Genomic DNA, 265,289 nt, shown 5'->3' with positions numbered 1-265,289 from the left:
GGCAAAATACTAGGGGAGTGGGGAAAAGATTGGATTATATGTTTGTATCCTCAATCATTTCAATCCAAAGTGTCACAGTGACTCCGACATGGTTTTCGGACCATGTAATCATTCGGGTGGAAATCGGTGACTCCTGCACGAGTTTTGGAAGAGGGGTCTGGAAATTAAATACAGCCGTTCTGTAGGAACACGATTACATCCAGCTGATCAGAGACAAACTACAATTATGCGTAGCCCAGAAAAGCAGCCGGCCAGCTTTAATTGAATGGTCGGAAGGTGTGAAACGAAGGCTTAAAAGGATCTCTCAGCAGTATTGCACTCTGAGAGCACATAGAAAGAACATGGAGGTGTGGTGGTTACAGAAGGAACCACAAAAGATCTATGAGGAAGGGAATTGTGGTCTGGTTTTTGATGTTCAAAGAGCTCAAGAGTTGAGGGTCCAATTGATGGAGATTCACGTTAGGAGGGCACGAGACTTTTTGTTTCATTTGGGTGACCATGTAATGGAGCAATCAGAGGATGTGTCAGGCCAGCTCTTCAGGTCAGTGAGGGCAAAACAAGTAAAGAGAAACTTTGAAGGCATTAGAGTGAGCTCTGATAGGGTGGTGCGGTCATCAGAAGGAATGGTAGAAGCTGCCTCGAGACATTTTGGGGCATGCTTTCAAGAAGAGAGTAAAAACATAGAACCAATGGAAGAAATAGTTAGATTGGTGGCAAATAGATCGGAGGCACAGGAGATGGAGGGACTGGATTCAGGATTTGAGCTGCTGGAAGTGGAGAAGGCCATGCACAGCCTGAAGAAAGGCAAGGTCCCGGGTGTTGATGGGCTGCCCGTGGAATTTTACTTGACCTTTTGGGATCTACTCGGACCAGTTTTAGTAGAGGTGTTTGAGGAAATTTTAAAAGGCAGAGGGTTGAGTGAATCTATGAGGCAGGGGGTCCTGGCCCTACTCTATAAAAAAGGAGACTCCTTAGATTTGGGTAACTGGAGGCCTATTCAACTTTTTTGTGTAGATTATAAGATCCTTTCTAAAGTATTGTGTAGCCGATTACGGAAGGTTTTGCCAATATTGATACACCCTAATCAGTCGTGTGGGGTGGCGGGTAGATCTATTTCCTGGAACTTAAAACTTATAAGAGACTCAATTGCCTGGGCAGAGGACAGAAATATGCCTTTGCTTGTAGCAAGCCTGGATCAAGAAAAGGCTTTTGATAAGGTTCATCACACTTTTTTGTGGTTGGTACTGCAAAGGTTTGGCCTGAGCCCTAGGTTTGTTAATTGGTTAAAGTTACTTTATGTCTTATGTCAACTTTAAATTTTAAACTTTAAACTTTATGTTTTATGTCAACGTTGGTTTTAGGGTGTGTATCAATGGGCACCTGGGTGGAAAAGTTTGGATAGGAAGAGGGGTAAGACAGGGATGCCCTTTGTCACCCTTGCTGTATATTCTGTACATGGAGCCTTTGCTTATCATGATTAGATCTAACAGTAAGGTAGATGGTCTGTATGTGCCAGAAAGTGGAGGGAGGCAAGTTAAGCCTGCTGCATATGCAGATGATGTAACTTTGTTACTGAGTTCAGAGTTTAGTCTGCAGTATGCCCTAGAGACTGTGGACAAGTTTGGCCGGGCGACAGGCTCTAAGGTTAATAGGGACAAAAGCGTAATAAAGATCTTTGGAAAGTGGAGAAACAAAGCTGAGGTGTCAGAGACCCTGAGGGCAGAACTTGGGCCAATAAAGATCCTAGGAGTAGAATTCGGATCGGGGGTGCTAGGGCTACACAACTGGGAAACACAGCTGAACCGGGGTAGTCGAAAGCTAGGCATGTGGAGAAATAGACGATTATCATATATTGGGAAGGTACAGGTGATCAAAATGGACATACTTCCTATGCTTGTTTTTTTGGCAAATGTTTTTCCTGTGCCTACATGTTACTATAAAAAGTTGACAAAGTTGGTGTTTCAATTCATCTGGGGTGGAAAGTACGAGTGTGTGAGTAGGATAAATATGTATAAAGGAAGTCATCAAGGTGGGAGGGATGTACCGGATCTACCTTTAAAGTTAAATGCCATATTTGTTGCGGGTGTGTGTGAAGCTGTGCATAACGAGGTACAACATGAGTACCAGTATTTCGCAAAGCTTTGGTTTTCCTGGTCAGTGCAGCCTTTGTGTGAGTGGACAAACACCATGCCCAAAGCAGTAAGGACACCGTGGTTTTATAAACAAGCAACAGTCTGGTTGACAAAACATTTGAATGGGAAGCTGGTTGAGGTGTGTGTGCGACATAGAGCCTTGTATGAAAGAGCAAGAGAGGTGTGCGTGCAAAAAGAATACCCAGGCATAAGGGTCCCGGAGTATCGCTGGAGGTTCCTGCATTATAAAGGTTTATCTAATAAAATGAAAGACCTGAATTGGTTGTGTGGGTGGGGAAAGCTCTCGGTGCGGGAAGTTATGTATAAACATAAGCTGACGAAGTCATCTGTGTGCTCGAGGGCTGAATGTGGTGCGGTAGAGTTGATTGCGCATGTGTTCTGGGGTTGTAGGGTGGCACAGTTAGTCTGGGAGAAACATAGAGTTTTATTTTCTGGGTTATGGCCAAGTTTCCAGTTAACGGAGGTTGTGGTTTTATGGGGCTGGAAAACAATTAAGGGTGATGAAAGGATCACTTTTCTGCTGTGGTTCATTGTGTGTGTAATCAAACTGATTCTGTGGGACACTAGGAACCACTTGGTGAAGTATGGATGTGAGTGGGGAGTGCAAGGGATCAGTGGGCGGGTAAGGTATGTATTACGCAGGCAGCAGAGATATAAGTTCAACAAATGGGGCTATCATGCTGCTAAGGAATGATAGAAAACCCTTTTTGTTTTAGGATAGGGATGGACTGTGTTTTGTAATGTGATTGATTTTGTTGTAACTTTTTATTTTTGTATATTAAAAAAAAAAAGTGTTTCCAAGCCTTTTGGTTGATCTCCTGGTACCAAATCTTTGCTCCTGCCTTTTGGATTTTGTCTTTGGATTGTCTTTTGGATTTCCCTGGGTACTGGACTCGTTGCCTCCCTAATTGACCAAGCCTCTGGATTATGTCTTTTGGATTGTGCCTGTTCTATTGTGCATTCTGCGGGATTCATGGTTCCACATAAGGATCCTCCTATTCTACCAATTGGTTTCCTCACAACCAAGATATAGCATTCTGACTGCAAACTATTCTGTGCCTAAAAAGTTAGGAACTTAACACCAACTGCAAGGAAAAACAGGTTTGGAATTGTTATTGTTTGATTGGGGGAAAAACTGTATTGGTGTTGTAACAGGAAGAGGCTATAAAGATTCTGTTTTGCATAATCTTCATAGTGCATTTTGCACTCTGGCACTTATCAGAGAAAACATTTGGGGAGAAATATTGGTATCCACATGATTAGGACTAATTTTACATGAACTAAAAGTACTACACCTTTACTGAAAATAAAAACAATGAAATCTTCACAACACAGTACTGGGAAATGGCAAGCAATGTATTTGTCAAAATCAGATGGGTTTGTAATGCTTTATGACAGTGTTCTCTTAGAAAACAGATAACTCTGTTATCTAACAGATAAAGAATATCTTCACTTTATCTGATAATAATAGTGGTCTTTAAAGGCAACCATAACATACTGTATAAAAAAATTACAAAAGGGACTCTTCCTGGCTCCCTATCAATCTGATAGTTTAATCAAGATAATTTTAAATAAGGTTTGGTTTTCACATTAAAATAAAATTTCCATTTTAGGGCAGGTTTCACAGTTAGACCAAAACGATGCAGGCCCCACAGAAGTGTGATCCATGAACTATGGAACAGGACAACCCTTCCACCTAAAACCAAAGCAAAGAAAGCCAGGTTACAACTTCTTACCCCACAGGCTGCAACTGCAGACACCAAACTTTCCAGCAGTGACTCACTGGGGGAACTACCATGGATCTTTGATGCAGAGCTCCGCTTACTGAGAGGTTTTACTGTGGGTTTTCTTATGGACTCTCTGAAAACCCATTGCTTCACTGGTGTTTTTTCTGACTGCACCACTCTGGGGACCATCCAGTCTCTCATGCAGCTGGACAAGAGGATTGCAGCTGCTTTGGTATCAGCCAGCAAGGAAAGCAAATGGGTCAGCATCCTCCAGGATGCACACTGCCAATATCGCAAAAGTATTAGACAGCATCAGGGAGCCAGACATAGCGATGTCCCTGCTTAAATTCCATCCAATCCAGTAGGATGATAGCAGTCACCACACTAAATTGTAGATTTCTTCTTTGTAAACTACAGTATAGTTTGTGGGTAATACTGGGAGATGGTATTCACTTCTCTCAGTGAGGCAAAGTCTGAATCGGTGATCTGATTTTCCTTACTCAGAGGTTTTACAGATGTAAGGGTTAATATGTTGCCATAACCTCATAATAACCTACTGTAGGTAACTCAAAACCATACAAGGATAGACTTTTAGGATTCATAGCTACTGTATGTAAGAGTTAAACTTGAAAGTTACATTTGGTCTTTGTATGAAACAGAACCATATTAAATTTAACAAGTAATAAGTCTTGAAAAAAGAAGAAAGAAAACACAACGTTTCGGCCTTGGAGCCTTCTTTAGGTGAGCCTGATAATCCCTCACACCTGAAGAAGGCTCCACAGCCGAAACGTTGTTTTTTTTCAGCATGGAATAAACCTATTACTCGTTCCTTTGCAGCCTATGCATGCTGATGCAGCTACCCACCTGAACTACTACATATTAAATTTAGGTGATTCTTATCTGCCAGGCTAGTTAGACTTTTAATGTTCCACAACAGACATCAGTACTTGTATATTAATCTCATCAAAGTTAATGTGTACGATATTTGCATAGAATCATAGAATACCAAATACATTGAAGTAGTGTATGCATCTGAATTCATCTTAAATTATATTTAAACCAAATTAATTTAATTGCAGAAGGGAGAAATGCCTTTCCAGGAAGAATTTTGAGGAGTTTTCACATTTCTTCAGTTCTCCTAGCTTTAGTTTCTATTCTTGTAACTGTCCCTCTTTACCCCATTTTCTGTGTGAGCTTCCCATTTTATATAGATTTTGCATTTGTTATCTGTTGTACTTTGTTAGTGTTTATTTAACAATTTTACAATAATTGTAAAATCAAGATTTTTCTAAGTACCAAAGAATCCAGCAGTAAACATTTCTCTAATATCTCTAATATCTAAACATTTCTTCTTTAATATCAGGTAACCTCTAAGTCCACCTTTCAGGGAAACAGAACATTGTATTTGAAGACAAGTAATATCTATACATGTGTACATGGCTATGATTTGCTATGGAGTCCTTTCAGTCCTATGCTGTGTGACAAGTTTCATTGTTTTATTCAGTAGTTTTTAGAAAATATAGCTATCCCTTTATTGTATAGTTTTATTGTCACTAATAACAAACTTATTTACAGTATAAATTAAAATTATTTATAAATTTACATACCTGTTTAGTTTAATTAGAATTACTTCTAATTTTCTATTCTTTTAGTGAATTACATTACATTTACGTTTGAAATGTATTCACCATTAATGATCAGCATCAAGAATCCTGTTTGGATTTTAGGTAAGGAAGTCAAGGAAGTAATTGAGAATACCAAAACAGCCTTTTCACTTTTATCCTTTAAGCTTTTTTTATATCAAAGGGAATTGGGGGAATCTAAACAGCCTGAGGCAACTAAAGTACAAATTTCTTTATTAAATAGCATACGCATAGAAGAGGCAGAAGTGTTTCCAGTACTAGAAACACTCAAGATTAATAGGTCCTCTACCAATTGTACTCAAGGGAAAAACAAATATTATTCAGAAGCCATTGACAAAAGTCTTCCCAACAGATGCTTAAGCCAGAGGCAGTTTATTAATCTTGAAGCACTCAAAGTTAATAAATCCCCAGATACTGACACTATCTTAATAATTATACTCAAGGAAACTAGAAATATTGTTCACAATCCATTGAGAGGGGGTAGTGAGACAAAAAAATGTCTCATGTCTGGAGCACATTCCCAGAATTCTGTGCAGAATGAGCTGCTGCCCTCCATCACTTTACCAGTTGCTGGATAATTGGTTTTGAATTTTTTTGGAAGAACTCAGAGAGAAGCAGAGGTTTAAGAGTTCGTTTTGAATTTTTGATAAGGTACCTTAAATGCCCAGCATGATAGAGGACATTTTCAATAAATCAGTTAACAGCTCAAAGAAGAGATCTGGTTTTTGTTCCCTTACACCACAAATAAATTGCACTATTACAGCTTACAGCTGTGTTTGTGTGTGTCTATTTTCCTGGGCCTGCCTATTTTGAAGATCTCATTATGACACACCCAACGAGGTGTCACGCCATTGACAGCTCTTCCAACAGTTGCTGATTAAGACTAGAAAATTGCTAAGGTAGTGGACATCCACAAGAACAGTGACACAACTGACTAGGTTATTATAGACAAATTGTTTAAAACTTCTATTACACGTAAGATTATGAAAAGAATTATAACAAGAGGATCAACTATACAGGCGTCACATCTTAGGAAATTGTCAATGAAGCACTCAATCTTCCATCGATCACATCGTTCTTACCTGACTAACCTGTTCAATTTCTTTGACCAGCCAACAACTATAAGACCAGCCTTGCCCAGGGCTGACGTTCATTCTTTAACTTAAGGTGCCTGATAAAATACTTTCTACTTCATGTTCTGGAAGGTAGTGCACAGTCTGTCTATCTCACGTGTTCTAGGATCACATATTCGGTAACGTCCTATCAAAAAAGCACTTTTCTTTACTTAATGTACAATAATAATACCATTATACTGTATGTTTAAAATTCTTAGATTAATTAATTTCCCTTCCATCTTAAAGGAATTTCACTCACCATAGGTACCAGTACAAATGACAGTGTTAGGTATAGTGTATTTGTGAAGATGTTTGACAGGTATTTATAAGATTTATAAGAGTTCTTTTCTCAGGTTAAGATAAGATAAGATCACTTTATTGGCCATCTAAAATGTCTTGTATTAGGAATTTGTCTTTTTTTTACATACCCCAACTTGCTCTCTATGAGACAAACAGACAGGGAGAGAAGCTGGGGGTCAAAGCGCAGGGTTGGCTATTTATACGGCACCCCTGGAGCAGTTGGGGTTAAGGGCCTTGCGCAGGGGCCCAAGGGAGTAGGATTCCTCTGCCGACTGTGGGATACGAATCGGCAACCTTCCAGCCACAGGCACAGATTGGTAGCCACAGAGCCACCTCACCACCCCATCTTACAAACTCAAGAGATACCATATCTAGTAAGAATAACATTCCAATGTGAGAGGAGACAAGATCACTGTGCAAGTTATCAGACTGGAATTTCCAGAAAATGACAAGATAGGAGAGAGATAATTACCGTCTACTTCCCATCTTCATTTAGGGATTCCACATCCATGACCACGGTCTTATCGACTCTATGCAGTGTGCATCCAGAGACAGGAGAAGAGTAGATGACACATTGTTAATTATAGTTTATCAGTATCTTGACCAAAATCAATGGTCAGAAGTGTATTAGTTGATTTTTCCTCTCCTTTTAATACAATCCAACCACACTTCCTACCACACATACTCTCAAAACCTTTCAAGCTAAATGGTAACTTCCTTAATGAACGAGTCTCATCAGGTCTAAGTCAGGAAATAGTTAACCAATGTACATTACACTTCTGTTGGATCACCACAGAGCTGCCATGTCTGCCTAACTGTACACTAATGATAGCAAGAGCAAACACACAGACATCTCATGTTTGCTGATAACAGTCCTGGTCAACTCATGAAAGGACTCAGAAAATCATCTGGGCAATTCAAAATGATTTTACTAAATAGTGTGATTAATACCAATTGATGTTAAATGTACTGAAAGCAAAATAACTCATCACTGATTTTAATTGAAATTCAGCCCCCCTCCCATTTACTGTAGAGGCTGTCAATGATTACAAATATTTGCAATTGGACTTTGATGATTTAAGGCAACATAAATGGTATGAGACGCTAGCAAAAAAAAGGATCTGGGAGATCTTTTTATTGAGAGAGCTAATCTTCTTTAAGGTAACTGTTTAACACTATGAATTATTTATTGAAAGTTTCATAGCATACACCCATCCCTGTTAGATTGGTAAAATCCGATTTCAAATTGTAATCAAATAGAAATAAATAATGACATAATCATGGGGGTAACCATCCATCCATTTCATAACAGACCGCTTTATCCAATTGAGGGTTACAGGGGGAATCCATCCCAATAAGTAATGGGCACAAGGCAGGGTACACTTTGGAAGGGACACCAGTCCCTCACAGGCAGGCACAAACACATGCACAGATCATACCTAGGGCCAGTCTTCCTTTTTGGACTGGTGAAGGAAACAGGAGCACTCAGAGGAAACCTATGCAAACAAAGGGAAAACAAACACCATGCAGATAGTATTCCTAATTCTGGAATTGAACCCAGCACTACAAGGCAGCAACATTATCCACTGCACCAACATGCATGATGCCTCCCCTTTATACCAGACCAGTGTAAATTGAACCCATGTGAGAATGTGACTCAGCCCTTCACCAATTATCCAATTAATGTACTAATTCACCACATGTGAATCTATTTACACCATAGTGACCTGAAGCTGAATTCACTTGACAAATTTACCATTGGCCTGCCACAACCACCTTAAACCCACCTCTTCCACTGCATTCTAGTATTTATTGAGTTGATTCAGAGTAGAATTTATTCCTTTCTTAAAATTATGTTCTCTCCTCTGAAAATATGAAACATTGCCCATTAACATGGCTGTTTGGCAAGAATCTAATTAAACAAAAAAGCTGTTTTACTCTTGGTTGGCCACTACTCAGCACATGTCCACAATATCAATATACTGAATGCTATTCGATCAATAGGTTAGGCCAACAGCCCAATTACAGATAAAGACACTTCCATGTAAATTAATTTCTCACTCTATCATGCTGCTCTCTACCCCTGTGCACTTCATAATTGGCACCTCATAATGCCAGTCCTTTTCTTACTGTTTTGTTTTGAAAATATGACAGATACAAGAAGGTCCCCTTTCACTCATCCATTTGATATGTTCTTTTCTCAGGTTAAGATACTGTAAGATCACTTTATTGGCCATGTACAATTTCTTGAATTATTAATTTTTTTCCCATACCACAACCTGCTCTCCATGAGACACACAGACAGGGAGAGAAGCTTGGGGTCAGAGCGCAGGGTCAGCCATTTATACGGCACCCCTGGAGCAGCTGGGGTTAAGGGCCTTGCTCAGGGTCCCAAAGGAGTAGGATTCCTCTGCCGGCTGCAGGATACAAACCAGAAATCTTCCAGCCACAGGCGCAGATCCTTAGCCACAGAGCATGACTGCGAGACCTGTTCCCTTTAATGTAAGGTTGAAACCTCATCTTGAACAGCACCCAGTCAATAAATAGCCCTATGCCAATCAATATTAACCTTACCAAACTTTAAGTATGTATTTCTTATTATTTTTTTACTGCAGTGGTACAAATGAGCCCCATATGCACTGTTTCACCAGTGATTGAAAAAGAAAACAACACACGAGTCTGCATTTTATTCAGTTTATTTGAACAAAATATTTAGCAATATCTTGGGTATGTATATATACAACAAATATATATATATACACGTATTGTGTATGTATATATAGCTTGTAGAAGGAGAAAATATTAGATATGTAATTAATTTTCAGACACATTTTATAAATCCTGATATAGAAAGCACAAAAAATAAGGGTTTATCATTGAAAAGTACTCACTTTCATGACAAAAAAGATTTTCATAAAAACTATTTCTTTACATTTTTGCAGTTTTCAGCAGGTATAAAATATACCTGAAATAACCTTTTAGTTAAAGGCATGTATTTTTTAATGTCCTGTTGCACCATCTGGAAGGAAAACCGTCAAGATTTATTTTAGAACAAATAAAATAATAGCCTGCACCTATGCTGTTCTGTGGTTTTCTGTAAAAATTGTCAGCACGTGGTTAAGCAGAGTTCTCAGATGACATAAACATCTGTTTTTTCTCCCAGAAGCCAGTATGTTCTCATTTTACCTTTGCCCTGAAAAACAAAAACCAGGATGAACTGAGCACATTGATTATAAATGATATATTCTTATGTGTGGACACTTATCTTAGACCCAGAGAGAATAAAAACACATTTCAAAAAGGGCATATGTTCAAGGGACTTGTGTCACGTCACATTAAATATTTATGAAGGAAGCTCACAATTTATTTTTTTGTGTTACATGAATTCTAAATGAAATGTAATTAAAAAAATATGGTGTGAAGCAGGAAATTACAGCAGCAGTTTACGATCTAATATAAATTAAAAATAACAATAACAATAACAATAGTCTCTCAGAATAAAAGCTTTGACTTGGTGCCAATTGAAAATTTCCCATCATGTACTTGTTTTAGGGTGTCAGTATTTTTTTTACTAAAGGAAAAAATATGATTTAGTAAAAATAATTTTTAAATCGAAAATTCATCCTTCAAAGTGCAATATTAATTTTTGCAAATCAATGGAATCTTTTTCGGAGAAACAAGAAAAAAATTGGCATTTATCAATAGACTGAACTATGTTTTATCCAGATTAGCAGGCAGAAGCTGCATGTAAATGGGTGAGGTGTTTTTGAACAGTATGTTTTTAAGCATATATCCAGTTTTATACTGTATGTCTGTTTATTTGATGACAACAAAAACTTCTGTATGCATAATGTAGGTGTTTCTTAGGTATTTTAACATACTGTATCTAAAGTAGATATGCAAAGGAACAAGAAATAGGTTTATTTCATTCTGAAAAGAGAAGAAAGAAAACATGTTTCAGCCGTGGAGCCTACTTCAGGTGATTGACCACTCTGTCTGTTCCCTTCTCCCGCTTCCTGCTCCTCCTCTCTCCCAGCTTTTGTTCTCCTGCTACATTACCTTTGCTTACTGCCCTGTCTTTCTCACATCTGTAGAAGGCTCCACAGCCGAAACGTTGTGTTTTCTTTCTTCTCTTTTCAGCATGGAATAAACCTGTTACTTATGTGTTGTTGCCTAAAAGCCTATATTTTTTGTGTTATTGTGGAAAATAAATATTTCAGAGCTTTTAGAAATTACTCTTATTTTTCCTCCTCTCAAAATATTATACCAGTCTTTTAATCTAAAGGGATAGCACTAATCTGCCTATTTTAACCTTTTTAATTATACAAAGCATTTTAAAAGCAATTTAAAATATGCTCTTCTGTCTATTTGAGCCATTAACACACTCTTAATGCATTAGAGTGTGTTAATGCTAATGCATTACCTGCTAATTAAGTTTTTCAGAAAATGCAAAAGCTTGATACCCCCTACTTTTTGCAAAGGCTAAAACACAGAAGTTTCACTCTGACTAAACGAAGTGATTTTCAGCAATTAAATCTTAAATTTTACAATTTATCTATGTGGACAAAACAAATAAGCTCTCCAACATAAATTCAGACAAAATAAGTATCAAATGTGAGTTAAAACAATCTACTTAAAAAGGTGGGTATTCTGTAAGAGCATTTTTCACATTGCAAGAATATAATCTTACCAAGCCTAGTTACCATATAGTTGATTCCTGTTTAAAAAGAACAGACACCATTTTTTGTTCACATTAAAGGTGTTAAAGCACACTGTACCTCCAGTGGACTCTGTATAGCTTATGTGCCATTAAACCATTCACACTGAGCTCATAATGTATTAACTGTATTGCTCATAAATAAAGGAGCAATATTATTGTACTTCTACATTGTCTGTGGAACATGCAGATTTGACATTACAGTACTGACTTTGGTAAAAAGCCCTAATGGAAACAAGCCCTTAATAGAAAAAGAGTCACCTGATCTGTAGTCCAATATGAAGGATGAAACAAAACATATGGTTGACTGAGCACAGGACAGTATTTCTCACTGTGCAAAAACTATTGGGCTGTTTGTACACACAAAAAACATGTTTATGTGCTTTTCACAAAGCCCATCAGAATTTCTAAATTACTCTGTCAGTAGATCCTTGTAAAAGGTGATTGTCTATTTAAAAAAAAAGACAAAACAAATCTATGCATGTGTATTGTATTTATATTTCCCAGGCACAACAGTTCTAATTAAAAATTAAAAAAATAAAATAAATCGTTTAGTAAATGTCACGGTCACCATCCTCTCCTCCAGCCTCCTCATGTTAGTTATTTTAATTATTATAATAAACTAATAATAAACTTTATTTTATATAGCGCCTTTAAAGGTGGCTTCTCAAAGTGCTTGACAGAATGACAACAACAATAAATAAGAAGAATACACAAGATAAACCACAATTCCAATATACAGAGGAGACTGTGGATGGTGGTACTAAGAAAAGTAGAAGCAGAGGGGTAAAGAATGGAACTAGTTAAGTAAAGGGACTTCTAAAGAAGAAGGTTTTGAGTCTGGATTTGAAGGAGTTTTGAGAAGGTGACTCTCTGATATCCTTAGACAGAGAGTTCTAGAGCTTGGGGGCATAACAGGAGAAGGCTCTGTCACCCATACAATGTAGACGGGCTTGGGGGACAGTAAGGACACCAGAATTAGAAGAGCAAATGTTGCAAGGTGGGGAGTAGGACAATAATAGTTCAGATAGGTACTGAGGTGTCAAGCCATGCAGACCCTTACAGGTGAACATGAGGATTTTAAAGTCCACACAGAATTTGACAAGAAGCCAGTGCAAGGAATCCAGGATAGGAGTAATGTGATCACTTGCACTAGACCTGGTCAGGATTCTGGCTGCCGAAGTTTGGACATACTACAGTTTGTTCAAAGTAGATTTAGATACCCCAGCGAGTAGAGCATTACAGTGGTCAATTCGAGAGAACACAAATGTGTTGATCAGCTTTTCAGCCACAATTAGTGATAACATAAGGCGTAGTCTAGGGATATTTCTGAGGTGAAAATTACTTGCATTATTTCCTGGCAAGCCTTGTTTTAGTTTCCCTATTTAAGTTTACTCCTTTCTGCCTTCGGTGCTCAGCTTTGGTACTCAGTAGCCCGATAGCCCGCCTACCACCAGGCTTCGGGAGAAAGCCTGAGGATATAGGCCTGTTTATGCTCCCCAACCCACTGAGCCTGGGGCTTGAAAGAGAGCCCCGTATTTCCTGGATTCTCATCTCATCAGTGTTCCCGTTTGTCTGCGTCTCCTGATGGATCTTTTGGCTATGGACTTATAGACTGCTTCCTGACTTCCCCTTGAATGTCCCTGGATATGTTTGCCTTCGGATTTTCCCCGCACTCCTGAACGAACTTCCCTACTTCACTGTGAGCACCAACAAACCCTGTGTGTCTTCCCTGAACCCTGTCTATGGTCCTTTTTCTGGAATCGCCGCCTCATAGGATCTAAACACCACCCTTCATGATAGACCAACCCGGCTTCCGTGACAATAAAGAGGTTCTAAAATTTAAATGTGTCATTTATATATAACCCTATCTTCAATCAAATGTTTTGTTTTTTTTATCATTTGAAATTGCCTATGATTTATTATACACTCATTCAGTTTGGAATCTCCTGCCTTTTCATTTAAACCCCATCTCTCTGGAAACAACTCCCGTACCATTCAGGAAAGATGTGGACTCCTGGAGAGGCAATTGCTATTTAACACACTGCGTGCTCCACAGTACTTTGCAAATCAGTGGATTCTCAACTGTACCTAGAGAACCCTGGTCAATTAATTCCAGCCCTACTCTAGCAGTGCTCAGCAAGTTGTGTGCTGCAGGTGGACAAATTGCAACACCAGTCAAGAGGTGACCAAGCTTGAGTCTGTGATGTCCAGGCCATAGAGTTTAGCCTCTGCTCTGAACAAACCCCTTTACATCTTAAGATATTTGGAATCCTCATTACCACAATGATTTAGGGATCCTCATTAACAGAATGGTTTTTGGATCTTCATTGATTTTTTTTTCTTCACAGGTGCAAAGAGTACAAAATGGTAGCTGAAATGGAAGAAATTGTAGCTGAAGGTTAAAAAACACAGTGGTTTTAACTAAACTCCTTCCAGTTCTAGTCTAACTTACCTTCATTTCTACATCTCCTCGTAGTTGTAGGTCAAAATAACCAAATTCATCCAGCACCTCTTTAGTTGCTGAGGAAACATGTATCTTCAAGGCTGCAGAACAAATTAATAAGAAAAAACAATCAATTTAAGTGCCATTCCATGTAATCTCAGGCTGAAAGGAAACATGAATAAAACATTGGTTGATTTTCATATGAGAAAAATATAACGTTTACAGAAGAAAACAGTGCACTATCTTGATTACATTCTGTACAACCTTTGCTTGACAGTCAATTTAACATTCTCATGCTTATAGTTTAAATTTAAAAATGTATAAAAGTGTCAAATGAAAATGCCTGTCCTTCTTATGAAAACAACCATAACAAACCAAAGACAGAAAATTATAACATGCAAAAAATACTTCAGTGAACCAATGGAGCAACCTTACTTCAAGTCAGAGAATTATTTCAGAAGGACTTTGAATTGTGGTAAATTCTGATGGTGACTATACACAGTTGTGGTTGATTAGAGAAGTTGCTGCTGTGTTATTCCCAGGAACTGTTGTACTTCACTTCATATGGTTATATGTTAAACCAGGTATGTGACCAAAAAACACTATGGAACATTTGCTATTGAACAACCTCTTAGTTGTAAGAACTTTGTAATAAATGATTCACAGGGTGTGTCTTTGAGAGGAGATAGACCTACTAATCTGGTTTCTCGGTTTGCAAAAAAAATCAGAACAATATGACTCTAGTGGCTTGTATGTTCTAATCACTATTGGATGTAACATGATCTATATGAGCATTTTAAAATCTATAATTCATCTAATGTCATCAGATCTCACCATAATTTTATAAAACACCATCTTCAGTGTACTCTATGGTGCTGTGCTTTAAGATCTTTGGCTGTGTTCTTTAAATTTGCTTTGTTAGTCTCAATGATCAATGTAAATCCTCCTGAAAACTCTCAGGTTGTTTTTTCACCTTTTTCTTCAGTTCTTCCACTGCTTGACTACCCCTCAGGAATAGACAATTTGCATAAAAAGAGTTAAGTGGAAAAGGCAGAAAGAACAGTAGAAAATGAGCTTCTGTTGCCTACATTTGGTCATGTGAGTGTCACTGAAGTTTCTGGTCTCCCTCTACACAAAAGTGAACATAACTTTCGTAGGACTTTTTTTTTTACAAATTTATACAAATTACAATGTTGAGTATACACTGCTTAGTATACTAAACATGCTCTAAGAAATTCTATTTGATGAAAGGTTTATGTATGTTATGTAAGCTAAGAAGCTGTATCTATTGTTTACATGTGCTAAAAATAGTTTAATGGATCATATTGACTACATCTAAAATCTTACAATTAGTGTCACAGATCACTTACAGAGTGTAATCAATTTTTAATTATTATGTATTATGTAGTGATATACTGTATCAATCTGAAGAAATAAAATTAGTCTCACCTTCTCCGGTTGATTCCATCCGTGATGCTGTGTTAACAGTATCTCCAAATAAGCAGTATCTTGGCATTTTTAAACCAACAACCCCTGCACAGACAGGACCTAAACAGATAGTATGGATAAGAATAACTATTCAGTATATTACAATATTAATCTGTTTATAAAGCGGCCAGCAGTCATATCACCCTGCAACTCACAACTGGCAACCCACTGAAGCTAAGCAGGTGTGAGCCTGGTCAGTACCTGGATGCGAGACCTCCTGGGGAAAAACTAAGGTTGCTGCTGGAAGAGGTGTTAGTGAGGCCAGCAGGGGGCACTCACCCTGCGGTCCAGGTGGGTCCTAATGCCCCAGTATAGTGACAGGGACACTATACTGTAAATAAGCGCTGTCCTTCAGATGAGATGTAAATCCGAGGTCCTGACTCTCTGTGGTCATTAAAAATCCCAGGGTGTTTCTCGAAAAGAGTAGGGGTGTAACCCCGGCATCCTGGCCAAATTCCCCATGCCTCCTAATAACCCCCCTCTTTGAATCGGCTACATTTCTTTGTTCTCCCCCCCCACCCCACTCCAACGGCAGGCGGAGCGACGCGCCGGTTGGAGTATTTCTCGGTCGCAGTTAATGGCAACATCAGCTCAAAGATTTGGTTCAAACCACCAAATGGAGACTGGTGTGCCGACAAGCGGACCCTGCTGATGCGGGATTAATGCTAGGAAAGAGAGAATCTGTTTATAAAGCACTTTTCTAAGAATACATCACATCACCTCTAAAAAAATTGGAAAAAAGATTTTCTCAATCCATTTGTTATTATTGTAATATTGCAATACACAAAGCATTACAGGAACAAAATTAAGGCTGAACTGAACTTTGTTAGCCTAATCCAAACCAGGAAAACACTTTGTTTATGTAATAACTGGGACATAACAGTAAAATTTTACGCCTACAGCTCACAATAGACATATTGGTAACATTTTGTAACCTGTAACATTTATGAGTGTTGCTTGGAACTCATTGATGTTGCACTCATTTTTCTCACTTTCTGTTTTTAAAATCAGTGAGTTAATATACTGTATTCAGAACTTAAGGGCTTCAAACTGTAACTGAGTAAATAAAATATTAGAAAAAAAGATTCATGATGTAGTATCAAGGAAAGTACAGATGTTCTAAAAGTATTTAAGACATGAAGAGTTTACATTCTAGTAGAATTCCATTCTGGCCTTTGTAGGAGTTTATAAAGGGACTTAAACAATGATTTCTAGTCATAAGTAATTTTTGCTTTCTCAGATAGAAATACAGCATATACTTATTATATATTTAAAAATCTAACTGCATAAGGTTTTTGTTAACAGCCAATTGCATTAATAAAAAAATGTTTTGTAATTCACATCCCAATAATGTTATATCTGGCAATGTTCCTAAAGCATATTACCAGACTGGAGATACTAACCAATACATAGTATTAAAAGTGGTGGTCTTTACAATAAGCTAGCTGATTGTGCAATATTTGGACAAATGCAGAATAGTATACATTGTGCCAAGTTCTCAAGTTAAATCTAAATTCCTGTTTTTCTTTTAGTGATCTTAAGATAGAGCTTTAGTATCAAGGAATAAATAAATGTTTATCTGATTTTTTAGTGTATATACTGTACATTTTAGCATCCAGTTCCAGGATTTTCATTTCATGACTCAGTCAGAACAACTCAGATTAAAAAAAAACATCTTCATTTTCTGTAGACTGTAACCTCAAACAAATTAATTTAAAATAAGACTGCATTTTTTATAGATGAAGAGATCTAATATGGATGCAAATTAAGTAACTGAGATCACCTGAAAGTTATTAAACAGGGCGTGTCCTTTATTTTTTTTAAAAGTCAAAACAATCCCTTAAAAACCTAAAAAGAATATAAAACATAAATCTTTATATGAGTAAGTTGTTTTGATTGAGTACAGGCCACTCATGAATCTCCTGGAAGTGGTTGCTCTTTGTTTTTGGGGGGTCGGCACAGCCATGTGTTTGAAGGGGTTGGTATGTATTTACAAGAAATAAAAAACATATGCTCAAAGGCGTTCACACATAACAATGGATGTATTTGTTTGGCAATGTTCTGCTCTTTAACTAGCAATATAAACTGCAATACGTTGTGCAATTCAGTTCTTTGTAGCACATCAAAACAAATTAGACAACCTTCATTTCACTCATTTAATAACTAGAATTTAATGTGCTAAACCTCAAGAATTTGCACTAGCCCACAAACAATATTTCAGGAAATACAGAATCAGGTAAACATCATTAAAAAGGAACTACCAGCTAAATTTTTATGGGACTCTAAATGCTTGCAGCCAAATGAAAGAATGAAACTAACATAACTTAAGAAGTGCTTCTTATTTTCTACGAAACAACAATAATGTTTCTATAAACTATCTTTAATCAGGCTACTGTATTCCCCAGTTTTTCAACATGGAAATCAGCAAAATAATATTGTATCATATAAATTTAACATTTAAAAGGATAAGTGGTCTCAATGTCACAAATTGTTGTGAACATAGAATAACCACAAATATCATATATCTATATTCATATTTATTTGAATATTCCATATTCACAGAGACAGTTATATGGATGCTTATGGTTTTTGGTATATTATGCTTTTTTTTTTAATTCTTAACTTTTTCATAGTTGTTTGTTTTAGAAAAGAAAACAGCCAGTACTAGGCTTTGTCTCCCCTGCTATCCTGAATTGTATGAAGCAGACAGAAAACGCAGAACGCGTGGTGTTTCTTTCTAATACAGTAAAAGTCATGTGGTGCCTTGTGGTATACAATTCACTGGCCAGAAATGATCAACAGGTGGCACTTGAGGTGCATTAGATGTTAGTGAAATGATTGCTTCATTTATTCTGTATCTCTACTGTGCATGTCTCAATCCACCTAATATGGAATATAAATATATAATTTTACAAGTTATGAATTTTACAATGAACGTATGCCCACCATCAAACACACAGACACAAACTTAATAACAATACAAAATGTATTTGCAAGAATAGTGACTACAAACATAAAAAAACGTACTTGCAAGATCACATTAATACACTGTTATATTAAAACTAACGCTCTATGAGCACTATACTGTGAGAGATGCTGCCCAGTAACTCCCTCTCCCAGAAGCTTCACGGGGCCAACGTCACGTAGCTAATTCACAGCTGGATACAATTTGATCTTGCCTCGTGAAACTGAAAATTACTAAAGTTATCCAGTTGGGTAACCTCACTGTGTTAAATAGTGCCCTGGTCCTCACTGAATCTTCACACTCCCAGTATAATAAAAAAAAAACCTGTGTTTCTAGGTGTGAAATATCTGTTGTAACTGTTAATACAATACCGAATACCATTGCGATTCTCTCACAATAAAATAATATGCAAACTATATTCACAATGTCTGATAATTGTACATATTACATTATATCAAATATTAATAATAACATTAATAATAAAGTAAATAAAGAAGTTCAATGAATGAACTTCCCAGCCATCTCCAGGATGCTCGGAAAGAGCTCGGGAGGGATTGTTTCGTGCTAGCCAGCTAGCGCATTATCACCTCGCAGTAGGAGGAAGTAAAATTGGGTGTGGGCTTTTATCTCGCCCTCCACCAATACACATTCCCAATAGTCACTGATGCAGCTTTAGCTAAGTAATTCCTGGTTTTAATCTGGTCTTTTAAATATGAAGACATAAAAGTCAATATGTCTTTATTTATTCATTTTATATATCACAGTACTTAAATATTCATTTTGCATTCACTATCTCATAGCAGTACGATACTGTATGGTTTTAAAGCCACTATAGTACAGTATTTGTGAAATATTTTTCATAACCAAAATTTTAAGTCAAATTGTTTGCTGATTACTTGTTACTGAAATTTGCATTAAGACAATGTATAGATTTTCTTAAAGTGGATGTAAACCTGAAAGAGGCACATCATGTTCACAACAAGCTATAATAAACTATTTTTATATATCTGGCTATGTACTGTAAAAGACAAAAGGAATGCTCTGACCAGGACATGAACCCCGTTCCTAAGAGCATCCTACCTTACAATCTATGGGCATTTCATTGTCCATTGCCACTATAAGAACAATAATATCTACAAGTGATATTTTTAACTGGCAAAATGTCTTTAGTTACACGATTCCATATTAATATTCCCTATAATATTCTCTATCATGGTATTAAATCTGTATTAAACCTTTTTTTTAAACAATAAAGGCATATTTCTTATTATGTATTCTTAGAAAGGGATAAAACATTATAGATTTTTATGAAGTATATAAACTTTATATAGTTAGAACAAGCACATCAAAACTTTTCCAAAATAACCACTGCAAGTTACAGAGTTAAAGACTTTGATACATAAAGTATGTATGAAGATGGTGAATTTATGAATACTTCAGGGAGTACTTTGGGTTTTTTTTATATATTTAGCTACCACTACCACCTACTGTATGTACATTAGGTATATATTATGTGTGAGACCGTATGGCTTTAAAGCCACTACAGTACAGTATGTGTGAAATATATTTTTCACTATTGAATTTAAATTTAAATTAACCTGATTACTCATTGCTGAAATTTACAATAAGGCACAATATAGATTATCTCAATGCGAATGTAAACCTGAAAGAAGAACAAGCCACAGTATAATAATAAACTATTTTTCATATATGAAAGTAAGTTATGTTGTTTTTGTACAATACCCCTACTTTCCCTTTTTAATTAATTTAATATTTAAAAACTGTAGTACACAGTTTAAAATTAATAAAAGCCTAATCAGTATACAACTGATAGTAGACAGTAGACTGTCCCTCAGCATTGACCGGGATTCAAAACCAGGTGTTTCCTGATGACAGCCCAAATGCTTCCACACATTAAGCTTTCACTGCTCCACCTGGCGGTTTTACAAACTAGTGCAGTCCGACAACTGAATATTTTTTAAAATGTGCAGTGCCTTGTGGAGTGTGTAGCGCAATGTACTGTATTATCCGGAGTGCATCTGTACTTCATTAAATAAAAAAACTGTTATGGGTATTAGGATCAATCTAACTAGCAAACATTAGATGTATGGCTGTTATTCAATAATGACAACAACAACCTTTATGTTATGCAGCACTTTCATGTGCTGTATCACAGCAGTTTATTATAAAATGATAAAACAATAGAAGCAGGTATACACAAGTGCAATAAAGTAAATAAAAATTAAAGGATAGAGTATAAAAGAGTTGTAAAACAAAATTTGAAAGTGCTGACTACAGCCTGTTGGTCTGCTGCCTGGTAGATCATTACAGTTCCTGTAAGTACGTCAAAAAAAACAATAGAAATCGCAGTGTCCTGAGAACTTGAATTGGATACAGAGAGAAAGCCAGAGTTCAAACAATGCAATGTGTAGGTGTGTAGGAAGTTAACAGTTGACTAATATAGTCAGGAGCCTTAAAAGTAAGCATCTGTATTTTGAATTTTATTTTGAATTCCACAGTGACCCAGTGCAAGGAAGCTAAAACAGGTGATATATGTTCATCCATCTTAATGTTTGTTAAGACTGTGCAGCTAAGCTCTTACAAATACTGCAAATTGCTAAGAACATATTTGGATACATCAATAAATAATGCCTTAGAACAGTGGTTCTCAAACTGTGGTATGCGTACCGGGAGTGGTACGCGGAGCGCCGCCAGCTGGTACGCCATATGACCCTGGAACTGTATTGTGTGCGCTGAAAAATCGAGACGGGTTTTCATATTTTCTATTTTAATAAAATTAGTTTGTGTCGAATACGCAGTCTACGTTCTACGATACAGTGTGCTAATACTTGAGTGGACACATAGCTACAATGTAATTCTATACCATTCTATAGGAATGTGTGCTACCAACGCAAATGACCAATTCTAATTAAAAAAAACATATCTCCAGCAAATAGAGAGGAATGTGTGTGATTTTGGAACAATGCCAATGCCCATGTTGTAAACACAGGAATGCATAGAAATGCATGCTAGGAACGCTGGTAATCAGGAAAGCGTGATAGATAACAGAAAAATATTTAGGAACTGTTCTAGATGAGCAGATGCTTTTCACTGCAATTAGATGAGTCTATAAATGTCGTTGATTTGGCCGATTCGCTCGTTTACGTTAGATATGAGTTTGAGGGTACTGTACGTCCCATGAGGACTTTCTGTTCTGTAAACCTCTACCAACAGGAACTACAGGAGAGCACATATTTCAGCTTCTGAATGAATTTATCGAAGAGAATGGCATTGACTGGATAAAATGTGTCAGAGTTTGTACAGACGGTGCTAGAGCAATGACAAGCCGACACAGTGGTGTAGTTGCATGAATTAGAGAGGTTGCTGCAGAAATGAATGGACGCATTACAACAACCACCGCGAGACCTGTGGCGTCAAGAAAATGCCTGACGATTTAAAATTTGTTAGACTCTGTTGTGAATTGTATCAAGGCTTGAAAAACGAATTCACATCTGCTCGACTAAACAGGTTCACCCCTCTCACTAAAATGGTGCTTTTCTATTGTTTATTTTTATTTGTTGTTGTTCCTGTTTTTTTTCTGTAAAGCGCTTTGAGAAGCCACCTTTAAAGGCACTATATCAAATACAGTTTATTTTTATAATATTTATTATATGTGTGTGAGTGTGTGTGCGCACACGCGCACTCATGTTGGTCATTGAGAATTTCTGGGGTTCCTATGAGAAGATGACTTGTAGGTGGTACTTGGATGCTTTGGTTGGATCAGGGGTGGTAATTGGTCCAAAAAGTTTGAGAACCACTGCCTTAGAATAGTCAAGTCTGGAACTGATGTAGATGAGCATTGGGTATTCTATTTTAAATTGGAATATGTATCATATAACAGATATGAACAGACTGAACACTGGTAATATAAGATACAAATTTACATCCCCAGGTCACACATGACTCCAAGATTCCTAATCTGAGTTCTTGGACTGATGTCAGGGCCATCAACAATCAATACACATGTTTTTTCAAACACATTTGCAGAGCTTATAAGGAGAGTCAACCAACATAATGTACATCTGTATTCAGATGTAAAAGGTTAGGTTCAATCCATTTCTTAAGATCATCAAGCAGTATGACCAAGAAGAGAGTGCTTGATTAACATGACATTCCATGCAAACACAGGTTTGGGTGTTATAATAAAAAAATGAAAACCTTATGCTATACATGTGAGTAATATGGTCCAATGGTAAACTGTAGACATTTCAAAGAAATTAAACAAGAACAGACTCTTGTGGGATGCCAGATGAAATGGGATGATTAACAGTATGAAAGGCAGAACTGAGATCCAGCAGAAAAAAAATACAAAAGTCATCAGTCATCAGCAGATCCCTAACAAATAATCTTCAAAAGGGCTGTTTCCATACAATGAATTGATTTGAAACCCTGACTGAAATGGCTCATACAATTTATTTGCAGCTAAGTGAGTTTATAATCAACCGCAAACCAGTCCATAACCTTTGCCAAAACGTGTCAGCTAGTTATTTATCATTACTGAGCAGGATGGAATCTAAATTCTGATTTTTTTATAGAGGAACAATAGGTGCAAGTTAAGGGCTGGGGGAACAGTTACAGACCTTAATGATTCATTAGTGGTGTGTACGATAATGGGTTAAAGAACACAGCAAGATTGTAGGATTCCAAGAACTAGTGTTAATTTTTGTGACCTTTACAGACAGCTGCTCAGGAGAGACTCCATGAAACAATGCAATGTGAGATTTGCTTAGCTTGAAAGCATGAGTTATTCTCTGACTCCAGAATCAAGCCATTTGTAATCATAATAATAATAATAATATTAACAATAATAATAATAAACTTTATTTTATATAGCGCCTTTAAAGGTGGCTTCTCAGAGTGTTGTTTAACATCAATACTGTATATGCAGATATTCTGCCAGCTGCCTCTTTCATAATGCACATCCAAAATTTCACAAATTCATGGGAGAAAATAATCAACGAGGTAAAAGTTAAAAAAATGACAAGTTACCTGTATGAATTCCTATCCTAAGTCGTAGCTGGTCATTAGGTCGGTGCCGTATTTTGAATGTTTTCACCTGTTCAAGTAATGCTAATGCCATTCCAGCTATTTCCCTTGCATGAAGTTTACCATTCCGTACAGGAAGGCCAGAAACCACCATGTATGCATCACCAATCGTTTCCACCTAAATGTATTAAAATGGAAACAACAATAATGGGTAAAAGACAGACATATTAACTCTTCACAAAAAACAAAAAGTTTTGCCAAACCCACCTTATAGACGTCAAAGTTGTCAATGATGGCATCAAAACAGGTGTACAGATCATTTAGCAGGGTTACAACCTACAGTAAGGGAAGAAGGAATGAGTAAACAAAAGCTTATATAAAATGACAGTAATACCACATAATATGCTGAATTATGTGTAATTATTAAGGAACTTCCAGTGTTGCAAAAGGTAGATATGCAAAGGAACAAGTAATAGGTTTATTCCATGCTGAAAAAAAGAAGAAAGAGAACACAACGTTTCGGCCGTGGAGCCTTCTTCAGGTGTAACACCTGAAGAAGGCTCCACGGCCGAAACGTTGTGTTCTCTTTCTTCTTTTTTTCAGCATGGAATAAACCTATTACTTGTTCCTTTGCAGCCTACGCATGCTGACGCAGCTACCAACCTGAACTAAAAGGTAGATATGTTTGTTTAAATAAATTTAACTAAACAACTGCCTTTGTTTTCATGTTTTTTTTCTGGATTTTGGTTAATTCATGCCATTGCAAGTAACTTTGCTACATTATTTCAGAAACAGATAATCATCTTAAATGCATGAATATACTATGATTTACAGTACAAGAAAATCTCCACATCACAGTAAGCTGGCAACTGGCTGAAACACAACAATTATCTGCATCCGGAGGAGAGGCACATCAAAGAGGGGTTACAAAAAGGCCATAGAACATTTTGCATTTGGGCACTGCCAGGAAGGAAACAAATGGGATAACATCTACACTATAACCACAGATGAGAATCGAAAGCATTTGGAAACTTATGGTGTGACACTACAAAACTTCATACTGATTCCAATTAAAATGGTCATTTTTGTTGCATGTAAATTTTATATTTACAGTATAGCCATTGGCACAAAACATGGCAATAAGCAAGTTAGTGAGATTATAATAAAACAACTAATTAGGAGACTAAATAGGGTATGAAATTAAGCAAGGTGACATAAAATAGGTTACCCTGTATTTTTAAACTATAATTTTTGTAGTATATAAAACAAGGAGACGTCCATGCTTTCAGAAACATAGAAAAGTTGTACCTGCAATGGTGTGCTTTCTGCCGACAATGAGGTGAAGCCAACAATATCACTGAAATAGATGGTCACACTGTCAAAAGCTTCTGCTTGGACGGTTTCACCTCGCTTGAGCTGTTCTGCCACGGAACTGCAATGGAGAAAAACAATTAAGATAAAAGCTAATAAGTCAAAGCTGCACCCCAGCAAATTTCAATATACTAGATAGTTGTCAAGCTGGCACAGCTTTCAAGAAGCATTGTAAAACTAAATTTCCAAATTCCTTAACAAATCAGTACAAAACGTCATATTTCAATGGCAATATGGTTTGGATTTCAAATATCATGTTTTTTCATCGATCCTTATGTCACTTTGAATGATAACAGACAGTTGAGCTTGTAGGTTTTTGAAAGGAAAACCAAACCCTACTAATTAGAAACAACTAGCATGAGAATCAGTCAAGAGGAAAGGGGAAAAAAAGAATTAATAGAGAACAATGGGTGAAGAGACCGCTTAAATATGAAATGATCATAATTCATATCCTAACTCAATATGCTATCTGTAGGCTTAATAAATCAGTTTTTTGTGAAGCTAATGCTTCTCACATTTATGCAATAAATACTTTATCCTTTGTTCCTGATCTTCCTTTATGCATTCTGAAAAACTAGAAACTATACCTTCATGAATTTCAGATATGAAATGATTAAAACAGACGTGAGAAACTATTTAATGACTACCAGTGTTTACATAATGGTGATATTATCAATGTAGTTAGTGGTATATGAGCAAATACACAGTATTGATCACTCATAAAGTCTGTAATGCTTTGGAAGTAACTGTGCTACAAGTACTACATGGACAGAAAAATCAATCTTTCTTACTGAGGCAAGATTTGATAGAGTAGATTCTCTGCTTTTCTTTTTTCTTCCAAGTAAGCTTGTGTTCTTTCCTCCACCAGCTTCTCAAGGTTATTGGCATATTGTTCCATTCGGGACAGCAAATTATTCAGAATACTTGTGCTGCCTTCTCTGAAAAAAAAAACCCAAATGCTTTTCAAATGTCTACTTAAATCAAATACTTATGCTTTGAAGAATAAATGCTACAAATGTATTTGTATGACATACTGTAAAATATGTTGGCTGATAATAGTAAAATTTAACTATATCAACATTAATACATCAAAATGTGTCACAGTGCCACAGTTTTGGAAGGAAACTTTGAGTGGAAAAAAAATCTTGTTTCACAACAGTGAATGAAATATATTATTGAAATGAAATGTGAATATAATAATAATAATAATAATAATAATAATAATAATAATAATAATACATTACTTATAATGTTATATTGTTTATGATATAATTACTAGTGATTGTTTTGTAACTTTTGGACCAAGTACACTCTGTGCTGCTTCATGACAGAGCAGAGGAAAATAGCTCTCACCATTTTACTGGAAAAACTACATATTAGTAAGATTACACCAGAGCAAAACAATTTTGGGGAAATTCGTTACAGTTTCTTTTGCTATATTTTGTATTGGTAAAATAAATAGAAGTACATCTGTTTCCGGTTTGCCAGATCTTTTGGGAAAAAAAGCAGTGAAGAAAACAACAGTGAGCTTGCATATTTAAAACAAATTATTCTTGGTAACAGAATCATTGGTACTGTAAAGAAAGGGGTGGAAAAATGGCACTGAGAAAAGCACAGAAAAGTGTGGAATGTGTTGTTTTCACTGTTGGAAGAATGACATGAGACTGCGTCCACACCAATGCTGCTTCTCATTAACGGAAAGAGTGCAATACCTGTTCAGCTAGAAGCAAATCACGAGCAAGTTACAGATTCAGAATGTTATGTGCTAGATGAAATAGCATTGCTGTTTATAGGGATGTAAACATGAATTACGCGGGGTACAAGTTAAACAGGAAGAAGTCATACAGTATAAGGTTTATAATTTCTGAAACAGTGTTTCTTTTGTAGCAGTTGAGTCCAGGCATGAATGAAATTCCTTTGACAGGTGCAGGTGCGATGGGCACAAGAATCTGACACTGTTTAAGGTGCAGGAAGGTGCAATTCAACATAACCTTACAGAACATGCCTAAGAACTCTACAGTACAAGAACAACACAAACACATTCCTGGCGAAAGTTCTAACTAACCGAACATCAGAAAATCAGAACAACTGGAAGTCCAAATTATAGGGAGAAGGGAAATTTAGGGAAGAGAATCTTCACTTAAAAGTAAAAACTTACACACAAACAAAAGACCCATTTGACTATCATATAGCATTAGATGTTTTACTAGCATTTAATTCGTGCACACATTAAAATATTACCAGCTGTAATAAGTGTACATTGCTCTGCTGAGTTAAAAGATAGTTCAGGTGGGTAGCTGCGTCAGCATGCGTAGGCTGCAAAGGAACAAGTAATAGGTTTATTCCATGCTGAAAAAAAGAAGAAAGAGAACACAACGTTTCGGCCGTGGAGCCTTCTTCAGGTATGAGAAAGACAGGGCAGACAACCTACACAAAATATTCGATTTTTCAAATTTTATGTTTGGCTCTGAGTCTATGATTTGATTTGCCCAAGTATTTTGGGAAAATTAAATGTCAGGTTGTTCCAAAAAAAATGTTTGATTTGAAACAAAAATAGGCCAAAAAATAAAACCAGACAAGATCTGGGTATACAATGTAACATCCTTCCTCTCTTTCCAAGTTAATCTGTTTCTTTTCATATGTTATTCATTTTTATATCTTAATACATTCAGTCAGTGTCATTCTAACCCTCTTTAATAAAAGAGCTTGAATGATATTAATCATAAAAGTAAAGAGATATAGCAAAGATATATGGAGTGCTCTTGTTGACCTGGTTTCTGTCAGGAGAACATGTGAAAAGATATTTAGTAAGGATTCTGTCTGTTACATTGTATCATTGGATTTTAATTTCTAAACTGAGGTTCCTCTGCCTTCTAATTAAGCCTTTGAAGCTTGCTATGTCTGACCTGTGACAATCCCTCCCATCACTGGGAAGAACCAAGAAAGCAGAATGAGGATAGAGAAGAGGGAATTCATTCAAAGAGCACAGAGCAACCAATTGTTAAAGCTATTTTCAAAATTGTCTCCTTGCCATTAATTGGAGGTGTTTGTTTATTACTTAATGAATAAGTGCTAACTAATTCACTTAGTAATATAATGATGTATGGAGTAAAGGAAGTGGTATGTTTGTGCTTTTTGTATGTATGTTTTGTTATTTGTAAAAAATATTTCCCTGCATAAATGATCTCCTTTCTTGAGTCAATACAAATCTCATCACAGCAGCATTTTTCAGATTTAGTAGATTGTTTTGTTGGACTTTTAACACATCTCAGCCCATACAACTGTCCTTTCACAAACATTTAGTTAATTCCAGTTCTCTGATACTAAAACACAAAAACAGACACAGCAAAAGTAGCTTAAAAGACAATATAATTAAAAAAAATAAGAGCTGCAAATATTCTATTTTATAGCAAAACTTTAACACCAAGCTTTTTATGACTAAGTCTGGTATTTATTGTTATTTAAATATATAGTTTTTAAAAGCATCTTTCATATAAAATAATCTTCATTAATTTACTGAAGATGGTGAGAAATAAATACATGAGATTCCCTATGTTAAAGTAAAAATCACTGACAATCTTGAAAGTGACAGACTCGCGTAACAGAGCATAATGGCCTTGTTGTTCTTCGTGAAAATGGGGGATGGTACAGCACCTAATTTTGGAATCTCTCTGTCATGGTTGTCAGCTCACAAATAACGCCTGACATGCCCTCAATGAACTTTCTGATTTATGGGAAACGATAACTGGTAAAATCTATTGGCATTTCCAAATGTTTCATTAGCATGCATGACAGAATATTTTCTCAGATTAGATTAAAAACCAAGACTGCTTTCTTAAATAGAATGGCCAGGTCAGTGGCTTTCAAAGCCTTTGACTTTAACACTCACACCTTGATCAGTATGATGGATTAATGTTTTTTCTCATCAACACAAAACAATAACCTTGTTGAAGTGACATTATTCGAGATACGATGGATCCCAAGTCAGATTTCTTAGCTCTTTTATTATTTAAATCATATTTGTCTTCGCAGTATGTGATTTTCATTTTTGGGCTACTTCATTTGTTTTACATTGGAAAGCCATTTTAATTTAATGACAACATTAAAAGTTGTGCTTCTTTTTCAATGGGGGGAGATGTATACCGAAATATATATTGTAATCCAAAACATAATGTCTCGTAATCTAAAACCTAAATTTTTATTTTCAATTTGACTTGATGATTTGCAGCTATCCTTTTTTAAAAGCTGTAATTTGTCCAAACTGAATTGTACCGACTACCAATCTGACCTGCTCACCTGTTTCTGTACTCATGCACTTCCTTAATGCGCACTACCATCCTACTTGTATATGCACACTATAATTATAGGTGACAGTGCTGAATATAAAGAAGCAATTTTTACATGTTTTAGCAAAGGTGGTAATAATTATGTTTGACTGGAGAAAATACTTTTATTTTTGCAGGAGACTGATATATGTTATAATACTTATTCATTAATGCTCTGGTTAAATTAGCTAGTGACCTGAGTATATTTTAATAATTACATGATAAATTAAATTTTAAGACAAACTGTTATGATGTGGCTTGCTGAAGAAGATAGCCGCACCTCACTGACAGACTGGGGAATCCCATTGCAAAGAGCCCGATGGGGCTCAGTGTAAGATGGAGGCCGGTGAAGATAGCTGAGGTGGTTTGAAGAATGAAGGCTGCCTGAGATCTAACCTCCTTTTGGAAATGCGCTTAGTTTCAGAGGAAACCAAGGGGTGAAAGATCTGTCCCTCCCAGGAATGACACATATTTAAAATGCTTTTCTCAGGTGGAGAAGTACTCAATATTGTGTAATGTGCAAAAGAGAAAGAGGGAGTCATCCCACACTTCTGGTTCCATAAGCAAGCATGTCAAGATTAACAGCCTGGCAACTCCCATTATGCTTGTGTCACAGGTCACAGTGGAAAGGTTGGTGATGAAGTACATCATGGAAGGTCTCAAACCACTAAGTGTTGTTCTAGTACCAATGTGTACAGACCTATTTGCCATAAGCAGCCTATTTATATAATCATTTCAAGACCTCCCATTTCTACTTAAATCTTAGAAACTGCCGAAAGCATGAAAACAGATTTGATTCAAGCTGTGGGTGAAGTGGAATGCACTGCCTACAACACAGACTGCTTGAAGCTAGAAGCTAGAAGATGCAGCTATATTGGAGTGATGGTTCACTGGATTGATCCTGACAGCCTGGAGAGACATTCTGCTGAATTGGCATGTAGGTATCTAAAAGTCACTTTGGTATTTTGGCTGGTGAATTAAATGACATCTGTTCAGAGTTACAAATATGGAAGAGATATTCATTAGGGCCACCATAGAACATTACTCCTTTAAAATATTTGGTGATGAAAACTGTTATTTGGTCTAGAACATCAAAGAACAAAACCAGGAACCAGAGGAATATGTTCATGAAGAAAGTGAAGTTGAATGCCAAGAAAATGCAGATTTTCTGAACATGGATAACAGCCTTGTGTACCAGGTACCATTGTGCTTGCCACCTCTGAAACATGGTGTTATCTGTAGATGTATTACAGGCTGAATCTAATTACAACTACAAAATGTTTTCTAGGTCTACTTTTGCCAAATCCCAAGCTCCGTGGATGTCACGGACGTCCAAAGGGACTAACCGTGGAGAGCAAGAGAGCGGATAAAGACCCATATGCGTAGCGGCGGGCTCGTTAGTGCAAAGAGTTCAGGAGTGCCATATAGAAACCTATGCCCTCAGGTAGCGGACGTGGGGCGACCTGGTGCTAGGCGGGTCTCAGGACATCCGAACGTCAATGCTGAGCGAGGGCAGAGTGCAAGACCCAGAAATATATAGCCCAAGGGAAAGAGAGGGACTGGAAGGACAGCAGGCAGGAAACTAAGGACAGGACAGAGAAGGAGCGCCCTCTGGCTGCAGTGGGCGTGACAGTGGAATAAAAGTATGCAGCTAAAAGTTCACCAGACAAGATAGAACTCTATGTTCATGGCTGTGGAAAGCTTTCTGTATGTACTGAAAGAAAAAGGACAGGGGGCCATCAGGAATGTGCATACAGCCTTCAAAATTAATATGTGAATAGCATTTCTTTGATAATAATGCATTTATAAACATTCCTTTACAATCTGCTGCTTAATCCAGCAGAGGTGGCTTTCGTGACTAAATATACAGTACTACTGCCATAGCCCCAGCAGGCATTAAATATTCTTCAAGGTAAGACCAACACACAGGTGGGATGTCTGCTGCCTACACTATAACAGTTGGATTCAAACCTTGAGAGGATCAAATTTTCCTCTGTGATCTGTAGCCCACTGCTAGATGTGCCTCAAGGGAACATTCAGAGGAATTTGGCAAAATTCTTGAGGACCCAGAGTTGAACTCAGCTGCCATCTTACTGCCAAAGTTCAATACTGCTTGGTCCAAGAATGATGCCATCATCAAACAAGATGAGGGAGTCTACTTTAGTACAGTCAATTGAAGCTGGCTCTTTCACTCTTGGGTTATGGTAATGACTGGAGTGATGCATCCTGAGCCAAAGGCTCTAATGAAAGTTAAGGTCATGTATCACACAGTGAAATCTCTAAAAGGGTCTCTATTGCTATGAGAAATTTATTTTTTTGGCTTTCAAAAACCTTTAATCATTAATTTACCTCAAACATGCATGATTTTGTCACCATTAAGTGAGAATTGTTTTTATAAATCACATGCATAAATATACAGGTGCAAGTGATTAAATTAGAAATTATATTTTCTGTCTTTTTACAAAACAGGATTTCTCAATTTTTAACATTTGATTCTAGAATCATTTCATGAATTGTTTTATTTATAAATAAAGGCTGAGATTATAATTGATTTCCTGATTTGAACATTTAAATATAACTATAAGTCTGGGAACAATCATAGTGCTGCTGATAAATTTATCTGGTGTGAAATTCAAGGTAACAGCAGATTTCCATAAATTAGAATTTAAGGACAGCTACTTACTGTATTTAGGATGGGGAATTAGACACTTACACAAGGAGTTGTGTGGGTTTCTAGAATGGGCTTCCCAGCCAATTAGATGGAGCCCAAACTCTGGGCCCTTTAATTAAGCTTGACTAAACTTTTTGATCAACTTACAGTAGCTACTAAACTACCAAACAGGCAAGATAAACCAAATTTTCTCCTCTCACTTGCAACCTTCTAATTGTCCAATTAGACTTTAGAAAAACACAGAAAACAGGAGTTATCAGCAAGTGCATTCATTTTTGGATATGTGTTATCCTTATATCAGTTAAGAAATTTTGCCTTTGCCTTTTACAATTTATTTTGAGCTGGTAAACTATTTCAAACTTTCAACTAGCAAAAATAGTAAAAAAAAAGTTTTTTTGTAAAGATGAAAATCATACTTCACCAAAGCAAGATTTCTTTAAAAAACAAAATGTATTCCGTTGAATAGTTTCGACTCGTGAAGCAGTTTAATTAGAATTTGAAGTTAGATAAGAATGATGAGTTAATCTCTAAAATCAATGCATTTGACTCGCTTTTAAACAACAACATTTGCCAGGAAATATATTGAGGATAAAACTTACTTGTTCAGTTTCATGATGAACATTTTGATATGGCTGAAATCAGGTCGATCTGCTGGATCTTCAGCCCAACATCCCTCCATAAGGATGGCCAATTCCTCACTGTGAAAATTAATGTCAGTGGTGGGTCGGAAGTACGGCTTCTGTCCATTCCTCACCTTTTGTACAATCTCTGAAATTAAGCAAAGGGTGAAAGTAAATAATTTACGTTACTGTATGGATTGTTTAGGAAAATGTATGGATGCAATCTCCTGGTAGCAAGCTATTTATAGAATTACATTTCTTGTATGCTCGTCATTTGTTTGCCACAGTAATCATGTCTGTCAGAAAGATTAACTTCACCCGCATCAAGATGACAGATTTGACACAGGCATTGTGAATGGCTTGTGCTCACTGTCATTGCATCAATATAATTTGATTTCATAATTCAAAAACAGCATAACGCCCTTTGACCTCTCTAGACACTTTGGATTGGATGTATTGATGTCTGGTGCATCAGAAGATGACACAGCAGGGGAAGCTTTCCACTGTACATCTTTCTGCAGCTTTCACAACTGCGAAGTAAGTGTGGATAAAAACCTCATCTCCATTTCATGAACACGATGACTGAGGGATGCATGACATTAATATGCAAATACAGGCAAAATTCACATAAATCGCAGTACTCTAATTTGCTGGATGAAGGGATAGTCACAATCCTTCAAGTTGATTGCAATACTCCACAGCTTCATAAGATCAAAATCAAAACAAAACTGACATTTAATTACAAGACTCTGTTTTTCATGTAAATGCAATGTACTGACCTACATAAATAGAGGTTTTAGCATCCTAAGTACAATGCTTACTATGATATCAATTTATTAAAGTAAATTCTATCAATTACTAATACCACTCTTTATAATATGGTCTGAACCATAGTAAATCTTAGTGATATTGATACCATTATTGTGCCAAGATATTACCTGAGATCATGTAAAACTGTTAACAGTTGCCAATGATTATACGATGATATATTTGTGCCATTCCACAACATTATAAAGATCATCACAGCACCACATTTACTGTTTCTGTTTCAATAACATTCCCAGCCATATATTAGATGCAGATTAGATTAATTTAAATGTAAAAATATAAATAACAATTGCATGGACTTAATTTAACTGAGAAAAAGGTGGTTAAAGTAACATACTTGATGAAAAAAACTAGGTAAATTATCAAAAACGTATATTTAGGGTATAGTGTCATTTCAAAACAAAAGATGTGGCCACATATGGTAATCATTAGTTATTACAATTTGAACTTGCAGTAAAAGATATTACTGCTAGTGTTGTTGATGTTGTTATGGCAATGGATACAATTTTCTCGAGAAGATGTTTGTTTCTCATTATTTTTAAGCAGATGTTCAGAAGCAATTAAGTTACTTCAGCTAATTTTCTATAGTCATTAGGGTGGCTTAAGAAAGTGTAAGGTATACCAGGCCAACATCACTCCAAACATAAAATTAAGGTTTGATGAGAACAGTTTTATTATAGAGGTGCATCCAAAATAAACAAAACAAACAACACAGCCAAAACAATATCAATAAAAATATTTTTTTAAGCTTTGCAGAACGGAATGGAATCATTTTAAGGTAGGCAGCAGCCTAAAAACACATTATGTAATGAATTATTGGTTTAATATCCCTTAGGATTTTTAATTATTCTAAACTTCTGTGTTTTCCTTTTTTCAATTACATGTGTGTGGTAACAAAAGTGATAATTAAAGATAATGAAACTAGGCAACAACGATAATCTGATCGCTTCGATAGGCAGGATGAAAACATCCCCCCATCTAAATAAATGTCTAAATAAATCCAGACCTAAACCCCTGCCATTCACTTCCCAGAAGAGTACTAAAATTAAAATCAAATCCTGATTCTTTCCTCCTATTTATTACATAGGATTTTCTAGAAGTTTTCAATTTAATAACAGAAAAGGCTTTTTACAAGTTACTGGTTTTATAGATGTGAAATTTTCAAATCACTGTATAATGAACTGTACCACATTTGCACTTTGTATCTGTTACCTTTTGGGCTAAGATCCATTCCTTCGATATAAAAGGGGCCATTTCTAAGAGCAATCTCCTGAAGGATAATCCCAAAGCTGTATACATCTCCTTTCTGTGTCCCTTGAGGAGGAACTCTTTCATATCTCAACAACTCTGGGGCAGTCCACAGCTTTTCTGAAAGATACAAAGATACATACAAGCATGGACATTGAAATCTGTGTTTTCCAGATATCACTACAACTAAAAAAAGGCTGTAAACAAAGGGGTCTGTCATGGAATTGTTAGATATTGTGCAAAAGAGGTTCCCCTTTAAATTATACAAGCATTAATCCGGTCTTCTTGAACCCTTCAAGGCAGTACGTTTCTGGTTAGCTGACTAACTACACCAAACAGTAGCAGCTCATTTCATAGGATTTGTAATTTGAGCTGTTCAAATGAGTCCATTCATATCCAAAGCATGTCACTTGCAGCTTTCAACACAATTTTCCTGTTTCACTTTAATTTTTTATTAATAACAAGAAAACAATTACTGTATAAAGTGAAAATGAATGAAGACTACAGCAATCAGAATTAATAATGGATACATGTAACAGGTCATCTGGATGTGGGAGGTTGATGGGGATTTTGGACATTTTAGATAGTTGCTTAGGGACACCCCAGAGAAAAGTAAAAGGGTTTGATATAGCAGAAGGTAGATAGAAGGATTGAATCAGCCTAATAGTGATAAATCCATCTATCAAAATTTAAGAAGGTAAAGAAGACAAACACGAAGAAGAAGAAGACTTTAACTGTTGCTGTGTGAGGGGTGCAAAAATCTCTTGTTTGAGAAGGGTACCTGGCTAAACAGGATCAGATGGCACAACAGAATAAAGTAACTGAAAACAATGGGAAACATAAAGAATCAATGGGAGAATATACTTGCTTCATTTTAATAGGTAAAGCCCAAAAACCTATTTTGCTCTTGAGAATTCTCATGCCTCGAAATATGATATGAATCTCTTAAAGCAAGAGACTCTGACTAGAATGAGTGTTTCAAGTCATGTAAGGGCACAATATTTTCATGCCTGGTGATACTGTATCAGTCTGAGGTGCCAGTCTGCAGTCTGCAGATATTTCATGTTATTAATATAGCCAGGAAATGGTTTCAGCATGAAGTATCTTTCATTACTTCAGCAATGAGAGTTGTGAAGTTGATGGTTGTATACATGTACCTCTGGAACCTACCCCCTGATTTCAGACATACTGTAGGGCAAAGTGCACCCTAAACACTAAATTAATTTATTACTATTGGAGAGACACACTGTAGCTGCAAAGGAACTAGCCTGGGAAACAGATCTATTTGATTACAGAGGGGATAAGGTTAAAGTGACCTCTACACAAGCATGAAAATAATTTTTACAGTTTCCAGAATGGTAAATGGGACAAGATATTTTTTAAATCAGAATCTGCTTATTCAAAAGCTACTGTTTTGAAATTGGGAACTGTTTCTAAGGCTAGGAATCACTTTTGTCCATGGAGATATGAGGTACTATGCCTTTGCTACAGTGGGTAGGTAGGTCCCTTTTTTAGGCCATAAAAGCCCATGGGGAATGGGGGGCAAGGGCCAACACTGGAGGTGGAGGCGACGTGGTCAGCATCACACCGGCCTATTACCCCTGGTACTCATTTGGAAAGCAGGCTGAGTGGACCTGGGAGCTGTCTGGAAGGAATTAGAGCAAGCTACATCGCTTTCCCCTACCTGGGATTGATCCCAGGACCTTCCAGTTAGGAGTTAGACGCCCTTGCCATCTGAGCTACCACACCACCCTTTGCTACCAGGTCCGATGGTTAACCTGTGCATTAACCATCGGATGTAGTTTATACAAGTGTCTGTAGTATCTAAGCTGTCACATTCCATGGTCATCGACAGGGTTTTTCTGGACTCCTCAGAATTGCTAAAGAAGAAAGTTCCCACGGGGGAGGAAATAGTTCAGTATCTTTTTTCTAAAGAACTGTTTTGACTACCTAGCAATAGGGAAAGGAAAACTAAAAGACAATGAGGGAAAGAAAAGGTTGGAGGGAAACACTTAATTTCAGGTGTTTTTGAACCTTTAAAATTGAGAACCAAATGGAAAATAATAAGGGAACAGAGGGAAACACTACCCTAGTAGAGGAGAAAGAAACATCTACACAACCTCAGGACGCAAATTCTAAAAGTGACCTAAAAAAATGTGAATTGTGCCTCTCTGAGGGATTTTGGAGATAAAAGAAAATTAATTGATTAATGCCAGTTAAAGGGAAGAACTAAAGGGATCATATGAAGTTGTCTGGTAAATTATAAAATACATTAACCTGATCAAAAAAAGAAATATCAGATCATGGTAACATAGAAAGAATGAGAACATGAGCCAAATATTAGCGACACAAAGCATGTTTTGTTTGTGTGCAAAACAAACAGTGTACTCCATCTAGGTCGCACCCAAACTTATGAAAGAACAAAAGAGGAATTAGTGGCTCAGGACTAGACAGAGGGAGCTACTGATAAGCAGGAATGTGACAGTTTAGTCTCCTATCCAGTCAGACTCATGATATTGTGGCACCTCCTAGTAATTCATGAAAACTGTAGACATGAAGCTCCTTGCATTTACACTACAATCCCTATACCAAAAAGAAAATGTAATTTAATGGAAATGGAGAAGATGAAAGATAGCCTCGTCCACAGACCAAAAAGAGTTGTCATTTTTAGTCCTTCTCGACTTTTTCAGTGCTTCATTCCCAGGGTTGGAAAGCTCACAGACCTTACCATACACTCTGCACTAAAACTACACTAGTGGACTCCTGAGGAGAAAAAATGCTTTTTTTAGGATTTGACTAAGCTTCTGTGTGAAGATTCAATACTCAAAGAACAAGACTTCTTGATAAGGTTCCAACTATAAACAAACCCATCCAAGATATGTCTCGAGGCTGTGTTTCTCAGGTCTCAGGTTTTCACAAAGAAGAATACTGGTTCTCATACTGGTTTTGAGCCATAAACCACATATGCTGTGGATGAAAGGGTGTTTAGAAGTAAAATAGGCAGTAGAGGCTCTGAAATTTAATTTAATGGGTCAGGAGGTCATATTAGTTACAGGTTGTGCTACTCTGATCCGAATGAGGTTTAACAATGAACAAAAAGATTTGCGTGACACGTTGGGACCTAGCTCTTCAACTGTTCCATTTTACAATCCAAACACAGTGCAGGGTCTCAACATGGTAAGGATCTGTCCAGGGCACATTGTCTTGTGGAGGCAGTAGTCCTTTTCATAGGATTAATCTAGGGATGGATCTGTAACAAAAAAGCTTAATCTAGGAATGTCAATATGGATTTAGGCTTCTGCAGCAGAGACAGGGTTGAGTCACCAGGGTGCAGTGTCACCCCATGTAGACATTTGCATTTCTTGCATTTTCAAGAGAAAATCAACGAATTGGTTGCACATGGATTCACCAGTTATCTATAAAACCAATGCCTGAAGCAGTCCGAGGCTGTCTCTTGCAAGACCTCCACAGTTGTTTAGGAACAGTGAGAAATAAAGAAGAAGCCTATAAAAGGTTAAAGCTTTTAGGAAAAGCCTTTTTGTGACAACTTGCTCCAGTAGAACATATAAGAGGTTACAACTGGTTAACATTGGAAACAGCCTCGGTCACTTTCTGGGTAGGGCTGCCGGTAAATAAGGAGACAGTTAATGAGTGTACCCGACCAACGGGAATTGACCAAATTTCTTAGCTGGGGTTATTGTCACTACTCCAGAGAGGGAGATATACTTTATATATTGAGTTCTATGTGCTAGATGCCCTGCCATGCTATCCTAAAAAGGAGTTCTTTCACATCTAGTGGCAGTGGTGGGATGGAGCTCATATGTTTATTCGGGATTGGATGTGTTTACTGCTGGAGGCAGCGATAATGGCACTGATACAGGTGGTTGCAGTGCAGCAGGAAAATAATAAGAACCAATAAAATGCTATAAAGGCTCAGGTGGAAGCTACTAGGGTCTTCAAGCAGTTACCTCTGATTTTGGGAGCAAGGATCTGGATTATAACGGAGTACATCTGGCAGACATGCTACCGCAAATTATTTTGGGAAGATACAGATGCAGCCATTCAAAGTGCGCGTCACAGACACGTACCGCAGGTGACGTCGCTCAGTATGACGCAAGATGACGCGTGGCACCGCAGTACGTGATTGGTTGACCGACAGGGGCACTCGTGGTCCGTTGGTCTGTCGTAGAAAGACTTACAGTAAAAACGTCTTTGCTGTGCCCGTTGTAGATATTGAATTTTACCACTGAAGGGAAATCTTAGTAGCTGAGCATAAAAAGAATAGGAGCATACTGTAACGCGTGTGAAGGCCATAAACGATATTAATTTTGGAACATAAACATACAGTATATACTGTAGCTGGTCTTGGTACTTTAGAGAAAAAAATACACACCAGTATTCCATTTCTCCCTAAACATTTTAAGCTTTGAAGTCTTTAACTAACATGATACCGGAGTCAACAAGCATACTTTTAGAATTTGATTAAAAGGGAATATAATATGGAATCGCGTATCTAAAGAATTTAATAACGGTATTCGTGTACTGCGACAGGGCTGTGTAGGGCTTTTTCGCCTGCCTGTTCATGCGAGCTGTCTTCTAGCCGACTGGTCTAGGTGCGTGACTAGCAACTGGGAGGTTGTGTGATCGAATCCAGCTGGTGCCGGACTTTTCTTTTAACAAACATTTCTTCGAAAAAATAGAATAGCGATATTATGGACAATAAATTGACTTTTATATTTCAAAATATCGCAACATGAACGATATTTGCGATATTTTGAACATATCTTCCCTTCTGACAGCGGTTCCTCCTTCTATTGTGTGTGTGTGTGCAACAGAGTAAATTTTTATAGAGAAATGGAGGCTGGACAGTATGCGTTACAATATAAACATTTATATTGATTTAAATCGTGTTCTGATTTAAATCGCAAACGCGTGTTTAATTATGTGTTTTTTAATCATAATCAGGCTAATGCATTTCTACATTTTCTGTATGAACCAGCTTAGAGGTTCATACAGAAAGACAGCTTGTGTTTAAATTGAGTGTAAGGTAATTTATGCTTCTAAAGTCATGGTCAGCATTTATTATTGTACTGTGCTGTAAACTTTTTCTGTGCCTAGTCACATTATTTTATAGCGTTTTTATTGCGTTATTAAATCCGGTGGCGCTGTGTGTTAGAGTAGTTTCCTGACTCCCTTGTCACATGGTCTGTGATTGAATCCCATAGAACTATGACTTTATTTTTTAACAAACATTTCTTTGAAAAAATGAAACGTTTCCCTTGGTCAGAGATTAAATAAAACCTCACTCGCACCAAACAAATTTATATTTCTAAATATCACAAAATACGTTCATTGTCTTCCAATCGAGTCGAGTTGACATTGGAAGCCTGCCACACCCGGACTGTTAAACCAACGCATTAGCACGTCAAAGCCCATCGAGGGTATTGAGCCAGTATTGCCTTTAGTATTCCCCCCTCTCCCCTCAATTCAATTCAATTCAAGGTGTTTTATTTGCATGACAGATGGGTACAAGCAGTGTTGGGTATGTATATTGTAACGCTTACGGCAGACAGGCACTGTGTAAGAGCCGGCGCACCAGAGCAGCGCACCGAGGGAGCGTCTGCATTTCTAACTTAGTTTTTAAAATTAGTCAAGCAATATGAAGCATCTCCTTTTACTTAGTGCCTGAGCATAAAAAGAATAGGAGCATACTGCAACGCGTGTGAAGTCCATAAACGATATTAATTTTGGAACTTAAACATACAGTATATGGCTGGTCTCGGTACTTTAAAGAAAACATACACACCAGTATTCCATTTCTCCTAAACATTTTAAGCATCGAAGTCTTTAACTAACGCGATACCGGAGTCAACAAGCATACTTTTAGAATTTGATTAAAAGGGAATATAATATGGAATCGCGTATCTCAAGAAATTAATAACGATATAATTATATTCATGTTGCAAAAGAACTGCAACGGACATAAAAACTCCCTTGCTTTTAACAGAGCGTTCCATAATTTCTAACTACGAAAATGCCAGGTGAAAGGATTTGTAAACATATTTTGTTAAAGCAAGTCAGAACCCATTCAGAGCCTACATTACATTTTAGCGTTTCATTCTGAGCAGAAGACCCTCACACCTGAAGAAGGGGGAGGTGTTTTTCGCTGGAAATCTCGCCTGCTTCTACTTTACAACCGGAGTGCTGGCTGTGACGAATTAAACCGGTATTACAGGTTACAATCACAGACCATGTGACATGGGAGTCAGGAAACTAACACAGCGCCACCAGATTTGATAACGCTATGAAAACGCTATAAAATAATGTGACTAGGCACAGAACAAGTTTACAGCACAGTACAAAAATGCTGACCATGACTTTAGAAGCATAAATTGCCTTACACTCAATTTAAACACAAGCTGTCTTTAGCCCTCTAAGGTGGTTCATACAGAAATGTAGAGATCCAGGCTCAGAACACACAGCTTCATTAGCGAATACATATGCAGGACAACTAGAGAAGACGTTTTACAGAGGATGGATTTTTAGAAACATCCCATCAGTGACATCACTGAAGTCAACTCCTAGGTACTGTAACTGTCGTGTGGATAGTTTCACAAGAATCAGACAAAGGTTTAAGCATCGCTTGTTCTAGATAAAACTGCAAAAAAAAACAACAACCCATAATGTACTTCTTTGCGGCTCTGTTTGCCCAAATCATATATTCACAACGTGAAATCTAGAAAATAATATTACGTAACCAAAATCCGCAATATGGAAACAGAACCTGTGTAATTGTTGATAGATGATGTACTCGTAACATTTTTTCAAGACGAACTACAACATTTAAAAAATGACTTGTATGTACTTGATATCTCTAATCAATCCACGGGTCCCAGCACGAAACGAAAGTAAAACGCATACCGTTTCGCGCTTCTTATTAGTTGCTCAAAAGTAATTTGACCGTATGAAATGCATAATATAAACCTAGAAACATATACGTGAGTAGTACTTAAGCACTGTAGTATCGGTGTTAAGACATACCTCTCAAATACTGTAAATCAAGTTAAAAATATCTCAAGATTCTGGTCATAATGAAACCATGTTTCGTGTATGTTTTCTTTAAAGTACCGAGACCAGCCATATACTGTATGTTTATGTTCCAAAATTAATATCGTTTATGGCCTTCACACGCGTTGCAGTATGCTCCTATTGTTTTTATGCTCAGCTACTAAGATTTCCCTTCAGTGGTAAAATTAGATATGAATATTCAATACTTAAACGGGCACAGTTAAGACATTAAATATACATATACATACTGTATACAGTACAGTTTGCATACGGTAATATGTTTATGTCCCTAAATCAATCTCTTTTATGAGCATGTGAAAGGCATGGTGAATCACTGTACTTTGCATGATTGGAAAAAAATGCGTGATTGCGAAATGCTGTGGCGTTACTTTTACAAAGACGGTCAATGAAAAAAAGAATGTGGACCAGGGCAATACTTTGAGTTTACAGCTTGTCCAAGGTCATTTATTATTAATACTATTATTAATATCTTCGTTAAAGACTTTGATGGCTACAGCTCAAACATGAGAGGTTGAGCTTTATTAGCTCCACCTTGCGGAAATTCCGGATACTATTATTTTGCTAGCGGTATTTACCGGTAACTCGCGGTATTTACCGGTAGCTTGCGGTAGACTGCGTACAGCGTACCGGAAAATAATGCGGTATCGCCCGCGCATTTTGAATGGCTGCATCTGTAACAGAAGCCTATTTAGTGGCATCTGAACAGATGGCAGAGAGACAAGGCTGGGAAAAAGACCAGTGGGCAAACACCGTGTCCCTGTTTTTAATTGAAAAACAGAAAGCATAGACTGATCTTGCAGTTTCTGATGCATCCCAGTATGACCTCTTAAAACAGGAGATCTTAGCAAGGATGGATGTCACCAGCTATGTGAGGGTGCAGCAATTCTGCACCTGGAAATATAAGGCCAGTGTCTCTGCCTGCTCACAAATGAATGATCTAATCCACTCAGTGAAAAAACGGCTTCAGGTGAATTCAGCAAACAAAGTCATTGATTGACTGAAGTACTGGATACTTATCTCAGAAGTCTAACGCCAGTGTATGACAATGGGCCCCTCAAAACATGACACCAGTGGAAAGACATATAGTGGCTCACAAACATGCCAGGGGGCAGACATTTTAGAAGGTGTCAGGTTAAAAATAAATTCCACGCAAAGTCACATGTCTTTTTGCCATATTCAATATTTGGGATACGGGGTGGGAAGGGGTCAGGTTAGATAGATAGATGCCAAAGGTAGATGCCATTAAGAACTGGCCCAAACCTTGGAATTTAAAGTGCAAACATTTTTGCATCAGTTGGGGTATTGTCACCATTTTATTCCTAGGTTTACCAAGGGGGCTACACTGTTCACCGACCTCACAAAATCCACTGCCCCTAACATGATACAGTACGTTGCACCCTGGAAGCTGAAAAGGCTTTTATAGACCTGACCTAGATATCATGTTGACGATCCAGTACTGATAGTGCTGACTTTATTTTGTGCATGGATGCAATCGATGGGCCATACTATCCCAGTTCTAGGAATCGGAATCTATTGTTCCTCAGCCACAAACTTCTACCAAGGGTAAGAATCTAAGCGGTAGTATATGGCTGTAAAAAGGCAGCGGAAGCATTGTGCTATTACTTGGGTTGGGTGTTTTTGCTGGTTACAGATCATACCCTTGACCTGGATGAAATTGAACAAAAAAAAGAATGATTGTGTGACTCATTGGTTCCTGGAGCTTCAGCTATTTTGTTTTTTGATTGAACAATGGGCAGGGAGGGAGATTGTGTAGCCAAGTGTATCCCAGAGACAGGGTTGAGTCACCAGATGGCGGTCATTTAAGAGAAATGCATACTTTGTATTCCTATGAGGAAATCAATGAATTGAGTTGCACCTGGAGTTACTAGCACTCTATAAAAGCAATGCCTGAAGCAGTCAGAGGTTGCGTCTGACCCTCATGGTTGTTAGGAACAGAAAGAATTAAAGAAGAACTCTAAGAAAAGTTAGTGCTTAGGGAAAGCCTTTTTCTGACAACTTGATCAGGTTGATCTGACCAAGCAGATCATACAAATCATACTCTGGAGCATACAAGAGATTATAACTGGTTAGAATTGATAGTAGCCTCGGCCACCTTCCAGGTCAGGAAACAGGTTAATGAGTGTTAACGGTTAATGAGCATACGCGACCAACCAGAATTGACCAAGTGGGGTTATTGTTGCTCCAGAACGAGAGATAGACCTTAGATTTCAGGTTTTATGTGCCAGAACCTCTGCTATGCTATCCTAAAAGGGAGATCTTTCAAACTAAATGGGGGGATTTCTACTAAAAGGGGGATTTCTACTAAATGTGGGTTTAGGAACTCCAGAGAGAAATAAAAGGGTACAAATTAGCGTGAGAATGATTAGAATGATTGAATGCAGCTGATTATCATCATTTTTAAGATTAGGATACACCATTCTCATGGTGAGATTGTGATAAAGTCTAAAGGTTCAGTTTCATGGTGAGACATTAATAGTAAGAACAAATGGCTGCTGCTGTGTCAGGGATAGGGGCTAGTATTGCTTGTCTGAGAAGTAAAATGGGATTAGCTGGTGTACTAGGATTGAGTAACACACTAATCCCACAATTTCCCATATCAAACAATGTCTGAGAAGTAGAATGGGATTAGCTGGTATGGAGGATCTGCTGCAAGGCATTAATATGAAAATAAAAAGAAACAAGAAAATTAACCTCATTCATTTTACTTCCAGTTTTTCTAAAGAGGCACCATTCATGAATTTTTTACTGCTATACTAATATCAGTTTATTTCCTTAATGAGAAAACAACACAAAGAGATTGGGAAGCGTCACAAAACTTTATAAGCTTCTGAATAAGTTTCCTTTTTTCTTTTTCTTTTACAGAGGTGAGAATGTCAATGTAACACAGAAAAATACATTTGAGAAAGCCGTGTTCATTTAAAAATTTAATACTAATAAAATAGATAAGGATCTTAAAGGACAATGAGTTTTCTGATGTTGCAGAAAAAAGCAGAACATAAAAGCAGCAAACTGAGGTGTAAAAAGCAAACTCCATGCTGTGTACAATTACCTGTAAGTGCTCCATTCCAACACTTTGAATTCCTACCACTTTTCTTTACTTACTTGCATAGAGTGCATGTGAGTCATCATTATCACAGACTGATCTGAAACTTGCTAATCCGTAGTCTGTGATTTTCAATACAAAACGGCTGTCCACCACACAGTTGGATGACTTTAAATTTCCATGAGAACCAATGTGGCTGTTGTGCAAAAATGTCATCCCCTATTGAATGAAACAGAGAGTACAAACCATAAGAAACATTTTCTTGGTTAATGGATTTGAGTTTTGGATATCTCCAAACATATATGACTTTATTTTCTTATATGCTTCTTAATTACTTTTCTATTTATATACGAAGTTATATAGTTTTCATTGGGAAATTGATTTTTTTGTAGCAGATGCCTTGACATTTTCTTGAACAAAACACAGGCAAATTTATTACTGTGAAAGTCAGACATTCTTAGTGTTTGTGGCCTCCAGTAGAATCATCCCAAGTTGTATATCTGCGGTATATGTTTTGCAGAAGGTTACAGATTCTGTCTTGTGAGATTATGTCCGGTGCCTATTGTAGAGCCAGGACAAATATGTGCCTATTCACTAGTCTCTGGGCTCTAGATGCTAATCAACATTATCATTCATTATCATGAGGTGGTTTAATGCTTGTGCAACAGTCAAAGTTTCTCAAATGTATCATAGTAAGTCAAATGTAGGTCTTCAATGATCAATTAATCAAAATGCTCAAACTAAAACTTAAATTTACTTAAAAAAATACTTAAATGTATTTTTCTATAAACACGCAGGCATAAGAAGAGTGAGTTTCTTTTGATGCTCAGAATATCATTAGATATCGACAATAAGAAATAAGAATTTCAGTTACATATTTTTTTCAAAATTAAATTTTAAAATGTCCATTGATTTTGAGAATGCATGTAAACTATACTTTTTTCTGCAGTTCTAATCAACTTAAATAAATGTATCTTCACAACCTAAAATAAGAAGCCCTGTATTGCAAATTAAAATTTAACAAAATAGTAATCAGGTAACCATCTTGGTTAATGCAAGAAATCCTTTGCCACATATTGTGATTGTGTTGTTACTAGAATAATACCTGCCAAGGTTTGGCATTAACTGACCAAACATTTTTTGAAGAACAAAAGTTTAAAGTTGCCAGTATGGGGCAGTTTGATCAAGGAGGTTATTTTTTTGTTGCGAAAGTAAAAATTGTTATTGTAAAAGCTGAGGTTCAAATGATGAAACTGCCTAGTGGTTTCCAAGACAACAGTCATTTGAAGTTTGAGACCATTTGAAGAGTGCTTAATTTAAGCAGACAACCCATTTGATACTTCCTGTTCTGTAATAAATTTGTGCTCAGTTGGCCATCTGATTTATGCAGAAACCCTCCTTCTCTCTATGATAACTGCATTTTTCTAACTGGACACTTTCTGAACAACTAACGTTAAAAGACAGGTTTTTCCCAGCAGACACATTAAAGTTGTGCTGAAACTGGTGAGGCGCTAATCTGAAGCTGGTGTGATGAAATTCACCCAAATTTCAGGTCAATCAGTGCAGCAGTTCTCAAGACAACAGTATTCTGAATTTTGCAAACAAAATGGGAGACATGTGGCCACTGTGTTTCATGCAAGAACCTCATTTCAATATACAGTTTGTTAACTGTATTGTCACTGGTTTGGAGTTAACTGGCCAAACAATTCTTGAAAAGGAGTAGTTTATGAAAGAAGTCATGTTTTGCCAAGCAATCAATGGTCCAGTGTGGGCAGGAAAATTAACACAGCAACTTGTGAGGTGCAAGGCAGAAGTAGTTCTGGTTTGTCTTTCACCACATTATAGAAAAGATATTGGTGCTCTGGAATCAGTCCATTGAAGAGTAACCAGATACATTTGTAAGGGAAAAAACGCAACAAAGCAATTCATTGGTACTGCAAAGATGTGGCTAAAGATTTTGTGGTCAGACGTGACACAACTGCAACTTTTTGGTTTAAATGTAAAGCATTACATCTGGTGCAAACCCAATGCAGTGCATCATTCAATCAACACCATTTCTACTGCCAAGCATGGTGGTGGAAACATTAAGATATTGGGCTGCTTCTCATTAGCAGAGACTGGGAAGCTTGTCAGGATTGATGGGAAAATAAAAAGGATAAAGGCAACGTTCTACTCTGACAGGCTGAAGCAACTGAACTTTTCTTAGTCTTGAAAAGAGAAGACTATGAAGCAGACATGATACAGTAATTCACTGCACTGACAAAGCCAACCCGGTATATTTCATCCGACTAAACAGTGAATACATACTATGGCAAGTACCACCATTAATACAGTATAGGCATGTATAAACAACATGCAAAAAGAAAAGGAGATCAGGCAGCTATTTATGCAGGAATCCAGTTTTCACATATATGCATCCTATTGTATCTAGAATTTTACCTAAAAAGCTTGGCATTAAATTAAAAAAAATATTTTTGGAGCAAGAGGAGATTCACATTGCAATTCTGAAAATTACGATATTTACAGCATCTTCAATGTCCGGTGAAATCATCATGCATAAGCAGCACAAACGTATTCAGATTTTTTTTGCAGAACATTTGTAGATATCTTCATCTTAACCATTCTATTAAATCCTTTCTTGATAGATGCAGATGCACTTTTGTAAAATAAACTCAGTAAATCCCATACTTTTGCCATCTTAAATCAGAATGACATTGTGTTCTAGTCATAAAATATGAGCCAAATGATTGTAGTGTAGTTTCTGTAGTGGTGGTTTTCCAAATTAGAAATTTATCAGTGAACTGTGAAGTTAATAAAATTGTGCATTTCTGTGGTAGGTTCCCAAACACAAACAGGAAAAAGTAAAAATGCATTGACCTCTGCTTTTAATAGTAATATGATCAAAATATTGGGGGTGGTTGAGTACATACTGCACCCAAAAACCGGGAGCCTGTTTGTGCTAGTATAAATTGAAGTTGCTTTGCTGCTAGGATTTAGAACACAGTTTCAAAAGTTGAAAGGAAAAAAGGTGAAAAAATCACAAACAATGTTGGCTTCCATTCTTTGAAAGTCTAATAATGTACAGAAACCTGGCCTAACAAAAGTATTCTTAACATAGATGTCACAACTGTATTAAAACCCTAGCACAAGACAGTGCACACAATAAAATGCAATATCTGGGAAGTTAATCTTAGGATTCCTGTTCTTAAAGTGTTTATTTAATATGGTGGAGTTGTGTACTGTATATCTGATTATATTTCTTCAAACCTAAAAAGGTAATATTCCTCCCTACAACATTACCCATAACTCAATGGATTTATCATTAATTATTGGTATATTTTCAAATTTAAGTTGGACAGGTGCAATAGATATGCATGTGCATTCTTCTACAGAAGTAATTTCAGCATATTGTCACAGTAAATCTATATTAAACTCAATGTAGCATCATGATTTGAATCAATCAATTATCAGCAAATTGAAGAATCCTTTATGTAACATAAATAAATGTCATGTAAGTGCAATTATAGAAAATAAAAATTGATGGAAAACCATTCAAAATCTAGGTAAAATGGCTGTTTTGCATTGAATAATTTCACACAATCAACGATGCTCATAACTTCTGTTCTCTAATGAATTTCCCCAATGATCCCAGTTTAATATAAACAGCAGGAATCACTTTAAATGGATGAAATGCATGAAAGTTCTTATCACCTGCTTACAGGGTAAAAAATAGAAAAATAGAACAATAGAAACAGATATTAAAAAAGTGATTGAATGATGCTCTGGGTGATAAGGAAAAAAGGGTTAATCTCATACTTACAATCACATAGGTCAGAAATTATTGCACTTATAGATAATCAAGTTCTAGAGATTATTAAGCATCATGCTTCATCAGTAGCTGAAGGGTGACAGTACAGAATCTGAGAGTGCTTTATCAAAATCAAGATAAGGAACATATGTATCAAGGAATGTGACTGTACATGTCATGCTTACACTTACATCAGCAACTACCAGCAACCTCACCATTCCTCTTACCTTTACTATATCATTAATGAGTGAGTAGCGAAACATCCAGTCCAAGTTAATGCTTTCATTTTCCAGTATATCCTGAAAAAAACAATGATGAAAACAATTACTGACAGAAATGACTTGCACTAATTATCAGTAGGTAGAAGAACATTAATTAACAAAATCTAAAGTAAAGCAAACTAGATATCCTAAAAGAGCAGTACCCAGAAATATTTTAGGATGACAACTTGAATGTTTCAAATTAAAGATTTTAGATTTGCAACACCTAAATTTCTAAATCCATGTGTTATATCATAATGCTGAATGTCTTTTAATGGCATCCTTGATGTGTTAAAAACATGGGAATTATTAGTGGAATGTTTTGAATGTTACACATTTTTACTAGTGAGTTTGTAGAGAGCAAGAATGGTTGAGATCTAATTCCCTGCTTCATTTTTCCTGACACACTCCTGCAGAATGAATTACACGCCAGAAAACAGTTTCCTATGAGTGTAGTCAGCAGAAATGATGAAAGAAAATATTAGAAATATGGAGGGGAAATACCACTTCAAAAATATAATGATGCCAGTAAAACATTTTGAAAATATTACAGACGTGCTATTTATGATATACACTAAGTTTAAATCCTACGTGTCGCAAGAGGACGCCTCACACATCTGGCAGTCTGTTATTAACGTTTTGACTTATTCCATTAGAACATGTTTGTCTTGACTCCTGTTGAAAGATTCCATTTCAGTCTTGGTGGCTGCAAGACTTTGAGGGATTAAGTAAAGACTGTGGTGAAAAGGAGTGTCTGGGTCTTTTGGCCTCAATTGTACAGGCCATGTTTCTTGAATGGTTAAATAAAACATTTAGATTTCAAAATCTTCAAAACTGTTGTGCAAAGGTACACAATTATACTATAGAATAGATGGCTATAAATACTATAGATGCGAGAAGACTAGTGTCTTCAATGAAAATATAATTGGTTCCCTTATAAGTCTTATACGCAACTGAAAATGTAAAAGTATACATTAACTGAAACATAAATTAACTGAAAGTAGAAGTAATCCTTAAATATAAGCTATTATGAACTACTGTTCAATCCTTGCTTATAATTAAATACTATATATAATATACATTATATAAGTGTGTATATATATAAATACTGTTATCCATGCCCTCAAGAAATAGACACGATTTTATTAAGATGTAATAAATCAGAATACAGAGATTTCCACTCCTGTCATGTGTCCAATTTTCCAGCTCCTCACCTGTAGACTACCTCTTGGGCAGTATTCAGTCACAATGCAAATATTTGGAGGATCAATGCAGGCGCCAATGAATCTTGTTAAATGGTTGAACTGCACATCCCTCATCTGAAACATATTAAAATAAACAAAATGTTATCAAAACTTCTAAATAAAGTAAAACTTTGGAGTGGAACGGGAAACGTAGGATGGGATTTTCCATGAGGCAAACTCTGGGCAAATTGCCCATACAATTTATTTTCTATGGAGTGGGCAGTTTGCCCACAGTTTACTCACAGTGGAAAATAAGGGGCTTGCCTTATTTTCCAAGCATCTAGAAACTTTCAGTAAATGGAAAATTTCACAACCCAAAAGGTGTTTTGGATTTATATACTGTATTTCTTTTTTCATTTAGGACAGTCAATAATGATTTTGTGAAAATTTATTAAACATCTGTACTTTAACCCAGTTTAAATCTTTGATAATGTGTAACACATACTCAGTTGTATTTCATGAACCATTTTCTAGATAATAAGAATAAATGAAACAAGAAAACAGCACAGATACTAAGACTAAATATTATCTGCACTGGTGTTCAGAGAGGTTTGTTAGTAGTGGCAGCAGCTAATCTTTTCAATTCCAATGTAGATAAGTACACTATTCTTTGTACTCCAGCATTTTAAAAGGAAAGCTTCGAAACATTGTAAGTTTCTGCTTATGAATTACTTTTCAGTGGAAACTTCCAAACCTGAGAAGGAAAAAGAAGATAGGGAATAGAATGTATTTTTAGCAGCAAACTGCAGTGTGCCACTGTGGGGAAGTTTCACTGTAATGAGAATACCACTGAGAGTTGGACAGCCAGCATAAGAACACTGATATAAGAACCTGACAATATCACTGCTGTAACTGCTAGGCTGGTCTCCTGCTGCAACTTTCCTTTATTGTCACTGTATCGTTTCAGAGCATTCAAAAAGGCTCACACATGAGGATGGTCAAATACCATGCCGTGTTTAAGGTTGTGAATAATTAGTGACTTGGAAGTCAAAGTACAAGTATGAGTGTTCCTGGGAAAAAGTAAGAAGGAGATAGCTACTGTTTAACATAAGTTACTGAACTGCAAATATCCCATCTGTAAAATATCAATACAATTCTTGTCACGGCTATAACAAGATGATTATTATATATTTTTACTCGATTTTTGTTTCATAAAGAAAAATAACTTGTTCACTGTTAATAGAAATAAATTCCCAACATGCAGGCAAAACCCTACTGTATCTCCTTTTTCTGCCTCCATTTTCTCAGAAATGCTTTTCTGTACAGTATTTGTTCAAATCCATTCCTAATTAGATGAAATGGTTAAAGTGCATGTACAAAAAACAACCAAATAACCACGTATCATGGCAAATTAAAACTCACGTAATCCATGTGTAAAAGGCTGCAGATTCAAATTGTGAGCATTGTCATGAAAGCAGCTATTTTATTATAATTTAGCTGAAAATTGAAATTTCTACTAACCATCTGTATTATTTGTAAATACAACAATGTGTATATCTTCCTAAACTTGCAACTAAGGCAGAGTTGGAGTCAAGAACAAATCAGACCACAATTAAATATTAGTAATTGAAGATGAATTATGTTTTAGTGTGAAAAACAAATCTTATCAATTTAAGTAACATTCAGTGCGCATAGAAAAAGATGGATTAAATTTTGTTAAATTATGGCTTTGGGGAGAGTTACATGTTTACAAGTATTACATGTTTAAAAATAGTATTTTGAAGTCAGTACTGGCAGGATACATAGTTGATCATGTACTGTCAGTTGATTCTTCCTGTCCTGGTTGGCCTTTCATGAGATTTAACATCATGCACTGTAGTTAAACCCTTCAGGTTTGAATGGTGGCACCAAAAAATACAAATAAAACCTTAAACTATTGACCTTCAAATTTATGATTTGACTAACACAGATTTGTGATAATTGGAGCTGGCTTAGAAGACGGACATAAATAATTGGAGCTGGGGTTTTAGTGTGAAGGTATGGGAGACAAAACAGGTTTATTGATTTAACATGTCAGTTGAAGGCCTCAGTATAGAACTAACTTCCCTGGTGGGTGTTCTTGCAGTTTTGGCTGGTGCACAAATGTCTAGCACTTCTTAAGTTCATGCAAACACGCTTTCTTATCACACACAAGATCTGTTTTTCTGTTATAGTCAAACTTACATGCTTCAGTTCAAACAGCACTTGTCTGGTCAGCTCTATCCTCTTCTTGTTTACATGCTTAATTGCCACTAGATTGCCCTGGATTCAAAGAAGAGAAATGTCAATGAACCAAACAATACTAAATGGACTATACTATTTTAAGAGACACACTCACATGAACACACAGGAGGGAAATGCTTAATTCTTCATGCTATGTTCTATTTTTGTTTATATTCTTCTTGTGATTTAATTGACTTTTTTGTATTGGTATGCCCCCAAAGAACAACTTGTTCTACCAATTCTCATCCCTCTATATATATTTTTTCATATTTTCAAGAAAAGAAATAACTTGGATTTGTCAAGATTCCTTGTTCAAGGTTCCTTATGCCATGCTTTATCTGGCATGAACATATTTTCATCACACAATATTAGCATGAAAATATAAATTCACTTATTGGGAACCTCAACCAATTGGCACAGATTTCTTAGACATGCAAGGTAATAAGATTCAAAAACTGCTTTGCCAAGACTTTAGTTTCATTTGGTGTGTAGCAGCTGGGGTACACTCTGGAGGTCAGCAATGGGGAGGAAAAAATGAAAACCACATTAAATATAAAATAATATAAGACACTCCATTCCCTAAAATATTTTTTTAAAATGTATTAATAAGACTGTTGTTGTATTTGCATCTTTTTAGAACCTTCCTGCATTCTTTCATCACATGGAGTTTTTTCTCAGTCCATTAATGTATAGTTATATGGCTGAATAGTTCATAATCCTGCTAAAGAAAAAACAAACTTTAGTCTTGAGAAGACTACACTATATACCATTAGTAGACTGTCCATTTCCCATTATATCAAAGCCTTGACATGATTTTTAGTTAGTTGATATGGATGAAACTCCCAAATGGTAAATATAGTTATATTTTTGTTTAAAGATGGAGATGTGATTCTTCTCTCTGCTGTATATCTATTGTTCCAAAAGTTATTTACACATTAATAACAGAATCTTGGTTTTGGCACTTTCATTGATAGCATTTCCACTTGCTTCATATACTACAGAATTATAGGCAACATCATTTATATATCTGAACATTCCATTTGGGGAAACATATTTTTCTTTTGCATATCATCTTCTGTGTATTATCCACCTTCTATAATGTAGAAAGATGCATGAATCACATATCAAGAGACTTTCATACAAATGTTCTAATCCTATTTTCAACACTGAGTGTATGTGGAGGAAGATAGGCATATATGGTTGATAAGTCAAAATTCATCTTACCTTGAAATAGCCAGTTTTTGCAAATAGCTGGTATTTTCCATGTGCTGTTATAAGTGACCCATAACTGGAGCCTCTCTAAAGCAAATAATGAGCAGCAATTAAAATAATTGAAATACATACATAATTATAGTTAGGTGTGAGGAATAAAACAGAATAAAGAATTAAAATAAAAGTTGGATTAGATATTTTCTCTTTAAAATGTTATTTCTGTATAAAAGTCTGAAAAGGTACCTGAATCATTTCTATCCAAATAAATGTATTTATGCTCAGGTAAAATACATTTTAAGGTCACATAACTATACTAGAGAGACATCATTTGATTAAACTTAGAAATCTGAAAAAGATCCTTACCTAGAATTTGTCACGAACACCAAATATTTCAATTTAGTCACAACAATGCTGCAAATCTCGAAAGGCTGATTCATACAAGTAAGGAAAATATATCTAAAACTTCCAACTGCAATTACAGTTTTGGGCTCAATTATAAATTATATAATTACATATCAAATAATCTGAGACCAAATTAATAAATTATCATAACTCAGGAGAAATTTAAATAAAACAGTTTAGTTTAAAAACAGGTTTGAAAAATTAATATATGTACTTACACTACAAAGGAAATACAAACATACTACCTTAAATAGTGAAAAATATTTGGAAAGAAAAGGGTTGGGAGGGAATCTGTTGATCAGCATATCCTTGGAATAAAATAAAGTTTACAACAAGAAGGCCATTCGCATCATCTCTTTCATTTGATTTAAGTGACTAATTGATATAAGGATCTCTTGAAGGATTCTTGAAAGATGCAACAGGGATCAGCTTCGATTAGCTGGCCAGGTAATGTGCTTGAGACTCCATTATTGAGGTAAATTCTGAAGATAATATTATTAATACAGATTCCTCTGGTAATCTGCTTATTATCAGTGCTATCTGTACTCATAAGCAACATTCTCAGAAGTTGAATTTACCATATGCTCTTTGCATCTCTCATTGTTGTTGCTGGTTAATATAACTAGTTAAGAAAGAAAATCCTATTTGCAAACTTACTTTAGTTTAGTTCTAAGATTGGTTACATAACCTTACATAATAAAAATAAGACTTATTGGTCTATAATTATTTAGTTTGGTTATGTCACTCTTTTTATGGATGGGTGTAGCAATTTACCTTCCAATGGGTATCACAACCCTGTATGAGAGACTGCTGGAACAGTTTTGTTAATGTCCAATTAAAATACTATATTACATATGATAGACATCTGTCCTCAGCCTTTTTTGAAATTTTTCTGTTCCTCTCTTTGGCTGAGTGAAATATCCAGTAAATAAATCAATCATCTTTTTATTTTTATCTCTGAGACACTTCATTCTTTACTATTATTTTCCTGTTTAATACTGTTGCGTGTTGGAGGTTGTTAAGTATTTAAATACACCTCATAGAACTTCTTCTCTTCATGACAATCCCTAGAGAGCAGTAGAATTCTGAGTTGTCTAGATTTCAAGGGGGTGAAGTCACCTCTGTAACATGTTTAGTGCATTAAGCCCTCTTACCCTTACTTACTCCATCTACAGTATGTTCTAATGATTCCATATTTACATAAGACTGCATTAGATTTTCTGAATTTGGTGGACTGTTGCACATTCTGTCATGCCCGGGCTAGGACTCCACAGCATTCCCACAAGCACTCCCATTCCACCTGAACCCATGAGAACAAAGTCGGGCCTTCTGTCCAGCACCATTCCAATGAGGATGCCAATCATCCAATTAACCGTTTCTATTCTAAATACTTAATTAGTGCCAAAATGCCACTGGGAGGGAGCTCTGACATGGAGTCTACCTGTAATAGTGCAGTGCCCAACACAGCTCCACAAAACGCAAGTTTAAATTCCTGAAAACCTAGAAAACCTCAAAGTCCTGATCATGGAAACTCAATCCTCGAACCTGTCTTTTTCCCTGCATAAAACACCGTTCCAGTGCTTTCTTTGCTCAGGACTTCCCCAGTTCCTTCAATTTTCACTCCGATTGGCCATTACTCTGCTCAATCTTCATTCGGTATCGGCTGTCTATGGCGAGCATCAGCACTTCCTCCTTTGGCCTTTCCCAGAAACCGTTTGAAACACCTAGAGTCAGAGTAATTGGATTTCTGCGCCTGAGGCATAACACATTCCTAATATCCTGCACTTGCCTTCTTCTGTAAATGTAACCCATAGAGATTCATAGACCCTTGATCTATCTATATTGCTGTGGCTGAATGCTTTTTTTGATGTATGTATAGTGTAGTTGTATTTTCGTCTTTTCAGAATGCTGCATATCTTTAATATTTATTTTTAATACAACAGATACAGATTCAACATATTAACATATTTTCTTTTCTGGAAATTCCATTTCCATTCGGTTATGGAATTTCTCTGCAGATCTTTCTCCCAAGACAAACCATACCATTCTCATTTAAATTTAATCCACCATGTTAGTATTGGTAGTCTTTGCCATAGAAAAGTTTCCACTGTCTGTGAAGGCTGAAGCAGTCTTCAGCACATCATGTCCTCAGCCATGTGTTGCATTTATGGATTACTTTTTCCAGCTCTTAGCCTTTGCATACTTCAGGAAGCATTTCTGTCAAAACCACTGTTTTAGTACTAATGTTCAGCATTTTTCCAGGGTCATTTAGTTTATTTTGCATGAAAAAGTCTGTTGTTTTATGCCAATGTAAACTGTCTCAACAAGAAACACAACAAGTTGGTCTTTGCATTGGTCTTGTCTACTCTTGTCTACTCTTTGGACGATGTTAACCACCCTAATCTCCAATGAAACAGGGCACTGATGCATATCTCACTTGCAGTGTTTCTGAGAATTCTGTTGCCAACATTCACCACTTCTCTTTTTTTTGTTTTTGGTGCCATTCACATTCCTTAAAGTTGAAAGGTGTTTGAGGAGCTGTGAAGAACACACCTGCCATGAGTTTTCAAAGTTTTAATTGTCTGCTCCCAGATCAATGCCTCTGGGAGCAGACTTGTTATTGATGTAATATAACTTGGGGTTTTCAGTTTAGGCTTTTGTGTTTTATATCCTTACTCCTTCAGGGACCAGGTCCTCTCTGTCCGCTTCTCTGTGCTGTTGTTCTGACAATTTGGAGTGTATACCTCATTGACAGTGAGGTATGTAAGTTCCTTGAGCTCATTATACTTTCAGCTCTTTAAGCTCCTTCTCCAGTGCTGTACCTTTTCATATTGGGATTTTTCTAGAATGCTCCCTATATTAGCAAACTGCAAATCATAGGTTTAAAAACCATGGCCATGTTTAAACTGGGTCATACATAGGATTTACTTTAAAAAATGTACTATATTTGATCACACACTCACCATCCAGAGAAGTCATATATTTTCCAGAGAGGAGAGATAGTCAAGCTGTCACCATATCTGCCTACAACTGGGTTCCACCTGTGATACTCAACCCTCCAAATTGCTCACTAGCAATTGTCAAACTGTCTCGCTCATACACAAAACACCCTACAGCAGTAAAATGCAAACAATGCAACTTTAGTATATTATGCTCTTCGAAAAGAGGTAATGGCTGACAACTGCTGTGTTATGTGGCAACTAGCCTCAAAGCTCCCCTCCCCTCTCCTGTAGCTTCTCTCCCTAATTGCTTAGCAAAAATACCTTGGCCAACTGCACAACAGTGACTGCCTGGCATCTGTGAGCTTTTGGTGTTTTCACTTGGAACCTACAGTGTGAAAAAATGCCAGGAGCTTTAAGAAGTGTAAATTTCACATTCCAGAGTATTCCACATTAGGGGTAATGAAATAAAAAAGAGTGATTTTTAAATAATAGACTAAATAATAATGTAAGAAAGTGATAAGAGAACTGACCCTTACAACTTGTTTTACCATTTTCAGTTTCTTTCAGCTGTGGAGTCTTCACGTGTGAGGAACCTCCCGAAGTGAACTAACCTCTCCTTGTTCCTTTGTATTTTTTTGGGTGTGTGATCAAAAGTAATCAATTGAATGTACAACTCAGTACTAATATTGTATGTTTTTTCATTTTTAAAATTAAATATTCTCTCTCTCCATGTTAGAAATGTGGGGCTTTGTAATTATGTATTATGTATGTTTCACTGCATATGTATTAAATATTCTTGAAGCCCTACAACTCAATGTAAACTGCTGTATATCTGATATTAGCTATTAAGGCAGTAAATCTATGGTATTTACAAATACAAAAAAAATCTCCTCAGTTAGATGTTCCTGGCCATTAAAGTCTTTGGTTCCTAAAAATAGTTATTGTACTACAATAAACAATTTTAACTAATCTTAAAATAAAATTGTTAAAATGTCACTAAAACATTACCACAATATGACGTTACTGAATAAAAGAGAAAAAAAAGACCTGAACAATGAAAAGGCTTTTGAATAGATTGTATGTTGTTTCCTATTCTCATTGTCTCTTAAACCTACATTATCAAGCATTTAGTACTTTTAAGTTTTCATTTGTAAATGACATTCTAAAATATACACAAATACTTTTGGTTGTCTGTGTGTTTTAAATGACATAATTAGTAAAAACAAAGTTACATCCCACTGTTTTTCCTTTAGTGTTACTATTTATAGTATTTTGAATTCTGGAGTCAAAAGCAATGGGGTTTCTAAAGATGAGTAAAACATATTTTCATTCCACTAAGGAACTTTTCACTAACTGAAAAGTTGTCTCAACATTTCGAAAACTGGAGGATACACTATGATAATGTGACCACTTGGCTATGAAGAGGTTATTAACATGTGAAAAGACTGGATGTCTAAAATACTCACAAAGTACTCAGAGCAGGGAGATAATTATGTGGAATCAAAAAAATCATACATAGTTTATGTACATTGAGTAACGTTTTTACACTGCAACTGAAAAAGTAAAAGTGCAACAGCCACACATTTTAGTTTCAAAGCTCTTTGTCAGACCATTCTGAGATTGATGGAACAGATTATAAGGGCAGTTCCTTAAGTGTTCATCAGAACCCAAAAGAAGTGCATGCCGCACTGGTGATGAAGTCAAAGCAATTATTCAGGTAGTACTTTAATAAACAATTTTATCATTTTTTTCTTAGTGTAAAATACATGATTTGCTTTTAATTTTTAAGTATTTTTTCTTTTGCAAAGTCGTATAAAAGTTATGGTTCTCACAACACAGTTGTGTCACCTAACACTGTTCTTAAATTAAGGTATTATACTTCAAATGCATCCCTTTTTTAAGCCAGTATTAAATGGTTACTGTATTCATTTTGTTCTTAAGGATTATATTTAATTAATTTTGGAAGAAGGCAGAAGAACATTTACTTTCAAGTAAATGTGAAGTGTCACGGATGTCAGAAAGGACGAACTGTGGAATGGCAGGAGAGCGGAAAAGACCCTATGCGTAGCGACGAGATGGGGGTATGCCCGGGTTCAGCTGTTCAGAGAATGCCGTATAGAAACCTATGCCCTCAGGTAGCGGACGTGGGGCGACCTGGTGCTAGGCGGGTCTCAGGACATCCGAACGTTAATGCTGAGCGAAGGTGAATGAAAGACCCAGAAATATATAGCCCACGGAAAGAGAGAGACCGGAAGGACAGCAAAGTAGGAAACTAGGGACAGGACAGAGTAGGAGCGCCCTCTGACTGCAGAGGGCGTGACAGTACCCCCCCCTTCATGGGCGGCTCCTGACGCCCATACAAATAAATGAGCTGTACAGCACTGGGGGGAGGAAAAACCTCATTTAACTGAAAGGAAACCTCCGGGAGTCCATGGCTGAGACCTCCTCCTCCAGGGTATAAACCTTTATTGGGTAGAGGAAGGGGGGTCGAGTAGAGCTCTGGAGACTTAAAACAAAAAAGTACACAAGCACAAACACAACAGACATAAACCTGGGAGACCAGGGAGACAAACAGGTAGCAACCAAAAGTTCCGAGACACAGGGAGCAGGGGGGACCAAAAAGGAGGGGAAACCAGGAAGAGAAAAATCAAAACAGGCAAAAACAAGATTAAAAAACAAAAATCCCGGGGAAAAATACAGCAGACTGGGCAATAGGCACGTTCACATTCTAACGCTGATATCGGAGTGGACAACCCGAGGAAAGCCAGACCGTAGTCCGCTCACAGACACGGATGCCCAGAGAGATATCCAGCGAAAAGAATGGAGGAACAGCAGAAAGCTCACCAAACTAACGCTGATATCGGAGTGGACAACCCGAGGAAAGCCAGGCACAGGACCCGCTCACAGACACGGATGACCGGAGTGATATCCAGCAATTAGGATGGGAGAGTCAACTCAACATTCAATCACTGATATCGGAGAGATCTTACCCGAGGAAAGCCAGGTACAGGACCCGCTTACAGACACGGAAGATCGGAGTGATATCCAGCGATTAGAATAGAGGAACTGAAAAAAAAAGCCCAGAGAAAAAGAAAAAAGCTGTGGAAAAAACAAAAGGCGCCGCTCGCGGGGTCAAAAAATGGCTCAGCATTCTGTCACGGATGTCAGAAAGGACGAACCGTGGAATGGCAGGAGAGTGGAAAAGACCCTATGCGTAGCGGCAAGACGGGGGTTAGCCCGGGCTCAGCTGTTCAGAGAATGCCGTATAGAAACCTACTGTATGCCCTCAGGTAGTGGACGTGGGGAGACTTGGTGGTAGGCAGGTCTCAGGACATCTGAACGTCAATGCTGAGCGAAGGTGAATGAAAGACCCAGAAATATATAGCCCAGGGAAAGAGAGAGACCGGAAGGACAGCAAAGCAGGAGACTAGGGACAGGACAGAGTAGGAGCGCCCTCTGGCTGCAGAGGGCGTGACATGAAGTTTATATTTTCATTAACATTGGTTATTTAAATTTTAATAAGTATTTTCTCTCTGCAAAGATTTTTTTCTAAACAGTTTACCATCATTAATGTTTAAGAAAAATTATGATTTTTTTTTTTTGTTGTTTTTGGTTTATACTGACAGGTACAAATCATGTGTACCACTGCTCAGTAATGATCCCAGACATATCTAACACTGTAAGATTGTGGTATTGTGGTTATTTTCAAAGTCACCAGGCACTTTATTAACCTATAAGTAATACTGCCTCCTAACGGTGATTTCAGACAAAATCATTTACCATTACTCTGTAGCATACTACATGTGCTCTTTTTTAAATAATGATTTGTAAATGTTTGTCGCAGTTGTAAGTCAAACAGATGACCAAAATTGCTGTGATGGAGCTCAAAGACCATGCTGCTTAACTTACCAACTGCTAGCAAGACTCATTACACCAAACCTCATCACTCTCTCAATTCCTTTTTATTGTTTCCTGGTCTAAGATAAATGGCTTTTAGCACTCATGCAAAACCTCCTCTTAATCTTTTAGAATATACAGGCTTGAAAGAAGATCCTTCTTATACAAACTGTTAAAATCGTCAATATTTATATTATACAATTCTGATTTTACAAAGAGCACAGCCTGCATAGAGGCATGAGGAGGTGCAATAATAAACTATGCAAAGAATTACTTATCAAATGCCATGAGGCTACTCAAACCACAAATGAAAAATAAAAAATTGTCAGACAGTAGCATTTATAAATATTGAGCAGCATGTGGAAGTCCACTGGTAGAAGATTGGTACTGCTTTCAAATAATTCAATAAATTTAAGGAAATGAACAGACTCATTTCTTTTTTTAATTCATTCTGCATGTACAGTATATGAAACAAAAATGTGATTCTGACTTGTTCTGTTCTTCAGCATGTTAACTTTCAATTAGCAATAGTCACGAACAGGCGATTTTAAGTTCAATAAAATGCCTGGATTCTGTTCTTTTTATAGATCTGCATTCATTTTGTGAACAATCTTTTCAACCCCTTTAGAACTGCTTAGATCTTGAAAGGAATCTTTAACAAAAATCTTTACACATTCCCCAAACTATTTAGTCTTGTCAAACATAAAATGTCAAGATTATACAAGCTTGTAAGCTTTAAAAAAAGATTTATGATGCAAGCTCTGTTTTCTAAGGGCCATTAATCTCCCAATGCAGAACAGAATCAAACAGGAATTTATAACTAGGATATGATTTTCATAATCAATGCACATCTACATATCTGTAACATATACAGCATTTTAAGCTATTCCAACATATATACATTGTAGAGTATACAATATGCCAATATTATATAAATAAATATAAAATAGTTTTATTTAGTTTAAATTTTAAACATGTGTTATTTGAAATGTTTTATCAGGTCTTACACCAGCTAGAGCACAATGTCTAAAATATAAGTAATTAAATGCTCATTGTCAGGGAATACATGACAATACATTAATTGTCAGTAGTTTGAAATGTGTGTAAAAAAATCAGAAACAAAACTAATATTTACAATTATTAGAATATACAGTTAGAGCCCATCACATTATATATAATCCTCACTATTAGATTTGTAACACTGAGTATCCTAATGCACTAGAATTGGATATGAATCTTTATACAGTAAATGAAAGTAAAACAACTAATGCTCCACAGCTGGGACTGCCCTCTAAAGTAATACTAAAAAGGAGACAACCTTTGTCTCTAACAGATTACATCCAAATGAACAAGTGACAGCCTTTTCCTGGTGATTTTAAAAAGAAAAATTAAATATTCCCTTAATCTCAGAAATCCTACTCATTCCATAAATTTGGTCTGAATCCCTTTGTTGCCCAATATCAGATTGCCTTGGTTCTTTAAATAGGAATCCAGGGGTGGAGATAGGTTGTTAAAATGGCCAAGACACATAAATAATATTGTGCTGCAATTGGCCAGATACACATCAGAATTAGCTTTTTATTACATTTAGTACATGTAGCCTAGAAAAATTAATGATGTTGTAAATTTACAGTATTGTATACATTTATACAACATTTATATAACAAAAATATCTTTTAAATACTTCAAGTGTACTTTTTATGAGTTTTGATTTTTGTCAATTTAAAATGCATTAAGGCTAAATCTTAAAATACAGTTTTCCATATTTGAAATTTTATAATTAACAGTAATTTGCTTAAATGTGATTAGTATAAAAATATCAATCACTCAAATCTATAATGATACAAGCAGATTTCACAGCAGCATATGACTTACACTAAGACAAAGGAATAGGAGATTTTTCAACTTCCTACAGAAAGTATTTGGTTCCACAGAACACACCTGTGTTGGAAATGCTCTACATACAGTACAATAATGAAGACACAATCCTAAAAACATGTAAGCACCTTCCAAACCCTTGTTTATACACAAAAGACAAATAGAGATTTAAAGATGAGGCTTAATGTTTAAATATGAATTAGTAACTTGTGAGCAAAATCACATATGAATCCAATACAGGTACCTTGGGCTCTGTAGTTCATCATTCCACATTTTACTCATCAACTGGCTTCCCAGAAGTGGTCAACATTGCATAACATTATAGTGGATCATATCTTATATCATATAAAAAATGTTAATATAAAAATAATTAATGTTTAATCTATTTCAATAAAAAATATTTAATTATAATTCCTCTATTCCTATTTATAGTAGCTAAAGCATCAGGAAGAAACTTAGTGAGGAGACAAACTGCACAAGTAACTAAGTGCAGTAAAACCCACCTGTGATAACGTGAGACGGCTGCCTGCACTCTTGTGGTATTTGTGTGGACTTTCAAACTGAAGATCTTCCCACCGAATTCTCCATAACATGCTTGCCAGTTCTTTCTCCAACTTTAGTTTCCTGTAACAATAAAAATGAGACTTGTACCTGACATGTTACAAAACAAAGAAGGCTATATATATATACAATGGAGGAAAGGAAGTCCAATATAATAACTTTTTACGTTATGCAGCTTGTGCAGCTTGCATTGTTCAAGTACAGCTAAGCATTTCCCAAAACAGAAAAAAAACATAAAATAAATAAGATTTTGGCATGAAACTGCTAAATAAAAAAGCTTTGCTATTATGTCTGGAGCCTGTATTTTTATCCATGTTTTTTATGATGGAACAAAATTAAAGGTGGTTACTTTCTAAACACTTGTTTGGAAAAAGTGTGTAAAAAGTGTGCCCTAGCCAGTGTAGTTGCAGCTGATGTTAATATTAATTTGATAAGATCTGTCTATAGGAAAGTAGGAAAACCAAATTATATCACCTTCTGTAACGTGACCATTACAAATCTGACAAAGCAGTTTAATCCATCCATTTTCTAATTTTTCAATCCAATTGATAGGCTCTGGCTCCCCTGTGAATCCAACACAGTATGTTCACCCACAGAAGAGGGTGAAGAAAATGAGGTGCTGCTCCTACACCCAGAAAGGGGTTGTTATTGAAGTGCACAGAAGGGGGAGCAACAATTAAACTACAGAAAAACAGATGGTGGCTGCCAGCATTACAAGACCTGTAAATATGATGAGTACATTACCCAGTTGGGAATAGGTCAGCCAGTTTATCCTATCCTATCCTATCCTAGGTGATGGTACACATGAGGATGGAAGATTTAATGGAATGATTTAAACTACATTCCTCAGAAAGCTGCCACCTTCAGTAACCAGAACAGCTGGAGAAAACAATCAGCCAGGTGATTTAAAAAGTCTGCAGTCTATAGACTGTTGTAGAGGGCCGATCCATTCTGAAGTGTGGCAGCAGTGGGAGAATGAATGACCAGGGTCTGTGGAACTGCGGGACATGAACATGCAGGTTTTGAGAAAATCTCAAAATTAAGAAGACTATATTGATGAGAGAGTCTTGGGGAGCAACTGGGTTTGGAGCTGGAAAGCAGCTTAGCTGCATAGTGTGTTATAGAGAGGGTTTGAAGAAGTCTACTTTGGAGCTCAAAGAGCTAGGCTTTGTTTTGTGTTTTTTATGGTGACTTTGGTGTTGTCTTCTTGCACTCTAAATAAAGTGCTTTAGTACTGTAACTTATAGCTGCATCTGTATCTATTTTCCTGAGATCCGCCTATTAAAAGATCACTTGCTATGGCACCCCGACCCCCTGGTGTGTCACTGTATGTTAAACCTGTTTGGTGTAATATACTGTACCATCAAATAAAACTTGGGTTCAGAGTACAAAGGTGTGAACTTCAATATAAAATCAGTCTTAACAGTATTTGAAATGTATCATGTTGTGTTCAGATGTTTACAGGTCATCAAAGATTCTAGCTTAATACCGGTGTTATTTTTAAATGTGAGTACATTTACTCAAGAGTCAAGGCTGTGATTCAGTATAATTTACAGCTTATTTCCAAGTGTACTGACTCATTGGGGCCATACATTGAAGTAACTCTTAGTGTTTCTCAGAATATGAAGTATAGCAGGTGAGTTCACGTAAACGTAAAGGAAATAATACAAAACATTATGATGAAAGTTTTTATATGTAGTTCAATAGAGCAGGAAGTAGATTTGTAGAAAAAAAATCCAATCACTATTAGTTTGATATATTTGAAATATAAAGCTAAAATGTCTGTACATTCCACTGTAATCCAATAAGGAATAAATCATTTCCATCTAGCAGCAATCTGAAAGTACAGTGCTTGTATATATTAGTGAATGCTCTTATTCCAGTATTAGGCCACCCCAAATCCTATCTACAGAGGAGCTATTTTTGTTTTTTCTAAAACACATTTTTACATAAAACCACAGCTTGAAAAAAAAACAAGGGCTTTTAATATTAAAACCTGTCCCATGTCTGGCTGCAGGACCTTAGACTAACATTCATCAAGTGTTTGGATTATGTGTTATACGATGATTTCCCAGAAAATACTCCTAAAGCTGCATTTTAACGCCCTTTAGAAACTCCCTAGAGGTAATATGGCTAATGTGTACTGCTTATGAGATTTCTACATCCAGCATTTTTTTTTTTATTTTGCTGTTGAACTCTTTACAGACTCTTTCAGCAGTAACCACAACATTTTGGGTCTCCATGAATAAAGCTTACTGTGACATTTAAATTGGGATTTGAAGCCAATAAAATATCAGTCTTTAACTGGCTTGGTCATTAAAATATGTTACTGGGTGTGAGCATTCTAATTTTAGTTTGCCATGGTTCTTGCTTCAAGAAAAACAGTTTGGCTGGGTATAGGTACATCACTGATCAAATGAGATGTGTTCTTCGGCATATGCACAAATCAGATGTTTGAAAGTGTTTTAAAAAACAATTTTTAAAATGAGTAATAATAGTAGTAAAACATTACATTGTTAATGTACATTTACACATTTATCCATCCATTTTCTAACTGTTTTATCCAATACAGGGTCATGACATAGCAGCAGGTGCAAGGTGGTATGTACCCTATACAGGACACCATTCCATCTGAGGGCACACACAGACACAAACACACACGATCACATCAGAGCCAGTCTTCCCAGGAGCCGATCAATGTACCAATTTGTCTTTGGGTTGCAGAAGGAAACCAGGGGGACCATATAAACTCCACACTAATAGCACCCCAAGTCCAGAATTGATCTCAGGGCCCCAGTACTGCCAGGCAGCAATGCTCACCACTGCACTACCTACTGTGACAGCCCTGATCTCCAGCCCTCATTTCCTCAGCCAGGTGTGTGAACACCAAAGTATACACCAAACTACCCAAACCCTTTGTATTTGTTGACTCATTTAGTCATAATTAGAATCTGAACAACTGAAAAGCAATTACTGGAGATGTTTGGTAGCTCTCTGCTAAGACTGGATCTGCATAGTTAGGATGCTCTGACAATGGGTGTCCAATTTCCTTTTAAGATGGAAAAAATCATGGCTTCAGTTCATTACACAAGCCCCTAAGAAGCACAACTCTTCAGACAGCTCTTTCCTAAAACTATAAGAGTAAGAAAATCAAGAAGAGACCTCTTGGGTCAAAGAGTATCAGTATTAACATCTCCCATCTCCCATGAATGAAGTAGATTCATATGTAGGATATACTCAAAGTCTTGAATGCGATTTAAGCACATTTGACTATCTGGTCTTCTTTAAGCCAAACGTAATGGTAGGATTTCCACCATATACCTGTACATACATATACTGCTGTGCATTTATTTCCTTATTTCTCTGATCCCCATTTCACTATTAACAAAGTATCTTGAGCAGCAGTCTCCAGCCTGTGAGTTACTCTTTGTACCCTGTACCTTACACATGTCTTAGAAGTGTGTGAACGTGCATATAGGTACATCACTGATTTAACTGTGCTGCCTCTTCTCAGACATGATTCCCAAGTCACATCAATACTTAGCTATGATGTATTTTTGTTACAGATCTAATTGCAGATAAATAAACTATGAGACTGGCTAGAGACTTGGATATGTTTAAATAACTTTTTGCACTTTTTTGAACATACAGTATTTGCATACCCTTTTCTCCCATATTTTTCTCTTTTATTCTTGTTTTTTTGTTGAAAAAATAATAATACAAAAAAATAGTTGTAGTATAATACCACAGATTTTTTGGGGTCCCAAACTGAAAAAATATTTGTATATGTACAATAATGTATGATACATAAGCGCTGATCCATACCACCAATAGTTAAATGTGATATGCTAGTGTATTGTACGTACTGAATGTTGATATATTTTTATACAGTGGCTATTAAAAGTATTCATCCCCCTTGGACTTTTTATCACATTTTACTGTGTTACAATTTATTTAATTGGGATTTTTTGCCATTGATCAACACAAAACACCATACTGTATAATGTCAAAGCAAAAATAAAGTTATTTATAAATCATTTGTATGTATAAATTATATATTTATTGTAATATATATAAATATATGTGTATAATTCTTACTTTATTTATAAATCACAACTACATATAAACCATAAAATAACTGAATGCATAAGCATTCACTCCCTTTGCTATGAGCTGTATAGGCTCAGGTGTAACCAAGTCTTTAGAAGTCACAAAATTAGATAAATGGAGTCCATTTGTGTATAATTAAGGTGTTTCACATGTGTTTATGCTAAATATACCTACCCCTGAAGGGTCCCATAGTTCATTAGTGCAGCTCCAACAAGAACTACATCATGAAGCTATGCAAATTCAAACAAAAGCAAATCTGAGATAGGGTTATTAAAAATACAGGACAGGGAGGACAGGGGAAGGGTATAAAAAATTCCAAGGCAATGAATATCCTCCAAAGCACAGTAAAGAATGAAGAAAGCTCATTTCTCACAGTTTTCACAAAATAATTCACAACTGTAATCTGTCCAGAACAGGGCATCCTCACAAACTGAATATCTGGGTGACAAGGACACTTATTAGGGAGGTCACCAAGAGGCCTATGACAACTTTAAGGGAATTACAGTCTCACATATCATATATCTTAACATATCACAACAATTGCCTGGGTGCTACGTTAATCTGAGCTTCATGGGAGAATGGCAAAAAAAACACATTGTTGTAAAAAAGTCACATCTGATCTTGACTAGCTTGACAGAAGGCATGTGGGAGAATCTGAGACCAAGTGGAAGAAGATTCTACGATCTCTTGAGACCAGAGTTGACCTTTTTGGTCTCAATGCTAAGATCTATGTTTGGCACAAGTATAACACCAAACACTGGCCTGAGAACACCATCCCTAAAATGAAGCATTGTGGTGCCAACATCATGCTATGGGAATGCTTTCTGTGCCAAGACCTAGAAAAGGCTAAATGGATGTGGCAAAGTACAGAGAAATTCTGGAGGAAAACCTGCAGCAGTCTGCAAGAGACCTGGGACTTGTTTTACAGCAGGACAATGACCCAAAACTTACAACCAAAGTCACGCTGGGGTGGCTTAAAAACAAAACAGTTGATGTTCTGGAGCAGCTGAATCAAAGCACAGTCCTCAATCCAATTGAGGATCTGTGGCAGGAGTTGAAAATTTCTGTTTACCAATGAACCCCATCCCATCCAACTTGAGGAATCATGAGCAATTTTCTAAAGAATAGGCAAAAAGTGCAGTGCCTATATATGCAAAGCTGGTAGAGACTTATCCAAGAAGACTCATGGCTGTAATTTCTACCACAGCTGCCTCTACCAAATATTGACTCAAGGGAGGTGAATACCTATTTTGTTTTCTTCATTTTCACATTAAAGTGTGTGCAGATCAATGGCAAAAAACCCAATTAAATACACTATGACTCCATATTGCCACATAATAAAATGTGGGGTGAATATGACTGATGTATATTCCACTGTATAATGATGTTTTATTTAAAATGTATACAATATTTGATATATGTATCGTAAATATATCCTTTATATACTGTATTCCTGTTTAGCACCCCATGATTCTGGAAATGACTTATAACAAAACTCAAAGATTAAGAGAAAATGGAGACACAACCTTTTATAATATGTTCACATTCTTTATTATAATAGGGCTTCCAAAAATATTTAATTTTCTTATTATTTACAATGTGCAAGTGATTATTCAGGACTAAAAAATTAAATTCAAGTGAGATTAATAAAACATACTAATAAACATGAAGTAGAAAAATAATTGGAATAAACATTGTGTTTTATGAAAATTAAAAGTGTGCTTTCCCTGAACAGCTTTTGATTAAACAGAATCTGTCTCTAAGTGTGTAGTTTCCCTGAATTGCCTTTGATTAAAACAGAACCTATCATTTCCTTCATGGAAACAGTCCCACATAATTTCCTTTTAAAACAAAAAAATAGAATCATAACTTTTAACTGGAGCAATATACAAGAGCTCCTAATATTCAGTGCATAATTATATTTTAAATGTGCCACAATAACCAATATTTCTTTAAATACTATTTTTGTATTAAATATATATAATAACCTCTTTAATATTATTTTGTTACCATTCACATTGCAGATTTCCATCAAGAGAATTAAAACGAAGCTTAGACAAGCCAAAATAAAAGTATGAAACTGCCATTCTATTGGCTGGGTGAAGAAGAGAGTTTTCTGCAGGGAAAGTCCATTAAAAGAATTCACAAAAAAACATATTTTAAAGGATTTCATTTCAAAGCCACTGGCAGCACTTCATTTTTGGTGAATTTACTGTTGTACTCTACACTGGTCCTATTGTTTCATCAGTCCCATATGTGAATACCTTTGACTGACCAACCCCCCATTAAACTGCAAAGTTCTGTTTCTGTTTAAATATCTGTCCATACTAACTGCAGACTAGACTCCATACAGAGTCAATGTTTTATTAATAAGCAATTCGAAGAATGTGAAACATTAGACTGAGAATGGAACAAATCTGGGATCAAACAGTAAAACAGTATTAAGCCAGAAGCAGTGCATATACAGTACAGTAGACTGTATGTTGTTAACATATATTTTGTGCTCAATATTATGAGATGTCATGGAAATTTTTTTTCAAAGATATTTTTCGCATTGGTGTTCAAATATGCTATTCATAATAACAGGATCTTTTTAAATTCTTTAAATTGAATGTTTTTAATAATATGTTTTAAAGTCTTGTAAAATACTTATAACAATATCCAACATTTTGAAGAAAAATAATGTTAAAGAATGCTTCAAAGTCTGATTGTCCCTCAAAATGCCCATGTTGAACTTCTCTTACACATCCAGCTTTGTAAAGAAGAAATCTTAACCCCTCCAAAAACAGAATTAGGTTATTTGTGTGATCTGCTCTCCCAAAACCAGGCTCTTCAAAGGTAATTCTCAAGGTTAATGTTTTTGCCAAATTTGTTCTTGCATAAACCGCAACTTCATTAGGCCATATCTGCAAAAGTAATAAAGATAAAAAAATATTGAATATGGCTCCTTGAGAGCTTTCTTTTGGAGCTTCTCAGTCAATTTAATAAATATGTTGAGAATAAAATGATGTGCCTCATTATTTCTAAGTATTAGTCTTATATTTATACCCCCATTTTAAATATTATTAATGCAGGACATAAATTGCATTGGACACACCAAATGGAGGTACACGTTACCCATGGGAATAGATTTGCTTACCAGACATACTGGCTGGTGATGGCTACTGTTTTTTGCCCATATGGACATTTAGCACCCTTGGTTGTTAATCAAACACGCGAAACTGAGCAGAATGTTTTATCTACCTGAGTTCTCATAGACTGATGCACCAGTAATAAGATACCTTGTGACAAAACATAAGGGTACTGCAATACTACTACTCGTATTTGAAGGAAACAGTAAAAATGTGGAGACATTTCATAGGATTTAGTAGGTGTGCAGAAAAGAAAAAGCGTGTTGATGAGAAGCAGCCATCAGAAAAAAGAAGTGTCCCCAAAGTTCGGTGATAAGTGGAAAATGGATGGCAGTGGGCTACAGTATGTCATAATGGCTCAAAACGCAGTCTGCTCAGAATACCGATTGTTTGCCTTGTATAGAGAAAACTACAAATTATTAAAATAATCAAGAGGAAATATTAAAATTAGAATCAAGTTAAAGATCAAAATGTGTCAAAGTGCCAGTAATGTAAGAACATTTGGTTGCTAGTTTCTAATTGATCTGAGGGTCTCATCCAGACATTTCAGGAAAGCGGAGATAGTATTGGCTTCAACAACATGGCTGAGTAACATGCTCTGTCTTCCCACAACCCTTTGTGTAATGAACAGCCTTGGTTTGAAATTTATTTCTCCTTAGTTTCCATTTTCTGTCCTTTGCAATGCTGTCATTGTCGATTTTGAAGAAATCCACTCAGTTGACTTTGCCATTGACAGTGAGGATTTCTAATATTTGACTAAGGTTTCCTCATAGCCCCCTCTGTTCAAGACTACAACTGCTTCTTCATTAAAAATAAAATGTATTACAATGTTTCTGAGCATTTTTGTATCTTGTTTTTCAGTCTTGACATTTGTAATCATTATCAAAATCGGAACATAAAATGTAATAAAGCAGTTGTACTTTCCTAATATGCAGCACATCTTTGTAATGTGACCTTCTTTAGTACTTTTTAACATACTTTAATAAGTCTAATTTATTTAATCTCATGCTTTTTTACCTGAATCTGGGTATTTGTTTTCACAATTATTATAAATTCTTATTATCTGCACTGTGAAACCTTCTTTCCAAGACAGTTTATGATGTTGAATGCTTTTAATTTCTGAAAATATTTTACTCGAATATAATACCTTTATTTAGTCTTAAATGATTAAGTTAGATCTACTCAGATAGCTGAGACCAGGATTCAGGAGTAAATCTTGTTGCTTTTCTTTTCAATTTCAGTAATCTAGGTCAACAGTTAGGACCATATAGGTTCATTATAATAAACACAGCATGTTTTACATAGCAGTTTGAAAACTTTCTTATTTATCTTCATATTGTATTTTCCCCCTTTGACCGATCACTTGTTTACTATACATTCTTCTGCTGTACCTACAGCATAATTTTTGCATAGCCATTGAAAAAGCTGTTACGCAAGTGCACAAGCAGAAACATTCTATTCTTTAGACTCCTGCACTCCCGTCAGGAAGGAAAAATTAGATGAGCTAGAAAAAAAATGTTTTTTGAAACTCGTGTACCAATTTCACCATGCTGCAGAATTCTATTACTTTGTAATTGTTTGAGATTAGTTTGACAGATGAATGTGAAGAAAGGGCACCCAGCCTAAGCATTCTATGCAAGATGATTGCAGGTGTGTAGGCAGAGACAGATGTGGTGTTAAAGTTTATGAAAAAAAGCCAAGAAAATGCGCTGGTGTGATAGAGGCATTATGATGGGGAGGTTTAAAGCAAAATAACAGCAACATGTAAACTTTTGTTCCATTGCATTTTATGTCAATCAATACAATTTCATATGAATCCAAGCAATGTTACTGTTCTTCATATTTGAGTTTTTCAGTAGAACTGCCAGTATGTGACCCCATAATTTTCCTATATAACCCAGGCTGAGGCTGGAACTTTCTACCTGGATCACCCATCCCACCTGGGAGTTATTAGTGCATGCTTAGCTGTAGGAAGCCATGCTTTATACTTTATTAATGCTTTTTGTCTGGTCATTTCCTTTTTAGACTACTGGCATCCACTTTTGGAGAACACAACACTGGAAAATTGTTGAGATTGATTGCACAGACATCTGTTCTTTGTGTCTGGTTATAAACGCTGAAAAATTCATCTTTCACTTTCAATAAGACAATATATAATAATATATTTACTGCAACTGTTGAATTTTATACTGATCCTGATGTAGGTTAAGTAAAACAAGTGTCTTGCACTTCTTCTGAGTTTTTTTTTTCAGGTTCTTATGTTTGCATTATGACACTGAATATTCACCAGTTACACAAGGACAGTAACAAAATTAATGTTTCACTGTCTTTCCATCTCTAATGTTTCTTCATGTTAACAGGTTAGCTTTTAAAGATTGTAACTTCCCTTTAAATCCAACCTTAATACAATTAATGAGTTTCTGAGTAGCAAAGAAAGATTTTTGTATGAACGCAGTTGGTGAAATAGATTTAGCAGTGGGAGAGATAAATTGTGAAGTTAGACTAAATCACATGGAACACAACATAAAGCTGATGAGCAGGAGATCTGGCCAACAATGTCTCACCTGACATTTGTATGCTCCCACACTCTGTACAGAGTCCACAAACAGCTCACAAAGCTCATACAAAACTCTCACTCTGTCTCCCACACATACTGTAATTCAACTGATTGTTCCCATAGTTCAATATTCTGCTATTTCCATATTTGAGCCTCCAAAGGAATCCTCCATATAAAGTATTTTTTACTTGTTTTGCTTGCCATGAAACACTCCAGCTCCCCAGTGGCACTGAATTTGAAGATGTGCTTAGAAACTGAATGGATATTAATATGTCAGAAAAAAGTATCTGCTGTGTTTATTATAATTCGTAAATGGTAAAGAAGAATTGCTTTTTGTGATAGATGTGACACATACTGTAGCATTAGCAAATTGTATGTGTAGACAGTCCTTCTGGAACATTTATAAAAACAAACACCTCCAACAATAACTAAAAATCACACAGAAATCTAAATACTCCATCTACACTGAGATATTGGTATTGCAAGTACAATAACAAAGCATTACCGGGTTCAGAACTAGGAAAATCAGAAAGCTGCAGATGTTTAAAATCAGTTGATAAAGAACAGCTCTGAACAAGTCATATTTTCTTAGGTGTCCCAGGATTTTATGGGAATCTAACCTATTCTTGACATACAGGGGACAGATAATATCCATTTATGGATCCAGAGATCTGAATGAAAGCAACTAATAAACATTTTCTCTGAAATTTTGAAAACCAAATCCTGACGTAAAACTACATGCTCCACATATGAAATGACTAAGCAGCACAGGTGACTCTTTCTATGTAAGAGGAGTCCGCCACTATTGTGAACCACCCACATAAACATCGTCCTCAGCTCTATGTCAAACTGTTCAACTATGGAGTTTTTAAATATAACACCATGCGCAATGGGAACAAAAGTATAATTGAACAAAGTGAAAAAAAATAGAGAACCTATTGACAACAGAAAATCTCTACTGAGTGCCATTAAAAGCCGAACAAATGCTGTAGTATCCTATGCTTTTTTGCATTTAATTCTTCTCAGTAAAAACAGCCTTCACAGCTGTTCTTCTCTCTCTCTACTATAATTCTTTAGCAACCATTTATACACCATGCTGTCTCCAAAAATGTTCTTTTCCACTTTCTAGTCAAATTACAGTTTTCCTCAAAGATTTCCCACTGTTGTACCAATTTCCACCTTGTTTTCTATAGGATTGAACAGCATGTGAGTGCAGGAAAGAAAAGAAACAAGTATGACAAAGGAACAGATGAAATAACTACACACCTGTAAATAAGGAAACTGGAAATTGCAAAAATGATTAGGGCAAGGCCGCTTCCGAAAGCCACAATTCGAAACACAGTCAGAGGACCTGAGGAAACAAAACATATTTGTTATTGATTATGTATTATTAATACATTGTCACCCACAACAATACTTATCAGGCACATAAACACTTATGAAAGACATTTAATAACGGTAAGATTTAACATGATTCATAACTTAAATATTATTGAGATAGTTTATGAGTGGGTGGTGCAGTGGTTAGCATTGCTGCCTCCCAGCTCTGGGGTCCTGGGGTCAGTCCCTATTCCTGGGGTGTTATCTGAGGCTTTTGCTTTGCCACGATAGTCAGCAATAAAAAAAGTTTCTCTTTTAGATAAAGGGGTTAGAAAATGGATGAGTACCATCAAGCAAACTCCATAAAGGTTTATCCATCCATTTTCTAACCACTTCTTGCAATTCAAGGTTACAGGGAAGCAGGACACTGTCCCAGCAAGGAATGGGGGCAAGGTAGGATCCACCAGTCCATTAACAGGCATTAACAGACATACACACACTCACACCAGGGCCAATTTTCTTAGAACCCAATGTTTTGGGAATGTGGGAGTAAACCTTCGTGAACATGCGGAGAACGTACACACTACATGCAGATAGCACCCCCAGGTCCAGAATTGAAATCTGGGCCCCAGCGCTGCAAGGCAGTAATGTGAACTACTGCATCAGTCTGCCACTGTGCTTAAAAGTTTATGCTTGACAAATTCTAAACCGTTCTATATATACATTTTTTTATAATTATATCACAAAATAGTTTATTATATTGTAACAACAGTATAATATGATAATGTAAAAAAAAATACATTAATTTACATTTACATTAAAATTATACAGAAAATCTATACAAAAACAAATGTCTGATTTCAACTCGTCCAGCTTGTTGAAACTGATATCCTGGCTTCCTTTAAAAAATGACCGGATGAGATCCTTGAATCAATTAGTGATTAAACTACCACACAAGCTAGATTGGGCTGAATGGCAATAGTTGTTATTATATTATAATAGTTGTTGAATTATATGTTCTTATGAATCTCAGAAGACATTTTTGCATTCATTATAAATTACGTTGCACCAAACTATGACTAGAATCTTCTCTAGTACCTGAGTTCCCTTGTTTCTCTCTATTAAATGCACATATTAACATTTACTTATTTATTTAAAGCTACTTTTTCTGGTATGCAAGGTGGATACCATCTAGAATATAAATATGTTTTGAGGAATTTGTGAATCTCTATAACAAAGTCTGACCCATTTGCTGGAGACTAGATGTCAAGTACCCAGTTCAGAAAGTAACCTGGAGTCCTGACCATGCCATTCCATGTGATGAGACACTGTGCTATACAAGCATATACAAATGGTTATCAAACATTGAAAATACAGAGAGGTGTTTGTACATAACCTTAATAGAGTGCATAAATATCTGTATAAATATTTTTAAAATCTATCAGCAAACATATTAAACAAATCTATACACTAGGTAAAATCTTGAAGCCTCAAGATGAAACCAGAAAATCTGATATATTTACATCTCTGGAATTAATATGCAGTAGTTCTTTCATAGAATACAAATAAAGTACTTTTGGAACTCTAAACTGGAAATGAAAAGTTTTCATTTTTACAACTTTACAAGATACACTACAGATACCTATAGATTAATTGAAAACAGTCTTATAAGCTCCTATCCAAAATGAAGATACATTTGTATGAAAATTAATGTGTTATGGATGTTTATGAAGTATCTAAAATATTGTTTCAGCACTCTATCTAAACTTCATAATTTGTGTAAAATATAATTATTTACACTATGTTTAAGTCAAGACAGGAAATGGTGAATAGAGGATACTTATGTTGTAGAACCATACAAATCTGTTAAATCAGATTAAATACAACATGTTTAAATAAAACAAACGTAACTGACTACATGTAATAGGAAGCTTATTTTTCAGAGTCATGATTAAATATACACTGTTTAACAGAATCTATATACAAAACTGTAGCAAAATAAATTTATATTATATTCAGTTAAATGTGAAGCACCTCTGTATTATACAGTGACCTTAGCACAATACAGTGTTAAACAAACAGAAAGGTGACAATTCAACAATGAAATGTAATCATGGACATAACAGGCCTTAGAAACCAATGTGATACATACTGTAGGTCCTTTTTACTAGATTATTAATAAACAAAATGAATTAAAATTAAACAGTATTTTGTAGCTCCATTTTAATTGTTTTCAATTTTAGAGATTAGTTTTGGTTGTGATACTTCAAATTTCTTCCACAGTTGTCCTTCTTACCACATGACTACTGGAAAATAACCGCCAAAACAACAGCAAACAAAAATATCAGTGAATTATGAAATCACAGTGCAGAACACTACAAACATCTAGGAGGAAAAAACTGATCCTATGCCACATGACCAACAGTACAAGAACAGACCATTACCTGAGTTGTTTACGGTACTGTAATAAATATTTTCAATTAGAACAAATAAACAACAAAATAAAATAACAAAAAAAATAAAAATAAAAAGTTGCAGCATTTTTAATTTTACAGTGTTGTAGGAGGCAGCTTCTACTTCAGAACTTTGTTTTGATTAATTTTTAATATCAACAACTCTAAAGGCAGATACAGAACATTTCTGACAACACATGCTATTGTTTAAGTAAAGAATAATATTGTCCTTTCTTCTTCACTATAATCCCTAGTGCCTATTATAACATAATTTTATCCTTGAACAGATAACTGTCTATTCCTTTAAGATACAATACATATATGTATGAGGATTTTGTCCACATTACACATTACATTACTGTCCACATACAGTATAAAGTGCACTTTAAATTTCTTAAAAATCATGGAGCTTTCCTGTTGCAATTCCTACAGAAATTAAGCCAATAAAATTCTGTAATTCCTCTTTTTCCCCTGGACTTTAGAGTCTTACCTTGCAAAAGTCTCAAGTTTAAACCACAAACACAACTTAGACTCTGCTACTGTACATGTACAGTACCTTTGGAAATTGCTCCTCCAGTTTTACCTTTTGTCCCTCTGACCACCACTCATAGTTGTATTTTAAAAGAGAAAGATTGTTTTACTGTTTACCAGGAACATTATGTGAGCAATTAGACCTACCATATTATAACCTACTCCACACCATAGCTGCTCATTCTATAATGAGGGTAGCTCCGTATATCTTTCAAGGAATTTTAATTTCTCTTTTAGTAGTTTAAACAAACCATAATTGGCAGGATTAGGGTTTACTCTCCCTTTACACTTTCATTTAATACTTAATTAAGGGATTCTTTATGAGTATAAAAATAAACATTTAAATTAATTTAATTTTAATTGACTGCATGATTTGTCTTTTGAAAGCTCATTTCTAAAATAATGCTTTGCAGTATATTTGTACTTGTACTTTCACCTGCTGTGTTAGAACAAGAGGGAGCAAAGCCACATTATTATACACTTATGTGATTTTCTGTAACAATAAAATGAAATAAATGCTGAAATTTTTCTAACAACAATAAAATATGTTTTCTTAACTCCCATGAGGGAAACTTAAGGGTCATTATTAAATTGTCAAAGAACAAGTAATACATGAGAATTAAAACTACTGTAATAGCCTGCTAAACATAAGAAATTAGTGTTGTAAGTAAGCTGCATATTGACTGCAATAAAAATGAAATTGTTTCCTTTCACCAAGAATCTGAAACACATACTGTACAACATACTGTAAATGCACCAAAGTAGACCAAACCAAGTGATATAGCATTATTTTTATACACTTATACACTGTCTTATACTAACATTATCATTATATCAAATTTGACCAATATCATGAAATAATTTGTTGGCACACATAAAACTATTTAATAAAGTCATCTATATATTATGTGCTTCATTCAAAATGTTCTTTTACAGTATTTTCTATAACGTCAATGAATTGGTCTGAGAAATTAGCCCCCCTTTAAATATGGTTTTACAGCTCAGAGCAATATTTCTATTGGATTAAATCCAAAAGATTTATTGATAGGGAACTGCAATATTATTTTTATATTTTATACTATAATCTTATACTATACTGTATATACTAATATATCTTTACATCTTATTTATATTTTGGGGTCAGAAAGAATCATCATTGATGAGTGCATTTACAGATGCAGCCATTCAAAGTGAGCGTTACAGACACGTACCGCAGGTGGCGTCGCTCAGTGTGACGCAAGATGACGCGTGGCACCGCAGTACGTGATTGGTTGACCAACAGGGGCACTGGTGGTCCGTTGGTCTGTTGTAGAAAGACTTACAGTACAGTAAACGTCTTTGCTGTGCCCGTTGTAGATATTGAATTTTACCACTGAAGGGAAATCTTAGTAGCTGAGCATAAAAAGAATAGGAGCATACTGTAATGCGTGTGAAGGCCATAAACGATATTAATTTTGGAACATAAACATACAGTATATAGCTGGTCTTGGTACTTTAAAGAAAAAAATACACACCAGTATTCCATTTCTCCCTAACGATTTTAAGCATCGAAGTATTTAACTAGCATGTGAAATAGCGTGTGAAAAAGTGGTAGTTTTAAGCTTTTCTGCTAATATAATATGGAATCGCGTATCTAAAGAATTTAATAACGGTATTCGTGTGCTGCGACAGGGCTGTGTAGGGCTGTTTCGCCTGCCTGTTCATGCGAGCTGTCTTGTAGCCGACTGGTCTAGGTGCGTGACTACCAGCTGGTAGGTTGTGTGTTCGAATCCAGCTGGTGCTAGACTTTTCTTTTAACAAACATTTCTTCGAAAAAATAGAATAGCGATATTATGGACAATCAATTGACTTTTATATTTCAAAATATCGCAACATGATCGATATTTGCGATATTTTGAACATATCTTCCCTTCTGACAGTGGTTCCTGCTTCTATTGTGTGTGTGTGTGCAACAGAGTAAATTTTTATAGAGAAATGGAGGCTGGACAGTATGCGTTACAATATAAACATTTATATTGATTTAAATCGTGTTCTGATTTAAATCGCAAACGCGTGTTTAATTATATGTGTTTTTTAATCATAATCAGGCTAATGCAACATAAATTGATACAGTATCTTTGTCTTCTAAGTATCTTAATAAACTTTCAGCATAGCTTTCTACCCGTCAAGATTTATATTTCTTGGGATTTTGGGATCAAATGTGGAAGGATTAGATTATAATCGTTTTTATTTGTCAAATACGTGATTGTATTTCTGAATGTTATGTGACACCTACAGTAGTTCACTGCTTTAAATACATCGAATTAAGAAAGTTATGTGTAGCACTTTAGAACTTTTTTCTGAACCAGGGAAAATCTGATCATGTTTCTCTATAACAATAATAAAAAACTTTATTTTACATATCGCCTTTAAAAGTGGCATCTCAAAGCAATACAGTAGATCGAAAAACAGTTAAAAGGGACCAAATTAAATACCAGACAATCGCAAACGCGTTTTCAATAAAATTATTTTATTCATTCAGCAGTTTGTGAGAGGGACATCCAGCAGGGAGAGACACACACACCGGTTTTCATTGACAAAATTGTTTTTTTTCAATTCCTCTTGTCTAACAGGAATGTTTTGTTTGTGGACAGACTGTTAGACAAGAGGAAAAGACCACCTCCTCCTACGAAGCATTAATCGCGTATCTAAGGAAAATTGCAGTATACCTTTGTTCATGCACATCATTATACAGTACAGTATCTCAATTTGTATTTCGATAAAAAAAAATCGTTTGCCCAGCCACTACTGTTGTTATTGTTTTTATCCTGTAAAGCGTTTCCTTTTTCTGCGTTTTCCATTTCCTTTTTCTGATCACTCGCTTTCTGGATACACATCTCACCTGTCCTGTTCTTTGTTTTCCTGGTTTGCTGATTATGCCTGCTGCGGTCCACTCCTACCCTCACACCTAAAGAATACTATTTTAAATTTCTTGGCGCAGTTCATTAACCCTTGTATGTGCTGTCCGCGCCGAAAATGCAATTAAAAAAAAGTCAAAAAACGCGCTCAAAATACAATTTATAGCTTAATAAGATACACTCCACAGGCAAATTTAATTGTGTGTTAGTTTCCTGACTCCCATTATTTAAACTGCGACACTGATCATTCATCTCTAAATAAACTTTATTTTATATAGCGTTTTAAGCGAATAGGTAATTAGATTGCTCATAAACCTAATCGCTTTTTCTACATAAACACAGCGTGATTGCTCTCTGAAAATGCTTTTCCTTTATTTTTAAAGTAGGCTCAGATTTCAACTATAGATCGTATTATTATAAACTTTCTTGGAAAAATGTATTTTATGTAAACCATGTTTGCTATTAATTCATTTAGGGCTAAAATACGTTCATTGTCTTCCAATCGAGTCGAGTTGACATTGGAAGCCTGCCACACCCGGACTGTTAAACCAATGCATTAGCACATCAAAGCCCGTATTGGTATTGAGCCAGTATTGTCTTTAGTATTCCCCCCCTCTCCCCTCAATTCAATTCAATTCAAGGTGTTTTATTTGCATGACAGATGGGTACAAGCAGTGTTGGGTATGTATATTGTAATGCTTACAGCAGACAGGCACTGTGTAAGAGCAGCGCACCGAGGGAGCATCTGCATTTATAACTTAGTTTTTAAAATTAGTCAAGCAATATGAAGCATCTCCTTTTACGTTTAAGTCCCTTAAATACATTGAGCACAGCTTTCTCACCACTTAAGATTGCTTTTGATACCATCCTTACACAAAGCAGAAGGGAGATCTTAGTGCCTGAGCATAAAAAGAATAGGAGCATACTGCAACGCGTGTGAAGTCCATAAACTATATTAATTTTGGAACTTAAACATACAGTATATGGCTCGTCTCGGTACTTTAAAGAAAACATACACACCAGTATTCCATTTCTCCCTAAACATTTTAAGCATCAAAGTCTTTAACTAACGCGATACCGGAGTCAACAAGCATACTTTTAGAATTTGATTAAAAGGGAATATAATATGGAATCGCGTAACTCAAGAAATTAATAACGATATAATTATATTCATGTTGCAAAAGAACTGCAACGGACATAAAAACTCCCTTGCTTTTAACAGAGCGTTCCATAATTTCTAACTACGAAAATGCCAGGTGAAAGGATTTGTAAACATATTTTGTTAAAGCGAGTCAGTTTTTTCCGCAACACATAAAAGACATTTTTCCAAGAAAGTTTAGCCTTTGTCATTAATGAAACCACTAAATAAAGACATAAATATAGAAATCTTAAGATTTGTTTTATTTAATGTTGGTAGCAGGATGAACTGTCAGAGTGTATATTTTGTCGCAGAGTTGCTGCAAGATGTTAACAGTGAAAAAGGTATTTAGAAATGAGTTATTTCAAGATGAAAATTTTCAGAATAATTGCAAATCTAGCAGGATAGAGAAAGCACAGAAAACTGGCAGTTAGATTGATCAGATTAGTATGAAAAGTCATTTAGCAAAGGGGATGAGAAGAGTGACAAACTAGTATACTTTAGATCTTTTTAAATCTGATCATGTTTCCCTATAACAATAATAAAAAACTTTATTTGATATATCACCATTAAAGGTGGCATCTCAAAGCAATACAGTAGATGTAAAAACAGATAAAAGGACCACAGATTACAAAGTAAATGCATATAAGAAAGACAAGCAGTTAGAGGTGCTACCAAAATTAGAAAATGAAGCAGATACAGACACTAAGTCTTCTGAAAAGAAAGGTTCTGAGGTTAGATTTAAACTGGCCCTGGTGTGTGTGTGTTTGTGTCTGTCTGTCCTGTGATGGACTGGCGCTATGTCCAGGGTGTATTCTGCCTTGTGTCCGTCGCTTACTGGGATAGGCTCCAAATCCTCTGTACTGGATAAAGAGATTAGAAATGGAAGTAAAGGCACTGTGTGGATGGAACTATACACAGTGTTAGAAACCCACTATGAAATGGCAGCATCTCACTGAGAATAAAACATTTTATAGGGCTGGCTTAAGGAAACAGCCTTTCCACCTCTCTTGCACATCAGTATCCATACCTAGTTATTTAAACAAATTGCCTCTAATTATAAACATCTTAATATGCTGGCTCTGTGGATCCGCATCAGCTATGTTTGCCCATTCCTTCAATTCATGTGCATCCAACACACAGTTCAAAGCTAGCAACTACACAAAATCTAAAATATGAGCTCTACTTGCCACTTACAATACCAACAGTACCAGCTAACTTTAGTAGTGACATTTTCATGGATCTTTTTAACAATAAAATTTACAACATCAGACTTCAGACACAATTAAACAGGGCTCAAAAAAGTCTGGTACAAACATTTTCAGCATGGAATAAACCTTTACTTTAATGGTATAAACCTTAAATGGATTCATATTCTCAATAAGATTTGGTGCTCAGTAACATGACTTAGAAAATGACAGAAGACATACGTATCATGCTTATCCTTCTATTTTTCATAATCGTAAACTCCTTAAGGCAGTTACATTTTCTCTGTTCTGACCTGGAGTTACAGAGAAATTTAAATTCTAATAAGAGATTTGTAATGAGGAAAGTCATACCAATCACTCATACCAGGATTTGCAATCACAATACAAATACTTTCTGTATGTGTTTATTTTGCAGTTTGAGTCTATGGCATTCCTTTGGGGGTCTATACTCCAAGGCATGACTTTTTTATGGGAACATGACATTTTTTTAAAGTCTTTTAATGCAAGCTTCATATAAACCCTTAGCAGTGGTTACTGTCTGGAGCAGGTACTTGAATGGCACAGATTCATTGAAATGATTCAATTTCTTTTGAAAATATTTGGGATAATACATATTCCAGAAATCACAGCCGTTGAATTATCCAGAAATTAATTTCTCTCAGGGTGTATTTAACCCCTCATGGATGGCATTGTATGAAATGAGTTTGAAGTTCCCCATTTGCCTCTATTATGAGATGCTGTGGACACTATTTTATACATTTTAGGAGTGTCCATAGGAAGGTATGTTCTAGAAAGAGTGAACTTCTGTTTTGCCATTATTTTTAATAGGGGCGTTACATGTTTACACTTGGTGCTCCTACTAGAGGAGAGGATATGATTAATCTAGGCTTATCACAGAAACTGAAACACATCTGGTTGGTGAGTCTACTGTGGGTAAAATGTTACTGGTACCGCATGTTGTAAAGCTCGGTATTTTCTCTCTTGGCCTGACTTTTTTTAATGTCTGAGTGTTAGAATCCATGTTGTTGCTGGTAAGGGAATGGTAGGTGCTGTGATTGACACAGTCAAAGCCTTGTACAGAGATACCATTGTAGCTGTTTGACAGTATTTTAGATGCCCTTAATTAAAAGCATGGGAGGAAGTACTGCCAAGGGAAGGGGGGGGAGCAAGGATTTTTTCTTTGAGTTTGTGAGGTTATTTTTTGTTATATTGTGTTTCAGAAAGCAAGAAAATAAGATTTACTGTATGATAAAAAGAGAAAGAGCTGGAGTAGATCCTCAGATCAGTTTGCTACCAGCAATCAAACAAAAAAATGGAAAGAATTGTCTCCTCCTGATTGGAACCTTTCTTACTGTCTTATTATAATTTATCAGGCTACCTTTTAATTTCCACTGAGAGAAGGAAGTCACTTGTCATGCAGCTATTTTATTCTTCATTGCACAATATGCTCTAAGTTAGCAAATGAAACATGAAATAAATCAAGAATATGATTAACATGAATGTATAAACATCCAAACTATACTTTATCACATTTAATTATTGGGTTAGCTTTTTATTGAGCCAAAATGTTATAAATGTGTGAACGTCTGTAAAATGGAAATATTTATATTTTTCTCTTTTCTGTTACCTGCCTGACAGCATTTTGTATCCCATTCTGTATATTACTGGAAAATATTAGACCCAACCTAAAGAATTCATGGGGGTAGTGGGACACAGTACTGCAAAGAGTCTCCTAAAGGGACAGAGCTATTAGTACTTATGTGTTTGAGTCTGGAGAATATCGTAAACTCTAAACATTAAGGGAATGCATGGAATTGGAAAATATAAATTGCATAGTACACAAGACTTAACTGGTTTTATTCTAGGAAAGCAGACAAGATTGAGTCATGGGACTCAGAGGATCCAAGGCTAGACTGAGTATAATAGGCTTCGGGCTTCTATTGTGACATCTACTGTAAATTACAAAAATGTTAAAAGTAAACAAAATAAAGTAACTAGAATGTGGTCTGAAATCACCCCTTTAGACACCCCTTTTACTTCACTGGAGTCAGATATGAAAGGCAATAGTCTCCCGTTCTGTCTGCTGTGTGTTGCAGCAGAGGGACTCCCTGCAGCTGAAAGGGGCAGAGTAACTTGCATGCCCTCTAGTACAGTTTACACATGCACGACTTTAAAAGCTAGCAAGACAGGTTTCAATTCACATTAGCTGGCGAGCCTTGTTAAAAAATGAATGATAATGTAACATGCCACTGTTCATGAACAAAGTTATACTGAGATTTCCTAAGATACGCGATTAAAAAATAAATAAATAAAAATTTGAATCTCCTGCGGAACACATTCCATAAGAGTCAGCGGTTTTACAGTATATATCGCCTTTAAAGGTGGCTTCTCAAAACGCTTTACGGGATAAAAACAACCAGAACAGCAGCAACAACAATATTGTATTTCGTTGCATTTTGAAACCAAGTAATAACTTAACCATACAGTACGTGCAAACGTTTCGTATGTTGCTGTCGTGAATGCCTGCGTACCCATAAGTATTTTATTTGCCTTGAGTCTGTCTACAGTATCTCTGTCCCACTACCCCCCTCTCTCCCTCAATTCAATTCAATTCAAGGTGTTTTATTTGCATGACAGATGGGTACAATTCTTGTTGGGAATGTATACTTTGATATTTACACCCGGCGCGGCACCGAGGGAGCGTCTGCATTTATAACTTGGTTTTTAAAATTAGTCAAGCAATATGAAGCATCTCCTTTAACTTTTAAGTCCCTTAAATACATTGAGCACAGCTTTCTCACCATCCTTACACAAAGCAGAAACTGTCCGATGACTCACAGTACAAGTGGAAAGATTACAGATTTTAATCGTCTTTAATTTTGTCTTTAATTTTGCCTGTGGAGTGTATCTTATTAAGCTATAAATTGTATTTTGAGCGCGTTTTTTGACTTTTTTTTAATTGCATTTTCGGCGCGGACAGCACATACAAGGGTTAATGAACTGCGCCAAGAAATTTAAAATAGTATTCTTTAGGTGTGAGGGTAGGAGTGGACCGCAGCAGGCATAATCAGCAAACCAGGAAAACAAAGAACAGGACAGGTGAGATGTGTATCCAGAAAGCGAGTGATCAGAAAAAGGAAATGGAAAACGCAGAAAAAGGAAACGCTTTACAGGATAAAAACAATAACAACAGTAGTGGCTGGGCAAACGATTTTTTTTTATCGAAATACAAATTGAGATACTGTACTGTATAATGATGTGCATGAACAAAGGTATACTGCAATTTTCCTTAGATACGCGATTAATGCTTCGTAGGAGGAGGTGGTCTTTTCCTCTTGTCTAACAGTCTGTCCACAAACAAAACATTCCTGTTAGACAAGAGGAATTGAAAAAAAACAATTTTGTCAATGAAAACCGGTGTGTGTGTCTCTCCCTGCTGGATGTCCCTCTCACAAACTGCTGAATGAATAAAATAATTTTATTGAAAACGCGTTTGCGATTGTCTGGTATTTAATTTGGTCCCTTTTAACTGTTTTTCGATCTACTGTATTGCTTTGAGATGCCACTTTTAAAGGCGATATGTAAAATAAAGTTTTTTATTATTGTTATAGAGAAACATGATCAGATTTTCCCTGGTTCAGAAAAAAGTTCTAAAGTGCTACACATAACTTTCTTAATTCGATGTATTTAAAGCAGTGAACTACTGTAGGTGTCACATAACATTCAGAAATACAATCACGTATTTGACAAATAAAAACGATTATAATCTAATCCTTCCACATTTGATCCCAAAATCCCAAGAAATATAAATCTTGACGGGTAGAAAGCTATGCTGAAAGTTTATTAAGATACTTAGAAGACAAAGATACTGTATCAATTTATGTTGCATTAGCCTGATTATGATTAAAAAACACATATAATTAAACACGCGTTTGCGATTTAAATCAGAACACGATTTAAATCAATATAAATGTTTATATTGTAACGCATACTGTCCAGCCTCCATTTCTCTATAAAAATTTACTCTGTTGCACACACACACACAATAGAAGCAGGAACCACTGTCAGAAGGGAAGATATGTTCAAAATATCGCAAATATCGATCATGTTGCGATATTTTGAAATATAAAAGTCAATTGATTGTCCATAATATCGCTATTCTATTTTTTCGAAGAAATGTTTGTTAAAAGAAAAGTCTAGCACCAGCTGGATTCGAACACACAACCTACCAGCTGGTAGTCACGCACCTAGACCAGTCGGCTACAAGACAGCTCGCATGAACAGGCAGGCGAAACAGCCCTACACAGCCCTGTCGCAGCACACGAATACCGTTATTAAATTCTTTAGATACGCGATTCCATATTATATTAGCAGAAAAGCTTAAAACTACCACTTTTTCACACGCTATTTCACATGCTAGTTAAATACTTCGATGCTTAAAATCGTTAGGGAGAAATGGAATACTGGTGTGTATTTTTCCTTTAAAGTGCCGATTCCTGGAATCTGACTGGCTGACACCCCTCTGAAGTGGTTCCATAAAATCTGGTATACGGAAAAGAAAGCGTTGATAAATACAAGTGTCTTTTAATACACTCTTTGCTGTGCTCTTGAGGATCCTTGTGATATTTTAAGCTCTAGTTGAATGATAGGTGTCGCATTTTAAATCATTTTCGTAGTTAGAAATTATGAAACGCCCTGTTAAAAGCAAGGAAGTTTTTATGCCCGTTGAAGTAAAACAAAATGCCTGACAAAGTATGGCTTGGACAGATTCCAAGTGCTTGTACAAATGTGCTAAAGAAATTAAACTTTGAGTATACAGCTTGTCCAAAGTCATCCATTATTAATACTATTAGTAATATCTTCAGTAAAGGCTTTGATGCATAAATATTTCTGATAAAGGTAGGTTGTGTACTTTTGTCCAACTGAGCAATCTTGCTTTCATAAAATATACCAACATTTTAATGACTGATGATTAACATGCTGTAATACACAGTTCAAAATTAAAGGCTCAAATGCTGTACATGAGAGGTTAAGCTCCCCCTGGCGGTTTTACAAGGCGACGCTGGATAGTTAACCACGTGACACCACGTTAACTGCGTCATACCGCGTGATACTGCGACACGCCCACCGGGGTATGCCGCGAAATACCTCACTCATTTTGAATGGCTGCATCTGTATACACAATAACTTCTAAATCAACTCCAATCAACCTCACAAAATTACTGAAATTTCCAGGTATGTGCCGTGCCATGTTCTGTGATTCAGAGCAAGGCAGCAAAACTTCTGGTGACATGGTGCAGACTTTTTATATTCTAAACAAGCACACTTATGAATACATCTTTTTTAATCCAATAGAAATATTGCTTTAGATTTCAAAATGGTTTTGCCAGCAAATACTACTTGTTAACTTTGCATGCAAATCATGTTGGAACATTTCTGCGGTGAAATGTCTGAAGCACAGAAATTTCCAGGTATGAGTACTGCTATATTGCTTTTATTGTCTGCAGTTCAGAATGAGGCAACAAAACTTCCAGTGAACTGGCCCTATTACATTGTAAAGAAGCATGCCTGAGAATGCATCTCTTTTGTTACAACTGTGTTGTACATGTATGTTCATTGGTTGATTTGTATGAGCAAAAATGGAAGAAATAGCATTTGGTCTGAGAACAAGTTTTGGTTGATTATCTGAAAAGAAAAAAAAATCATATTATGAACTGTCCGGTTTCACAACCATTGTAAACTCCAAAGCTGAGAACATTTCAAACCACATGTACTATCCCAAATTGACAATATTTTTAAACCAATCTATTTTTGTTGCAATAAAGCATATGATTTAGATCATCAAATTTTGCTATTGTAGTAATTTATATACAGTATGTGATGTTATTAAACCTACACATACATAAAAGGCAACATGTTTTTTAGATACTTTATCTAGACTGCCAATTTGAATGAGTGCAAATGAATTGAATTCAACATATCGACTTTGAAATGATTTTGTCAACAAATACTACTTACTTGTTAACTTCTACTTGCTAATTGCATGCAGATTACGTTGGAACATTTCCAACTTTGTGTCTTGACACCAGGTTAATTAATTTGCACATTGCTTATAAATGAGAAGTGATGGCTAAGTTTTGATCGAAAGTTGTTGTACATGGTAGTGTCACATCTTGTGACCAGTTATTTTTCTACTGTTCCAGACACAAACTACTCATTTGACAGAAAACAGCAGCAGCGCACCACCTTATAAGGCCTATATAAGTTTTCCTTCATGCATACAATGTTCACGTATTGATATGAATCCAACTGAACATGTGTGGGACAGATTGCGTTGACATATTCAACATCAATATCTTCAACCACAGACCATGACAAAAAGTTTTCGTAAGTTGTTCATCTTCACTGAACTGCTGTCCTACACACACTTGAGAGACATCTGTGAGTTAATGCTTTGTTGACTTTAGGCATGTATTGGGCCATATGATCACCACAGGTACTTAGGCAACAGTGATTCAAGATCCTCAATTATCACAATTTCTGTTATCTGGCAGCTAATTTATACACATGTAAACTGGTTGTTTCCTCTGCCTGTTGCATTGAAAAATGATTTCAAACAAAATATGTTACATATGAACCTTCAGAAAACATTTCACTTAGCACTAAGCGTAGCAATTTATTTTTAGAATTACACTTTGTATGTGGCTAATAAATAAACATGGCTACCCAAATCAATACATAAACTCATACACAGTTCTGCAACATCAAACCTTACACACATTTCTGCACCATGCAAAATCTACCGTATAAAAATGGTGCATACTCTTTAAAAATCATAAAAACAATTCTTTCTCATTAACTACTGTAAATACGCAAATGCTTTAAAACTTCTTAAAGAGGAAATTTAGCAAACTAAATTAGTTTAAATGGACTTTTCTTCATTTCCTGAGTTAAAATAGCTTGCAAGCCAAAACTGTGTGAGTGCAGTCGTACTGGTTGAACATCAGAATATTTAGGTTTTTTATATATTCAGAAGTGCATTACAAATTAAGACTGTGAACATTAAAAAGCACAAATCCCCTGTTTTGATATGAAATATCTGACTGTTTCCTACCTTCATTAGTGCAATAGTCCTCCATATTGAACACACATGGAGGATTATCCAAAGGGGGACTTCCCTTAGGCCAGTGAATTTTCTCAGTTGAAGACCAGATAATTTCTTTGGTTGTACCATTATAATGAGCCACCACCTGCATGAGAAGAAATTGTGAAATGTATTACAGCTGAACTTGAACAAAGCCATTCAGTGTGAGTCAAAAACTAATGGTTATTAGTGTGTTTCTGCATTTTTATTTTCATTTTAAAACATGTATTTGCAGAAATCTATAATAATAAACTAAAAATAAAACTTTATTTTTTCATTATCTCACAACAAGTCAGAAGATTGCAAATTATTATAGATAATTCAAAATTCAGTTGTGCAACTCTAATTACTTTACACTTTTCTAATTAAAAGGAATTAAAATACAATACTTTTATACTTGTAATATGATATACTCTTGAGATAAATAAGATAAAATAGCTCTAAGACAATGTGATATCAAATAACACATTTTTCACAAAAATGTCAAAGTTTTATTATTTATTATTCCTTAAAACTTTCAGATACATAAGCAATCTAAAATTGTATATAAACACAACAATATATTGGTACTACCAAGAATTGTATAGCAATATAGCAATATAAATTTTGTTCTGTATCAAAATGTCTTAATAAAACTGTTTTTATCTCAAAAAGCACTTCACAAGAGAAATGACACCTTTATATGCACTCTATTAAATTCCAATGATCTTTATATGTAAAACAGCTTTTGGGTAAATACAAGTGCTTTCTTATCCTTTAGAATCAGAAGTCACTTGTACAAATGGTAAATGTGAAGAATTATTTAGCCCAGTTCAAGACATTACAAGAAAGGGATAGTAAAAATATTTTAAGTAATTAAGGAGATGTATGAATACAGGCATGCAAAAAGAAAAGGTTTATTCAGACCACTTTGTAAACACTGCAGAGGAACATTTGTATGTTGTGATATTAAACACAAAGGCCTACAGCTGGTGCAAGGTACTGTATGCCAATGCAATTCAGACATGAGTAAATTCCTGTGGTGTCAGATTATCCAGAAGAGCACCTGTCTGAGGCCAAGGTAGACTTTTATTACACAGCACTTCAATGAAAGTCAAATCTGGTGTTCTCCAAAAACTGTCCAAATATACTGCATTGAGCTTGTTTGAACTATCAAAAACTGCTGTGTCATGTTTCATGCTTGACTCCATCATCCACCTTGTGAATGCTATGGACACACATATTTGCAATGTGTCTACACAAGCAAGCAATATGTAATAATGCAGACCTAGAAAACAAGACTGAAGGAAGATTACCATATATACTGTTGTCTCTGGAAAATTAAAATTCAATCCCAGAAGCCTTTTTTGGATGTACAACGCCAAAGGGTGTGGTCCACCATGTGCCATAATAGTGAACACAACCAGTGAACAAGAAAATCATTGATTGGTGTTTTATCACAATTAAATAACAAAATGACATAGTTCAAACCACTTGAAGAAGACTCCACAGACGAAACATTGTGTTTCTTTCTTCTCTTTTCAGCAAGGAATAAACCTTTACTTTCTCCTTTCCATAACAACATGACACTGCTTAAAACTGAGAAAAAAAGCTGTGTCTTTATTAATACTTAATTTTAGATTTAGTCTCTATATCTTTACAATTTATCAAAAAATAGCATCTTATTGTTAGTGCTAACAGTAACGTTTTTTATCCATTAAATTTTTATATCTAACACCTTTAAAGCACCTTTTAAACCTACACAAAAATGCACCTTTATTAACCATTTCCTCATTTCTGTCCATGACACCAGTCCCCAAACTGATATTAGATAAGTATTGTTATTAGAAAACAAGTATGGTGTCATGTGGAATTATTGCAAAGGAATTCACATTAAGGTTACTGTAGAGTTAAATATCAGCTGACTTGAAAAGCTTAATAAATTCCTCAGTTTGTGCTAGGTCTGTAATGTGAAATGTATATGATATCGACATTCATTGTGCTTGTTGCTAACTTCTGTCTTTTTTACATCTCTGTTAAAAAGGATGTTAAAATATTTCATGACAGCTGTGATGCAACTTCAAACATACTAGGAAAGCGCTAAGTATTAACCCTCAAAAATATCTATTTAAAATATGACATGTGTCACAGCATGTTGCTGGTGTGAGTTATAATCAGATATATTGAAATCAAGGAGACTGGAGCACCTTGTTTAACTGAGTCATACTGCTTACATATTGTGCTTTGACCAATGTTCCTATTATTCTTACATTACAGTCTCCCATTGCTTATTTTTTAACTACATAAAAAACCTGCACAAGGAGAGCTCAGGTATCTTTTCAGGCAAGTTCTTATTCAGTCCACAGGCAAATGTATGACTTACTGTTATTTGGATGAATGTTTCAACTTTGAGTTAGCTTTCTTTGGAAAAAAGCATTCGATGGACTAAAGCCTGTGAGAAGTGAAAGACTGTGGTTCAGCGAAGATAAAGAGTGAAAGCGTATAAGTACATATCTGCGTGACAGTTTAAATAAAAAGTGTGCCCTCAGAGACATCTGGATGACTAAATGCCTTAGAGGTGTACAATTAATCAAAATGAAATGACCATCAAATATTTTTTGATTTTGTTACCTTGAATTTGTTATTTTTAACATTTAATGATTATGACCATGTGGGCAGAACGGTGGAACAGGGGTTAGAATTGCTGACTCACAGCAACAAAAAGCTCTGCTATCAATTCCTCTGATACTATCTGCATAGAGCTTTGTATGTTTTCTCTGTATTCACGTAGGATTCCTCCAAGTGCTCCGATTTTCTCCCACCGCCCCAAAAGACATGCTGATGGGTTAATTGGCTCCTGGGAAAATTGTCCCTGGTTTGAGTACGTGCGTGTCTGTGTTTGTGTCTCTGTGTGCCCTATGATGGACTGATGTCCACCTTGGGGTGTATCCTGCCTTGCAGCCCTAGCTTGCCAGGATGGGCTCTGGCCCCCCTACAACCCCATATTGGATACAGTGGTTAGAAAATTGATGGATGAACTATGGCCATCTCATTGTCTAATGTCTTTGAGGATATTAGATGATTTAAAAGCTTTCTCATAATAACATAACCAGATGTTTATCTCTATTTGGTAGGTAAGTAGTGCTAACAGTAGTGTAGAAATGAAAATAAAATTACATATTTCGTGGGAAAATATACAAATTTTGTATTTGCTATAAAAGCAGTATGCATGAGGTAGGAGTTTTCTGAACAGACTCAATACTAGGAAATGTCTTAATATTCATAATATGATAAGCAAATCTCCTTAAAATGCTTTTTTTTTTGCTGTTCTGCCTTTAAGAAATACATTAAACACTGACATTTGCAATTGTTTCTCAACTTCTGTTTCTTAATATGAAACTTTAAAAGAACACAGCAAAGATACTGTTTTTAGAACTCTTAGCATGAATTTAGGAGAAATACATTTTAAAAGATTTCAGTTTATTGTAAAATAAATCATGTACTCATCTGAAATAATGATGTAATTTGAAATATTTCTTTCAAAACCCTAATTATGATTTACTGCTCTTAAACATTTTAGATTATTTTATTTTCAATATGACATGATGAGGAGATGTTTATTGTGATATGTACTGTGCATGTACTTTGAAATTCTTATTCGTGCTGATCTCTCAGGACATACACAGTACAGCCGACACTACATCACAACATAATGATAATGCAACCAGAATAATAAACATGTAGTAGTGAAAGAAAAAACAACAGCATTGTAGACCATGCAAAAAGTGCATAGTGTAGACATGCATTAAGTCTGAGGCATTGCAGTTAGCTGTTAAGGATTCATACTGTAGTAGGATAGAAGCTGTTCTTCAGTCTATTGGTCCGTACTTTAATAGTGTGGTGCCTCTTGCCAGAGCGCAGGGGGGAGAACAGTTTGTGGCTGGGATGATTGGGATCCTAAATGATGGATTGACCTCTATTGTGACAGCGGATGGCGTGAATCTTACCAATTGATGGTAAATCACATCCTATAATCCTATAATCCTATAACCCTTTGTATTGCGTCTTTGTCATGTCCAGAAGAATTGCTGTACCACACAGTGATACCACTAATGAGGACACTATTTATGGTGCTGTGATAAATGTTTTTGAGAAGCTGCTTTCCCATACTGCATTTCTTTAAGCACTGCAGAAACAGACAGTATTTGCAGACTGTCTACAGTGTTGTGAGACCAAGCCAAGTTGGTGGAGATCCGCAGACCGAGAAACCTGAAGCAGCTGACAGTTTGCACTGCTGTGCCATCAATGCTGATTGGGGTGTGTCTCCCTCTAGGTCTCCTGAAGTCCACAATGAGTTCTTTTGTCTTGTTGACATTCAGGGCCAGATTGTTGTCAAGGTACCATCTTGTAAGATACACCACCTCACTCCTGTATGTGGACTGTATGCCCGATAATTGCAGTGTCATCTGCAAGCTTAATAATGTAGTTGCTGCTGTAAGTGTACAGTCGTAGATGATCAAGGAGTACAGTCTAAGAATGAGACAGCAGCCTTGGGGAGCTCCAGTGTTTATGATCACTGTAGAGGAGATATTTTAATTTTCACCATCTGAGGTCTGCTTCTCAGGAAATCCAGTATCCATTTGCAGATGGAGTTGCATACTGTAAGTGCAGAGTTTTGGGACCGGCTTGGCTGGAACAATTCTGTTAAAGGCCGAGCTGTAATCTATACATTATCCTAACATAGGTGCCCAGGCTGTCTAAATAAATGTTCTAGGACAGTATGTAGTGCTATACAACAGCTGACCTTTTTGGGCGGTAAGCAAACTGAAGTGGGTCAAGGGAGTCTGGGATAGTACAATTTACAAAGGACAGTATGAGGCTTTCCAGGTATTTCATGACACTGAAGTGAGTTCCACTGGGCAGTAATCGTTCAAACAATTTACTTTGGGTCTTCTTGGGTTGTGGCACAATTATGGTTTTCTTGAAGCACTCTGGTACACTAGGGGCGGTGCGGTGGCTCTAGGGGCAGTGCGGTGGCTCTGTGGCTAAGGATCTGCGCCTGTGGCTGGAAGTTTGCCAGTTTGTATCCCACGACCGGCAGAGGAATCCTACTCTGTTGGATCCCTGAGCAAGGCCCTTAACCCCAACTGCTCCAGGAGCTCTGTATACATGGCTGACCCTGCGCTCTGACCCCAAGCTTCTCTCCCTGTCTGTGTGTTTCATGGAGGGCAAGTTGTGTTATGTGAAAAAGATAAATTCCTAATACAAGAAATTGTATATGGCTAATGAAGTGATCTTAAAACTGACAGAGACAGAGAGAGGTTAAAAACGGCTGTTTATATAGGAGATAGCTGCACAGGTTTTAAGGACAGCAGGGGAGACACCATCTGGGACAGCTGCTTTATGGGTTTTCACTCTCCTAAAGGCTCTACACACCTCATGTTAAGAAAACTGTAATACAAAGTGCCCTGATTCACTGGGAGCCTTGATAGTGAGCTTGGTGTTCTGAGCCTCAAGGCAGGAGGGAGTAAAAGGTGTTCTGTTAGAGATGCATCAGCAGAGGAAATACAGCTGGTGTTGCCTTTATAGTTCGTAATAGCCTCCAAGCCTTGCCACGTGCGCCTTGAGTTGCCCCAAATCTGTTTTTCTAATTTGTCCTTGTGTTCCTGTTTGGCCAGTTTAATAGCTTTCTTCACATCGTACCTTGATTTTTTATACAGTTCTCTGTCACCGGATCGGAAGGCAGCAGACCTGTTTGTCAACAGGAAGAAGGAGCACGAAGGTGTGGTTAGACGTGGTTAGACTTCCCAAATGTACAGTAGATATGAAATAGATATGATAATATGAAATAGAGTGGTATGCTCCTTTAATGCTCCACTATGTTATTGCCTCTAGTGGGCACAGAGACAGTGTTGAAAATACTTTGGTAGAACTTTTTTTAAGCTGCAGTGGTTAAACGTCCCCCGCCATGATAGAGACAGCTTCCGAATGCGTGATGGCCTTGGCAGGCGAATGAATGTATACAGCAGTCAGACTAACAGCCATAAATTCTCTCAGTAATTGAAAAGGGCAACATTTAATATTGAGGTATTCCAGAGTACATGAGCAAGCTCTGTAGCAAGTTTCTACATCAGTGCACCAAAGATTATTAATTATGAAACACACTCCACCTCCTTTCTCCTTGCAGGTAGAATCAGCTGTGCGGTCCATTCTATAAAGTGTAAATCCAGTGGATTGTACAGCAGTATGGGTGACATTGGATTTCAGCTAAGTTTCTGTGAAACAGAAGATGCAGCAGTCTCTCAAATCGTGCTGAGTATTGATGCGAAAGTGAAATTCATCGATCTGACTGTCCAGCGATTGCACATTTGCAGACAGGATGTTTGGGAGTGGGAGCAGGGAGGCACACTGCCAGAGCCGAACTAACATGCTACTTCTTTTACCCCACTTTCTTTTGCGTTTGTGTCAGTGTTTGCTCTGTGCTTGAGAAAAAAAGCTGTGTACTTCTGATTTCACTAAAATCCGAAGCTCTAAATCTCATATCCAGGAGTGTTTGTCTGTCATAGGTGCTGGTTGTACTCATATTTTTTGCACAAAAAACGAAACATGAAAATAAACAACATAAAGGAGAGAGATACATGCGAGATGTTGCCACGTAATGGCGCCACCTTGAATTGTCAATTGTGAATACACTGTGAATAAAAAAATAAATAATATTTTTTTTTATTATACTCATCGTTTTGAAATATTTAAATACATATTTTCTTATCTTTAATTTTCTTTTACGATATTAAGACAACCTTAACCATTACAATGAATTAATGAACTGCTGAAGGTCATGAAAGCAGTGTCAGACATAAGGTTTTATATCAGTATAAGACCTATATATAACATGACATGTATTTACTGTACATGTGAAATGAAGAGGTTTCGGGTGTTTGGAGCTAAAATATGTTCAAACTATAAGGAGAAAAGAGCAGATTTCCATTAAACTGAGTTTGTAGTACACAAATTGCAACATTCTTGTTTTTCAACAGATATGGCCAGCATTGTTTTATTTACTGTATCTTGAGACTTGCTGAGTGCATGAAAAATATCCTTCTCAGGGGGTGCCACAAAAAACAAAACTTGCATCATTGTAATTTATGGAAATAACCATTTCAATAACATGTTCCAGTATAATCATAATGAATGAATTTAGTAGGAATGTAAACAAAGCAGTGAATGTAAGTTACATCCATTCCAATTGCCTGTTTACATGTCTTCATCTGTATGTTATTCTTTCTTAACTTAGAATTTAAGACGTTCTCAAAAATAAATTTTGGATTTTTGCCGCAAGAAAATTTAAATAATTTATTTTAAATCTTACTAAGCCAGTGGGTTATTTTTTCTCAAGATGCCTTTCAAGAATTTCCCCTCTACTACATGGTTATAAACAGGTACTGGCAGTAGCAAGTCTATCTTCAATTAGTTTTAGTTAAAGTTTTCCTGAACTGCCCAATGATTATATGCAAAACCTTAAAAAGGTGCAGGATTATAATTAAATTGGCTGAATTAGGTAAACATACTTTAACATAAATTAGTTAAGAGAATGACTATTTTGGAATATCTGCAATCAATAAATCAGAAATGACACGAAAACATTAAATTTGATCGACATTTAGCACATTTCAAGCTTAGAGAAATTTTTTAGACATACTGTCCAACTCTAAATAATATTGCTCCAGTACGGTTTGTATTGTTTGTGATAAACCACTGAGTAAATGCATGCCACTTGTAACTTTGGATTTAACCCCCTAGTTGAAAAGCATGTCAATAAATAGTTGTGTTAAGAAAAACTGATAATGATTAATAATAATCTGCCATTCCACTTTAAACAGTGGAAAATCATTCCTTTCACTTTGACTATCTTTTAGTAAACTGAAAGCCTTTATGGCTGACAGTCCATGTTTGTCAGTCCAAAGTTCTAGCTTCATTTTTAGTTCCATTCTTTTGTTGTTTTTTTTCAGCAACGGCAGTAAGAAAATTGAGATTTTATGGGCGGATATTGCTGATGGAATATATAGATGGCATTTGTGGATATAAATAAAAAATGTCTAGAAGTTAATTAGGACATTAAGCATCAGGAAAGGAATTTGACTCTGGAAATGAGCACCGCACTTTGGTAAGAAGGAATTTGCAAGAACTGATTTCAATCCTTTTGGATTTTGTCTCTTTTTGTGTTTAATTTCTTATCACTTAAATACATTTTTATTTCAAGCAACCTTTGGTTGCCCATTTGAAAATGACCAGTAATCCACCTTACAAAACCTGAAAAAGCCTATGTAAAAACAATCATAAAAACATAATGAATAGTATAAATTAGTTCCTTTTCAGTCCTACTACAGATGTGTTGCTGATAAACAGCTTGTTGAGTGCCAGTACACAAGTAACACAAGTCTAGTACTTGCTTTAATATTTGAAACTTCCAAACAGGCTAGGGCCAAATGGTACCCTCTTATTATGAAACTTTTAAAGTACAGGCATTATACAGTAAGTATCTCTGTAATTCTTTGTTATGCATCAAAAGTCAGCAATGTAGGTGGTTTGTGGATTATTTTGTTCCAGAAATGAAAGTACATTGTGAAGACCAAAACCTAATTTAAAAAATCTTCTCATTTACAATGCTATTACACTTGACTTAGATTAGGAATTGTTACCACCACACAGTACATCACTGATCTAACTCATGGATTGAGGTTATCCCAGATGTACATACTGGGGACAACCTGTATATACTGTATTAGTTCTTTATTAGCAGCAAAAGCAATCAGTACCTTCCCCACCTTTATACAGAGATTCTTCATCATTTTTTTCTGGGCTAGTAGGACACTTATAAATTACAGGTTAGGCCTACAATAAAGTGTTACCCAAAAACATTTAATTTGGTAGAATGTATATGTAGTGTAGATTTTATTGTTTTTATTGCCATATATAAATAAGCAACTACAGGTAATTTGAAATACAAATAATTTTTGGGAAGTCATTCCTATACGTTTCCTTGTAGAGGGAAGTCAGGTATGTGTTAAATCACATTTTTAATTTAAAAACTTAATTGGAAAATTGACTTGAACACATTCAAGAAACAAGAGTTTTAAGTACAACCATTGGGAGTTTTCCTCCTGTATTTTTGGTTAACATTTTGGTTTAATTATATGTGGTATCAGACTTTAACAATGTTTTTGGTTTTCAAACTGCACATTATTCAATTTATGTTATAACGTAGTCTAAGTGCCATGTTCTCCAGCATATGGTTTATATTATGTCACTATTGCTCTAAGGATAATGCTTTTTAATTTAATCATTATTTGTGTTTATTTCTTTTTTTCATATAATTAAAGTTTTTGTTCTTTAAATCTTATAAATGAGCCAAAATGACAGATCAGTCAGTATTCCAAATAGCACAGAAAATCTAAAAAAATTATTGCAATAAAAGTATCGAATGCATACGAAGGCGGGTTACAAAATTAGAATAGTCTTAAAGTTCAATTTTACATTTAAGTAACAAGAGTCAATGAGGAAGCATATGTTTATGTCCTCCCTGTTATAGATTTTATTTGAAAACAGGATTTTAGTTACTAAATGCAAAATTAATAGTATTGTATTTTCTACCAATTAGGTTTGATTATTCGGTATTCATTGTTTTGTGCAATTAGACCACATTACTTCAAATCAAGAGAGGGTCTCTAAATCCAAGTATAGAGGTATGGAGGCATTTTAAGAAGGAGCTATGATACTTGATTAATTCCACATATAGCACATACTGTATAAATATTTATGTTCATGACTTTTGCTAATATATTATAGGCTTCCTGTTCTTTTCCGCTAACCAAATATAATTTTGTTTTAGCTTGCCATGGATCATTTTAATTCAGTGAGATAACTTTAATTCTTATCAATGTGATTCTTCATTATAAAAAATCTAACACATAATGTCTAATATAACAAGTTAAGAAATGTTTATCCTCATACCTAACGGCTTATTTTGCGGCATGTTAATCAGATTTCAACAGATCACTACTTGAAAATCTAAATAATACAATAAGTATTGATTTTGTTGGACAGCTGAAAACAGTTGGACAGTGTTACACAGGTTTTCATGAAGTCGGGTAATACGGTGCTATATATTTGTGCACCACTGCATGAAAATGTCTTTTGAGCTTTAGGGACCTTTCTTTCACAAACACCAACAAGAACAACCTCTTATTTGAAGAGAGACTTACCCCATATTGGCCAGTTTCCACATTCGTCATGGCCCACAGGTTGAAATCAATGTTTCGATCATTATTTTCATCTGTGATGACAAGACCTGTGACACCTGTAAAATCAGGAAAGACCCCATTCAAGAAGCACTGTCACATGTTTAAACAGGTTTAGGGTAATTATTAAGGAGGGTGTAGGCTATAGATAGATGTTCAGATAAATACAGTATATTAAATCATTACTAATTGTCATTTGAGATCAATCATTTTAATTGTCTAAGTCTAAAATTCTTAACATTTAAAATTTCTATGCTACTTAAACCTTCATGCTGTGTTTTGTTTAACTGAAAACCAGAAAAAAAATTGACATAAGTGGTCCATTTTAAAATCCGAATTATATTGGACTCAGCCCATTGAAATGCCACAAAGGTTCTTTCTAAGTAGAGCTCCACACTGGGATTGTAGGGTTGGCAGAAAGCCCATGTCTGTAGGTGATGCTGATCACAGCAGAAGGCTAAGTACACATTTTAAAGGATATCACACTGTCATGCTCCTTTAAGGGAACATACGTACCTTTTCATTTAAAATAGAAAGGATTATGTAATGGGGCTCATGCTTAGCAGTGACATATGGTGAAAAAACTTTATGTCCAAGGAGATAAACATAGTGTGTAAGGGTGTAGTGGGTTTTCTTTTCATTTTAAAATGATTATTTCCCAATACAAGAAAGAGGTCAAATAGTTTCAGCCCAAGGAATTTTTGTATTTCATTGGGACCATCAAAGGTCCTATTTACATGATTAAACTGACTAAAAATACAGTTTTGTTCAGGCAGATTTAGTCAAATACATTTTACACATGATTTTCCAAACTATTGCCAATGTTTACTGAAGAGTTCAAGTACTTAGACTCTTACACTATTTTGGACACCTTAATTTCCTCCTACTAGCAATACTAGATTGAAATCTGTAAATCTTGCAGCTATTATCCCAAATTTTAGTCACTTCTGTATTGATTGATCTTTTCCTACCCCGCCAAAGTTTTAAGATATTTCTACAGAAACAGATCATTAAAGCCATTTGTATTTTGAAGTTGAAACAAAGATGTTTACTTCCATTTTGTCACGGATAGGTATATCCTGAAATAATATTACAAAGGATTATTTAGAAAGTAACACATACTCCATAGGCCCAGTACATTTAGAAATATAAAATGTAATATTTTCAAATTCTTAAATTTTCAAAGATTACCAGAACTGGGCACTGAGGTTGTGACCAACAAAACAGGGGAGACAGATTAAGTTTTTTAAAGAGAAAGTATTAATTAACATTTTTGTGCTTCATCCTGAATTATCTTTAGTGCTGAATTTTAGACAAAGCTGAGCTATAGCATGTCTGGGACTTTAGCCATTATAGCATCTTTTTTTTTCTTTTAAATGCATTTTATTAACATTCTCAACATGCTTCTATCTATTCTGAAGACTCCTGACAACACTAAAGCAAGGCAGTCTGCTAACAGGGACTTTAAGTATCATTAGATAGGAAGTGGAGTGCTGTTGAGCTGCTGCCTGTGTTACAGACATAAAGCCTTAGTATTGCTTGTTCCTGATATCTCTTTCTTTACAAACTAATCATTGGATTGAATTTAACCACACCACCTTGAAAAAGAATAGACTCCGATATGAATGATTGAGTGTATATTTGAGTAAGTTGGAAGCAATCGTAATCAGAAATTCCAATAATGCCTGAGTTTAATCAGAAACAATACACAAATAAGGGCGAAACCATCTCTTGCTCTAACACCTCAAAAAGATTATAATTGTAGTCACTTTTCTTAGTGACTGTATATTTAAAAAATGTCTTCCTTCAGTATTTGCACTAGCAATAACAGGACCAGGTAAGAAAATGTATTTAAGAATATTTAGCTATAGCTAAATTCTTGACTGAGGGTGAACCACCTGGCCTATGTGCTGTAATATAGACATAAAAGTGTATATATATGTTTATATATCTATATTATTGTGATGCTTGTCAATAAATAGGTCCCTTTCCATGGTTTTATGGATGTTTTGTCATTACCAAAAACTTACTAAAAGCTGTAAGTTGTCATAAAACATGACCAGACAAAACTTAAACTTAAACTTCTGTTTCAGTGAACACAAACAACCCTTTAACAGCCAATCGTTTACAATTATTTTGAGAATTTGGTGAAAATAGTTCCTGGTTCAAAATAGGTTTAGAAATCTTGTGGCAAGCGTTTAAGTAGATTGCACTCTGACATACTTGCATCAGAACGATACAGCAGCGGGGCAATTGACAAAGAGCCTACTCAGTCTTATCCTCATTGCATTGTCTAAATTATTTATTAGTTTTGGATTTGAACTACTTTAAACTATTAGCACTTATGTACCATTAGAATATACAGCACAGCAAACATTTCAGCCTCATAAGCCGTCCATTTCTAAAGCTCAATCCATTCTTTTTTTATTGGGGTTTTAAGATCAGTACTTGTTAACGTGATGCTTATTACAGGCAAAAGGAGAAGCAAATGATACCACTGCACGAAACCCTTGTTGATAGCTGATGTGGTGTCTCGGCACAGAAAACAGTTCCACGATGCAGGTACAGATATCAATTGATATTAGAAACAGATTTTCTGTGATCAAACGAGGTAAAAAGTGAATTTTGTCAAAGCATTCTTGGGGAATCAAGGGGTAACTCTGTCATGGACTAGGGTTTCATGTCCCATTGAAATGAAGTCACATATTCTGAGTTTGCTAACTACAGAACGGAAATACCACAGAACCTGTGATAAGCCGAACCTGATGAGTCTCTAGGAAAGAGTATTAACCTTCCTCTCTGTATTGTTGTTAATAATGTTAAATTGTTGTTATCAATTGAATAATTAATAATAATTTAAAGACAAAGTCTTTGAACCTTATTGAAAATTATAAAGAAGGTGTAGTCAGGACCATTACAGCTTTCACTTAAAATACAATACATTCATGTGACAGTTTAATCTCTTCTTATGCACTTACCCCAGAATTTCTGATTTTGCATTTTCTGTGTGATATTTATTCCATCCTTTTGAGAACCTCCTTCATTGAGGGTTTCATTAAGGGCTTGTGCGTACAGCATGAATCCATCGTAGAAACAGCCAGCTATAAAATCCAGCTGCAGAGCAAAAAATAAGAAATGCATTTACTTATGTTATTTCTTCTCTTTAACATGTTCATTTCCACTGTTATTCAGTATTGTAACTAAACCTTCTACAGAGGAAGTCAATACTGGTAAAGTATTAGACAGGTCTGTTGATGTGTTTCCCCATGTAGTTTATTCTCAATCACTTTTGAGAAGTCCTTTCATATTCGGCCTATTACTGGCATTGTAACTTGGCATGGAAAAATAACTTTCATCCAAAGTACATATAATGTTAAAAATAAAACTCTACAAAAATGTAGATGATATAAACTACTCCTTTAGCTACTTTTTAACCACTTACACTAAATTGACTTTCTGCAGAAAACTTCCTTACATCTTGAAAAAAGTGGGACAAATATAACTTTATTGCTTTCAGGGTTTTAATGATTGTACCTTCTCAGGTGACACATTTCAAGGACACTTCCAAAAGAGCAATTCAATAAAAAGATCACATGTGCCTCAAATTATCTAGCAAAATATGTTACACTGTTAAATGCCTGGAAAACAGAATAATTAAGGAGCTTTTCTATCAAAACTATTAAGGTATTAAGGTGTACAATTGCAAATCTACATAAACATAAAACATGGTCCTCAAAGGCTTCTCTTTAAATTTCAACCATAAGAAAACTCACTTTGAGCTCTTTCTGGAAATGTCTCACACACTACAAGGCTCTAATACATCTGCTTCCAAAAAGATTTCTTTTTCTAGGTTGTATAAACTACATGTATGCAGAAAAGTTTATTTCAGAGTGTCCCTCTCTTCCAAGTCCTGGGCCTCTGCATGTCTGTGGATACGCCAACAAATTAAACACTTTAGTTGAGGTGGATAAAATTTCACTTTCTAATATGTCTTTGTAGTGACTTTTCTTTTAAGGAAAGCACACCACGTTTACCACAAACTAGCCTACAAAAGAGCTGATATCATTGGAAGAAATAATATTTACATAATCACAGTTACTGTACTTGTACATACATACAGTATAGTGTATCACTATGTCAGTATGCAGAGTGATGGAGACAGGGAATCTTTATTAGGGCTAGAAGATACAGTAAGAACATACTCCTTCACAGCGTAACACTGTATCTCTATTCTAGTGTTAAACTGCATCGCTGTTTTATCTACAGTCTGGAATCAGAAATCATGACTTATCAGATGGTGTCAACAATGCTACAGTTTGACACCCAAAATACTCAGTCTATCACAGTATTCCAATAAGACATTTTACCAACAAACAGTAATTTCAATGACCGTTAAGGAACAATATCACTTGTAATAAAATATTACTTCTAAACCTTCTACTTCTTTTGAGGATTTTTTCCATTTTTCGTTTAATATGTTTATTTATTGATGTACAGTTCAGTGCTGTCAGTCAATCAGTGGGGGGGGGGGCTTCACTGAGTCAGACTTGTTCTGCATTTATATAGGAGGAACCTACTGCATTGTCTCTACTGCCAGTGTAGAGTTATTATATACTGTATACCGTACATGTACTTCTTGATTTACATGGGGAAAGCATTCCTGAAAAATGCAGCAAAATTCTAAAATGCTAAAATTAAAAACCCATAAGACATAATGTAAATATTTAGGGGCTCTATCCCAGCCAGAGGTTTGAACCCCTAAGCAAAAAGAATTAAACATATTTATTCATGTATGATGCTTATATATTTGTACTGAAAGTCATTTTTAGACAAAATGTTGTCAATGTTATGTAAAACCTGAAGGGAACACTATTGTTAGTGGTTGAAGTCCGTGTCCTTTGATGTATCTAAATTGCACAATTACCTTTGTTTTTTCAGCCAGTGATCTTTTTAATAGCCAATTATTTTAAAGTTTTGTAAGTAAAATTACAACATTTGTCCCTAATTTAGGACTTAAGCCATGTTGTGATTACTGAAAGTTAAGCAAGTAAAACAACCATGGTATTCACAATTTTGAATTATTAAAGTATTTCTTACTATCAATAGTAGGTTCATTAATAGTAAAAATTGTTAAAAAAACATGTTCCTTTGCTTTGAGCTCCAGCTACAGAAGTTATTTACAGCACCTTTAATGTCCAGTGAAACAGAATACCCATCAAATGAAATGCATGTCGTTTTTGTTTTTGTTAAGACTTATGTGTCATTTCTCATGTTATTTTGCTTTGTGACAACACACCATTCATGTTTCCGTCATATTATGTCTAACACATGATAAAATCGTCAAAAGCCTTGTTTTTGAAAAAATCACAAGGTGTTGTTCACAAATTCTTTGCATTAATTTTAATGCTTTTTCTCACAGTTCAATTAACAGTTGAGGGTTTAATTGATTTTAGTTTAGATTTAAAAATATATGTTGCAGGCTAATTCAATAAAGATGTTGGGTGGATTTATTTAGTAATGGTGGGACAACAGGTAACAAGAACATGAAGACGGGAGACTGCCCAGCTGTCTGGGTGTCACTCAAGTGACTGTACACCCAGGCTGCAAACTGGATAATTTCCGAGTATGTTATTTCAAACACTCTTAACTAAAGTTGCCTTTTGCTGAGTGTGGCCAAGTATGTTAAAGTGAGAAATAATTTGTCATAAATTAAGACATGTTTTATATTTGTTTAGGCACGTTAAACCAAAAACAAAATTAAGAGTGCATAAATTGAGACCTACGCATATTGTCTATGTAGTTTTTAGAGTGGGTTTGGCATAAATTGTACAGATCAATTACCAGAAAAGGTCAGTATGCATATATATGCTCCCATTTTATCTTTGGCCTCTGTCATGTCCTAAAGGTGAGTTTTCTACTCAATTTTAAAAGGTGAAGATGTTATGCAGTGTCATACTATTGGATTAAAATCTGTAAGAAAATCTGAATTTTTTTGTTTTTAAAAACACTAATTTTCACTGAATAAGAAACTGCATGTTATTATATAACTGCATATTATTACATAGGTGTTAAATAACTAGCAACTTAAAAAAAACACAATTTATGTCAATACCACTAAAAATTAACATTAAAAAATAAGTTAAGAAATAAGGTTGGGAAGATCTTAACTAATCATAAGAATGACAACTTATAAGTTTAGCAGCATTTATACTTCTTAATCCCTTACCAGAGAGGGTTCCAGTTTAACACTGAAGTCCTGTTTGGCTCTGATATGTAGTTCCTTCTGAAATTTGAAGTATTCTGGGTGGTCAGGTTCCCTGAAGGTTATGACAAATACGGACTGGCAAAATAGAGAAGACAATAATAAATTTATAGCATGTAAGAGAAACTTGGCAAAAAAAGACAAACAATGAATAAAATCGGACAAAATATGAAACAGTGGATCAGAGTTCCCCTCAGCAGGAAAAACATCACTGTTAGACAAAAAAAATATTTAATATGTAAATAGGTCTGAGGTGTCAGGGTAAATTGATGTGAGGAGCAGATGGTTTCCAATGATGACTGATGAGATACAATAAACCCTTTGTTTAACAAGTTAATAGAGGGGAGGGAGTGTTGGTGTTAGAAGAAAATCACGAATTACATTTTTTCAGCCAAAACCACATTATTATTGAGAAATCTACAGTATATATACAGGTAACTGCTAAGATAAAAAAAAAACACTTTGAATAAATAAGGGATACACAGTATATTGTAAGGTGCTTTCACACAAGTGTGGTTCCTAAGTTCAACAATTAAAATCCCACCATGCTTGGACTCATTTATAAAAATGCTGGGCAGGCCCAGTCACCCATTATGTTGGCTACCATGGGTGGAAGAAGAGATTTCAGTGAATTTAAGAGGGGGATAATTGTTGGAGCACGTTTGGCAGGAGCTTGACTGATGAAGTCTGTTCAGCTTGCTGATGTTTCACGAGGAACAATGGCTAAGGTGATGTTGGCATGGAAGTCTGAGAAATAGACATCATCTACTAGGGGCTACTGTGGACGAATACACATACTCCTGGACCGATACTAGGCAAAACAGATAAGCAACTCTGGATCAGTTGACTGTGAATGTCAATCTAAGGTTATAACAGGCAGTTTAATCAAACACAGTCCATTGAGAACTTCACAGAGAGCAATACTATGCTCAGGTTGCAGGGTATAAACCCCTTATTACACCTAAAAATGCACTTTTGCATTTTTAAAGAGTAAAGTGGAGCAAAGAACACAAGTAATGGTCTACTGACAGTGGTAAGAAGTCATATGGTCAGACAAGTCATCTTTCACCCTGTTCTCAACAAGCAGATGAGTAGATGTATGACACATGCCAAAAAAAGCCTAGAGGCTCGAGCGCTTGTTTTCCAAAGTGCCCCTCAGAGGGCAAGGTAAATGACAATAAATGCAAAGCCATTCTGTGAGATCATGTTCATCCTATAGGTGAAGCATTTCTATCTTAATGGGAGTGGAATCTTCCAGAATTACAATGCCCCCACAGGGTTCAAGTCATCACTAAATGGTTTGATGAGCATGAAAATGATGTAAACCATGCGCCATGGCTGTCCCAGTCACCAGATCTCAACCAAATTGAACACTTATCCGAGATTTTGGAGGGGCGCCTGAGAGAGCGTTTTCCACCAACATCAACAAAACACCAAAAGATGGAATTTCTCAAGGAAGAATGATCTCACATTTCTCCAGTGTCCCAGACATGTGTAGAATTTATGCACATTGAAGCTGTTCTGATGATTCATGGTGGGCCAACACTCTATTAAGACACTTTATGTTGGTGTTTCCTTTATTTTGGCAGTTACCTGAATATGATTTCTGGATCTTCGGACTTATTTTTTGACAATTGCAATCAACACAGCGGGACAAGAGGGACAAACCTATATTGCTCCAAAGACTGTGATGCCAAGTAAATTCACAATTTCAACACTCTTTGAGCAACTTAAAGTATGTTCAATTTCACAGAAAAATATGAGCTCCTGGAAATGCCAGGTGATCACTGTACATATGGCATATATGCACAGTCAGTTAATGAAATATTGTGAGAATGCATTTCTTTACAAAAAAATATAAAGGTTACACCTTCAGCATTATATATTGTGGTGATTGTCGTTTAAGACAGAGAATTCACTTAATTAACTATTTCCAGCCAACACAACAAGTAACTCTGAATTAACAACTCAAAAAACTGTGACGGAGACTGCTCCCTCACCTGTTCTACCTTCCACAACTGATGCTATATGACCTTAGTTTCTTCAAACCTCTAAAGCAATTTCCTCATTGGAAAAGGAATACTGACCTCAAGATTGATGTGAAGAAAAGCATACGGAACATGCCTCCATTGTGTACTTTTTTTAAGTAGGATGAAGTTCAGTGTTTTTCGTGGGGACTATGCTGCAAAGTCATACCATTTAGATTAGATACTACAGCTCTACCTTGGTATGTAAAACAAGAATTGGTAATGTATTGTGATGGTTCAGCATGTAAGTATGGATAATTTCTAAACTCATAAAAAATAATATAACACAATCTTTTAGACATTCTATATTTATTGTATTTTTATAGCATGGTGTTATATGCAAAACACTTAAGTAATAAGTATACTATTAATATCCTCAATGAATTGAGGGAGGAGCTGAAACAAGCACTGAATAACAACATTAAACACAACAACGGTGTATGTATATGGAACATCAAAATGTAAGACAGCTGCCTCCTTCGGCTAAGCATAAAGTGAATTTATTAATTATTCAAAAAGAATTGTGAAATATGAACCAGAAGGCAAAACTTTGTGGAAATGCATTTAAAACCAAGAACAGGAAACTCTACTTTACCCAGAGGGTTGTAGGAGTATGAAACAAGCTACACAGACATGTTGCTGAAGTCAACACCTTCTTTCAAGAAACAACTTCATGAAATACTTGGGCAAAATGGCCTCCTCTTGTTTGAAACCTTTCTTCTGCACTTATTCACAAAATACACTCCACAAGGCGGGTAAGACCTCTTAATTGTTCAACCTAGTTCTCTTGCACATTCACACATGTGTGCCAACACTGCATGGGATTATGGATGCCCTTGTAATAAAATGTTGCTGGTTGATCCCTGAGTCATTCTGTCACTGCACTGCCACTGTCACTCACTCTGACTTTGGAGCGCTTCTCTCAACTGTGAATTGCCTATGGTCACAGGGGCCTCCCCTGGAGTATGTCTACACAGGACTGTACACAACTAAAACAACAATGCAGTGCTTTCAGGAACTTCACCTTGAACTGCTACCCTACACACCACACCGTCTGAATTTCATGCCAATGGGCTGTCCTCTGTTTGAACCATTGCCAGGTGGCAAAGGTATGCAGAACGTGCATAGGGACTGCGTAGGAAACAAAATAATTCTGCAGAAACCTAGAAGAAAGTTTTGGAACATGTCTGGCGGATATTTCAGAAGTTCACTTAGTGATGTATGTTCATGTCTCTTATTATTAATAAGTCTGACAAGTACAGAAGCAGGGCTGACAAGGAGAGGAACTGGTTGGCTGAAGCTAGAATGTCTGCACCCTTTTTTTTGTATTTTATTAAATTTTCATAATGTGGATTGACAGAATAATATGATTAGGAACACATAGTAAATAAGACTTATTGGCATCCAGATCTCACTTCACACATCTGTACAGTAGCACAAAATGCAGCATAGGGTTATCTTTTATGTGTATATATGTTTCCAGTTGCTTGTGTTATAGTTCATTAAAATAAAATCCAATAATAAATGGGATGAATCCAATAATAATATTTTAGAATTTTCATCAGTTCATGTTAAGTACTCTGAATCATATTTCACTTTTCAAAAGCAATTCATTTGCAACCATTTTTATCAAAAAACAAAACATTAAATTCCTTCACTGACGATTTTATACCTGAAAAATCTTCATAGTATCTGTTCCATCTGTTATCTCTTTGTTGTGCCAGGGCTTCTTAGCTTCTCTATTTGTGTCACCTTTCAGGCTTTCTGCAAACACATCCAAATAGAAGATGGCATAGTCTTCATGATTTAATTTTTCTTTCTGAAACTGGTTCATTATCTCCAGAAAGGTCTCCAATGGTCCACAGATATAAACAACTGAAGGATACAAAAGAGAAAGTAATCAGTCGCCATTATAAATTGGAAAATGAGATTCAGACTGAGAACTGACTCAGAATGTGCTTTTGTCTTACATTGATCATTACAAAATGCACACTTTAACCCATTAATTTTACTAACAAACAGCTGGACAGTGAGTGTGCACATGTCTGGTTGAAGTATACCACTTCACATTGACATTCAAACATATTCATAATTAAGGTGTTGCAATGAAATGTTTAGTCCTCACAAAAAATTGCTCTGATTCTCCCCTTGAACATAAACTATAGCACTCAACTTACTGCTGAAGAACTATGCATGCAACAGGCATATTGAGGCACCAACTGGGTAATAAAAAATATTACTAAGCCAGAGAAAGCCATCAGTCATAGTGATAATGGAATGTGCATATTAATAAGAGCTGTCTGAATATATTAAAATAAATATACAGTAAAATGCTATAATTCTACCATAAGAGTGCTTAAACTTGACTTTAGTGAGATTTCACATTCTGTTGACAGCTGCAGAAATATGAAAATTAATTTCCTAAAACTCTCTGAAGCAGAAATGATACAGTTGACCATCTTTGTGGTCTACCAAGTGCACAACTTCATTATCGTTGAGGTCCTAATTAAGGAAAATACCCCAAAAACCACACATGTCATATGCAGGGCAGATTTTGCTGAGAAAAAGAAGTCACTAAATTTAGGCATGGTCTCACACTATACAGTACAAGTGGTTGGTGACATTGTCCTAACACAAAGTATTGAGTTTGAATACTGTGATGTAAGCTTTAAGTACGTGCATCTGTAATGTAATGTAATGCAAAAAGTAATGTTTTTACATTACTTTTTCATGTTGCCTGCTACATGCTGATAATATTATTTAAAATGGTAAGCATTTAGGCCTGATTTTTAAATATTTTATATTTTATATGGATTGTTGCCAGCTCTGTGGCAGTCCTCCAAGTGACCAGGCATTTCCTGAAGTGCCCAGCTACAGTGGGCAATAACCAAACTTTGAGCCAAAGTCGGATTCATTTTTATTTAACTTTGGCTTATGTCTGGTCACGTCAAAAAGTGCCCAGTGTCTATTGGACACATGCCAAAAAAAAGAGAGGAAAATATTCCGTACTGTAAAATGACTGAAGTAAAATCAGCCATATCTTTTTGTTTTGATTATACAGATAATTTCATAACATTTAAACCTTCCATAATTTATAACATGGAACAAAATGAATAGAATTTTTCAAACAAAAAATGCAAAAGTAATGAAAATAAATGAAAATCATGGGACTTCATGCTGAGCAACATGATAATTTATACTGTATTGGGAGTAATGATCATGGTTATAATACTGAATTGTATGACTTACATTTTTTATTACTTGTAGCTATTCCAGATGTATTCAGAAACTCACAGCTACTGTGCTGGCACTTTCTGACAGACCAGTTTAAGACCATTTATGTACAATATGTATTAAGCTACATATGAAAAACATACCAAGGCACTGACTTGTGTATTACAGGCTTTTGTCTTCTACAAAACAGTGAACCTAAACCAAAGCCATCCTTCTCCTCTTCCAAAAGCGATCTGCAGCATAGGTTAAGTTCTTCCTAATCTTTGCTTCTGCAAAGCTGTTTTCAAAAATTACCACAATAATTACCACTACAGTAGTGCTCTAGATGTGTCACTTGATGGTTAAGGGTTCGTATCCTGTGTGGGACACACTGTTGCTATTGTACTGTTGCTGTTCCTGTGCTGTTGTACTGTTGGGCAAAACATTACATGCAGAGTAAAATGCCCTGCTATACAAATGCAAGTTACTTTGGATAAAAGGCAAACATTAATATCACCTAACATGTTTACAGAAAAATAGATGTTTATGTGGATTAAAAAACAAATACATGTGTAAAATACACTTTTTATAAGCTTTGAATAAAAGCTTGTACCATGTATGAGTTTTGATCTTAACACTGTATGTCAAGTGGTTCCTGAAAGAGTCTTGTTTATTAGAATCAATGATAAAGAGCATTGCAAATATTTTAAAAAATATAATGATAGAATCTTCTCTAAGCTCCCATTAGATCTTTACATATCTCTGTTGTTTATCCATTTCAGTGTGAAAAATTATCAGCAGTCTTTCCAAACTACATTTGCAAAAATGAAGTATATTGTAATTTGCTAATGTGTAAAAATAAATGATTGCCTTTGGTATAGTTTTGCTTTTTGAAATAATAAAATGTCCTTATTAATAACATTTATTTTTTAGGACCACTATATTGTAGGTTTTCACCAACAACCCTTAAATCATTAAAGAAAACAATGACACCTGATGGTTGGTATATTATATTCCATTTAAAGGTAAGCAATATTTAAGATTATTATGTTTTTTTATAGTAATTGTTAGTTAAAAAATGATTTTTATACAACACATTAGACACCATTACAAATCATTTAAACATTTACACTAAAATGATCATTTAGAACTTATTAAAATTCAGAGAACGTGAGTTAAAATATTATATTATACAACTGACTGATTCGTGATTTGAAGTAATTGATACGTAACCACTTTACATAGTCTATAACCATCAGTATTTATGCTTCTTATAATGACACATGCTAAGATGTGTGTGTTTTTACAAGTTTCTTCTTCCATGTGGTTAAAAGCTAGCAATGAGGGATCCTAGAAGCTCCCGTTTTAGATTTGTACTGCCTTTCTTGTAAAGTACACACACATCTACATAAACCCAGACACAAGCACAAATATAGTTATCTGTGTCTTACAAAGTCTGTACTTATTATTCTGTTTGCATTTGCATCCAAGAAAAAGAAGGGCCTCAAGGTATTAGCTTTTGCAATGTGACGTGGGATCCTATTCTAAATGTCTTTCATGCTTTATTTGAAAAATTGCTATCATATCTGTCTTTTTTACATTTGTAACCTGAAGTCATACATTCTGAACCAGAATCAACTAAAACTGGCATATTTTGGTGATTTTGTCCCTAGAGCTGTTTCTTTAATTAATCATCTTCTCTTAGTAACCTGTTGCACTTTTTCTCAACTTTAAACCAATGAAGAAGAAGGTATTTAATTACAGCCCTGTCAAAACCACTGCCTCCTCATAAAAATGAGGAAACCCAGAAATCAAAGCAAAGTGATAAGCACACATTATATTTGATTTTGGAATTTTATACGTTCTGGCTTCTTGTCTCTCCCAGCTTGTTAATTGAGCATGATATAATTCCTGGATTGAGTTTTAGAAAATTGTTTTTTTACAAGAATGGAAATGGCATTTTCCATTGTTGTAAAAGAAAACTAAAGAAGATAGAAGTAAAATAATTCCAAGGAAAAGAAACATAATGTTCTCCACAGCATTGCCAAAATAATTAAGCAATAGTTGTATGGTAATTTGGGATATCAGGAAGGATGAAGGGTCTGCTATTATTCTGTGACATTCCTGGGCATGTTCATTCTGCGAACTGTATGCAGTACATATTATTAATTGTTTCTATATTACAGTATGTTTTCACGCCAGGACACCAGATCAAATTCCTGGTACATGTAGCTGTACTTGGCCAATAAAGTGATTCTGATAAACTGATAAAGATTCTTCTCTTCCAGAAAAAAATCCTACTGAGCATATTATAATACCTTTATTTTTTATTAATACATCTTACACACTTATTTCATTTGTATTATGTTTCTTTTATTGTTATGTTAAAGGACTGCTTTTTTCATTTGGAACCCTTTAAGAATTAATCACAACTTATAAATGTATGCCAGTTGATTAAGAGAAGTATCTTAAAAGCCTACAATGATTTTTCAGTTTAAAAGATTTTTTTAACAGTTTTGTTTATCCAACACTACTAAGGATATACCGTGTTCTGCGGTATATTTCTGGAAAAACACAATATGTTTTGTTGCTGTAGATGTGTTGAGTCAATACTGTTGGGCATCATTATCTTAAATGAGTCAAGAAAGTATTTACTGGAGAGGAAGAAAAGAGCAGCTGAGGCAACAAGGGTAGCACCAGATTTATCTTTAGTTGACCTCCTCTGGGATGAAATAGAGAGGAATGTTCATCTAAGAGGATTCCACACTGTGGACAAGCCCTGGCAGATTCCCCAGAAAGTATGTCCCTGACTGTCACAGGAAGGTCTAACTATGTGACCCTGAGGTCATGGCTACAGGTTCTTAAAAGAAACAGGAATCACTATCATAAACATTTCAGATCATTAACTCTTGGTGTGATGAAGTGCTTTCTTGTTATCTGCCTAGCTACTTTTTAGTGTTTTGTTGAATCCACTGATGTGAAACATGGCCTTTTCATGTACTCCTTGTTTTTGACATAAAGTACTGCCACAACATACGTCCATAAACTATCAAAATAGGCTTAGGAGAAACAGCAAGCATTTACAACATTAATGTAGTTCAAGGGTAGTACAAACGTTTTCATAATTTACATATATCATCCTGTAGCCTATAATCAAATCATTCAACTTCGGTTTAGGGTGTTAAAGAAGACTTTCTGCAACAGTAACCCATTACACTGTAACATGTAATTTCCTCTGTGAACAGTTATAGTCTAAATGATAAAATATAGAAGTGAAAGATAAAACTTTGATGTGGATACCTAGAATTAGGGATATTTGGGGATACTTATATGTTCATGAATTTGCTCTAGCGATGCAACTGCAATGAAATACACAACTTTCACCTATTAAAATGTGGTATTCTGAGTCAGGGGCTGACTCAGTTGATTCACTTCCCAAGAATCAGCTCTCAATTATTAACATGAGAGATATTTGCAAGCATAAAACAATATAGCTTTCTCCTTAAATGAGTGATTTACATGCCTGGCAATATTAAGGATATGTAAAATGTCATAAACGGATAAAACTTATCACGGCCGTAGTACTTATTTTTAAGTTTCACTTAAAATAATTTAAAAAAGGATATGTCATGACCGTATTTGCATTTGTTTTGTTCAAAGTCAGTCTTGGATCTGTAACACGACAGAAACATTTCAATTTGGAGAAATTCAGAATTACTTAAATGCGACCACATTGGCCTTGTCTTTAACAGATGAGGATCTGTTCCAATTGATCTGTTCCAATCAGATGAGGATCTTTCCAATTGCTTCACTCTTCTCTGTTGCAACTCTCTATTTCCTCAGAGACTCGCTTATCTGAGTCCGAAAGGCAATTACTTAGGGAAAGAGACGTACTGAGCTACTTAACATTGGTGTTTTCCTGCTTCCCTGTACATCAAATTGACAAGGATAATCTGTACTTCTTACATGTCTGTGATATTCAATTTTTTCTACATAGAGTAATACATTTTTTATGAGGTTTGAGTGGGCATCAGCATCGGGTGTACAGGCAGGAAAGGAACAAGTAGAGGTTAATTTCACACTGAAAAGTAGAAAGGATAGGCACAACATTTCAGGGGCTGAGCCTCCCTAATATCTAAAGAAGGCTGAAAAGCTTATTTTTTTTCTCTGCTTTTCAGTATGGAATTAATTTCTACTTGTTCCTTTTTCTATTGCTCTAGAAAGTTTTATCTGTTTTTCTTTTCCTTCTTCCTTTATGTTCAATCTTTCGATCACCAGGTGATAAAAATGGAGCAGAGTGTAGGTACCCATGCTGCCTGAGAAATCTATATTGTCAGATAATAAAATAAGAACTGGCACACATTAGATAGGAAATGCTCCCTTAATGGAAAAATATATGGACCTACTGCTGAATTAACTAAAAAATCATTACTCAAACATACTTAAAAGAAACTGCCACATGTAAAAAATGTAAAGAAAATATGAAACTCGACTGTTGTTATTTATATCAGGTACTGACAGGCTTGTTTTGGTTAGACTTTCCATCCTTAATTCATTAAATAATCACTGAGTGGTTACAGATACAGTACTTAAAAATATTTGTCAATAATAATTAAATCAACAAACCAATCAGCAACAAAAAGTGCCGTCATCTACAATAAAATAACTGAGAGGGAAACAGCAAAGTCTCTGTACCACAGAGAGAACAAAGATTATATAAACATGCTTAAGCAACTTTAAAGCCATTTTTTTAAATTAGTCCACTTTGTCTTAACATCAAGTAAGCTTATTTTCCCAACACTATGTGTTAGAAAAACTGCATGCTATAAAATACATTGTCTCTTGCTGAATTTATCTTCTATATATTTTAATATGCTTTCATGAAAAAATGGGAGAAAAAATTAATCTGACCATGTTCAGCAGCTGAAAGCTAAAAAAATAAATGTATAACTGATTTACTGCTGAAGTATGCATGTTCTTTATCTATCAAATTGCGGTAATACTCTTACAAAGAAGGTGTGATCTTATAACATGTGAGGTTTGTTGCATTAAAAACTAAACCAAAAAAACTATTTGGCCCAGCTTTGAAATTATTCCAGTTCTTTTTTTCCTTGTAAATTAATAACCCTAAATAGGATTTAAAAACACTTTATAGCTTTGTTAATTTTCTGATAATTATCATATTAATGTTTTTTAAAATGTACATTGAATCCAGTTCGGATCTCATTTAAAAAAGAAAAATCTAAGTTCTTTAAAAAAACACTGAGAAAATGTCAACTCAAGAATGGTAAGTCAAGACAAAAACAAGATACAAAACTGTCAGTAATCACTTAAAATGATATTGTATGTAAGTTAACTCAGTCAAGCATTAATAGAAATTATGAAAAGGCTACTAAGGAGACAAACGTTTTTGATATAAACGTTATATATCCAAGTTGTCACTGTTATTAAAACTGTTATTAAAAGATAAAAGAAGTTTCTTCTTGATAATGGCATCCTGATATTGAAGTTAAACTGGGTACAATTTAAAATCAAGTAAATTGCATGCTGGCATGATACTGTGGAACAGTAAATAAATTCTCTGATGGCATTTCAGAAAACTAAATTATTCCGTCACGATAACTGTTGTGTTATAGGAGCAGAACATAATTCAGAAAGAACTCATTTTTTATGTGAGGTAGACAAACATCAAGTTTTTAGGATACAAAAAGAAAGTGTATGTGTTTTAAAATAGTTTACATGTGATAATTGATTGAGATTGTCATTCACAACTTAAAAATTGAATTTGTCTTAAGAAAGGCTATATGCATATATACTGTTGAATGGAAACTTCACAAAAAAGTGAAAACTATCAAAGGTAACTTGAATATAAGGAATGTGCAATTTGTCATCAATTTGTCATCATAATTGGCTGCTTTTTTTCTTGTCCTTAGATCACTTCACAGTAATTCAGAGACTACCAATGTCCAAACTGTCAGGATTTCTCTTATTAAGATAAGAATCCACACCTTCCAAATTTTTTAAAGGATTTTCTCCTAGCTCAAATCAACATACTCAAGGGAGTATTTCAGAGACTGCTTTGTCTTTACCCAATGAATTCACTATTTTCTGAAAGTTCCACAAGTTCAGCAAGAAACAGGGCAAGAGAATGTCTCAAGAGTATCTGGAGATAAAAATGTGGTGAAAATCTTCACTGAAATAAAGCATTTTGAAAGCTTTCCTGGAAATTAATACAGAGGTATATTGCTTTTGAGAGTTTTCCATTATCAGTTTTGATTCTTATCAACATACAATTTGAAATATTAATGTAAATAAAACAAAGCTAATTTGAGCTTCTTCTTGTATTACACTAATTAAATAACTACTTTACAGAAGATAGAGAAATAAACAACCTTAAAAGGCAAAACAGCAGTTCATAATTTTGAAACCTTGATATACGTCATTACCAAGTCTAAGCTCAAAGGTTATTTTTCCATTAAACAAAAGGTTGAAACATTTTTAAAGAGCCATTATAATTTTAATAGGAAGTAATTTAGTTGAAGAAATGCCCCAAAAATGCAATTATCCAGTATTTCAGTAATCACTTACCACAAAATAAGTATGATTTATATCTGGTGTAATTTCCTTCACTCAAAAAGTATTTTACATTAACCCTGGAAATGCTGAATGTTCTGTTGTTTCTTTGTATATTAGAAGTGATGTCACTTCAGAAAAGTGTTTTTTAGTAAGCTCCATTTGAAAAAATAAAGTCAAACCCAATTATGTAAAACAAATTATGTATAAATATTGTTTTAAGGTTTAGTGTGTAAAATTTAATTTTTGTTTATATAATTATGGTCTTTTACAAAATAGCTTTACATGTTAATTACAATTAAATATATTCATCATACATGTATATCTGATGTCTGAACCCCCAAACTGAAATTAGTTATTATATAGTACATGCTGTTTGCCTTTATCTTCAATAAGTATGAAGCAGATCACATACTTTCAACAAATGTATTTGATTCTATGTTAAACTAGTTTCAAAATGCCGTACTCTCAGAGACAGTAGGTATACCTTGAAGTTTGAAAAAGGTGTAAAGTATACTTCAAACTGACATCTGCACATCTTCTAGAATTGTTACATCAACCTTTCAATCGCCCAATTGTTTTATATACATTAATGTCTGTAATTTCTTTTAAACAAGTATAAATCAGTTTCTTCATCAATAATTTATCTTTTAAAACGAAGTGAGTACTATGTACGGCTTGAGTATGACTTTATTTTGCTAGGATGAATTACATAATTGCATCTTCTTTACTTATCCTGTGACCAGGTATGTGGTAATAATTTGCAATACATCTGCATAATCATGTAAGAAATTGCATGTGCAGTGCTCTGTATAACACATACAGTATACAGTACATTTAAAAGTCAGAAATAAACAGCGATATTGTTGCGGCTCTCCCTGTACCACTTCTTTCGTATTTACGGTGTTATGTCATCACTATGTAAAAGTGTTTTCAATAAATTTATATAGGCCTAATTTGATAACACTGGGACTAAGTAGGAGAAATGCACGACTTCAATCTGTTGGTTACTAGGATTTACTGGAGGAGTTTAAGAATTCATGTCCGCAAAAACGATCAATGTAAATCAGTTGAAACATTATATAACACCAATCTGCGGAAAGGCAAAAGAAAAACCGAAAAAGAGAAGGAGAAATTTCAGATATTTAACAACCTCCCCACTTTTCTGATTAAAGGTAGTCTGAGACCTATACTTATAATATGAAAGAAGCGTTCTGAAGAGTGAAGATAGATATTATTTTACTTTTTTGCTGTGTAAGATTAATGCTTTCGCAAAATATTAGTTTTTCGTGACCTTTGTCTGACAACGCAAACTAAAGGGAAACGAGGAACTCCCTGCAGACTGTGATATGCATTACATAAATCTGTTAGGGCTCTCACCAACCTTCTGATCCCGAGTTGTGTTACCCCATAAAATGTTCCAAGTCTGAGTGCTTTGAGAGTAAGTACTGTGTATGTACTGTACGTTCCTGCCTGTATTATCCTACATACAGTCTGTAATGCTTACTTAGAGAAATTCGTAAGACTTACATTTTAAATAACAGTATTGTGCCAATCATTCACCACAAACTACGTGCGATTTCGTAAACACTAAGTGAACGTTTTTCTGTAAATATCCATTGACTCATCGTGCCATTACTTTAATGTGCAAAAATGGAAAGCATGTTTAGCAAACCGAACTGTTTTCGACACATTGTACAGCAATTGAAGCAAAAAATGCTCTCTCTACCAAAATGTTTAAAGTAGGATAATTAACGTGTACTTTCATGGAGGCTGTATGCTTTTACTTTTTTTTGCGTTTATGCAGCATACTTTTTTGAAACGTTGACTAAATCCACTGCGCTGTTCTAGTCAAATAATTAGCTTTGGCTTCATCTAAAATCCCACCTGTATAATAGAAGACTTGAAAAAAATGTATCCAGACGCAGCGAGTTTGGAGTCTCTCAACCCCCTTGGCTCTTGCCAAAAGAAGGCATCATAAATAACTCGCCCGGAGGCCCGAAAGATCAAAGATCCAGAGGACATAGACAGGTGGTCACAATGAAGAGCTTGAAATTTCGTTAAAATAGGTTTTTCTATAGAGTAAGAAATGCATCTCAAATAATGCATCTCTTCTCTTTTCTGTAAACTGCAGCAATCATCGTTATGATGCAATTTTGTTTTCTTAACATATATATAGATAAAGTTTATAGTAGAACTTCTATATTTAATCTACATATAGAAAATCAAATATAACATCAAAATTATATTGCACAAAGTTTATACTTTAAATAATATTCTGCGAATCAGTTTGTTTGAAATTACCGATTTGTATGATTTGAAATAAAAACAATTTAGAACCGTTATGTTAAATTCAGCACATCAATGTCGAAACACATTACATAAATTGGAGTGAACCTAATATTCAACAGATTACCCATCTCTCGATTTAAGACTACAGAACACATCTCAAAGATCTACTTGTACTGAAAATGTGTTGCATTTTAGGCATAGGGTACATGCAAATATCTCCAAACTTACTTCTTCCGTTGTCTTTTATGAATGTAATAATTTCTTTGTAATCATAGATTTGTGTTTCTGAGTAGGGATGAGGAAAAATGGTTACGTTTGCGTTTTTCAACATACTATAAATGCCTTCGGATAGGAAATAATAAGGACGGTCATCCTTTCTCAAGTCATGATAGATCATTACTACACGGGAGGTCCAGTTAAAATATGAATGGAAATTATAAACGAATTCTCCAAGTTTCGTGGTTGAGGGCCCGGTCCTTACAACAGTTTTGAACTGATCCTTCTGATCAAACCCAAAGGCTGGTGCCCATGCTGTTATCAGGGGGATCTTCCAATGGGTGGCAAACCTCCCAACCGAAGCGACGGAGTACACACAACCAGGTCCGAAAAAAACGTCGGGGTTGTTGTAGAGTTTTATATCCACAGCAACTATCTGAGAAAGAGTTTCAGAGCAGCCACCACCTTCATCTTCAGTGCTGGTGTTCATGAGGTTAAGGTGGTACCCCCTCAGAAGTCCGCCGTTCTTCTGAATTTCTTCATTCGCCATACGAATTGCTGGAAAGACTCTTGGAAGTGCCCAGGCGTACTTGCTATAATTATCAGGCAACATCACAGCCACTGTGATATTCTTTCCCAGATCTGTTCTACCAGTGCTTAACAGAGAAAAAATGAACATTAAAAGAAAACTACATCCAAGCTTCATTTTGTATCCCATTGCTAAGGATTCAACGAAGATTAATTATTTCAAGCTTCTTAACAGTAATTTACTGAGTAAAGACACCTGATAACAGAAACGGAGATTTAAATATCGCAACCAAAGCATATATGATTATTTTAACCCTGTAAAATATAGAAAAATCTATCCAAATAATTATCATAATAATCCACAGGTTTCTTATGTTATCATTTCCTAATAAATCCTTTAATGTAGTTCTTTCTCCAGGCCGTTGCTAACTTCAGTCTCATGTCGAGCCGAATCACTTCGTTTGCTACTCTTCCACGGGTCCTCTCTTGTATGTGATAGCATCCATCCAGATGACTTCAACTTAAAACATCGGTAAAAGCTGCAGCTCAGCCCCCAAAAAACGTCACGTCAGTGTAGGTGAATCATAGACGGGCTGGTGGCGCCATCTGCCTGTCAAACAAATAACACTGACTCTCAGCGCAATACAGTATTAGTATTTGGATATTACAGATTCACAATTAACTAAATTTGTGCTTTATTAAGCGTTGCTCCTTTGTTCAATTTCTGTTGATTAAGAGCAGCAGAAAAAAAAGAGAACAAAGGTAGATTAAAATTATGTTGGGTACACAACAGTTACAATCACTTTAAAACAACTTTTCCACCATCCCACTTAAAATTGTCCCCTCAGATGTCAGTGTGGGATGCCTAGGGCTCCTTATTGAGGAGGGTCCTGACCTCATATATGGCTTTGTGTATCTAAAGTATCTGGGTCAATGTGCTGTTTTTTACACATCTACCTAGATTAGAACTGGCACAATTTAAACTTGTTCAACCTCAACCTCTTTTCTCTGATGTATATTATTTCAAAATAATGTCTATGAAATGAAGAATACCATCACTGGTAAGATCATAATGGGAAATCACAACAGAATGTGAATATCTGTGTTATATGGGAAAGGACTGCAGTGTCTCTAATACATACAATATTAGAGTTACAAATAATCAAGGGGTATACTTTTAAGACTAAATAATAGAATGGAAAACATGAAACTCCCATTAAAAAGGGAAAGAATACAAAATAAATGTTACTGTGTTTTGTCACTTCTAAATGAGGTCTTTGTAGTTATTGTGTTACTTGTAAATAATTTGTTTGAAATGTTGTGTCTTTTTTCTTTCCCTTTCAGCATGGAATAAACTTTTATCTTTTACCCTTGCAGCCTACACACGCTGACGCAGCTACCTACTAGAAGAAGAAAATATCTAGCTCATAGAGAGGAGTACTCTGTGAAAAAAATAACTTCTACAGATAATTAGAGATCACAATATCTTAGCCCTCCTCCCAGGAACATGTATTTTATTATTAATAATGTGTTAACTCAAACCATTGCAAGACATTTGTCAAATATGTGGAAAAAGTGTTGTTTCAAACTCGCTTATCAGTCTTTGTCATACAGTTTCTATGAAAAAAAAAATTAAACAACCATGATTATTGGTGAATATTGATTTAATTGGTCTTTATTTCTAGTCTATTGCCTTATTCTACTTAATTTTAAAAACTGTAACAACTACAGTCCCACGCTCAATGGAGCAAGGAGATTATATAATTTTTAAACATAAAAAAGATTATATATTGTTTTTTTTAGACATTTAATGTTAACTTAAAAAAATAAAGATTCAAAAGACCTACAAGTAGGTCATCCCTATAAAAAGGCGATTTAGTCTAATCTGATGTATTTTCTTTCCTTTTATCTGAGAACTTGGAAATTTATGAATGAAAGGACTCCCTCTACTGGTGAAAATAATGTCCTCCTGCCTCAGGAAATTCCATCTTTTCATCCATTTTCTAACTGCTTTGTCCAATTCAGGGTTGCAGGAACAGATTCTGTCCTGACAACCAACAGTCACAAGGCAGGATACACCCTGGGCAAGATGCCAGTCCATCACAGGGCAGACAGACACAAACACGCATTCACTTGCTCCAGGGCTAATTGTTTTCCAGTAACCATACAGAGACCATACAAACTCCACACAGATAGCACCCCAGGTCCCAAACTGAACCCAGGTTCCCAGTACTGCAAGGTAACAATGCTAACCAGTGTGCCTCTGAGATGCCCCCTCAGGATCAAAACAATTACGATGGAAGATGAGGTCGTTTAACCTGCTTAGCTCATCTGAAAATTCAAAAGAAAATCACTCTCAGGGTTTCATTATGCCATTTTTTTAAGTTTCCCTAAAGGTCTGCTTCAGCAGACATACAGTAGCTGGGTTTTTTGTCGAAATACCCATGGTGTATTCTTGTAAAAAGGTATCTTTTTAAACTCTGGAAAGGCTTGTACTGGACCACCTCAGAACCCTGGTGAGTACAGCACTGGACCCCCTGCAGTTCGCCTACTGGTCACACTTGGGAGTGGAGGATGCAGTCATCTATCTGCTACACAGAGCTAACTCTAACCTGGAGAAGACGGGGAGCATTGTGAGAGTTATGTTCTTTGACTTCTCCCGTGCCTTTAACACCATCCATCCACCTTTACTGAGAGATAAGCTAAGGGCGGCACAGGTGGACACTCCCCTGGTGTACTGGATTATAGACTATCTGGCCTGCAGGCCACAGTTTGTACGGCTACAGAGCTGTGTGTCCGAACAGGTTGTTAGCAGTACTGGGGCTCCACAGGGGACTGTCCTTGCTCCATTCCTGTTACCTTTTACACCTGTGACTTCAGCTACAACTCTGAGACATGTCATCTGCAGAAGTTTTCGGATGACTCTGCAATATAGGAATATAGGAATATAGGAGCTTGATTACCAACTTTGTGGAGTGGTGTCATCTTAACCATCTCCAGCTTAACACCAGCAAGACCAAAGAAATGATCTTGGACTTTCGAAGGAATAAGTATCCGCTGAACCCTGTTTCCATCCAGGGTGAGGACATAGAGGGAGTACAGTTGTACAAGTACTTAGGGGTACACCTGGATGATAAGCTGGAGTGGTCTGGTAATACTGATGCCCTGTACAAGAAAGGTCAGAGCCAACTCTATTTTCTTAGGAGGCTCAGGTCCTTTGGTGTGTGTGGAACACTGCTACACATTTTTTATGAATCAGTGGTGGCACCGGCCATCTTCTACGCTGTTGTGTGCTGGAGCAGCAGCATCATGACAAAAGATGCAAATAGGCTCAGTAAACTTTTCAGGAAGGCTGGCTCTGTGTTGGGGATGAGCCTTGACCCCATGGAGGTGGTGGCTGAGAGGAGAATGCTGACCAAGCTCACAGCCATCATGAACAATGCCTCTCATCCGCTTCATGGGACTGTTACTGGGCAGCGGAGCACTTTTAGCAACAGACTGCTCCAGCTACGGTGTTCAAGGGAACGTTTCCGCAGGTCTTTCCTCCCGGCGGCTGTCAGGGTGTATAACGCTGCCCAAGGCTAGGACTGTTAGCCCTTCATTTGCTTGTCTATAGACAGCATGTTTGCTCCATTGTACTTTTTGGACAATCAGTCTGTATAAACCTATGCACAATTTGCACATATTTTATTGTTTTTACAGTGACTATGATCATCACATTTTGCACACACCTATGTATTTATTTTTTATTTATTTATTTTTATTTATTTTGTTGTCTTTTGTTTTATAAGTATTCTGATGTCTGTTTGTCTTGTCTTGGGCTGGACTGCTGTAACACATCAATTTCCCTACGGGATTAATAAAGTCATATCTATCTATCTTATTTTTATTCCAAACTATCCTCATAATCTTAATATCCACGTATCTAATTTTTTATTTTGGTTAAAGTCTGCCTAAAGTAGTCTTTTAAGTTGACTTTGACAAAGCCTTTTAGGTTATGAACAGTTGAATAAATACCCTCATAATCACCTCCCTTTGAAACTGAAGAGTTGTAAAGTTTTAGTTATGTTTTACGTTTGTGCATGTCATTTCTTTAAAACCATGAACTATTCTGTTCACTCTTCAATCCATTTCTAAAATTGCAATATCAAGAACTAAACACAATACACTATGTGAAAGCCTCTTATTTCTTTGGGAAAATACCATTAGGTTTCAACAACTGGTTGTTTATTTTATATTTCAGATTTATTGATTTACAATACTGAGCTGGGTCCTTTAATTTGAGATACCAAGAAATCATTATTTTTTTCTTGAATCCACTGCTCCATTCAATAGTAATTTAATGTATTTTTATTACCTTTAAATATTTACATTTGGTTTATTTGTATAAACAGACACCTTTACTTTTATTTTTCGTTGGCTGCTGTATCTGTATAGCTAAATAATAATAATAATAATAATAGCCTTACACTTATATAGCACTTTTCTGGACACTCCACTCAAAGTGTTTTACGGGTAATGGGGACTTCCCTCCACCACCAGTGTGCAGCCCCACCTGGATGATGCAAAGGCAGCCATAGTCCACTAGCATGCTCCCCGCACACCAGCTATCAGTAGGGAGGAGAACAGATTGATGAAGCCAATTCATAGATGGGGATTATTAGGAGCTCATAATTGGTAAAGGCCAATGCGAAATTTGGCCAGGACACCAGGGTAACACCCCTTCTCTTTTCAAGAAACGCCCTGGAATTTTTAATGACTACAGAGAGTCAGGACCCCGGTTTAACGTTTCATCTGAAGGATGGTGCCTTCTTACAATATAGTGTCCCTGTCACTATACTGGGCCATCAGGACCCAAATAAATGGCAGGGTGAGTGCCCCCAACTGGCTCCACTAACACCTCTTCTAGTTTTTCCCAGGAGGTCTCCCATCCAGGTACTGACCTGTTTAGCTTTTGTGGGTTGCCAGTTGTGTGTTGCTGGGCGATATGGCAGCAGGCTATCTTGACATGCCATCTTGTTCTTTTTTGTTCTTCATCACAATACTGTTTTCCTTTTCATCTCCCGATGTTTTCTTGGTTCTTTTTATGTGTCCTGAAATGTCTTCCTACCAATAATCTTTTTGATCCGGTATTAAGCCACGTATGCCACTGAATGCATGTGAATGTCCTTCAGTACCTTTAGACGTATATTTTTGGAAAGCAATTATCCATCAGCTAGTAATTTCATATCTAACTGACCCCAATGCAATCATTCTCTCATGATTTGCTTTCCAATATAAAGCCTTTCTGTAAAAGTTGTAAAAGTTAAATGCTGCTGTTTTACTGTAGAATAACACTTTCTTACTAGAATTTAGCTTTAAAGATCAACAACATACTTCTCTTACTAAAGTATAAGTATTATACATTGCACCACCATCACTTCTGTCATGTCGATTTTTTTCTAAACTCAAGACTGTGGAGTTTGGTGAACTCTTCATAAAATCTTCCTGTAAATCATAGTAAAAATGTATGAAGTCCCCACAAACACTAATATTTTCTTGAACCTTGTACAGATTAAAACTTTATCAAGCCCCACAGTACCCACTGATGCTACTGTAGATTAGTTTCCACACTACCCACTAATATAATGACCCCAAAGTACCCACTACCACTACTTTAGTATTTACATCAGCTAGTAATTTCACTATATTCACCTCAAAGTACCCACTAACACTATTCACCCCTACGATATACTGTACAGTAGTTATACTATATTCACCCCAAAGTACACACTATATTCACTCCATAGTAACCACTAACACTACATTAGTCCTCACACCTCACAGTACACACTAACACACACTAACACTATATTCACCCACAGTACCCACTAACACTACACTAGTCCTCACAGTACACAGTAACATATCACCCCCACTAACACAGTACCCACTAACACTGCATTAGTTCCCACAGTACCTACTAACACTATATTCAGCCCCTACTAATACTAAATTAGTTCCTACAGTTATCACTCTAATGCTATTACCACCACCCAGTACCCACTAGCACTACACTATAGTCACCTCCACAATTCCCAGTTTATGCTACATTAGTCCTGACAGTATTTTTTTCATTGCCACTCAAAATATACTTAAACATATATAACCTCAGAAACAGATGATAAACATTCTCTTGGACAGTGGCATTTCAGTTAGCACTGCTGCCTTACAGCTTTTGGAAAATGTGTTGAGTTCTGGACTGGGGCACCTTCTGTGTGGAGTTCATAGGTTTCCTTGTGTTCAGTGTGAGTTTTCAACAGATGTTGAAACCAGGTGGTGGTTTCATTCTACTTTCCAAGGACATACTGGCTTAGTCAACTGGCATCTCTAAATTGTGTGTGTGTGTCCTGTGATGGACTAGAATCCATCCCTATGTGTAATATCAGCTAGTGCACTGTGGTTCCAGAAAGAGCTCTGGGTTAACAAAATAAAAAGTTTTCTGATAGAGTACAGATGACAATGAAACAAATGACACATAAGAAATCTCTCAGTGCTCAGAAAAATGCTCCGTTCCATTTATAGAATCTCCACTGGTTAGTATTGAAAGGATCGAAGAGAGAGACAAAACTTACTAGCATAAAGATGTCTAAGGGCAAGACTGAAAAGATACTGTAGATAACAGTTTGGAAATCATATTTTCCTCCCTGGAAGCACCAGAGCATTCTAAAATATGTTACATTTTACATTATGCTTCAAAATGTTTTTCCAGAAAGCCGTATTAAGAGCTTGGGAGACATTTAAATATCTTTGTAAATTTATAAAAGAAAACTGTTCAGCAGAGTCCAGATCTCAGCATTGTTGATTCAAGTAAATGGAATGATCAGGGGGAAAAGAAAGAGAAGTGCCACATAGAATCAGAGAATACACAAAAGAAATCCTGCTGAAAGAATCCCTGAGGATATCACAAGACTTCAAAAGTGTTACTGAAGAAAATATTATAAAGCACTACTGCATTTTAGAAAAAAAACAACTAGATATGTGAGGCTGTACTTTTCGCTCCACTGCATTTAAAACAGTATTTTTTAAATCAATAGAACAAAACAGATTCATATTTGTCACAGATTCAGATGAAGTGGCATAACACTTCAATATATTTTTTTATATTCTGAGTAAACGGTATGCTGTGCTAAAGAAACAAAGAACTATGGAAGAAATGATACTGCATATGAAGGCATTGTGTTTATCCACTCATCTTCTGACTGCTTTGTCCAATACAGGGTTGCAGAGTAGCCAGAGCCTACCTGGAAAGCTCTGGGATACATGCTGGACAAGCCGTTGTCCATCGCAGGGCACACTCAGACATAAACACACACACTCACACCGGGGACAGGTTTACAGAAGCCAATTAACCTACTGTACCTGCATGACTCTGGACTATGGGGGGAAACCAATGTACCCAGCAGAACACGAGGAGAGCATACAAATACTACACAGATAGAACACCCCTAGGAATTCAACCCAGGGCTGTAGCGCTGTGAGGCAGCAATGCTAACCACTGGGCTACCATGCTGCCATGGTACTGTGTATATCTGATACATTTATATAATAGTAAAAATTGCTTACCCTTATATAGCGCTTTACAGGTAATGGACACCGCACTCAAAGCGCTTTCCAGGTAATGGGGACTCTCCTCCACCACCATCGATGTTCAGCATCCACCTGAATCTAATATAATTTGATTCTTTATGGTAGTTTTGTCAATCTATAATATGTGTATTTCATTACTGGGATGGGGGACCTCTTAGGAAAACTAGGCTGCTGCTGTCTGTGATTTTGGAGGACCAGTACTTGTTTTCCCTCTGGACCACAATTTCCAAATCCAATACTCCAATATTGCATATACTGTACTGTACATATGAGAGGTTAATATGAGGTTGTGACTACTTGATCGTTAAAGATGACATAACACATCTATAGATTATCAGTGTTACCTGGTGTCCTAGCTAAATTCTACTTTAACCTTCCAATCTGTCTTAAAGGTTCACCAAGCATTTTCTCACTTATCCTCTTCACCTACTGTGTAATGTTGATGCTGGTACATAATAGCTGCCATGCTTCACCCAGGTGATTCTTCTCCTATAGGTGAAGTTCTTTGTCATCCACTGGGATGAAAAGTACTATGCTAATGCAATCAAGTATTAATCGGTTATGATTACCTTTGGAAAATGTGAAGGAAATGTTAGTTGTGTTCTCCACAAGATGTCAGTAAAAACATATTTTCTGCATCTCAGGATGCAAATGTCCAACACCACTCATTCTGGGGGCTCTGTAAAGTTGCAGTTCCTTACAAACAGACACCTGTCATAATTTTCAGGCAACAAGAATTCATAGGTCTTTCCACAATCCCGTTCTGGGTTTAGCTGTCCAAGCTGTTTACAGAGCTCTGTGTTACCAGTCATGTACTATAGTACAATGTTCCCTTGTACCTTGATGCTCAGAACTAAGGGTAATGCTCACACATATTTATTACACACTTATTTATTAAAGCTTATTTTTCTTGAGACTACATATGCTTCTTAAAAGAGCATGACCTTAGTACCATGACATCACAGTGTACTAGATACAACCAAGAGATCATTGCCGTCCTAGTCCAACTCGGAGGGCTTCATTGCTGTTCCTTCCAAAAGTAATTATCCACCTCTTGTCCAGGTGATTGTGACACCTGTGCCTTGTGTCTTTGTACTCCTCAAAATCTTAAATTATAAATCACCAATAGGTGTATCTAGAAAAGTCCCATTTCTATTTAAAAAAACTTGAATGGTATCCCAGAAAAACATGTAAATATAAAATATAAAAAATATTAGATCAAACTTACTTGCAATCTAGAAAAGAAACATTTCTGTACATTTAAGAGGAAGTAACTGCTGTAAAACATTGAAACTGTATATGTATATTTACTGTATATACACGTGTATACAGTAAATGTGATCGTTTTCATTTTACAAATAAATTTGAAAAGTAATATTTTGTCAAGTTATAATAAGAATAACTAGACAAAAACAACTTTTAAATCAGTAACTATTAAAGACCAAAAGCATTTTAGCAGGATTCCCTTCTCATTTCATGAAAAGCCGAAAGAGAAGTCCTGGAACATCTGTCCGCGTATTGTAGAATGTTGCAATTTTCTTTGATATATTTTTGATATACTGGGATTACTTCTCTGCGTTGAAAAAAGAAATCATGTACTCTTCTAGAGCTCATCCAGCTTCAGATTTATTTCTGCTGTTTCACCAATGTGCTTCCAACCAGATTCCCCAGTATACTTTTATGAGAACTGCCTTTGGCCTTTGGGCTTCTGCTTCAGGTTGTTGGCCTACTGAAGGGTGAATTTTAACCCACTTTTAGATTCTTGTGGTAACACAAGTAGGTTTTCCTTACTTTGCATCTATTTTTCGACCAGCCCTGACAAGCTTGCTAGCTGCTGTTAATAAATATCAGACCCATGACATGATACTGACTGGGTAATGTGCTGTATGGGATTGTATGCATATCTACATGTGTATCTGAATATACATATAGGCCAACAAGTTCCATTTTGTCTTGTCTGACCATAAAACCTTCTGTCACATATAGTGTTAGCAGTATATGCCATTTGAGATTTAAGAGTCTTTTTTCAGTGAAGGCTTATTTCTTGACACTCACCCACACAGGCCAGCTTAGTGTTGGGACTGGGATGTTGTCAAGTTATGAACAGTGACTAACTTCTTCCACATGGAACTTTGCAAATCTTTCAGCATTATGTTGGTGCTACATGTACTATCCCTAACCAGTTTCATGCCTGCCACGCTGCTCATTTTGAAAGTGACCTGGCCTTGGCAGTGTTTGGGTAGTAGTGTATACTACACATTTGACTTCATAATGATGGATCTATAGTAATTGTATTAAAAGGGATAAGAAAACATCATATCAATACCTTTCTTCCATTTTATCTCTGATTTGCTTCAAAAGCTTCTTGGTGTTCATGGTTGAATTGTCACAGCACTATGTGAGTTGTGAATTAACATTCAATATCTACCTTTTTAAGTAAGAAGTAAACTTAAAAAATGCAAAAATAGATGCATTTGCTCTTAAGTCAAATTAAAACAATTTGATTGTACACAGGCTGAAAACATTATACAAATTTTGTGATTTTCAAACCCATTCAGATGAATGGGCTGATGCAACAAAGTATGATCAAAAGATTGTGCCTTTTAGGCAAAGAGTGTTTGCAAATCCTAATTCTCCAGATGCATGCATTTTTTTCAAACACAGCAGGTCCTTCTGTAATTCCTGCTGTCCTCTTTTGCACTTTCCAGCCTTCTGTCCTCAATTAACTGCAGCGTCTAACTTTCTCTATCAGTATTTAGCTTATATTCTCAAGCAAAGATTCTTTTTAGAGAAAGTCACATCACTACTGAGCTACACAAGAATAATCATGAATATAGACAGTTTCAGATGGAGATGAACATTTCTGTTTATTTTTATCTTTAAAAAAATAAATTACAGGAGATACTATTAATCTTATACAATCTTGTAGTTATACCTCTTTTAGAATATAATGTACAATTGTTGTCACTACATTATGTCCTGAAAACAGTTTAGTAAAGATCAACCTGAATCACTTCTGGCATAAAAGTGTGTAATGTACAGATAGGTTAAAAAAATTGAATCTCTATAGTCTTGAGCAGAGCATATTACAGGAGACCATTTCTTAGTCAGTAACAAAACAAGTACCCAAGGATATAAGTGTAAATTACAAAGAAGTGCTCGACGCAACAAAAATAGAAAGTACTTCCTTATACAAATGATTGTAAATGCTAGAAACAGGCAAACCACACATAAAAGCTAATTCCCTGGATTCTTTCAAGAAACAGCTGGATGAAATCGTCAGATTAATAAAGTACTAGCTACCAATCCATCAAGATAGGTCAAATGGCCTCCAGCCTTTGGAATCACGTCCTACTAAAGGAAGTTATATAATTCATTTACTATAAGCATGAGGACAAATTACCCCTTAGCTTCCTGGACAGTAGAACGGATGCTCAGAAGAGGTTTTGCTCTAGTGCTGTTATAAAGGGATATACAGTAATAACCAGAATGTTATCAAGCGGGAATCTGGCCCCCCATACCCCTGTTGTATGTAGGATGAGCACTCTGTTTTGTAAGAGCCAACCTTGAGGCAGCTTGAGTCAGGCAATAAAGCCATTAGTACTTGAGGCAGCAGGGAAGTACTTCATACTGTAGGACCTTGGGGGGTTAGTTTGCTACCAGAAACTACAGAATACCTAAAAAGGGACTATGGGTAGATCCTTAATGCTTTCCTAACTACGAGATATTGTTTGCAAGGTCCATAGTTTCAGCATTGAGAAGAGTCCTTGTTCTCCACTGTGACTGTCTACTGCAGTGAAGATGGTAAACAACTGTTCCGACAAGCCGCTTCAACAAGAAGCTTAAACAGTTCTTCCATTGGTGTCGACACTTGTGACTGAAGGACAGCCTTCCACTAAAGCATTTTAAAGGCATCCATCCCAAAGTGGCCAGGGACAAGGAATAACCTTTGATTTCTGCAAAAAAAGAGGTAGAGATTGTGATGACATTTTTGCTTTTCTCAAGGTGAACAGGCAGAGAAGCTTGTATGACTTGATAGACGTGAATTCAGATTGACTGAAGTCAAGAGCCACAAGCACTGCTTTTCTGGGTGCTGATTCCAGCTGACTGTGATAATTCCCAGTATTATAGAACACCTTGCACTAATAGTGTATTGTTAGACTTGTGACTTATTTTGTGACCATTTTTTCAACAAATGTACCAACCAAGAGGTCAATTCAGCAGAATGTAATAAAAAAGCAAGAATAGTTTTTTCCCCACATCTTTTACCAAAATAAACAGTTAAACTATCAAGTCTGTGATATTCTAAATTTCTCATTTAAACACTACTTTTCCAAGGCTACATACTACAAAATAAAAGCTAATTTATTTTGGCAAAAGAGATCGTCAAGTAATTGTAATGTTTAAAAATGTAAAGATCTGTTATAACTATTTTTCATGCATACTTACATAATTAGTGTTATTAGAAAATAACTGCATTGTAACAAACCATCTCTAAAAGAACATTTTAAATTTGCACATTAATTGGATATTTCTTGTAGATGGTTTTTCAGAATTATTAATAATAATACAAATAATGAAATATTAAGGCTAATCTACCTTTATCGTTCACAGTGCTGGATCATCATGTTTTGTAAGCTACGCCCCCTAGCATTGCATTTGGAATTTACAAAACATTAATCGAGTGCTTCTGAAGCTGACTTTACCACTGGACGTGATAGCATTGTAAGTGCTAGCCTTTCCAGTAGGGCTCTCCTTAGTGTTTCCTATGTCTATCCTATTGTGTAGTACTTCATCAGGCCGTGCTGTGAACGTCATTATCCTATGGAGAGAGGCTGAGCAATCCTTTAAGCGGAAACCCCTCCCGAATCCCGACTCTGGGACTTACCGAGCTGTAGAAAAGATATTAACCGAACACAACTAAGCCATCAGGAAACACGAACAAAACCCACTGCAAACAAAGGAATAGCAACAATACACGCTGTCACTGGAATTAACGTGTAGAAACTTTACGGCGTAATTTTTTTTTGCACGGCTGCTTATGATCTTTTAGCTAAAACGTCCATCCGACATAACTACAGAACGGGACTAACCGGGCAATGATTCCCTATACCTGAACTTCTTGCGGATCCTGAGTGGTAAGCATCGAAAAATATATTAATTTGAAACTGTTATTGTTCCTGTGCTGAAAGTTTAGGATTGTGCAACTGTTTATTTTTGTTAGCAGATTAAATAACTAGTTATTGGCTTTGGTAACTTTTTAAGCGTCAGTTGTTTCGACTTTTGCTAAAATAGACATACCGGTAAGAAACAAAGAAAAAAGAAGTGGTCGCTGTTTTGTGCGTCTACTGTACAATGCAACATTGTAATGAAACGCTCTAAACTGAAACACGTTCTGTAACACGTTTGGATAATGCCGTATTTTCATAAACAATCTATCCCCTACAAACAACTCAAAGAGAAAAGCAGGAGTATATTTGTTTTCCGTGGTCGAAAATATTACATCGAGGTGCGCTTGTTTGTTGCATAGGTGTCATTGGATTCTGTGATTTACTGAGTCTATCTCAGAATAAAAGGACCATAATTATGTAGTCGATCATTTAATTCTTTTTTTGTTCTTTAAACCTCCACAATATCATGGATTAGGAACGACACAAAGCTAAATTAAGAACAACCTTAATGCTTTTATAGCCTTAAAATGTAAGTGTTCTTTTCTCTAGTATGGACATCATCGTCAAATTTTGTTTTGTATAGTGAGTCGCCATGTTAAGGGGGAGGGGGGGCAGTTTGTTCAATTGTGTCTGAGGCGGATTCGGCTGCTGGTGCAGTGCTGGCCTGAGAGACTTTATCAGGAGGTCAATTAAGTCTGCGTCCCACCCACGTACTGTATGGGAAGCATTCCAATGCCAGAGAGGGATATCTGAAGGGGAGAGACAGGACGATCTAATTGTTTAAAGTGTATTTTTAAATTTAAATTTTTAAATATTTTGTCAGATTTTAAGATTTATGGAATTGTAGTAGATTAGCCACACATCCAGTTTTCTGTTCATTTAGGGATAGAGTTCTTAACTGATGATTTACCCAGTGAGCTTTGTTACACGTTCGTAAACCTTACACTAGGAAGCAACATTTGAATACCGTCAGTGAACACTTTTCGTCATGTGTTTAATCTGAAATACAGTTATGTTCAGTAATGAATAAGTACTGAGTTTTAATAATACATAGATCATTAAAATAAAAAAGAAAAAGTCATTCAGCTGTAAATATGTATACTCGCTGTAAACACCTTAAGAAGTGCACACAAAGTGAGCGTAACTTCTGACTATAAAAAATAGGAAGCTGTAAAACCATCCTATTACTCTTAAAAATAATTATGTAGGATTTTTAAAAAATATGTATTTATATGATGTGAGGTACGTGAGTTATTTTGCATATGATCATCAGCTTGAGTGTACACTGCATTTGCTATTTTTTAGATATGTAAGGCAGCTACAAAAGACTCGCCTTCTCTCCCATTGTTGCCTGTGCAAGAGAGGAAAAAATGAGGTTTCTGCATTTTACAGGTTGGTGTGTGTATGTGGGCGTGTAGCACAAAATTGTTTTATTTACCTCTATGAATATCATCTTTATGAATAATTATTTATATTTTAGTTATATAACCTGTATACTATCTCCTGCTGAAAGTAAAGTGGACCCTGGACCCTGGACCCCTGAAGTTCTGTTGGCATAGTGATCATCAAAAGAAATGTATTACTCTATTGATTAGCCCAGTTGATGGCAGATGTTAATCAGCATAATGCATTTATCTGTATCATGTCTTTAATAAACATCAGTGTGCCAGCTGTAAAAATGACAAGTTTTGATAATTACTCTTTAACTTCAGTACATAGTAAAGATATCTTTCTGACATTGGTTAATAACTTTTAATCATGTGCGTCTTGTTTCTGTCTCAGAAATTTATTTCTCTGTGGAATAACTGGCTGTGCCATGGTGCTAGTGAAATGGATTTTTAAGGTGATCTTGGAAAAGGCAGTGAATGTTTGGAAGTTATGGAGAAAACCAAAGGCGTTTTTCTGTATCGCAGTTGTCTTGATCCAGTGGCTCTTTGATCTTTGTATTTGCAACTGTTATTTTCTTAAACTGAAGGTGACTAGCCTTTTTATAAATTTCAGAGTTTAAAGGACATCAACAGCAAGCCTAGCTGGAGTCTAAACGGTTGTCTGTGTTTTTTACCTGGAGAAGGATTGACTGTCCCAAGCACTGTCCTGCCACTAGTTTGTGAGGGTGGTTCATGCTTTGCTGTATGTATATTAGTGATGAGCAACTCCAGACAAAATAAGATGAATTGCTGCATGATGAATTTGGTGTGCTACTTATTAACTACTTAGTAATGGGGGTGAGTTTCCCGAAAGCATCGTAGCGCTAAGAACATCATAAACTCGCTCTTAAGATCGGTCGTTAATTTACGAGTGTTTCCCAAAACCCATCGTAACCTAAGTAGCACGTTAAATCCTTCGTAATCTACGTGCTCCCCGACCCACTCGTTAATCACTAAGTGCTTCATAAACTGGCTACCTCTTGCGCCAACCTTAGCGACAGAGATCGCCAGACAGAGCACAGTCAATTCACGACATGGGAATTCTCTGGAAATATAGAATACTAAGATTTTATATTAAGGGTTTTGATATTTTGTTGTACTATGTAAGAGGAAATTTGAAAAAAGAACATTTATTTATACAGTAATTAGTTTATTAGTCATCTTGGGTAAATGTCATATTCATAAGTCAAATGTTTAAATAATACTCCCTCTTTTAGTACTTTTGAGGTGGGGTTTACATTGTATTTAAATTCCATAAAGAACATGAAAAATGCCAAAGCAAGGGAAACATTTGATATATGTAAAAATATAACTTGGTTACATAAATATTTACCTCATTACCGCTGGCAGTTAATTGTTTTTTGTTCTTTTATGTTTTCTTTCTTTTATCTGTATTTTCTCCTCTACTTGTATTTGTTTGGGAGCTGCGAGGGCACATGCCCAGAGAACCCCAATCTGTTACAATACACTTAATTAAAAAGAAAGGCTAAGTTTTATACTTGACTAGATGATATTATTTTCAGGATGAAATGCAGCAATGCATTATTTAACTTAAATCATTGGGCCTAACATTTATTTATAATGTAGCGCCACACAGGGTGCTTTAGCCATGCGCACGCAAGGCAGGCTGAGAACAGCACCTGGGGAATACCGGACTATATGGTGAGATGGAGGCTGAGATACAGTCTCTTCCCTTTGTGTGTATGTTAGTGTAGGTGCAGCGCTGTAACCCCTGTCCCTCTGTGTGTACCTGTCCCGATTCGAATTAATAAATGTGTTGTTCAACCCCATTCCCTGAGTCCCACGCCTGCTCCATTCTGTACCGAAACCTGCGGTCGATACAATATTTAAAGTTCGAATACTGTTTTATGTTCTGTCGTGATTGTTGACGGTAAAGCTTAGACTTACTTGTTTTAAAATGTGATTATAGATCCTGTATTTGTTGAGTGACACATGCCAAGCTTAGTAGTTAATTTTTCCATTGAGTTCCAATACACCAATAACTATAAATAACAACAGTTTTTTCTCATGAAACACTGTGATTCTTAACAATGGCAGCGTGCCAAAAAATATAATATAAATCAAAGACGTCGTGCAGGACGCATACGTACGTACATCGTAAAGTCGCTTGTTAGTCTCTAAGATTAATCGTTTTTGGGAAACTCACCCCGGATTGGTTGTTTGACTTGTTTAGATTAAATCAATTATGTATTGAAGAATTAAAATCTAATCAAAATCCAAGCTAACAGCAGCCATTTGTGGACTGGATTTGAATCTTTTGCTTCATCTTGTAACATCTCTTGAATATTTTATTGTTATAACATAATCACGTTATTTGAAATTTTACATGAATCTGACAGCTTTCAATAGGGATGACCTCTGCTTGCATCAGAATTTGTGCTTTTGGCCTTCCTTGTACCTTTAGTGTATGCTATTGTTCTCTTTCGTAATCCTTTCCATTCCACCCTTCACTGTTTCCTTCATTATTGACATGTTTTCTGTGTTGGTCATATGAATTCCATCATATGTAAAGTGCCATAAGTCACAAGCATTGCAAGTCACCTGAGTCCTCTGTCCTATCCTGACTTTAGCTTGGACTTCCTAATTTTATTCAGAAAATCCATCAGGGTTGTGTTTACCATACCTCTCAACAACCTTGAGTCTAGATCCTGGGGCAGCCTTTACAGTTCACTCTTAACTTAACCGAGAAAACAAAATATTAAGTATTTATTATTGATCTGCGTATAATTATGACTTTTATGGAACTGATACAGTGGCAAAGGAATGAAGGGCTTTATAATTTACAAGAGATAGCGACAATGTTTTGGTTACAGCTGTGGAAGCGAAGAGTTATTAAAAAATTGTATTAAATAAAATAGGAAAGTGCCAGCTATAATCAGTGATACAATAAAAGGAAAAGAAATAACACAAGAGAAGGCTCATTTTTATTAAATCACAGCACAGTTTGGAAGACAATATACTCACCAGTATTGGGCCAGTTTACCTTTTCTTTATTTGCAGTCCAGTTTTTGTCTCTAAAAATTAAATATATATACAATAACTGTTCATATCCAGACGTCGCACCTAACTAAAAATTAAATTGATAAAAAAACTGAACTAATCACATACACATTCACATTGCAACCCATATTTTGTATTATAATACCCTTTTAATCTCCTACTATTTTCCTTTCCGTTAGCACTTTAGGATAATTTGTATTTTTGTTTATTAGCATGCCTTCTATAAAAAGGCAGAATGAACATTTATTGACAATGAGTGATACACTTAATATTGAAGAACTGAAGATCTACAGCTTAAGTTAAAAAGACATTGTTACTCATTCGAGATGGAGGAAAAAGAGCTTTCAGCTCAAAGAAATGACCTTTAGAGCTGGAGGGGTTAATAATGAATAAGGAAATTCCTTTGAAAGGCAGTTTTAGATGTGGTATTCAATCTGAAGTACCCCCACACAGTCATTTTGCAGCTCACAGCAAATCGTTTTTGAGCTTAACTCCCACTGATGTGTTTCATCGTCCCCTCAGCTGTGTGGTAGATTGAGAAAATTATAGAAAAGTTTTGGCTGACAAAACTGACAACATAAAACACTTTGGGAGCATCATATCTATGAGATTCTTAGTGACTAAGAAAAACAGCTTCATATTATGTATAAATCCTGATAGAGCTGACCATCTTCAATAACTAAAATTTAACAACAGCATTAAGAAATGTACAATTTCTCCTGTTTGATTTTGTGCTGGCTTGAAATTAAATTTAGGATCATTCAAGATTGAAAGCATGAGAGACTTCTTTTCTTAGAAATCTGGTGGAGTTTGGAACAAAACCCCTAATTATATTGCTGACCCACTGGAATCATTTAAGAAATTATTTGATATAATTCTTGGATCTTTAGACGACTAAGAACCTAACAAGCAACTGGAACAGATGTCTTAGTCTTGTTTGTGACCTTTCTTAGAATGTTAGGATGAGTTCTCATTAATGGTACTACCTTTTGAAATGAGTAATTTTCTGTTTCAACAAATTATTTCACTCTGGTTTATGAGGCAAGTGGGGATCCTGTTCCTAGATGTTTAATTGATCATTTTTTGTCAAGCTGTTAAATGTGAATTTAATTTTCAAGGTTTCAATAGATGACTATGTAATGTACCTGCACATTTGTGTCTCTTAACCTATAAAACCTTGGTTTAGCTTGCTGAATTGATATCACTGCTGTGATCTGCGACTATCCCCTAAAACCGGAAGAGAGACATGTTGTAGATTTAGCAATAGTTTTACTGCTGTTGAATGATGCTTCTCTACAGTCACTTAGTTGACCAGTGCTAAGTATTAATGTAAGAACAAAACTCTAACAACCTTTGTAGTCTTGAGGAGTTTGTGTGCAAATGTGATGCAAGTACTAAGTCTTCTGAGAAGTGTTGACAGACTGACCCAAAAAGTTCACACGTAGCAAAACCTCAAGGGCACAGGTGGAAATATGTGAAAATGCTTATAAGTGTATAAATAGGAGACATTTTTTACCTAAAAGGGTTGGTGCCTCTGGAAGAAATTGTACAGTACTGCTGATTTTATTACAAATAAAATTAAGCTAAAAAGAATAAAAGATGATAAATTCAGTCTACGTTTTTAATTCTTACACCTCTGCTACATTTTTAAAAATTAATGTGATGTGTTCGTGATGGTTGTTTGTTTAAATTAAGAGTGGAAGAGAGAATTGTCATATCATGAGGTATGTTTTTATTAATTTGTTCATTTGAAAATGGCATCAGAGTATGTTTGAATTATCTTGGTTTTTATATTAGGTGTTTTATAAAGCATGCAAGTTCAAAATTAAAGTTCTACAATGAAGCTTAAAAATTATAAACATACTTTTTTTACAGTTTTCCACTATTGGTAATTCCACATTTATTCTTGAAGTTTAAAGTAGATTCAGATCTCTAAAAAATTGATTCAAAATTATTCTTCTCTTGTGTTGGCTCTTTGCTGTTTAGAGTAATAAACAGAAGGTATGTCATTAGTTCAGGCTCACAACTTCTAAAAAGCTGATATGGAGCTATTCATCATTTACACCTGGTGGCCATTGTTTGCAATCCAAAAAAAAATAAAAATATTTTCCTTTAGGACTTCTGGGGTTATTCAGTGTTGATTTGTTTTTTATGTTTTTCCATAATTTGTTCCAACAATAATAAATATCTAAAACATCAGGATTGTCTGTTTTTGTTTTTAGTTTGTTTGGTTGGCCTTTTGTTATACGGTAGTTACATTTCTCAATATGCAGACACAAGAAAAGTGGAAAAATATCTGATTGTAAAGCTAGATGTGAAGTTACTACTTTTTATTTCATCTGTAATACGTACAGACAGCATTCACTATTCCTAATCTGTGGGATTACAGCCAATTTATGTCTCCTGATGTATTAGGGAATTTTTGCCTCTCAGTTTTCTGGGTTAATTTAGCTGAGCTTTGAGAATAGTGAAGACTTTCAGATATCCTGTGATCCAGTGGGCTTGCAATATGTTGATTCACCTTCTGTATTAGTGGTGCACATGGTGATCATTGGTTTAAGCGGGCAGAAGCCCCTCTTGAATCATATTGTATCAGGCAGAAGATACAGTTTGTGCACAGATTACCAACAGTCATCATTTGTGGTCCAAATTGCACCCCGCTTCACAACAGAAGGACTGCTTTAATTGACCAGGGCTTGCAGTTGCTGATAATTCCTGTGTCAGTAAGTGCTACTGCAGTGCACAAAACTTTTAAGAGCTGTGAAAATGTGTACTTATCAGAACAAATAACAGTATTGCTAAAGGCAGGAGGTTAACTCTGTCATTAGAGTTGGCAGTTTCAGCCTACTTTTAAAATAGCTTGGAATTAGGAGTGATTCATGTAATGGATCCATGTTTGATGGTTATCATAAACATCAGCACAAGTTCTGCTTCATCAGTAGAAGACTGTCAAGAGTTGTTTTCAACACGTTTTTACACCACAAAGTGTCATTCGGTTCATATATCGTAAACACCCTGAATGTCCTTTGCACTTACTTCTGAAAGCATGTCTGTGGCTAACAATGTGATCGTTTTAAAACAGTACCCATATTCATAATTCATTTGTTTGTGTTACTTGCTGTCTTAGGCTCAACCTTTCTCCGGCCTTTACCTGTTGAATTAGTTGAAGTTACATCACAAGCAGATGACTGGAATGGCCCATTCAAATCTCAGGGTACATTAACTGATCAAGTCTCTCCTTTGTACTTGTAAACTGTGAGTGAAGGACATCTTTTCCAACAGTGGGATATTTTAACAACTCTATAATTTCCATTAGATCATTTTAGAAGATAATGGAGTCTGTGATGAAAATAATAATAAAAAAGGCTGAGTGCACAGGCTTAAAGGGCTATTGACATAAAATGTCTCACCAGATGACATAGTGAGTAAAAGAAAAACTCCAAAGTGAGGTTGGATGTTTCTCTGGCTTTCACAGCTTTGTAATTAGCTGTACATTCTTTTTTGTGTGAGTTGCAGTTTTTTGGTAATTTTTCTTTTACCGTGGTGTTGCATTTTGTTGATTTTAGAATGAATATACATTTCATAAATCCACCACTCCATTTTTTCTTTGTATGTTGACCATGGGCTTTATTTTTTTAGTTCTGGCTCTTCGGTTTTAATTATTGTAAAAAAAATAAATAAAGTTGGACTCTTGACTTACTCAGCCAGAATGGATCTTTGCTTAGAGCAGAGGCTGAGCCCTTTGATCCAGCTGTCACCTATTCATACCTGGACTGTGACATAACTGTGGTGGGGATTTTTTTAAGTTGCAGCACATAATTGTCTGCGTTCCAGTAGGGTTGAATGGAATTGAGTCAAGCACTAATTTGTTTGTGAATGGCACTGTGGAGCTTAGGAGTTGTAGCCGTAAAATTAGTGGTTCCTAATCAGGTGGGCATAAAACAAAACAAAAAAATACTTGTCAAATTCCAGATGTTTTTAAAATATGCATCCATGTCTGGATAGAATTGAAACTCACGTATCTCTCTCTCACCATACACCATGAATCAGAAACTAGTCAAGAAAAAAATAGTTATTCCATACATAATTATGTCCAGCTTCTTCTCTGCTTCAAGGCATATCCTGAGTAATGCATGTGTGCATCAAAACTGACTGACCAGTGTACCAGTTTTCTTTCTGGTACTGTTTCTTGGATTTAAAAGAAAATAAAATTCATTACATTTCAATGGAATATGTTTTGTTATGATGTACCATGAAAGTGCATGTATATCTGTTGAAGAAAGCTTAAACACCTACAACACTAAGGATAGAATTTGATATCTAAATTTCACAAACAGGTGGGTTAACAATAACAAAACATCACAGTTATCATTTGATAAGGGTAATATGTAATTGATGATAAATACTTTATGGTCACTGTTACTATAAAACTAAGATTAAGGATGTAGATATAAGAGTATTGTTAACTCTCTACTACACTGGTGGATGAAGTGGGTCCCCTCCTATGTGAACACGCTTTGGAATCTGTTATGAAAAGCGCTGTAGTATACAAATGCAAGGAATCATTTATTATTTTTCTTTTTGACCTTTGTATTTTTATAGCGAGGAGATGGTTAGCAGAAGGATACTGCAACCTGCCAGGAGTAAATTGAAAGCACCCTCTCCAGACATTCATCAGACATTTTTAATTTTTTAGAAACAGAGATGCAGAATATGATAAAGCAAACAAATGGCCCTGAGCATAGATTCTAATAAGGAAATAGAGTGGCTGGCGTGCTCTGTAGCTTTATATGTCTCCTTCCATGTCTATTTTAATGCAAGTGTGTTAGAAATTCTTGTGTGTAGGAAAGTCTGAAATTATGGTATTATTGAAATGCCACTAGAATAGATTGTCTGAATGGTTGAGCATAACCTGCTTGGTGACTTTAAAGGTTTGGTTGCCTATTCTTATTCAGTAAAAATGGCCTTATTTCCTCCTGAGTTGTGTTCTGCTTACATACAGTATGTTTATTTTTCATGTTTCACTTCTGTTACAAAATCATTTATAATAAACAAAAGGAAGTAACGTTTCTGCATTTAGATAAATATTTGGAATTTTAAAAGTCTGGTCATGTTGAAATAATGGCAACCTTGGGCTTGATACAACAGGGTCACACATTAAAGACTTGTATAAGGTCATCAAATCATTTTAGGAAATAGCTGTTGCTCTATTTAGGACATTGTGAGATAAAGGGATCAAATCTGTTTATTGAGTTATTTGATATTTATCATGGTGTTAATAATGATAACGCATAATGATGACAATAATGATGATAATGATGACGCAGATTCATATTGTGTCCTATTTTCAAAGTCATTTTGCTTTCATGTGGTGGTGTTTTACGTTGATTTCATACATTCGCAGAGGACTCTTTGAATAGTTTTGTGAGAGTACATATTGGACAAAAGCCCCTTTCAGTTGTGCAGAATGCTGCTTATAAGTCGTTTATGCTTTGTGTACTAAATCATCCCTTCATTTTTGTACAGTGTAGCTTTCTCTCAAACTAGATGATACATGAAGTATGAGGCTGTAAAAAGTTTTTTCCAAACAATTCTATAGAGAAGGATGATATTTGCCACTGAAAAATGAAATTAAAATTAAAACTTTTTTGGATTGGAAAAAGTTAAGTAGTTTGTGATAGTCATTGCAAGGGAGGTCAGGATTTGTAAAAAAAATACTGAAGGCCCAATACTGTTTACAACTTCCCTTTCCTCAAACCCATTTTCTGGGAAAGAGAGCAGTAACTGATAGAATGTTTCAATTGATCAACTAAAGCAAACTCAGAAATATGGACAATGAAGATGTGATATGCCTAAACAAACTAAAATTTAAGATGAAGTAGTTCAGGTGGGTAGCTGCATCAGCATGCATAGGCTACAAAATACAAGTAATAGGTTTATTCCGTGCTAAAAAGAGAAGAAAGAAAACAATGTTTCAGCAGTGGAGCCTTCTGTAGGTGTGAGAAAGACAGGGCAGTAAGCAAAGGTAATGTAGCGGGAGAACAAAAGGTGGGAGAGAGAAGGAGCAGGAGGCGAGAGCAGGGGAACAGAGTGGCCAATCAGGTAGTGTGAAGACAGGATAGGTGAAGTTAGGTGTGAAATGAAACCTATAATAAATACAGAGAATTTAGAAGAAAATTAGTCTGTCGTTGAGAGAAGGGGAAAGATGTGATCCTAGCTGCAGGATAATTTTAGTTTCTGTAGTCTTTCTGATGTAGGAGTTAGGAAAACCATCTTTGAGAACACGGACAAGAGATTAGTGTGATCATGGCCGTGAGAGGTGAAAATTTAAGACCCATTACTTTGTGTCTGCAACATACTGACAGATCTAAAACTGACTTAAGCTAACAGTGGATGGGTACACAATTCCTAGCTGGAATAATTTTCTAGCAATTCCTAGCATATCATATAAAATGCATTATTTTTTAATTCAAAGTTTGATTAACGCACAGATGTAAAATTCTGAACTGTCTGTAATGCTAATTTGTTATAAGATGATTTTCATACAGTTCATACTATTTGACAAAATCAACGCCGTGCTCCTAGGAATCCACAATGAAGCATGAACCAGAGCACACAAATGGAATCTATAGGGAAATGCATTTAAAACTGAGAACAGGCTGCACTGTCTTTAAACAAAGGGATGTGGAAGTCTGAAACAAGGCTTATACCCTGTTTTCTTTCAAGAAGTGGCTGTATGAAATCCTCAGCTTAATTATGTGCTAAAAATTAAATGTTAGATGAATAAAATTACCTCCTCTCATTTCTAAACATTGTTTCCTGGTGCTAAAAATCAAGACTTTGTATATAAATTATCCATATATTAGAATATTAGAATATATTTGTCACAGTGCATTTTAAATCTTTTACTGAATATTATTGCTTATGTTCACCCCGACAAAGGAAGATAATTGAATGATATTTTGAGCCAGATGGTGCATGCTGAGCTTTTGGAGCCAACAGAGTTTAACAAAATTAAAATAAGTATAGGGTGATCAGCTATCTGTCTATTTTCAGTAAACCACTTATTCTGGTGAGGATCATGGTAAACTGGAGCCTATCCTGGGAGAATAGGTCTTAAGGTGGGAATACACCATTCAATTACAGAGAAGGTGGCATGCACATGCACATGTTTTGAAGTGCAAATTAACCTAGCCAGGATGTCCTTAAGGCTGGGAGGAAGCTAAAGTCCCTGTAAGATACCCATGCTGACACAGAAATATCATGCAAACTCATCTTGGACAATTGAATAATTATCACAGTTTCTTAGCAGAAATCCTTATCCAGAATGCTTTAGAATATATTCAAGATTTCCGTTGTTGTAGTACAAGATCCACTCATGCAATTTAAAAGGTGAGATGAAGTGAAAATGAAAACTAAATGAATATGTGGACAATAAGGCTAGTACAAGCTAGACATGCACTGCAAATGCTGCATAAAGCAAAATGAAAGTATTGCATTAATAGATAATTTGTTGTTTTGATAAATGTTTAGTAGTCATTCTTTAGGGTGGTGCTTTTACACTACTTTTTGTACAAAATAGTACTCTGCACAGTACTCTTTGCTAAAGCTAATAAAGTATCAGGACTTTTCTTGTGATATCCCCCTGAGGTTTTCATGAGACTAACATGGCCTAAAGTTCTTTAGTTATTGCCAGTTCAAATAGTTATGGCTTGGCTTGATTCTGGAGCATTTCTAACAAAAAAAATCTTTACACTTTTCTGTTTTCTTCCAGCTTAATGTAAAATAAATAATTGTTTTTTTTTATTTGCACATTCACTTGAGTCATACAGTTGTTGCATGATTCTAACTATTCTGGCAAAAACTGATAGAGCCCTACAACACACAGACTAAATGCTGATGTTAAAGGTTTGAATATATCCTTGTTCAGATCCAAGATCTGAAATATATTTTCCTTCCTTTGGATCAGTCTATTATAGGTCTTTGAGCCTCTTGTTTTATTTTTGCAAGTCCTTTACCTTTTATGTTCCCTGAGTCAGCTGTTTATGCACATTCAGTTGTTTAATCTGTGGAAATACTGATGTGTTAGTATACTTCAGCAGCACAATAGTACTTGACTGTACTTATTTGGATTTTTCAATGTGGAATTTGGCACTGGGAATACATTTGGCATCTGGCTAAATTTTAAAGTTAATTTGGTAAACATGTTGATACTTGCTGCTGCATTTGACTCCATTAATGTCTGTTGCACTTTGCTTTTAGTAATAATAACAGCTGTTCATAAAATCATGTTATGTTATAAAGGAGAGGAGGCCATTCAACCTCTCATATTTTAATGTTAGTAGATTTTTGATCCAAGGATCTCAATCCATTTCTTGACGGGTTTCAGGGAATGGGGTTTTAACCGCATAAGAGACAAAGCAATGAATAAAGTGCTTCCTGTCCAAAATATACTGGTTTTGTAATTTTGAAATATGTACATCAGTTTATTGAAATCATAAATGGTAAAATAGTACTTTTTATATTTGTTGTTATTAGCATTTTTTGTGTTGTTTGCAGATGTTGGGAGTGTTACCGATTATGCAAGAATCAAATTTCTTGATCTAAATTCATTCACCTAATTCGCATCAGTTAATGATTTTTTTCCCTTATTGGTGCTCTTTACTACCTACCTTACTTGATTTTCAGTCCACTTGCATATATTATCTGGTACCTCTTAATGAATCATGCAATGTGGAGCTTTCTCTTTCTTACTCAGTTTCTCTTTCATAAAATGCAAGATTAGATCTCCAATATCTATTCTTTTACATTTTTAGCGTTTTTGATAAAGTGCCTAACATTCTGCATCACTGTGCTTTGTAGTTCACTTTTTGATGACTTGGGGACTGAAGATAATGATTTTTGTGGTCTGCAATAAGGATAGTGCTGTTACATCATATTGGTTTAGATAATTTATCTTATTGCTTTATTTTACAAAGTAAGTTGAACAAATTCTCATTTTCACAATATGACTTGGAGACCAAGTTATACAGTTTGACCTTTACTGGAGCAATATGAGTGAAGTATATTGCTCAAAAGTACAACGGCAGTTTTTCCCTACATTTGACCCTATGACTCTCTAATCAGTACTCTAGTGCCTTAAGTACATACTCTGCACTGCAGCATAAATCCTGGAGCTTGCTGAAAATGAAAAGTATTAGGATTATCCTTAAGCACAGCACTGAGCTTGTACATACAAAAGTTCTACCATACCACAAAGCAAACATATGTTTCCTAAATCTTGGTATATCAATAGCATTAAGCTTCTATTGCTGTGCTTTAACTTTTATAATGTTTGAAATTAAAATTAAAATTTAAAAAATCTAAAACAAACTGACAGTTGTATTTCTTAGAATTTGCCTTGCTAGATTTAAGTTAAAAAATTATCAAAATTGATAATTGTTTTAAATCAGTTATATATGGTAACGTATATATGGCAATTGCCACAAACTAAAATTAATCAGTAATTGTTCGTTTGTGAGTTTATAAACTAAATTAAACATCTATTATACATATTCCTTTAGAAGACAATATATAATGGTACACAATCTAGTGTACAGTACATGTTGTAATAGAAAATCTAATGCTGTACATCACATGTAGTACACTCTATTAAACACGCTTACATTAAAATTATTTAATTGTTGAGGGCGAGACAACCTTAATGTTTTTTATGTAGCACAGTGGAATCAAGCTTGATTTTGTACAGTCAAAAAATTCTTCATTTGCTTCATGTCAACATTTTAAGGGTTGTTAATCACTCTACACTCAAGTGTTTTATTTGTCTTTTTGTTCTTGAACAAGTTTGAGCAATTACAAATTGTGAAAGTCTAACCTGTAAGTTGCACTTTAAATTATATGTTCAAAAGATTACAGGGTGAAATACTATTCCTCCTGCATTGTATATCTGTACTGCTGGAGCCTGAATTATTTTGCATTCCACATTAACTGTGCAATCCTGTCTATTTTGAAACAGTCTAAATCTGTGTCACTCCGACTTTATATAGTAATGCATTTCAGTCCTGTTGTTTATAACTTTTGTGGTAGAATTCCGCTTGTGAAATTCCTGATGTGGCACTTAGTCTTGAGGCCGGGAAACCAAAAAGGGAATGACTCCAGATATTTTATCACCACAGATAGTTTATTTACTGCCTGCCCTGCTTAACATTAACTCTGCGCTCATGTAAGCCATCTTTACCCCAATGAAGTGTTAGAGAAGAGATTCACAGCAAGTGGTCTGGAATCCACAAAACACTTGCCAGTGGGTCACAGTGGACCTTTAAGGTACTTAAAGCCAGTAAGTTGTTAATAATAGTAATGCATCACAGGTCAGGCCAACAGATGAGCACACACTTGCATCTAGGTCTAATTTAACCGGAAGCCAATTAACTTTCCAGTATGTTTTTGGACTGGGAAGAAACTGGAGTACCCAGCGGAAACCTATGACAGTATGAGAACATACAAACTCCACACAGATAGCACCCAGGGAACTGAACCCAGGGCCCCAGCAATGCTAACCTCTTCCCCTAGTGAACATTATAATAAGAATCATCCATAAATGAACTGTTTATCACATTCACTGACATCCCGATGTTATTGGAACTACTATTATACCATTTAATTTATTGATTTATTTATTTAAATATGTAAGTTGTGCAGATTTGAAATATGCATTTATTTGAGTGCCACATTCTGTGTACAATAATTTGAGTACTAATTTCTGAGTTTGTCCTCCACCTTGGAGAAAAAAACATATTATTAATAATCAACTCTTGTACCCTTGAGAAGCAAACACTTGCATTTATTACAAAATTATGTGCTGTGTTTTTGACTCGCTTATAGGATTTGCATCTATGACAATGACAACTTTGCCAGAGTTTAAAAAAATATAATTTTGTAGTTTTTAAGTTTTGACAAACATTCTTTTTAAAAAATAAATACCAGAGATAAAGTTTGAGTTCTCCTTTTGCTAGAATGATGGTGAAGCATGTAGTGAGAAAATATAATAAGTAATAATAAAAATGATAAGTTGTATTTCATTTGGATTTAAAGCAATACAAGAATCAGAATGAAGACCGATGAATGTCGAAAAAATGGCAAAGTCTTGGCAAATGAATTACTCAAGCCCTTAAAGCTGGAGAGATGTTTGAGCACTAAGCACCCTTGATGCATCGGAAACAGAAGGAATACTCTGAAAAGAAGAGCGAAGACAAACAATGGCCTGAAATTGATTTTAGTGTTTATAAAATCTGCGCACACGTGTATGTTTCTTTATAGAATTTCCTTGTTTCTTTAGTGAAACGGTGCTTTTGGTGATAGTTTAAGGATTGCAACCATCCAGCTTCACTGTACATTTTTTATGCATTTCAAGTCAGGACTTTGCACAAGAACATTCACTGACTTCTGTTCAGGCTACTTATACCATTGTCCTGCTGAAATGTGAATATTTCCCCCTGTTTTAGAAACCTTAAGCAGGTTTTCCTGTTTAAGTCACCTGTACTTTACACTGTTGGTTTTTCCTTCAATACTAACAAACTTCCCATTCTCTGCTGATGAGAAACATACCCATAACATGACGCTGCCACCACTTGCATTTTGCATTTGACAATTGGGATGGTTGCACTGGCTGACTGAGTGTTGGGCTTGTGACAGACAGAACTCTTTGCATTTAGATCATAAGGTTTAAGTTTTGTCTGATCTGACCGTAAATGCCACATGCCTTCAGTAGAACTCATATGAGATTTTTGATGAAGCTTTTTTTAAAAAAAAAGGCTTATTTCTTGTCACTTGCCTATGCAGACAAGCTTTCTTTTGGGTAGCTTCAAAATTCAGTAGCTGTGTAAATCTACACAGATAGATGTATTTACTTTGAAGTCAAGTTCAACTTCTTTGAATGAAAATGGAAAACATGACACTAATTTAGTAATCTTTCCAACTGTTTTTTTTGCAGCAACCTTTGAGAATATTCTAATCAATTGATTTACTGTCCAAATTTTGTGGATTTGTCAGATTGCACCTGATTGTATGATTCTGATTCAAATATAGTCACATTTGAAAGTATCATGGTTACAATCTCTGACAGCAACAAAATGTAGGAACTTGGAAGGGGATTGAATACTTTTGCAAATAACAATATCTCTGCCAATGGGGGCTTTGGCTCTGGTAGCAACAAAGATAGTGTAAAACTAAACTGCAGATAACTTTAAATTCCAGAGTTTGAGTTATCCTTTCTTCTTTTGCTCTATGGCTTGCTATGATTAATTCCCAGAATCCCAGGTATGTAAATGAGAGTGCAGTGATTAGCAATATTATATATGAAGCAGCAGAAATATTTACCATTGTAATAGATAGTGGGTAGGGATCTGAGAAAGGCGCTGAACTTTTTCAGGGGATTATTAAATAGATGAACATTTCTTAAGGGATTTCACAAAAACTCACAATTTTATTGATTTATTTGTACCCTGAATTGTTTTATAATCACAATTGTTAAAAATCACTTTTAAATCATTGGCCCTGATGTTTTCAGTGTGATTAATTTCTTTATGGAAGGATGATTCTCTTATACTTTCAGATGTAATTTCTGGCTGCCAAGTACGGTTGGGCTACTGCTAAAGTTTTTTCATCCAAATTCGTGTTGGTGTTCTATCAAGAGACAGTATAGGTATTAAGTACATTTTTATCTGTTCTTCGGTACTGCTGTATGAAGGGAATACTTTTATACAAATATGCTTTTATTTATACAAGTATGTTTAGACAATATGGTTCTTTTAACTCCACTCTATTTATCAGAAGCAGATATCTTCCTTGTTCCTTCATCCTTCTGGCTGTGTTCATGACCTGCGTGCTTATGGGAGAGCCTGCTTCAGATCTGTCCAAGTTTGGCACCTGTGTAAACTGAGATGGGGGAAAAACACAGGTTCACGAGCTGTAACCTATGCACAGCCCACTCAGCTTCTCGAGAGATACTCTGCTGGAGCAGCCATGGATCCACATCAGTGGAGGCTGACATGTTTGGTTCTGCACTGCATGGTAGTTTCTGTACAAAGCCATCCACGCTACATCTGCACATCAGACTGTGACTTCATGCATAGACGTAAATGTGCAATTTTAGCATCCATATTGATTTTTTATGAGCAGTGCTTCATTTGTAAATCATGACCTGCCGGAGCTCAGTGTGAACAAAAGGTGGGAAATATGAGCAGCAGTGGAGGTACTGGAGCACTTAACTGTCACGTGTACAAGGCTTATTATCAACATAATACACTTTTGAAGCATTATCATTAGCAAGCTGTGACTACCAATAATGTGCTAACAAGGTAACCTAAACATTTTAATTAGAAATTTCAAATAACATTATCATATACTCTTAGGCTTCCTCCATTCTTAAAACTGGACCATGAGCAAGCATGATCAAATCCCAGCAGGGGCAGAGTATGTGTTACATAAATTGTGGGTAACTAACCATATTACCAAAATATATTGGTGTATTTAAAGGGTGGAATGTACATATTTTCCATTACTTTAATAAAATCAGAATTTTAACAAATCATGTCTGTTTTTAAAGCATTCACACATAGCAAGTAAAAAACTAATTTTTTTTTACTAAAATAACATTTCTGCTTAGTGTTTGGGCCTAAGAATACAACATGAGTGAGGAAATGCGTATCTGCATTCATATTATTTTCCATTTACTGTAACTTGATCATTTGCAGTTATCAATTTATAAGGCTGCCATTTGTCCAAATACAATGCTAATTCGCACGGACTACCAAATTGACATGTTCACTTAATTCTGTAGTCCGCCATCCCCTTAATGCTACTGTAACTTCCAGTGTTTAAAAAGATGCTAAGCAGGGAAAAAATGAAGTTTCAACAAAAACGTTAACAGTTTTGTCTGTCCAGAGAAAATCCTTTTATTTTTACATAAATCTTGTGATTAGTTTTCGAAACGAATGAATCTGAATACAGTGATATATTTTATTTCCATAAAGGCAGTAAAAGTTGTAAAGGCACAAATATATATATTGGTTATAGTACTGTATATAGATGGTATTTTTGTAATTGTTGAGTGAATATTTAAATATTCTAATATGGTTTGATTTGCAGATAAATGAAATAATGCATGCTTTTAAGTGTGAAAAAATATGTGATTTGACTGATTTGCCTTAGAATTATTTCTGATCTGAGATCAGAATGTCAGCTTAGGTATAAATGCAATAGTAGTGCAACTGATAAGACAACTGGTGATGAAGACCATGGGTAGAATTTAAGGACTTTTTTTTTCACTTTTGACACTTGAGTACGGTCATTGCTTTTTTACTTTTAAACTATTAAACTAAACATTCTCCCATTTACTAAACATACTTTTCAAAGTAAGGGTACTTTTATTCTTGTAGAATATTTAAATACTTTCTACACCCCTGGCATTAGGTGGGTAGATTATCTTAATACATATATTTTTATTTTTCTGCATGATTTCGGAAAACTATGTAAAAGTGAAGCTAGAAGTGGAAAATAATTTGTACTGGATCAAATACTTTTTTAAAAATTTCTAATTGTGGTTAAATTTTCCTCACTGTGGCCCAAGACCATTTTTCCCCAACTCTTAATCTTTCATAATGCTTTGATTGTCCTCAGTAGTATTCTTACTGATTAATATTTGAATGATCTAATGTCCTCAAAAGTATGTTTCCTTACTGTCTCGTGGACCTTGGTATATTATTTTTTTGATGTACTGAGATGTAATTATCATATCATATGTTTCACGTTGTGACTTAGTGGCTTCCTTAGACCAGTTTTATTTAAGATTTCTTTAATAAAAAAGGTATTTGTGACTTGTGTGCTGGATTAATTCAATTCATTTTTCAGATTTCTCATCCTTAAGCTGTGACCACATTTTCCTACAGGGATTCTTTCTGTTTACATCCATAATGTAGACCTAGTTTTAATAAAGACATTTATCTTTCTATGAAGATCTTCTGTTTTTTTTCATGATTCCTTATACATAAAAAACCCAGGGTAGCTTCCAGACTGTTTCAGGGCTGTCTGGATGGCATAGAAAGACGTGTTGTGTAGTACAATAAAACTACGATGTGTACAGGCATACAAAAATATGGAGGAATGTTGTGTTCAATAGAAAGAGCCAGTCATGACCTGACTAGCTGAAATGACCACTTACGAAGAAGCAGTAGACCTGGCATTTTCCTCAGAGACTGGAAAAGTTTTGTGCAAGTGACTTTATAATAGCTGCGTTTGTTGGTGTGTGTGTCTCTGGTGCATTGCTGAAGGCAAAGCCATACTTGGCTGTTACATGAATTTAGGTAACTTCAGATATTTATGGGATAAGGTTTATAGAATAACAAAATGCAAGAAGCACTAGTAAAGTCTCATGCAAATCTTGACCTTCCTTTTAGCTAGTTGGTCAGAAATCAAGGGGTCAAATGTGAACACCTACTTGAATCAGTGCTGTGAAATGTTTCAATTGTAGATACTAGTGGAGCTGCACTGACCCAGTTTATAGGGAGATATGTACTTCTGTGCTCGGTTGGTATATAATGAGAGTCATTTACAATGCAACAAATGCTTTTGCTTCCAGTACTGTTTTTTTATACATTATGGTAAATATAAGCACACCTAAATATGTGCATACCCAATTATGAAATGTTTGTTTCCATATTTAATTTAATGTGCGTCATTGTTGTAAATTATGTTAGGTGGTGGCAGACTGAATACTTATTATAAGTGTCTAAAGTACAGAAGAAAAAGCCACATCCCGTGGACAGCCTTTCTACTAGCATCGCAACCTGTGGTTCTTTTTGATGCCTTGTGAGTTGAACATTTAGAAGATCCCTTACAGTCAGTACTATGTTAGAAATTTCATCTCTTTAAAAAAAAGTAACTTCTTCCTTAGGGAGCCAGTATCTAGAGGTATTGTTGGGTCTTGTAATGTTATTTTTGTTTTAAACTGAGTATAAAGGATCTTGTTGCTGGATAGAAAAAAACTTCAACTACACATACAGATTTAAAATAAAATATGGTTCCAACTGAACACTACTTCAGCATGCCTGACTTGGTAAAATGTCTAAGCTACATTTTACATTTTAAAAATGCATATTGTTTTTTGAGAAAACAGCTGTCCTTTAAGAGGAAAAAATGTCCTTATTATTGTTACACTATGATGTAAGAGGCTCGTCATAATACAAGTTTATTATCCTTTGCTATCTCTCTAGTCTACATAGTTAGCATTGTCTTTTGCAATATATTTTAGATGTAAAATTTCAGTGAGATTTTGAGAAATGACTATACAGTTCTACAATCTTCCCCTTCAGTGACCTTTATTTGCATTAAGACATACCTCAGGTGGAAAATAGCACAGGATGTGATGTGACCAAATTTCTTTTATCTCCTTTTTTAACATAACAATAAAACCACTTTTCAAAGTTAGTCACAGTTTGTCTTAGCAGTGACCTAAACAACATTAAGACAATTCTGTTGTGATACTTTTCTGTTGTAATAAACAAACTTAAATAAACTTAAATAAACTTGGGATTGTAATTTGTAATTTGTAATTGTAAAAATGTATGTAGTATAGCATCTCACAGAGGTGCAGTGTACCTTGCATATAGACAACTCTCAAAAAAACTAACAAAAAGTGACCACTTGTAATTAACAGATAATTAATTAATTGATAGTCAATCAATTGTGATGCTAAAATCACAATCACAAGTTTCATATTGTTTGCATTTTTTGTGTTTCATGGGAGTTAATTAGGTCTGTGGCTTACAGTACACGTGAGTGCAGGTATTGTGTGCCATTCATTTTTTTCTTGTAGCAGATTCGGTTGACAGCTTATGATGAAAACTGAACTGCTGACATGCCACATTAATTATAAAGACTTAGTTTGCCTCAACCTTCTTCAGTTATACCAAAAAATGGTAAGTGGCTCAGAATCTAGTCACACCACATGTTTGTAGTCGGACATGAAGCAGCAGCTCGGATGCGGTGTCAGACCAGAATAATGCTTATTCCTTTTCACATGCAATGTCTGTGCAAACCAGGCTGCATTGTCTGAGGTGTGATTTGTGTCTTTTGTTGTCCTTTTTCTGCTGAACAGAACAAAAGTAGTTTCAAAGCAAATAATTGTGCAGCTCGCATATTTTTTTAAGCAATGTTATGTGAACAAAGTTTGCCATAAAACAAAAACAAGATGCCCTTGAAACCACACTGTAAGGAAGAGTTGGGTGAAATCAGTTATTTTTTTACAGTTTTCCTAATGTGAGTAATACCTGATTCCCATTTTTTAAATCATTCTGTAAATCTGTTTAAGATTAAGAATGAAACATAAAATTTAAATCCTCACTTCTGCAAACGGGCTTCATATAGGTAGTTCCTCAAGTCTGCTAAAAACTGACCCCTGTAACTGAACGATGCTGTAACAATACTATGATTATATTACTAACACTGTCCAGAGTACTGTAGCTTGAGGTAACAGTGCCTGAACTAAAACAGTTGAGATGTGACAGTTTACTAATATTGGCTGCAGTAATGGCATGTATGGTACATGTATGGATGCCAAAGAAAGCTGTTTGACTTGTGTTGTTTCCGGTTTACCCTTCACATTAGTAGAGAATACCATTACTCTTATGTTATTGTCTCGTACGCTCATACATGTTTCTCTTCAGATATTTTCTGTAGAGAATTCTCCAAGTTAAATACTAGGAAGTATATAAGGGAGGCCAAGTATCACACTAAACAAAAAGTGAAAAAAAAACTTCAAGCAGGACTGGCCACATCTGTGAAAGAGGAAGCCAGGATAGAAGAAGTACATCATGTTACATCTGAGTTCAAGATAGCAAATAAATGGCCCTGTGTGATCACATTTAATACCTTCTGTATCCATCCCAGGGTTATTTTTTTTAAAATTTGGTGCATACTATAAACAGTTTGTTAATTTCTTAAATTTCCTTCAAGTTGCTATTTTTTTTTATTTGGAGAAAAACAAGAAATTCAGTTAATAACATCTTTCACAATGCCAGTTCAAGCAGGTACCATCAGCATTTCTTTTCGATTTTGTTGGCATTTTGTTTTTCCTTTTACAAAGGAAAATGTTTTCCTAATCTAGCAGAAACATGTCCTTTGTTTTCAGAATCTGTTTCACCTGGATTCATTCATAAACATGTTAATTTTATAAACATGTAGAAAACATATTGCAAATACCTTGTGTGCATGGACATTACAATTTTTTATGACAGGAAAGTGCAAATAGCCTGTAGCACTCCTAAATTTTCTTCGCCATTTGACAAAAATCCTCATCATTTCCTGGGATTGTAGCCATGATTTCATACTCTGAAGTCTGAACACATCAATGTTATATTAGAATCTCTCTGACACTTGTAGTAATAATACTAGAAGAACCTTGTTTAAATGAGCCTTCACCTGCATTCCTTGACTATAGAGATTTTGTTTTAAATTGTAGGGTCTGAGAAGTATATTTACGTCATGAGTATAATTAATCTGGTTGTGGTTTCAGTATTCAAGCTGAATGCAAGTCTTTCTGTCAGATGGCTGATTTAAATCAGTAGATAAATGGCTGTTGGAAAGGTAATTCATGTTTTGTGATATCTGCTGTGGTTATTATCGCTAGTCATCTTACTGTAATGCAAATGCAGTAATGCAATTACATTTCGAGCGGAAACTGTGTATATGTTTATGGCAAAAATGCACTTTGCTATAAAGAATCAGTTTTAAAATTCTTTAATTTAAAGTAAAACTTTTATTTTTTTATTGTGCAGTGGTCTGAGATATTTTGCTTTATGTACTGTCCATGCATGGTCAACAGTGGTCACAGTTTGCCTAGTGTAGTTTTAACAATATTCTGCTAAATATCTGTTTTATGTTATCTAGTGTAAGTGAGGTAATTGCCACATTTCATTTTTAAAAACAAGAAAAAGACTGGGTTTCCAGGCTTGGTTATCTGGTTGCAAAGAGGGTGTTCTGCTTTTGCAGAGTTTTGTTTGCTATTAACATAAACCTTAATTTCCAAATGAACAGCTTTTTTTCTCTCTAATTGTGTTTCCTTGCAGTATAGGACATGCGGACTTGAAGGATCTCTGAACCTTGTGGAGATTTGTGCCTTAAAGAAAATGGGATTTGGAAAAGATCTGAGGTATTCACACGAAGCGTTGTTAAAGCTGCAAGACTGGGAGCTGAAGCTGCTGGAGACCGTGAAGAAGTTCATGACATTGAGAGTTAAAAGTGACAAGGAGTATGCCTCTCTGCTTCTGAATATCAGCCAGCAGGTAGACAAATATGAGAATGCCTCACAAGTGGATTACATCAGCAATGTATCAAAGGTAATTCTGAGTGCTTTTGCACAACATGTTCATGTTCTGCAGATGTTAGGAACACCAATTAAAGTGTTGTTCTTTCCATTATCTGAAATAATAGCTCACAGCTACACATACATGTAACATGTTTTCATCCCTTCACGGAAAGCATTTGAGTAAAAGTAGTAAATAGAGCAGAAAATTGTATATTTTCCCCAAATACAGGTATGGTGATGAAGGCCAAGGTATTTGGGCAAATGGCAGAGTATTTTGGAGATTCGGTAGAATGCAGATTAGGAAAGGAACAGTGTAGAAACGCCCTTGGTTAAGCAGAAACATATTGAAATATCAAATTGCACTTTATTTTTTTATGAGTATCCATGATCTGTTCTGGAAAGTCGGCATGAACATTTGTTTCTCGTTATATCTAGGAATAAATTCTGCATATTAAGAAAGTTAAGTATCATTTTCAGACTGGGAAATTCCCGTTTCAGAATTTTAGAGGTTTCGTCATACATTACACTTCTGCAGTACAAGTAATCACTGAATAGTGATTGAATTGGCCAATAAATTGAAACACAAAGGCAAAAAATATATTCCTGAATTGTATTGTATATGAAATCCATGAAAGCCTCATCACCAGCATTTTTCTTTCATACATGTATTGTAGAATTATGTACATAGGTATTTCAGATTAATATTGTGATAATGTTGTTTCCAAAATGAATATAGCACAAGAACTTAGAAGTCATGTCATGTCATTTACCGAACCGCTGTATACCATATGGTGTCGCGGGAAGCCGGAGTCTACCCGGCAAGCAACGAATGGAAGGCAGGGTACACCCTGGACGGGGTGCAGTCCATCGCAAGGCAAGTGCAAGCCAATCATACATGGGGACAATTCAGAGGCTACGGTAAGGCCGAAGGGGGACATTTTTAGCCCGGACACCGGGATGACTCCCTACTCTTATTGAGAAATGCCTTTTAATGACTCCTGAGAGTCAGGACCTCAGTTTAACGTCTCATCCGAAAGACGGTGCCCACTATAGTATAGTGTCCCCTCCACTATACCGGGGCATTAGGACCTACACAGACCGCAGGGTGGGTGCCCCCCGCTGGTCCCACTAACACCACTTCCAGCAGCATCCATAGCTTCCCAGGAGGTCTCCCATCCAGGTACTGACCAGGCTCAGTCCTGCATAGCTTCAGTGGGTAGCCAGTTGAGAGCTGCAGGGTGATATGGCTGCTGGCATACTTAAAAAATAATATTTTCTATGAACATCTTCAGGATCACGCTTACTTAATTATTTTGACAGATTTGAGACTGAAAAAAATCTTCTTTAAGATTATAAAGCTTAGAATAATGTTCACTTTATATTTGTGTAATGTTTGACTGCCAAGTGTTTTAGAGAAAAATCCCCAAAGAACTGTAATGGAAAAAAAAAATCTTATTTAAAAAAAACAGTTCCAGATTTTCTTTCATCCTTCTGTAATATGAATTGAAAGCTAGGTAGATCAGTATTGTACAACATTTGCAGTTTCAAGTTAAGATTTATTTTTTCTATCTGTCTGGGGTCAGTCTGGGTCTTTCCTTTTGTTTTTAATACACTTTTGTGGAATTGCTGGAAAAATATATTTAAATAAATATTTTCAAATGTATGTTCTGCCGTGTTTGTAGCGTTAGAAACATTTTAATATTATTTTCAAAGGTTCCGGGTTAAATAAGCAGAAAGAGAGAAAGTAGAAACGGACACTGCATTTTCTTGCTTTCTGTTAGGACTCTTACAGAAAATAAGTTATACATTTATGTTTTGTGCGACCATTTATTTGTTGCATGTGATTGACCTGGACTGGAGTATGAATTACTGTAACTGTGGTGCAGGAAGCTAATATTCCATGCAGTAGTTCAATTTGCATGCTTCATCCTATAAACCTTCAGTAACAGTCATAAATAAAGCCATATAAAATATGGTCAGATTACAAAGAAGCTCCTAAAGTGATCTTTATGCATTTATGTTCTTATTTTTGTTAACTTAAAGATCTCATCGAGCCATTTCATGAAGGAAGCCATGGTATTGGCTTTGGTAACAAGTATTGTTTATTTTGTACTCCCACTCCCCTTATGTAAAGAAGTGCCACATTCCTTTGTGTCCTGTAGTTCAGGTTTCACTGTTGATTCTGAAGAAATTTTAAATACTTTGTTGTCCCCGAGATGCGCAAGAGCTTGGGAGAAGCAGCAATTTCGGCTTACACCTGAGGGTGCTCCAAAGTGTTTGCATTGTAGGGGGTACAGCTACTGTCCACCCCACTGCCGACATGGAGAAGGAAATAAGAAAATGAAGATGATAGATGAGGCTCCCAGGCGACCTTTAACAGAAAGACAGAAAAGGAGACTCCTGAGTGCTCAGAAAAGGAGCCACAGAAGGAGAGGTGTCAGCCCGACACTGGGATACCCACAACTTGAGAAGAGAAAATGACTGCCACCAGTGTAACAAGATAAAGAAATGTGATGGGTCCATGATAGGTGTGCTAGGTTGGTTGTTCTTTGCTATCACCTCTAGGAGGCCTTGGAATGGAACTTTTATGGCAGATGGCCTCCTGTGGGGGAGAATACGTGTTCGGACAACAGGTTCAGACAATATGGCAGCTTGTGTACAAGGAAAACTGGGGGGAATCCTCAGTCACCTGACCATTGTTAGGGTAACATTTAAAAAAACGGGAAGTAGAGGCTTCTGACAGTCATTTCATGTCTGCTGTCTAGGAGAAGAGCAGGTCCTCTGTGAATGTGCTTGATCACCAGGGAAAAGGCATTAGCTGACCATGGGAATGTGGGTTGATTTAATTTAAGAGTTTCAGATACATTTTTTGGAAAGTGTTTTAGAGGGAAATTTTGGTCTTAAGAAACAGACTTTGTTTTGAAGCTAGTAAGCAGATTAGCTGCCTGGTTAATTTAGAGAGGTACTGATTAAGTCTTGACAGAAACTCCAAGAGGAGCTTAGGCCTTTATGTGTTTGCTGTGGTTTTTGGAGGTTTTGGTTGTTTTGCCTTGCACTGTACATTGTGCTAAATTTCTGAGAATAGTTCTTCCATTCTGTATCATTATCCTTAAATTTAAGTAACAGAAATATCATTTGTGAAACTTTGAAAACTTCTTTAACATTGTTAGGTGCTGTCTTATTTCCTCATGAACAGAAAATCCAAGAAAATTAGTTCATTTTCTACTTCCTCATAGAAATTCCTTGTATTACATTTTTCATCCCAATGTCTGCACAGCAGATCAGGTAGAGAAGTGAGAAATTGCCCTGTATATGTGCGGCACAATCCCCTTGCAGATTTACAGTAAGTGGGCACAGTGATAGTTTGCTGGTACGACTGCAAGTACAATCTGTGACTTCCACTTTTTTGTAGGGCATTGTGCTTGTAGAAGCTAACCACTCTTAACTGCTTAGTGTTCGACTATGTACATTTCAATTCCAGCTATAAATAGAAACCTTCCACTTAATATTTACAAATGCACTAATGGCTCCTTTGAGAAATCTAGCCCACTGTCTTCAGTCAATGCTCATGACACACATTTGCCTTAATAACAACTCTCTCTCTTCAAGGATTTACACTTTGTGAAATCTATCACTTTTTCCAGCATTTGGAAATGCTCACTCACAGCATTTTACAGCATTTTGCAGTATTTTGAAGACTTACAACAACTGGTTGCACCTAGGAAAATGTTATCGTGCCTTGAGTCACTGTGCCCTTTCTTTGTACAGTTTTCTGTATTTGGAACTGCAATGCTTTTTGTTTGCATTTTTTGAGTGCTTCCATATTTCTCTGATATGGAAGAGTTTTTGCTTGGTGATATCAAGGATACTGACCTGTGGATCTTTATCTGGAATAAATCTGAAGAAAAAAATAATTTATCAGAGCGCTGCTTATTACCGATGAGTTCAAAGCGGAGCTAGAACCCACACAGGACACTAATCCACTCCTATGCATGCAAAAAGGTACACTTGACCAATTTGCCTAGCTAGCTTTTATTTGAGTGGTGGGAAGAAATTGAGTCACTTGCAGTAAACCCAAGTGAACACAAAGAGAATATGCAGACTCCACACAGAAGGACCCAACTCACAATTCCAACTCAGAACCCAAGAGCTGTGGGACAACAGTGTTAACTGCCAGGCACCAAACTATGAAACATTTTAACAAACGACTGTATTATTGTCATAATCTGAAGAGGTCAAGAGGTTGGAAGCCTAATGGCTGTGGGATATAATGCTGAACAGAGCACAGTCTTTGAACATGTGTTGACCTGCCACCAGGCAGAAATAACTAGCAATAAGCATGATAATAAGCACACCTCACATCTTTTAAATGTACTCAGTATTGGAAATGGGCCATACTTCAAATATTTTTTTAATTTATTGCATAGTTCAGTGTTGCCCCTTATCATAGTATTAAGAAAGTAGATTTCGTCATTAATCATATTTTTGGGTTTCACTGTGGTAAAGACATGAACAGACAACATTTTTATGTATGTTCTGCAGTCTTGAGTTACAAACTATACATGTTCATTTTGAGTGAATGGAAGTGCTAAAAGAAAATTTTAGAATGGGTGTTGAAAAATCTGTCCTCAATGCTGTTCTTACTTTTCTAAACTACCTGATGCTAAGGTTGATTGAAAGATCGTTGCTGGGGGCTTACACTTGGCTTTCTTTACTCTGCCTGTGGTTCCCTGCTTTCTGAGTGCACGGCCTCTTTTTGGCCATTCGTTTGTCTTTTTTTAAATCTCTTTTGGTTTATCAACAGGGCCTTTCCATTTATATAATAGTTGCGTTTTAATTTTTGTTCACTTTATGCAGTTCAGGCACCAGTTCATGCAACAAAACATTTTGTTTTGGTTTTTTTTGCTAACCAATGCAAATATCTCTCAGACTTTTGATTATTCAAGTTTTAATCAAGTTTACATGTTAAGGAATGCAGTATGTTAGCAAAAACCTGTGGTCAGCAAATTGTGTTGACGTTTTGTCAAAATGAGAGCACATTTTCGGTAATGTGTACAGAGCTGCTAGAACAACATTTGCTGTAAAACAGCTTCAGTAATTGACTGACAATTGTTTTGTAGTGAGAGGTGTGGATTGAATTTTCCTTTCTTTCCCTTTTGCAGTCTTGGACACATATGGTACAGCAGACAGAACAGCTAAGCAAAATAATGAAGTTGCATGCTGAGGATCTTAACTCTGGCCCTCTTCATAGACTTACTATGATGATAAAGGATAAACAGCAAGTAAAGAAGAGTTATCACAGCATCCACCAGCAAATCGAATCAGAGCTAAACAAGGTGATGTATTAACATTTAATTTTCTCCTTTTTATTCCAGTCAATTTTGAGACCATTACACTGATCACCTGATGATCATTTGCCATCTGTCAGAGTGGTACAAATATTCTATTTTAAGAAGCTGTGCAAATGTTTTGAAGAATGTAGAATTACGTTTTAGAAAGACCCTGGGTGACACTTACATTACCATACATGAAGAATTCAGTTCAAAGCACAATAATATCTAAACAATACTATATATACCATGATAATGTGAGCTAATAAATTTAATCATCTCTGTATAGAAAAGGTGTTATTGGAAAGTCCCAATAAAAATAGCGGGTTTAGGGAGTTGGCCAGGACAAATGGATGTATCTAGATATGGATCCAAAGTGAAGATATTGCAGCTGAAGGACTTGTAATTCAGATTCTCACACCTGTAGCTGCATGTAGTGAGGCAGCAATTGTAGAGATTCTTGATTAAAAAAAATTTTTGTTTCTCAGCCTCGACAATAAGTAATAATGGCAGCAGTTGTGCCAGTCATGTTATTTAAGTGTTCTAGTGTTGTTCATGTAATAATGGCTGTTTTGCATGATGAGAACACACCAGGCCATGGATGCCTTGTTCCTAGACCTGAAACCCCATTAAACATTTGTGGGATAAGCTGGGATGACGTGACATCTAGTACTTTGAGACAGGTGAACAGGCACATACTTGCTCAGGCTTTGCAAGAGGAGTAAAACAGAATGCCACAAGACAGAGTTTGCTACCTGGTGCAAAGCATGAGCCACACATATTCAGTTTCTATTGCTTTCAGTTGTGGCTACAAGCTACTAGCCTGATCCTCTGGTGATCAATTCCATTGAAGACAAATGGTGTGAACATGTTATCACACTTCGCAGAATAAATGTACCTATATCCTGTTTATCTTGGTGCCTCTGATATACAAAAGGTTTTCTTTCTACTGACTCTTTTGTTATTTGTTAAAGTTATGTTTTTATGTTCAGTATGCATTCGGTACTTACATTTATTTTTAATTATGCTATAAACTCCATCTAGTTATTTCTTATTTATTGTGTTAAATATAAAAAAAAACTGCTTTACATACATATTATTACGTACATCTTGTTTTCTTGCAGTTTGACACTCCTGTCTGCAGTTTGTTTAACTTCAGAAAATTAATATAGGTACTAAGTGAAACAAGTTCTTTTGTTTCAGAGAGAAAAATGTCAAACCAAATGTAACATGTCCTCAAGTGATAATTTAATTTGTTGACACAAGTAAAATATTCACCAACACCTAGCCTTTGAAAGTTGTTTCTGCAGTCTTTGTATTCACTCTCTCTTCCTTTAGGTAACAAAGAGTGACCTGGAAAAATTAAAAGGCACTTATCGACAATTAACAAAAGATGCCAGTTGTGCAAAAGAGAAGTATAAAGAAGCCATTGCAAAAGGTAATGTTTTTTTCCCCATTGTTTGCTTTTTTGTTTACTTGACTCTGTTCTTAATCATTCATCCACATCCACAATTTACAAACTTAGCTTTGTGCTGAAACTAATATCTTTGTAACTTATTATTATTGCTAAAATGGTCCATTTTTAGTCAGCACCTTAGGATTGTAATACAGCTACAAACTCACTAAAACTTAATCTTATAGTCACATAATCATACAGTAATTGTGGTGTGAGACATATAATTAATACAATTTGATAAGAGTTTTAAGAGTATCATTATGTACTAGAGTGAAAGAATTGTGATTAAGAAAAGGTCATGTATTCATTCAACATTACAAATTAATTAACAGTAAATTTTATGAAAAATAAGAAGATATAGTGAGCTAAGACTTTTTATATAAATTGAAAGAAAAATTCAATACTTCCAGACATATCTCCACATGACTGTCCAGAGTTAATGTCTGGACAGAATGTTGTCAACTACTAGACAGGTAAAAGGACCAATTCAAATCCCAGAAGCAGCAAACAAATCTATCATCCTAGAGTATGTTATTTGTGATCATTTATTAGTGCAGCACTGGACCCTGAATGCTGGTTGAAGAGTCTGCAGAGAACAACACATTCAGGCTGAATATTTTCAAGGGTTGTTTGATTATTTTAATTGTTCTTTCATTGAAAAAAAAATAATTATTTTTAAAGTAATAATTTTACTACATTACATTACTAACGAGTTTTATTATATCTTTCTTTGTTATGTCTACAAATGATCTTAAAATGTTCTTTTAAAATTAAAATCAGTAGTATTATAGTGTAACATAGACCAATGCTGTGTGAAATGGATATTGCACTGAGTGGGGAAGAAATGTGACAGGACAGTTTGAATTCTGCTGAAAAATAGAATGCCTGTTTTCGATTAGTAAAATTTGAAAATATGTCGTTGGTGTTTTCATGGAGTTCATACCAGGCCTGTCAAGGTCTGAAAGGCCCCAGATCCTTCGATCCTTCCATCACTGACCTTTGGGGTACTGTATAAACATGGCCCACAAGACCACTACTTTTGTTGGCACACCCATCTGTTGTCCTCAAATTCCACCTCCAATGCCTTGGTTTATTGTGGTGGGAGCGATTTCCTCACCTACATGGCCTCTGTTTACCATCATCCATCAGATATGTTATGGAAATATTTCCGTTTTATGTTGGTTAAAGCTAAAATATCAATATTCAATCTGTAATTGCATTATTGGGGTTTGTCGGCTTCTGAACCAAATTCATATCAACTTAATTTTAATTAATGTTCTTTTGGTGTGAGAATATTAGTGATTTAGAAGGAATTTTATCTTGCCTCTAAAAGTTTAATGCTAAAAATATTTAGTGGTATAAATAGTGACATTTATGTACTGTATAAAGGATCAAATACAGCATCACTGTATATTGTAATTGGAAATCCTATGAAACATAAAAAAATTGAATTAATACCCCAGTGTCTGAATATGTTAAGAATATGCTCTTCATTTTCACCATTAAACCTTTTTAAACCCTTTGTGTTCTACATAACCAGAGGAACAGCTTAAGACTTCAGGTGAGTTTTTAGAGCTTTTTTTGTAATTAACTTTATTTTGACTTTGTGAAAATTGTGCGTTTGCAATACAATTTCTGGATGTGTCACATGTTTGCATGCCTTTTGTTTGTAATGACAACCATTTGATTATCACAACTGTTACACTATATATTCATTGCTTGCTATTGATTGCTATCCTGAAATGAAGTTCAAAATGTTTGAACAAATGTTTGAACATGAACACAATGTTTGAAGTTACCTCCAACTGGAATTGTGCCATCTTAGGTTTTTCTTGTTTAAACAGTAAAGGAGAATATATTAATATTTACCTGAAAATGTGAGGAAGGTATTAATAACATTATTTTTACAAATTCAGATATTTCTCTAAGAAAACATGTCATTTTCTTCAGCTAAACCAGAACAGAGAGTACTCTTGCTGATGCAGTTGGTTGCATGTTAAGCCTTGCCTGTATCTGCAAGAGTCTTAGCTTGTTGCATTGTTGGTATTTCTTTGCTAATTACTTTCTTTGTCAGGCAATTTTTTATTTACATTTCAAAACTTTCACTTACATCTTTTCACTCAAATCAGTTCCTTCTACACCAAAAATTAGGATCAAAACCAGGAGAGCAAATAAATACTGTAGCTTTGCTCTAATTTTTGGTGTAGAAGGAACACATTTGAGTGGAAAAAAATTAAGAGAAACCGTTTTGTAGTTTTATTTTTATCACACTAATTGCCAATCATATCTAAAATATAGATGGAATTAAGTAAAAGTTAGTCATAATAGGTAATCATCATGATTTTTGATATTATTACAATTATTGAAATATCCATCCATCCATGCATTATCAGAAAACTCTCATTGAGGGTCATGGCAAACTAGAGCTTAACTTGGAAGCATAGGGCATAAGGTGGGGTGACTGCTGTCTTCCTGGATGGGACACGAGTTCATTGTGGAGCACAGAGGAAGGGGATACCTTTCAATATCCTGTTTAACCTAGCTGACATGTTTTTGGAACATATCTGGGAAAAACCTAGGTGAAGGCAGGGAGAAGGACACACACCACAGAAGTAAACCCACTTGAGCCTAAACCAAGAAACTCTGAGGCTGCAATGCTGTGCCACTGTGCTTTATTTATACAGACCTAAAATATAACTTAATTTAAATATATTTAACAAATCTGTAAGTAGGTCTTGGAAACTACTACCAATATTCAAATTTGTGTTAATATCAGATAATAGAACTTAGATTACTTGTACTCATGGACCCCAATGCATATCTGCATACAGTACCTTTAACTTTCCTAATATTTATTAAAAAGAATGAAGAAGGAAGCTCTCAAATGGCTCAATGGGGAAAGGCAATCTCTCTAGGCTCCGTGCTCTATCAGCCAGATATCACACGTTTAAATTTTGGTTGTGTTACTGCCAGGTGCTACCAGGATTCCCAATGTAACACTGCACAACTGGCAGAGAGCTGCCAAGGAGTAGATTCATTGTCAAGGCTCTCTTGGCTCTTGGGAAACAGCAACTTTTATATCTTTCCAGATGTCTACAGGCCTGCAGTGATGTCATTGAGGGATGCACTGCTGCTACAGTTGACACTGACCTTGCTTTAAAGCACTTTCAAACTTGCGGTGTCCATAATGGGCTGGGAGGATGGGTGGATCAGAGGAGTCTGTCTCCTCATGCTTTTTCTTCCTGTGCAGTGCAGGGGTTTCTGCTGGTACGAAAGACAGAAAGAAATAATTGACGATTTCTAATTGAGAGGATATCGAATTAAAAAGAAATGAAATTATAGATTAATAATATTTTGTATTATATATTAATAATATATTGTAATAATGTGTTAAATTCAGTTTTAACTAAAGTCCAAGAGAGAAGGGCTAAATCTACGGCATGGCCAACTAAGTGTAAATATGGGTAATGAGCAACTCTTTCCAACTGCTCATTGTTTTATGTCTCTCCACCTAGTTCCCTCAGTCCAGTGGATTAAGGTCAAAACTGGACCTCATATTGCTCATGTGTATGGAGCTTTGTAGTGTTTATCTAAAACTGGAAGATGTGAATTTACTTTAATAGCTTATTGTGTGTATTTAACAAAATTGGACCTCCCACCTTTGCTGTGTGTTCTGTGTTGCATGTTTGAGTGCTTGATGCATTTCAACCTACCTAAAAAGTAAAATGCATGCATGTAGTACAAAGAGGTGGACGATTATACATTATCTTCAGGTGCAAAATTATTTTTTATAGTACATTAACTATGCATGAAAAATTATGGAAAACAATTTGGGTTTTTTTACAAACATAAAGCAACCTGAAGATCTTGGAGACAGTATTTCTTAATTAACTTGTGGCCCCCATGACTAAGAAGTATATGGAAAATTACACATACAGTAAATGTACATGTTTGCAGGCTGCGTTTTCATAAGATGTTTGTTTATCTCCAAATACAAATCTGTCTCATTGAGAACTGTAATTATATAATCCTCTCTTTAGTTCTAATTCCTCTTGTATTTGTTATTATAGGCTTAGTATGTATTTCTCCATTCTGGTTTTTTTTTACATGCCATGTGAAGTAACATTTCCAGTAGAAAGAGCTTCTGAAAGCTGAATTAAAAAATTACATCTAATGTTTGACCCAAAGGTTTTGGAACATTATCTGAGACTGTTTCACTACTACTTCATTGAAAGCAGTTTTGAGAGTTTTTTTTCTGAAGGTGGAAGGTACAGGCAACATTGTGGTAGTATACACGGTTGCAGTTTAATTAGATAATATTAACACATTTTAAAGGCTCCTAAATTATTGGCATTTGTGCAATTCATTGAAACTTATTTTTTAGTGTAGTTTGCTAATGAATTATATACTGTAAATAGTTTACCAATTTATTCTTTTTACTCATGTGTACTGCATTTTTTAGATAAATGTATGCAACTACCATGGTTACTGAGAGCTGATGAATGCTTAGTTCATTATTTCTTCCTTATACACCCAGCTTCACAAGTATATCTTAACAGAACCCCAGGATTCCTCACAGCTTTCTGTTAATACTGATAAAGTAACCACCATTTCCTCACTTGGCTTGTTTTCCTGTCTTCATTACCTGCTTGAACGTATGGTGCATTTTAAACAGTATCTTCAGGCTATGTAGAAGCTGCTCTTTTATAAAATCACAGAAAAAAAAGTTAATTTTCATTGTATTTGATCAACAGAAATATGATAGAAGTATTTTAGTTTTTAAATACCTAAAGTTAGTTTCATTTTGATCAGCCTGGCCTTGCTGTTTTAAATGATGGGATCTTTGTGCCATAAGAATTCAGTCATATGACCTAATGGCTTTTCTCTTTGGCACTTGGCAGAACATCCTAATGAAGAAAATCCTGATAAAAGTGCTACAGATTTTAAACTGTGCTACTTTTGTGCTTTTGCTGAGGGAAAACAGGCCCCTCTTCATGCCCAGTGATCATATTAAACTGAAAATATCAGTCAGTGGAATGTCTGAACCCCAGCAGCCTCAGGACACAAGGGCTGGACTTGGCACTGGACCATCTCCATTGCATTCTGATGCTGAAGGATTTAAAAATGATCTCGGATTGTCAGAGATGCTAATCTTTTCAATCCTTAAAAACATAAAATAGACACTGTTTGGGTTAAAAAAAATGTCCATTAAACATGGGGAATCTCAATTCAGTATTTCATCTTCAAAAAACCTGTAACTGGCAATTTAGGCATTCCTTATTTAGGATTCAGTTGATGTTTTAAAAATATCAATTAATTCAATTATTATTTAACAAAATAATATCATTAAATTTCATGAGATTTAAACTGAAGAGGGGAACACCTGTTTCCCCTGAAACAGCAAATTGTCCAAAGTTCTAAGATTTGTGTTTGAATTTGAGAAACATATTTTTCGGGGAATTTTCTGACAAGCTGGATCTCCTGGGCACATATTTTTATTCCCCTTTAGTTTGGCTAATTCAGGTAAGCCTGACCACACATTTCTATGGCATCAAAAAACAGTTGGTGTTGTTTTAATAATTTCTGCTAATAGTAGACAAAACTATGCATAAAATAAAATTGTCATTAGCTACTCACATGGGTTCTCTTTGTATTTTAAAACTGATTGGTTTATCTGAGGTGAAACGTTACTTAACGTATGTTGTTTAGTTGCATCATTTGTATATTTCTTCTGGCCTCATTACTCATACCACACTTTTTTGGTTTAAGGTCACAACCACAGTTTAAGGTTCAATGTGCATTTAAATGCACCTGTAAATACTTATGCATGCTCTTCAGCTACATCTAAAAACAGATGTAATTGCAGGTGAGACATAAAATTCAAATCAATCCAAGTATTCCCGGTCATCAAACGCATTGACGCAGTGGATATATTCAGTATCAATAGTGAAACACAAACTAGAAGTTACAAATGGAAACTACATGGAAGTGCATTTAAATATGAGAATGGGAGGCAATTTCTACTCAGAAAGCATCGTGGGATGAAAAACGACACATAATTATGCATTGTGGGATTATATTGACTAGGCTACCTAGCCTTTTTGTTGAAGCTGAAACCCAGGCATCTTTAAAGAAACTTTAAAGTTCTAGAAGAGACATCTGGTTTAGATACTAGCAACCAAATCGGCTAGATGGGCCCAATGGCCACGGTTCATTGTAAACTTTGTTTCAATGTTCATTTAAATTAAATAATAAAGATTTTAGTTAGAGACAGTAATTTCTCCCGTTCTCCACCTTGTCTGCCGTGGGCTGATGGTAACATTTTCCGCTGTGCATCACCCAGTAGGGTGTTGCACTTCAGTTGTGGATAAAGTGGTTTTCCTTTGGCTTTATATATCATGTGTCCATTGTATATTATATGCACAAAAATATAACTCAGTAAATGTTAAAAAAAGTAGCTTTAATGTGCTGTTTGCATTTTAATAAACATTTTAATATTTATTAAAATACAAAACAAATAATGATCAATAGTACACTCTTAACACTGCTCTTACCTTAACAACATATTTCTGTTTGATGCACTATTCATTTCACTTGAAGGTGGTTAAATAGTACTCCTTATGTTACTTCAGTTGCTCAAAGACGTCTGCATGTGAAAGAAATGTAGTCACATACACATACGTTGCAAACTGATTGATATACAGTATTATCTGATTGCATTTATTTGCACATTTAAGTGCATGTGAAATTCACTTTCAGATTTCCATTACCTGGAGTGCTACTACTTTACATCTGAAGAGCATATTGCTACCATTTTGTCTGAACAGGTGCAGTTGAACATGCATTTTTTGTAAAGTTGCTGATTTTGTCTTTTACCTAGGCAAGGAGCCTGAAAAGGCACGGGAGCGCTATGATAAAGTGACCATGAAACTGCATAACCTCCACAATCAGTATGTCCTGGCAGTGAGGGGAGCACAGCTGCACCAAGAGCACTACCATGACACCACTCTTCCTCTGCTGCTGGACTCCTTACAGAAGATGCAGGAGGAAATGATTAAAGCCCTGTGAGTCTTTATGTTCCTCCAGTTCACACACACGCATTGGAATACACTCTTAAAAAACAAAATACATTGTGTTATGCTATGCATAGAGGAGTAATGGAAGCAGTCAGTGTCCTTTCCAGTGATTTCAGGTTTGATTTGTCCACCTTTTCAACTAGTAGACTCGAGGTGTCTTCAGGGCCACATGCCACATGCTGGTTTTTGAGACCTGGAGCCTTATGCTGAGAAGTACTAGTGAGCTTTTTTTTTAAATTTCCTGTGGGTGAAGTTGTGAATGAACTGTGAATTTTTTTGTTTAGTTTTTGTGAAATGTGTGCCTTAATTGCTTGGATGGGTCTTTGGGGTTTTTCGACCAACCGAACACAGCAGTGGTATGTGTGATTGTGTTGTGGTGGGACATTTAAAAAAAAAAGCATTGATCAAATACGTGTTTACATAAATATTTAGGTAATGTGCCATTGATTGGCCCATCTAAATAAATATATGTCTTGGAAATGCAACTTTTTGCAAGAGTTAATGGCTGTTTTAAGCTATGTGATGTGTGGTAAATGAAGGCCACTGGTTCTGGCAGTGGCTCCTGGCAGGCTGAAAAAAAGATTGTGGAATGCATGCTTTTTATTTTGACAAAATCAAGTACAGACATGATTTATACTGTGCAAAATGGTGTATTGCAAGTACATTTGCAGAGATGGTGATGCTAAACTATTTAATCTTAATCCAGGGATATGTTTGTTACTTTGTGCACTAAATAGCTAATAAAAATGAAATGCTATCTATAAATTGTCATTTAAAAACAGGTGATTATTCACAAATCATAAGAAACGTATGTGCAAATCACCATTCTGTACAACTGTTGTCATACTGAAGAAGATGCAATACACTACTGTGAAAGCACTGAGGCAGAATGTGTCATGTGATATCACAAGACTGGTGAGCACACATTTATATGGGGATAACTAATAAAACCTACCACCTGTTTTGCCATGGTGGTTAAGGCAGGTGCTGTTACATTGTAATCTTTTCCTGATTAATTTATAGGATTTATTGGCCTGGTGGTTGCATTACTGTGGCAGCGGACAGTACTGTCAACACGCCCTTTGTCCTATATTAGCATACCCTGAAAGGGATTTCTAAAAAAAAGGGTAATGTAAATAGCTTTGACTGACAGAAAAAAAAAAACTCATTTGACCTGTTGAATGTCAATCCTTGTGAACACTAAGAACCACATAGAAAATTACCAACTCTCTTATGAAGAGAATAACAGCTTCATGACATAGGTATGTGGGTGGCTGTATCAAGAGCACACACGCTTGATCTCTGTCTGGAGTGTTAATAGCCAGTAATTTCTAACATGGCAAGATATTACCAGCCTAACACAAACTGTCAATGATAGGCTGATCTGGGAGATTATATGTCATGACCTGTCACCAAGAGCGAATGGGAGGTCCAAGTGTAATTATCCGGAGAGACCTGTCTAGGAGAGTGTAATACATTGTAATTATAAATAACATTTATAATTTTATAACGTTTCTTTTGATGCTCAGTGGGTCCATTGTTATGTCAATGAGGTATTGTACAATTTAGGTTTAGTTTTAATTTCCAATGGTAATGAAACAAATAAAACGTGACTGACAAAACTAGGTTGTTGTCAGAAAAGGATTTTTGCAATTTGGTTTTGTTAGCCCATAGTATTAAATGCTAATTTTGGCAATCATGATACAAAACGGAGGCTTCAGCTTAAGAGACAAAACACTTTTTACTGTTGAGATGAACAAGGAAGCAAAGAAAAAAAAGCTATACCATGCAGAACTGACAGTGTTGCTTGAGAAATTAGTGTTGGTTTCCGTGTTACTGGATCATTATAGAAGCCAGCTTATTTTCTAGGACAGGACAATTGTGTATGTTTCAGAAAGAACAGAACAAAATTCTAAGATACCCTTGGTTTAAAGGATAATGTTTGCCACTGTAGTCTATCCATTTGTTATTAATTTTGCTGTTGCATTTGTCTCTTTTCTTTCTGTTTGTATGTTGTGAAATATTGCCTATAAGAGGACAAGCCTTTGCTTATCTTTCATAGCAAATCTCCAGTGTTAACATTTTTTGAAAAGCACTGAGGTATTTGGTTGAACTGTACCTAGTCCCCTTTATTCACCTCCAGATATTTCTGTTTGGTGTTGAAAGGCTTCCTGATATAGAAGAGTTATTGTGTAACTTCTGTCAGTTCATTTTTTCAAAGTTTTCAAAAATGAAAGAAATTATGATTTTGTGGTAAGGTAAAGTGACACTTTTTAGGCATTGTTTGGGAATGTGTTTACACTAATGAAATGAAAATGCAGGGCTGTGGGGAATTGATGTTAATCTGTTAAAATATGCATGTGATTTGGCCCTAGTAGGATTGTTTACTGGGGATGATAGAGAAGGGAAGGAACATTACCTTGAACAGATAAGTAAACTGGAAAGGTGGCATCAGTCAAGCATGCTTCATATTAATGTTGATAACACCAAAGAACTGGCTAATTGCGATAGTAATAAATTATATTTTCATACTCTCTCCCTTATTAATCAGCCTGGAGGTTGTTCAGTGTTTCAAAATACCTGAGAACAGCAATAGATGAATAACTGAAGAATATAACTATTGCATTAAAGAACCCCAGTCTGCGCATGTATTTGATTAGGAAGTTGAAAGGGTTTGGAGTGAGGCAAGACATTTTAGAGAGGTTTAAACAATGTTAAGTGTCCCTACTTATAGAAAGTATAGAAAGTGTCCTTACTTTTGGTATTAAGGTATGGTATGGAGTAAGACTAAAGATGTAACACTTAGTTTCTGTTGACTACTTCACACTTACAGTCATTTTCTATCACTGTTAATCTCCCAGTACTGCATGACTACCACATTATTTATCCATCCTGATGGGGGCTTATGAATAGAAGTTTATGCATGAGCTAAAAAAGCAGTATATTGGCGGGTAAATAAACATATTCCATTTCTGTGGGAATTTGTTGAATCCCCAAAGTTTCAAATATGATTTCTTAAAATCTGATTTTTTGTAGTATATCTGTTCTGAGTGACACTAGTATGTTCTATTAATTTTAAGATAATCAAGCATCCAAATTGATCCATGTGAGATCCTGATAATATTGGACATTTGGGTGATACCTAAATTAATCAAATATATGCTGATGGCAAAAAAAACGCAACACCTCCTCCTCCACACTCTGGCCCTCCTGTCTGCGTGGAACAGGCAGAAGAGTGACTCATCTGTGAAGAGGACCTGATACCACTGATGTGGTCACTCGAGGGCGACCGGATCTTAGACGGTCATCTGTCCTGCCAGCTTGCTGAAACTTTCTCTGTAGTCGGGACACAGTGGAGCGGCTTACTCCATAGTGTCTGGCAACACTGGCACATGACATGCCTGCCTGCAGCATGCCAATGGCCATCTCCCTTGCTTCTGGTGACATTCAAGGCATTATGGAATTATGCATCTAACGAGCTTTCATGTGATTGCCAAGTTGCAATGGCTCATGGCACAAGCTGTATTGCTGGTCAGAGGGCTTAAAACAAATTGAAAACTTTTTGTTCTATAACTATAGTATTCTCATTCCAGAAAATGTTACATTTCTTTTTTCCATCAGTATAGATGATGTTGTTGGTACTCCAAATGTATATCGTTAATTCCATATCTTTCTATAAGTTGTGAGGGAATTGACCATTTCCGGGATTTTGGTTACCTCCACTGCTGGTATCTTATGGTTACTTACCTTACATTAAATTGAAAGAGGAAGAGGCAGGATGGTTAGCATTGCTGCCTTGCAGCACTGGAGCCTTGGTTTCAATTCCTTGGGTGTTGTCTATGTGGAGTGTGTATGCTCTTTCTGTATTCACTTGGGTTTCCTATGTGCTCTGGTTTCCTTTTACAGTCCAGATCTTACTGGTAAGTTAATTGGCCACTTGGTAAAGTCAACAATGTTGCTACCGGGACAGAAGGAGAAGCTTTTGATCTAAATGTAAAGCTCTACTTATGGCACAAAACCAATATAGTGCATCAAACAAATCAATATGCAGGGGTGCTGGCAGCATTTTTTTTGTGGTACTGCTTCTCATTGGCAGGGACTGGGAAGCTTGTCAGGAATGAGGGGAAGATGAATATCTTTAAATCCAAAATCCAAGACCTTGAACTACAATGAAAATTCATCCTCCGGTAGGACAATGACCCAAAGTATAAGGCTAAAGCTACACTAGAGTGGCTTAACAAAAAGAAAGGGAATGTTCTAGAGTGACTCAGTCAAGGTTCTGATTTAATTGTTATAGAAAATATGTGGTAAGACTTGAACCTTGCTGTCTCCAACCAGTTTGACAGAATTCGAGTAAGTTTTAAGAGAAGAACGCACATAAAGTGCACCATCTTGACATGCAAAGTTGGTAGAGGCTTTTCCAAAAAAAGTCTCTCAGTTCGAATATGTGCCTGGAGGATGAATACTTATGCATTCCACATATTTTTATTTTTTATTTTGTTTCCAGTTTTGGCTAACATTTATCTTTCTACCATTAACAATATTCAGTTTGAACATTCAAGTTGTGGTTAAAATATTCACTTTAAAAAGTTACTCAGTATTTAAGGGGGAGGGGGGTTCTCTGCATTAGCTGCTTGTTAGTAAACTGGCATTAAAGAAGAAAGGCTGGTGATTAAATAAATGTTCTTAATCTAATCAAAATCCAAATCAACAGCAACTGGGTCACAGCATTTCTTATATACTGTAGAAGTGCTTTCTGTGGCAGTCACATTAATAATAAGCTTAAGTGCATCAGAGAAACATAGGAATATAATGGAACAAGTAATAGGTTTATTCAACGCTGAAAAAAAGAAGAAAGAAAACACAACGTTTCAGCCGTGGAGCCTTCTTTAGGTGTCACATGCATGCTGACGCAGCTACCCACCTGAACTGCTATAGGAATATAATATTTGGGTTGCATTAAAAATAGGGAGGTTAATAATAATAATATACCTACTCCATGAGCATGTAATGAAAACAACAGTAGTAATGAAAAGCGGGCTATGAAGCTTGAACTATAAAATAGAGAACTAGTCTGCACTGTACCAGCATAAGTCTGAACTATAGTATTTAGTTCTTGAAGAACAGCATTATGGTTCTGAAGTTTGAGAAGAAGATCTATGGCCATTATTTTATAATTTATTAGAAGGCATTGGTCCAACACAGAAGTTTCATACTCTATTTTGCAAATGAATAAGGTGTGAAATATGATCATTCACCCTATACTTGTATCTGGAGATCTGTTTCTTAAATCTCTGATGAGAAATTGAAAATTACTGTATTGATAGTGTTATAGTTTTTAGGTCATGTGTAAGGAAATGTGTAGATTTTTATTTTGGAAAAATACAGGCCTAAATAGAGGCCTACTCATTTGGTTATTTTCCACCCAGATTTTAATTTTGTTACAAAATGGTTTAATATTAAAGCCATAGTTCATACAAAATACCATTGTTTGAATTATCTATTTCAGAACACCACAGTGCTGACATTCTGTTAGGGTTATTACATTCTATTTAGAACCAATATTAGCATTAACTTGGAGATAATAGGTTGATTCAGGTACTTATCCTGTAATAAATCTGGGGATTTCTCGGTTTTAGCGTAATATACTATTCTAAAATGCTTGTACGTCCAAATGAAATTATTTGCATGAAAATGGAGAAGTTAAAGAACTGGATCAGGTAAAGTTAGACCACAGGTTAAATAAGTAAAACAGTGGCAAGCTGTTTCTAGCCATTCTCCAGGTGGTTCATAAGTAGGAAGAATGAGTTCCTCAGTAGCTTCTTAAATCACATTTATTTGCATTTTGATGCTATGTGTTAAAATAGAAATCTTCTTTTGCTAATTTTTAAAAAATACACAAGGTCTTATGCTATTTTATGTTTAAATTCCTTAGGATCATTATAACTTGTTCTTTTTATTTCCTTAAATTTCCTTTAAATTACAGCTTTATGTCATACATTACCCAAAATGGAAGCTATTAGATTGTCTTTACTTTTAGAGCATTTTAGAACTGCAGTTCACTTTGAGCATATACATCCTCAACTGACCAAATGAAAATAAAAAAGAAAACAATGTATTCAAAGCTCAACTGTCGTTAACATTCACATTAACATTCCAACATGAAAAGGTTACAGATGGAGATGGGCCCGTTCTCCATCCCTGTCATCTTGCCCTTTGTTGAAAGAGGCCATGGTTTCAGCCACTACAACATGGGAAGTAACTAAATTGGTCTGCTGTGAGCCGGACTCAAACAGGGGTTGCTGCGGTCTAAAAGCAGAAGACTAACCACTATATGAACATGCCAAGCTACCCAGAAGGTCTACACCACATTACAAATTCGTGAAATAAACTTCAATAACCCATGCATGTGGTAGCTGCCTTCACCAGACTGAAAACCCGTTTTAATTGCATTTCCAGTTTAGACCTTTTCCTGTAGATGTGTGAATGTGTGTTAAGTGGTAGAAATATTATTCTTATTTGTGAAATATTTCTTATTTTTTTTAGAATTGGTTTTAAAATATAACTCAAGTGTTATGAAAAATGTATTAGAGTACATGTATATGTCTTCAACTCAGAAGTAGGAATTAAAAAAATAAATTGAAATCTTTTGCTATTTTATATATAATGTCATAATGTTGCATGTGTTCAGAATTAATTGTATGAAAGAGTGCTAGTTTTGTGCAGTAAAATGAACATATCTGAGATGGTTTCAAAACTCTTCAAAGCTTTATTACAGCTATGTTGTACATGACAAAACACAGGAATGCTACACATGCATTGAGAACCAGCAAAAATAAAAATCAAGGTTCCATTCTCACACTCTGTTTTCCGGTTTACTTTGAGAGCACAAGACATTGGACCCATAGCTGATAAACATAGACTCTTAGACAAACATTACATTAATAAAACTACTATAAATTTACCCACTTCCTTAGGGACTGCACTCATCTACCGACATGATTTTACTGTGTAGAAAAATGTACATACATCTAGACATTTAGAGGCTGATAGATGCAATTTCTCATTTGACAGTATTTATATTGCTGTAGTATAAAACATATTCCTAAAATGGCTAGTCTTAGCCTTTATAGATCTGTAAAGTCTGCCAGATGGGAGGAGTTGAAACAGATGGCAGGTCTACTGAGACGGATCAGCAGATAAACTTAATCTTACTGGACGTCCCTTCAGTATACAGCGTGATTAGAAATGATAGATTAATGCTGATTAATGTAGATGCTGTCTTTTTTTCCTTAACATTTCTTGCTTTATTTTGAGCTGTTATTTAGTACTTTGTAGCACATTTCCAAACTCATCCTCATAAAAAATACAGTCAAACTTTGTCACAGAATGAGACATCTGTCTTGTTTCATTTCTTCTTTTTTATCTTTGAGTATTCTTACATGAGAAGGTCTCTTTTAATTCCATTACCTTGTCACACAACATGAAAACTGAAGCTAAGAGAACCTGTCACTTCCTAGTCCTCCTTTGTAAGTACTTACAGAAATACTCAGCTACCAAAGAAAGAAAAAAAGTACTTTTTCACAAATGTCTTTAAAGGAATTTTCATTAGTTATTTTTTCTTGTTTTTTTCTGAAGTCAAGTTGTATCCATACTATTGAATGGTTATTAGGAATAAAGTGCTCTTGTTAAGGACCCTTTTTTAAGTTTCCAATCCTTAAAAAACTCTGATGAGAGATTTTTAGTTGATAAAAAATTATTAATTTAAAAGCTCGCATTTTATAAGGGCTCTACATTCTGCTATATTATTTATCAGGGACATTATTTAGACCAGGGGTCGGCCACCTTTCAGAAGGGGTATGCCTAGCGCATGCTTAAAAGTGGCATAAAGTGGATCAGTGGATTTTCATGCCACATTTTAACGTCAGTACTTTTTAGATACAGTTTGATTAATAAAAGAAGTATTAAAATATACTACGATTTTAAATGGATAATATGCACATCTTACCATTGAGTGGACCTAGCTCTTGTTTCCTCTTGCTGATGGAATCTCAGATCTCACGTTCGTAGCAGATTATGAAACTGCCTGTGCTTCAAGGGAGATCGAGCAGCAAGAGAATTCACTATTTTCACCACTTTAGTTATAACATTATTAAGATTATCCAAATTGTGGCTGAAGGATTTTCCTAAAGGATAATACAATGAAAATGTACCATGAGGTGGCCAGTGTGATCTGCAATGATCTTCACAAATGATCTTGTTTCCCAGCCATTGAGGAGGCACTATCAGTCTTCACAGAAAATATTTTTATGATGTCAATTCCTCATTCCTCAGAATGATTAATAAACGTCTTAGCTATCTTGTCCTGTAATTGCGCCATAGATAGGCTTCAGGTAGCACAGCTCATATCAAATTCTACCCAAGTCGCACTGCCTTGCAAGAATTGCTAATTCTTAAAAAAAAAATCCATATTCCTCTTTCCTTAATTGCTGAAATGAGTGAATATCTAACTCTGCTTTCTTAGCAAACACCATTAGTCCACAATATTTGACTTTACACTGTGAAAAGCCTTTACAAGTGTGAAAAAATGTTATCAGTGGCATGGATTGTGAGCTTTCCTGTGAAAACAATAGGCTAGCCCCTCTAAAAATAATGCAATAAACCTAGTAATTTTTTTTCTAAATCGAAGAGCTTTCATTGGGTAGCATGTTGTAGAGAATTGCAGAACATTCAAGCATATTTTAAAATAATTTTTAACTTCATTTCTTTGTGGCTTATTAGACTTGTTGCATGTGCCATGGTTACCTGAGATATTCTTACTGTATGTGTTGGAATATGTTCTGAGTCATGGTTTGTTCTTTTTTTCAGGAAGGGAATTTTGGAAGAATACAGTGAAATCACCAGTCTTTTATCTGATGAAATAGTTAAGGTTCATAAAGAAATTTACACATCCATTGAACAGATTGACCCTGCTTCAGAGTATGAGCATTTTATAGAAGTTCACAGGTATGATATGTGATTGATGTTGCTGCTACATTCTGTCACTTCAAAACAGTTTGTTATGCAAAGATCATAATACATATTAAATATATTCACTGCATTTTTATTTTTTTTCTATATAGCAGCTATATTGTGAATTGCGTGTGTTTTCATTGTATTGCGGTGTGCAAAAAAAAGGTTTAGAATAAACATGTCACTGGAAATGTCTTTTAACAGATCACCAGAAATCAAGCAGCCATGTGTAGAATTTGATGTTTCCTTGCTGGAGGAAACTGAGAACCTACAAGCAAATGAGATTTTATGGAATAATTTGACAGCTGACAGTTTACAAGCAGTGTAAGTGTTAAATGTAGTATTCAGAAGTAACGGTTATGATTACTCCTGTTGTCTACACCAGTTTCTGAAGATGTGTCACATTATTATTATAATTGTCAATGAATTATATAATAATAATAGTGTATCGTGTCCTTAATAATTCATTAAATTTACATTGATTTTTAAAGATAAAACAAACAGTGCTTTTTAAATGTTCCATTATCAGGCTTTTTAAATCAGCAGTAATACTTGAATTTAAAAGAACAGCTTTACAATTTGTGGATACCCATACAAGTAACATGCATTTACAGTTAGTTTACAATTATTATTGCCTCCTTTCCATGTAACCAGACTGAAATCAACAGCAGAGGAACTGACCCTAACTCAGCAGACCCTTCAGAGCAAAGAAGAACTGATGCAGGACTTTGAGAAGAAAATTGAGGAATCTGCCAAATCGTGTGAAAAGAAGTCAGAGTATGTATTGTGCATCGATATCCATGTTTTGATATATAATGAAATTAAATAATCTGGTCTGTATGTCTGTATGTCTGTATGTCTTTATTCATTGATTTGTAGGTAATGATATCAAAGAGGAGAAAGGTAAATATGACAAAGTGAAATATGCAGTATTCAAAGTGCCCCCATTTTATTTAGTCCCTTGGACAGGATTAAATGCACTGGCCTGTGATGATAGTTTCATTCCATAAATGGTTTTCAAGGAGCTGAGCCTCTCTCTGTTTTTCCATCACATTCCTGCCATTTGGAGACACATGAGTAGACCTTATTTGGAAATTCTCCCCAAGTCATGCAGTTTATTGTTTGATATGTGCATTAGATTTAAAAGAAAAAAACATAATGCATGACACAAATAAGAAATAAAGGATGAAGATGTCGAAAGGAAACCTGTTCAGATGCATCTCTGTTCTTGAATCTCATCCTTGACACAGTGTAATGAATGACAGTTGTTCATACAGGATTTGTGTGTATGTATGTAGTTTTCACAGGTTGGTGTTCAATGCCACCTAGCGGTGAAAGGTTATAAAATTCTATCTTCCAACTATATTTTCCTCCTATTCATGTGGAAACATTGTTTCTTTAAAGCCTGATAAAATAAAAACTGAAATATTATTTGTTCTGCTGTTTCCTTTGGAAACAATCAATCTGACACAAAAGCAAGATGACCATCAGGTTTTGATCTTTTTTGTCGTGTTTGCCTTCCTATTCTATCATTAATTTTGAGGAAGCACTTTCAATTTGAGAATTTGCTCAGATTTTTTTCTTTCATGTCTACTGGCATTATCTACCCAGTAGTTAAACCCATCACACAACTGTCCTTAACAATCAAAATGATTCAATAGCATATTGCAATAATGGATCAAATTAGGGATAAACATATTTGTTTGTAAGTCACAAATTTTAAAATGAAGTGTCTTGAGTAGGTTTTTGTAAAGGAATATAGCCTCAAAACCTTTTTCCCTTCTGCCATGTTTGGACACGGTTGCAAAACCTTTGTCTTTATTCACAGAAACTCTTTTAAAATAAGAATAATCTCTAATAACCTTATAATTTAAGTGTTGAAAGCTATGCAATGCTTAGTGCTTTTGAGAAAAGATTGGGAGGATTGATTTCTTTAGTAATATTCAAGAAAATTGTTTTCACTTTTTTACCAATTTTTGTGTTTTCATAAAATCCTTTTAAGTATTGATATGAGCCGCCATGTATTTGTAGCCATGTTTTAGCAGTACAGTGTACTGTATCTTGTCCCCTTTCTTGTCCTTTTTTTAGTATTGTATTGCTGCTTAGTCAAAAACAATCATTAGAAGAGTTAAAACAGACAGTTCAACTGCTGAGATGCACTGAGGCCAAATTGACTGCACAGAAAGAGTTACTGGATCAGAAGATGCAGGAAAATGAAGGCAAAGAACCACCTCCTGTTGTTAATTATGAAGAAGATGCCAGGTCTGTCAATTCTATGGTAAGTGGCTGATTATATATAAATAAAGGTAGCCGGAAACTTGTAGATTTTTACTAATGCATTGTTGTGGGTAAAATGATGTATTGATGCTATAAATTACAGCTGCATTTTATGTTGGTTGTTCGTTAAGCACTCTGTAATCCCCTCATGTTTTTGTGAACAATAGTATTTGAACATCCTTGTTATATAAACAGTTAAATACAAAATAAGTATGCAGTGTTTAAAAAATACCGGCTGCAGATATGCGAAGCTGTTTAATAAAAATAATTCAAACAAAACATAATCTTTCCTTTATGTTTGCCCTGAGGTGTATAAAACAAAGCATTTTCATAGATTATTTGAAATGGAAATATACTGCATTTGTATAAATAATATTGCAGGCACTGACAGTAGTTTAAGTATAAACATTTTAATATATGAAAAATCTTTTTCATTCAATCATTTTATTGCGTTTTTTGGATGAGGTGTTTTTATTTAAGAGTTAAAGCATTTAAAAGCATTGATTTAGTGTAACACCTCTTGCTCCTTTCAAAACTGTATTCCTGTAACTTTGACATTACTAATAAAGCAAGATAATAATAAATAATCTAATTGATGATTTCCTCAAAAGTTCTTCCAACATGATTTTAAAGGTTTTTTGAAGTTACACTAGATGTTTTTGATATTTTTTCCATATGAGGGCCCAATCCTGGCTCTTTTTCAGAATCTCAGAAATCTCAGAAACTGAGATTCATGTTGTTAGTGAACTGTCTCAGAAATCTTCTGACACACTAACCCTAGGATTAAACAGCTCTTTTCAGTTCAATCAAAACGTTGTATTAAAACTTGACATGCAAGACATTCAGGCCACATCAGCATGCATAGGCTGCAAAGAAAAGGGTAAAGGTTCATTCCAAAAGAAAGCTCCACAGCCAAAATCTTGTGTACCTTTTTTTATTTCTGGTGTAACATGATTGAAGTATCTCTAATGTCATGGCCTTAGAGGGACATTTTAATCTATTGCTGTAAATCATTTTGGTTGCATTTGGTTCCTTAATTCCAAAACTGATTAGATTTTAGCTTTAATCTATAGTTTAGTCATCTGTGAGTCTGAGCAATCGAGTTGTTTCCAAGCATATGTCAGGCAAGCACCGATATTACAGACAATTGTCTTGTGCTAACTACAGTAAGTCAGCCTGTCTTTTCAGTACTTTCTATTTATAACCTCAACATAAGCAGCAAGAAAATCAATACATTGTTTTTTTGTGTTCTCTTGCAATGTGTAATGCAGGGTTATGGATCTTGTATATGAAAATAAAGCATCAGAAAAATCTGTCCATTTCTGAAATCAGTTGCAAAGTAAAATATTGTAGCTGTATTCCAGAGAAGCAGTTCAATTTAAGTGAAAACAATTTCATTTAAAAACACACTTTAAAAAGAAAGATTTTCTTCACAATAAAATATAAAAAACAACTTAGTATTTCTGTCTCACCAAACTTTGTTTTATAATATATTTAAGTGTATTACAAACAGTAAAAAAGAGATAAAAACATACATTGAGTACTGGGGAAAGATGTTTTATCAAGTACCACACAGTATTTTTTAATAGACATACAATTACTCATACAACTCAGTTATTACTTATCTAGCTAACAGTTCAGTGAATTTACAATTGTTGCTCTGTAGATTAAAGATTGGTTTTCATATTCTTTTTAATCTCTGTTCTCAATTCAGAAGCTAAAGCTTTCTTTAAATGCCCATTATATAGTCAGTCAGAGCACTCCAGTGTAATCCTTAGTCATTCTTGAATTATATGAAACATCTTGAAGCTTTGTTCTAAATTTTCATAACTGTATTTCTGGAATAGCAAGTAGTTATCTCTAAATATAAAACAGCATTGGTACTGTATGTAAACTGAGATGTGTTGTTGGTGCTTTATGCAGTTATTGAGTAATTTATTTGAAATGTACTGTTTATTACAGGAAATACAAAAATGTTATTAGAATGTTAATAAGCTAATGAGGTTAATTATGCTAAAGAATTTCAATTCAAGCTTATTTTAATACACTTTAAGATAAAAAAAAAATATTTTTACCCTGTACGTGGTCAGATGGTCTGGTTACAGTGGATTGTTTTTGAGTATGAATTCTTTAAAGATAAGGATGTTTCTAAAAAAAACAACAACATATACTACTTCAGTTGCCAATGTAGAAGCCAGTATAGTACATGTATAATAAAACTATTTTTTCATCCTATTTCCTTCATTCAACAGTAGAAGTATTTAAGGCTTGATAATAGTTGTTTTTTATTTTATATTTCTAATAAACCTGCTTAAACATTATTTTCTACGTATACATCTGTTCATTGTTCCTAAAGTACGTAATATCTAAAAAAAAAGTGACTTAAAAAATGTCCCTGTGGTAAATGTTTTTTACCACTAGGTGGCAGTGTAAAGACGATATTTTTCAATTCAGCAGTACACTGAACGTATAGTTCATAGGACATGCATAGAGTTTTTAAAATTGTACGTTATTTTTCATGTGTAGTCAATAATAAGTGTTATAGTTTTATTTAATCATACAATTAGTATTATAGAGCATGAAGAATATATAGTACATGCACGATATAATGTATAGACTTTGTAGGGTTTACTAAGGTTCAGATATTAAGATCAAATTGAACACATTGTCTGTTTAAATTTCCACCTGCTATATTTATGCACAGTTATTGTATTAACATTTTCAGCATACACTCTATTTTATGGAGTTTGTGCACAACCTTAAGGTCAGAACTGCATGGCTGCATTTTATTTATTTTAATTAATTGGCATAAAGAGTGTTCAATTTTAATTTTTGTATTTTTTATTCTTTAATTTGTTTGTGTTAACTGTCACTAAAATAAGTAAACTTTTAAAATCATCAATACAATTTAATTTTTCCCATTTCAAACATTTCATTTCACCCGGAGAGCTAGAAGAATTCTTGGCTAGGAATTAGCTGTAGGTGTGATTGCTGAGAGATGAGATTTTGGCAATGTGCAGCTATAAGGTTATGAAAGGGCTCTGTTTTGCTTATGTTTTTGGCAGCACAACATCAAACTTCTCTTAACAATTAACAATTGAACATTTTTTTTGCTTTATATGCCCATCCGATTTGCTTCAGCTCAGAGATATGATTCATCTGCAGGGAGAATGAAGAGAGGCAGACGTGCTCATCCAACCCACCTACCTGTCGGAATCTTTCATATTTTGTCTCTAGCATTTTACAGTGCTTTGCTCATATCATATGTCATCATATGTATCACCATCTATTTGTGTCTCTCATTGTCAATACTGCAAGCTGGCAGTTGCTGCGGAAGATACAGAGGTCAGTGTTTCACAAGAACTGAGAAAACCTGGGCTGACAAATCCCAATGCTACCCCTGGCGGTGCTCAGCCAATTGTGCAATGCCAGGTAGTGACATGAGCCTGACTTTAATAATGTTTGGACCACAGAGCTCTTTATTAGTTAAGCCATTTGGAAGGCCCCTTACTCTGCTGTTGAGCGAGTCTCCAAGTGTGCTCCACCCTATGCAGAGCTGGCAGTGTTAACAGATAAAATGGTGAAATGTGTGAAAAAGTGGGCTTTAAAAAGTGGTTTAAAGTGAGTTGTGTTGGTTCTTCTCACAGCATTTGGCAAATTCAGAAATAAGCATAAATGCTTCTCGGCCAATTTGACTATGTATGGTGCAAAGACCATTTAGTCACCCTGAGTTTCAAGGAACTTGAGATGAGTAAGAGAGAAAATCACTATGTGAACAGGTGTGAGCCACCTGTTCTCTTTAGTGGCAAACAGAATCTGTTCTTCTTGGACTCAATTATTGGTCAGCAACAACATATTCATTCTGCTGCATCGTATTGCTGAAGTGAATTATTGATTTTTTGCTTAAGATGAATTAATGGAAAATATAATTGATATGTATCAGACTTAAAAAAAATGCTGCAAAGGGTGGAGGTAAAGAGGCTAGTAACATTGCTTGTTACTAAATATTTTTTTAAATTTAGTTTGGAAATAGACCGATTTTACAAGTGATACATCAGCTTGAGCTGTCCCTGATTTTTCTGTTTTACAAAAATTGAGCGGATAGACTGGCTTGTTTGGTGCGTGTTGAAATGAAACTGTTGCTAGTGGTAAATTAATATAAATTTGCTCACACCTATATACTTAGTCTATCTAATTTCATTTATTTTTGCTTTTTTGAAGATTGTGGCAAATTATTTTATATACTATAAAATGAAGAACTATTTTTGTATCAAAAATACGAGTGATTGTGACTTGATTGTAAGACTCACGTATAGTGTAATTAGCCAATTCAAGTCGCATAGATTTGCTCTTCATATTAAGATTTCCTAACAAATCTTACATACACTTTGTTTCACATTTCCTGTAAAGAAAGTAGTTCTCAAAAATCATATTTACAGCAATTAGGGAAATTGTGTATTTGCTAAGTCTTTTTTAAGAATCACATTTAAAGTATGGACTTGATACAGACATCTTGTTATCCTCCTCATATCCATATCTGCCTGTGTTGAGTAAATGTCATTCACAAAGATGTTCTTGCCACAGAATATCAATTGATACATTTCTTCACAGAGATGGAGAAAAATTATAAGCGGTATACTTACGATGTTGGTACTATGTAGAAACCTTTTTAAGTGAATGTTTGTTTCTTATTTATATGCAAAGGATTGTTTCATTTAAGTCATTGGTTCTCAAACTGTGGTATGCGTACCAGCAGTGGTACACAGAGCGCCACCAGCTGGTACGCCATATGACCCTGGAACTTTGTTGTGTGCGCTGAAAAATCGTGACGTGTTTTCATATTTTCTATTTTATTACGTGTCGAATACGCAGCCTACGTACTACGATACAGTGCGCGCTAATACTTCAGTGGACACAGAGCTACTATGTAATTCTATACCACTCTATAGGAATGCGTGCTACGGACGCAAGTGACCAATTGTATTTAAAACAAAAGCTATCTTCAGCAAATAGGGAGGTAGGAGAATGTGCGTGATTTTGGAACAATGCCAATGTTGTTAACACAGGATAGAAATACATGCTACAAACGCTGGTAATCTTGTGAGCACAGGAAAGCGTGATAGATAACAGAAACATATTTAAGAACTGTTCTAAGTTAATTTGAGAAAAATACACCGAGCGTCTCTGTGTTTCGCTCCCATGCGCATGAAATAAAAAACTAAAACGGAAATGCGGAAAAATGCAAGCTTGCGGATTGCTAAAGCAGTAAGCTCCACACTATTTTTGAAGAACCTTATTTACCGTTGGCAAAAGAGCTAACACATATTATGTGTGGAGAAAAAGCTGCTAAACAGCTCGACCTGCTGCCCCCCTGAAAGACACAGTCACTCATAGAATTATTGATATGGCGGATTATATTAAAAGTACGTTGATAGAGCGCGTTAAGATGAGCAGATGTTTTTCACTGCAATTGGATGAGTCTGTAGTCGATTTGGCCAATTTGCTCGTTTACGTTAGATACGGGTTTGAGGGTACATCCCATGAGGACTTTCTGTTCTGTAAGCCGCCACCAACAGGAAGTACAGGAGAGCACATATTTCAGCTTCTGAATGAATTTATCGAAGAGAATGGCATCGACTGGATAAAATGTGTCGGAGTTTGTACAGACGGTGCTAGAGCAATGACAAGCCGACATAGCGGTGTAGTTGCACGAATTAGAGAGGTTGCTCCAGAAATTAATGGACGCATTGCAACATCCACAGCGAGACCTTTGCCATCAAGAAAATGCCTGACGATTTAAAATCTGTTAGACTCTGTTGTGAATTGTATCAAGGCTCGAAAAATTAATTCACATCTGCTTTGCTCGACTAAGCAGGCTCACCCCTCTCACTGAAATGGTGCTTTTTATTATTTTTATTTGTTGTTACTGTTTTTTTTCTGTAAAACGCTTTGAGAAGCCACCTTTAAAGGTGCTATATCAAATAAAGTTTATTATAATATTTATTATATGTGTGTGAGTGTGTGTGCACGCGCACTTACGTTGGTCATTGAGAATTTCTGGGGTTCCTATGAGACAATGACTTGTAGGTGGTACTTGGATGCTTTGGTTGGATTAGGGGTGGTACTTGGTCCAAAAAGTTTGAGAACCACTGATTTAAGTTATAAATGATGGGGTGTTCAATGTTCTGACAATGACTTCAAATCTCCTTGGGCTAGGTTGTAGTAAGGAGTACATCCCTGGGTTGGGCTTGAAGTTGGCTTTCCTTGGGCTACTGTGACACAGAAACACCTGTAGTTGACATGACACTTTTAAGCTTTGAATGTTAGGGTCCTAGATGATCCTTGTGTGTTTTGGGCATTCAGAGGGAGGAGAAGCAGGTTCTACAGCAGTAGAAATGCTGGAAGACTAGATTATACTTAATTTTGTTTCTTCTCTTCTGCAATGAGTGTTTGTAGCAAACCTAAGGACAAGCCATCTTTCGTAGTCATTATTTTTATTATTATTAATAATGATGATTAAGAAATAAGCATGATATGATACAGTACTAGCATTCAGACTATAGACAGTATTCTATTTAATGGCTCTATTAGAAGCAGCATGAGCTGTTAAAAGACAGCACGTCTCCAGCGCTATGCCCATTTTAAAATTGATGATTGCTCAAAATATAAGCACAAAGCTGCAGAAATGCAGTAATAGCAGGGTTAAACTTTTGCTTTTGCGTGCTGGTGGGAAGCACATCAGAATGCACACATTGTTGTCGGACCATAACTTCTGTGATGTTAGGAAGAGTTATTTAGCTACTACTAATCCTCACGACTCATTTATCTGAAGAAGCTCCTTTATCTTGTCATTACCTGAGCTGCGTGAAATGAGCTGATCATCCCCAGCTCTGGCAGGCCCACAAGCACAAAGAGCCTTCTGTATCCATAGTGATGCAATGAGCAGTTTTAACTAGCCATTTAATCCCCTGATGTAAAAATCGACCTGTCAACGGACAAGGATCTGTTATCTTGAAAGGCTCATGATTCTCATTTGGCATGTACTGTTTTAAGCTGCAGTGGAGCTTGGATAAGGGCCTGGATGTTTTATTCATTCCTATGTTCTAAACCCATAAATGGTTGTAGTTTCATTATTTCAGTAGATATTTCAACCAATCGTGATACAGGCTACACCAGTTTTATGACTTTACAGTTTTTCTAGTACCTCTGTTTGAAGGCTGTTAAGTGTGGAACCATGGGGAAATGGAAGGTAACTTGCTGTCTGCTTGCTATTTTGCAGATATTAATAATTTAAAAAAATAAAATTTAGAAACATGTAGACGAAACTTACCTCCCCAATTTACAGAACTCCTTTGAAATTCATATCGAAGTTAAATTTAAAACAGTGCTTTCCAACTTTCCTTAACAGTATAGCATTGTAGATGACGGTACATTCCAGCTATAGATATGCATTTTGAGTCAATGACAGATGGTTGTTTATTTTTCTTCAGTCACAGTATAGATTAACTCTCAAATTTGATCTTGACACATTGAGATTTATTTATGCAGAAGTGCACAACATTGTAAGCTTGCAGTATGAGGAGAAGTATGAGTTTACAGATTATTTATCTTATTTATTTTTCTGTCCTAGAGTATCGACCTTAGGGAAATTGACTAGTGAGCATTTGCACTGTGGTACTTTTTTTAAGTTTGCCATGTATCAGGCAAATGACAGTTTTCATCATGGCTTGGCTTTATCATTTCAGTGCCACAGAACAAGAAACACAGAACTGCTGTCACAATTTGTTGTTTTCTTTACTGTACATTCATGGGTAATTATGAAAGTGAATGGTTATCCTTACAAAAAAAGTCTGTTCTTATCACAGTCGTATTCCATTTTATTCCTTTTGAGGAGTTTTTTAATGTTTTCTTTTAAAGAGATTTCAGGTTAGGATTTACCCTAATGTGTACATTTTCTTATCTTTCTTCCAGGATAAAGGCAAAGACAAGATTTCAAAGTTTGACACCTTACGCCATTCCATTGCAGGGATAATTCGGTCCCCAAAGTCAGTCTTGGGCTCCTCATCAGTAAGTACCTGATATCTTTATGAAAGAATATCTAAAATATAATCTCATACTTCAGATTTTTCCACAGTGTCATTGACACCATCTTAAACCTATTCCTGTAATAATTGAAACCTCAGATATATGCGTAATTTATACCATGAACTCCCATACCATCACTAAAAAGGGTCATTACTATTTTTAGACCTCAAAACACACGTATTCTTTGAATTTACAATGTCTTTTTGCTTATATCTGCTGTTGTTGAAATCCTAGGAGTTTCTGTACCCATTTAGTTTTGGTTGGGTGTCTGAAAGTGGATTTTGTTGTCTTTAAAGAACCTTCCTAATCTCCTAATTCCTTGGTCTTTGTGATAACTCTGTTGGGTAGTTGTATGCAAAAGAAACGTCTTGCACTTCTTTAGCCCAGGCAAAATAAGTTCTTTTTGTCTTCTGTTTTCACATCAAGTTCTTTCTTGTGCTGTCTCTCTAGGTATATCTTTCTTGAATTTTGCTGTGCTCATTTATGGATTGTAAAATTAGCTAAGCTTGAAGAAAGTAATTGAATTTTATGGGGTTGTACTTGAAATAGCTGAAAAGTTGTGCAACCATGTCTTTTGAAACACAGAAATTCCAAGCAATGATGAAATTAGATAAAAAAAATAATGCTTAATGGTCTATAATTCTGTGTATTCCAACACACTTTTTGGCATAAAAGAAACAATTCATTTGGTTTATTTACTGCATGATTTTTAGCAGAGCTAGCCTATTGTTTTAAAAGGAATGGTCACATCATTGCTACAGATAACATTTTCCACATTCAATTGTAATTCAGACACTTGAATAGAATGGTTGTTGCTAAGAAAGCAAAGTTAGATGTTCTCTGATCTCAGCCCTTTTGGAGAAATGAATATGAATTTGTTCAACATAAAGGCTGTGCTGTTTGTCTTCTGGGTGCATGCATTTGAGCAAAAAACTGGGATTAGCTATTCTTGTGAGATACTGTGACCCAGTTGAAATTCAAGAAGAGCTGTGCCATCCATGGCAAAACTACAGGGGAAGATATGGCTAAGACTTTTATTAATCATTTTAGGAAAGAGGAATTGACATCAAGAAAATACATTCTGGGACGAATGACAGTGCCCCAGCTATGATCAAAAAACAGTAGGGTTTTGTGAAGATCATTGTAAATCACATTGTCTACTCCACAATTAATTTTCATTGTATTATTCATCAGGAAATTTTCTTGTTGCTTGATCTGCCTTGATGCACAGGCAGTTTCAAACTTTGCTACAAGCCTGAGATTGGAGAACTTGGCAAGGGAAAGGATCACACTAAAATACATAAGACATAGACATAAGTCTATTAATTTGTATATTGTTATATTTTCATATTTATTATTCAAAATGTAATTACACTTATAATTGACTTTAAAAAAGTATCAGTGGCAAGCAAATCTGTAAAAAGTGCATGAGCTAACTTTTGGCAGGCCCCTTCTGAAAGCTTGCTGACCCCTGGGTTATAGTATGGGAAACTCCAGGAAGAAATAACCTCAAAAGCTCATTATCTTCTTGAAAGTGATCTGCATTTTCCGAGGACTGGGGTAATGTTGGCAGCCAAGGGAAATTGACATCTTCATGGACATTTGAGGTGGTGGCAGAGAAGAGTGGTGGCTTGTTTTATTAGCAGTTCAGTTCCTGACATGTGTGGAGACACATCTTTGAGAATTATCCTGAGTGTTGCATTGTTCAGGTTAATGTCTAGGGCAGTGGAGGTGTGAAGATGTGGTGAAGAATCCTATTTAATGTGAAAACATCTTTGGTATGGATTGATGGCAAACACGCTCAAGCTCAGCAATATGATGATGAACTCCTTGAGAGAGCACTTTTTTCTTTCCTTTGAGCCTCTCTTCTCTGGAAATGTTGATCGAAGAACAATGCAAAATTACATAGTGCTAGGCTTCACAAGGCTGTGAAGATCAGAATGTAATGCAGAGATCATGCAATGCCCAACATTTTTCTTGATAAGGAACAAGTAATAGGTTTATTCCATGCTGAAAAAAAGAAGAAAGAGAACACAACGTTTCGGCCGTGGAGCCTTCTTCAGGTGTGAGGGAAACAAGGCAATAGGCAAAGGTAATGTAGCGGGAGAACAAAGGCTGGGAGGGAGAAGGAGTGGGAGGTGGGAGCAGGGGACAGAAAGAGAGGCCAATCAAAAGGTGTGAAATGAAACTTCCAATGAATGGAGAAAATTTAAAAGAACAGTAGTCTGTCGTTAAGAGAAGGGAGAATGTGTTATCCTAGCTGCAGAATAATTTTGGTTTTCGGTAGTCTTTCTGATGTATGAGTTCGGAAAACCATCTTTGAGAACACAGACGGAGAGATTAGAGTGGTTGTGGCCGTCAGAGGTGAAATGAGAAACAATGGGCTTGGAGAGATCTTTAATGTTCACAGCCCTGACGTGTTCTCTGAAGCGGTCTCAGAGTTTCCTTCCTGTTTCTCCAATGTAGATGGCTGGGCATTTACTGCAAGAGATACAGTAAATAAGGTTGCTGGAGGTACAAGATGCCATCTGGGTGATCCGGAATTGTCCTGAGGGGCCTCGAATGAGTGTGGTGTTGGATGTGTAGTTGCAGGTGATACAGCGAGCTCTGTTGCAAGGGAAAGTGCTTGGTGTGGATGGTTGTTGAGGGCGGTCAAGGGAGCTGTGAACAAGGAGGTTACGCAGATTAGGTGGTCGGCGATATGAGATGATGGGGCGATCAGCAAAGAGGGCCCCAATGGAGGGATCATCCTGTAGGATGGAAAAGTTGTGGTTAATAGTCCTGGGGATAGGAAGTGTGTTGGGGTGGTAGGGAAGCACCAAAGGAATGCTGTTGTTACGGCGGGAGTTCCTGATCGGGTTGATGGTCCGAGGGGTGTTTTTGGCTTGGGCAAGGGCCCTGTCAATCACACTGCTGGGGTATCCTCTGTTGATGAAAAAGGAGTACATTTTGAGGGCTTGGTTCTCAAAGTTGATGTCGTTGCTGCATAATCGTCGTAGCCTAAGGAACTGTGAAAAAGGGAGAGAGTTTTTAGTGTGTTTGGGGTGAAATGAGCTGTACAGGAGGTAGCTGTGTGAATCCGTGGGTTTGTAATAAACCGAAGTGGAGAGTCGGGGGTAGTTGATGGAGAAGTTGATGTCTAGAAACGGAAGAGTAGTGGAAGATATGTTAACCGTATATTTGAGGGACGGGTGGAAGTTGGTGAAATGGTGCAGGAAGCACTCAAGCTGAGCGTTGGAGCATTTTTCTTGATATGCATCCAAAAGAACCAACTTGCCAATGCCCTCAAAAGGAAAACCTGACAACTTTTACCATCTTTCAGAAATTGCACAGTAATAATGCCAAACAATCCCACAGCAGTTTATCAAGTGGCTGATCATGTCTGTGCCTTAAAACTACCAGGATTGAACTAAAAGTCAGAGAGGTTATGCCACAAAAGTTTGCAGTGTTGTCACTTTAAGTGTGTTGTGTTTAATCAGAACAATGTAATCACGTGATGATAGAGACATGACTTCTGTTTAGCCTGGTCTTGGTCAGTACTGGGAAGGGAGACCATTAAGAAAAACATGTTGGTATTTTACATAGTGTTTGGACAACCAGTATGTGGAAAACTTCCTTGTTAAACAGAATTTCCAATCCCATGTTACAGTATGGTGATGGGGGACACTGTGTCATATGATTATAAGAGGTTAAGTTCTTCTAATGCAACCTTTAAACTGAGGACCTTACTACTTGATCTTTAACCCTTGTACAGTAGTTGTACAGTACTGAGTATTATGAGTATTATGGTTAAATTACCCTGTAAGATTGTATAATATTACCTAAAATTCCCTCTTAACTCAATTGGTAAAGTGCCTCACTCAGATATGTGCTGTTTTGTGGGGTTCTTAGAGTATAATGACTGCCAATTTGGTGGGTGCTGTACAGTATGTCAGCTTTGGATGAAGTTGGTTGCCTCCTATATGTAAGGTCTTCGGGAGTCCTTAGGCCTGAAAAGTACAATATAAATAAAGGAATTTATATTATTTGATCTGTGTTTTTGTTCACATTTTTATGTGAAATTGTTTAATGAAATCTTTAACATCTAAATATTACATTTCTTTGTGCATCATTATATATTTGAACAGCATGGTTCCATTTTAATTTAAGATGAACACAAGAAAACTATATTCTTACATGCAGTAAATTGCATTTGATATTCTGTGCATCTTTTCTTTTTATATACAGCATATAGCAAATGAAAGTAAAAAGGAAAGTTCCTCATAATATGAGTAATCCTGTGGTTTGGTCGACAACACCAACTGTAGGAACGATTCAGTAAGGCATTATAGTGTTTTAATTGAGCTCATTTATCAATAAAAGAGTAAGTAGTTTAATAATAATAAAAACAGGCAATTAGTTAAGAGGGAGATGGTTTGAATAAATTATTTTTAAAAATGCACTTCAATCACAGTTCTAATTAGTTGTTTGGCATTCAGGCCGGTATTAATAATGAAATTTATTGCTGCTGTTAACACCAATAATAAATCAAATGAAGTCTGGATTGTGACAAAAAGAACCGAAATATGCTTTTGCTTAGGCGTTTGTATCACACACATAAGCGGGTTTGGAACACCATTTACTCAGTATTCTCCTGTATTGGTAAGATGTACAGTATGCTCTTTATTCTAGAAATCAGAAGTCGATGATTTTATTCTTTATTCTTTATCAAATAATTCTCTCCATAAACATTCTAAAATCTGTATAATATCAATGGAATGGATTGTTAGAGGACTGCTTATTTGGATTCTTTTCCATATTCTCTGTACAAGGTATGGAGGATAATTCAAGGTGTGGTCAGACACCATAACAGTTTGATTAACGTACAATTTTCAGGTCTTGACTATATTCTATTCCACTTACTGGAGAGCTGCAGCTGATGGTATGTGTAACAATTTCATGTTATACAAGGGGTATAAAAGTGTATGTTTTATACAAGATGCACACTTTATAAAATGTGTATAAAATTAATTGAGGCATGTAATGCAGTGCATGCATTGGCTTTGTGGTAAAATCTGAAAAGAACTGTACAGGTGGCTTGTACTACAGAGCTGTAGCAAAGGAGGAAACCATTCTGTATAATCACAATGCAAAGTTACTCCTCATTTTAATTTCTTATTACCTTGATTTCTTAATTCACCTCTGTTATACATTTTATACTTACTGCATATCAAATTATTCAACTCAAAGGCCACTGCCTGGTGTCTTATTTTGCAGAATAATTTTTCTTCAAATAACTTCCATCTGGAGATCAAAGTTTGTGATCTTGTTGACCTTTTCAGCCTTTAAATCTGGAGCAACTGATTTCTCAGCCTTTTTGAGAGGTGGGGGGGGGGAAGTAGTTGAGAAGTGTTAAGACATGACTGTAGGAAAGTACAATCACATTCAAGGACTCATACGTCTAGGTTAAAGTGTCCATAGATTCTTATTACTGGACACCAGGTTGGATGCTGATTTTCTGATGAGGGGAGATGCTATAGAAAAATAAGCAGGCAGAACACATTTAGGGAAGCGAGAGCAAAAATAGCCTTAAAAACTATATCTTGATGCTTGGAACATTAGAAACAAGATATTTGATTTAGAAGCTGTATTAGCAAGCAACTATGATTTTATAGGAGTTACAGAAAGCTGGCTTACAGAGAGAAATGAATTTGAATTTAATACAAGTGGAAAAAATTCGGTAGAGACGGAAAAAAGACTGAAGAGGTGAGTTGGTAGTGATTCATATAAAAAATGGTACAGAGGAAGAAAAACGTACAATTCTACGAGTACTTCTAAATCATTATAGCTGAAACTGGAATTAAAACTTAGTTTTAGCAATAGAAGTGTGATACAGACCAGGCAACATGCTCATAATGATGAATTAGATGTCAATTCCATACTGAAAAGTAGAAAAATGCAACATTCCGGCTGTTCAGATGTAAGGGTGAGAGTGAAAGGGATAATAAATTATTCTTAAACTTGTATTACATCTTCCACCAGATCTCAGTGGTAGACTAATTTCTTTTCTGAACTTCTCCATTCAATTTACAGATTTTGTCTTTTCACACTTCTCCCCCAGATTTCCATTCATTTGGATACTCTTTCTCACCTGCTGTGCCCATTCTTACATGTGCTGTAGTTTGTTCTCTTTTGATATTTTTCCTCACAACTTTTCTCTCTCTCCCTCGAGCCTCTTCAGGTAAAACAGCTGAAATGTTTTTTTTCTTTCTACTTTTCAGCACGGAATTAACCTCTACTTGTTCCTGTGCAGCCTGTACTGTGACGCAGCTCCCCACTTGAGCCCAGCCATAATGATGCTTCATTATACAGTGCAATCAGATCAGCATGTAGCAAGAAGGGTATCATATTATTAGGGGGATTTCAATTTTCCTCACATAGATGGAGATAAGCCAACTGAAATTGAAATGATTGATATGGTGCACGCATGCTTTCTTTCCCAGCTTTTCAGAATACCAACAAGGAAAAGGGCTTGCATTTTATCCTTAATTTTGCAAGTAACCCAAATAGAACAAGAAAGGTAGAAGCACTGGGAAATTGTGACCACAATATAATAACTTTTGATATATAATTAGGGTCTGGATAGTCTCAATCTAAGGTAAAAGTTGATTTGAGAAACGAATTGTGGTTTTCAGTTATTTTGCATTAGTCTTTCCAAAGAAGAAAGTCAATAACTCAGCGGGTTAACTGCTAGAATTCCTTCTATAGATAAAAACACATATGTAATAAAATCTTATAAGATTTTTGTAATAGAAATGGATGAGACCTTGAAACAATATAAGGCTGTGCTTTTTAAAGAAAAATTATGTATTTATGTATTCATATAGAATAGGCTATATCCTGAATGCTGTGACCCTTTTGCATTCACCATTACTAAAACTATCTCTAATGATAGAGTTATCACCCTTTATCCAATTTTAACCATTACGATGCTTGTGAGTAAGCACCAAAGGAGTTTAGTTTAAAAAGAAACTGCATGGCATTGTCTGTGATCATGATGTGCATGTTTGTAGTAATACGCAGCCCGGGTGTACCAACATTGGTGGAATAAGACTGACATTTTTGTTTGTTATAAATTCAGGTATTTAGATGTTAAACTTAATTGGTAAATGTTTCATGATCTCTTTTCTTTATTAATAAAATCTTTACAATATGTGTGTCAAGCAAGCACAAGTGAAATGCATAGATCATGTCCAGTAAAATTATCTGGCATGATTTTCTTGTTGTAGTATAGTATTCTTTGGATTAAAAATAAGTCTTAGTCTTTAATTAAATATATGTATCTGTGTTGTTTTTAATATACAGAGGCTTGTTTCTTGCTGCTCAAGTATAAATTGCTTTTATATTACCTCACTGACTGCTGTCACTTTGTCTCTCTCAATGGGAACAGGTCTGAAATTGGTCTTGTTAAGTCTGGTGTTCCTCAGGGCTCAATAATGGGCCCCTTTCTCTTCAGCATTTACATGTTCCACTTGGTCAGCTTTCATTTTTACGCTGATATAATCATATCGAGGCTCATCGTCTCTACAGGATAACATTTCAACATAGTTAAAAATCTGCTTTAAAAGGCTTCTTTATAAAGATTTTATTACCTTTAAATGAGCCCAATGGTACTTCCAAATGAACTGCAGTGTGTTTCAAAATAATTTACACTTTGCATTCAGTAAATTTAATCATGACTGCATTATTAATTACCATTTCATTGTATTTCAATGATGAACCAGTATTTTATCCCCCCCTTTTTGCTAACATTGGAGGCAATACACAAAAATACTGTACTGTATGTGTGTGAATTTCATGTGTTAGTATTTATAATTCTGTATACGCATTATAGACATGTTCAAAATAGACATTTAAAATCACTTTCATAAATTAAGCGTATCAAAAAACAATAAAACAGTCTTAAAAAACAAGTGTAATTGGTTTTATTACATGCCTTAGATATTTATACATTAGAAATCTAATGTTATTCACTTCATTAAAATTCAGTGTGAATATTAACCTCTTTTAAAAAGTAAGGAGCATGCAGTACTGAAAAGCACTGGCTTTGCTAGGACAGTTAAAGACATCCCAAAAGCTTATGACTGCATGTGATGATGACTCTGCTAAACATGATTCATATTCAACTGAAATGTGTATCTGAGAAATGAATAAACAACAATTACAAGGCATTCCATGTATTTACCTTCAGACACTATAAACAGACTGTATGATGCACATTAATTGGCTTATGTAACTCTGGCTTCAATTAAATGAGAATTACTCTTTGGGGTGGGTAAGAAACCAAATATATTAAACTATTATTGCTCTATTTTTCAGTTCTTTGATGTGATTCCTACCAGTGAGAAGCCATTAGGAGATCAAGAATGGTATCACGGCGCCATCCCAAGAATAGAAGCTCAGGAACTATTGAAACAGCAAGGTGACTTTCTAGTCCGGGAGAGCCATGGCAAACCAGGGGAATATGTGCTGTCTGTTTTTTCTGATGGACAACGAAGGCACTTTATAATTCAGTTCGCAGATGTAAGTATTACAACAACAACAAAAAAGAAACTACGTCTATTAATTTTCTCCCATTACGAATGATCCTTGGATTAAACTTCATTAAAATGGAGTGTGAGTATGCGTTAGTTGTACATGGACAGATTATCAAGGGTGCACTGTTGAAGAATTCCTCATCAGCTGGCACAAATCTTTCAGAAATTGTATGGGTTGCTCCTGTTACATGAAATGCATGGAAAAACTGTGCAGCTGTCTGCTATCAAGTAATTTCTAGATGTAGAAATTACTTAAATTGTACTTAACAAAATGTTGGCTAGATATTTTGTATATCCTTTCACAGAATGACTATAATATTTTGTGCACGGAGCAACAATTTAACTGTATTGGTCACTATAGTAATAATGTGTTTTTAGTTGCCAATATACTGAAATTAAATAATGCTGTGCAGTTATATGCTGGTTTTAACAGTTAGGTTTAAATTAAAAAAGCGAGATTTATTGAAAGAGAATAATCTCATTCGAAAGAAAGTTAGATGAATATTTTTCAAAAACCTGTAAGAAGTCTGAAAGTCGAAGCAGAGGCAACCTTCTATAGATAGTCACTCTGAACTTTGTATATTTGTGCAAATGATGGCAAAATTAAACAAGTCAGATGGGCCAAATGATTTTCTCTCATTTGCAAACTTATTTTTTTTAATAAAATGGCAAAGAGGAGTAAAGAATTGATGTCAGTCAAAAGGCTGTATGACAGGCCAGAGTCAGCACCAGATCGAGCGTTCTGACCAGCACAATCTACTGGGCATTCAGACAACCTACAATTCTAGTACACCGAATCAGGCTCTGCAATTGAAAGCCTTCAGAGTTAAAGCTACCCTCTACTTCACTAATATCTTGAAGGCAGGCTTCCATGCCAAAAGAATAGAAAAATACATGAATTCTTAAATTAAAAGCTGCAATTATAAGCAATTTGGAGCTTGTTTAATGGTTTTACTGTTTCCACAATACTTTACAAAAGAGGTGTCATTTATGTGTATAAAATGTCACATATCTGTATGATAGCTAAAGAAAGTATTGTTTAATCTTCTTTAAATTTGTATGACTGCTCAATTTACTGACAATTTTAAGTTTACTGCATGTTTCACTGTTGGGAAATTGCTTTTATTTTATGTGTTTATTGTTTTAATTTCCTCAGAATCAGTATCGATTTGAAGGAACTGGTTTTGCAACGATCCCCCAGTTAATAGAACACCACTATACGACAAAGCAAGTTATTACCAAGAAGTCAGGAGTTGTGCTACTGAATCCTGTTGTCAAGGTAAAATTCTATATATATATCCTTAAGTCAAGTCAAGGTCAGTGTCCTCGTGGAATGAATGTGTGCCCTTTAATATATTGAATTATTTTGGAAAATATATGCAGTACAAGCCTGGTTAGGGTCTTTAATTAAAGAGAACCCCCGTTGAACATACTGTCTGACACTTTAGATTTTTTATAGTCTTACTCAGTGCACACACTAGAAAGAAATATTTTCTCTAAAATATCTACCTTGGTTAAAAAAATTGAAAGTAATTGAACAAATATCAAAACAATCTGCATGAATTATATGAAGCTGGGACCTGGAATGGCTTTCTCAGCCTTCCAAAAAATGTAAAATAAATAATAAAAGAAAAAAATAAATAATTTTAGTGTTGTATTTCACTACTGCTGGTCCTAGTGAGGCTTCTTATAATGTTTACAGTTTCAGAAAAGTGTACATTTTTGCACTATTCTTTTAGTTATAGAATTTACAGTATTTTATAGGTTTACATCTAGGTTTACATATAGGTTTAAATCTTGAATGGTCAGAATTTGCTGAATGACAGTTGTTTTAATCTATTATATGATAATTTTTTATAGCCAGTCAATTTTAATGTAGAGGGGAGCTTTAATAGACATTTCACTACAATTGTTATTGTTATGTTTCGGGAAAACATTCTTTATGTATTTCAGTGATTTTTTGCTTTTGCGCTTGCTTTTTTCTGGAGAACTGATAAATTATCTATTTACTTTGGTGCTTTTCTTATCTGAAACGTGAGATGAGCATTCCTATGAAAAAAAGTACATTTGCTTTATGCTGATGTATCTAGTTATGAAGCACTGTTCTGAAAATCTAAGGTTGTCTTGTGTTTTTTTTGTGAGATGCAGTCCGTGGTGTTATGTTTTAATTTTGCTGGTAAAAATACATATTATTCACCCATTGTGCAGTTTCCATTTAATGTACTGTTGTCAGCATTACACTATTAATGTGTTTACTATGAAACAGTTTCACTGATGTGAAAACAAGCTTAAATACTGTGTATAGAGGATATAGGAGATCACTTGCATTTGTTGCACGTACATATAATTCTGTGAAATGATTAAACAATGTTGTTTTATAATAATAATAAACTTTATTTTATATAGCACCTTTAAAGGTGGCTTCTCAAAGTGCTTTACAGAATGACAACAGCAACAACAACAATTAAAAATAGACAAAAAATACGCAAGATAAGCACGATGAGAATACGCAGAGGAGACAGTAGATGGTGGTACTAAATACAGTAGAAGCAGCGGGGTGAAGAATGGAACCAGTTAAGTAAAAGCTCTTCTAAAGAAGAAGGTTTTGAATCTGGATTTGAAGGAGAGAGTTCCAGAGCTAAGGGGCATAACAGGAGAAGGCCCTGTCACCCATAGAGTGTAGACGGGCTTGGGGGGACAGTTAGGAGACCAGAATTAGAGGAGTGAAGGTTGCGAGATGTGGAGTAGGGCGATAATAGATCAGACAGGTGCCAAGCCATGCAGAGCCTTATAGGTGAGCATGAGGATTTTGAAGTTGACAGGAAGCCAGTGCAAGGACTCTGATCACTTGCACTAGACTTGGTCAGGATTCTGGCTGCTGAATTTTGGACATACTGGAGTTTGTTCAATGTGGATTTAGATACCCCAGCGAGTAGAGCATTACAGTAGTCAATTCGGGAGAAGAAAAATGTGTTGATCAGCTTTTCAACCGCAGTAAGTGATAACATAGGGTGTAGTCTAGTGATGTTTTTTGAGGTGAAAAAAAGATGTTTTAACAATATGCTGCACGTGTGGGTCGAATGTTAAGCCTGAATCAAATATCACCCCAAGGGTTTTCAATTTAGACTGAAACTCAAGTACAGTACCATCCACAGACAGGGTTGATGGGGAGGGGGGTGGGGGGGGGCAATAAGCATGACTTCAGTCTTGTCACAGTTAAGATGAAGGAGATTTAAGGTAATGTTTTAGGTAATAAAAAGTGTAACATTGAAAGCAAATAAACACATGTTGTCAGATATGCCTATCTGCGGGTCTATACTTTGAAATACCACACCTGTATTGCACAGAATCCGTAGAAAGATGTGATAAAGTGAGCTGTGTCTTCTTACGAGATATGTGCAGGACAATGAAAATGAAGTGTAAGAGTTTTGATCTTAGGTTGGGAAATAGCATTATGCCTGCCTAATGAGGATTCTAATCCACTGGTATGTTACAGTATAGCCATGGAGTCAATTCAAGTCTTGGGTGATGCTCCAGCTGCTTAGGATTCTAGAAATTGAACCTTATTTTTGGAACAAACTGCCCAGCTATTATGTGTATGGCGGTTCCTTGGATCGTGCAAGATAAATGATTTAAGAAAAAAAACGAAAAAATATTTTTGATGAGAAAACTTTTTTTCTTTAAATATTTGATGAGACTATATTTTTGAAAGAGCAGGGAGTAGGCATTTTCTGTTAAAATACTCTGACCTGACAATATTGTGCGTCTTCTATTATATTAATGTAGTTATTGTGGGAAGCATTAATTTGATTTTTTTCAACTCTACATTGCTTAGACAATTCAAACTAGAGATTAAGATGTTCAAAAACTGTTATGTATTACTTTTTATGTTTCCAGTTTAATTGGCAAATCTGCATACATTTTTATTTGCAGAAAATGTGATCCATATTATAAGAGCAATAAAATGGCCAGAATACTGATTCATACTCAACCTATAGCCTCATGCCTAAAATCCTTGGGGATGTTCTGTAATTCTAATATTCTTATTCCAGTGATATTCCAGTGATCAAGCCATGAGCTTGAATTTGTACAGTCTGTACTCTTTCTGGTCTCTTTGTACAGTATAGTTTATTAATATGGTGATCAACTCCAAGTGTATTATTTAAGTAGGTCTCATGGGGGAATTTTACAGCTAGCCCTTCCAGCAGCTTGTCATATCTACTAGTTCATCTCTGTGATTTACTTTATTCTGACCTGTTGGTAAATTAAATAAGCTTCCTCAGTTGTTATTTTACTAGAACCAACTTATATACAGTGGATTTAGATTAATTAATCTTACGCTGTGGACAAAGTGTAGAAATTGATTAAAAAACCTTCTGTAGAAAAATATATTGTACTCTATGGATGCTTGTGGTTCCTCTGCAGAATTTCTTAACAGTGTTCACATCTGTTCGCAAGCAAGTTTTCACAGGGCTTAAATATTTATTTTATTAAAATAGGGAATGTTGTGTAACATTAACACATACTCATTAATTAATTAATTAAAAATTAATTAGAAGAAACATCTGTTTGCAAAACATTAACTTGCAGTTGATAATTCTAGGTTTTGAACTCCACTGGAGTCATAGATTGAGCATTGTGATTTGTTTCATGTAGAGATGTTAAATGTAATGTTACTTCTTCTGTGAGGCCTCTCTCCTGCATAATTTCTGTCTCATTTCCATTGGCTGAGCTACTTAGGGAGGGTGTGGAAAGAAAGTTGTTAATGTACTTGGCTGACACGTTTATTTAAAGCAATCTGAGCAAACTACTTTGTTCAAGGATACATCAGCAATGTCCCTTTTCTAATCAATGGCTAATCAAAAGTGTTCAAGGATCTATGAACCTTCCAATTATGAGCTGATATTGAAAACCTCCTTTTTGTGAACAGAGGTGTTGAGCATTGCATGTGCTGTCACTTCCCTAGTGCGCTGTGTTTGAGTCAGCAAGCTAGTCCTTGAAAGTCTATTCTGTGAAATTTCTCACAAGGAATTAATAGCAGCCTTCATCTGATCTTAAGTAATTTTCCACTCCATTTTTGTGAGGAAATATTGCCTTTGGTGTTGATATTTAATGTGTTCTGCCTCACTTGAGTGATGAGATGGATTTCTGGTTTTCTGCATTTTTATTTTTTTCTTATTTCAGCAAATTCCTGGCACTTTTCTGTGGGTTATTTGTATAGATTTTTTTTAAATATATTTTCTGGTTCATTCCTGCCTGCTAATAGGGTAGAGCTAATGTGTAAGAGTTTGCATGTTTCCTTGAAGATTAATTTTTGCATAATATAACATCCACCATCATCCCAAATATGATTATTTGTATAAATTTGAGTATTCATAGGTTTCCATTTTTAATAGGTCACTACTCAGAAGTTTAGCTGCCTTACCTTGCTGAATTCAAGCCATTTGTAGTTAAAGAATTGTTACTGACATCTTAAGAATCTTCAAACACAGTATAATGTCAGAATTTATATTCCTTCCTTTAGTTTGAGGTATGTGCTTACTTTCTTTTGCTAGCATGGTGCCTTTGAACTATTTATCAAAAGTTTATTTTTATGAAATGTTTATGTGAAATCAGACTTTAAGAGGTTTTTTTTTCACAGCCAAAAATAAATTGTGATTTGAGTGATAATCTGGTTTACAAATAAACAAGTTCTATATCATACTGCTTTGCACAAAAAGTAACAGCAAAAAACACAGTGATATTTATTTGTCTTTGGTAGTACTTCATAATATTGACATGTTACTAGATCTCACCTTTGCCGTTTGAACACTTTTGTAGCCAAGGCAAAAAATATGTCATAATAATGGTACCTGTATCTCGTACCTTGCACTTGTAGAAGACTGGCAAAACTGCTAGTGTGTTATGTAATGTAAATTACTGTTTAATTTTCTACACTGAAAACACACTCATTGTAGGGTGAGTGGGGGGACTTTGGTGACAGCTGCGAAAAATATAGCATATTTCATACTGGCTTTCATATTTCATAGTATCTTTGACATGATGTAAAAAATCTTTTCATGTTTTATTCCAATTTTTATACAGTGCAAATACATCAATTTCCTAATTATATTTTAGCAGTCCATATCTAAACACTAGAAAATCTCCCTTTGTTGAAAACATGCACTTTCAATATTCATTCATGATGTGCTCTTTTTGTTCAAGTGTTTTACAGTGAAGGAACAAAGAAATATCAGACCTAGCTACAGGTTTGCATTAAAGAGCCACAACGTTTAAACTAGTCATAGGTGTTCAGTAAGTGAAAACATACAGGTTAGGGCAGGGGTCAAACTCACTTAATATTAAACTCAAGAATATTATTGGGACATCTAATTTATTTTCACCAGTTATTGAATAAGCAACTATATTCATATAGCATATATTTTAACAACTTTTATTTGCTTTATTAAGTTTGTTTTTGTTGCAGTGAAGGTACTTCACTAGTTATCATGCTTATCTAGTGACTTTAATTCCTCAATATTTCCTCAGTTTTTAACATAATCTCAGAAAGATGTGATATCAGTGCTTCAGGTGTTACAAAAACAAAAAAAGTAAGGAAAGCATTTTCACTGAGTGTAAAATTTGAAATGATACTGTAGAAAGGATTGAAAAGGGCATTAGCATTTTCTTCAGTTTAACTGCTTTGTTCAACAGATCATGATTTTTACATAGTGTGTCCTGTTATATACTGCACTCAAATGAGCTAATTAGCAGAAACATGCAATAGTGTCCTTATTTTGATAAGCCAGTACACTTAAGGTAGTAATGCGTAATGCAGGGTAGATGTAAAAGTGAGTTACAGTATGTACTTCTACATATAAAGTAATATGAATTTTAATTTTTGTTATGCAATATTATGAAGAGTGTTTGAAGCGTTTGAAGAAAAATTTTTTCTTGCAAATTACGGGATGGGTGTATACGTGTATCATCTGACAAACAACAGCTATGAAATTCACATTTTACGGGTTCTGGGATAAGTACTTGGCATCACCTGTAAGCTTTGCTTGAAAGACTGATAAGACTACAACCAGTCCTCTTGATTCATGGGATATATTGCTAAACTGTCTGTGGGTATCATACAGTTTTGCAGTCAGGTTAAATACATAACAATGCATGTAACCCAACATCAACCTCAACCCATTAATTACTTATTGATTCATTGGCAGCTTCAAACACCAGCTGCATCTCTGCTTAAATCTACTGTATGTTGATAGAAGTGCATTAAATTCTGGCTGGAGTATTGTATGCACATCAGGACAGTGCCCACGTTTTTTAAAGTCGCAAGTTTTCTAAGTTAATTTCTAGTTATAACTTTGTAACAGTCTCTCGATGCACACAGAAAGTTCACATCCAAAATTTTAGTGCCTCTCTGTAGGTATCCTAGGATTGTATTCTAATGAGTTTCTATCTTAATATGGCATAGTATTGTGTGATTATGGCATCACGGTATCAATTGATGTGGATTGTTGTCTTGTTTGTTATTTGATTAGATTAATGTAAAAACATTAACCTAAAATTGCTAAGCAACCTCAGCCGACTTCTAACTGATAATTGCTTATGGTTCACGTTAAGCTTGAGTGATTGATTTGTGGAATCAGAAAATTCTCTACCCCAGTTATTCCCAACCTTTCTAGACAAATTGTAAATATACAATTTGCATTTGAATAAAAATGTGTTACAACCCTGCCTACAGTATATGGTTTCTTTTGTAATGTTGAAGTGCAAGCTAGGAAAATGTTTCAGTAATCCTCATTGTGCTGAGCTATTTTTCTTTGATTTTCAAACTAATGGCATAATATTAATTGTATAAATTGTGAAATCCACCAGTGAAACTGACTGACTTGTTTCTTTCTCAGTTATAAATATCACATTTTAATCCAGTGCACACATGGGGTTCATTATCAGGGAACCATGCACAGCTGTGGGAATAGGATAAACATATTATCCTAAATTATACAAAAAGGGAAGCAGTATCTAACATGGATGCTGGTAGATTGTTTTTGGTGGTAACAACAAATATTGAGTCTTATGAGATCTTATGTGTTTTTCCCAACAAAACAGGATAGCTAACTCTTAGAGTGAAATAAGTCAGTACAGTGAGATTTTCAGTTGTGTTCTCTAATCATTCTTTTACTTTGCTTCGCTGTATTAGAATCCAACTCAATAATAAAGTCATGAGTCAGACTGAAATTTGGATCACACCTGTAGCAACACTTAATATTACGTGATTCTTGTTGGTCATCCGTGTACTAAAGGATTTTCCACAACATATATATGAAACTATACTTGTCTTCCCTTAACTCTTTGTTTTGTTTCCTGAATTAGCAACTGACAGAGACTTCCCAAATAATCTGTGCGTCAGTACTATTAGACACGTTGTAACTAAAGCATACCTTACAATAAGAAATAATGCACTTTTTTGGAGCCCCGATTATTCTACAGTTCACAATACCTCTATACCAGAACTATTGATTACAGTGTTTATATAGTAAGCTATTAGATTCAGGTATACAAAAAAAATAGAAATATAAACAGGATAATTGTATTCTGAAGTTTTTTTTGCTTGACATTTTTATGGAATTCCGTGATAATTGTTTTTAGCATTATCAGCTCGTCAGTAATGACTGTTGTCATTAGAAATGCTCAGATATGTAGTAGCATCATTAGTTAAGTGTTTTTAAATGGTCTTTTCAAAACCATTTGGCAACTTAAAGGCAGAGCAGTCAAACCTACTGTAGCTGGTGGGATCATTTTTTAATGAGTGTTGTAATTTTAGGACCGTTAAATGATTTAAAGGCTTAGCTGCACAAAAAGTACCCATTTAGATGTTATTATTACAATAATGTGTTTTCACAAGTGTCAGTAAAGAAAAAAAAATCTTTATGCAGCTAACATGTTAGTGGCCATTATTTATCCAGTAATGTTGTCCTTTTAGATATCTTCAAAAAATCCTGTATCTAGACTTTGTAAAACAAACAAGAATTCCGAGAACAAATGCTTCTCTCAGACAACCATAGCAAAAATACTGTTATCCTGGTATCATACTTTTCTTCACCCTTTGCCTTCTATTTTTAATGATTTAACTATGAGAAATAGCATCTCTTCTCCCTGTACAATGTCTGGTAGAGGCTCAGGGCATGTGATGTAGATAGTCTGATTTTCACTGCTGTGCTTTGGGAGCAGGTATTCCCTTTAAAGACTCTGTTCATTGTACCTGCTTGTTTTTCTTAGTTTTTGGACCATCGAGTTCTCCATGTCTGTGGTGATCAATCTGTGCATTTAATATTTGCAGTTTTTCCACTTGCATTTTGCAGAATTCTACAAGACCGCACAAATCTGTTGACGTACAGTTGCAAGAAAAAGTTTGTGAACCCTTTCGAATTACCTGGATTTCTGCATTAATTATTCATACAAATGTGGTCTGATCTTCAACTAAGTCACAATAATAGAGAAACACAATCTGCTTAAACTAATAACATAAACAATTGTACTTCTTCTTGTCAGTACTGAACACATCGTTTAAACATTCACAGTCTAGGTTGGAAAACGTATGTGAACCTCTAGGCTAATGACGTCTCCAAAAGCTAATTGGAGTCAGGTGTTCCAATCAATGAGTTGAGATTGGAGGTGTGGGTTGGAGGTGCCCTCCCCTATAGAAAAAGGCACACAAAGGCTGGTTACTGACAGAGTCTGCTCTTCTCAAGAAAGAGCTGTTCATGTGAACCATGCCCCGATCAAAAGACGTATCAGAGGACCTTAGAAGAAGAATTGCAGAGATGCATAATGCTGGAAAAGGCTACAAAAGCATTTCTAAAGGCATGGGTGTTCATCAATGCACAGTAAGACAAATAGTCTACAAATGGAGGACATTCAGTACTCTTGCTACTCTTACTAGGAGTGGGCGTCCTGCAAAGATCACGGCAAGAGCACAGTGTGCAATGCAGAAGGAGGTGAAAAAAAACCCTAGGGTAACAGCAAAGGATCTGCAGAAATCTCTTGAACTCGCCAAAGTCTCTGTTCATGTGTCCACTATAAGAAAAACACTGAACAAGAATGGTGTTAATGGAAGGACACCATGGACACTGCTCTCAAAAAAAACATTGCTGCATGTCTCAAGTTTGCAAAAGACCAACTGGATGTTCCACAATCCTTCCAAGACAATGTTCTGTGGACGGATGAGACAAAAGTTGAACTCTTTGGCAGAAATGTGCAACATTATGTTTGGAGGTAAAAAGCACTGCATACTAACACCAAAACTTCATCCCAGCCATGAAGCATGGTGGAGGGAGCATCATGGTTTGGGGCCTGGGCAACTTGCTATGATAGAGGGAACAGAATGTCAGGGTAGCTGTACGTCACCTGAAGCTTAATAGAAGTCAGGTGATGCAACAAGACAATGACCCAAATCACAGGAGTAAATCAACAACAGAATGGCTTAAACAGAAGAAAATTAATGTTCTAGAATGGCCAAGTCAGAGTCCAGTCCTCAACCCAATTGAGATGGTGTGGCATGACCTGAAGAGAGCTGTTAACGCAAGGAATCCCAGAAATACCAATGAACTGAAACAGTTTTGTAAGGAGGAACGGTCTAAAATTCCTCTTAACCGTTGTGCAAGTCTCATCAGCAGCTACAGGAAATTTTTGGTGGAGGTTATTGCTGCTAAAGGAGGTTCTACCAGTTACTAAATACAAGGGTTCACATACTTTTTCCAGCCTGGGCTGTGAATGTTTAAAAGATGTGTTCAGTATTGACAAAAAGTACAATTGTTTGTGTTATTAGTTTAAGCAGATTGTGTTTGTCTATTATTGTGACTTAATTGAGGATCAGACCAAATTTTTATGAGTAATTAATGCAGAAATCCAGATAATTCTAAAAGGGTTCACAATTTGTTTTTTGCAGCTGTAGGTTTGTTTGCAATGCCTAGTCTAAAATAGCAGCTTCATCCCTTGCTAATCAGTGGCAATGATAATGCTGCCAGCTTTGCAATCCTATTGCATATCTACAGTGCCTTTCAAAAGTATTCACCTTTTTCATTGATGTCTAGTGTTGTTGAATTATAAATGGTATATATAAATTTTTTAATAGTATATGTTTAATCAAAAGTTGAATGCTCAAATTGAACAATTTTATAGTTGATAGAAGTTAGGTATCAGCCACAAAAGGCTAAGAAAAAAATGCAAATTAACCCCCATCTTCTTTTTAAGACACTCCTGTGTAAATTGCTGTCTTAGGTCATGTCCTGCTGAAAGGTCAATTTTAAGTCGATTGGAAACAGAAGCAGGTTTTCTCCTAAGATTTGATTGTACTTTGCTGCATCCAATTACCACTCAATTTTCCAAATTTCCTAGCCCCTACTGATGGAAAAACAGCCCAAACTATAATACTACCACCACCATGCTTAAGCAAAGGGATAATGTTGACAAGCTGATGCGCTTTATTAGGTTTTCACCAGATATAATGTTTTGATTTAAACCAGAATTTTCCACTTTTTTCTTCTCTGACTGCAAACCCTTTTGCTATATTGTATGTTTGCAGTATCACAAACTCCACATGGGATCTGGTAATGGTTTTCCAGTCTGCTATACAGGCTGTTATTGTGGAGTGAACAGGATATAGTTGACTCAGATTTTCCCTCCTCTCAACCTTTGTACTCTGTAGATCAGTGGTTCTCAAACTGTGGTACGCGTACCATAAGTGGTACGCGGAGCGCCGCCTGCTGGTACACCATATGACCCTGGAACTTTGTTGTGTGCACTGAAAAGTCAGGACAGGTTTTCATATTTTCTATTTCAATACGTGTCGAATACACAGCCCATGTACTAAGATACAACGGGCGCTAATACTTGAGTGGACACAGAGCTACAATGTAATTCTATACCATTGTGCAGGAATGCATGCTACGAATGCAAGTGACCAATTGTATTTAAAAAACACTTATCTCCAGCAAATAGGGAGGTAGGAGAATGTGCGTGATTTTGGAACAATGCCAATGTTGTAAACACAGAAATGCATAGAAATACGTGCTACAAACTCTGGTAATCTTGTGAGCACAGGAAAGCGTAATATGGTAACAGAAAAATATTTAAGAACCATTCCAGGATAATTTGAGAAAAATACACTGAGCGTCTCCGTGTGTCGCTCCCATGCGCATGAAATAAAAACTTCTTTTAACTTCTGAGACAGACCCCTGAAACGGAAATGGGGAAAAATCCAAGCTTGCGGATTGCTAAAGCAGGTGAGCCCCACACTATTTTTGAAGAACTTTACCATTGGCAAAAGAGCTGACACGTATTATGTGTAGAGAAAAAGCTGCTAAACAGCTCGACCTGCTGCCCCCTCTGAAAGACACAGTCACTCATAGAATTATTGAAATGGCGAATGATATAAAAAGTACACTGATAGAGTGCGTTAAGATGAGCAGATGCTTTTCACTGCAATTAGATGAGTCTGTAGTCGATTTGGCCAATTTGCTCGTTTATGTTAGATACGAGTTTGAGGGCATGTCCCATGAGGACTTTCTGTTCTGTAAGCCACTACCAACAGGAACTACAGGAGAGCACATATTTCAGCTTCCAAATGAATTAATCAAAGAGAATGGCATCGACTGGATAAAATGCGTAGGAGTTTGTACAGACGGTGCTAGAGCGATGACAAGCCGAAACAGCGGTGTAGTTGCACGAATTAGAGAGGTTGCTCCAGAAATGAATGGACACATTGCAACATTCACCGCGAGACCTTTGCAGTCAAGAAAATGCCTGACAATTTAAAACCTGTTAGACTCTGTTGTGAAATGTATCAAGGCTCAAAAAATGACTTCATATCTGCTTTGCTGGACTAAACAGGCTCACCCCTCTCACTGAAATGGTGCTTTTTTATTGTTTATTTTTGTTGTTCCTGTTTTTATTCTGTAAAGCGCTTTGAGAAGCCACCTTTAAAGGCGCTATATCAAATGAAGTTTATTATAATAATATTTATTATTTGTGTATGTGAGTGTGTGCACACATGCACGCTCATGTTGGTCATTGAGAAATTCTGGGGTTCCTATGAGAAGATGACTTGTAGGTGGTACTTTGGTGCTTTGGTTTGATCAGGGGTGGTACATGGTCGAAAAAGTTTGAGATCTGCTGTAGATCTTTCAAAGTCATCATTGATCTCATGTTGGCATTTTTAACCAGATATCTCCTTGCCTGGCTGCTCAGTTTGGAGGGTCAGCTTAATCCAGGCAGTGTATAGGTTGTAGATCACCATCCACCTCTAAATGATTGACTTCATCTTGCTCAAATGGATATTCAGTATATTGTTCCTCTGAGGGAAAGCAGAATTTCAGAACCAGGTCCTAGAATGGTGACACCATTCACACACCTGAAGAAGGCTCCACAGCCAAAACGTTGTTTTCTTTCTTCTTTGTTTCAGCATGGAATAAACCTATTACTTGTTCCTTTGTAGATTATATACCATTGTTAGATCTGGAGTGTCAGGTATGGGGCAAGCCACCAGAGGGAGCTGGTGAGACACACCAGATACTGAGAAAAATGGTTATGCACGGGTTTATCAGAGATTGGTGTCACTTGTATTAGGCCAGGTTTTCCTATATAAGGGTATAGCGAAATACAGTGGGTATAGAAAGTCACTTTCAAAATCTGTACCTTTTGTTGTATGACACTCTGAAAAGAAAAACTAATTCAATTAGGCTTGTTCCATTTTTATTTACACAGTAACCCACATTAGCCAAGTGAAAATTCTAAAACATTCTGAAAATGAATTAATATTACAACAGTAAGATACCTTATTTGGATAAGTGAACACCCCACTTACAGTTGCATTTGTAAATTTGCTCAGGTATAACCAATCACCTTACAGATCACACAACAAACAAATTGGCTCCCACCTGTGATCAATTTTGGTGAATTTGATTAATTCAGAATAAAAGCAGCTGTTTCTAGAGAATTCCGCTGCTTTGAAGTGCATTTCAAAGCAAATAATCCACTATGGGCAGAAAGGTGCTTTCAAAAGAACTTTGAGATAAAGTTGTGGAAAGGCACAAGTCAAGAGATGGGTATAAAAAGATTTCAAAGGCTTTAAGTATCCCACCGAGCACAGTCAAGACCACCATTAAGAAGTGGAAGGTGTATGGTACCACCCAGACCTTGCCTAGATAAAACCGTCCCTCCAAACTGGATGACCGAGGAAGAAGGAGACTGATCAGAGAGGCTACCAAGAGGCCGATGGCAACTTTAAAGGAACTACAGGCCTTTATGGCAAAGACTGGTCATTGTGTGCATGTGACAACAATATCACAAGCACTCTACAAATCTGGCCTGTATTGGAGGGTGGCAAGAAAAAAGCCAGTCCTTAAAAAAAGCCACATCAAATCTCGTTTATGTTTTGCTAAAAAGCACCTTAAAGGTGCTATGGTCAGAAGAGACCAAAACGGAACCTAATGGCTGGAATGCAAAATGGTACATCTGGCGAAAACCCAATACATCTTGCCATCCAAAGAAGATCATTCCTACAATAAAGCACGGTGGTGGCAGCATCCTGTTGTGGAGGTGTTTCTCTTCAGCTGGGACTGGGGCACCTGTCAGGATAGAAGGGAAGATGAATGGTGCAAAATACAGGCAAATTATTGACGAAAACCTGCAGCCCTCAGCCAGGAAGTTGGAAATGGGAAGATGGTTCACCCTTCAACATGACAGTGACCCAAAGCACACCGCCAAAGCAACTGTACTGTGGCTGAAGGACAGGAAGGTGAATGTCCTTGAGTGGCCTAGTCAGAGCCCCGACCTAAATCCCATCGAACATCTTTGGAATGACTTGGCAGTCCATCAACACTCACCACATAGTTTGAGCTTGAACAATTATGTAAGGAGGAATGGGCAAATATTCCTCCCTCTAGGTGTGCAAAGTTGGTAGAGGTGTATACAAACAGACACAAGGCTGTCATTCAAGCAAAAGGTGCTTCCACCAAGTATTAAGTCGGGGGTGTTCTCTTATCCAACCCACTTATTCTACTTTTTTTTCAGAAATTGTGCTTTCTTTTTCCACTTGGATGTTGCAAGGTACAATTTGTAAATAAAACTTGAAAGAGTCTGATTTTATTTGTCTTCTTTTTGGGCTTTAGGGCAACAGAAGGTGAACATTTTGAAAGGAGGTGGTGACTTTCTATACGCACTGTATGCTTCTAGGATTCTCTGGGGAGCTAATCCGTTGCTGTCAGGTGTGGCAGTATGTCTTGCGGTGAGGCATTCGCAGGTTGCCTTTGTACCATCGGTGTCAGGGGGACCATGAGAAAGCAGAGTCTTACGGTGAGACTCTGGCACGATTGACTTAGGTTTCAGTTGGACCCTTGCTGTCGGGGGATAGTAAGAAACAGAGTCTTCAACTGACACTCTGAGTGTTGGCCCTTGGCGAGTCTGTGTTATGTCCACTCCAGTTTGACCCTTGCTGTCATGGGAACTGAGAGAGGGCAGATATCATGATGAGATCTCATGTTGTGTGTAAGATCCTTTCTGTCAGAGTTCAGTGAGATATGGTCTCACAGTGAGACTATACATGAAGATCTTACTCCAGAAGTGTCTGGTCAAGGTTTTGTTGTGGTAATAATGAATCTCGCTGTCTTGTGGCATAAAGCTCCAGGGTTAGGAGTAAGAGAGTAAAGGACTCAAAGGGACTCTTAGTAAAGGACCTCTGGACATATATGCTTAAGATTAATGTAAGCAGGGAAGACTCTTATGGAGTAGCAGCCTTGGTTAGTTCTGTGTCGGCTCGCCAGTAAAGCAAAGATGGGAGGAATGAAACTGACAAAGCGGAAAAGACTGAGTAGAGAATGGTTCCACTGCTACCCGTGATTAAGTAACAGATTTAGGGAAAAAAGGCATTTAACATGGACCAAATTAAGGTTAAATAAATTACACCTGTTATGACCCCAGGTGTCTAGTGGTAAAGGGGTGTAACATTTAGGATGGGTTTGGATGCAGGTGGGTTTCTGGTGAGGCACTTAGGAACTGTGACAACAGAAGTTTGTGCAAATGTGATTTATTTTCAAAAAGTGAATAAGTGACTGGTACGTATACAGGACATAATATCACACTGGGAAAAGGAACTTAAGCGGTGCCAAAGGAAAAAAAATAACCAAACGGATCTAACACAGTGAGGTCAAACAAAAATCAAAAGGCGTCTTCATGTGCCCTAACGTCCCTACCCTGAACTAACCAGAACAAAATATGCGAGTGGCACACGCCCCTAACCTAGTGTGTCTAGACAGAAAACAACACTACGAGTGAAATATTTGTATATCCCAGGATCTTGTCTATTAACTTTTCCCCAAGTGTACAACAAGATCACAGTTAAACACAAACACAAGTGAGCAAATTGCACAATGGTGGAAAACATGTAACACGCGAATACACAATACACAAGCCAGGAACAAGGTATAATGAGAACAAATAAGGAGAAACAAGCAAGGTAATACAAGCACAAATAACAAAAAAACCAAAATAAGCAAACACAAAGCCGAAGCTAGCAAAACAAGCAAAAGGTCGAGCACTGAACTTTCTAAGTTGAGCCGGAGCTAATGGAGTCAAAACGGTTGCTGATTGGCCGGGAGTTGATTGATGATAATGTCACAACTGCAGTGATGGTGTAGTGATGGACCAGTGGGGGGGTACCTGAATACAGGAAGCAAAAAAAAAACAAAAACACGGACACGCACAGGGACATAACAACACCCATCCCCATTGGTGGCTTAATCCATACCTGAAACTCTAGATCCAGCTGCCCTGTTACACTTGTCTGCAGATTAATAAAGACATTGAAGTAAATGGTACATAACAAGAGCACTTTGCCTTCTATAGGCAAAACAATGTTTTCTTTGTGTAAATGACAAGGTGAGGTGACAACATAGTGCATTTGGATAACTCAAGAATGTGAGAAGAGGCAGTAGTTGTTTGGGGAATTTCTGAATTAGGATAAAAATATAGAGCTTTGCAAAACACATCTCCTCAAAGTCTGATTTGCTCAGTAGTGCAGAATTCCAGAGGGAGTAAGGGATGAGACTACAGTATTGAAAAGCAGACACTTAAAAAACAGAATGTGTCAGTAACAAGAATGTGATTTACTTTGACTTTTGAGCCTCTGGGACTTTTCAGGCAGTTTCTGAGAAAAGAGACGATGAGTAGCAAGGGTATTTTAGTCTGAAATAGCTGTAAGTGATGGATTTGACTTGGAAGTCATTTATTTTTATTCATAATTCTGAATAGAGAAGCTGTATTTTGTTCCACAAGCCTGTTATTGATGTTTCAACAAGCATTCTTATCTTGCCTGTGTCACACTCAAGGTGAGTGATGTGGTAGGATACAAACACAAAGTAATTTCACACATAATGGTATAACATAGCCACTGGAAGACTGTAAATGTGGTTTTTAATGATGTCTTTAAATGAAATTGAAAGGCCGAAAGATGCTATCTGATTTTGTTCGTGATAAAGATGTTTTCTTAGATTTTCTGATAGTTGGTAGCACTCATACACCCATAATATATAGTATTAAAAAGTGATGTTTAAAGAAATGCTTTTACAATTATCTTCCATATATTCTACTCAACATTTCCTAGGGATATGCAAGTATGAAGACTTAATAATGAATAGTTTTTATAAACAACAGCACATGAGACTAAATTGATATAGTGCTTTTAAGTTTTTCTTGACATAAAAATACGTAATAGTTTTAGAAAAGTATACATAAATACTGTACATCTGCAATAGTAATATTATAGTAGATTGAGAATGAAATAATTTGTTATATTATCTATATATTGTATCAACTAATCTTTTCAATCCACAAATACAATTCATCAGCAAAAAGTTTTTGGGGAGCTGCTGTCATTCAAAGGTTCATTTAAATGATCACTGCATGAAAGATCAAAGTTGTTGTCAGTCTGCAGTTTATTAATAATACTCTCAATTTTGCCCACATTTTCCAGATCTGGAGGAAACCGATCCTCATAGCATGGAGTCTCAGTACTATATCTCATTTTTTACTGACTAGCTTTAATTTCTCATTACTAGACAGAACAACAGCATACAGCATATAGTATTCAAGCAGGGAAACATTTTTTTACTGAGCAGGCAAGCAAAGTTAAAGATATATTCCCCTGATACACCTGACACACCTGAAGAAGGCTCCACGGCCGAAACGTTGTGTTCTCTTTCTTCTTTTTTTCAGCATGGAATAAACCTATTACTTGTTCCTATTCCCCTGATGTCTAAAAGCTTTCTAAAATGTGTTTTTTTTACAGTTTTGCTGAGCAATTTGATTAAACCAAAAATGTTACAATGTATCTATTTTGGCACCTGCTTTTCCATCCTAAACAGTTGAAGAACTAAATGGAGCAAAAGCTATTTCATTAGTTCAGGAGGAAAGAGAGCAAAGATGGTTATTGAAAATGTAAAGACCTGCTGAAAAGCACTATTTCTGTGTTGGAATGAAATGGGAGATAATTTTGATTTGCCACACGTTATTAAGCATTTTTAATGTGATATGACTTAGGATGTTTATTTCTTTGAGCTGATAATTTCAGGTTAGTTTGAGCCTGAGAACTCTCAAAATTAATGTGTAATGCTGAGCTTATTTGTTTTATTTCAGTTTCTTCCTACTTCACTCCTTGCATAAAGAGTACAGGATGTGTATTGGCCCCTGAAAGAATCTGCTTTATTGTAGTTCTGTGTATTATGAATTCTGCTTTCTTTGTTTCCATTTGCTGTGATACAGTATATGCATTTTTATTATTCTGTCTAGTTTTTAAAAATTACTTCAGGTCTAACATGGATAAAATAAACTCTTTGTTTTAGTTTAATGTATGGTGTTTCTGGTGACATATGTGAGAGTACTGTGACGATGAGTAGAAGTCAGATCTCAGAATGTGGCTCGGCTCATGAAGCGATGTGCGTTTGATCTACATTGACATAATCTAATCTCTAAAGCTGGCATTAATGTCCCTCATTATGGTACAGTCACCAAAACAGTGTTGTTCCATTACACCTTGACTAACCTTTACATGCATCTTATGCTTTCTCTTGCTTACATATGCTCTGTTGTTACAAATACCATAGGCTTAGGAATTATTGGCACCCTTGATAAAGGTGAACAAAAGAGCCATCATATCAAATAAAAGGCACAGATAATGAGCTATATTTCGTACAGACTTTTATTCTAATACAATTACTTCACTGCCGTGGATCCAAGAGGGACATCGCAAATACAGCTATCGTTTAGGAGGATTTGCTGGTCTACAGAGATCTGCATTGAGTACTGGTATGCAGAGGGATTGTTTTTTCTGAATTGTATAACGTTAGCATGCTCAGAGGGGTTTGGCAGCCAGTTGACCTTGGACCTTTAGAGGTTTTTTTTCTCCTTACTGAGGAGTTTTTGATTCCTCACCTCCATTGTCTTCTGGTTTTATCTCTTTCTATATTGTAATGTCATGCACTGTCACACACGGCTTTGTTAAGTGCCTTGGGGCAACCTTGTTGTGAAAGGCACTATATAAAAATAAACTGAATTGAATTGAAAACAAACCATTTTTAAATGTGTAATACTATATTTTTTGTTAATAACACACAGTAGGTTTTAAATTTATTGGATCCCTTACATTTTTAAACAAAAACCAAACAAAGTGACATTTGCAATGAAATTCTGCTTATTTAAATACATTGCAGTGCTGTTTATGTGGTACATGCCTCTTCTTCCTTATCTTTCTTACGTGCTAAACTCCTGTACAGTGTCTTGTTGCCTATGTTAAAAGATAAATGACTCTTCAAGCTTAGGGAGGTTAGAGAAGTCTACCTATGTGTCCTAATTCTCTACCTGTCCTCCCTATCAACCTGATTCTCCCTGTGTATGGTTATAGGGCTTTAGCCGACACAGCTTAAAAATCACAATTGGTGTTTCCAAATTAAGTGGTTCTAAAACTGAATAATTGGAAAAAAATATTTGAAAATAAAGAATGAACAGAGGCAGTGAAACAGATGAAGGTCTTCTCAAGGATGTCCTTAGTATGTACAGTATAAAAGGAGAAAGGTAATGGAGAAAAAAAATGACCTCTCATGTGAATTACCTAAAGAATGTGTATACATGCAGGCTTGCCATGTACAACATGATCAGTCAATGTGGCTGACATTTTGTGTTTTAGTGTGTTAGTTTAAAAACTAGTGCAAAAGTTGTAGAGATGCAAGGTGTCACAGCTCAGTTCTGTGAAGGATTGAAAATAAGTTTATTCTGTTTTGGATCAGCAGAGCATTTTTCTCTCCCAATCTGATCTGCATACCATATCATATATGCTCTAAAACATCACTTTAATTACCTTAAATGGCTTTTGGGAGAAGAACACATTTTAGTACCAGAATATTTAAAGTTAAACTTTTAATCCTTTATACAAATTTCCACATATGAGAGACAATGTGATGCCTTACTCAACCTAACCAGCAGGTTCTTTTGTGAGTACAGCAGGTGTCTATACAGCATGTCTAGCATACAAGAAAATCCTACACACAGAGATCACAGCAATCAACACAGTGATCTACTTTTGTTTTTTCAAAAGACAAATCAGGAGAACAGGCCTGTTTTGGGGTTTGCATATCCTGTTATCTGGGGGCATCATAGATTTGTATTATTTCTAAAAAATGAATGAGAAAATCAAGATCGTTGCCTGTTGAGAATCATGGTATAGACATTGTGTGTAAGAAGGTGTAGACTAATCTAGACTTTATAGAAATGATTGTTTTAGTAAAAGCTGTCTTAAGTAACTGTTTTGTAGGAATTTATGTTTATGGATTTCAGATAACTGTTTTGTAGTTTCCCTTAGGGAGTATGTTATATCATTTCTTAGTCTGTAATGATAAAAAACTGTGGAAGAAGGAAAATATAGCAGGATTGCTTCTTAGCCTCCATCACACTGCAGTTAGGATAATTTTGGGGGCCAGCAGGGGGCGCTCACCCTATGTGGGTGTCTATGTGGGTCCTAATGCCCCAGTATAGTGAGGGAACACTATACTGTAAAAAGGCACCATCCTTCGTAAAAAACAGATGTAAAACCCAGGACCTGACTCTGTGGTCATTAAAAATCCAATGCTTTTTTCGAAAAGCATATGGGTAGATCCCTGGCAGAATTTTCCATTGGCCCTTACTATTCATGGCCTCCTAATAATCCCCTTCTATGCACTGGCTTCATTATTCTGTTCTCCTCCCCACTAATAGCTGATTTGTGGTGAGCATTATTGCGAACTATGGCTGCCGATGCATTATCCAGGTGGATGTTGCACATTGTTGGTGTTGGAGGGGAGTCCCCATTACCTGTAAAGCGCTTTGCATGGAGTGTCCAGAAAATCGCTATATAAGTGTAAGCAATTATTAATTTGAATCCACTAATCCACTAAGACTGTCCACTAAGAGCAGTTCTTGTGCATTTTTGTCTTTTTTTTTCTTTCATTCTTCAGCTACTGTCTGGTTGTGAATCTTGCTACACCATTCGCTACACATTGATTGCAGTGTTTTATTTTGCATTTTATTCTAAAATATATTGGATTAAACTGTGATTTATTTTTCATTAGTGGTGAAAGAAAAATAGTTCTTAATTTGATTTATTTACCTCTGAGGTAATGACAATTTTATTTTTAGATTATGTGTTCAGTGTTTTCAAAAAGCTTTCCAACTTTGGGGGGGGAAAAATTTAGTATGATATCTGAAATATATTTTTGTTGTGAGAATAATAAAATTATAGAATTAATGAAAATGCAGTATTTTAAGAATTAATGAAAATATTTTAATGTAATATTTGTTGATAGTCTCTTGCTACATAGTCTGATTTACTAGACTTTATTTCTTCATACTTTGTTATTAAAATGGGTTAACCTGGCTTTTCAGAATGACTCAGAATGACTTTTCAGAATGACTTGTTTGATTCCCTTGTTATGAAAATGATGAAACACAATAGCCCTGACAACCTTCGCAAAAAGCATGTAGGAGCTGCTGTTTCATTTGGAAACCCCAGATTGCCATGTTCTCCACTGTGTTCCAGAACCGCCTGTTTCCATGTGATTTGTGTCTGGCTGCTCTTGTTTCTTCCAGCATACCAAAGACATTATGGCTAGGTCAGTTGGCATCTCTGAACTATCCCTGTGTATGTGTATGTGAGAGAGTCCTGTGCTGGACTAGTGTTTCCAGGGTGTAGTTCTGCCTTGTGATCTATGCTTTTAGGATATGCTCAGTATTGCTGTGAGCCTTACAAAGAATAAAGTGCTTGGTGATAATTGATGGATGGAAGTAAAAAAACACTCCAGAAATTCAAATAGGTTGTTTCTGTCTGATAGAAATAGGATTTTAAGCAATAAAAAACATGCACAAGATAAAGAAATGTACAATTGGTACGTCATTAATGAGAAATGATTAGCTTTGAAAAGTTAGTCACAATGAAGTTAGATATTTTACTATTAACTTAAAAGGTTTATTGTCCATTTTAAGAAACTCTGGAAGATAATCATTCATGTTTACCATGTTTGAAAAATGTAAGTGAATGTGTTTTTAAAATTTGTTTTAAAAGTTGGAGCAATTTGTTCTTAAGAGGTTATATATTTAAATGGTAACTGCACACACTATATATATCACTGTAAATTACTTTATTAATTGTTTTCTTTCAACTTTTTAATTTAAACAATAATTAGAAAAATCATTTATAACTGTAATAGATTGCTTTATAAGAGTAACTTTTCCCAACATTGACAGAGGCCAAATGGAACACTGTGTAAGAGTATATGCAGACATCCTTGCCAGTCAAGAAGTGTTATTTCCCTAGTCTGGGATATAGTTGAAAAGCACCCAGATACAAAAGACTTCTCACCCCCAGGCAATGCCAGTTGTTAGTTGCTATAGGCAATACAGATTCCCACATGCTTTTTGAAATTGTCTCCCTTCTGTCCAATTGGCAGCAGCTAAGGATGAGCAGTGTCGTTCAGCAAGGACTTTTTCATCGAACCACTTGCATTTGTTCAGTATGTTCAAATAATGACAATATTTTTATGGAAGAAACTGCCATACCTCACACTGCAGAATGTAACTCAAAGATAGAAAAGGAGTCACGGTATCAAAAGAGTTATGCTTGACCGATTTCTTGCTACTGTATATCTAGACTCAAATAGATACCAGAAACTGACTAAAATGAAGATTATTCTGATGAGAAAATATAATATTGAAAAGCAAAGTGCAACAGAGGAATTATTCATAGTTTTGCGAAAGTTTATGATGTATTCATTTTAATCAGTTATGGATTCCTTCCTTGTGGAAAAAAAATAAAAAATAAGTTAAAAAACATCTAATCCTTTGAGCAGATGGGAACAGATCAATAACTCTAAAATTTCACCACATAACTGCTACAACAGAATGCTCAAAATGTGGATTTTAAAAGATAAAGTCTGTGAGCCTGTACAGTTGTGAGAAAAAAGGTTGTAAACCCTTTGGAATAATCTGTATTAATTGCTCCTATAGTGTGATCCAATCTTTATCTAAATCATTATAATAGATAAATTCAATGTGATTAAACAAATAACATAAAAAAGTATGTGAACCTCTAGGATAATGACCTCTAGTGAGTTGTGGTGCCCTGCCCTATAAAATAACCCACAATGATTGGTTACAAACAGAACCTGCTCTTTACAACACAGATTTGTCAAAGTGAAACATGCCTCGAACAAAAGAGGTTTCACAGGATCTCAGAAGAGTTGTTGATCCTTATAAATTGTATATGGCTAATAAAGTGATGTTATGTTATGTTATAAGGCTGAAAATGGTTTAAAAAAATCTAAAAACTTAGGCCTACATCAATCTATAGTCATGCAGATAGTGTACAAATAGAAGAAATAAAGTACCATTAGTACTCTCCCTTGTTGAGGCCATCCAACAAAAATCACTGCATTGAACCGTATTTCAATGCACTGAGCCGTACAATGCTCAAGGAGATGATAAAGAACCCTAGGGTAACAGCTGAGGATCTGCAGGTGTTTCTTGCACTGGTTAATGTCTGTGTTCATGAGTCCGCAATAAGGAAAGCACTGAACATGAGAGAACACCATAGAGGAAACCACTGCTCTCCAAAAAACAACATTGCTGCCCGTCTGAATTTTGTCAAAAAGCTTTCCAACTTTGGGGAAACCTGGATGTTTCACAGAACTATGGAACAGTGTTCTATGGACAGATGAGACCAAAGTGGAACTTTTTGGTATAAATAAGCAACATTATGTTTGAAAGAAAAAACAACTGTATAGTAATGCAAAAACATCATCCAAACCGAGAAGCACGGTGGTGGAAGCATCATGGCTGCTTTGCAACCTCAGGGCTGGACGGCTTGCAATCATTGAGGGAACAATGAATTCCAAATTGTATCAGCAAATTCAACACGAGAATGTCAGAGTATCTGTATGAGATCTGAAGCTGGGTCATGCAGCAGGACAATCATTGTAAACACAGAAGTACATCTACAGAATGGCTGTAAAATTTTGCATTTTGGAATGCCCTGACCTTAACCCAATTGAAATGCTGTGGCATGACCTGAAGCATGCCGTTCATGCAAGACATCCCAAAAATATCAATGAATTGAAATTGTTCTATAAAGAGAAATGGACCAAACTGATGTGCAGGACTGATCAGCAGCTACAGGAAGTGTTTTGTTAAGGTCGTTGCTGCTAAAAGAGTTTCTACCAGTTACTAATTCAGATATTTTTTCCATCATAGACAGTGAATGTTTAAACAGTATGTTCAGTATAGATGAGAAAATGTACAATTGTTTGGGTGTTATTTGTTTAATCAGATGGTGTTCATCAATTATTATGACAGATGTAGAGATCAGATCACATTTTAGGATCAAATACTTCAGGAATACAGATTACAGATACAGCAAAGGGTTTATGAACTTTTTCTCACCACTGTAGTTAGAAATTAAAAATGAAAGTTAAGTAAACTAAAACTTATCAGAATCCTCTGAAATCCTCTGAAATGTGGGTGTTCCTGATGCATTTGGTCTGATGCACTAAAATTCATCATTCTAAATCTAATACTTGATGCATCACAGACTAATGTTGAAAACAAAGTACCCTACTTATAGACCTCCACTACAGATCCTAAGCAAGAAATAGTAAGATTGTTTGCAGGCACATAAGGTTAATGTGATATGCGGGATACATATGTTTCATGATGCCTGATACCACATTGATTTATGAAGCACCTTGATCCACCCTGGAGTTCTTTCACAAATGCATACATGTACAAGACCACAGCAACCAAAATGTTATGTAATCTGTTATTTATTAACTTTGGGTGTTGCTTTTTGTCATCATTAATATCCCACAATGTATTTTAAAATGTGCTTATATATACTGTGATTATGTGTAACAAACACAAATATATGTGTAATGCACTTTAGCTTTTGGAATTTGTTCCTAAATGAGACTTTTGTTGTTTTAGGATAAGAAATGGATTCTTAATCATGAAGATGTAATACTCGCAGAGCTACTGGGCAAAGTAAGTATTTTTACTCTGACAGAATTCAGTTTAAAGTACTATCCTATCCCGAGGCTTTCAGCCCAAGTCACTTGATGAAAAGCTGATTGTAAACTGTTGTACAAACTGATCTAGGAGTAGTGCCCAATTTTATTTTTAATTAATCCAAATGTCATTCAGCTGTACATTTAATACTTTGACAAGGTGTAATGCTTCTTTGCACAGAATCTGCAACCAAAATCAGTCATCAGGTCACATTTGAGGTCCTGACTATTAATCAGGGAAGCTTATTATCTACTGTCCTGAATCCAAACCCATGACCTTGCATTCAGTCCGTTTACCTTTTAGACATTTTCAGGGGATATGTGAGAATGGCTAATTTTCAACCACAAATTATTTAATGTTATATTTGTGTGCTCTTTGAATGAATTAAACAGCTGACAGATAAATCCTAAATTGACATTATATTGGTATTCAACATAGACTCAGATTGACAATGCATTGTAATAATTGTTTGGGACTTAGAACATATTCACTTTGTGAATATATGTGATATATTGAATTCTGGACATGGGGTGCTATCTGCGTGATTTTTACCTTTTCTACGTGTTTGCATGGGATTCATCCAGATGTTCCGGTTTCCGCCCACAGTCCAAAGACATACTGGTGGGTTAATTGTCTTTTTGGAAAATTTGTTCTAGTGTGAGGTGTGCATAATTATGGCTGTGCTTGCCCTGTGATGGACAAGCGTCCCATCCAGAGTATATCAGACCTTGCAACTGTTGTGTGCAGGATAGGATCAGAAAATGGATGGATAATTAGTTTTTTTTTTGTTAGGGTAATTTCGGTGAAGTATTTAAGGGAACACTGAAAGACAAAACTCCCGTTGCAGTAAAAACATGTAAAGAAGACTTACCCCAGGAGCTGAAAATAAAATTCTTATCAGAAGCCAGGTGAGTAGGTTAATTGTGTCCATGAACGTGTTTTGCTGACATTTATTGCCAGTCACTAAGCAGCTTTAAAATACTCTCAGTTACAACAATATAAAGAAAAGAAGACAATATCTACTACAGTTTAATATTTACAGAATTATTGTAACATACTAAATCAAGTCACTATAGCTACTACAATTTAGCACACTGTTTTTTAAGGTAATACTTTAGGATTATTTTTAACTGCAAAATTTACTGCAGTTTTAGAACCACCTCTATAAACCACCTCTATTTTTAATCCTTTGTTCCTATACAGCCACATTTTTTGTTGCATAGGATAACAAAGGATACCGTTTTTGTTTAGGACAGTTTATTCAGCAAACAACCTTTTGAAATATGTGTGAGAAGATAAATATAAAACATTCAGTGTTGGAAGTCAGCTGGCGTAAGTGTTTTTTCCAGAAGCCTAAGAAGGGTAGAGTACCCTATTTATTATAAAACGTTTACTGACCTCTATGGAAACCTCACAGAAATTCTATTCATGAATTGTGTACTGTATATATACTTGAAATAAAATACAGTGCAGTAGTTATATATTACGTAAGCAGAAAATGTGTTTAATCAAAATTAAAAACTAACGTCATCTAGTTCTAGTATCTAAATCTAGTACACGATGCATCTCAGATTAATGTGTAGCACAAAGTACTTTGTAAACCCCTGGTACATATCCTAGGCAAGAAATTGGAAGGTTACATTAGCAGGAGCATAAGGTTAATATTATATATGGAATTATGACTGTATATGTACATACATATACATCATGATGCCCCGTTGGGTGCATTATATTTTAAACAGAAACTTGGTAAAGTCAAAATATGGTAATCTTTTAGATGGATAGAGGATGGAAGCTGTTTTCAGATAAATGTTGTCGGCTGTGCTTTGATGTGCTGAATTCATTAGAGCCATAAATAACTAATTTTAACATTTTAAAAATTGGGAAAAAAAAGTATTTGTAGTTGACTGCTGGAATTACAACAAAAAGATATGGCCCTTAGGGTGTAATGTAGTTGCTCTATTCCTATGTTACTGAAGTGGGCATCATATGTAGTACAGCGTCATTCCCAGAAAGATGCTTAAATGACTCAATCAATATTAGGAGGTTAACTTATATTGGCATCAGTTTAATAGGAGATATCGCCTTTGGTGAATTAACATAGTTCTTTCTTTGATTAGGGTTGCTAATTATGTGGATGCCAACTTCTATCCCTACGTAAACAGTATATAGCCCTTGACTTCTGTTCTAGACACCATATTGTATTTTGTGAACAACTTTTCTTGCCCTCTTCGTGACACATATTTTTTATAGTTTTAATTTTAAAACCAAAAATAGTGTTAGCTAAGAAATGGAAACTCCCTGGCAGTTGATTAGATAAACAGTTGATCGTGTTTGAAGTTTACGCTTCAGGAGAACAGAATTTCATTATAAGAATGAGCTGTGGTAAATCGATTTCAAGTTTCTATACTATAGTAATTTGAAGTGTGGGAGTTCCAGATTGTGTGTTTCTTCAAAATTGTTTATTCATGGGATATCTATTGCACTCTTCAAATCAACAGACGTTAATGACAATTCATAGATGTGTGATTCCTTTCTTTTGCATCTTGCCTCTTAACAGGATACTTAAGCAGTATGATCACCCAAATATTGTGAAGTTAATAGGAGTTTGCACACAGAGGCAACCTATTTACATCGTAATGGAGCTTGTACCAGGTAAATTACTTTTTCATTTTGTGTGTGGTTAAAAGTTTATAGTCCTGCATGTCTCATTTTCTTCTCATTGCTGCTTTGATTGCATTGCTGATTTGCTTATTATTTATTATAATACATTAAAAATAGTTGAATTACTTTAATTAAATATGTATTTTAATATTTGCTATAGTTTTCTTTTGTGTAAGTCAATTCCAAAAGTTATGGAGTATTTTGCTGTTTTAACTTAATCTTGTGAGTCCCACAGAACAGTGCTGTGTTTTTTCCTTTTACTGTTATTGCATTTATGAGTTCTTTTTTTTCTAAGAACAAAACTAATTATTAATTAGGACATAATGTGCACATTCTGACTTTTGTTTACACTTAAATACTGTTTATAGGAAAATAAATACAAGTTTATTCATTATATTTTAACAGTTCACCTAATGAATGTCATATCATTATTCCAGGCATTTTAAGATAGAAATCAGCCATATTGGTCAAACAAAATCTGTGTTTTATGAAAAAATAAATTGGAGCAAAAATTGCAGAGGGAAATCCCCAGTAACCTTCCAGAGCATCCGCACTCATAGTTTTTATGTTTCATAGTCAGGTAATGAATTGAGTTCATTATATGTCAAACAGAAACTTGGTAAAGTACAAATATGGTAATCGTTTAGGAGAGGAAGGAAGCTGTTATTTTCAAATAAATGTTGTTGGCTGTGCTTTGACATGCTGAATTAATTAGAGCCATAAATAAATAATTACCAACTTTTTTTTCTGAAGAAAGCTGCTATAGTTGTTGCTCATGTCAAGGAGGTGTTTACTCGCAAAGATTTTTTCATGCTCTGTTAAGCCTTTTCCTCCAGTTTACCCCACAAAAGTGGATAAACCCAGTAAAAAAAAAATATCACATCTATACCAGATGACAAAACAGTAGGTAGACAAAAGGTGGTATCATCATGGAGGGAAATTATAAGCTTTGTAATCTATTACAAAAAGTGTTTTAAAAATGTATGAGATGAATTTAATTAGCACACCTTGTCAACATGATGAGTTTTTACCTTAGAGGTTAGGAGCTGACTTTGTGCTTTAAACACACCACACTCACACATTCTCACACATTCTATTGTTTCATTTTTGTAGCTATATTATGTCATAACTTGATAATTGTGTTGATTTTGATAATTGTATTGAAATATTTAACAACAAAGAAGACCTGGCATGGATAGAGCATTGTCCTTTCCTGAAAAATTGCATATTCCTTTGTGCATCATTGAATATGGTGTCAAACTTGACCCTTAATAGGATCATACCACATACAGATGTTTCAGGATAGTCTGCATTAAGTCTTTTCACTGCATGACATACAGTGCTTTGTAAAAGTATTCATCCCCTTTTAATTATGTTTCATTTTGTACATCACGCACATGATGTAAGTATGTTTTTTTACCTTTAATATTTTAATCAGAACTTTAATACACGAAATGACCTTTATGAGTCAAAGATGTTAAAGGTCAACAATAAATACTTTTGTAAGGCATTTGAATTTAACTAGAGTTGGGCACAAATGTTCAGAAGAAAGACTTCAGTTCTCAATCCAGGTTATAATTCCAGGTCGTATTCTGATTTGTTCCAGTACTTGCTGCACTATCACTGCATGCGTGAATCTGCCAGCTTGCCATTCTTCTTTTGCCTGTTCCCTCCTGCTTATATTCCCTAGTACTTATTGATGTCTACTTAGAGCTTGATTTTGACTACTCTTGTCTGACTCCGCCACCTCATTTAAAAAAACAGTAAAACAAAACCGCATTTACAGAGTTGCAGCTGCTCTTTCAAATCCAAGTGTCCTGCTGTATTATTTTCATGAGGTTAAGGTTCAGACCAATCCAAGATGCGAAATTTGTTCCTTTTCATCCATTCTATTATAGATATGTTAGTATGTTTAGGATCATTGTCCTGCTGGTGAACCACCTTAGGCTCAGCTTCTGAATGGTTGGACTGATGTTCTCTTGTAGAATTTGTTGGCACAGACGCCAAATTTGTGGTTACAACAGTGATGGCAAACCATCTGGATACTTTGGCAGATTAAACAACCCAACACAATGTTTGATGGTCATGATGAGGTTCTTTTGTTGGAAGGCAGTGTTTGGTTTTCACCACACAAAACATTTTTCATTGTGGCCATTTTGACTCTTCTATGCAGAGCACATTCTTATAGTGGTCTTGTGGATTGTGCAAATACTCTTTGGCGAACTTGAGAATTTTAATAAAACAAGGGTTTTATGGTAAGAAATTGAAATTCTTATAATATTACTGATGGTTCATAAACTTTTTCTCATCACTACTGCGCTACACTACACTACTCCACTACAGCACTGTAAAATAGAACTATTATACCTGATATACAATCATTTCTAACAGACATATGTTATGAAGTTTTTCCCTGAAGTAATCTCTTTGATGTGATTCATTTGACATGTTCACTACAAACATATTACGATTGAGCATACAAATGCACAAACGTATTATGTTGTAGATATCAATTTGAATTACACTATACGCTGAGTATTTGTAATTCTCTCCACTATGAGAAGCACCCATCATTCTTGTATCTTTGTGCTGTAAATCAGCCATCAGTTTTTCTTTATGCATTCTGCTTTGTTCAGGTACCACATGGCTATGGCCAGTGCTTTATCTACAGCTTCTTCCTTTTCTCTTCTAGCAAGAACAGTATCATTTTCCAAATAAGTGCTCTTCCACCATGGCTTAAATATTAAGCCAATCAATGTTCATTCCAAGATGACATCCTTATCTTTATACACAAGGTGTGGTTTGCTGATCATAACAGCTTCCTATAATATAGGTTTCTATCTGTTGTGCTATAGTTTGTTCAGTCCTGAACCTGTGTTGCTCTCTGCTTGAAGTTTGTGTGTTCCCCCTGTGTTCATATGGCATTTCACCAAGTGCTCTGGTTTCCTCTCACAGTCCAAAGAAATACTGGTACGTTAATTGACCTCTGGGGAAATGGGCCCTTGTGTGTGCATGTGCGTGTCTGTGTCTGTGCGTGCCCTTTGCAGGACTGGTGTCCCATTAAGGGTGTACCCCAACTTGAGCCTGTTGCTTGCCAGGATAGGCATCAGCTCATTCACAGCCCTGTATTGGATGAAGTGATGAGAAAATGGATGGATGGCTAATCCTTATTATTTCTATCAATGTCACCTGAGAAAAGGAAAATAAATCTTCCACTTTTTTTCACATTTTTGGGAATGTAGTCTGCTCCCTTAATTGTTTTTACCCAGTACAGTTACCTTGCTTCTTACTCGCTATGTGCTGCTGTTTAATCCTCTCCTTGTCTCCACCAGCAAGATTAATAACATGTTGCCAGCACTTTAGCCTCCTCCTAAATCACCCTATTGATTCATTGGATACACCAAAATGTAGTATTGATGCTCAAACTCTGTAACATTAAATTCTGTCATCCATGCGCTTATGAATACTAACAATTTCTGCATCTGCATATATTCTTTACATATGGTTAACCAAGCTGCTTTTATTTTTCGCTGCCTTTTTTAACAACTTGCAGGTTTGCATTCTAATTGAACATTTTTCTTGTGATTATAATCACCTCAAATGCAAATCTAGTAATAAGGCATTACATTATTACTAGATTTGCATTTGAGGTGCTTTTAAAAACTGTATAGTGCTCTGAGAGGCCTAAACACAAAGGGTCTATCCTCATAGATCTTCTGTTCTTTCTATATGATCCTTATAAAGTAGATTAAACTTGTTTTTTTAACTTGCACTATGTGGCATTGAAATGGACTAGAACTTTTTTCTGATGTTGTACCATCAGTATTGTGCTCCTTGCAACAAGACAGTTGGTTAGCTCCAGAATCCCCAATTGCACTTACCTCTTTCTTCTGTTTGATAGCTTGTTCTTTGTCTATTCAATTGTTCTTTCTAAATAGAGCCTACAAATGTTCCACTACTAAGATCATTTGAGTGACAAAAGTGAGCCACTCCCCTTTTTGACTGACTGACTTGAAAAATAGTTTTTAAGATAAGATCACTTTATTAGCTATATACAATTTCTTGCATTAGGAATTTGTCTTTTCGCATACCCCAGCTTGCTCTCCATGAGACACACAGACAGGGAGAGAAACTTAGGGTCAGAATGCAGGGTAAGCCATTTATACAGCACCCCTGGAGCAGCTGGGGTTAAGAGCCTTGTTCAGGGGCCCAACAGAGTAGGATTCCTCTGCCGGCCGCGGGATTTGAACAGGCAACCTTCCAGCCACAAGTGCAGATCCTTAGCCACAGTGCCACTGCTCTGCCAAAAGTAGATGAGCACGCTCAATGTGTTATTGCTGTGCTTCCATGTTCACTGAATCTGATACTGCACAAGCCTCCAACCTCAGCTTCTGTCTCTCAGGTTCTTCTGTTTGGTTACCACAATCAGCTGCTGTCTTCCATACCGATGTTCACTTTGAGATCACATTAATGATGTCCCATATCCATTCAAAATGGCATAATGTCAGTCTCCAACTCTCTTCCTGTAATTCATGCCCCCTTTCAACTTGTATCTAAAGGCAAAGCCCACCTCCCTTGACTTTCATCCAAGTTGAATCTTCCAGCATTCACAGTTTCAAAAAGAGTGATCTTGATCACTTGAGTAACAACCTTATCTCACCAAATTTATATCCAGAAGAACTCTGAAGTGACTCAAATGGTGGGGGCATTTTGTCAGAGTGTCTGTTGGGCACTGTGGTCAGTCTTCAACATTTCAAGTCTGAGTCCTGACATTAGATGATTTAATCCAAAATCCAAAAGCAATTTAAGTGACTTGGGGGCCTGCAGGACGTGACACATGTTTTACTATTCAGAATAGTAAGAATACCTTCTTATAGTAGAGCTTACAGTATGTGTGTCAAAAGATTGTGATTGACTCAGACAAGTACAGTAGGTATGTTGGAGGGGCAAGACTACTGGTCTCTATTCTCCTCAATAACAAAGGAGTCTTAGAATTTTCATCAGCAGTTCCAAATTGAATTGGTATATAAAATAATACATCTTTTAAAGTTAATTTGTTTTGTATTGTTTTTCTTTTATATTGTATTTATTTTTTATTATATTTTGTTCTTCTAAATCCTTAAATACCTCTGAATACTATAGATTTTCCTTTACATTCAACATTGCAATTCTTCTTTGTGTTACCTTACAAATTTTCATCCTCCCAAAATCCTTCACTTACACTAGTTGCTAGCATTTTAAAATAGTTTTTCCTGTCTATGATCTGCTGCCTCACAAAATTAATTGTATTGATAATTACCATCTGCCAATTATATCATTGCTTCTTTGTACTGGTGCTGCATTCTAATTAACAGAAAAACTATTATAATATAAAAATGTTTCTAAAAAAACCCTAAAATTCCATAATACATAAAAGAAACAATGTGTGCCCCCGGTTACAGCTGGGTGTTGCAGACTGCCATGGTTACAGACAGATAGGGATCCAATTGCAGGGACTCGGTGATCCTCCACGGCTAAGTGGTCAAAGCACTCGGGACTTGCTGCAGACAACCGAAAAGAATGGGGTTGTAAATGGATTATAACAGACAGAGGGAAGGAGTTATCAACATTAAAAGCAGGCAGTTGGGGAAAATGACTCTGGATCGGTTGCTAGAACTCGGGTCTCGGTTGGGGAAAATGCCTATGGATCGGTTGCTAGAACACGGGTCTCAGGTCTTGGGTTGACGCATTTCTCAGAGCAGAGACAAAGTGTAGCACTTCCTGAAAATAGCTTAGAATGTCAGAGCACCAATCAAGTGGCTTAAATTGTATTAAATAGAGGAGATCAATTAGATGATAGGGTGCACTGGTTGGAGAAATGATGGAGTGTGGGGTATACTGACAAACGACCAAAGTGTGTTCGAATGCAATTGCATGAGAATGTTACTATGTTCCTTGGGCAACCAAGGACTGCAGTCCCCTTTATAATTCTGTCCTCATCTAGAAACAAAAATAATTGGCCATATGTCCATCTTTCTTATGATTGCCAGTCTTTTCTTTGAAATAGTTTTGCTTCAATGTATAATTACACCCCTTTATAATACCAACCCAGTTTATTGTCTGCAGCTCTGACAGGCTTTGTGTAATGCTCAAAGATAACTAGCTTATTATGTTATGTTAGCAGCTCAGATTTCCTTCTGAATATTTTTAGATATATTGCCCACACCTGACAAAAAACAAAAGTGTTGAAATGGCTACGGCTTCTGAAGTCTTACTCTCCTCTGCAAGTCACACTGAAGTTGCCATCATATTGCAAAAAATATTTTTGATCCTTTATTTAACAATCTACAACAATCAAGAATAACTTTTTGTTTGCAATGATGACTTAGATAACAATAATCTCCCATCACAATGGAAGAGTTCCCATTTATACAGCTGGTCATTCACAGTTACAATGTTAGTGAAGTCTCCTGCTCAGAGCCATAACAGCAGTTGTGTTCCCACAAGGAAAATATGATCAAATTGTACAATCTTGCAATATATGTACAGCACATTGTCTGTAAAGGTAAAATTCAAGCTTCATGTGAAACCAGGTTAAGGTGAAATACACATGGATATTAACAGTCAGCTTAAAATAATTCAAAATATTGCAAATTAAAATGCAGCCAAGTCTGCAGTGTAAATAAAAATAACCGTTTGACTCAATTTGTGTTGGTAAAGAAAACAAAAAGTGAACTGATATCTCTATTCAGCACATACCCCACTCTTATATTTTTATAGTGTTGTCAGGCAATACACAATACCCTTTTCATTTTGAGGGAATAAGCAATATGAGTATGAAACCTGATTATGTGCATCATTTTTTTCGCTTTTAGGGGGGGATTTCTTATCCTTTCTAAGGAAGAAAAAAGAAGATCTAAAAACAAAACAGCTGGTAAAGTTTGCTTTAGATGCTGCTGCAGGCATGGCGTACCTGGAGTTAAAGAACTGCATACACAGGTAAGGGGATTTTGATTCACAGTAGAAGTGAATAGGTAAAGCTAAATTCTAGTACTGTGTAATGCAAATCTGTTATTGCATATATAAAACAACATCCAGACTAACAGACTAACTTAAAACTATTTTTAAATAGCACATTGTTATTCAGGCTGATTTGATTTGTGTAAGTTTTTTTCACCCAGTAGGCTAGTGCTCTTCTGGGAGCTCTTCTGTTTGTCCTGATAACTTTCATATAATTATTCATTTTTAGACATTCATATTAAATCTACCATGGGCTTGAATCACTTCAGTTAATCAGTTAAGAAGAGAGCTTTTTGTATTAGTACAGGAGTTGAATGACTATTGTTTGCATTTTCTCAGTACATTTGTATCTTACAATACTCTAAATTGATTGTTAGCATACTAAGATGTTTTTCAAGTGGCAAAAAAATAAGCGCTTCATTGTATTGCCTAGTTATAATTTTGAAAGCAAACCAAAACATAAACTTAGAAAGGTGCCATCCTAGTTATAGGCTTATTAAAGTAATGATGTCTTGTTACTTTGGATTCTTCTCAATTGCATTCTGTTTAGAATTTTACTGAACAGTTTGTTTTCTGACTTCATGACCTCCAAGAAGATGTTTGATTTGTAGTGAGAGCTTGTATTGGTCTGTTTATTTTCATGATCATTCTTTTAATATGTTTCTCCATTTTCTTGAGGGATGAAGTGCATTATGGCTTATCTGTTATTAAACTCAAAAGAATCCAATTTTCTAGCTCCATTGATACAGTGCTGTATTCTTTATGGCACCCTTTCTTTTTGCATCACCTTGGCTACATTTCAGAGAGCTTTGCAATTACTTAGTGTAGAAAGCAAACATGACAGCTGCACAGCTTAAATAATAGTAGGAAAAAAAGATACTGTCCTCCAGCAATATTCTCCATTTGTTTAGGGTTAGATTCTACACAGGTCCTTGAAAAAAATTCGAGGCCTAGAATTTTAAATTAGTAAATTCAAGGTCTTCAAAGTACTTGGAAATGGACAATTTTGTCCAGGGTGCCTGGAAGTTCTTGAATTTATGCTGTCTCATATCCATTGTAACAATCCATGAAAAACTTTAATCAATTTTAAATATTTTCAGTCTTCCACTTAATTGTTCAGCCTTCTAATTGAGACTTCTGTAGAGAAAATATTTTGTGGGTCAATACATTTTTTTGTATGCAATCAAAACCTCATTTCTACCTTTAAAAAGATCTTACAGCCGCATTGAAACATCATTTTTGCTTGATGTGATATTGGAAAACAATGTATAATGGATCTGACATAAGGTTCAAGGAGAATGTAAGAAATGTTAGAAACAAGACCAATCTAGCTTGTTGTGTTTCTTGTTAAAATGGTGAAAATCTGTTTTAGGGGTTTAAGGGAGGGATGCCTGCGAATCATTTATGTAATGAAGAAAAAAAAGGGGGGAAAAAGGATCAGAGTAGAAAGTAAAAGTAGAAAAGAAAATGAAAGTGGGATGTCGGGCAGAGAATGAGAAATGATAGATATAGGCGAAAGTGACCATAGCACTGTATGAAACTAGAATTCTGTATTGTATTTTACTTGGATTTTTGCTTTCATGGAAGGTTTTCCCTAATAATTATTTGTCATTAGAAGGTACCTTGAATATTTTACATTTTAGTATTACTTCAGATAACAACTTTTCTTTTACTTTTTTAAATCTTACTCTTTTGTATTACAGTGCTTAAGTTGGGATGAATTTGCACTGTGCAAGCTTCTTTTAAAAACACAAGAAAGTTTATATGTAGCATGGTGGTGCAGTGGTTAACATTGCTACCTTGCAGCGCTGGGGCCCTGGGTTCAATTCCTGACCTTGGGTGCTCTCTGCATGGAGTTTGTATGTTGTCCCCGAGATTGCGTGGGTTTCCTCCCACAGTATTGGTAGGTTAATTGACTTCTGGAAGATTGGCCCTGGTGTGAATGTGTGCATGACTGTGTCTTTATGTGCCCTGTAATGGACTGGCATCCATCAACGGAATGGGGGGATGGAAGAAAGGTTTGCAAACAAGGATATTCATCCCAGCAAAGTGAACTGAGCATTTTTTTCAATTGTTTCTTAACTTGTATCAGCTTTAACAATGTGACTAAGGAGCTTGTTCCTGCTTTCAGTTTTAAAACCACTTTCCCTTAGTTTTCATTTCTGTCTTCTGGTATGTATTAATACTGTTGACTCTGAACAGGGTTAAGTTTGTCAATCCCTGGGACCTCTGAATACTTAAACCAAGGTACCTCCTAGTAATCTGTGTTCAAGATAAAAAATTGTTCTTTTACCTTGTAAATGCATAACATTCTTTTGTGTTTGGGAATATATGTGATCAATTTATTCTGGACTGATTCTAGAGGAGCAATATCTTTTTTTGTAAAAATATAATGTGAAAATGAGGAAAACAGGTGAGAGAACCGTTAAGGAGCTGTGATATTATGATATGTTTTCCCAATTATATGAGAAGTTACAATTTCTCACAATAACCACGTCTTCCTTTACATTCCTTTATGTCATTAAACAAATAACTTAACTTTTAAGTCCAGTTTGGCACCTGGCCTTAAAAATAAATTATTATGCCACATGCTGGTAGTAATGTTGTTTTTAAAAAAACATATACAAATTTTCTCACCATAGAACTGTGATAAAATGCAATGTCTTGTGTACTACAAAAAAGAATTAACTGGGATCCTATTTCTTGAATTTCACAGTTTATACTTATATAGGACTTAAGGACTTGAGTGATAATAATAAACAAAACATCTGTTTTCTGTACAAGTGTCCCTTAAAGCGCACCCATTGATTTATGTATAAAACTTTTGTAAGAGTATGTTTTTATTCACTTGTGTGGCACAAAAAAGAGTATGATTAGAGAGGCCTCTACTGGAAAGTAATGAAAGTGTAAGTACCTTTCACACAGGACTGGCCCTTTTTGTCTAGTAATAACATGCTTACAGTACTTAAATTGGCATCTCAGTGTTTCTGTTTCATTTTATTTGAATTGATAATACAGTAGGGTCTCGATGTCTGCAAATGTAATATTCTCAAATTCACTTATTTGTGATTTGGTGTGGGTGACTGGGGGGTCTTGTACAGAAGAATAGCAGAGCAGGGTGGTTTTTAATCACAACTTTAAAATTAGCAGTGCAGCAGACTAGGATTGCAAGTCAAATCCAGCTAGTGAATGATCCTCTCCCTGTCTCCTTACCCCAAGTACTTACTACCCAGCATCTGCTTCTCTGCCTGTTTTTATCATTTCTAATGAACACTCTGGGTTCTGTGTTAGCGGTGTCCGGAGAAATGACAGGCTGGAAATGACTTTAAAAGCACTGTGTTAGTTTTATTATTTCATTACAGTGGCATGTGCTTATCACAGAGGCAAAAAAAATAAAGTGCGGGCTGGACACAAAGGAGGAATTCATGTTTATTTTACCTGCTTACTAAAAATCTATGATAATTGTTTTTTTTTTACTCAATGTTATTTTAATTAACAAAGCCAATTCCTTAGTACTTTAAGTATCACATAAGGGGGGGGCTGCTTGTATTTTAACCAGGCACACAATATACTGTCGTACATAATGTGAAGGTATAGGGGAGGACTTGGTTATATGTATTTTTGGCTATTCACAACTAAACCCTCACGAATGTACTGTACACACCTAATGTCTTACAGTATATTCATAGTGACTGTTGCAGCTTGTATATATTAAGTATTTCACTTTTTCACAATTTCTAAGATGAGTACATTGGTTTTATATTGGTATAAAGTAAATGTTTTGTCTATAAAATCAGAAATCCCAGACTTTTCCCTGCTATAACAAATTGCTAATGATGGGAGTTGTCCAGAAAACATATATAGTATATTCTCTTATAATAGTGTGTTTTGGAGCTAAAAACATTCAGGATTTAACAGACATTCAGCAATAACCGACACACCTTCTCCCCTATTGGTCCATAAACCAAGTGTTACTGTATAGTGACATGACTCAGTCATTCAAATCCTTTACTACAGGATTCAAGGATTGTCTGTTGTACAACTGGACCTCAAAGTCAGAACAATTCATATGTTCTAAGGTCATAGCAGACATGGTATTAACGAAATTCTGTGACATTTTAGTATGCAGTGTGCGTGCGGTCATGCATATTTTGTTATTTCACAAATATATGTATATTGACCTTTTCATTTACTTACTACTGTGTAATAGTTGAAGAAGCATTCTCCTTAATTTGATTTTTATTTAATGAAGTTCTGAAGCTATCAAATCATGGCAAATCATGCATGTAGTGTATTCCTTTCATCCACGATGAGTGCACCTTGCAGGTTTCTGAATCATTACCCAAAAGCATCAGTTATTTATGATTGCAATCTGAGGATGTGGCACACTACATTTTTGATTTTGTAGTTGTCTGTAGTTGTTGCAGCTTTAGGTGTGTTCTTCAGTTAAATCAGCTAGAACTAATAAAGCATTGCTGCTTTGTAATCCTAGGACATTTTATGTCCACTAAATGTCTTTATACACACTATATATAAATGTGGGGCACCACTTATAAAGTTATTTGGTGTTTTTGTACAACTAAACCAAAATACTGTTATATCTTGGTAACTGGTACACATACAAAAGGAACATTGAGAATGTATAGAGAAGTGGTACAATAATGTTGCAATGGGTGCGATAATGTTTTTTTGTATTAGATGATTGTAATGTTAGTGCCCTTTGTTTCCATAATATTGTTTTGCTCATTGTGCTGTTTTTACACTGGTCAAGTTTCATTTCTCAATTTTCATAATAATGGGTTTTTGAAGTGGATAAGTAACATGATTTGCAGTCATTATAAATATAGTTGTATATAAGTCAGATTAGGATCTGTAAAATGATTAAATCAGATTTAATTTGATGCTTGTGCCATGTGTTGTTTTACTATTAAAACGGTCAAAGATCTTTACAAAGTTTATGCAGTTGACTTCTTCAGAATCAGTAGTGTGAGAGGGGACAGACTACAAACTGAAACTAGGGGGAGATGCATTAAAATGGAAAATATCAAGCACTTATTTAGTCTGAGTTTTTAAAAAGCTACCTAGTCTTTTGTTGTCCGTGCTCCTGAGATCAATTAGATGGTAGCAACCAAATAAGATAGATGAGTCAAATGCCCTCCTGACATATGTAGCCGTGGTGTATTTAGTATTCCCCAGAGTATGTAATCTTGAATTTCACAAAGATTAGAACTCTGTTAGTCTTTAATATTAATTGTACTGCTTTATCTGTGTTACCTCATCTGACGATGTTTTCTACTTAATCTCCTATCACCCACTTTAAAATGTGATGTGGTATTGGGAGCTTTTTTCTGTTAATGGTGCCATTGAGAAAATGACTAAAGAACTCTTTATGACTCATTTGCAATAGTGTCCACTGTCTTGACCATTAGGTTCATTTGTTATCATTGTTGAATAATTTAGGCAACGAGTTTAACTAAGCACTGGGTACAATAATGTGAAGTACTTCCAAGTGATAGAAATGTACATGCATTGAAAAAGTGATCTGTTTATTCTGCATTTTAACTACATGTAACTCACTATGTGATTACATTTCTCTTTATTGGATGTATCTTTATATGTTATCATACATTTTTGGTCCTTTATAAAGATAAGAACCTTTATAAAGATAATGAAAACTAAGCCAGTAATACAAATGTACCAAAAGAGGTTCTTAAAATGAAAAATGTATGTATTATGTATTTGAAGAGTACAAGATAATTTAATGTAAAGGGTAGATAACAGTTTACCTTCAGGGTTAAGACAGCGGTGAAATATTTTCTGATTTACTAATAATGACTTTTCATTTTCATGTCCATGGCCTAAGGTATAGATTTTTATAAATTACTACATGAATCCTTCGCAAAAATGGGATAAGCCTTAGGCTATTTAAAGCTTCCTTGTTAAAGGAGGAGACATGACAGAACAAATCAAGGGCATCACTCAGGCAGCCTCCCTGCAGTTTTGCTCTTCTAAGTATCATCAAAATTGCAAGCGCTTGACAACCCATTATTCTGAGTTACTCAGTCCCTGCCCATTAGCAACCCCATCGGTGTCAGTATGATATAAAACTAGACTCATTTGGCACCATTTAAAAAAGCATTGGTGGTTTTAAAGTTGGGTATTATGTGTTGATTCAGAAAGTGCAATCCAGTAGCATGTTTTTCACTGCGCTTAGTTTTCCAGGCTGAATGAATCAAAGCCTTTATGCATTTGCTTTCAGTGGTGGTATACTTGTAAAACATAAAAAAGGTCCCTCGAATTAATTGGGGCGATGCTTTTTGTTTTAAGGTGTTTTAAGTAATTGCAGGATTGACGTTTTTTTTTTCATTTTTAATGAATTGTCCTAATCCTTAACTATTTACTTTTGGAATACAGAGATTTAAGCATTTATTTTTAAACATGTCTGGATCCATCAAATTTTAAATTAGTCATAATTAGCAGAAATGAACAGCCCTGTTTTCTTTTTAACAGCATCACTGCAAAAAGGGCAGTTTAACTTAGGCAGGCATAATCTTGCTGTGTTATTTTGGAACATAAATCCTGGGTTTGATTCCAGCCCTGGTCTTCTGTGTTTAAATGTTCTCCTCATGTTGATGTGGTTTTTGCTAGTTACTCTAGTTTCCTCTCAAAGATACGCTTACTGACCAGGCTAGAAGTCTCCAAGTACTCTCAGAACTCTCTTCTGGGATTGCCCCCACTCCAAAACTCAAAATAAAAATATTCATAATTTTACATATTCACAATAGCAATGTGTTGAGAAAATCTGATTTAAAGATTTCAGATTTCAAAGTTACAGTATATGACATTACCATGAGATGTCTCCTCATGACCCAGCAATACCAACTGTTTCACCAAGCTCTGCACTCCATGCAGCAATTAGGCTGTGTTGTAATAGACCTGAAGTGTAATGGATGACATGGTAATATGCTCTAAGCTGATGGGGCTGTGCTGTTGTGAGTTTCCACTGTAACAGGATGTGTGGAGTCTTTGTCTTGCAGTAATGCCGTGATATGGTAAACAGCACATCAGGATTCCAGAGTTAGATAACTGTATCCAGAAATCCTAAAACTCTACAAACACATAAATCAACTTTTATCTAGTTCAAGAAATGGGATAGTATGAAAAAAATGGGACATTCATGTTTTAGTGCCCTTTAGGTGAAAAATACCCTATTCTTTAACTAGCACCAAGGCTCCCAGTAAAAGTGTGAAGGTTAAGAAGGCATAAAGCACATGAAAATAAGTTTTCTAGTGACAGTGAATTTTTGAGCAACAAATAAGCATATGTCTGCATATTTTCATTAATAAACAATGCTTAATGATCTGTAAAGTTTTGTTACTCTTTCATTAATAAATGAGGCTTAATGATCTGTTTCTTTGCAACTTTCATAGAATGTTTTAAAAATGAATAAACTATTCTACATATTTTCAGTATTTATAAACAATGCTTAATGGTCTGTAATTTTTATTTCCCATTTTTTAAAATAAATAAGTTGTGTCATTACTTGCTTTTATTGGGTTATGTGGTATAATTTAATGTGACTTGTATTTAATTTAGTAAACTTAATGTAAGTAATCTAAATGTGAGATATTTATGTTTATCTATTAAGCACTAATTGTGAGGCACTGGAAGGATCTCACAAGAGGAATAATTCTGGGCATTCATGCAACAAGCTCTTCACTGAACACTGTGGATGCATTGGATATGATATCCATTTAACCACTCTCCATCTTCCAAGTGTGTTTGTAATGGGAGTATTTCAGTAAAGCACACTTTGAAAGTAAATCTCCATTAGCAAGTAGGCCATGAATGATTGTGACTGAAAGCATCTATAACACATTGTGACAAGCACCAGATGTATGCTGCGCTCAGACTCATCTTTGGACAAAGCATAAATTTCTTCTGGAGAAATCTGGAGGGATTTAGGCATGATACCTGTTAGACATAAGACATAAATGAATTAGATCATGGGATGTTAAAGATGACTTTTCTCTGAAACTAAAACTGGTTTTAGATTCTTTATACAAACATTTTTATGAACAGTGTCAGAAAACATTTTTCAGGGGGATTTAAACTTAAAATTGTTTTTGTCCTTGTACTCATCTAAAAAGTAAACTTGTAAACTCCAGTTCGTTGCAGGTCACCTTCAAATGTTGAGGTTTAAAAGTCTTAAGTAATTGATTTCTGATTTTTCTACTTTTCTTTTGTATAAAAGGTTATAGTTTTTGTTGCCCCAAAATTTCACAGTAGTATGTATAGACAACGCAGTGGAATAAGCAGAATGTAAATATTTAATGATTTTTTAATGGATGCAACTAAAACAAAACTCTTTCCCAACTTTACATGGGAACATATTTATTTATATTTTTATATTTATATTTTTATTTATTTTTTTGGTGTAGCCAGAATTTGGAAATTCACTACATTATTCTTTTTTTTGCTTAATTTATAATTGCAGTACAACCACATGCAAAAGCCAAGATGTTTTTGATTGTCAACATCTGTATCTTTACTTCTTTCCACTTTCCCTATTGTTAAAAAAAACAGAATACAAACTAGTCTGGTGCTTACATCTCTGTGCTGTATTCTCTGTCTTTGTATACTATTGAAAATTTTACCATTTCATTTGTTTGTGTGGAAGTTATTACTCTACACCTTTTGCTAGTCTTGTCATTTATTAATTTATTTTTCCTTTGCTTACCTGAACTATTGTTACTTGTTCTTTTTAACGGAAAGCTTGTATATTATCACAATGTCCGCTTAGCATATAATAATGATAAAGGGACTTTGTCATATACATTATATTTAATGACATCTACAAATAGAAATCAAAACATAATTGTGATCTAATTGCAGATTCATTCTTAATATGCCATAATGGTACGCTTAGGGCAAATCACAACATTTACATGTATTTTTTGCTTAAGATCTAAGAACAAATTGTGTACTTAAGAACAATCTTGAACTAAAGTTACATCTACTTCAATCATTGAAGATGAAGGGAAGGAGATGGGTGAAAAGAAATTTTTAAGGCTTGAGACAATTGAGACATGGATTGTGTATGTGAGGGAGAATGGGCAAGAAAAAGACTTAAGTGCCCTTGAATGGGTTATGGTAGTAGGTGCCAGGCATGCTAGTTTGAGTGTGTCAAGAACTGCAATGCTGCTGGGTTTTTCAAGCTCAGCAGTGTCCCATGTGTATCTGGTCCACCACCCAAAAGACATACAGCCAATGGCAGGCTAGTGGTCCAAAATGGCTCATTGAAGAAAGAGGTGAAAGGAGGCTGACATGAATTGTGCAGATCAACAAACAGTCTACAGTTGACAGTCCAGTACAACATTAGTGCCCAAAGAGCCATAAAAGAATGCACAATTTGTTGCACCTTGACACGAATGGGGTATGGAAGCCAACAATTTTACGTAAGTTCCACTTCTTTCTGCAAAAAAACCCCAAGAAACTGTGGTTGCAGTGGACTAAGGAATGAAATCTTTGGACACTGAAGGATTGGAAAAACATTGGCCGATAGGACAAATCCTGGTTATGAATCCCGAGCTATTTGGAGTAGAGATCCACTACCAGCCAACTCAACAAAACTGTGGGAAGCACTGGAGTCAGCATTGGCCAGCATCCCTGTGGAACGCGTTCAACAGAAAAGTCTCAATTCATCAGGGCATGGACTCAACAAGGTGTTCTTTTCTGAGGGCAAAAGGGGGTGCAACACAATATTAGGAAGGTATCCATAATTTTTTGTGCACTCAGTGTACTCTGATTCTAACTGATAGCTGCCTGACATTTTTGCACAGTTAGTTGAGGAATCGGTCAGAATTAAGGACATAAATCGCACACTATGAATAAGCACCTTTAGTGAATTGGGAGTTCTTAAAATTCTAGTTTAATGTCAAGAATGTTCTTTAGAAATTGAACGAACTGTAAATTAAACTATACTGCTATGCATGCAAGACCCTTTGTTCAGAATTCAGAGAGAAGTTGATAAACATGTCAAAGTAAGCAATACAAAAGCATCATAAAATGTTTGGTGCCCAGAGATACTAAAATGCCATAAAATTACAATTTTTTTATTGACTTCAAGAGAAGAAATAGTACAAGATGAAATTTTGGGCATTTATGCTGTAGTGTCCTTTAAATTATTATGAAAATTATGTTATGGTTTCAGTGTATGCTTTGTCCATTGTGTGTCAAATCGCTAAAGTATACTAGATGCTCTTATCGAAATTTGTTAGTTTATACAAAGGCAAAATTATAGAACTGCTCAACATGTCTGAGAGTGTATCTGTGTAGTTACTGATGTATCTACAGATAGATTGCCCAGGTAAAACATCACTAGGTTTTGCATGTTTTGTTTGTTTTACCAGGGCAATTGTATACAGTTGTACAGTATGTAAACGTTTGGGCAGTCCTGGCCAAAATACGTTTTGTTGATTTTTTTAATGAAAAGAAGTTAACCACAACCTGCAGTAACTGTGCATTAAAATTTGCAGAAATATGTCAAGTTTAAGTTTGTTCGCTGCAGAGGTTGTGTTAACTTCTTTTCATTAGAAAATCAACAAAACATGTAATTTGGCCAGGGGTGCCCAAACGTTTGCATACAACTGCAAGTGAACTGACACTTATTTTAGCAGATACAGTTTATCTGCATTCCATGAATTTTTGCTTGATGGTACAGGCAGAATTATCAGTTAACAGTTACATTATCAAGGCATGCAATGACATTATTCAATGATTGTTGTCTGTACATGGTCAAGTAATGCCAGTATAGTAGCCCTTATTTTCCTGTATATAGGAACATAATGTTCTCAAAAGCAGACAGCCTTGTTGTAGCCTTGAGATGTTCTTATTAAAATTTGACTGAGCAAGAAAATATGTTTTGAAGAAGTCTGTATTTCTAAAACTACCTACTGAACCACGTGCAACACAATGATATACTTAGTATTATGTTTCAGTGTACCTTATGCATTCATTTTTACCCAACCTTTGTGGGGAAAAAAATTGGACATTTCACCAAATTCAATGGTGACATTACTGTATCTCATGGGGCTGTGTAGGAATTTTGGTCCACACCTCTATGATGAACTGCTTCAAATCGGTAGCATTTTAGGGTTTTCTAGCTAAATCCTGCCACAACATTTCTATAGAGTTTAGGTCTGGACTTTGACTTATCTAGCCAATCCAAACTATCTTGTAAGCTTACTTATATGTTTGGAATCATTATTCTGCTGCGTGACACTATTGATATTGAGCTCATAGACAGAATTATGCTATTCAATAATAAAGACGAGCATGGAAAACACACCATTTAGTAATCATCACAAAATGTATCCCTAAAGACAGAGTTGTAGCATGATTTAAAACTCGACATCTTAAATTTTACAACCCATAGTAATAAATTGCAGGCTAAAGTCAGGTCAAGACTTTGTTTCTTTAACAACGAATAGTGTTTTATATTTGATGTCATATTCAGTTAAGTGAGTAATTTTTTTGTGCCCAATACTTCCACTTTTTAACTATGCCAAATCCTGTTGTTATGTTCTGTTGTGCTATTTACATTTTATTGATTGTTCTTTTCTTTCTTTTTCACTGGTTTGTTTTCAGCACAACAGTGGTATAAGCAGGTCTTTATTGTAAGTGAGATTTTGTTCTCAAGTGACTTACTTGATCAGGGAAAGAAGTATTGTTAGCCCACATGACACTTTCTCAATCTGCTATGTAGCTGAGCTGTGACTCCCAGAACCTGCTGAGGCCTGCAGGTGTTGCACTTCAAGAGTGAAAAGACATGTCCATTAAGGCACAACACATTTACTTTGGTTTCTGTAAATCTACAAAGATTGATATTTGAAAGTTGTACTTACCATCGTGTGGTATTTGCCATTACGTCCAGTTCTGAACTGACACTCTTGCACTTGGGTGAAAAGCAGCATTGCTGCTTTGCAGGTATATTTATATGGTAGCTTTCATTCCATGTTATCCCAAAGCACATTAGGATTGGAAGGTACCTACCTCTCTCACTATCACCACACCTGGGTGATGTGTGGCAACCACTGTGTAGTAGGCATCTCACCAAATGGTAGATCAGTGGAGGAGTGAAAAATGTTATCCAGACACCCATCTTATAATTGCTTTATCAAATACATGGTGACTTAATTAACACAGTCAATTAACCTACCTGTTTGTCTTTATACTGTGGAAGGAAACCAGGGCCCCTGGAGGAAAGCCTCATGAACACAAGGAGAACAGACAAACTACACGCAGATAGCACACCAGGAATTAAACCCAGGGCCCCAGCACTGAGAGGCAGCAATTTCTTCTCTAACTACTGAAAAAGGAACTTTAGTTTAGCCATATTGTGAAAACCTAGATTGGAATTTAGCCTGGACACCAGGGTAATAACCCTGCTCTTATCAAGAGTACCATAGGATAGTTTGTGACCACATAATCAATCATATCATAGGCACCACTACTGGCATGGTGTCTTCTGTTAATGTGTAATTTTAAAAGTCATTGGTGTGTATTGTTCCCTTTCTAAATTAATATAGTATTACTAGTTCAAGTACTGTAGGTAGTTGCGTCAGCATGCGTAGGCTCCAAAGGAACAAGTTAAAGGTTTATTCCATGCTGAAAAGAGAAGAAAGGAAACAATTTTTGGCTCTGAAGCCTTCTTCGGGTGTGACCCTCACCCATAGCTGAAACATTGTTTCCTTTCTTTTCTTTTCAGCATGGAATAAACCTATTTACTTGTTCTTTTAAAATATTACTATATTTTGATATTAATTTGTTTTCATGTTAATGTGTATCTGTAAAACATTTATGTTCTCATCTTTTATTCTAATTGATTTCATTTTTAAATAATTTGTACTATTATGATTTTTTTCTTGGTCAAAGCAGACATGGTGCATTCTTCACTTAAGCGCTGTTTTCCACATCCTCAAAGTTCAAAGCAGTAAGATGATGCATTTTTTTCAGACCGAAGGTCCTGAGTCTGCAAAATGATAAGGTTTGCATGAAAATCAAATCATATTTTAAAGAAAGGTCAGGCCAGAGAAGATAGATGGAATTCAAGGGTCTTAGGGGTATATTTCCCATTATAAATGTCAAGGCCTAGAAGATTAAACCGTGTTGAATACTGAATTAAGGTATTGTACTCTTAGTGCTGGTATATAGATTATCACCTACATTTACCTTTACTGAAGATACACTCACCAAGTTTAATGTGGGTTATTTCTTCTGCCGTGAGTAGACACTTGAGTAGTTCAAAGGAACTTATATAGATCAGTTTCAGTTTTTGGTTAATACTGCAGTCAGCCACTGTGGGTTATGTATGCTTATTTTTTATGTATTTGTATATATTTTTAATGTTTTGTATGCAAATCATACCTTCTGTTTATTCGATCATTAGTGTTTTAATCCACGTTTTAAAGCACAGGTCATTTAGACTGCATTTTCTAGAGAATTTGGTGCTTCAGTTGTCTGAATTTTCTGTGATTGTTCCTCACAGAGAGATTCAAATGTCCAACTTATTATTTCATTAAAATGTAAATTGGGAAAAAGTCATTAACAGTAGAATTCACTGTTACCAATTGAAAATTTGTAAGTTTTAATTAAAATTTTTTTATATTCAATTTTTTTTTGGCCATAAATAACTATTGCATTTTCAGAGAGGCTTGGGTTAGCTTTGGGATAATGAGCAGTTTTAGTTCTTGTAAGGTCTTCTTTCCTTCATCTTTGTTAGAAATATTTAAGTTATGTATCCCCAATCCGTTCTATTTTTCCACAAATAAAATTAATTTTATTCAGAACGGAAAAGTAGTTTAAAAGTCAGTCTGATTGCTCATCAATAGGTTGCTTCTTTCTCCTTTTCTCGTCCTTGAAACCTAACTGATTACTTTTTGAGCATTTCTGATAATGGCTTATTTGTTGTGTACATTTCTTATTGATTTCTTGCTTGTCATTGTAGCAAGATTATTGAATTTTTTTCCTCTATTTTTACAGTTTCAATTGGCAACTGGAGCCTTTAAGGTGATGTCCCTCTTTACTGTAGTGGCTGTAAATTAAGCTTAAGAAAAGTATAGGTTAATGATAAAGTATGTTTTATAGTTACAAATGTAAAATATTTCCATTTTAATTTTAAAACATATGACAGGTGACTCTCAAGTGGTCTGGTTGTGCTGAATGACCTCCTCTCTTTTGTAACCTTTGTTTTTATGTGCTTTTTTCCATACAAGAAAAAAACAACAATGAACCAGAAACAAAGGACACAAATGACAAACTTTTTAATGACATATTATTTGTTTATTGAGTGTTTTATATTCCTTTTGTTGTATATAATAAAAAAAAACTCAATTATACCTTTAACAAAACTGTTATCTTGCTTATAGTTGTAAACTTAAAGACATGGTTAGTAAATGCCTACAATTTCTGCTTCATAGGTCTACTACATATCATATACTGTAAATGGATATTCTATACATTAGTTGAATTTACTTCTGAATCATATAACTCTGCTTGCACTTATTACCAGTTGAACTGTTTGGGCACCCCAAAATTATTGTTCTGTTTTGTAAGCTGCATTATCTTTTTAGGATTTTAGAGGGTGCACAGTGCAGAAACACATTATTGGATTTGGTGGTTTACTAGAGTATCAGTTTCAAAACTAAAGGTATACCTTGAGTAATGTCCTCTTTACACAGAGCAAGCTAAGCGAGTATACAGTACTCTAATAAAACAATTTTCTGAAGAAAAGATAATCCTGATGGAAAAGTGCCTCTGATGTTTGACTTCCGTTTTCCAAATCTAATCTCCCTCATTGCTCTTACTTATCTCATGGAAGCAGTTACTCTTAGCAGCAGGATAACATACCAACTATTTCTCGGTTGTCAGCAAAAATGCCAGAGTGTTTCTTTTAAAAAAAAAACTGGAGTGGCTATAGACTCCATTATATTCAGTGCCTTTTAATTATCTTAATCCCAGCACTCAGTGGTCGAGGTCTGGGGGCCTTCTCTACTAGTATGTGGAATTTAAATCCCTGCCTCTGCCATATCAGCTGAAACTCCCGCACTTTTTTTTTTACAGACCTGTCTTTAATAGACATTTGATATCTAAGCCTTTACAAAAAGCAGTGAAGTGATAAAAAAATGTTATTTTTTGGCAGATAATTGTAAGAAACTGGGGGTGCAACAAAACTTTTTAATTTGCAGCATTTATTAACAATAAAGTAATTTTTCAAATTCAGAAAAGATTAAATGGAGACTTCTAAATCCTGCTGCATAGGACATTTTCAAATGTAGCTTTTTAACCTTGAAATTCCAGCTTAGCTTTTGCATTTTTTATTCACTTAGCTTTTCAGTCTTGTCTTTAGTAAACAGGGATCTCAAGCAAAGTCTGTGGCATATTGGAGATTTTTAAAAGCAGTTTAATACCTCTTAATCATCACTTATTGTATAGAAATAGGCTAGATCTGATATGAAGTAAATAAGTGAACAAAACCTGATTTTTGTTGCTGTTTCACACTTGTGTTACAATAGGTACTGTACACCTCAGGTTGTGCCTGAAGTACTTATTCAAAAGTATTAGACTATTTTATGTTGATGGTGTATTGTTTTTCTACATTCATACCTCCTCAGCTCCAGTCTTTGATATGAAACACCAAGATAATGTGAGATATATAGCTTACTTCAGATACAGGCTGCTGTCAGGTAGTGGAATCAACATACATTTGCAGAAGAAAACAAGTCAGATCACCAGGTTTGCAGTCCAGTGATCTTAGAAGTACATGATATATGGGTCTTTTTTCCACATTTAGTTTTGTGCCAAAAGATCAGTGTCTCTCAAAATTGCTAACTTAATTACAATGAAAGAAGTGCCCAAATCCTAATTAAGACAAGCTTGATTCATCCAAGCATAATGCATTTAGTCAGCATAGAAGTATAAAATGGCAATCAGTCTCTGCCATTTTTACCTGATTGAACCTTTCTTAAATCAATTATAGCTCAGGGAGAAACATGGGCTGCTCTTGTGCTAGCAGATTTGCAGCTGTGAATCTGACTAAGCTGCAACTTAGTTCACAATATAAGAACAAGTAAGGGATGTAACATTTTCTCATCCCGTTAATCCCGCATCAGCAGGGTCCGCTTGTCGGCACGCCCGTCTCCATTTGGTGGTTTGAACCAAATCTTTGAGCTGACGTTGCCATTAAATGCGACCGAGAAATACTCCAACCGGCGCGTCGCTCCGCCTGCCATCGAAGGGGGGAGGGGGGGGGGATAGAGAACAAAGTAATGTAGCCAATTCATAGAGGGGGATTATTAGGAGGCATGGAAAATTTGGCCAGGACGCTGGAGTTACACCCCTACTCTTTTCGATAAACACCCTGGGATTTTTAATGACCACAGAGAGTCAGGACCTCGGTTTTACATCTCATCCGAAAGACGGCGCTTGTTTACAGTATAGTGTCCCCGTCACTATACTGGGGCATTAGGACCCACATGGACCGCAGGGTGAGCACCCCCTGCTGGCCTCACTAACACATCTTCCAGCAGCAACCTTAGTTTTTCCCAGGAGGTCTCCCATTCAGGTACTGACCAGGCTCACACCTGCTTAGCTTCAGTGGGTTGCCAATTGTAAGTTGCAGGGTGACATGGCTACTGGCTTAAGTAAGGGATGTAACATTAAATAATTAAAAAAAAACATTGTAGCAGTGGGATTTATCAAATTTCCTAAATATTCTGTATTTCAGAAATAAAGCACACCTGTAGACGTCTGAACAGAAACTTTGCATTTCTCCTTTTCTGTGTTTTCGTGTGAAATTAACCTTTGCTTGTTCCTTTAAAGACAAACGAATTTACCCTTATGCATGAGCTGCTTGAATAAAAAAATTAGCATTTCGTTTGTGTACACACAGCAGAATAATTGAGAAAATCAACAGCAAGGAGCAGCTTTTGCTTTGCTGTGTAAGGCTAGAAAGGTTTCCCTGTTGAATATGTTATGAGAAAAGAAGAGCCTTTGATTTTTACACAATGCAGTGTTGTGCTCTTTGATAAGAAATAGATGTTTCATTAAATTATTTTCATGGGATAAAAGGAGAAGATCTGGAAACCAAAAGGATTCTTTGTAGTTAGAGGTGTACATGGAATCACTTGGCGCTTGGCAGTACACGATTGCTGTGAAGAATGTAAACAGCCACTTGTTTGTAGTTCGAGTAATATTGAAAGCTTGACAAAAGTGACTATTTGTACCTCTTAATATTATATTAATATTTATATATTTATTTATGGTACTTTTTACATACAGTACCATGTGCATGTAAAGATTTTCAATATACCTGTACCCGTGTTCCTCTGAATATTAAGCAAAGCAAGGTAGACACAGTGGGATCATGTTTTATTTTTTATTTTGTTTTTGTAAACTTTAAGTACATTTGATTTAAATGTGTCTGTCTCCACTGGGAGAGAAGACCTGGAATGTTATATAACAAAGCTCATTACATTTCCTGACTTGTAGGGAAATCTTAAACTAGCTTTTATCTGGAACTAAACAAAACTTTCAGAGTTGCAAATTATTTACATACTAAATATATATAGTTTTTGCATTATAAATACACATTATATAATGTCATTTCTCAATATACGTCATTTATGTTTTATATTTATATAATAATGTTGTAGTTTTTTACTACATAAAATAAGGATTTTTATTTTATTAGTAATTTACTTTAATGTTTAATTTATATGATGTTTCTATAATAGCCAATGGTAGGGTACATAAAAAAAATGTCACAGATGGACAGACATACAAGCACCTGGCTGCATTTTTACAAGCATGACACTTGCCTTGTTCTTTTACAAATAAAAGACATATATCTTAAAAAATGTTTGCTGCTCATAGGTCAGGATTCTGATGAATTTACAATGATCATGTTCTCCATTGTTTAGATTTTTTTACAATGTTCCTGTAAACTTAACTTTGGCCAATTCTGTTCTGAATTTAAAAAAACACAAAATAAAGTGAGATGTTGATTCTCTTAACATCTCACCTGCTCAGTTTTTTGCCTAAGCAGTCTGCCAAGCACCGTTTATACCTAGCACTGCTCACTGAATGCAGATTATGAAAAGTATGCCGTCCTAGTTTTCTGGAATTGTGTTTGTTTTTGCATATTTCATTATTTTATTTGTATATTTGCATGTACCGATAATGAATTTGATCTATGTGCTTTGTGAAACAATTCAAAGACCTGTTCTGGTAGCAGGACAGACACGGACTAACCACTGAATAGAGTTCTGTCTTCAATGGTAGGAGTATGTGTTACACCAGTCATGAAAGCTCTAATATTGTTAAGAACATATGGTACTAATGTTGTGGGTGGGGGGGGAAGGGGAGGTTCATATTAATAGATGAAACGGCCTAAACGCTGAGATGGCTGGAAAGAGAATGAATGTCAAACATTTCACCTGAATTTCAGGTGAATTCTCCACAGGCAAGATGGAATACAGCCAAGCTCATTCCAACTTTGGGTTAAGTAACTTGGCAGCATTGATTTTAGAGTTCTACCTTGAGTGGCATTATTAAAATATTTGTTGAATTACTTAACTGCTTTCTGGAAAATGGATGTTCATGGTTAGAGGAAGTATTAGTATTATTAATAGTAGTATTAGTAGTATTATTAATACAGAGCTTTTCTGGACAGTCCATTCAAAGCATTATATAGGTAATAGGGACCACTCCACCACCACCATGATGTGAAGGCAGCCAAAGTGCTCCAGTAAGCTCGCTACACATCATGTGGCGTCTGTTTGTTTGCACCGATTTTTCCACTTCGTATGGTCTGCGGCGTCTTGGCAGGTGACTTTTGCGAGGCACATGTCGTCTTTCAGTCGATCCAGCCAGCACGTAAATGGTTGTCTACGGGGTCGGCAGCCTTCCACATTCAATTCAAGGGCAGTCTTTGCCATTGATGTGTCATTGCTGTGGAGCACATCTCTATACCATCGCAGGCGTGATTCCCTCATTTTCTCAGTGATTGGGGCAACTTTGAGTGTTTTTCGCACCTCTTCATTCATGACATGGTCTAGTCTTGTCAAGCCGAGGGTCCATCGCAGCATCTTCATTTCCATCGTATGGAGTGCCTGTTCATGTTTCTTTGTCTTTGGCCAGCATTCAGTTCCGTATAGGGCCACTGGTCTGACCACTGAGCAGTAGACTTTGGATTTTAGGCACAAAGGGATCTTCTTGTCGCACAGTACTCCGGTGACATGCCACCATTTCATCCAAGCGGCGCTGACTCGCGTCTTGGCATCTTGGAGGGTAGTGCAGTCGGAGTACTTAAACTGGGTCACTTTGTTCAGTTGGACCCCACCAGCTGCGATTGTGCCATCGGTTTGATCACCGCATTCCAGGTACTCCATCGTCTTGATGTTCATTTTCATTTTCATCCCGAATCGTTCAAGGTGCGTCTTCCACTCCTGTACTTGCTGTGTCTCGTTTCACTTGCTATCATAACATCGTCGGCATACAATAGCGTCCATGGATGCCTCGTTTGATATCTTTGGTCACTGTATCCATGGAAAGTATGAAGAGCAGAGGAGACAAGGCTGAGCCTTGGTGGACGCCAACAGTGATCGGGAAGGTGTCTGAGGTTCCAGCTGTGCAACGTACTGAGCAAGTTGCCTTTTGGTACAGGAGCTTTGTCCAGCTGACATAGGCTTCGGGGACATGGTGCTGTCGCAGCGCCAGCCAGATGAGATTGTGCGGTACCCTGTCGAATGCCTTTTCCAGGTCGAGAAATGCCATGTGGATCGTTTTCCTCTTCTTGTGGTGTCTTTCCATCAGTAGGCAGGTTGCGTGTATGGCATCTGTTGTTCCGCAGTTTTTCACAAAACCGCATTGGTTTTGCGAGATATCGATGATGGTTCTTAGTCGTGCGTCCAGCACACAATCGAAAATCTTCATTATATGGCACAGCAGCCGGATTGGCCTGTAATTGGAGCAGTCGTTAACGTCGCCTTTGCCTTTCCAAATTGGCACTGTGATGCTGGTTTGCCACGATTCCGGGGGTGCCTTTTCCTCGATGATCTTATTGAAGAGGTCCGCGAGCCATGCTGCTCCTTGTGCTCCAAGAAGCTTCCATACTTCGGCTGGGATGTCGCCCGGGCCAGTTGCTTTGCCACTTTTCATCTTGTTGATGGCAGTGGTTATTTCTGCGATTGTGATGGTGGGTACTGGGCCGGAGATGGTATCGGCTGCTGGTAATGGAGGATGCGGAAATTCCACGTTGCATATTTTCTCGAAGTAGTCCTTCCAGCATTGAGGATGTTTTTTGGCTTCTGCAGCATCTGCCCATTTTCATCTTTGATGTTGATGACGTGTCCTAGGTCTTGTGTGGCGTGGTCATGTGCACGGGCGAGTTTGTAGATCTTGTTTGCCCCACCAGGCGTGTCCAGTTGGTCATAGAGGTCGCCACGGTTCACTTTGCGGTGGATTTCGGTACACGGTATCGTACAAGATCGTCTGGGCATTTTGTCTGCTGCCAGGCATCCTTTTATGCCTTGGTTGCCCACTGCACATCGTCGTTCCGCCACCAGGTCTGTTTGTCGATCAAGCGCCAGTTTGGTTTTGTGGTTCCCAGGGTGGTTACGGCGCATGTCTTGACGCATTCAGCCAGGTCGTTCCAATCTTTGCCAACTGTTGATCTTGGATTGGGAACCAATGTTCCTAGTGTCGCGTTCATGACAGCTTGATTTACTGGTTATTTCCACCATTTGATGCATTCAGTCTTGGTGGTTGGTTGCGCCGGGGTTCGGACTAGGCGGACTTTGGCATCCAACACCAGTAGCCGATGTTGTGGGGCGATGCTGTTGTATGGCATTAGTTTGGTGTCAGTGACCATTTTGAGGTCTCATCATCTCACCATCCAGTAGTCAATCTGAGACTCCGCCATAGACGGTCCCAAGCCCGTTTGCAAAAGGAGGAGGGACTTCAGCGACAGGCCGTGCAACAAGATGGCTAAAGAAAAATTTCTTGTTGCGTCAAAATGCAATATTGGTGTTCATATAAATAGTCATAACAGAAGTTATTATAGATTTACATATGCAACACCACCAGAGATAAGCAGATTTATAGTTGGATCTGATATAGCCACCAGACACACAGAGATAGGCATAAGGTAAAACAGCTCTCTTTAATTACAGTGCCAGGAGACAAACATACACAAAAAACCTAGGTCACTTCTGAGTTGTAACTAAAGAAGCCTTCTTAATTAGGGTCTTAATGGTCCTCTCTATAATTAGCAAGGAAGCTAAGCTTCTTAGAGTCAGTTCCTCTGGTTTTGATGCCAATATCTAAACTCACTGTGGCCAAAGGATGTTTACTCATTCCTGGTGAAGGATATAACAGAAAGTCTGCTCTCTTATTAAAACAGCAGATGCCAACAACCCAGGGAAGTGTTTAGTATTTGTTTTTTTAAATTAGTCACCTGACTAATCATTCTTCAGCCGACTGGTCAGGTGACGGTGCATGGATAAACTTTCTCTTAAGCCTTATGGGAAATGTAGTTGAGGCAAGGACCTCTGTCTTGCCATTTCTTACTGCCCTCTCTGAATATTCAGAGGAAATAGCTTCTAGTGTAGTTATGCTTGTTTTCATTTTTCCTGAAACCCAGTAACACAACTGAAAAGAGTTATCCTTCTTTGCTTTTCATTTTAAAATTAAATTCTAAAGATCCATAGTGCTCTGAATTTTTTGGCACTTCTCAGCAGTGGATCAGTTTTGACCAGGGACTATGTTCAGATCCTCAGCTTCATTTCCCTTTTATCTGAATCATATTTGATTGCAGAGGTGTCTCATTTAACTTCCCTTATCATCAATCTTTCTTTTTTCGATGGCTACTGATACCTGGTGGTGTGTTTTGTCTAAACACAGGGATCTTGCTGCAAGAAACTGTCTGGTGGGAGAAAATAATTTACTGAAGATAAGTGATTTTGGAATGTCCAGACAAGAGGATGATGGAATATATTCATCTTCGGGCCTGAAGCAGATTCCTATCAAATGGACAGCACCCGAGGCTCTAAATTATGGTAAGGAAAGGATTTTTCTTGGAAAAGTCTTAATGGACAACACCAACATTGTTAAAAACACAATAATAAAATTTTTAAACAATTTATGTTTTGTTTATAAGCCCTAATTTAAAACTTGCAGCTGTCTTTGAACATATTGGTATATTTTGTAAAGCTTGTGAACATTCAGTTTCTGGGACAGAGATTTACACCAGATTGTTTAAAATGATAGAATAACAAGTACAATAAATCTGCCATGCACCCTCTTTGGATAGTGTAGGAATTTTAATTGCTTTGCAAAACCCTTGAGCTTTGATGTTTTTTAATGTCACATTAGAAAAGGCAGGGAAACAGTTGTTCTGTTGTTTTTATTGCTGAAATTGTAAAATATTTTAGAAATGCCACATGTATTTTCACCCCAATTACAAATTATGCAACTATCTGACGACTCTGACCATATGAAACAACTTTTCTATAAAAAGTCTCCCAACATTTTGCTGAACTGAAGATGTGAAGCTCTTGTAATATTTTAGTTTCATTGTTTAAAGAGTAGGTATTCTAGATCGCAAATTTTATTTGAGAGTACTTTTTGAATAGTAGAAAAATTTACAGTAGAGAAGGTTGTACACCTTATTTTATAATACAAATAAATGCTTGAAGACATCACTGTAATAAGAAGGCTCAACTCGGCTAACCACAGATCTGATGTTTATGTTTTCTATTTCTTAGGGAGATACAGTTCAGAAAGTGATGTATGGAGTTATGGCATTCTTTTATGGGAGACATTCAGTTTAGGAGTCTGTCCTTACCCAGGAATGACAAACCAACAAGCTCGGGAACAAGTGGAGAAAGGTATGTGTGATGTTCCTAGTTCATCCATAGCTACGATTTGATCACCCTCTCCCAGCCATAAGCCACACAAACTAAAAAGTGCCTAAAGGGTGATTTTTGCTACACCAAATGAATTCTCCAAGGACCTGAGATTAATTAACACTATTGGGTGTCTTAGGGGTTATATCACAATGATAGGCTCATATTGTAAATGAGCCCTGTTATTTAGTCATACTGGCATCCACTGCCAAGTAACAGGAGGTACATTATTGAAAAATGCACATTTGGTAAACATCAACTGTAAATGTGTAGTTGTTTTGAGGTCTTTGATGGGTGGATCTGGGAGTAGGCCAGACAGAAACTACACAGAGGCAATAAGAAGATCTAAAATTACAGCTGTGCATGCACAAAGCTCTCTATCTCAAAATAAATGAGCTATTGTGGAAAAAACATATGCATTTATATTATATATTACAACAGCACAGATTCAAATTATTGGCAGGCATCATTGTATGCAACCTGACCATTAATGCAAAGCAGGGGACAGTTGATTACACAGCATGGGCAAAGTCACATGAGTCCAAACACAGTTCACCTTTACGCTGTACACATTTATTGATATGCCTCAGTAACCATGTTCCAGTGATTTCCAACAGCAGGCAGTAACAGTTAGTATACCTTGGGTGCAGGGAAACAGGAAAGGTGCTTGTACAGGTCTAGTTGGCTCAGAGAAGCCACAATCATGTCACATATTAGGGTTGTTGTTGTTATTTTTTGGGAGTAGTATAGAAAGTAGTCAAAGTATCAACGTCATTCAAAGTGGCTGGGTAGGTTGTTCCAAACTCCTACAGCCCTTTGGGAAAAGAGGTGCCTCCTGTTTTCAGGTTTAAATAAACTTCCATATAGTGTCCACTTTCTTCTGGTTCATGATTCATGATTCTGGTTTATGAAGTCCTCTGGGCTGACTTTATCAAAACCTTTCAGGATTTTGAATGCTTGTATAATGCTTGTCTTTTCTGTTCAAGACTAAAAAGGTTCAGGTACTTCAGCCCGTCAGTGTAAGACATTCCCTTAATTTTTTGTAATATATCTAACTACTTTTTTCTGGACAAATTATAGAGCAGCAATATTTCTTTCTATACAAAAGTGACAAAAATAACAAACAATATAACCTATGCTTTTATATATATCCTAACATATGTGATGTTGATGAGATGTTAAACCGTGGTCCTGACTCTCAGTGGTCATTAAAGATCAATGGGCATTTATCGACAAGAGTAGGGGGTTATCCTGGTGTCTGAGCCAAATTTCTCCCCTAGGCCTTTACCGTGGCCTCCAAATTGTCCCCATGTATGATTGGCTTTCACTTGCCCTTGCCCTGTGATGGACTGGCGCCCCATCCAAATGTACCCTGCCTTGTGCTCATGGCTTGCCGGGTAGGGTCCGGCTTCCTTCGACACCGTATGGTATAAAGCAGTTTGGCAAATGACATGACATGACCTATGTCTAACTTTTCCACATTGTCTACAAAAATCTACATTTTGTGTGAAAAATAATACACCAAAGTCTTTTTCATTAGTTGTACCCTCTTGTTCAGTTTACATGTTTGTATTTATTGGATAAGTATTTGCCACTTGCTTGCAAAACACTGCTCTTGTCTATTAAATGTTGCCAGCAGGTGTTTGTCCAGTCTTGAATTTTGTTAAAATCATTTTGAGTTTTCTTTGCTGCTTCTATAGGGTATATTTTCTCATATTTTTAATGTAATCTGCAGACATAACTAATTTATTAACTATAGCAGAATGTAGATCACTGATGTAAATTAGAAAGCAGTGGTCCCTGTATAGATCCCTGTGGTACTCCACTAATTACTTGCATTTTCCCAAATGCTTACTTCCTCCAATTTGATAATTAATCTTTTATGAGGAACTTTAATCAAAATAGCTGAGTGTTTACTGTAATTCATTCCGTGCTTGTATAAGCCCTTTGCAACAGCTTCCTCATTTTTATGTCTCCTTATAATTTTGAAGTGAAAACAACTACTGCTTGAGGCAGAGACTTGGCTGCCTACCTAAAATACAGCAAAAGCATTAAGGGCTACATATATAGAACAAGTGTCTACTATGTCTGTATGCCTTCTTTCATTCTTTTTTTATCCACTGTAGGCTACAGAATGACCTGTCCACAGAAGTGTCCAGAGGAGGTCTACAAAATAATGCAAAAATGCTGGGAGTATAAACCTGAAAATCGTCCCAAATTTGCTGACATACAAAAAGAACTTGCATTAGTGAAGAAAAAATAGTCCATATAAAAATTCAGTATCACCATGTAATGCAAACTATTTTATGTCTAGGAATACAGAGATAACATTGCTATTTGCCTCAACATCAACACTATTTTAACGTGATCATATGTGTAAAATATTCTGTTGTTAATTTTGTTTCTAGCATCACAGTGCCATTGTCCTAACTATTTTAGAGAATTTTAGGTGCAGCCTAACATTCCACCGTTGTTGAGTTCAGTATAATGTGTTTTGATTTTATTTTTGCCCTTTTTCTTATTATCACATTTTGCCAGACTTGAAGGGCTCTAAATGGAACTTTTCAGTTAAAGCCATGACATTGTGATTGAATGAATGAGTAAACACATGGCAAAGTTAAATCAGTAAAGGAAACTCCAGGGTTATCTTGTGTCCATTCCCTGTTTGTGATTCTACTAAGTGTTGGGATGGAAATATCACCCTGGCAAAACTGGTAAGCTGTTTTGAATCATATGAAATCAGACAAAACTTACATGTTTAATCAAACCAAACTTTGGAATGGCTGAAAATGTTGGACTCCTTTCAGGGCAAGCTTTATTTTTCGGGAATTAATTTTGGATGTGCAGTAAGCATTATTTTCATTACTTTATTTTGGCCTTTTCCAGTAGACAACGTTAAACTATTTGCATCCAACAACTTAACAATTGGATATATTCTACAATATGAAGTAGATCACAGCTACATAGGTTATTATATGCGTAAGTCAATAAATAAAGTGAATTGGTAACTTATCCACAAAATCTCATTCACAGGTGGGAAGATATTTTTGATAAAGTCCCTTCACAAATACACATTTACCACTTTGTCACATGGTGTGGATGTGATCATAATAAAATTATATTGATTTAATAAATATGAATTTATAATCTCATCACACATTCCAACCGTGGGGAGCTTGTATAATCAGGACAAAAAGATGAAACCTCAGTGGTTACAAGATCTGGACAGTAAGGAGGCAGGGATGCTCTTGTGCTCTTATAATCGTAATGAAAAGAATTGTATGAAGAGATGATAAAGCATCTATTCCAAAAGATTTTGCTAGGACTGGCAGACACTCGCAAAAGTGACTTCTTGCATTCATCAGTTCATCATTTTCGATATCCACATACCACCCACTTTGTGGCAGTCCAGAATATTGTGGATTACAGTGTGTACTGTACCGTGAGATGTGTCTGCGATGACAGTGACACCATCTATTGATGGCCAATGTTCACACACATCAGTGCGTCAATCCTGGCCACATTGTCCTCTTTAGCTGCAGTTATTGTTTGCCCTGTTTGTTATGGACATGTCATTCCTTTTTGAGACCATTCAACCATTTATAATTTTTTTCCATATAGTGTGGTCTTTCTCCTATGAGCATTAAATGTTTTAACATTGCTGGGTCACTGATCTAGAATGGTGCACTCTTTCACTGGGACTTTACAGTGTGGCTGATTTTTAAATCCTTTATTTATCCAGGTAAACCAATTGAGAATAAGTTATCATTTATGATAACCTGGACACTACCCTTTTATACAGCAAGGCATTTACTAGAACAACCTGTTTAAAGAACCTTGCTCCAAGGTACAATAGTAACATTCCACCTGGGTTTACCCACTTAGTAAATCACTCACTTGCTGCTTCAGCGTTACACATAGTACAATTTTATTGCACCCTTGTACTCTTATTAACAATATTTTTTCCTGTTTATTGACTAACGGTCATTATTTAGTTTTTCTGTTTTTATTAATGGCTGTTTTTACAATGACAGTTGATAAGCAGAGTGTAACAAGGAATTTCAGCATTGTTTACTTAGTCTTCAAGAAGGCAGGTAGGCACAGAAAATAGTTTTATAAATAAGGTGTCTAAACATTGTCACAGTAGTTCCTCCTTATATTTCTGCTAGTTGTTTCTGATCCTAGTTCAGAAGCTTCAGGAATCTGGTACTGTTTCATATTACGTAATTCTAAGTACCTTAGCACAAATGAACATCAGATCAATTTGGTATATTTATAATGGAACTATAACCCATGTACTTAAACACCTAAACCTAAATTTAGCACAACATATAGATTTTGTGCTGCATGAAGCTTATTTATCAATGTGACATGTGTAATGTGACACTGCTGATCTTTGGTTGGGTAGCTGAGATAATAATTTAGCATCGGAAAAAAATATCCCTGGAATATTTTGGAGTGTACAGTATGTGCCAGTGCAGTGTTTTGCTGTCATTGCAGGAAAGTAAAAACCATAGTTTCTTTAATCACTCAAAAAATCTTGCTTTAGGGAAGGAGAACTCTGTTTGCTTAGATGAAGTTATAAAATTATTTTTATGGACAAGTATCATGGGTCATACCATGATTGTAAAAGCTAACAACCTATCAGGAATCCTGACTAATACAAGAAAAGATATGGGTATAATGAGGAAAGGAAACCTTCAAGATTTTACTGTCATATAAGAGTACTAAAAATGTCTTGTTAACTAAACCTAAAACATAGGTAACCCTTTTCAATTTGGAACTATAGTTTTATGGATTTCATTTTCTTTGAAATGGTATCAAGATCCACATTATACAGATATTACACTACAGGCATTACTTATTAAGTGCCCATGTTTTAATGTAAAGATATCCCTTAGGGTCCTTCATGGAAATGGTGTTATTTGTTAGCCTTGTTTGAAGCCTGTAGTTTTAGAAAACTATAATAGATTTCATTGTCCACAATGCATTAAACATGTGTAGTACAGAATCATGAAAAAAGTGTTGAACAGAGTGGCTCTGGGGCTCTGGTGTGATCTCCCAGTACTATCAACATTCATACAATACCCTCTCTGGGATTTCAATAAAGGCTTTTTCCGTAAAGGAAGGAAAACTGCAGGTTCAAGTGCAATTTTTAAATATATATTTTTTCAGTTATTACATTGGATGTATGTGTAGACTTTGAATGTGTCACACTTAATTTGCCTTCCATATACAGCGCTGAAACAAAGTACCATACAATACCAGTTTTTTTACAAACTTTAAGTCTGCCTTTTTGATAAGAACAGAACATAAAATATTTTTTTCAAATGAAACCTTTTCCCCAAATGTGTTTATCGAGTTTGTTTTAAGCATGTACAATTTTGTTACTACTGTAGTCTTCAGTTTGTTATTAGTAGGTCTCAAAATGAGTTTACTGGCAGATAAAATAAGAATTTGTCTTAATCACATCACACATTAGGCTAATGCTTTTAAGCTTCTAACATAAGCAACAATTTCATTATATATTTTTATCAGTATCCTGACATTTTTAAGAATTCTATTTTTAATGTTCTTTCTCAAAACAAATTTTCCTTTCTTTATTAAAAAATGTTTCTGAAATGACTGTATTTACACCATCTTTTTTATAAAATGTAGAAAGCAGTGGTATATTTTCGAATATCAGGAACCAAAGCCACAGCTAAATATTCTGATGAGAAGACTCATGTATGTTTATTTTTTTATGTTTGTTTATTTTGACGAATCCTCAAGTAATTATGACCAACTTGTTATATGAGATTTTTTAAGGTTCAGGAGTATTGTCCAAGCTTTACCATTTTCTTTTGTAAATATTTTGTATAAAACACAATGTAACAAATTGCAAAAAGTCATCTTAGCACTCACAAAGGAAATCTTTTCAGTCATCTATAATTTTACTGTTTTTTTAACAGTGTCTATTTTGAATACCCAGGTTATACTTAGCAACATCATAATTGTATTGTCCATTCTTATAACAGCATGTTAGTGTATTTTGTACATTTAGTCCTGTATATAACAGTGATCATTTGTGCTTTCTGTGTCTTTTCAATATAAACACAATAAATGAGACGGTGACAGATGTTTATTATATTTTAATTTTTGTGTTTATTTCATTGATGGAAAACACACGTGGTTACTGGAAAAACAAGATAGGGGAACATTAATTATAAATAATTGCACACCTGGTAAAAACTGAAATTCATCCTGAGCAACTTTCACAGATGATTTTCAATGTCTTGAAACTTTATTGCTCCTTATAAATTAGAGTTGCATAAAGTGAACTGTTTTATGTTCAGCTCTAATTTTTCACAAAAAGTAACTATAAAGTCATTATGGTTATAGACAAGTAGATACTAGTAGATAGGGAAAGAGTGCTAGATATGTTCTGTAATGTTAATAAAACCACCCACCTGATTAGTGTACTATAATAAGTTTTATTTATTTTGAATTATACTCAACTGTCTTAATCCATTTTTATAATCATGCCTTTGTTTTCTTGCTGTAATTCTTACTACCATGTGAGTATTAAACTCAGATTTAAGTTCGGATATAGAACTTTACTTCTTATTATTAAATGTATAAACTGACCAAACTATGAGTTTCTGATGTATGATTGATTCTCTATTCTTCTCCTTTTATAGTATAGATCTACCACAAAATTCTGTAGGAAGATTGTACTTCTGTGAATGTAAAATCTGTGAAATTAGTTAATTTAAAATGTATCCCTAAAATTAAAATGAAACATCCTACAAAAACTGTCAGATATTCTCAGCATAATCTTCTAAATAGTATATGAAGAGCAAAGTCAAACCTTTCATACACTTTTGCCCAGCATATAATGTGGAAACAAAAGCAAAACCAGTTTTGGCCACATTCAAGTGCACTCATTAATATAATGCATTGTACTACTAATTAATTTAATTAAAACCTTTATCCAATGAGACTTACATTTGTACCCATTTATACACATTAGTATTTTGCTAGAACAATTCAGGTGAGTTGCCTTGCTCAGTAATATAACAGCAGTGTCTCACCTAGGATTTGCTGCCATGCTCCACAATATTGATACTATCTTTAAGTGTAAGACCAAAAAACTGTAGTAAAGTGTCCAGCAACATTAGAGTCCAGTCTTTCTGAAATAGATTCAATTGGTAACACTGGAATTAGATTATCATGAAAAAAATCATCTGCATGCAAAACAGTATATAATTTTCAGTACCTTTACCCTAAGACACTGTATTTAAAGTAGGAATGATCATTCCTTGATACTTATGCAAACAATTTTATGTTGCTATTTCTGAAGCAAACACCCAAAGTTACTGATCATTTTATTTTCTGTGTATTATTTTCATTAGCTTTCTTTCTGAAGGGAGCTGTATTGGACCCATCACGGTTGACATGTTCAAGGTTCGTGTTAATACTGTATACTTGCAATAAAAACATATTGTGTTTAACTTGTGTGATTTTTTTGTTCT

General features: G+C 35.8%; 2 protein-coding genes across 3 annotated transcripts; one reads left to right on the top strand and one right to left on the bottom strand.

The window, feature by feature from the left end:
* Positions 1-9,618: 9,618 nt before the first annotated feature.
* On the bottom strand, positions 9,619-121,599 carry npr2 (natriuretic peptide receptor 2). Its single transcript, XM_088910540.1, has 22 exons — positions 120,584-121,599; positions 109,950-110,152; positions 106,215-106,328; positions 102,967-103,102; positions 99,953-100,047; positions 89,682-89,817; positions 74,287-74,371; positions 63,165-63,285; positions 53,555-53,629; positions 52,292-52,369; positions 50,099-50,203; positions 48,852-48,923; positions 44,876-45,035; positions 34,628-34,783; positions 32,567-32,735; positions 25,763-25,909; positions 24,909-25,032; positions 23,868-23,936; positions 23,604-23,778; positions 15,551-15,649; positions 14,111-14,202; positions 9,619-10,131 (listed from the first exon to the last, which is right to left on the bottom strand). Exons 1-22 carry the CDS (start codon positions 121,287-121,289, stop codon positions 10,069-10,071), a joined length of 3,180 nt encoding a protein of 1,059 aa, XP_088766666.1. The 5' UTR covers positions 121,290-121,599; the 3' UTR covers positions 9,619-10,068.
* Positions 121,600-133,592: 11,993 nt separating this feature from the next.
* On the top strand, positions 133,593-263,900 carry fer (fer (fps/fes related) tyrosine kinase). 2 transcript variants are annotated; one of them, XM_088911989.1, is made up of 20 exons: positions 133,593-133,866; positions 135,205-135,291; positions 157,469-157,738; positions 162,870-163,043; positions 164,376-164,475; positions 171,374-171,557; positions 180,438-180,575; positions 180,786-180,905; positions 181,236-181,358; positions 182,670-182,859; positions 190,830-190,925; positions 199,302-199,505; positions 200,676-200,798; positions 225,065-225,121; positions 225,938-226,053; positions 227,706-227,800; positions 234,664-234,787; positions 256,772-256,926; positions 257,635-257,757; positions 259,902-263,900. In XM_088911989.1, the coding sequence occupies exons 3-20, from the start codon at positions 157,529-157,531 to the stop codon at positions 260,036-260,038; spliced, it is 2,469 nt and encodes an 822-aa protein (XP_088768115.1). In that variant the 5' UTR covers positions 133,593-133,866; positions 135,205-135,291; positions 157,469-157,528; the 3' UTR covers positions 260,039-263,900. The 2 variants fall into 2 exon arrangements, with proteins under 2 accessions (XP_088768115.1, XP_088768116.1); XM_088911990.1 differs by lacking the exon at positions 135,205-135,291.
* Positions 263,901-265,289: the final 1,389 nt, after the last annotated feature.

This window comes from Atractosteus spatula, chromosome 3, assembly GCF_055471065.1.
Source record: "Atractosteus spatula isolate fAtrSpa1 chromosome 3, fAtrSpa1.hap1, whole genome shotgun sequence".
NCBI lineage: Eukaryota > Metazoa > Chordata > Actinopteri > Semionotiformes > Lepisosteidae > Atractosteus > Atractosteus spatula.
This window is presented reverse-complemented; position numbering and strand designations above follow the sequence as displayed.

What these genes read in the sequence shown, in the direction of transcription:
- fer (XM_088911990.1), top strand. Translation starts at nt 157,529, where the DNA reads ATGGGATTTGGAAAAGATCTGAGGTATTCACACGAAGCGTTGTTAAAG. An exon ending in CCAGGTCTGTCAATTCTATG is followed by an intron (nt 182,860 to 190,829) that starts GTAAGTGGCTGA and finishes TCTTTCTTCCAG; the next exon opens with GATAAAGGCAAAGACAAGAT. An exon ending in CGTAATGGAGCTTGTACCAG is followed by an intron (nt 227,801 to 234,663) that starts GTAAATTACTTT and finishes TTTCGCTTTTAG; the next exon opens with GGGGGGATTTCTTATCCTTT.
- npr2 (XM_088910540.1), bottom strand. Translation starts at nt 121,289, where the DNA reads ATGGGATACAAAATGAAGCTTGGATGTAGTTTTCTTTTAATGTTCATT. An exon ending in GCCCAAGAGGTAGTCTACAG is followed by an intron (nt 48,924 to 50,098) that starts GTGAGGAGCTGG and finishes TGTTTTTTTCAG; the next exon opens with GATATACTGGAAAATGAAAG. An exon ending in TCATTAATGATATAGTAAAG is followed by an intron (nt 45,036 to 48,851) that starts GTAAGAGGAATG and finishes TTCATTCAATAG; the next exon opens with GGGATGACATTTTTGCACAA.